Here is a 284,100-nt window from a genome sequence, read left to right as displayed (position 1 = left end):
GCAAATAAATCCCCAAACTGTCAAAACCACAAACTAATTTTTGAATGAATTCACTGTCTGATATTGAATCAGGTCCATCAGCTGCAACAAAGCATAGCTGTCTAAATGCTTTCCCTGCCCATGCCCCAGCTGCTCTCACAGTATTTATATTATGATTATGTATTTGTCTCTCATGCATTCTGATGGCCATGCATTAGCTGTTTTGCTGTTGCTTTGCACGCTATATGCTTCATGCCTCTTGCTGGACTCTCATCCCTTCCCTTTCAGATCGGCCGTCCTTATCTCCCACTTCAAACAAAAGTCACTCTCCGCCCAAAACATGGTCTAACAGCCGCTGAAGATGCTCCTGGTGCTATCTCCTCACTTCAATGCCCCCCTTAACTCCATCCACTGTCAATGCACGGCATGCAGATTATCAGCAGCGCAGTCCTTTGTTGTTGTATGAGGGGCATGGGGGTATTTGAGTTAGATCTCCTGGATAACATTCGGAGCACCCTGATTTGATTTCACACAAGGCTCTTGTCAGTGTCGCTCATACTGGTATGCTGATATGCTTATTATTATATTTGAGAAAGTTAGAGAGGGAAACCTCAAATTCACCCACCTCGCTGCTTTTGAGTAAGAGGACAGCTTGCAATATTATAACAAAAGGAATTCATGAATGCTCTTCATATTCTCTTTCCAAGCTGTCTGGCTCCCCATCTGTTCACTGAGTCTTCAAGTGGGGAAGAAGAAAGCAGACTCCTGCCGACAGACCGGCACAGTGATGTTGTTGCGTTTTATTGCATGATGGACCGGCCTTATCGGTGGCCATTCTGGTAAAGCTGACAGCAGGGGGGGGGGGGGGATCTGATATGGGTTTTTGTTTTGATTTCCTCTGTCTTCTTATCTGTGAGTGAGTTGGGTGGAATCCAGACTCAGACGTTACGTCCAGAGAAGAGACAACACGCTGTACGATTTCAGGTTATCAGCTCCGCTCAGTCACGCGTGACCCACCTTTGGCACCAGCGCTTGCATTTATGTAGTGTTGTCATGGAAACCCCCCCCCAAAAAAAAACTGTTAGCAGTATTTAGATATGTTTATACACGTTATGAGTGTCGTTTCATTTTCTCTTGACTCCTTAGCAATTTTAAGAAATTAAAAGAAAATTTAGGAAAATACACTTTTTTGTTGAGGCCTAGATGAGAATATACACACTTTTCTAATATTTGCTACATTGGGGTTTAACGAGGAAGCATCTATAGTCGCTGACTTTGGCAAATGCATTGCAATTGACCAAAACATTTCCATTCAGAAGAACTAATTTACCTCAGAGCAAAAAACATGAAAACACAAAACAACACCACGGAAACATAGTGCAAAATGAAGAACTTGATGCAGGAAGTAAAAACAAATAGATTTTAAGAATGGATAGTGCAAATAGAGAAAAACTATAGTGGCACAGAGTACAGTGCATATCTTCGCCAAGGCTCAAAAGTCCAATCCAATCAAGCTGTTCCGAATATCACACACTCATAGATATCAGTCACCTAAATGTGCCTGACTTTTTCCATAAAGATCCATAAGTTATTCCCTCTGAAAACAGTTGCAATGTTGGCGAATAAAAAAAAAAAATGATTTGAGCTGCCGACTGATCTTGAATCCTCCGAATTTAATAGGTTCTTTTACCAAGTTTCGTTGAAATCGGTCCTGTAGCTATTGTGTAATCCTGCTAACAAACAAACAAAAATACTGACCTATGTCCTATAATGAGGTAATCACAATCTCTTTATTGGTTTCCTAAGTCAGAGGGGTCGGAAACCTCTGGAAATTTTCAGACAGGTATTTGAACCATAACATCTCGAGTCGTTTGGGTCCCTCAGTTGTCACAGTCTAAAGTAAACAACATTAAGAAAGAGGAAAGAGGGAGAAACCAGTGTTTTGGTTGGTTGATACCTGCTGAGAGACTGTGAGGTTCTATCATCTGCTGTATTCAGAGCCCCACATCATGAGCCTCACGTTGCATAAACCAATAACTCTCACCTCTGTGTGTAAACCTCTTTAAAGCAATATTTACAACATCCGAACTGCGTCTCCAAAAGAGGATCATTTATTTGGGATGACTTTAAAGAGTGTTTACCGGCTTCCTGTCAGAGATGCTGCCACACATGAGAAGACTGTTTACCGGAGCCGAAAAGGCTCTTCAGCTCTATATACAGCCTCAGTGAATTCATTCATCATCAGATAAAACTATTAATAGTGCCTCATAATGAATCTCCCACGTCCTCGTGTCAGAAAAAGGATGTTTCTCTTCGGGTGCCTGGTATGACTGATAACATAATACACTCCAATAAAACTGGATGGAACTTTAAAAAAAACGTCTGACTTCACTACATCAAGTTGAGTTCAAGGAATACCCATACCCTGCATATTTCAGCTTTCCCTGAGGAGAGTAAGAGTCATTTCTCAAAGGGGAGAAGACTGATTCTCACACTTTAAACAGAGCACATCCATCTCCCGCTATCAGCACATGCCTCGCTTGTAGCAGCGAAAGCAAAACAGCTCCTAGCGATCCAGAATGACCTCATATGCTGTGAAACATTATGGGAATAACCGCATAACCTGGCTGGAAGAGCGTGGATCAGAGAGTGTCTGGTTTTATCCCTCTTTGGGTCACAGACCAGCCTCATGGAGAAATCCTTAGAATCAGATCACCGATATAACGGATTTATCCCGAACAAGGAGGATTCGCATGAATTGCTCTTCGAGATTTGCCTCAAGCCGTTTTGAGCCATGAACTCTCACATCTGGTCAGAATCATTCACAACAACATGGAGTTTTTTTGTTTACTGCCCAACCCCTCATCACTCAAAGCTCTCGGACCTCGTTGTCTTTGTAGGTTGTGATTTTCGCCTACGTCTTCCACATGAATGGCAGCTCTCTTTCTTCCTGATATATTTCTATTCCTCTTGTTTGGTTTCTTTCAGTTTTGCGTCTCTCCGGTGTAAGACATGTCATCAACGTGCCCACTCGCTCTCTGGGAATCCTACGGAGAATCTGGATTCACTCGAGGTCTCACTCAGTCATTGAGGAGCTTGCAGGAGAAACTCTGAAGAACGTCTGGAGCCTCTGATTCGACCGTTCTCGTTTTCATGTACATCCCCTGTGGAGAATGTCAGGAGACTTCAGTGTTGGTCTGAAAGCAGCTTTTAAATGACAGCTGGTGGTTCTGTTTGTTTATGGAGATGTGACACTTCAGTGGCGAGTATCATTCAGGGAAAAGATGAGTTACTGTCAATACGATCAAAAAGTCAACTGTTTTCTTTTATGTCGGCCTGGTATTTTCATCCAAGCACAAATGCAGATCTGTTCTATCGCAGTTGTTGATCGAGAGAGAGAGAAAGCAGGTCTGCTCTGACCCGAGACCAGACAAGATAGGAGGCCGTAAGATGTGTGTTGGAGGGAGGAGGTTCAACCCGAGCCGAGGAGCCTCCCACTCTGCCGTGAGTACAGGAGGACAGATTGTGTTACATGCACATACGAGGGGAGCGTCTGAAGTAGCGCTGTCCTCCTCTTAGAAGTTGTGATGTCCTCCTCGCTTTCCGCGGCGCATTCCACACACACCGGGTCCAGGGAGCGGCGCTAGTCAGACGATCCCCTTACTGCCTCACACGCCGCCGCCGGGGCTGTCGTCAGAGGGGTTTACCAGCGGTGTCTGTGAAACCTGAGAGCTGCTGGACAGGCGTTGCGCTGGGGGGGGCAGAGGTTAGGGAGGAAGGGCGGGCTAGGCCCTGTTGAGTAGGTAATGCACACCCTACGTAGTGGGCAAACTGTGGCTTGGTGGCTAGCCACAGGGCTGCCGGAGTGTGAGGGAAGCCAACCCTCTAGGAGGATCAGATTTCCTCACAACTTGTTGCCCGATGCTATATAAACTCTGGCATGCGGTGTGGACACCTGATCTGGACTAAAAGGGCCGCTGGAGAGATTCTCTGCACCCTCCGTGTCCCCTGCTCTTTCAAGTCCTCTGCCCCCGATACTCTCGCCCAGACCCACTCCCTGGCACGGTCGCCCTCCACGTGGGGCCCCCCCGGTGAACCTCCACCTCGCCACTCTCTTCAGTCTCAGTCATCGCTGCGCTGCTAATGAGGCTCTCACGGGACAGTGTGCCACAACAGTGGGACACTGTGGGCCCAGGGAGTTCCCTTTAGCTCCTGTCAACAGGAAACCTTTCTCATCGAGTTAACTTTAATGTGTTCCGATGTGTGACACCTGTCCATCAGCCCTGCCAAACCACTTCAGATCTAAACGGAGGGAGATTCGCTTTCACATTTGAAGTGGAGATTTAAAGGTCACTCCACCGATTTTACTCATTAGGGTCAGTTTATTTGCCAGGTGGAATACAACTGAAAAAACAGTTAGTCTTTTTTGGCTCTGAGGGGAAAAGGGGAGATAACCTTGATAATCATCATCAGGGGGATTAGATTACTTTATGGGAAGTGTAGGATTTGTCTATGGAGCTTGACCCATAGTCCCTTCTATTATCAGTATAGCTTCTTGACATCTGGTGCATCAGTCTCTCACATACACATCAGGATCTATAACATTAATATATATACATATTTAACGCATGTGCACAAGGACCTTCCAATAGACCCACAATTCCGCCCACTCTGCACTAGTCGCCGCTCTAATGCAGTCAGACGGCAGCGGCCATTCAAACAAACAACATGGATAATTCTGATGAACCTGAGAACCTTCTGGACGGGAAGATCGTGTTCCAAAAAACAAAGATCGAACATTCAATAAAACCAAGGTGATATGTACACTCTGTGGGAAGACGTTATCGTTTCACAGTAGTAATACTCGCCTAAAGTATTACCGCAAAGCATGCGTTGGTCGGCGAGGGGCGTTCAAGTGGAATGCGCCAAACCAGACTCACTTACAGGACACAATGGGCAGAAGAAGCGGTCAGCTTTACTGTCATAGAATGTGAACAAGTTAGTTTGCCTCACCAACTGGCTAAAGAACGACTAGCTAAGAGGACCTTGAGAGGCATTAGATTGTGTCATGGTATGGTTAATTGTTGTTTGACAAAAAATATAAAAAATGTCAACCATCTTATAAAAAGAATGGCTAAGAAGCTCAAATAATTTCTGTTTGATTTAAAAAGTTGTATTCAACCATACATACCCCGAATTCTGTTTAGGATGAAGATTATATTAATGTTCCATATGGAATAGCAAAGACAACTGCTAAAAGAACTGCTGAGTTGCAGCACCATCGTTTTGTTTATTTATGAATATAAAAAGAAAACCTGTTAAATGTATATATCCGTCTTTTGTCATAAAATTTGTTTTTACAAAAATATACCAAGAAAATCTGTAATGTGATTAATCATGATTAATCCATAGAAACCTGTGATTAATTTGATAAAACATTTTAATCATTTCAGAGCCCTAATTAAAAGCTAAATTATTGGAGTTAAAACTTAAATAAGATGGCGCCTAGTTTTATCTTTATGTGTTTCCTTTGGTTGCATTGCATCGAGGGGTTAAGACCACTACTGTCAAGTGGTCAGAGCACTTTGACATATTAGTGTAAATGTTCATTATAAATGTATTATCTTGATGTATTCATATCACATTATTTATTGATAGACTCAAACATTTTATGTAATTGAACAAAATCATAGTCCAGTACAACTGCAGATATATATTAATGTATTGATTTGATTAATATAATTTATGAATAAGGTGAAAGATAAACGTTTTCTTTATCACTCTGCAAATACACAGTAAATGTATCTCTAATGCAAACAAGCCGCTGAATTAACCAAAGCCATTAAAAAAGTCCTGGCTGTAGAACGAGGTCTACGAGCATCAATTATTCAACTTTATTGAGCAGGATGTGAGTTTTCTTCTCCTCTAACATCATAAACCTAATGATGTAGCAGCTTCCGACCATAGGTCCACAGCCAGCCATGGATTTATCATAACCAGGACAATTTACAGATCGATATCAAACACTTCTGCGCAGATCTAGCTAATGCACATGGCTGACTGAGCGTTGTGAGCCCTGAGAGAGGGACGGTGGATCAGGGATCAGAGGGCGAAGTGGAAGAAGAGGAGCAATAAATGGCTTCAGGCTGAATTAAGTCCAGATGTTTAATCTGATTGTCTTTACATACATAGAAGTTTGGAAATTTCAGACATGAACTTAGCGAAAATGTCCAGAAAATTGGCGGGAAAAGTTCTGGAAAATAGCATCTGACTCGAACATTTCCATTCTCACATACAACCCCTCTGGAAAATTCCAGGAAAAGGTCCAGAGTTCATTGCATGTCTGCAAGCAGCTCACCTAATAGACACATTGTGAAATCATAAGATGTTGAGAAACTCAGTCTATCAGGGTGAATGAAATTTGTTAACGACACAGGTCACAGGGGAAATGACCTCGCCTGATGTGACGTAACTTTCCGACTGGTTCAACTCCACTCGTGTGTGTGCAGCTTCAGATTTGAATCACACTGCAGTGCACTGCAGAGGCCCCTGGCTGCCGTGTCGGTGTCAACTCGCACAATCCTGCCTGTGACCCCCCGAGATGCCTGACGCTCAATGGAGAGTCACTTCAGATGAGGATTAGGACTGGGTGTAGACAGAGAATTCACAAACAGGGGAGAGCTCTTTATGTTTCAGCGAGCGGGGAAATGGACAACGACCAAATATTTCGGTGAAAGCTGCAAAGAAGCAGAACAAGAGGGGGGGAATAGAGAGTAAAAACAGCAGAGGGCCCCTTTTTTCTGCACTCAGGGTGTTGTTTGTGTTGTTGACAGGCCTTTTAACCTCCCCATTCTCATTGTGTGGGGTCTCTCTGGGAGCTCACTTTGGGTTTGTAGCCTGTGGAGTCTCCATTCAGGCCGTATCCAGTTGCATTATTTATGAGTGCTGCGGCTGTTGTTCTGACTCCATTATTGAGATTGTTGATACCTCATCATGGAACAAAAATAATGAGCGGACAATAAATATAAGTGCTGTCCGCAGCCACTTGAGTGAGCAACATGTCAGGTTTCTCTCCACCAGATTCAGATGACATCAGATCGTTCTCTGCGTGTGATAGGTTTTCCTTTTGGACAGGTCCAATGGATTGGCCTCGAGGCCCATTTCACAGCGGATTAGTTTCCATTTCAAGCCCTGAACCAACCCCCGCCTCCTATATTGAAGACATGAACTAAGGTTAAGTCCTCAGAAAGTCTTTTTCATCTTTTGTTATGGGTTTAGAAAGCAATGTGACAGACCTTTGCTTTTTGGGCATAAATTATGTTGGGTTAGACCAAAAACGGGGGCTCTAATCCAGATGCCTTAAAATGGATCACAGAGATGATTGTGGTTGAAATGTTGAATAAACTGGCACAAGACGGAACCTCATTGCATCCTAAACCTTCAGCACTGCAAGTGAACCGGTCACAATACTCATACGACTGCTCCCTCCTTGCTGTCATCAACACACCGTCTCTGTGTATACACAGGTTAACAAACACGTGCAAGTCTAAATACACATTAGAGAATATATACACACACGCATGCACATTCCTGCTTTACTGTGCAGAGAGAAGTCCAGAACACATCCCCTAATGGGAAGGTGCTTTTCAGTCGACAGCTGTACATGTATGAGCCGCAGTCAGCGATTGTACGTCCAGATGTGAACACAAATCAGTCAGCCAGGGCAGCTCCTCGCTTTCCATCTACACACACACACACGCACACGCGCCAGAACAAAATGGATGTTTGTATCACAGGATCTCATAACAGGAAAGGAAGAAGGGGTAACGCGTTATCGTGAAAGGGGAACGTTCCAGAGTATCTCAGACTGTGGACAGGCACCTCATTAACATCTGTCCACCGAGCATCTGTAAATGACAGAGAATCATTACGGTCACCCGGTCGTCTGACCGCAGCTCGGTGGTGATGACAAATCGGCGACGCCAAAGGAAAAGGGCAGAGAGAATTCAAAGCATTTTATCATTCTGAATTGAATGAGTGTATGTGTATGATCACGGTAACCTGATAGCATTGTTACAACGCTCACGTTCACTTCTCATAATCGCACTCTGTTATCAATTAGCTGTTTATCCCACCGCTGAATCAGTTTTAGCTCTTGTCCTGTAGCACCTCATCACTATAAACCTCCATTCACACTACATTAGCCAAAGCACAATGAGGCCTGTTAGGGGGTAAAACCACTCGGGCTCTGACCCCTCGACTTCACGCATCCCTCACAATGTGTCACTCTTTTTGCAGCGCATGCCAGAGTGCTACAAAACGGTCACCTCTGAGCTCGCACACATCAGCTGTGACCTTTTCCATCTTTTATAACACGTTTATGATGAAAATAAATTGTGTTGATTTATTCTTTTGTATAACTCACTTGAATAGTTCTGTTGAGTTTGGTTTTAGTTATTTGATGGTGTAAAAATGGGGTGAAATGTCCTGATTGACAGCTGAGGCTGACTGGTGATCGGTCGAGTGTTTTGACAGGACCTTGATGCAACAGATTCCCTGATACAATCACAACTGTAAGTTAAAGGGGTAGTTTTCCTAAAAATGAAAATTCAATCTATCTCCTCACCACTATGCTGTTGGAGGGGTGGGTGAAAGTGTTTGAGTCCACAAAAACATTTCTGGAGTCTCAGGGCGTAGATGGAATACCAGCCAAATCCAATACAATTTAAGTAAATTCTTTAAGTGTAAAAAATCTGAAAATACCTCCCCACTGCTCCTGTGTTGTCATCCAAGGGTTGTTAAGTTCTTTTGTTAGCTGCAGTTACAGCAGCAGTAACTAGGAGGAGGCTTCACACAAACCAAAGCAGTAGTATGGAGACGTGTTTTGTTTTCCTTTCTGTGTTTTTTTTTACATTTGAAAAGTGTATTGTTACTTCCATTGTATTGAATCTGGCTGAAACTCCAAAAGTGTTTTGTGGACTCCAACACTTCACCCACCCCTCCATCGTCATAGTGGAGATTAGATAATGAGTGAATTTTCAATTTTGGGTGAACTATCCCTTTAAGGTGTTGATCTGAATCCATGTGATATGTGTCTGAGCAGGAACTTTTTGGCAGTTTGTCACTTTGTATTCAAGTGTATCAGCAGACTCCAGGTCTGTATTCAGATCATCATCAGTCTCAGAAAAGAAGTAATTGAGGGGGCCCACTTCTCATTAACAGGGGTTTTGCTCTGGGGGCTGTCTGATGGTGCCAGCAGGGACGTCAGTAACAAGCGTGAGGACCCTCTCAGTCCAGCTCTCCTGCAGAGTGGCATGTGGACGACTGTGCCACAAAAGCCCAGGGGTTCCTGCCGGTCCAGCCTGGCTTCATTAGCGGAGTTAACCTTCAAAATGTGCCGCTGCCTCGCACTCTGCCCTCGGGTCTGTTATGGCTGAGGGGAAGCCGGAGCAGGACTTGTGTCAAATATACTGTCAACGAGCTAAACAGGAACAGCCTGGACACAGACAAGTGGCCGGGTCCCGCTGGGCAGAGAGAAGTTTGCTAAACATGACAGGAAGTTCAGACGCTTGGTCTTTCAAGTAAAGCTGTCTCCTGTCTGCAAGAAGACATCGTTTTAAAGTTACTTTAATTTGATAAATTGAAACTGAGCGTCTGTGTACGGTAATGTACCAGCAGGCTCTGATCACGGTTTCATGATGCAATTTTTGAGTTAGCCAACAAAGCCATTTGCAGTGTGGAATGGATGATATCATGACATGAAAGAAGAAAATAACTCTCATCTATGGATTAAATATATATTCAGCAAATCATGATTCCTCCTCTCCATCTTGTATTGGTTTACCTTTCCCTAAAGACCCCACTCTGACTCCGAAACAGGGGAAGTATTATATGACCTGTGACTAACTCAAAGAAGCTGTGGAATTTGTCAACATGGATCTGTATTGATCCCAAATGATAGCGGCTGGTCTGAAACCAGTCCTTTGGAGTCTCATTTCATTAAATACAATGAAGACCAGCACTGAATAAGAGCCAGTCCCACCTCACAGCAGATTATTGATTTGCACCACATTTCAGTTTGAAGACATCACATCTCTGCACCACTGAGATCAATGTGCGCTCATCTGGACAGACTTAAATGGAAAATGAAGTGAGACGTGAGGTGAGGCCGGCTCACCCAGGTGTCACACCTTTGTTTCCTTCATTTCCTCTGCAGTGCAGCCCTGTGTGCTCTGTGTGAGGCTGTTTCACGCCTCCCCCTCCCTCCACCGACCAGAGGCCTGATGAGGTCCAGATGAGAGCCACAACCAACGCAGGACCACGAGAGAAGATGGAGACTCCGATGGTTCCATTAAACTGCAAAGTTATGCCCAAATCAGATTTTTGAAATGGAAGTACATGTTTTACCATGGACTTACGGTACTGCAAAGAGGGTGAGTAGTTGAAATGTGTATTTACAGCAACAGGGACACTAATACCTAACTTTTTTTCTTATTTCATTCAGTTCATTCAACCATAAATGATAATTCCCTTTTTTTATAATCAAGAATGTGCCTTAGAGCCAATATAAACAAAGCCCACATATATACAACTGCAGATATTTATTTTTGAAAGGATATTTTCAAGTGTGTAGGCGGCTCAAAAGTCTAAATCAACGATATGTCAAATACCAGAGAAGAAAACTGTGTTCTGAATAATATCCGGTGAAGCAGACGCCCGTAAATGTTAGTAATGTGGAGCAGAGATGCTAAATTTGGCTGCAAACCTGTAATTAGACAGACAAATGTTAACCAAATGCACCGGTATATGGCATATATGGTATATTTGCAACCTGCTGTTGTTGGCGCATGCCCAGAAAGAGTTGCATGTGCTAAGTAAACTAACATTACGTGTACACATTAACAAAACTTCATCTGCATTTGGATTGAGGTTTGACCCACAAGAGGCCTAAACCCAAGAATAATGATATGCCATATAATCAAATTTATGCGATATAGTTAATAAAAATAATCGAAAATTATATAAATTTTCATGTCTGCTGACATTATGGGGAGAAAGAGCGCAGTGTGTGAGTGTGTGTGTGTGTGCGTCCATACAAACTGTTTACACATTGTCGGACCTGTGCTGGTGTTATCTTGTGCATGGCAGTAGTGCAGAGCTGGTTCCTGTGGCAGACTCCCCATGGCAACAGCTGCATGCTGTCGGATGCTGAGCAGAGACTGGACAGATGTGGTGATTTGAAGTATGAGGAGATACTTCAAAGCCTAGTCTAAAATGTTAAGCGAGCGTGCAGCGATTTGATTTACCATTTTATATCTTTACAGTTAGATTAAAGTTCTTTATATCACTCTGAAAAATGTAAATACATACAGTCACTGGCATGTTGGTAAAAGGTTTGATTTGCTCAGTAACACAATCTCCGACCTGTTCTGTTGTCTGCACAGGTCAGAGGGCTGGCGTGCTTAAAGTTCACTCGCAGGCCATGTGAATTCTTGCAGGCTCAGACCTCAGGATCCATGGGAGGCTCATATTGACAGTCTGTTGTACAGGATTAGAGATACACAGTTGTGGCTAATTGCTCTAAATGCCTGTGTGCTCATTATGAGTGTCTAAAGCTATTGCATCGGCAAAATGGATCCCATGACGAAAAGTAATATTACAGGCATGAGGATTATCCAATGCAGCAGGGAGAAATGCCCTCCTGATTTATCCAATTATCTTTTCTGTGTTGAGATATTTCTCCTAAACTTCGGGTTAAAGCTGTGACACAAGGAGAATGTGGAAGCCCCGGTCTTGTGCAAGGAAATGTTATGAAAAGGTCAAGTCATTCAAATCCCATAAATCCTCTGTTTTCGTTGTTTTATTAACTTAAATCTTACTTATCCAGGTTTAAGCGAATTTACATATACGATTTTAGCTGTAAGCCCTTTACAATGAATGGAATTTCATGTGGTTAAATAATTACAGTATTAAATAATTAAACGATAAAAACTAAACAGACAATGGCCCAGTTACTCAGAACAAACCACAGACTCATTTCATTACGGCAAAAGTACTAAGAGACAACAAGGGGAAAAAAAAACAACACTGGGAAGTGGGAGCAAGAAGACACTGGAAACATGACAGCTGAAGACGACAGGGAAAGTCGTCAACTCATAATCACTGGGGGCTAAATTTCAAAATAAAACAGGAACTGAGAACAAACAAACACAAACAAGCAGAAAGCAAAAAGTTTATCATCAAGTAGTCCAACCAAAATCCCCAAACTCTTTAGCTCAGAGCCACGACACATCTGGGATTTGTTTTCATAGTTTTATTACAATGTTTCAGCTAATTAATGCCAACTGCATTTTTACTTTAAAGCTCAATTTGATTCAATTAATTTTATAAGCCTGAGTTGATAGCAGTACTTTCAGAGTCCATTGATGATGATGCAGGATTGTGGCCCCTGAGGGATGGTGCTGTATTTATTTGTCACATACAGCTGAAGTTAGATCAATTAGCTTCAGCACTAATATAAATCAAAAACAACATAAATCCCCTTTTTATGCAGTGTTTTATAATTTTGTGGTTTCATAATTTATATTCCATCATTATTCTCTATCTTTTTTATCATGGATCACGTTGCCATTCATTGGTTTCTCGTTTTATTCATCCTATGTTTTGCAAATCACCTGTAAAGAACTTTGAATTTCATTGAGATTATTTTAAAAGTATTATATGAATGAGGTTTGATTGATTTATTGACTGATTGGGTTGTCATGTATTTTCTCTCTTGTGTAGAGCTCAGTTTCTAAAACGTTAGGTGAGTCGGCTCTTTCGGTTAATGCCCGGAGACAGAGCTTAGCCTGTGTCCTGCACATATAGTGTAATATAATGTCCTCATTGTAGTTCGATTCATGTTTTGTACACATTCTACAAAACAGAATGTTGTGACGCTTTTAATCCTCACACTGTTGAGTTTGGCACCTGATGCAGAGAGAAACTTAATCCTGTGTTGCTCTCTGAATTGATCTGGAAAAAGAAAATTTCCTGATTCCTTTAGGCCAAACATTTCTGAGCCATTGTTTCACTGCTTGCAGCAGCTCAGTGTGCAGGAAGAATTCATTTAGCTGTACAGCTACTGCCACATTATATGGAGCACATCAGCTTATTACCCAGCACCTGAAAACAGCTCAGGTAACTGCATTTGTCTCTTCTCTGAAAGCGTATCAGCACCTATGGTATTATGCCGTCCACCTTTACCACCACGGTCTCCAGTATCAAAGCTCGCGCTGTGATTGAGCACCCAGAGAATCCAGGTAGATCCCTACAGCAGACGAGGGGAGAGATAAAAAAGAGCTGATAATTAATGGCTGTCACGGGATACGGAGTGGATGCAGAGAGCGATTACAGATGACATATAAATTGCTGTGTAATTTCAGAAGCTCGGGGCGTTTTCTGTCGGAGCAGGTCTCCTCTTGTGCCGTCTGACAGATGATATTCAAATGGAAGTCGAGGCCAAAGGGATAGCATGCCATTGTTGAACCCCTTGATATGCCAAGGACATATAAATAATATGGCCCGGGCCACGTTGCAGAACAGCAGATCAAACACCTTCTAGGATTTCAGGAGAAGACCGTGTAACACAAAACAAACTCTTAGAAAAGACTCTTAGATAAGACTCCACCGTGTAGTATCAGGTCAGGTCTTCATTAATGGACCTGTTTAATATTGACGGAGGATTTTGTAGCAAAAAGAGAAGCAACCATAGTTGTTAAGTTATTCAAAGGAAACAACTCGTGTCTCTCCCGCTGGCTGCATTGTTAACAACGTTTGACACTGGTGGAAGCAACACAATCTTGTTAGAGGGCAGTCATGGTCACTGATTAGTCAAACAGGCCCACTAGGAGACCTCGTCAAGTTTCTGTGTTTGATTTACGCATGGACAGCTGCAGAGGTGACACACACACACACACACACACAAACACACACACACACACACACACACACACACACACACACAAACAAACACACACACACACACACACACAGCTAGGCCTAACACAAAGGTGGCTGCGTTTCCTGGCTCTGTGATCACTTCTCTGCAGCAGGGACCCTTGATGGCCTCTAAAGGTGATTAGGTTCATGTCAAACTAAATACATGTAAAGCACTAGGAGTCATAGCTTGTGGGAGATGACCCAGGGAAAACAACAAACATAGGATCTTGGAGTCTTGAGCCCCCTTACGTTAGATATGAATACGGAAAAGGACGTAGTACTCTATCTGTACTATGTTTGTATGTAAAGGGGAAATAAATGAGCCTTCCACTATCACGATGATCATACACTTTTGATAAAGGTTATAGAAACACAACTTACAACATGTAAACAGGTCATGAGTGGAAAGCATTGCCAACTGACTTTGGTTTACAGTGCACCCATCAGTCAAAGACTGTCTAAAGAGATTAATGAAGCATCTCCACTTCCTCCCACTTCCAGAAATAAAGCCAAAATATCCTGGATACAAACTGTGCCATCTTGCGCCAATGACATCATCTGGAGCCAGAGTCTGTCCAGTGGTGATTGGATGGAGCCGCTGTGTCGAGGTCCTGCTGATACATGCGCTTCATCAACATCACTTTAAGAACTACGGTAAAATGACCGAAATTATCTTCGAGAAAAATGTACAATACTGCAGTCAGACACCAGGGGGCAATCAAGATGTGTTGGCCTCTTCTATGGGATCAGTGCGTCACTTACTGTTGGTATCTAGTTTATTTTTGGTCAGCACCTTAGGTAATTTTTGGTGATTTATTAAACACTTATTCAGTTTTACTCTTTATCAGTGTCTCAATTCGCATCTTGGGATATGTTGGGCCACCAGGTGGATCCTTCGTGGCTCAGGGTTGGAAGGACACATTTGTCCGAGCCTTCGAATTGGGACAGTCTAGTTGCGGCGCTGTGAGTGATACGAATGCAGCCAATGAAGGAAGCAGCCCCTGAATTGGGACACAGCTTCTGTGCCTGCTCCAAATTTATCTCCAATGTACAGCCTCAACACATGGGACCACTGACACAAAAAGATATCAGAAAATACATCTCAGATGGTATCTTCAGCCATGAAAACCTCCGACCAACCCTTCAACGCCACCTATGGAACAACTGGCAAAATGCAAACGAAACCTCAATAAAAGGGTGAAGCCAGATGTGGGCTGCTGATGTCTTTATGTGACAGAGACATTCTGTTAAACAAACGCGAGCTCGTAAATCTTTCAATGTTCCAACATGTGCACGACTGAAGCGTAATCCTACATCTTAATCTAATCATACTGCAGGATCCAGGCAGCCCAGATTTAAAACTTTCAGAACGGATTCTCATGCACGGTATGATGGATGCAGCTTGACACTTTGCTGGGGATCGTATTTTCTGTGCGCATGAAATCGACATGGAGACATGTTACATGAGATCAGGTCGTGAAGCGTAATGCTCTGCACATCATCACAGTTTTACAACCGAAAATAACACAAAGTAAAGAACGCGGATTGCAAAAGGTCTGACATCACTGAAGCGTTTGCCTGGTCGATCAGTCCGAGGACACATTTTCACAACCAACACAACATTACCCGTTAAGATGGTTTTATTACCAACCTACATCTCGAGTTCTCTCTGCCCTCTGGTCGTGCTTTCCTGCAGAGACAAGAGCAGGAGAAACAGGGTCACTACTACCGCCCATGGGACCACTCCTGCAGGCATCGTTCAGGCCCGAGTAAATAACGTTAGTCCTTCAAGGTTCAGAGCTGCTCCCAGGACAGGTAGAGGCAGGACCCTGACAGGACCACCCATCCTGAAACGTGATGTAGGGTGAACTCTCTGTGTCGTGTGGCGACGCACACGCTCCCCGTCTTTCGTCTCCTCTTTATGACACTGCAGTGTGGAAGGATGCACCCGTCTGACAGACAGAAGACAGCCTCAAAGGAAATATGGAGGGGGGGGGGGAAAGAGGCCAGAGTGTTGACAAGTGAAAGAAGTTAGAGCTGCAGAAAGGCTTTGAAAAAGTCTGACATTTCGAAGATAAGAGTCTGAGATCAGATGCAGTGGAGCAGAAGGGAGTTGAAAGGAGATCTAAGTGAACTTACCAGTTCAGTTGAGAGCAGGAGAAGAGGAGCAAACAGGAACGACTCAGATGATGAAGACTTCTTCATCATGAACACATTGAATCCCTTGTTAACCTTTATTCATTTGTCAGACATTAACAGCCTCTGATTGGTCACTGGCTCAACAGCCCACACACACTAAACAAAAAGAACAGAGAAAGAGAAAGACACTACTGCTGGATTATTCCTCAATATCACAAACCAACATCACTAAATATCATTTAACTCTATATATAAGGTTATACTGCAGTTGTATTTTATCGAGTGAAACAAATAACTGTGCCTTTCACATATGTGCAGCAGAATGCAAACTGCACATGGAGCCGATTTCGATTTTGATGATTTCAAATGTCATCATTTTCATGACATTAGAGTAGCAGTTATGAGTTTAATTAAAGTTGTGCTCAGTCTTAATCCCACTTAATATCTCAAGTAAATTGTTGATTCATACCAACCTCACAATGGATAAATTATTAAAACATAAATTTAAAACTAAAAAGCCTTTGTGAGAATCATTTCTTTCAAGAACCCGGGAGATTCTCATGACACCACACCTCTGCTCTTGTGCAGATGCACTGCCACACTTGAGGTTTAACAGGCTCCCATTAAAAGACACTCACATTAAAGCACTTGTCTCTCGCGCTGCATTCAGGGACCGACTTCCCCAAATGGCCGTGTTGTTGTCAATGCTCTCTCCTGGGAGGTGTGGATCGCTCAGGCTGAGGCTTTGGCAGCGCTCGCTTAATGTGTGAGGCACGTACGCGAGGGGGAAAGAGAAATGAGAATATAAGGGATGCTTATAAGGGATCATTTTAAATGTAAAGCTCTTTAGATTCACTTTACTGCTTCTCATTACCCCCCTCATTACCCCCCTCCTGCTCTTGTCTCCTGCTCTTGTCTCTACCTACCTGTCCGTTTGTTTTTAAGCAGGATTACGCAAAGACTGCTGGACAGATTAGCGCGAAACTTGGAGGAAGGATGTGGTCTGGGTCAAAGAAAAAGTCATTACATTTTAGTGCAGATCCAGGAATTTTGTATGACTCTTTTTAACATTGCAAAATAGGACTTTTTAGGACACTTACACTGATTTCCAGGGAATAATTCATGGATCTTGGTGAAAAAATGGGACTAAATGGGATTCTATGAGTGTGTGCAATTTGGTGCGGCTTGATGTTTGGGGCCTTGGTGGAGGTACTCTACTGAGTGCCTGATATTTGCATTCATGCACATATATAAACATTATACCTGATTTCATTCCCTATCCTTTGCAGTAGATAAGCACACATGTGGACTTGCCTGTCACAGTGGAAATGAAGAAGAGTGAATAAACTGTCCGAGCTCACACTGCAGACATGGACATTTGCATGTTTCCCACCGGCTTCATCCATGTTTATCTATGTAACAGCACGGGCGATATTACCGACTGCAATAATCCCTCATCGCTGACAACTGGGATAGGGCTGGTAATGTTGTCCCTGTACTGGTTTGTGCCTGCAGGATAATTTGCACAGTCTTTTTTTGTCAAAGTGGGAATTGGCTCCAGTGCAGGTGATTGTGTTACAACAATGCTGTCATATAAAAAAAAAAAATGCACCCGAATGTTGCACGGCCAAGTGCTGTAATGAAAATATCCTGCAGCCAGCTCGGAGCGGGGATCGAGTTGTGATGTCGGGCGAATGAGGAAAGGCAGCAGCACCACGTCTCCGTCTGTTTCCCAACACAGTGCTGATAGGTTTATCAGCTGAAGAATACTAATGTAAACCCACTGCCCATGAAACTATCCATGTGTTCCCGGGCTCCCTCCACACAGAAGGAAGACGGAGCAGATTGGAGCTTTGGTAAAAAACCCTTGGTGTTGCAAGCACCTTTCAGCACCCCCCTGATTCGGTGCACATTTACAGGGCCCCACTGCTCAGGTATTGTTCTGCAAGAGGGGCTGAAAGTCATGGAGTCGTGTTCCTGTCGTCAGGGGTCTGTAACCGGGATCTGCACTCCAGCTGTTGCAATGCTCACACGTACATGTAAATCATTTATGATATCCTGAGAACCACAGGTAAGGCATCAGCTGCTGCAGCTGCACGTCGGGATGATGCAACTGTTGAGGAGTAGACCTGCAGAGAGAGGAAGCGGCGGCCTGAGGAGGAAACGACAGATAGGAAGCAGATGATACGGTATCAAAACGGACTTTTAGAGTTTACATGCACGATATACTGCGGCGGTAATGGCTGATTGCGAGGGTGTTTATTTCCACTTCATGTGACTTGCAATAATAAACTGAGGAAAAAGGAATTGACCCGACGTAATGCTTCATCCATATGGCCGCTATGTGAAAGCCATCACACATATTCCCGGGGGTTATCATCACCACTGCAAACTGTTAATAACGATACTGTCGGCTATGGTAATGTCTATTTCTGGGAAAAATCATTAAAATAAAAACCATTTCCTCCTGACCAGGATCACATGCTCCACGAGCGTGTTTCTGCAGCAGATTGTAGGTCCTACATTCCCTCCTGCTAATATTGACTCAGTGTTGGTGTTGTCCCCTCCCTCAACGTCATGGTCCCGCAGCCGTTTGCTCACTGACCCTCACATTACATTAAGAATTAAAGGGCCATTAATAATTCACCAGGATGAAAATCTTAATATCTGAGTGCTTGAACCCTGTGACCATGAGAAATCTAATTAACCTGACAGGGTAATACTTTTCATACGTTTTCTCCCCGTGTGTTTGTTGGTTGTTGGCAGGATTACACAGAAATCTGATGGACAGTATGGAAAATGTGGTGTATTAATGTGTTTAATGGACTTAGACAACACTCACAATAACCCACAATAGAGCAAAGGGCAAAGGAAAAGGATCAGGTGGGACTGATTGTATAAATGATTCAAATGTTTGCATGTTAATCATAAAAACATCTGTCTATTGGCTGAAAAGCAAATGGTGTTAGGTCCTTTTTTTTAAGATGAACGTGGATATTGCAAGTGACAAGTCTGTAACAGTTGAAAATGTTAACGGTTTACTTCAGTGACTTGGCGACTCGTATACCAACATTTCCGACTTGAGTTGGCGTTCACATGAAGTTTCCGAGTTTTTCCAAATATTTCTACAGCACATGAACCCACAATCTGTCAGAGGATCTTCCTTAGAAGGCCCAAATTAATCATTTTAAACAAAAAACAAGAACAGCTAGTTCTTATAATCCATATATAGGATTATTACACTTGGCTTCATGTGCAGCTTTTGCAGCGTGACTGTTTCCCCAGTAAATGTGGTGCTGTGTCTCCTGTCGTGTCTCCTTCAGTGCTGCAGTGCAAAGCCATGATATCATTCCCAAATGTTTGCAGTGTCTATAACGTTCTCAATGACAGGTCCGACCGTGGATCTGGTTCTGCCATGAGCAACGGTCCAAGTATTCCCAACATAAGCTGTGCTCTGAAGTCCGTCCTGCGCCTGACAATCACCAGGACGTTTTCAGGACTGTGTTATGGATTAGCAATCAATAACAGACATCATTTTTCAACGTGCACTTGAAAGAATAAGCCAGATGGTGAAAACTGTGCAGACAGCCAGGCTTCTCCTTTGAGCCCGCGATGGAGCAGTCTCTTTGTTTGCATGGGGGCGACCACGAGCACATGCTACTCCTTAACCGAGTCATTCTACATGGGATGTGTTTTTGATCATTTGTCACTGCGGGAAAAAAACGACGGGATTTGAAACAACCACACAATCATAAGCATAAAGTGGAATAATCCATTTCATCTTTAATGTTGTGTGGGTTTGATTCCACACAGAGATCAGCTTCTACAACAGGATGAAATGCACTGGAAAACGAGACGGTGTGTGGTGAGGTCCTTGTCACTTGGTATTGATATGGAGGGACATATTTTCATGTACACAGGCATGAAACGCTTTCAACGTGTAGAACTTCTTCTGTGTGCAGCAGCTGGGTGTGGAACCTCCAGTTAAAAGATATCAAACCGTGTTTCTTCCTGATCTGCCCGCCTGTGCAGACTGACAGCACATCTCAACATGTGAGCGTCCTGCTGACTGTCTTCTTCTTCTGTCTCGTCCCCAGACTGTTGCACCAGCGCCACTGGCCTGCTGCTAAAAGCCCTCATGCTGGGATAATTGCCCCCCCCCCCCCCCCAGTATGCTGCCAGAAAACTATCATTCACAGGGGAAGCTAACATGGCAGCTCTGTGTTTGACCCCTCATCCTTACAGACCAACAGCACATTCATTTTCATTCCAGGGACGTATACGATTGTAGGTGGACAATGACGACATCGGTCACAAGGAGATGGGGGTGTGGTCTATGGTCTAGGGTCGTCTTGTGACGGAATACAGAAAAGAGCAATAATAATAATAATAACTATATTAAAACAATTTAAAATAGTAAATGAATAGTAAATAATAAATATATCTTATTTCTGCTAAAAGTATAATTTTGCTTATCAGTGTCTATGTGCAGATTTCGTGTAGTTTTATCCATACAAAATATACTAATTGCATTATTCCATATGTTTGCCACATTTTGTTAAAATTACTTAGGTGTATTTCTATTAAATCTGTATATTCATATAATTTTATCATAATTCATAATGCATACATTTCTGGATTTTTACATATATTTATACGTACACAAACATACATATATATTCAGTATTTATATATGTATACATATATACACATATACATAAATATGTATATATATATATAGTGTACATTTACTTAAATATGTTTTACATAATGTATGTATAAACACATATACACATATACATATATATATGTATATATATAGTGTATGTTTACTTAAATATCTTTTACATAATGAACAAATACAGTAGGCTATGCATGCTCATTGACTCCTCTTGTGCCACTGCATTTTACTCAAGCCTGTTTCATTAATAGTCTGTACTAAAAAGTACATATTATATACACATTCTCTTTCTTTTCGTTTTCTTTATTTGGTCCTATTTTATACTTTCACATCTACCTCATTTAGACAACTGTAACAGGTGAATTTCCCCAACCTGCTTTCAATAAAGTTGATTTGATCTTAACTCTGCAGAGAACCCTCCTCTGAACTCCCCTGTCTGCCTGTCAAGGAAATACCAGCTAATCCCTCAGTGACTTAATTTTAGATGTCTGCATTGATCAAACAGCTCAGTCGCACTAATACTGTAAACTCAGTTACACATTAGGATCAGGATGGTACAGTAACCTTTGCATTGACAAAGACTCCTCATCCCATGTCGGTAAACCTAAGTCCATCTTTGGTAATAAATACTCTATTTATATGCAAATACACAGATCCTGGGCCTGACTGTGATGCTGTGAGAATGTATTCATTTATTTGATGTCCTAGGATTCACTGACCTACAGTGAAATGGAAATGTATGATCATGTCAAACCAGCGGGATACAGGGACGTGAACAAAATCAGTGCGGATGTGGAGGTAATTTAAAGGAGACTCCAACATCTAAAGGTGTGATTAGACCTTTGATTTTCTCATTCAGACAGTCCTTTTTTCCAAGGACACATGGGAATACAGTGACAAGTAAAACATTTAAATAGGTACAATGGTTGCTCATTTTCAGGGCAGTAAATCAGGTCTGTCTTTTCATTGTAATATTGTAAAATATGGTACATTTTGGGGTTATTGTGTAAACATAGAGAGCATAAAGATTTTATGCAATTTTAACCCTAACCCTTCCTTTGTTAATGTTTCACATAACTTGTGAAAATGTTGGAAAAGGTTGCAAGAGATTTTGATGAATAACATTAAAATATACAATAACAGAAACCACCAAACACAACAGAACAAGTTAAACATAACATAATTTGGTGTGAATCCATTTTTTTACTTTCTTGCATTGTGAGGGCGTATTTTTTACATATTCCTTGATTTCCCAGAGAATGATTAATCGATCTTAATGAAAAAAATCTGGCATATTTAGAGGACTGATTTATGAATGTGAACAGCATGGTGCAGATCTAAATACAGATCTGGATGGGGAATTTAAATGTGTCCTCTGCGGAGGTATGTACTCTACAGAGTGACATAGTGGAAAATGGTGGTGTTGTCACTGACCAGGCAGGAAAAAATGAATGTTTTTTAATTAAAATTGGTCTCATAAGAATAGTTTCTTAAGCACAGTCCCAAAACTCCAGCTACAGCTATGACAAACATGTGCATCAGGATTTACTGCAGAAACATCTGAACCGGAGAGAATCACTGTGGTTTTGTTTATTGTGCTTTCCTCTGTTTTTATAGCCAAACCACAAAACAAGGCTTCCACTGAACTGTGAGGCTTTGTTACCATGTTGCCCCATCCCTTCAGACAGAGAGACTCCACGTTCTGCACGTCACTCTCCAAAAATCATGTTCACCTTCAGCGTTTTTTACCCACTGCTGTCTGGAGCGGGGCCAGGCCGTGGGAGGCCCGGCGGCAGAGTCAGCTACCTGTTACAGGCCTCGGGTTGCTCATGGAGTCCAGGAGTAAACACAGCGTAAGAGGCACATACGTGTTGGCTGGGTTCCACACCATGTCTGCTGTTTGTCATTGACTGCAGCTCCTCGGGCTCCCCAGTGTTCTGGTTACTGCGCTCAGATGAGCTTGTATGTGAGTACACTAAACCCATGCAATCCTCTACATGGGCTGTGCCACAGCCAGAGGGGGGCTAGGGGGGATGACGGAAGGTTTCTTCATATCAGTAAAGGTCAGGGGAAGGTGGGGGGGGGGGGCTTCATGTTCTAAAATCTACAGTACACAAGAGGGGAACATTAAAGCTGTGTCTAATACAAACTGAAATCAGTCAAAGGCACACATTTCATAGAGCAGGTTGGGAATATCATTGTAGTGGAATCTGTGAGACTAAACTCTCATTTCAAGTATAAGCTTGAGATGTATTACATGTTGTTTCATTAAGTTGGTAAAAATTAAATTAGTCTTGGTGATTTAATTTCAGCAAACTGACTTGGATAGGTCACGTCAACTGAAGAGAAAAACTAAAAAGGCCTTTTTCTGCCATCTAGTGACGATGAAGGTACAACACAATTCAACTCACACCAAACAGTGGAAACATGTAGAAGAAAAAACACTGGAAACATATATGTTATTAATAACTTTTTATACTTAAAAATATGAACATGTAGGGGCAATTACAACCCATGATGACAATGTAAAAATCATTCAGATATAAAACAAAAAGTGACTGTGGCCAGTGTGAGAGCCTAATTTAAAAAAAAAAATACACGTTTCACATTCAGGCCACATACGTGAATAATACTCAAATTAACAGGAATAAATTTCTGTACAACATCCATCGATGATAATGTCAATTAATTCTTATTTTTTACTTTTCCCTAACCACATCATTAGTCACTTAATCTCAGTGCAGAAATCTGTGGCTCTGCGGGCGGGGAACAGCAAAGTCAAATGGATTTCTCATGCTGAGGTGGACGAGCGTGTCTTTAATATTTCACATATCAAAGCAGGGAGGTGCTCAGATGAGATCAGTCGAGTTCCTTGAACCGGGCGAACATGGCTTTCCGTACTGCTTGTTTGTAGGTGGCGTGGTCCCAAGCAGCAGTCTCCTTCTTTTTCCTCGGCTGGAAAAAAAGAAGTGCAAGGATGAGTTGAATAAAAAGGAGACTTGACGTGATGTCCATTTACATAAAAGAAAAAGGCTCTACACCCACCGGGACGGGTTCAGATCCTAAACCAGGCCTCTCGCTGACTTTATTCATCTCCCTAAAACAAAAGAAAATTATTAATTAGTATCCGGAGTGCCATTTAGTTTCCAATCTTTCTTATGTCAGCAACACCGAGTGAAGAACCCCTACCTCGAGCTTCCAGCCCAGTTACCGTGGTGCTGCTGCTGCTGGTGGTGTTTCTTTCTTTTCGGTACTGGTGCTCTGACGGTTTCTTTGACACTCAACTGTGGAAGACACATTCTACATTCAGTAGCCAAACACATGGAAGTCCTCAGCATTTCTATAACAGGCTATTCTTGTTTGCTTACTTGTTTGCTTACTTGTTGGCTTACTTGTTGGCTTACTTGTTGGCTTACTTGCTTTTCCTGGTGTTCTAGTGCCTCTAACTCCTTCTTTGACCTCTTGATCTTAAGATGGATCTCCATATTTTGCTGTCGAGACAACACATCAAGTATTAAAGGGCTATTTGTACATGAGTATAAACTAGTGTTCACACAGAGGAAGAGAGGAATTACTTTGTGCAGGTCAGAAAGCTGCTGGTGGCGGAGCAGAGCGTCCTTGTTGGGGAACTGTCTCCTACAGAGCAGGCAGGCCATCTTCTTCCAGTCAGTCAGTTTGTCCTCCTTGTCGTCAGACTGGCCGCGGCCGCCTTGACTCCCTTTAGCTGCCTCCTCCTTGTCCTCTTCCACTTCTTCATCGCTTCCAGCTGCATAGTCCGACGCCAGCAGACCCAGGGAACCCATTGGACGCTAAGAAAGACATGTGTAGATGTCATTACTTCTTCGTTTTTTTTAATGGCCCACACAGGAGTGCATAAAAATTGAGTGATGTGTGGTCAAAGTCTCAGGGACATCCAGACGGCCTATGAAGTGTGTAAAATGGCCTCCACTGGTGGATTCATACCTTTGACTTTTCATCTTTCTTAAGGGGAGCGAGGGGCTTTTTAAATAGATCATCTCCACCGGATATCTGAGGGGTAGACAAATGTATATTTCTCATATCTACTCTCATTGTAAAACTATAACACACACATAAATGTTCAGAGTGGGTCACTCACCTTTCTTTCAAAGATAGCAAAACCGCAATCAGCTGTCTTTGACTGCCTCCTATCATCGTCCAGTCCAGTCCTCAGCAGCGGTGATGGGGAACGGACACAGTCTTTTTGCCGATTTTGGATCTTTGCCCATCTCTCCATATCTTTCATGATCTGCAAACAGCAACAAACCACTTTACAACCTGCCCATTAACGTGCGCATGTCCCATTTAGAACACAGTTATAACGGAAGTGCTACCTTGACAGCAGCGAGACTTCTTGGCTTGTCCTCTTTGTCCTTTTTAGCAGCGTCCTCTTCATCTTTCTTCTCAGGAGTTGATACAGAAGTGGGGACAGAATCTGATTCAGACATCTCAACTCCTTCTGTATCTGACAACTCTGATGGTTTCTTCATTTCCAGAGGAGCATCAGCTGCTGGGTTTGCAAGAATGGCCTGGTCTTCAGCAGTCATGGCCGCAGGCTGGGTCTCAGCTGGGGTCTCCCCCGGAACTGGGATGTACGCTTTTGTCACCATATCCCAGTACATGTACTCCTGGGTTTGAGCATTGTAGAAATACTATACAAAAAGAGATTGGAGAAATGACAAAAACAATGATTCACTTATGGTTGTTATAGGTTGATTATGAATGCATATTTAAGCTTAACCTGGACAGGAAATCCTTCAAACACTAATTTTCTATCATTATCATATAGTGATAAAACATTTTTTTGTTATCTGCTACTAAGAGACAACAGACGCAGCTGGAAGAAGTATTTTAGTACTTTTGTCACTCCAGCATTGTGTGGTGCTCTTGGTTTTTATCTTGATGTGCGATGACACCACAACTGTTTTTAACATCTTTATATCAACTAATGCAAGACAATATGATTTTCATACATCTTCAAACATCCAACAAACACGCAGGAAAACTTCTAATAAGAGGAAATCTCACCCTAGAGTTGGGATCATAGTACAACGTTGTCTCAGGATCGTAGTAGAAGCCTGATGTAGCATCATACAAGTAGTTGGCCGTGTCTGGAACCTCAGAGCCTGGACAGATTAGGACCGGTACAACAGGTATAAACAAAAAAGCACTGGTCTTTAAAAGTGGATAATGAAACGGGGTAAACAGGTATTTTTATGATAGTTGACTTAACATAGTCAATTGAGAGTGTAGTCACTTGAGTTAAACCACTTTTAAACCTGTGTTGCCCTCTCTCTCAAAGTCCTACTAACTAAGAGCATGTGTCACCTTTAATCTTTGGTAAAAAAAAATCATGCTACATGGCTAAAGTAGATCAAATCAACCACAATGTTATAATGAAATTGATAAAAGTTGATCGGACAATGTGTATTTAAATTCTGTTTGTTTCTTACCAGAGGGCTGAGATCCGTCTGCAGCAGCCCTCATCACACCAGCAGCTTCTGTGGGCACGTGAGCTCCACCAGTAAGAAATGAAGGATCCACAGTTTGGGGCTCACAGTAGCCAACTCCCTAAGAGGAGAGGAAAATATATATATTCAGATAAATGCCTCGTTTTCAGACAAAATATGACATCTTTGCTTTTTGATTCACAATTTACCTGACTTATGCTGGGAGCTGAAGGCAGATTAGTGCCGATTAACATATCACCTGGTGACAAAATGTGAGAGACAGCTTGAGATGATTCCATGATGTATACTGATACAAGTTTGTTAATAATAAATAAAGCCTGGTTACAAAGTCAGTATACAAGAGTGTGTTTGATGAAGTCTCACCGTGGATTCCAACTGGGGGAGCAGTAGGAGGCGGCTGTTGAGGATGCAAGTACTGTGGAGGTGGCGGGAATGGCAGCTGCTGGAATGCCACATATAAAAATAAAACATTTGGTCAAGCTGAGAGTTCTGACCAGTCTCTGCTTTTCAGTAATATTGACTATTAAGACCACAACTTACCCCCATCATGCCGGGCTCAGGTGCAAAGCCAAGGATGGAACTGTTTGGTTTATCAAAATCTTTTCTAAAACTGAAACAGACAGAAAATAATCAGGACGAATTGAGACTGGATTTCTTGATTAGACATGGTGGGAGGACACTTCATGCCATGTTGGTGACTTACTTTTGGTTCTTCAGTGGTTTTGCCACCTCAGCATAAACTCGGACTCCATCAACGTAAAGGGGTCTGGGTTTAGTGAGGAGCTCAACCAGACGTGTCACTTGCTACAAAAGAAAACACTTCATCAGAAAATCATCGTGCAGCGCTGCAGAAAGAGGGTGCTCATATACTTTTAGAATATGAAGTTATTAACAACAGCAAACTGGGTTAAGAGTTCTTGTTATATACCTCATGGGAGTCCATGTCAACAAAGCAGAAGCACTTGGCTCCAGGTGGCTTGGCCTTCACTAGTCTGACATTTCTCTCATCCAGATAAGCAAAGGGATCCAAGGCTTTCAGGATAGTCTCTACTGTCGTGTTGGGCTTCACATTCTTTATAATCATAGCTGTAGAGTGAAGGGAAAAAACTGTTAAGTCAACCCAGTTATGAATTACAATGAAGAATAACCGTCCACTGAGTGTTACAAAAAGCAAAAGCTTTCGTAAACGTACTTTTACTGTCTTTAAATACTGACTCAGGTCGAGAGCCGTTATGAGGAGGGCCGCGGTTGCCCAAGGACTCTGCCTGCAGCTCCATCTCTTGCTGTCGGAGTTGCTGGTCAACCTGCTGCTGCCAGGCCTCAGGGGTCAGGTCAGAGTTGCGCTGCCACAGGCTGTGGGACATTGGATCCATAGGACCTTTGAGTTTGGTCCCATTTAGGTTAGTGTCCAAATCTTCTGAAGGTTCATCTGGTCTGGGTAACTGGGGCTCCTGGTGTTGGGTTAGTTTTTGGTCTGATTCCTAATTCGTGAAGACAGGAAGGAGGGAACATTCAATAACTTTAAGAACTATGGTGATGTAAACAATAATGTCAGAGTGACATGTTTTTGCTATGTTATACCAAAAGAATGCTCTTGAAATAATGCTACTTTAACTATGAGAGCTGTTATAATATAGGAAATCTTGTTTTCATAGCGCCCCAACAATTATTTAAATAGTGGCTTTTATTTGAGAATTTCTGGTAAACTACCAAAAAAAAACATGTTTACTATTGCTCTCCCTTTACTCACATGGACACCTCTTTCACGCTCGTCTGGCTGAATGAATTTCATGGCAGCCGTTCTAGTGCCAACCTTTAGGGACCCCTGAAAGAAGAACAGACAATATTAATTAGTATAAAATGACACTGGTGACTCATACCTAAAATTCTATCAATGACATGCACTGTGGCAGGTTTAGTCCTCCTCCTCACTGCTGAGGATTAAATGGACCAACACTTATGATGATGTGCAAAGCCTAGCTCCCGGACCATGCTTCACACAGCACAATCGTCCCTTTACTACATTCGATTGTTTTGTGGGCTGCAGCTAAGGATAATTTTCTGTTGACTATTCTGTCGATAAATCAAGTAATCCTTTAATCCATACAATTTCAGAAATAACTTAATAAACAGTCACTTTTTTCTATAACCCACAGCTGTCCTCAAATTGCTTGTGTTGTCCAACCCAAAAAAAAACAGATCTGCAGTTCACTGCCACACAAGACAAAGAAAATCCACAAACCCCCCACAACTGAAAACAATGAGCTACAGAATATTTGCCATTGATTTGTTAATTTAAGGAAACAACTGATCATTCATTAAAATAATGGCTGATTAATTTATTCTCGGTTACAAATACTCCTGACTCTTATCAAAGAAATACTCATAACCACAGAAAGTATTCAAAGGCAACAGAACTTCAAAGTGAAAATGAGATCCACACCTTCAGCAGGTAAGGTGGACAACAAAACACAATTGCAACACTAGATTCCATTTGTAAAAGAAGCTGTTTCAAAAGGAAGCTCACAGCACAAAGATGTACTGTTCAGATTGTTACAGAGTGTTTATCAGCCATACTTACTGGTCATTTCGAAAGACCATCTCATTTGTACAAACAAAAATTAGCCATCAAAACCATACAATATCCTATCTTAGTAACCACGAATTTGAATAAAACTAAACAAAATCTAAAGCCATCTCCTACATCTCATGATAGGGTAAGTGCAGCGATCTGGTCAGTGCTGAAGACTTTGTTCATTGTCACAAGATGAGAACTTTGGTCATAAATTTCTTAGAGAAATCCGAAGGAAGTTGAAATCCCAGTGGGGAGTGTTCACTGACAATTTCAAGAGAACACCATCAAGAGGAGGGGCATTCTGGGAGAAGTCACAGATGACTGAAAACAACTTGAACAAGCTAAATGATTGTCACAGACAAGCTGCCGCGGAAACTTCAAGACAACAAGACTGAACGTCTGAATCCATACTGGACATTTTATGAAGCTGTAATTGTCATTATAAAGAAAAGCAAACCAAGTTTTGGGAAATCGACCTCATAATCGCACTAGATGGAAAGTTGTGAACCACATTTTAAAAACCCCAGATGTCTGTATCGCAGAGTATCCATCATCTGTAGAGAAATCTTTCGGAACCACCAAAGTCAGCCGTATGGTGGAGTGAGAAGAAAAGTCCGGGGTAAATATCAATCCATCAAGTCGATGAAGTAATAATTTACAGATTTAATCCAGCTGGTGCGTCTTTAAGAAAAGAAAAATCTAAATCTGTGGGCACAATAAGATTCCTGTGCAATGTGTTTGACAATGGAATAGTTCAGCCTTGAAACCAACTTGACAGACCTACTGCCATTGGCATCCAATAAGTCAAACTGGCAACATACCTAACAGCCGCCCTCAGAAGCAATAATAAAAAAGTCTTGAGGTAAATAATGGAAAGATCTTACTTTTCAAAGAAACTGCTTTAACCTAAAATAATCCTACCTTTCTTCTGAAAAGTAAGCAAACAAACTACTGACTGTATATTAACCATTAAATCCTAATAGGAAAAAACACAGTCCCCTCTGTCATTTGAATGAGGTCAGTCCAGCAACACAGTGGGGATGCCACTGTAGAGATTCAGCAACAAAAACAAGTTTTCCTACAAAAAGGTTCCACCTGGCTCATCTTTTGTCAGAAAGCATTGAGCCATTCTCTGGCAAGGCACTGCAGTAGCAAAACGAAACCTCCCTGGTACATAGCTGTGGAAGACAATCACCTATTTACATAATGGACGTTGTGACATATGACAAACTAACTTCCACTTTGATAAAATTCCAGGGATGTTAAGTCAGTGACCCTTGCTTAAGGATTCAATATCTGACACACCTCTTTACTCAAACTACAATCCTGGAACAATACCATTCCTCACCAACCAGCCCTTTGCATTTTAACTGCGTTCTGTTCTGGTTCTGAAGGCATGCCAAGGAATTGGTAAGAAAAGTGCTCATGTCTGGAGCTTCTTCAACAACAGACACGTAACAGATGGGAGCACAAAGCAATGACAAAATAAAACTTGACACAAAAGTTAATAAGTCGGAACCATTTCTGCGATCGTCTTTGTTACAAAGAGGAAATTACCACAGGAAATGTTGGCTGAGTACAGTATCTTCATTATCATAATCATCATTAAATATTCCTTAAATGTTAAAACCTCATTAGTTTTAGTCTTCCTCAACTTTTTCTGTTTTACCTTATTCCAGGCAGTTTGTGGCTAATTTTGGGGTTAGAACAAATAGTAAACAACAGGAGGGAAACTTGCCATGGAAATTGTGATATAAATATAATATGTAACTTGCTTAACCAGTAACCTAGAGTACTATCATAGCTTTGTAAGTAATTTTTAATAATACTTAAAATTCTAAGACTTACTGTTGAGGTTTAAGACATTAGTACCTAAAAATGTCAAAAGGTGACACCTTTATATCCTAAAGTTAGTGAACCACAAATAATAGCAACCCGAGTTCCCAGGTTCTCCCCCTCCCCCGTCTACAAAATGCCCTCTCAACCCCTCGATATCCTGATGGGAGAGACGGCCTTCGTAGAGTGACGAGGATGGGCCACCTTGTTGGACTCCATGAAGTGGACTGCATCCTCGAGGTTTAAAAACTCCACATAGGCCGTATCGTAGCTGTAACCTGGGGACAGCATTTGAAATACAGATGGGTTTTTGTTAGTCAATGCCAGTAATGACAGCCACCCACTAAAACATTCAAGCCACCAGTTCGTGAATACATCGAGGACAGTGTGAGCGATTTTTATCCCTCAAGTGATACACGTACCTTTTCAGGGAAAACACATTTTGTTTAGGCCTTTTCTCTAACCAGGCTTCAGATGACTGAAGTCATATCAGACCGTGCCATGAAAGGTGCTGAGGCAAGCCTTAACATACAGATATTCCAGACCAGTGAACGACTGCTTGGTAAGCCCCAAGGAGACCATTCAGTAATTACATTTTTTATTTTATGTTTTTTAATTTGTGAAGGTGTTTTGATTATGAAAAAATTAAAAAGCCTTTAAGACATAATCTTGACAAAAAGGCTTGGCATCTTATAAAACCACATTTACAGCCATACATTGAGGAAAACATTCACTCATCCAGATGTTTGGATCAGCAGGATGAACAAAGCACTAACAAGTTCTCATTTCAGGTTTGTTGACTTGATCTTTTTTCAAATTAAGAAATAAGATAAACTGTCCTGAAGGACCCATTCAATGAGTCACTTGTCCCAGACCCTTTGGGACTGCCACTATCCGGCGCTGTTAATGTTGGATCCTTGGCAACTCCTTTACTTACAACTGACAATGACCCAACACCTTCCGACTTGAAAAAGGAGGCTATAACAGAGATCCCCCCCCCCCACCTTCTTAATGAGCGAGTTCACACAAACCAGCAACAACAGCAAACATGATCGTAAAAAAGAAAGAATGCGGAGGTTCAAATGTCGTTAAGAGCGAAATGTCGAGGAACACGTTAGCGATCGAAGGACACAAACAGTTCCAAAAAGAAACTTCATTCTTACCCGGCACCACATTTTTGATTTTCATCCCCTGCATTGGAACACCATCACGGATCGCGAAAGCCCCAAGAATCTGCAAAAACACAAAAACACAAAATATTGAACTGAGTCCAATACAGTCCAATTGAGTCCAATACAATCTGGTAAATTAACACAAAGCGTTTTTTCTCTTTGATAATTACCTGCTCCATTGTGGCAGTCTTTGGAATACCAATTACAGATATTGTATTGGAAACTTTGTCCTTCACGGATGCACTCCTGTAATCCTGATCCTTAACAGACATTTAGATTGAAATGATGGTTACAAAACATAAAAATTATAAGAAAGAGCAAATATGACTTTAAACAAGGGAGAATGTGTACTAACCTGAGAGACAGATTCACTAAACTTTGAAGGTACAATTGGTTTAGACTCGATGATGAGTTTCTCTGGCGGTGGAAGCTCCTCACATTTGAAATCAAAAGGTCTCCCGGACCCTGTTCTGTAATCGATGTCCCTGTAGTCTTGATCCTTGGTTTGTACAGTGCTGCTGCTTTGGAAATCATGGGCCAGTCCAATCGCACCCCTGACGGGACCTTGACTTTCCTTCAACCCTTTAAAAGAATCATTTGGCTGCTGGCTCTCATGTGTTGGCAGAGTCTTGTCTTGATGGTAAGGGGGTCTTTCATCACGATGCGATTTATCTTGACTGCGATTAGCCTCCCTTTCTCCATGCCAATGCTTACTTTCCTTTTCTCTTCCAAGAGGGCCAGTAAACAGGCTTATTACTGGAGGTTGAATGTCTTGTGGACCTTTCCTGCCAATTGGTGGTAGGTCAACTGCAGGAAAGTGGTCACCACGAGGAAAGCCAAGATCTTTCCTCTGGAATTCAGTAGATGGTCGTTCCCTCTCCTGAAAATGTTGTGAATCCCTAACAGCAGCATCTCTGTCAAACCCTACAGGGAAGCTGGGTTCAGGTAAAGCTCCCCTACCTTTGACCGGGGCAACGAATGGTTTTTTGTCACACTGGCGACTCTTCCATTCTTCCGCAAGAGTCATCTCTTCACCACTCCGATAATCCATTAGGGGACTGCTACTAGACTCTTGATAGACTCTCTGTCTTAGTGATTCTGGCCCACCCATAAACTGTGCTCTTTGAGGGCCAGACATGTCTGCAGGCATATCTGACCTTGCCCTCTCCACTGGGGGGACATCATTGTTTCCAAATCTTATGGGTGACCGATCTCTACCCCTAAATTCAGATGACTGTTCAGGACGATTTCTGAAATCCATATCAGAATTAAATCCGCCTCTTGAATTTAAAGCTGTCCCTCCTCTTCTGTCAGAGTCCATAACTCTCCTTTCACGTGGAGTTAAGTCCATATCAAAACGATCTCTGTCACCAGGGCCTATCGGGGGCCGGTCACGCATGTCCCTTAATCCATCATTTCGCTCTGATCGATCCATAGGAAACCCTCTTCTTCCATCAACATTGGGATTATTGAAATGTGGCATGTTGTATTGAAATGGCTCTCTGTCTCTCATGTCCATAAATTTACTGTTAGGATCCCGTGGTGGCATACCCCTTGCTGTCATGTCTGCTGAGTTCCTGCCTGGTCCTGGTGACCCTGAGGAGTGTATCAGTTTTTCTCTGATAGAACCTTCAAAATGCCTTCTGAGGTTGAAATCTGGTTCATCTTCAGGTCTGAAGAAATCCCTGTTAGGTTCTCTACCTAGCATATCACGTGGATCCACATCACGGCCCCTCATAGGTGGTGCATCCATCCTCCTCATGTCCATAGATGGTAGGTCAAGAGGTCTTTGGCCCATATGACCCATATGACCCATGGGACCCATATTCATCCCATCTCTACCTCTATAATCAGGCATGGGACGATCTCTGCCCCCAAACGCTTCTCCACGATGATCTCCACTGGAACACATATTAATATGTTAGCCTGATTACTTTGGCATGCACGTAACAGAAAATCATTCTTAAAAGAAAATAATACAGGCATTTAAACTGTTGTAATACAGAATTCCTCAACCAATCACCATATAGAGTGGTATACACATACATACAAAAAAGCAGACTCTAAATGCAGAAACGTGAGAAAATGTGTGAGCTTCAAAGGGTATAGTTAAAGAAAGACAGTTTTAGTCAATGTTTCCTCTAGATTAATGAGCCAAAGTGTGCACTCACCAGCTCACAAAGCCAATTAACATTAATATAACACTGTCACATTGTGGTAGTTAGTTTGGAGCTAGCTGAGTAAACATTAAATGAATCAGTCAACCAATGAGCAAGTCTTCCAAGAGACTAGAGCACTAATGTGTTACAACAGGGCTGGATGACAAGGCCAAAAACCAAATCAGGATAAAATATTTCATGTCTGTTGATATCATTGAGTTAAGGGAATGATTTCTGTGTGAAGGTTGGTGGTTTCAAACTGTTCTTTATGAGCAGAGAATGACACACTTGATGTATATCATGTTAATTCCACTATGCGCTACATACCTCTTCAATTTGCTTGTACAATGAATAAGCTTTATATTGCTACTAACTCGATTTTTTATATTTTGCTATTAATGAATAACATTAAACATAAACAAAAATATTCCACAGAATGCTGACCTGGCTATAGCAATAATATACAGATCAACAGGTGAGAGGACAGCACATTTGAACAATGTTCTTCGCCCCTAGCGAACTGCACAGGCACAAACAACATCCTCTCCTTACTGAGGAGATCATATTTCATTCTTACTCAATTAGAGTGTGTAATAATAATAATAACAATCTACTGCCAGTGACTAAATGATGGTTGTTTACCGAAAGGGTGGTCCTCCCCGTGGTCCCTGCCTGGGCCCTGGTCCATCCCACATGGCTGCAGTCTCAATCCTATCTGGAAACAACAACAACAAATAAAGATAAAAGATCATTTTATTAAGGTTAATAAAATCACCATTATGTCCATATTCAATACATGACCGCCGCTGGGAGAAGGGCGATGAAAGAACGACCCTAAAAACAAGCGTTAGAAGATGTCCTTGTGTGCATTGCCCCCTAAAACTGATTTCAATACTTTAAATACTAGTTTTCGAGACGTGGAGTGAGTGACGCTGGTCAAGGGGATGATAAGCTGTATAAATCGTTGATTGACCATCACTAGGCCTGAAGAACCTACGCCACAACAAAAATAAATAACTGTGCTATTTAGAACCAGGGCATAAACACAAGCAAACCACTTCAAATAAACAGAGGTACTACAGCAGTGATTCTGTCCTGGTGAAAGTACCGACCTGAATCAGATCATTGTAACAAACGACACCGTTCAGAGGATGACCGTGTCGGGGGCTAGCGCCTCTTAGCTAACAACGTTAAAAGCCGGTGGATGTACGCAGTCTCTAAACTGAGCCTGTAGAATACAACGTTATAATGAGTATATTTCACCGTATGTTGTATTTTGTGAGACGTGCCTTACTTGTTTATCCAGCTCAGTATCAATATTCTGGTGTTTTTCACGAGTAGGTCGTCGATAGATGCAACAAACCGACGAAAAATGGAGACGATCTTCTTCTTCTTCTCGTGCTGCTGCAGTGGAGACGAACCTTCTTCTTCTTCTTCCGCATCGCGCGGAGCTGTGGAGCCGACTGCTGCCTCCAAGCGGCCATAAAACAACAGTCATAGCCAGGTTTAAAGGGATAGTTCACCCCAACAAATTTAAATTCACTCATTATCCACTCACCACTGTGCGGGGTGGCTGAAGTGACACTTTCAGAGTTTCAGGGATACAAGGTGTTCCAGACAAATTCAATGTAATGGCTGTTAATGGTGACCACCTATTAAAATGTATAAATACAACTTTAAGAAAAAAAGTATCCATACCGCTCCTGTGGTGTCATCCAAGTTTCCAGAAGCCCCGATATTCATATTCAACTTGAAACCGTGTCATTTACACCAAGTTTTTTGCCTAAATGTTATCCTCCTCCAGTCTTTTTGGAATTTGGCTGCAACGCCTTTTACCCCTGAAACCCCAAAAGTGTTTTGTGGACTCAAACACTTCCCCCAGCCTTCCAAAACAAAAACATCCATCGGACCTCACCCATCCACTCTCACCATTTTACCCCATTTAAGATTCATATAGTAATTATAATAACAATACGATGATACTTTGACTTTCATCAAACCCTGTCAATTTGATACTTTAATGCTTATTGTTAATAGGCAGATGCATCACCATTTTCACACAATGACGGACTTCTGAATTTAATCATTTGTTTGACTTACCTAAAAAATGTCACATTGAAGTGCTGTGACCAATATAAACACTATAACTGTAAAAATATGAAAACCCTCATTAAGGGACAACTTGAGTTTCAGCAACATTAGTATTACTCATTTTATTCATTCACAAGCGTTGCAGCAACCTGTTAGCTCAGCTAAATGTTGTTGTATGTAAATAAAAAAATACACATGTATACATTGCAAATATACATAGCGGTATATGGACTCAGCTATAAACTCTGAACTTACTAATTACAAAGGACAACACAATAACAGCTAAAACGCCACTACACATAGGAGGCTCTAAACCTAGTTTTCTGTGTTTTAAATGAAGTGGACAGAACACAAGTATCAGTACAACAGCGTAAGACTAAACAGAGGAGCAAAGTAAAACGGCTAAAACATTTCAAAGAAGTCGGTAAGCATTTCTAAACAAGTTGTTTCTTTTGAAACATTTCAGCAACATTACTGCAACAAATATTAAGGCACTTTAACTTAAAAATATACTTTCTTGCTGCCTTAAAATTCTAAGTTGTATAGTTAAAGATTTCTAGTTAGGATGTTGAGCAGAAGCCACAAATTGTTTCATAGTATTTAACCATAAAAACATTTCAGGGATCGTCCTCATACAAGTATCATACAAGCATCATACAATTTTGAAGTATAACTAAAATCCCTTTATTTCTACTTTTAAATCAACACAACAATTGTTCTATAGTTCATTCAACTAATATATAACAAATTACCTATTATATTTTTGAGGCATGATTCCTAAAGAGTCGACTCAAATATATAAGCATGAACATTTCTTGTAAATTCATTCTATTTCTTGAAATAAACCTTGATTTGATCAATTCACTAAATCTTTCAACTAAAAACTTGAAGTCACAAGACTTGAACTCAGGATTGTAAGTTCTGCGGCTGAAAACTAGCAGTTTGTTTGAACAGACACGTTACATCTATATACAATGAGCTGATGACTAGAGATGAAGGTTTTCACTACATAACACGGAGATTCTACAGTTCTTAAGGAGAAAGGAAACAACAGAAGAGCTACTTTGCAACTAGATTTAAAGGGACTTGTACATAAAATAATAAGGGAGCATGTGGAGAACACTATTCAATAGATCAGTACAGAAGGCAAAGAAGATGGGATGCGTGGCTTTGTGAAATAATTCAGCAAACTGGGGATAGTCAAACATCATAGACAGGGTATCATCACAGGCCAAACCGATTGGCTGAACCGCACATGTGCTTGTTGTTTTGCAAGGGTCCTCTTCATTTATTGAACTAATCTGCCTTCCTCTGTGGCAACATTTGAGGGACGTCGCCGTTGCACCGCGTCTGCTCGTCCTGTCTGGCCGCACTGGGCTGGGTGACGGTGGCAGTCTGTGTGTCGGGAGCCTTTTCGCTAAGAGCGGCCTTTAAGCTGTTGCCCACCGGAAGAGCCAGAGCAGCGCCGCTGGGAGCGTTGGGATCAGCTGCAGCCCCCTCGGCGAGACCAGAGGCCCCAGATTCCCCCTGCTCGGAAGCTCGGAGCCTTTTCATGAGGGTGGTCACTCTGACAGCCTTCTGTGAATATTAATATAATAAAAACAAGGTTAGTTCAAATTAAATTACAACATACATCAAACTTTACTTATCTATTCTTACAATGAAATGTGAGCAATACAGAAACAAAACATGTGAATGTTCCAAGGAAAACAACTGGCATCAAGGCGTTTGACATTTTAGTAAACTACAAAACTGTACGGACGTTGATTGCTTTGATAACTGGTTTTATTCTTGAGGTTGAGTACCCAGTTTGTCTTTCAGGAGCGTACCATTTTTCGGGAAGTTTTGGGAAAATTAAACAAGGGAGAAGTACCATCATAGAACACAAACAATACTAATTAAATGTTGTCAATTATTTTAAACAGTAATTACCTCGGATCAGAGTGATTGCAGAGACATATGAATATGTTTTTGACAATTTGTGTGAAGATGATTGTGTCAGAGGGAAGAGAAAATTGCTAGTGTGTATATTAATATTCATTCAGTCAAAAATGTGGTTATCTTGTATCATCAGAGTATAGACTTTTTCAAAGAGACAATGCAGTCCAGTCCGGACCATGTAGAGAACATCATCATTTAGTTTTATACGCCTCTCAAATAATGAGCAAACATTGTATTTCTATGGAAGCTATATGAGGAGTTATACCTTCCACTTGGCTTTAGCAAAGTTCTTTTCTATTTGTGCACAAACACCGTCCTTAATGTTCTTATCAGAGGCAGCGTTTCCAGAAATCCTAAGAGAAGGATCAAGAGAACAGTATCACCAACAGTAATTTAGATTAGCATCATAACTCTAGCTGTGTAACTCGGACCATTTATATTTCAGCAATTTAATTATTATTATCATTTTACCATTCATGGGCAATAGCTTCCTGTGCAGTCAATCGCTGATCTTGGTCCACTTCCATCAAGGACGCAACTAAGGTTTTGGCTGTTAAACAAGGCAAGATCATTATAACATTATCTGTGACGTATGTGATATCGTTACGTCCATACACGGCACATTATATATAAAATTGATTTATTTTCTTCACCAGAATCTGAGATGTCATCCCAGTAAGGGGAATCAAATTCATAGTCTCCGGACAAAATCTTTATGAACAGGTTCTTATCGCGGTTGTCAGAGTCGTCTTCTTCAGCGTCGTCATAGAAAGGAGGGTTTCCAGACAAACTATGGAGTCAGCAAAATAAAAACAGAATAACACACAGCCTGTTTTGTTAATAACACATGAATAAACATCAGATAATAATATTTGTGTGATCAAATGAATGGGCCCTTACAGTATGTACATGATGACACCGATGGCCCAACAGTCCACAGGTCTCCCGTACCTCTGCCTCCCAACCACCTCAGGAGCTGAGAGCAGGAACAAGCTTAATGTTTCCTGATCATAAGCTGAAGATCTTGACAATCACATATTTGAAATCACAGTGCATTCAGGTGTTATGCTCCTTACCAAGATATTCCGGAGTCCCACACGGGTCCTTGATGAGTCCATTTTCAAGTTTTGCCAGCTGAAAGTCACTGATCACGATTTTGGAGTGCTTCAAACGATTAAAGTACACCAGGTTCTCCAACTGCACGAGCAAACAAATAAAGGTGCGGTCTATACAATTGAAAGGCATGTGACCCACATGATTTTGTCTTTGCACAGGGCAGTTTTTGGTGAAATGCTGCTGGTCTGCACTAGGTGTCAGCGTTGTAACATACCTTCAGATTTCTGTGGACAATTTTCTGAGAGTGCAGGTAAGCTACAGCCTCCAACACCTGCCTCATAACATTGCTGGTGTCCCTCTCCGAGTAGTAGCCTTGATCTAAGATCCAGTCAAAGACCTCTCTGCCCGTGGCGCTGAACAGACCGGACGACCGAATTCAAACACATGTATATTGTAGAGGATAGAAATGCATAACAACTGTACATGTCCAATAAAATGACCAGTTTGAGACACCAGTCTTCTCTCTTGTTGCTTGCATAATACTCACAGTTCCAGAAAAAGGAAGTACTCTTTCTTAGTTTCAAAGGTGTCAACCAGCTGGAGGATGTTGTGATGTTTTACCCTTTAAAAAGCAGATAAAGGAGAAATAGAAGAAAAGGAGGAACTAATGAATGGATGGAACGAGTTGTACAAAGTAGCCACACACCCTCCACACAAGACATTTGGGGACAGAGAAGTTAAACTTGTAATAAAAAACTAGTCTTTTCGTTGTTGATTGGGACTAATCACTTGTGTTAGTGCAAATCATCATAATGTGGATCTAAACAAATGTTCACAATTTTATGTAATTTCAAGTAAGTAGTCTAATAATCCTCACCGCCTCAAATAACTTTAAATGGCTGGTTATTATTATTGTTATCATCAACATAATGAAGGTGATATATTTACATTTGCTAGTGGTTCTACAAATTAAATTGAAAGTAATGAAGAATTTCCAACACATATTCGTTACTTTTTTTAATATTAAAAGAGAGAAAACAAAAAAAGTAATTTCATTCTTTCTAATTTCCTCAGCCCCAAACCATTTTGTTACACAGTTTGGATTTTCCAGCTGTATTTAAAATAAACTACAGCTCCTTTAATAAACTACAGTGTTGCCTAGTTTTACGACACAGGGGATCTCTGTAGCACAGAGGGGTAACTAGAACTGTACTGTGCCTACTGTGGTATAACTGTTGAAATCTCATGATGCTGGTTTTTGAGCTCAAGAAAGAATTTTGCTGATGAGTTGAGATTAAACCTTCAAGCTCCAGGAGTGTTCCTCCAACATGAAAGATCAATGATGAGGAGATTAACACTTCACTCACATCTTCAAGATCATTATCTCATTCTTGGCCGCCTTCCTGACTTTCCTTCCGTCCTTCTTGTTGAACTTTTTACAGGTGTACATCTTCAAGGTGTTCCTATCCTTGGACCGGAAAATCTCACAAAACTCCTCCCTGTGAAAGAGGCAGAGGATTTTAGCACGCATCACACTCTTCGACCAATTTTCTAACGAGCGTCTATGTGCTTATTATAAAAAAACAACAACATCACAACAAAAGATGTACTCACGATTTAACAATTTGTCCGAGGTCATATTTGTCGTTCACCTCTGAGGGATTGTTGTAATCCTTCTTCTCCCCAAGTGTCAGACAACCAAATGGCATGGCAGCTCCTGCCCTATAGGAATGTCCTGCCACAACACAACCTGTCAACAATACACAACATGTTACATTTGCCCAAAGGGATCATGTTGATTTGATTTGAGTAGATACATCTCTGCAAAAAAGGGTCTGAATACAAGGAGCATCTCGGTCTGTGTTCTCAATAATAAATAACAGCTATACATTTTTGTATGTGCACAGAAACACAATTAAGTTTCCCAGTGTGTTTCACAGATATGGCTGTAATGACATAATAATCTTGAAACATAAACATAATTACAAAAATAACACTTAAAACATAATAAATGCAGTTAATCAATGTAAATATTTAAAAGGGAGATTTTCATCGCACGATTATTTCTTGACCCAAATTTGTTTCGGTCAAACGTCTGAAAACATGCAAGCATAACTGAGCAATTTCATTTAAATTAGCACGAGGGCAACATAATGTAAGATTGAGATTTTTAAATTAACATAATTTTGTTCAGTGAGCTCAGTCAGGGTGTCAGGCTTGTTTCTCTCCACTCTGCAGTGAGTCAGCTCTGTGCTGCTGCTGCAGCAGGAGCAGCATTATTCATCATCCATCTGCATTTTACTGAAAGAATATTCAGATGGACTTGACCCTGTCACTGCAGCGGTAACGTTTTTTGTCTCTCTCTCTCTTTTTGTATGTTTTGAAAAACTCTTCAAAGTTGAAAAAAGCTATCGTCTCGCCTGGAGGAAAAGATGAAGAAGAGTTGGTAATTTAATGTCTGCAAGCAAATCGGAAAAAGATGAAGCTGGAACTTAAAGCTGTTATAATTCATACACATACAAAGAGCTGCCGGACTATAGATCACATTCAAATTATAGCAAGATGCTGATGATGTGGATATGGTAAGGTTTGATAACGTAATCAGCAACCATAGCAACAACTGTGACAACAAACTACTTTTCAATTATATGAATTACAGTTTACCAGATACACACACACACACACATATATATAGTACTTGCTATATCCAAATTAAACTTTATCATAAGATAAAGTATATATAACTATATCATAAGACATCATAAGAAGTATATAAGTATATTATAAGATAAAGTACAATTTAGAGATAGTAAAACTTTATTCACAAAATCATATAAAAATCAAAAATTGCTGAAGGAATAGTATCATTGCATTGCCAATAGTGGGCTGTACAGTCAGGAGATGTTAAAGGGACATTGTGCTGCAAAGAGTATACTGGAAAAAGTGTAAATAAAGTTTATTTAATAAGGCACCTTTCACAGAGCGAAGACACAAAGTGCTTCACAAAAGTATAGTAGTTGAAATTAAACAATCAAGGAACCACATCATGAAAACATAAACACACATTTGAAAAACTAGAGAGCAGAAAACTAGACAAAGGCCTGTTTGATGATTGAGTTTTTAGTTGTTTTTTAAAGGCGTCTTAAGAGACCACCGACCGATCAGTCACCCTGCTGCGCAATGCAACACATACACACAACAGACAACACATAACCTCAACTGCAAGATACCTCACTGCACGCACTTCTCACAGCTGACGACAAAAAGCTCAATAAAATAATTTCACCCACATGAAGTCCTTTAACACATTTCCACTCCATTTTCACAGCCTGGCTACAAAATCCTGCTGATTTTTGTCACCCTGCAAACCGGAGATAATGGACACAGGGGGATCTAACACTGGGTAATTTGTTATATCATGTTTGTCTGGGCAGCAAGCGCCTCAGTGTTGCTTTAAACTTACAAGTTTTAAGCCGCTACCTGCAACAGTGGAGCTTTTTGCAATCAGCTGCACTGAAATTTCATGACAACACAACTACATAGAACTTTAAATTGGGGTAACTTGAATCACTTCCGCTGTACTAAAGATTACTACACGTGTCCATCATAGCAGCTGATGTTTCTCTCTGATGACATGTGAAGCTTGTATGGAAAACAGACTCAGGTTTTTTTGGCAGGCCTCTAAGTAAAAATCGCAGCCAGCACAAAAGAGTGGGAGTAGAGAAATTCTGAGGGAGGTGATGTCTGGAGTCTTCAGTCAAGACCCTGTCAGAGGAAGAGATTTCTCCCAGATAAGAGCACTAAGTAAAATCTGTAAAGCAGCGAAGAATTCTATAAATATCAAACACTAAATATGAAGAGCGCGGTCGATGAATGTGCGTTCTTTCTGTTTATGATTTTGAAATAGCATGTGAATCAAAAGAGAGCCAAAGACAGCCAGCTGCGTACTACTGTCCACAAAGGGACTCATTACTCCGTGATCCAGTCTCCACAGATCTGTGTAGCTGATAGGAAGAAATATTACATTATGTAAATAATTTGGTTTATTCATTAATATAAAGAGTGTGATGTTCCCTCGTTTTTACCTTCTTTATTGATGCTGATTTCATGGATCATATCTGCACTTACTGCACTAAGAAAAAATATGAAGCTGAAAACATGGAAGCTTAAATCTATTTGGATGCCTGTGCTCTGTGGTTCACGTCTTCTTTAACTCAAACTCTCCTATAGACAGACACTGGTTACGTGACCTTTTATCTACATGTGATAGGTCAACATGTCAGTGTAAAAGGGTCTGTTGGCCTAGCAGCAAATATATATACACATTTTAATAAATGTTATCTTTTTTTTTTTTGACTTGTATTTTTATTCCTTGTTGTATCGTTTATTGTTTGTGAAGTCGGCCTGACACAAACATATCATCACTAAAGGTGACCTTGTTTTTGATACGGCAAAATTAAGTCAAATGTTTTGCCGTATGGAAAGTTCCTCTTTACAAACAATGATAGGTCCGCTGGCCTGTCAATATCAAACAGATGATGGACAACAAAATATCGTTTTACACCAAAAAATATCTTCAGAAATGTTTGAATGAAAATATAAATGTGCTGCATTCCCCTTATTATAATTATGCAATTTATATAAGAAAAGTTTAGATAACAGTAGTGGTCCAGATGTATAGTTTTCCAAGCCTTTGCATCTAAGACAAGTTGCAGGAAATGTAGTCACATTGATCCCTACTGTCCCAGGTTATGGTCATCATATGGCCACATAATAATCTGATTAGTAATTTCTCTCATAAAACAAAGGTATTCCAGTGCGGATTAAGCTGAGCAATGATATGTTAATAACAACTACTACATTGTAAAGTGACAGTGTTTCTAACCCACTGTTACTTTATGTAGTAGAGCACCGGCTACTCTCACTGTTAACCTGACCTGCTGTATTAGTTTTCTTGTGAAAGTGCATCTTGAAGCCAACTTAATTTGACCAAAGGGATCAAGCCTCTTCTATTCAAACAGTACTTTAATGTTTGAGTCCATCCTCGATGAGGACGGTTCTACTCAGGGCTGTGTTTTATTCCAGAAGAATGCACAAGTAAAATGCTTCCTCCGGGCTTGTGAGTCGAGACGGAGAATGTTGTAAAGTAAACAACAGCAGATCCCGTCTCTCACGGCAGCTCTCCAGTCTGAACATTTATATATGGAACTTCACTGTTTTCCTGATCAGAAACATATACACTAGCATGAACTTTCTTTGTCTTAAAGGGGAGGACTGTGACTTAACAAATAGTCTGGAGACAATTCTGATGAGCTAATTCACATCCCCTGCATGAATCCTGCGGGGAAAAAAAACACTGGGAGTCACCATTCCTGCTTTTTGGCTCTGACCTGGATTCATGCAACGGCACACATCCCTCAATCCATCATTCAGAACACGCACAGACAGGATGGACTCAAGGGAACTAACAGGGTTTTCTTTACTTGCTTTTGGGCTTATCTAAATATTTTCAGGGTGTATTCAAACAGCTTCATCATCAGATTAATGGAATTCTGGAATTGACCAAATGGGGCCGAGCACTAAAGCACTTACCTTATCTACCTTCGATTAGTAAAAATGTTTTGCTGTTTATCAAGTGTTTAGAAATCTCTGCTGATAAAGATGATTTAAAATCCCAAACCTTCACTCAGGAGCAAAAATCAGTTTTCAATTAAAAAAGCAATGACAATGTGAAATTTATCTTGATAATTATTGATATCAACTGACATTAACGTTTTTATTCTGATATAATTTTGCCCCAGAAAAATAATATTATGTCTCATAGAAATCGGTTGGACGCTTAGAGAGACTGTTTACTGTGATTTTGTAACCTCCTAATGAACCAAAGATCCCTGAACCTCACAGTGCGCCGACCACTAAACAGTTAGCCTGACAAGTGAGACAGAATTTTTCAGTGCACTTGTTTTTCCCCTTTTCAAGGTAGTCTCAGAGATAACAGGCTGATTCCCTTCACCACAAGAAGAAAAAGATAGAAGCCTCTTGACTATTGCTGAATCAGACTTCTTTTATCTCCATCTTTTGAATTACCTGAATGAAGTGTTCATCTTTGATGGGAATGTAAATGCGGTTTCAAAATCCGACAGTCGCAGCTGCCGAGAAAACTTACCTGTGGACAGAGGCAGTGGTGTTGCATTTGACCAACAGATTTCAAATTTGGGTCCATTTAATTTTCTAGCAGCACAAAGTAGGAAAAGATAAAAGCTTTTGATTTATATAAGAGACATACTGTAGCCTATAATGACTTCTCGAGTCATAATGGAAATATCAGCGACCGCATGATTTCTTCAAATGAAATGAAAAAAGGAAAAACTAAAGAAGGAAAAAAGGTTTCTGTGTTTCTGAGAGCAAGAAAAGATCTGCACTCTGGACACGACCACAGGGACCAGGGTTCAAACCAGTACCTGACGGTTTGTTTATGGTAGTTACTTAATACAGATCTAAACAGGGCCAATGTTACCCCTTTGGAAATATCAGCAACTTCCGTAAATAAGGGAAACAATGATTTCCTGATATTAATTAATTGATGGAAAATGTGTTTGCAGGACATCATGATGTAACAGTGAACTCATCACCCGAGCGTGCAAATTCTCGAGCTACGACCGTAGATGTGTTTTGTGAGGTCAAGGACCCAGATTCAATGTTTGTACCAAACAATAATACAACTAAATATTCCTCGGATGCACAGATGTGTATACATATGATGGGACAGATAGAGATAAAAAATGTTTATATAACATCAATATTTATCCAGTATTTGCTGAGAAATTTAAGTAAAGTAAATGTCTTGTTGTTTTTAAATGCTCATAATCTCACCATGTTAAGGAAAGTGATGAAAATAAACGCTGGTCCTTCCCCTTTACAAGATCAACATCATATTTACTGGGTTCTATATGTGTTACCCTGCCGACAAACAGCAAAGTTAGTTTTCTTTCTTAATTATTTTACTACTAAGGTTTGTGTACTGTCATTTGTATGCACTGCTTAATGGGGGCTCGTGTCTGATCATTTCTAAAAAAAAAAAAAATGATGTTGCTATTTGGGAGCTCAGCTGAGTTGGTCGGAGCCCTGTCAGACGGTGGCAGCAGGCCAGCGAGCCGTGGATCCGGCCACAGTGGAGTCTCTTCAAAGGAGAAGGCTTGGAGAGGGCAGATGGTGCTCACGACGTTTGAGCCAAATGTTGAATCCTGTAATGCCTCATTTAACATCCTAATGTCGCTGCTGTTATAGTTGTGAACAGAACGACCACTTCTTACACTCGGTTCACTCAGAATTTAACGGAGCTAAGGAAACGTGTCTGTTTTCCCCACTCATCCGAAGAGGTGGAGACAATTCTGATGAGAATGAACCGCTCGGCGTGTTTTTTGTCCTTGGCTCTGTTGTGCACCGAGTCGACCATTCATCTCTTCTCCAGGCGTCACCGGCTCCTCTGACCACTTTCTTCTGATGTTGTTTTGTTGCCATGGTTACCAAGTTCTACAGCATGCACCACGGTACTGTCTGTACAGAACAGCTCTCTGCACACGCACCGACACCGCTCCGTGTGACCTGAGCCCCATTTGCTGGTCTCGAATTTTTAAACAGTTTGCAAGACAGAAGCCGTGCACCAGAGAATGAATCAAACTAATGATGACAAATAAACAATGTGTCCCTGAAAAGAGAAAACAAGGGGTGAGTCGTGTTAAAGCACAGCAGGGACACTTAAAAACACGTCCTGCCTTTCGCCCTTATTTTATTCATGTTCACTGCATTTAAAGATTTGCAATTACTATTATTATTTATATTACAGGATGCTACTGTATGATCTATACAGTTACTATAAAGAGTTAAACAATGAGATTTGTTTGTTACTTTCAATGTGTCTCAATAATCAGTGACAACAGCGAGAGCAGGCGCTGAAATACATCCTTTTAGGGCCGGGGTCCTAATGTCCTCTCATCCAAAACAGCTAGACAGACGACACTGCACTTTCTGGAGACCTCACACCCACCGAGTCTGACGTCAATGAGCGGTTGTTGAGAAAACTGAAGGACATACAGAGGGACAGCGATTTTTTTCTGTGCCTAACATCATCACCGGTCATGTACAGCTGTAGGTTTTGATAAATAGGGTGTTTACCCCCCCGTTTGATGTTCATCGAATGACGAGAACGTCGAGGAAATTGAAAAAAAATGGATAAGTAGTGTTTTACCATCTTATAACAACTGACTTAAATACCACACTTGAATGTCCCATCAAACACTTCACGCCACAGGTAACACATTTAATTCAGTGTTAAGCCTGTGTAGTTGGTTTAGTTTTTTTAGGTTTTAAGGGGAAAAAACCCTCTAGGTATAGAGCTGAGAAACTGAAATATACAGCTGCTAAAGAATTAAATAAATAAAGGATGGTGTGAGGCAGTATTTTTGAAAAGCACTGATTCATGCAGCAGTGTACTGCATACCAGGGTTTCATTGATTTTTCATTCTAAAGTTTAGGATTAGTTCATTTCTAAATATCAGCCATTCGTAAATAAACCATAATTCTATCTGATCATATAAAGGCTTCTTTAAGCTTGCACCAGCACATACGTCTATTGTTTTCTGGGTCAAATTAATCAGTTGTGCAGCAGTGGTTCCCCAACTTTTTGTGCACAGTTGTCATGCGTGATATGGGGCTGCTCATGCAATGCAAGGGATTTGATCCAAATCAATTTGTAGCCCAGCTGAACTCAAATCGACACTGCTGTTTCTCACGAGGAGGACCACGCACCTGGAGGGTCTGGCGGATAGGCACCCTGCCTGGGCACCCTAACATCACGATGGGGTGTGCGAAGTGCAGGTTGGAGCGTCAGTGATTAAGTGGGTATTGCGATCACAAGCTCGTTGGGTGTGAAAGGATGACGGAGGAGGACAGGGAGGGAGGCAGGGACACCGCAAGACTGTGGGACTGTGGACTCGAGAAGTGCTGCAGTCTGAGTGCAACAAGCTGAGCTTATGTAAACAGTGTTAACGAGTCTTTATGAAGGATAAGTATGAAAGCTTGACTGAGCTCCTCACAATGAGCTGACGGGGTAAAACAGAGACACCTGGCAGCTCCACAGCAGTTTGACAGTTTAAATGGGCGGCACAGTGTATGCGCATCACTGCTGCTTGGTCTGATGTTGCAGCTGAACGCATGGAACTATCCTGAAGGTTTTCTTACATCAGCATATCAGGAAAATCACAACTGATTGACGCCAAAAAGAAAAAGAAAAGTTGAAACAGCAAACTCGGTGTCCACGGTACGACAGGTGGTCAGAGGGGACAGCCAGTGAAGGATAGATCTCGGCAAACACTCCTCAACATGCATCACCTCTCGCGTTTTCAACGGTCGGTGCCAAAGATTACGCAAACTGCGCTCACCTACCTTGAATGAAGTAGAGGGGGGAATGACCAATAATCCGAATCCTCCTGGTCCGATTCTCTGGGTGAATTCTCCTGGTGCCTGTGGGTTCACTTTTCTTCTCTTTGGAGAGTTCCACAGATTCTGCAGCCAGTGCGCAATCAGAGAGCTTCCAGATCCTCGAGCATTTCCAACAAGTCAGCTTGTTCACGGGAGTATTACGTGAACGTGTGATGGTAACAGCGGGCTATGATACGGGGAGGAGGGGAGGTGTGCGCGCGTGTGTACCACTATGATCTGTGTGTGCGTGAGTGAGTGAGTGAGTGTGCGTGTGTGCGTGCGCCCATCAGTGCAGCAAATGTTTTACTAAGACTATTTTCATTTCCGGGACTCTTTTTTAACAGTGATGATCACGCGGTTCAGCTGGAGGCTGCACGTCAGCTCTCCTGCAATAGAAGAAAACCTCAGGGTCAAAAGATTCAAAATGTTCTTTTTCATAAAGTCCCCTCCGGAAGCTGGTGCCAGTCATTCAACAAGACCCAGGGGCGGAGCTAGGCTCTCAGCATGGAGGGGGCCCTTCTGATAAAGACATTTAAAAAGTCACAACTACAAAATATCTAATATCTTATCCCATTCTAGCCCATGCTAACCTATTCATTGTCACTTATTGAGTCGATGAATGGTTTAACCCACCACGCCGGCCAACCCTATGCCGCAACAGTCAAGTGAACTGTCTCAGGCTATTTCAAACCTCATTTCTATTAAAACCTTAGTATAGTTTTAAAACTAAAATGTAAAGAAAAATCTTAGTTTCAAGTAGCAACTTCTATCCATAACATGTGAAAATGCACATCAAGTGAAAATTAGAATAAACTGGGCCTGTTCATGCCAGTGTTAATGGGAAGCAGATTTTGACTTTGAGTTTACCGACAGTCTGCCTATCACACAGCACAGCACAGCCGGAGGTTCACTGAACAGACGTGTTCAAAACAGCATAGAATACTTCACATTATTCTGGCATTAGGTGGCCGGGTGCAGCTGGAAGAGGCAGGAAGTGACGTATTTACTCCACTGCTTAGATCACATGATTTTCTTAGGAACAAACTTGTATCCCTACAAACTCTGAGATCTTTGTGCATAGATCCTCTGCTGTGTTCTTTCACACATAGATATCTCCCGAATTTCTAAACATTTTATACCAGGAGGCCAGGCAGAGATAATGTGTGATCTTCTTGCTTGGACATTTGCTTTCACACATGCACCTCTTCCGGAGATAATATGGAGCATCTGAGGAGTTCAGTGCATGTCTGAAAGCAGCTTTAGTCCGAGTGAGGCAGGATGCTACACGCTTGGTTTTTAATGAATTTACAATGAAGCTTTGGCCTTTATGCAAGTCCCCAAACACCTTTTAAATTGATTCTCAAAAAATTAATAGTGTTATTAACTTGTGGCAGGACCCTACAGGGGGCAGAAAGGCAGAAAACACATAGCTCGATATCATTTATGCAATGCACAAAAGTAGGGAAGAACAGGTAGAGCCAAACACCTGCCAGCTCACCAATTACGTTAATAAGCAAGCAGGGCATGGGAGACCACGCCACTGAAACACCAAGCTGTGGAGAGGCAAAGCTGTTGGGAGGAAATTAAAATACATCCAGAAGCATAGAATATTATCGGCATTGATGTTTCCAATTGTTATTGGTGGGGGGCCCTCTCAGCTCGAGCCCCCAATTGCCTGCTTTTTGGAACACCCCTGCCTGGATGTGTAATGAGATACAGATGACATTTCTGTCAACACACTCTTAACAAAATTGTCCGACTTGTCCTGTTTTTGCCACATCTAAGCTATTCTAACTATTCTTTTTTTTCCGGAGGCAACTTGCAAAAACACTCTGGCATAAAAACTCTGAATTTCCCCGACGTATAATCATACACAGAACTCTCTGTGCAGTCAGCCGTTGAACACTTTCAAGAGAAAACTCATCTGACCAGTGGCCCTACTTCGCAATTATGTACAGGTGTAGAGAGGATCTGTACGGATTTTGGTGGGTAGGCAGTTTCTGTAGCACTGGCTTATGTAACAGGAGTGTCTCTTTCCCAATATGAGTAATGCCGCTAAAAGGCCATTGGGATAACAGGATAGAGAGCGTCGGAGCATCTTTAACCTCTCCCCCACCTACCCACAAAACCACCTACTCTCTCTCTCTCTCTCATTTATGACTCCAGGTATTGCAGGGCTCTCTATAGCTCTGGTTGTTGTTGCAGTACAACTTTGTGCTGAATCAGAATCCTGAGACCTGGAATCATTGTCATTATTTTAAGAGTGAGACATTAATAATCCTCCTCAAATCCACCTCTGCAGGAGGGAGCCAGTCACCTCATTGTGTTCCATAAGAAACCTTATGGGCAAAGACAAATTGTCAAAGCAAAAAGAGCACTTGGAAGTATCAATATAACCCCAGTGACACGGTAACAACAGAAGAACGAGAGCATTTATTCCCCAAATGTCATGAGGAGGTTTATTTAAAAAAAGGCAGAGATGAGGTGCGTCTTACATTTCTCTAGATGAAAGGTGACTGAGTATATGACGCACAAATATGTCAACAATGTGATGTCATACTTCATGTTCTAATATGTGCATGTGCCTGACAAATTGTCATTTGCCATCACCATAGTAACAGTCTCTTGAGGAAGATAGATATTGCAGCGTTTGACAGAAGAAACTAGACCTTGAGGATCATTTTCCAACCTGTGGCGCTTCGGGTCCGGATTATTGTTAAAGCTAAAATGAATAAGCTATGACATAGGTTTGGTGGCTGGAGAATCCACACAAGCATATTTAAGGAATCTTCCAAGTTTCATATAACTTAAAAAAAATATATATATCTATTCTCTAATCTTTTAATCAAAGGGGGGGTCTTCTGTTGCCATTCACATATTGTAATTAAGTAATCTTAATCTGTGCCATGAACTCACTTTAAATTGTCAAAAGTGTTTGCACAGCCAGTCATGGGATGTAATCCAACCTTCAACACTCATTGATGAATTAGAAACCGATCAGAGCCAATACACAGTAGCTGTTTAGACGATGCCATGTGCAGGATCCCTTGTCATCGTCAGTTATTAGCAATTGTACAAAGTGCCCAATGCAGTATATTCCTCTAATTTTATTTATATCAGTTCACAATAAGACATTATCTCTGTCATACAGTTGAAGCATACGCAGAACTAGAATCCGCGTCACAAAGCTCGCAGGCAGCATCTCCCTGTGCTTCTCTGAAACTACTCAATGCTCTGCTCAGCCTTATGTTACCATGGCTGCATCTAGTTAATCCAGCATTTGTAAGTCTATGAATGGACTCGAGTGACTCCCCTGCTTCAACATGTCTGTCTTCTCATCAGTGGCCTATTGAAATCCCTTACAGTTTCCTCACAGCGCTGGTTACGTTTACAATTTGTTTGCCTGTATATACTGTGAGTAAATAACAAACTAGGAAAAATATCAACGTTAAAACGATTGTAGATAAACCCTCTACTGGAGTTAGAAGTGTTTGTCAAAATAAAATGCTAAATCATCCTTTTTAACTCAGCCTCAGCCCCCCTTTCCCTTCATAAACTGCATTTCGTTGTATGAGTATGGTATAATGGTTGTATTTTGAAAAGAGACGGAATAGGTCCCATACCATCTCCAGACTTTTTTCACAGTTTTAAAAGAAAACTGGATTTATTTCGCTATTTTTCTGACATGACTTTCAGACCAAAGTTTTTTTTTCCCCCCAATCGTGTACTCATGTTTGTAAAAAAGATGAGTCAACTTATAGTTCATCTTAGTTGCCATAGAAACCAAAACCAATAGTCATGGGGTCTGTGATAGAAACTTTTGAAAGGCTGAAGGCATGCTTCTCACAAACGTCAGTGGAGACCTTGACAACTATACAGCAGAAGACATTCAAAAGATTTCTTTTAAAAATATCAAATTAAAAAGTCACAATCATACAATGAAACATGGAAATGTGACTAAAAAATAAAACCCCGGGGTGTAAGTGGATACATTAAGGCATGGAATTTCACATTATTAAGAGTCATAAGTATTTATATAGAAAATAGTGGTTTTTAGGAACAAATAAAAACGCCACTTTATGTGTTATGTGGAAATTAAATTATGACTAAATCGATATTATAATAAAAGATTTTTGTTTTTATTATATCAAACAAATTAATTAATGAGTTTAACTAGTTGTTAGAGAGAGTTAGGACAAATTCTTTAAACAAATTCAAAATTTCAAATGAACTTGCCATCTAAACCTATAATAATCCATTCCATTCCATTTTAGGGGACGGTCCACTCAAATTGCAAATATGATTTGGCTCGTAGTTGCATGCAGATCATTTGTGTTTCAGTCTTCTGTCTTTCCACAGCACAGGAGTTGAATGCTGCTCAAGTGTATTTCCAGAAACAAACTCCACAAAAGTCTATAAGAATGAAGACGAAACCAAAGCTACACGACTTGTTCTGAAGTAAGTGTGAACGAATCCGATAAAGACCAAATCATTTGGACAGTTGGGGAGTCATGTGGAGTTTGACTGTTTCTGCCTCCATGTTGGAGCGAGGCTTGGTGTCACAAACGTTACCCTCACACTTCAACGAGAACATTTGGTGCTCTTTGAGGTAACCATAGCTACCACAACGGAGTGAGACCGGATGTCCATAACGCTGATTCACACGTAGCCGGTGGTGCATCTATGATTCCTGTGTCAAAGCTAACATGTCCACATCAAGCCAATTCATAGTGAGCGTCTCCAGGAAAGTGATCAGCTCGAGTAGCCCAGTCCTCATGTCAACCCTGCAAAGGAAGCTTTGGTACATTTCATTATGAGGTCATTGTTTCAAGACAAAGAAACAACAATAAATAAATGTATGTTCATGAGAGGGATCATATCCTTGTAATTTGTGTAGTATCGCTGGTCACGGTGAAATATGTGAGTGAGTTCTTGTGGTAATTCAGAGTTTAAGACAGCTGCCTTTAGGTCCACATTCAACCAATTTCATAAAAAAGTCTTTCTAATTGCTGCATGTAGTTTATAAAACAAACAAAAATACATTTAAATAAAACTATTACACCGCATGTGTTATTTCCACAGATTAAGAAATTGTGATTTTTTTTGGAACATATTAAGACTGTGTTAATCTTTTTATTTCAAAATGCAGTAATGCAGGTATTCCTCATATTTAATTACCATTTATATTCATGACTAAGTTTAATATAAAGTAAAAGACGAATTATGCAATGTGATGGTTAACACACAATTCTGCTATTGAGCTCAGTAGTGATTATGCTAATATGGTGTAATGGCCACTATCCACCATTCTATGAAGGAATATAATTATACATATTCACATTTCTTGCAGGCTTTAGAGGGGACTGATTCTCATGAGAGATATGGGTCACTACCTGCGTACCCTCTAAGTCGTATGAACAAAAAAGATGCAGTTCAGTGAGTTAGTGAAAGTAAGGAAACTATGCATCCAGTGTTCTCCCAGTAAAGTATTCACTTTGAGGCATATACAGTATAATATTTCTTGAATTAATCATGGGAGGGAACATGACCCAGTGTTACCAGATGGTTGACACCCCCCGAGAGTGTGTATTGCTCTTCTTTCAATTGAATCCCCTGACACAAACACACATACGTGAAAATTATGAATAGATTATAAGACGTGCATAAAGCAGTTTGCTAATTTTCCACCATCTCTCTGCCTTCCTACACAACAGTGGTATCAAATGGTGGTTGCCATAGCAACAGGCTTGCAAGCTTCAACAGGGCTTTTGAAAGACAAACACAGATCAGCATAACAGAAAATCGCTCTGTCTACCAACCCATCTAAACCCGGCTAATGAAAGCTAACATTATTGACGTCACAGTAACATGGGTGACTGCTGACACCATCAACTCAATGAATTTGTCCGGATGACAGATTATACTTATTATTTAATGGAAGCAGGGAATAGAGTGGTTTGCAGTTCGGCAACATTCTGCAATGCTTGAATACAAGTTTAAAAACAGCTGATGCCTTTATGTCTGGAGTCTGCAGACTTCGTGCATATATATCTTTTCTTCAGGGTGCTGCAGTAACATCCTGTATGTCAGGGGAAGAAGTTTGAGGATCTATCAAAATGATTCATACTAGAACTTAAAGATGAATGCTATCAATGATTTTGAAGAAACATGATTAAATTTGGATAAAATCCAGGTGCAAATTTGGTTTGATGGTCTGACAATAATAAAGGTAAGAGTCAATGTCAAACACCTGCTCAATACTGAGACCAGTTACCATAAGACAAAATGGTGAAACAATTGTGTTTCAAATATGTTTATTGGGAAACCAATCACATAGCAGAGAAATTAACAGTCGACAGTTATGTTTCCTTTGTTTTTACAGAAGGTGAAAAAGTAGTCCCTGACAAAAAAAAAAGACTAATGACTAAAGAGAATAGCAAGTACACAAGCAATGCCCTGCATCAACAAAACAGATGGAACAAAAAGGACAAGACAAAAAAGAAAAGAACCCCCCCAAGGAGTGCATCCAACTAGGGACTCAATCAGATTCTCTTTCGAGATGAGAGACCAAAGGTTAAAATGGTGAAACAATTGGAGGGCAAAATTCCCATACTCGTATTGTCGTAGAAAGGACTGCCATCTTTTACATATAGTATATCACTTTTAGGAGGAATTTATCTAACAATTAAATTCTTATTAAAAAAAAAGGTTAATGTTCTAAGTAGCTCCTAAATGCTTCCTTGCCATCAGAATCAGAATCAGAATCAGTATCAGAATCAGAAAGTATTTATTGCCAAGTATGTTTACACCTACAAGGAATTTGCTCTGGTTATTGGTGCATACAATGAACATAGAAACATAAAAACACAATAAATGCAACACACATAAGAAAAGCAATAACAAGAAACAATATATATGTACTCACTATTTACTTCTTATTTACTCCCTGTTTCTAATATTTATAAAAAGTAACATTATTTAGACATAAACATATCTAAATAAAATATATGCGATAGATAAAAGATATAAAAAGTGAAGTAAAAAGTGAAATGCAATATGCAAGACAGTGAACAGTGTCAGATTGCAATATGCAATGGCCTTGCTATATCATGTGTATACATCTGGAGAATAAACATTAATGGTAAAAGAAAACGTAGAGAGGATCCAGACACGCACATACATACACACACACACACACACACACACACACACACATACACACACACACACACAAACGGGATGATGTAGTTAAGTTGCTCTAACTGGTGAAAAGAATTTACAGACGTGTCTTCCAGCAAGCAGGTTGGCCTTCATACGGAGAGTCAGATATGCTAAATGTTCCCTAACAAAGGTAGTTGACATATAAAAGAACACAAGGGAATCTAAACAGACCTGCTAGTGACAATAGGGATAAAATACTGACTGGGGTGAAGAGAAACGGGTTAGTGAGTGGGCAGTGAAAGGAGGGCGATCGGCAGGTGTGAAAAGATGATGGGATGAAAGTAAACCAGCGCCATAGACAGGGTGTAGAGAACCAATGAGCAAACTGTGACACATGGTACACGACCATTCATTTCTAAGCTGGTTGGAAATAAATATAAATGATTGAACTAGCTCCGTATTCAAGTAAACCCTATTATTGAAATATAACTCTTGATTTATATAACTCGTCTTATTGACCCTTTTGTATAGTGATCTAAGCTCTGCAAAACCGTTGATGTGTCACTGACAGGTATGAAAATGTTTGACCAAACCGTGAATGTACATTAAATGAGACTGACACACCAGGCACTGAAACCCATCACATACTGTTGAGCTGCATCCAAAAGCTGGGGCCTGGTGTGAAACTGAAAAAATTGACACAGTCTCAGCAGTTGCAGAAGTGTGACATTTTTACAAAGCCATTGTGAGAGCAAAAATGTTATGAGGACACATGGGAAAAGAGGGGCTACTTTTTACTACCACTAATTACTTGTCCACATCATTGCAGCCATGGATGTGTGAGCTGGTAGATGAGGAACACCCCTCATCCCCATTCCTTGAATAGCCTCTGAAATCCACTCCAGAATATTTCACGAAAATACCTAAGAGACGGCAGATTGTGGGATGAGGGCAATATGGCCAAGTATGCAAAATCTAATGATCTAACCTACCCCATACACAGGTGTTTGTAAATCATATCAAGGTAAACTAGGTGTTTTACCTTTTTACCATTTTCTCATCTTAAACCCAATGCCATTTTATCATCACCAATCAAAACACATTGGCATGCATGTGTCCATATAGGCAGATGACACACAACTGTTTCACTGAATGTCCGGCTTTATATTAGCATTCCTTGCACCATCTTTAATTTCCAATGCAGAAAGTAAGAGCAGAATTATATCAGCAAACTAAATTAGATATAGATTGAGAGGGGCTGTACATATACACTGTATATAAAGTACCTTCGGAAAGTCTGCTAGAAGATGTGAATGCGGCAATACGCACTATCCCTTCTGTGACCATCACTGAGACCAACAAGCTGACGAGCACTACAGCAGCAGTAATCCTATAGGTGCTTGGTTTCAAGAGGATCTATATGTGTATATACAGTATATATTGGCGGCTGCTGATGGTCAAATGGCCTTCAGGTTGTAACTCGGTGAGCAACAATATTTATTGAATGCATCAATGCTATTGTCGTCCTTCAGATGCATGTGCTTGTTTATGGGTGGTATGGTTTGCTCTCTTGCTGACACTGAATACCAAATATCGCATCACTTAACATAGCCAGCCGGATTTTGTGGGACTTGACAGCAAGGGCACGCTGTCAGTGTGCCATGAATATGACTCCTCTGGGTGTATTTGATCATCATCACCCAGAAATACCGGGGACAGGAGCAGTAGCTAAACAATCAAATTCCACTGATGGGAAGAAAGCATAACTAGCAGAGCAGTATGGCAACATGTGATGAGTTCTGTGAGCCAAATTATTCATCAGTGAAGAATAAGGATACCGGACTATTTACCTTCCTTAGCTGCTGCCACCAAAGCATGACATGAACCTTTCTTTGTGTGGTGAAATGTGACATAACAGGTGAGACATGCTGAGACAGACCTCACTACACTGGATGATGAGACCAGTTTAACATGAGGGAACATGGAAATGAATTACACTGTGGCAGAAACAGGAAAAAAAGTGTGATACAAGGGAAGCAAATAATACAATTTGTGTGTGTAGGAGAGGGCATTTTGTTCGTTGAATGTGTATGTGTGTATATGTGTGTGTGTGCGTGTGCGTGTGTGTGAGTGTGTGTGTGTGTGTGTGTGTGTGTGTGTGTGTGTTTCTAGAGCTAGATCAAAAGAAAGAACTAGAAAATCTGAAAACATCAGATAAAATAAAATAGATAATATTAAAATAAAGGAAAGAAAAAGGCATTTTAATCAATTTCTATCAATGTTGTTACATATTCATCATCATACATTAACATCATACATACTGTACATGTTTATAAAAACAAATAACACCGATAACATAGCAATCAAGCAACAATTGAAACATTTTTATGCATGACACATATGTTATGTAGGTTGCTGTGCATCATTCTAGATGGGTTTGCATAATTCTTGGGTACCAGCAACATGGCCGATTGCTTTGTCATTAACAATAACAATTTATGTAATTTATGGTAGTCAATTGTAAAATTTAAAACAGTAGTACAAGAATACTGTAGTGACAGAATATCTAAAAATATTTGATCCACAGAAAATATAGAGAACACACTGTTTCTACTACTATTCTATGCAACTATACATTTCTGTAATGCTGCTACACCACAGTATGAAAAATTGATAATATGAGTGTTGACAAAATCTGTTTCATTAATAATGCAGAAGTGTAAGTCAGTATATGAGAAACTGCACTAATGATACACAGTAAGAGAGGGTCAACGTATATGGTCTGAAGATATTTGCATTATGGCAATGCAAAATTACCATTTTGCATTGCATTTGTGTAGTTATAATAATAACATATTAAGCACAATTGGTTTATAACACAAATCTTTACAGAGTGTGAATTCTCAAGCCACATACAGTAACACCCATGGCACATTGACAACAATCTGGATGATAAAACACTCTTATCAAGTACAGTCAGCTATGGGCCTGGCCTGGCCTTGTACCTCGAGGGGCTTTAATTGCTCTGCAAATTTGTGTTTGCTTTTCAATGTATTCCCATCTGTGGAGACGCTCACTCACAGAGCAGAGATAGGAACAAACATAACACTTCTCTCCATCTGTGACCTCCCAGCTCTGAATGCGATGCAACAATGGAGAAGAGCAAGGGAGCGGGAGGAAGACTGCCTCGCTATTCAGGTACTTACTGATGGTACACAAGCTCAAGGGTAGCAGCGAACAAAAGTGTGAGCGAGGCTTCAAACTTACTTGCAAGATATTTGCACAGGGAGTTGGGTTTTTGAGGTGGGGAGGATTCAGGCCATTATTTTACAGAATGGGAATTGAACATGTTTAACTTAAGAGAAAAAAAAAAATCAAAAACCATGTGAAAGGTTTGAATATGTCTGAAACAAAAATAAAAATAAATATGATTAATAGAAGGATTTCAAGTCCTTTTGTCCATATATTATATTTATGGTCCTAATTCAAGAGAAAATGCCAAAAAGACATAAGAAGTTTAAACAAGATATAAGAGGAAAACCAGACTACGTGCATCACATATGCCATTTGTTTCATTGCGTTCTCATATTTCCTCTCCTCGTCTCCCTCTGCAGATTTTCTCTCACCAACATCTTGAAAACCTGAGACCTTGAGCACTGCTGAAAACCCTCGGACTGCAAACACAGCCCAGTTCAAAACACCTGCAAGGAAAGGTTTGACAACGGTGAATAAAGCAAGTGTGTGTTTTTTTTCTTACTCCTCAGGCCATTTTATACCGAGTGGTGGTGCACTGCAGAACATCTGATGGCATGAAATACAACACAGACCAACACTCACCAAGTGATAGCATAATTTCACGAAGTCACAGGTGAATGCCACACAAACAGCACCAATGGAATATTTAAAGAGAACCATGCAGAGAGGGTTCCTGGTTCGAATCCCAGTTTAGGAGTCTTTTTGTGTGGGTTTTCTCTATCTTTCTCCCACAGTCCAAAGACATGCATATTAGTTTAGACTCCAACTTGGCTGTAGGTGTGAATGTGAAGGTGAACAGTTGTTTGTCTCAATGTGCTGGTGACCAGTGTGGACCCTGCCTTTCATAAGCAGTCTAGATAATGGAAAGATGGATCTCTGTTGACTAGAGATCTCTGAACAACGAATATATAGATTGTATCAACAGCAAATGTTGGGTTTATTTGGTCTTATACCGTTTTAACTCACGTCAGTACGAACACGTGACTCACTCGGCTCAACATTAGGATAAGCCACATTGGCAGCGGTCACGTTTGGCACCTTAAAAGCAGCGACCCATCCATATTTTTCCTGGCTGTAAATAAAGACACGGGTTGTTTAGGTTGCTTTAGTTTTAAACGTTGGCAATGACAGTGATTTTTTGTGCTCTCCCATCTGTTGGGACCACATTTGTCTGAGTGTCTTAGCAGAGAACATTCACTGAAACTGGCTAGTTTCTTTTCCCCCCGTCCAGTTTGTCATGGATCACACAACAGCTGCTGTATTTGCAGTTTCGCAGATTCCAGCCAAGCCCTGCTTCAAAAGCAGGGCAGTGTGAAATGATAGTGTAAAATATTTATAAATATATACACTGGAAGACAACAAAAGGAATTTTAGACCAGAAACTTTAGGGGTCTGCAGCTCAGTGCAGCTATTTCCCCTCACTGCGCTACTGGGTCGGGATGGGGCTCTCGCTCCCCACATCTTTCTCTCTCTGTGCCTAGGATTGTTATGGAGAACCAGGAGTTTCATTGATTGATTGAAAGTTATCAAATATGAATTTGTCCCCATGGAAAAAAACTTTTTTTAAAGGAAATTTTACTGATGAAAGTCCATATGTTTTTTGTGGGAAGTACTACCGAACCAGCAATTGCATAATGTGTCCTTTGGCTCTGGAGGCTTAATCTTAAATCTGAGAAAATAACGCTGAGGTCATCCAGGGTTATCTCAACTTGCATTTTTCACTTGAGTTTCTAGTTTCTACCTTTGCATGTGCCCCTTCTAAGTCCCCTCGCTTGTTGAAATCACAACCAGGAAGGAAAAAATTAACAATAACTCTGGAAAATGTTATAAATGAAAACAAGAGTAAACCTTCATAGTCAAAACAGAACAAAAAAAAAAGTCACAAAGCCGAATCTTTCTTTGTGCAATTCAAATTCTGATTTCAGTCCCCCTGTCTTTGTGTTACGCCAAGTTTTATTTCAAATTAATTAATTTAATCCCAGAAGATGCACTTTCTCACAACAACTGCCTTGTATCTCTTCCTGGATGAGCAGGGAAATCTGTAGAACACTAAACGTTGTATGAATTAAGCTATTCTTTTAATTTTTTTATTTATTAGTTTCCGAGCTTAATGGATAACTTATTTATTTATTCATTTCATTTATTTTGTTTGGGAATAACAATTTGTTTATCCATTCACCGACTTTATAATTCAATTATCAAATGTCTGTTTTCATTTAGGTGCTTTAGTTTAACACCTTATTTGGATGTAGATTGTACCAGAGGCTGCGATAGCAAATACACAGCAAAAGCATTTTCCAAGGTGACACCGGGCAGAAACATAGACTGACTTGTTTTTAACACTTTTGTCATTGTATCTGGGAGCAGTTAGAGGACTTGTCGATTTAAGGCTGATGGGAACATGTCGTGTATTTTTCCCATTGTGAGTTCATGTAAACCTCATTATGCGCATTCATCGTCTAACCCTTCCTCCTCTTCATCATGTCGATAAATATTAATGAATCAGTTGAAACCAGATCTTCAACTAACCAGTAAACATTTACCTGTGTTTGCCTTAAATAAATCCCTTATGGGAATTTTGTGCAAAGCAAAGCATAAGCATCACTTTCTGTTGCACCTTCATCTCCTCTTGCATATTCAAATCCCCAACCTCCATCTGAACACAGCCAGGACTTGTCATCATCACCTTTTTAAAGCCTGAATGCAAGGATTGATTTTTTTTAGATCCATAAAACATTTAAAGACTATAAAAAAATGTTAGATACACAGATTAAGTAGAAACATTCAGTTTTTAGTGCGTGCTGACATATTCAGACCCCTTACTGTGGGTTTCTCCTATCATCCAGCAGGCAGAGAACTGGAGCTGTGCTGCTTCAGACCTGTATCATTGCACTCAGCATCATTTTTCCAGCAGCTTTTATGTGCTGCTTTCATGAAGAACTCCTGTGCCCTCTCTTCCTCCTGTTAACTGCAGTTTTTATAACATGAACACCAACTTAAAAAAAATAAAGTTTAGGAACACAATTTTATGTAGGTGGAACTTTGCTCATCTGCAGCACCTGCATATTTTTTTTCTAGTTATTCAGGATGATGTAAGAAAAAACAAGTCCAGGTAGACATCTCTGCTGTGCTGTGAGCATTAAACCATATTTATGTAGTAAAAAGACAGAATCTCGAACAGACGGAGCGGGGGGGGGGGGGGGGGGGATTGCATGAACCGGTCAACGCAAAAACAAATCTTTTGCTGAATCAAATTGCATAGTCAGTCTGAGAGTAAAAAATAAATCAGTGCATACATCCTAAAATGCTTTGGATCGTCTGAAATCCTGTGGAGATCATTTTGATTAAATGCAGACGAATGTATTGATTGAAGGACTGGATTTGTCCCATTTGCTCAGCAGATGCCTGTAGTTGTGTTGTTGGTGCAACACCTTTGTGTTGAGCTGTGTGCCTTAGCGCAGAGCGTCACTGCTGCACCAACATAAAATGATCTTCAGAAGGAGGAGTTGGTTGCCCTCTAGTGATAATGACAGGTACAGTTGATATCCCTGTATAATTCAATAGGTGCAGAGCAATGGTGTTGCTCTTCATCGAATATGACAATTTCACAGGTGCTCGTACCATTGTAGTTTACATTCTATAGTCTATATCAAGGGATATTATCCATCTTATATCCCTTCATATAGCAGGACAAATATTGAACCCTGAGCACAAGTCAGCATTCATAGACATTTATAAAATATCCTCAAGTAAGCCGACCTGAATCTATTCTATAAATCTGAGAACTAAGGCACGTTACATTCACTTTGTGTCATTCACACTTGTGCTTGCGATTTTCACTACAGAGTAAAAACACTTTCTTCCTCCTGCACAATGTCTTTGCTTTGTGACAAATAAAATGGAACAAAGATGGAGGACTTCCAGTGCTAGCTCATCACGGCTCAAATCCCACTTTGTCGTACCTCGTACCATTGTCTTAAATCAGTAGCCATACCCTCCGCAAGCTCAGGTTGCACATGTTCAACAACCTACGGGACGAAGAAGAATGTCCCTCCTCTTGAATGCTTTCCAACTTTGATTCCAGATCATGTTGAGTCTAATGAGCTCCTGGGACACTTAGCTGGTGGCATGACAGTCTGTGTCAGAGTCTGAGGCCTCGGCCTCGTCTGCAGATTCAGTCATAGAGGGGTAAGGCCTCGGCTGGTTCAAGTTTACATAGTTGACCTTCAGACTTATATAGTGCTCTCCTTCCAGACAGGACAGGATGTGTTGTACTTCTGAAACCAGGCAGCTTGGTCTGCACTCAGGCTCCGGGTCCCAACATGCCAGCATGATTGAATACCTGTGGAATGATAAATGAGAGAATGAGTCAGTGCATGACTATTTAAGCAGGTGTGTAAACTACTGAATGATGGCTGCTTATTACAACAAAGAACTTAAAGGGACAGTTCACCCAGAAAGGAAAATGCACTCATTATCCACTCACACTCAGTGGTCTCAGGGGTAAACAGTGTTGAAGCAGAATGCAAAACAAATGAAGAAATTAGTGGTCAAAGCTTCAGATGCTCATGTGGTGCCACCACAGTGTCCACAAGCCCCAATATCAAATTTGACATGAAACGAGGTCATTTCGGCCTGAAAGTCCACCAGAAGTGGCTAAGCTAGCGGACGATAGCATTTCCGACGGTCCCTGAATGCAGCCACATTTAAGCCAAAACACAATGTTAATGAAGCCGTTTCAAGTCGAATTTGAATTTCAGGGCTTGCAGACACTTGGATGACACCACACAAGCAGTATGGAGGGTTGTTGTGCTTTTTTCTGTTGTTTTAAGTCTAAAGCTTTGGTCACAGATTTCTTCAATTGTATTGGATTCTGCAGCAACACTGTTTACCCCCTAAACTCCTGAAGGGTGGGTCAAGTGTTTTGTGAACTCAACACTTGACCAACCCCTCCATCGGCAGAATATTGAGTAGAATATTCATTTTTATTTCTGGCGGAACTATCCCTTTGAGCGCCAAGAAATATTTATTTTTAGAAGATGTTTTGTGATGATTCTAGTGTGCGGTTGAGATTCTCACAGACTGTCGGGGCAAAACTGGGGCTGTGGAAGCCGTCGTCCCTTCAACAAGTAGTTTGTGATGTCATAGGGGTCCACCTCTGGATACGGGCTGGCCCCTCTGGTCAGCAGCTCCCACAGTAAGACGCCATACGACCACTGGGAAAAAGATAAGCGGTGTCATATACATATGCAAAATATAAAACTTATTCCTGTGGGCATGCATAGGTACACTCACCACATCTGACTTGATCGTGAACTTCTGCGTTTGCAGGCTTTCGATTGCCATCCACTTCACCGGCAGCTTGGCCCGTTTCTGGTCTTGAATGCTGTAGTATTCCTTGTCGTAGATGTCCCTGGCCATGCCGAAATCTGCCACCTTCACTGTGAAGGTCTCATCCAGCCTGAGGGGAGGACACGTCGTGATAAAGGATCTTCAGGTCCACACATACATTAACATTGATTTAGAGAATCAGTGGTGATGAACCATTAGAGATTTGTCATACACTGGTGAGATGCACAGTTCTCAAATTATTTTAAAGAAAGCAAAGAGACATATATTCCCAAAATATCAAACTAAAGCATCATTTGTTTATTCAAATCAAACTAAAATGGCACTGAGTAGAGCTTGTGCCTCTGCCAAGGCCCAACATTCCAATTATAGATAACAGTTCTCTAAATTTGCCAGGTTTTTAAATCAAGATCCTTAAATTATTCTCTGAAAACACTGCAATATCGCAGAAATTGGAATCCGTCCATTTATGGGTGTTTCCCTCACCTATACAGGCTCCTTCCACCAAGTTTTGTGTTAATCTATTTAGTTGTTTTTGTGTAATCTTGCTTACCAACCAACCAACCAACAACTGCTTATCCATATGGGTCCTGGATTGGCTGTTAACCAATCTCAGCCAAACACTGGGCACACCCTGGACAGGTCACCAGGTTATCACAGGGCTGACGTATTGAGCCATTCACCACTCACGCTCACAGTTGCACATAAAGTAAATTTAGAGTGTCCAAGTAACCTAACCCTAATCTGTATTTCCTTGGACTGTGGGAGGAAGCCAGAGTTCACACAAATCCCCCCCACCTCCACACACACACACAAACTTCACACAGAAAGTCTGAACAAGGATTAAAATCAAGAACCTACTTGCTATGAGGTGACAGTGCTCATCCCTGGACCAACATACCGCCCGGCAAAAACTATATCCTGAATGTCGCTATTAAACCAACTATACCAACTTTAGCAAACCAGCCCAAGAGCAAACAGCATGGTTGCTAACATTTCCAAATTGTTCTACTTCTGTAAATCAAGCACTGTACTAGATCAGTGGTGCGATTCACTAACCCACACCTTTAATAGTACAGCTCAGGTGACACATAGACTTAGCTACGTCCGGTAAAAATTGCCTCTTCCAGTCATGACAAAGCCTTTTTTTCATTGGCACGCCGTTAGCCAGTAAATCCATGTGTGATTCACACTCACATGCAGTTACGTGCAGCCAGGTCTCTGTGGACAAACTTCTTCTGAGCTAAATATTCCATCCCCTTGGCAACCTGGAGCCCGAATCCAATCAGGTCTTTCACTGTCGGGTTCTAGTGGAGAGCAGAGAAACAGTCAGAAGAGCTGATTGAGCCAGAGCTCATAGTGTGCAGTTGTAAAAAAAAGAGCCAGATTGACAGAGTTAAAATTCCAAGTCACGATCCCCCTGTTCCAGAAAGCTTCATTGCGTAATTTACCCTTTTCTCAGAACGGATGAAATGACGCACATCCCCATGTTTCATGTACGGGAGCACCACCAGGGGGAGTCCTTCTTTAGGCAGCATGATGCCCATCAGAGACAGTATGTTCGGGTGGTGGAAACCTTTCATGATGATGCCTTCTCTGAGGAACTGATGCACCTCGCCCAAGTCTGTGATCCCTGTTTTTAAAAGAGGCGCCGTTATACAGACAAGTCCACCAGCCCAGAGCTTGTGTATTGATGAATCTCTTTAAGAAATACATATTCACATACTGTTTAATGATTTTACTGCACAGTGGGTCTCCTGCTTTTTGCTGTCTATCAGGTATCCGTGATAAACTGTGCCAAAGTGGCCTGCAGGGAAGGAAAAAGAGGCTGTTATGAAAAGTGCTCTGTGAAAATTTGCGAGAGCGAAAGAAGCCACGAGACGAACCTTTGCCAATGATCTGGCTGTCCTCGATTCTGAGCATGTCAGCGGGGATCAGCACATCTTTGACCTCCTCCAGGAGATCAGCGGCCAGGCTGACCATTGAGATGCTGTCCCGCGGCACCAAAGGGACAGACAGATGATCGTGGCTGGCAGTGTATAATAAACCGTCGAAGGCCCTTCCTCCTGAACCTGTTGTTTGGGAGAGATTGACTGAAAAGAGAAAAAACACCAAAAGTGACGTTATAAAACTGTGAAAATGGAATTTTTGAGTTGATTGATGAATTCTTCCCCTCAAAGACCAATCACTGCTTTTAGGGATTCAAAGAAAGCATGCGACTGAAAGGGACAATTACGATCTGCAAATATTTTACCCTATTTCACCTCCGACAAGGTGGTAATATTTTTGTCAACATTTGTTTTTTTGTCTGTTAGTCTGCAGGATTATGCAAAAGCTGATAGATGGATTTCTATGAAACTTGGCGGAAGGATGCAGTATGGATCAAGGAAGGGGCCCATTTGATTTGAGTGCGGAATCTTGAAATTTCTTTTCACTTTCTTTAACATTGCGAGAATCAAATTTATTTAAGAGAGAATAATTCATGGTTCTTGGGAGTGATATTTATGAGGGAGTGAAATTTGATGAATTAAAATTCAGGATAAAGGGAATTCCAATGTGGTTTAATAAGGGCACTGCTGAGCCTTAGTGGAGATTTGCACTCTACTAAGTAATATTTTAGTTTACTCTTCATTTGTCAGGTCAATTTGTTCCCTGATATAAAAAAAAAGGGATTTTTGGTAAATATATGTGTGGATTCCAATGTCACACCTCGTCTGTAGTCTCCTGTTGGTGAGACATCAGAGTTGCTGCCCACGCGACCTCGTGAAAGCATTGTCGATAAGCGATTCTCAATTTCGGCTGGAAGGACAGATTGTATAGATGAAAATCACTGAACAACAAATGATGAAAAAATATATTTAAAGTCACTGGCATGAGTCACAGTTGGACATGTGAATAAAAAAACAGAGGATAGTACAGAATAGGCATACAGGACATTATGAACTCCTGTTCAAGTCACAATTACAGTGTCTCACCCCTCTTTTTATTCTTCAGATGGATCATCACAATTAATGCAAGGCAAGCACCTACTACCAGCGCACCAATGATGCCCAGCACGATGCCTGCGATCACTGTGTTATTGTCGTCGTACACCACTGTGCCAACATCGTATTCTTCCCCATTTACAAACACCTGCAGTAACAAATTAGTACATTGTTCAATACATAGATTATAATTTTCTTTAATAGTTGATATGGATTAAAGTTTGTTAGTCTCTTACCTTGACGGGTGACCCCTCACTGGGAATAACCAGGCCTTTAGGAATCCGGCACGTCAGCTCATTTAACAGAACCTGAGCGTTGCAGTCCACACCACCTATGGTCATTGAGATCTTCATGCATGCTCCCACCATGTTTAGTTTACTGTGCTGTTAGATTTGTGGAAAAAACAGTTTGAATGTTATAAGATAAGTGGCAAATGGAACTTGATAAGTACAAAGGGAATAAAAGAGAGCGGATGTGTGAACATACATGCAGCGAAACTTCTGTCTCTCCCGGTTTCAGAAGTAATTTCCTGTCATCGTTCTCAAAGGGAATGACTTTGGCATCCGGGTAGTAGTCGAAACGTTTCTTCCAGAGGTTGTTTTTTCCATCCATGTTAATAATAATCACTCCTATGTCAGACTTCTCCTCTGGCATTTCCTCTTCAAGAGCAGGGGCCCAGCACTCCATGTGCGTGGCATCTGCCGTGCCCTTGCAGACCTTGAGTAAATTAAATCATTATTTGATAACATTGTTTGAAATCACAACTAGAGTAACAATTTTGAATCACAGGAAAGCGATACTGAGAAGGAATATGAGAGCATGAATGCTAATTCGTTCTGCAGCTCATGTTGATGATCTTAAGTCTTCCACAAAGATAAAAAAAAAGTTAATGTAAAAAATCTGATCAAAGAGTCAACCTACTTGCTGAAGAGGTTGTATGTTGGGATCTTTTGGAATGAACTGAACCACGGTTGTCTGAGCAGAGTCAAGATTTTGACCTTCTATCACCAGCTTGGAGCCTCTGCAGGTTAATAAATAAACATGACTGACTTCTTCATGTAAAAACACAGTTTGTGTTATCAGGATAATTTGGACACTGAATCTTTTCATAAGAGCCGAGAGCAAAGCATGGTCAGTGTCCTACCTTCTGAAACTGCAGTTAGGATGTGCAGAGGTTATAACCGGGTTTTTCTTGTAGGAGAACCTCTTTGTCGTGGCCACTTGAGACTTGTCGATAACAACTTTGACGGGTACATCCCCGACACCTGCTGCTGCTGCTGCTGTTCGGCAGACGATTGAACACAACGGCCCGTCTCCTTCAAGGGTGCTGCAAGACAAAACACAACACAGGAAATCAAAGGTTCAGTGTTTAGAATTCAGTGACACCTACTGGTGAGGTTGCATGCTGCAGCTGAATACCCCTCACCTCACCCTCCCCTTTCAAACAAGAAAGAGAACCTGTGGAAGCCTTCACTTGTCATAAAAACTCAAAAGGTATTAAGTTTGGCCAGTCTGGGCCACTGTAAAAACATGGCGGCCTCCATACAGAGGACCCGCTCCAGATGTTAATATAAAGTGTTACATATATATAAATGGCCAATTCTAGGGTGAAGAAAACAACAATTTGTACATTTTAGATGAAAATAACACTTGGATTATTTTCTACATTCAATTTCTGCCAATAGATTCCTTCACCTAAATCTTACACACTGAACCTTTAAAGCCTCAAATTAAAGCGCACATCTGAAAACACTGAAGTCAGTCTGTTTTGTGTCAGTTTTCCCCTGTGTGTCTTTGTGAATGAGTGCTGTGGAGAGTGTCTGTGTGAGTGTGTATGTTTTTGTAGGAGTGGTGGTGTTTCCCGCGTCGGGATCTCCAGTCCATTCAGCTCTCTGTGATCTGCTGGGCAGCTCCTCCCGGCCCACGCACGGCCAGTCATCATTCACCAGCTCGCCGCTCACACATCGCCATGTTTTTGTCATCAGCTACCGGTACAGATACTCGGCCGTAGCGTCTGTGCATGCAGTGACTTTTCTGATCCTCGTATTTTCTCCTTTCCTATTATTTCCTACCTGCAAGCACACCACCTGCTATAGTAGCTCTGGATTCGATCACTACTAGTCACCCTTACTCCTGTGCTCTCCAGTCAGCTTGCATCCCTCCTGTCATCTCATTTATTAGATCTATAGATAAACTTTTTTAACTTTCCTCCATGTCTCCTGGGTTCGTGCCTTAGTCACTGGTCCACTCTAAAGTCTGTCACTAACCGAACTTCAGCTTCGAGTTAAAAACCATCGGCGTTGCTCACCTCTGAATGTGACACTTGTTGTTATCCAAGAAGACTTCTCTCTGCGTCCCTGAGTTAAGATATCGGCCCGTCAGTGTCACCTCTGTTCCTCCAAACACTGGCCCATAGTCAGGTCGGATTTCTGTTATGCTTGGTTCCTTAAGAGACAGACGTGAAATACACTCCTATTACAATCTAACGTTGCAATCAATTCCAAAAGGTAGTTTGACAAGATGATGTGATACACTGTCTCATAAAAAAATAAAACTCTCACCACAAAAGAGAAACCAGGCATCTGAGCTGTGCCTTCGATTGAGTATCGGCCCTTCACTTCCCCCTCGTGCACTTCCAGAGTGATGTTTAGGTTCTGGTTTGGTGTATTTTCCTGAATCTTGCATACAAGCCTGTGTTCAGGACAGGAGGAAGGAAAATGGTGTTGAGGAAAGGAGCTTGTCAGTCAGAAATGAAAAGCAGCAAATGAACACAAGTTACCACACAACCATCAAAATTTGGAACTGCAAAAAATCTTTAGTGCACGTAATTGATTCTCCTCTGAGACCTGGAACAATTATGTTTTTGAATTCTTTTAGAGAAAAGTCAGAACTTTACGCTGCTGTACTTTGATTTTAAAGCCACTTTTTAAACACGTATGCTCTTTTTCCTCCTCTCCTAAATCTATATATAAAGCCAAATTATCTGATTGCATCCAGCATGTAACTTCAACGATTTAACGCTCCTGATGAAATGGTTTTAGAAAGTTCTCTATCTCAAGTGACATCAAACATAATTTATTTAAAATGCATCATCACCAAAAAGTGTATATAAATATTGTCAAATATATTACTTAAGTTATCGTGTTTTTGAAACGGATGATGCTCTAATTTCAGGACGATACAAAGTGCCTTGTGTGTGATTGTTTTGCCCAGAGGTCGACTAAATGGCAGCAGTTGTTATTTATACCAGAAAAAACGTGACGGCTTAGTGCTCAGTGCTTGAATGAAGGGAAAACTGATGAATAGTCAAGACCACTTAGTGCAGGTTAACTTGTTTCCCTGTATCAAATCTTCCCCAGAACCTCTATTGTAATACTGAGAAGATAAACTGTGTGGCATCGAGTGATATCTGTATTACTCACACTTCACGGCTGCTCCTTAATGGCAGGATAGTACACGTGTTTCCAGAGCCCACTGTGATGATGTGGGTTTTGTTGCTGACGTGGGCCGGTTTCTGAGAGGACTGAAACTCCCAACCACACAAGGTCACTTCTGTCTCGCCACCAACAGGTGCCATTTTAGGGAAAAACTGGACGAAGGGTTAACATCCAGATTAGAACAGTGTCACACTATGAACCATCGTGTCTAAAGTTCATGCGTTAGCTTTGACCAGTTACAGTTACCTCTGTTATGATGGGCACACAAGTGTTCCACTGCGATTCACACTCCTGCTGCCTCGAGCATGTTCCTGAACACCAGCCACAGTTCATGAAGTGCGGAGCCGTCAGGCACTCGGAGCAGGTCATAAAGTGAGCGCACCCGGGTCCTGCAGAGGGCACCCGGAACATCTTGATGAAGGAGAGAGGAAGACGAGGGTGAGGTGAGGCAGAGTTACCAGAGTAAAAAACATTCATATGACTAAAAAATCACAAGTAGAGCGCACACCTCCGACAAGGTCCAAAAGTGCCCATAGAAAACCAATGTTTAAAACTGCTAGATTAAGTTTTTTATTGAAACCTCACCAATCTGCACATATTTATAATTATAAGTCCCCTAAACATGCCTGATTTGTTTATATCAATATCACAGACAGTACAGTATATAAAGACGTGAGTCAGGGACCTTGATTACGCGGCTCTACACCACCATCACTCAAACAAATCATACAAATTAAATATAAAAATCAAGTTCGGACAGTGAACCATGTTTTCATTTCCTATTTTCGACCTGAGCAAAAAATCTAAACTACGAATAACAACCCGTTATTCACAGTCCAACTGACAATAAAACTAGCAAAACAACATCAAACGCACAGGGGGAAAACATGGCATACTTGTCAGGGGTAGAGGGCAGCACCTGCAATTCATAAAACTTACCTTATTTCCAACGAGAAAAAGCAGCGAATCGTTTTGGTACAAAGATGCTGCCCTGGATACTGCAGTCTCTCCCAGAGAAAAGTTGGCATAAACAATAGGCCTGTACGTGTTGAGAATCACCTGGGGAGTATAAATTATGAAAATATTCTATTGTAACTTTGGATTTCAAAAGGTTCACTTAAAGGAGAAATGATATGAAATAATGACAGCACTGTTTTATTGTGAGACTTCTAGTCACCTGCAGGATCCGGCCGTCTGAGGTACCCAAATGGCCCAGCGTGTGATTTCCAATCGTGGTGACAAGGACGGCGGTGAACAGGACCTCCTTCATCTGACCGTTGAAGAGGTCTACTCGGTAGTGCGGACTGGACACCAGCGTGGGCATGGCGGTGCATGTGTGATTTCCTTGGGAGCTCTGGACAAGTGGATAAAACGTGTTAGCACTCAGTCAGCAACAGGAATCCAAGTAATTTGGATTCCAATGTCAACATTCTCCTGCCTATATCTGCCTCCATCAGCTCTGGACTCCTTCCTAGCAGATGAAGCATATTTAAATGCATAGCCCGGGGAGTGACTGGAAGCGCCGGGGGGGGGGGGGGGGGGGGGGGGCAGAGAGGAAGTGCTCCCGCCTCACCTCCTCTCATTAGAACGAGCTGTGAGAGACACAAGGTCATAAAACAGCAGTGACTCCAGTTCCGTCTGTTCCACATGGTGCCGGTTTCTCAATGCAGATTTTCCACTACAGACACATTAAACAGTACATGACGGAAGTGTGTGGACAATTGATAGAGCAGGTGTCACACCGGTTCATACAAAATAAATTGTTTAAAAAAGAAACAAGAATGTCACTCAGTAGAGCACAAACCTCCACCAAGGCCAAAGAGTCCTCTTAAATGAAAACAGCCACATTACGTTTCTCAGCTACACGCTGGTGGTCGTTACAGGATTCTAGAACTTATTGATACCGTGCAGCAGCTGGAGAGAAAACCACACCCCACATGAAACCTCATTTAAATCCACAAGACCCACTTTTTCATTTGGATACGCACAGAGCTGCAGACACTCATCAACCCTCTGAGATTCTGTGAGCAATCGGAGAAAATGTTGAAAACACCCTATCTTCCAATATTAAAGACAGACAAAAAGTAATTTGGGATCCGCCCAATGATCCGCATCTGCACCGAAATGTAATAGATCCTTCTCTGACAGAAACCCAGTCCTATCACGAAGATTTACGTTTTTGCATAATGGTGCTAACTATCACAGAAGGATTGCCCTTAGTAGTGTGCAAACTAACACCACGGCCCAACAGTCCCCTTTGGGTGTCACATCCCAATTCACTAGATCCAGATTTTTATTTGAATTTGCACCAAATGGCACAAACTCATAAATATCAGTCCCCTGTACATGCCTGATTCTCTACATCAATATTACAGACTGTACATAAAGATGACATGACATCTCCCCCAAAAGTGAAGCCAAATCCCATTAAAGTCTAAATTCAATGGTGTCCCTCCAGTAATTATTGTGTAATTGTGCTTAATAACAGAAATAACACAAACTAAGAATAAAACATAAGTAAAAGTAGAGATGGGATAAACCAGCCGTACATACTTCCATTCTAAAGCAATTTAGATGACTTGCCCATGTTTGCTTCACACTATTTTAAATTTCCATCCAGTGTTCTACTCTTGAATATATGTGGAATCCAAGTTTTTTTTTATCCCGCACATCCAGTTATAGAAAAATGACTGTTTCGAGATTGTTACCTCAGTGACGTCTTCCATGTTTTTTCCTATTTGCTCATCAAGTTACAATGCGTAAAAGCCAGGCACAGTATAACCCATGTTCCTCCCTGTGAAATTCCTTTTCTTTTTATCAGTTGGATTTATAACTTGTGTTTGTTGGCCCACATTCCTGTAGGTGCACACATGGCTGTCAAAGCTCAAAGGACACCGTCTGAACTCCTAGACGGAAACATCTTACCACATCTTTGGTTACGAGCCAGAGAAGGTTTGAGGACCTAATCTTTTGTGGTTCCTTTACTTTCCTTTAATCTTTCTTCACTGGTAGTATATTAGCTACAACCTGTGACCGGGATCAAGTAATACAAAATTAAAAAAAACAGCAAGTGCAAGATTTAATCTTCACTGAGTCTTTTATCTTGAAATGCAAATCTCAAAAAGCTAACTCTTATCAAATCTAAGGTTAGGGTAATGATAATAGTGAGTGGGAAGCAGTTACCACCCATTTCATTGTGAAACTTAACAGAGCTGAGAAATGGCGTGGCAATGTGTAGGTCACACATCTGACTCATCCACCTCTCCCAGTTTTCTGAATTGGCCGTCTTTCTCTCTCTGTCTCTCTCATTCAGACACACACACACACACACACACACACACACACACCGACACAGCGACACAAAGCTGTGACTCGATGACTTCAGATGACCATAACCCTAACATAAACCCAAATCTAATCTACTGCTGGTAGACATTAATAAGTGCGGCGGAACATACAAGGGATATTCTCCATCTTGTCCTATGTTCTAAAATTGGACAGGGATCAGTTTAAAAAGGCATAGAGGTAATGATGTCCGGTAGCAGGTAACTTAAATTGTGCAGAAGACCTTCAAATGTACCAAAGCATATTCACCATCTTATGATATTTTCTAAAAGCAATTAACCTAACCTGACCTTAAAACTTATCTTCACCTTAACCTTTAATGATTTATATATGGGAACTAGATTTTTGTCCCCCTAAGGAAGACAAGTCCTCCTTAAATTACTGCGTGAACAGTTTTCGGTCTTAGTAATACCTGGTCACACATACACAAACACACTGCCATTCATCAGAGCTGCACACAATGTTCCAGCAGGAGTCAGGATTTATGCACCGACTTCACTGTCATGTATTACGTACAATCTCTTATTTCCCAAGACAATATTAAACCTTGAGCTTAATCATAAACTATAGTTACAATCCCAGGTGACTGTATTTACACAGTGTGTGTCTGTCACTTCCTGTCTGGACGCAGTTGGACCTTTGCACTGTGTCTCTACTCTGGTGACAGCACAAACACACAAACACACACACCCACAGAAAAAAGAGACACTCACCTCATGTGGGCAGCTCTCGCACGGCTGGAAGTGGCAGAGGCCTCTGGACAGCTGCTCTGAGCCTGACTTGCAGCAGGCCTCCACGCCCAGCTCAATCGCCTGGTTCACTTGGGCAATAGGAAAAGCACACAGGGCTGAGTTTTTTTGTGGCTCGCCATGCTCATTGACCTCTGAGAACACCCCGTACAGAATATCCTCTTTAATGCCCACGTTCATCTCCCCGGCCAAGTCCTTTCCCACTCGCCCAAAGTGGGCCGCCTGAAGCCCGTTGTACAATATGTCCTTCAAAGCCCCTCTCCGCCTCCTCCTGCGCTTGGGGAAGTAGCGACACTCCAGGACCACCTCTCTGTACATCCACACCTCCGGGATTAATATTGGGATTCGTCCCAGTCGAGTCTGAAACCGTGAATCGCTCTTAAAAGGATTTTCTCTCTGCACGGACAGGAAGTAGACGAAGTCCTTGGTAGAAAAGCTGTAGATGTTATTAATCCTGTAAGAGTCCTGTAGACTGGGGAGCACTGTCAGACCTTTCATGACCATATGAAAGCCATCCTCAGTCGAGAGTGGCCTCACCACTGATATCGACCTCCTGGGATACCGCTGGGCCACTTTGCTGTCCACGGAAGCTGCGACGAAGAAAAGACACGTGGAAGACTCTGACACGATGCTGACTCTGGTGCCAATTGGACTTGCCAGACAGTCAGGACAGTAAGCTGGAGAGTTTTCCTCTTTTTTGAATAAACACTTAGGCTCCGGCTTTGAGGCAACAATGTTATCAATGTCAATGAAGTGACAGATGCCATGCTGAGTGCTCCCACAGATGTACAAGTATGGCAACAAATATTCAGCAGGATCCAGAAGCAGCACCTCATTGTCTGTATCCACTGGATCCCCGGGGTCTGTTTCGATGTCACACCCATGACAGGTGTCACACTCTGGGCTACCAACGGGTCCAGTTCTCACCTCCCATAGTTTCTCCATAGAATAGTTCACTGCCTCGATGACATTCCGGGATCCAACGTACACATCCGGCTGATGTCCTTCCCAGTGCACCACTATGTTCTGTATGGGTTCGGCGGTTTGGAAGTGGGGGAGGGAGTACTTTACAGTGAAATCAACCAGCCTGCGTGGGGTCGTAGGGCATGTGTGCTGTCCCGAGGCGATCTGTGTTTGTATGATCCATGTGCATACTGTCAGCAAGGCGGCCCAAGTGACCATCTCCACGTCCCAGTCCACTGTGATCGACCGCTACCTGCGAGACACTTTAATCCGCGAGAACATTCTGGGTCAGGAGCTCTGTGAGGGGAGACAAGACCAGGAATGTTGAGATTTCTCAGGCGGAGCAGCAACATTTGATTCTCGCATTGGTCAGAGTCTGTGGACGTGAACACTGTAAATATTTTTGCTTGTTTAAACAAGAATACGGCGTAAGGAAGTGGGGGGAAAGAGGAAGAGAATGCTGTTTTATTGGCACCAGGGTGGATTTTTTTGGGGTTAAGCATCTACAATCTTTAGATATATGAGACTTGATCCGCAGACATGGGGCATAGCTGTGAAACTATAAAAGCAGTAGAGACAGTGGAAACATAAGTTGGTGCAGTGTCAGTCAGAGAAATCTACTGTGGGCAAGACATGACATGCTGCAACTTGTGAGGCAATTATGGAACTGTTCAGGACCCTAGAGCCATGCAACAGATAAACACAGAAAAATACAACTAAGCCTAGCAATGGAAATAATAATAAATAATAATAACAAAGATATCAAAATCAATGGGTAGCACTATTGCAAAGACTTCAGTATGTAACTATGTATCTGGCATATGTAGCAGCTCTATGAAGGGAAGACATTAAACTTAAGGGTTTAGTTAAAAAAATCAAATCTCATGCTAACTAAAGTAAAAGTGTGCTGATGATTTCTGAAGTTTGAGTCATTCGTTAACGTGGACCGAACCACACACCCCACACCCCACCCACTCCAAGACATGGAAATAAATAAACCTTACCACTTTGTGATGGTGTCAGAGTGTTGTTTAAAATGGCTCCAACTGTCCCACAGTGAGAATTCTTATCCAGACCAAACCTCCTGCTGTTCTGAGACCTCTCTCTCTCTCTCTCTCTCTCTCTCTCTCTCTCTCTCTCTGGCCCACCTCTGTGTACTCACCTGACAGAGCTGGAGAGTCACTGGTCCAGAGTTTACACTGGCCCTGAACCACAAGTCAGCACCGACAATTCTGACGCGTGAATGGAGACCGGATGTTACAAGCTGCTTCAAAATTAAAGCACATCAGGGCACGTGGTGGGAACGCAGAGAAGACAATCGGCGCTCTCAGCGAAAAGTAGGATCGATTTAAATTAGAGTGGAACATGAAAGACTCTAAAGAGAACACGAGAGAAAATAGGGCAAATTTGAAACAATGAATACAGCGAAAGAGCAATGAAATGAAAGCAAGCAAAAGCTTTAGAAAGTACATGCGTGTAGAGATTTATTTTGAAAGGTAAAAACCGGACGCTCTGGGGTCCTTCCCACTGACTTGATTGTGATTTTTGGGGGCAGACGAACCCAAACCGCGCCCGCAACTAGGAAGTGGGAGAGAGTTGCGAAACCTGACAAGCTCATATGTATTCGGATGGTTTCCTCCCCAGGAGTCGGATCGTGTTGTATCTTCCACATCCGACATCACAGATTCAGATTCTGTGGAAAAAACCTTAAAAAAAAACAGTATCTGTTCCTTCCTTCTTCCTGCGCCTGTGGGATTTCTGCCAGGGCTGCATTGCATTCACATGAGAACTGACGTTAGTCTTCAAATAAAGCCAACTTCAACAAGGACGCTATGAGAGGAATGTGTTCACTCTGCCAGCAGAACAACCTCTGCTATGTGTCCTTTAAATATAATAAAGACAACAACTAATGACATTCTTCAGTCGAACCCTGCTGCATACTGACAAACTGAACCTTACAATAAATTTGCCTTTTTATCCCCACACAATCATCACTGGCAGAGAGAGAGAGAGTGTGTGAGTGTGTTGGACAAGTTCTGCAGAAGACCTGAAACTGCAGGAGAAACTTGTTTTGATTGGAGCTGGATAAGGACAGGATGGATAGAGGCCGAATGACTGAACAAACAAAGTGTGTGAAGGACATGACATCCCGTGTTTCTGTGTGTCCCTGTGTAAATCACATACCTGACTCATGTGGTAGAGAACAAATAACACGCATCACTTCCCTGCAGCTGGTTTGGTCAATGACACTCTGAGACTCTCCCGAGAAATGACTGAGATTTAATTCCCACGGCAGGTTTTGAAACACACTGCCATACATTGGGTTGTTACAGGTTTGCATAGAGACTGCTTCAATTATGATTAGTTCTCAATTTTTGCCGTAATGATTATACCCACAGTATGACTAATTCTTCATATGGGTAAATGATTGTCCACTATTTTTAAGTCACTCGATCTAAATCAATGATTGGCTAGAAAATTGTTTGTTATTATTGAAAACGTTGTGTAACTGTATTGCATGACGGAGTTCCAGTAACAAGTTTTGAAGTGTGTATATACAGGGAGTTCAAAATATTTCTGTTTCATTTTGAGTTGTACAGTATTCAGCATGATGCCGTGCAAGGGATTTTTACTAGAGCAACATCATTCAGGCCCAAATACACCTTATTTTGTGCATGCAGAGGTTGAGAGTGGCTGACAGGATACCAGATCAGAACAGATAGGGAGATTACAACCATAACATGATAGTGAGCGCGGGTTCCTGTTTAGCCCCTGAATTAGTCTCTTCCACATCCGCGCAGCACAGATCTCACTGCCTCCACTTGATGTCTAATGATGAATCACTTCTGGTCACTAAAAAGCAGCAGGAACGCGGCGGTCTGAATGGGGGCGGGACTTCACTCTGCACCAGACTGAAATCTAACAATGACTTACACATGAAGCAATAACAAGGTGTATCTTTGTTATTGTCACCATGGAAATGGTAAGGGATACCTTCCAGGCATGCTTTGTGAGATATTCAAATAATCATACCTCCACCTTGGAGGTTATGTCTTCATCCCTGTTTGTATGTTTGTTAGTAAGATAACAAAAAACCCACTGGACAGATTACCATGAAACCTGGTGGAGGGATGTGGTATGGGTCAGGAGAGAACCAATAAGATTTTTTTTATAAATTGCATAATGGACTTTGATTGGCTCCCAAAGGGGCGTCGATATGTGATACTTGATCAAAGCTTTGTCTGAAACTCAGATTTAAAGTAAGTACTGAGAAACTAAAGCCTTCCAGCAGATTAATGCGAGAAAAATCTTCTTCTGTCAAACTGCGCAGAGGAATTTCACACTGCAACATCCAATTAAAGGAACAATAAGCTTTTTCCTATTGAGCTAATCAATACTTCCAAGATAAAAAATCTTCCAGTTCAAATTTCTAACTGGCACCTTTTAAAAACAGGGCTGAGGTCACAACTTGGTGCCTGCACAATCCCGAGTCTCCCTCTGGTGGCCGATCCAGAAACTGCATTTTGACGCAGAGGCAAACCTTTTCAAAGATTCGAGAGAAACGAAAGTGAAATCCTCTTTCATTGAAAACGGTCAGTGTATGTCTGTTCCTGTTGTGTTCGGTTTCACTTGGTCAGTACTGTCGGTAGCCTTCAGCTTGCCTCTCACTTCAGACTGCACAGGTCATATTGGAGCCTCGCGACTTCCAGTACAGCAACATGTCAGGAGTCGGGGAAATCGATGAGGGATTCTACTCCAGGCAGCTGTAAGTACCACAGACTAATACTTGTGTTGAACTGCGTGGCCCACCGACATGCACTGTCTCTGTCACCTGCACAGGTATGTTCTGGGTCATGACGCCATGCAGCGGATGGCCACAACCAACGTCCTCATAGCAGGCATGAGGGGACTGGGAGTGGAAGTGGCCAAGAACGTGATTCTGTCCGGAGTGAAGTCTGTCACTGTCCAGGACGAGGGAGACACCGAGTGGACAGACCTGTCCTCCCAGGTACTGACCCTGGGATCTGTTAAATCATAACATATATGAACGCAAGACACTTAACATAGACCAGTGATGTCCACACCGTATTATACTAGAGGAAGCCATCAGTTTATTCAACAATCTGCCTCGACCGGTTGGGGTGAGAGGAGAGAAATGGGGGGGAGGGGGGTGGAATGGTGGGGGGAAAGAGAGGAGAGAGAGAGAGATAGATAGAGAGAGAGAGGGGGGGGGGGGGGGGAGGGAGGGAAAGAGAGAGACCAGTACAGTCATATCATTTGGAAGCTGTCAGACTGGTTGTTGTAATGAAAAAAATTGTAGTGTCATATCCTGATGATGTCATCAATTTATTTTTCCAAATGTTTTATATTATTTGCTTGTCTTTTTAAAATGCTGTCGGATTCAGGATGACTTTATGACAACAATAATATAACTTTATTGCTTAATAATACTACCTCAATGTTTCAGTTTTACTTCAGATGCTACATAAGTAATGAAACAGTTGTTTACATGTACCATATTGCCCATCATGAATGCTTATAACCTAGTTTTACATGTGAGACAGATATGCATGGAGTATAGTGGTAATTGTGAATAATTTCTTATAAGGAAATTAAGTAAATTTTGTAAAAATGTACCTATCACTCAACTTGTAATTGGGAGTTTGATGCTTCATTCTGGGAAACAGTTGTTGACTAGATTAAAGGTGGGAGATTCACACCGTGTCAATGATTTATTTTCCCACCAGTTCTTCCTGAAGGAGTCCAACATTGGTCAGAACCGAGCCAAGTGTTCCCTAAAACAGCTTTCAGCCCTAAACCCCCACGTGCACGTGTCAGCCCACACTGCACCACTGGATGAGGAGCTGCTTCTACAGTTTCAGGTACTTGACGAAATAGTGCATCATGTTGGAACCCTAAATATGAGCCTTTGTTTGTGTTATCAATTTCTGATATGATTTTTCACCCCCCCCAAAAACGCTCTGTAAACTAGTTTCAAAGTCCATCTGCTCCTGCTGCTAGTGATAATCTCCCACTCAGGGTGAGCACAGAGAAATATCCCCCCCTCAGCCAATGAATGTGAAAACAGCCTTCCAGGGTCAAACTGTGCACGTCCACCAATTTGCACATCGGAGGCCAAACATTCAGGTAACATACAACCACCACAACACACTGAGTGGAGACAGCCTGTTGTGTTTCAGGTGGTGGTCCTCACTGACTCCTCACTGGATGCTCAGAAACGCTTTGGCGAGCTCTGCCATTCACGTGGAGTAAAGTTCATCGTGGCAGACACCAAAGGACTGTGTGGGTAAGTGTTCAGGACAAACTGTCAAACGTGGATTGGATGCACGGGGGAAATGAAAGTGAAAACCTTGTGGTTTAAAATGCAGGCAGCTATTCTGTGACTTCGGGGAGGAGTTTGAGGTCTTGGACCAGAATGGAGCGATGCCTGAATCCGCAATGATACAGAGCGTCTCCAAGGTAAAGTCTTTCATCTGGATAATTAAGGTATATTTCAAGGCCCTGTTCAGACCTGGTGTTTACATCCGTCCTGAGAGATCCAATCACAAGTGGACCGTGTTACGTACGTCTGTTCACACAGCCTGAACGTGTCTTCTGTGACCTCTCGTGATTGGATCTCACTTCTCCACTCTATATGCAAATAAACATGCATGTACTTTCTGTTTAGGAAGAACAAATCATTTTGTTTTCAATCCAGTCTGAGTTTACACATGTGTCCGTTATCACTGTGTGTTTGTGTGTGTGTGTTGGGGTCGGCATGAGTGAGGGAGCAAGAGAGATGGAGAGGTAGAGAGAGAAAGGTGTCAGAGGGGGCTGAATGAACGAGGATGGAAGAAAAGTATAATTCATTAAGTGGTGATCTGTGTTGATTTGGATACAAATAAGTTAATTTACGGGAAAAACAGAGAGTACATGTTCAAACCTGTACTTAGTACTGGCCACGTCACTGAAGACGGATGTTAACACCAGGTCTGAACACCTGTCTCTGACCTGAAAGTTAAATGAGGCCTAACTTTTAACTAAGGTGATGTAAATTAGTATATTTGTAAATTTAAATGTATGGTTATAAATGCTGTTTTTATCTTAGAGTAATCCTGGAGTGGTCTGCACAGACGAAAAACACATGTTTGCTGCTGGCACTAAAGTTTATTTCTCAGACGTCCAAGGCATGACGGAGCTCCACAGCATCGGCCCAGTGGAGATCACAGTCCAAGGTTAGTCATTTCATCGGCAGTTTCTTTCCTCTGCTTGCAACACACAGGCTGGTCACGAGCCACGCCCAAGTCTCACACATGACATTTGACATTTTAAACCTCTCCTGTGACCATCCAAGGAGAATTTAAATGATTTATCGCACTGTTGGCTGAAAACGGTTTACGTTGCCTTCATCAACAGGCCCTTACTCCTTCAGCATTGGTGACACTTCAGCCTTTTCTGAATATGAACGGGGTGGAGTAGTGACTGAGATTAAACAGCCCTGCATATTACATTTTGTAAGTATCAACATTTAGTCTGAACCTTCTTGAGTCCTCTTTTGGAAAGACAGTGATGACACTCAGTAAAATCTCTCCAAAATGAATTTCAGAAACCACTGAGTGAGGCTCTCTTTGATTTTGAACTCCTGAACATGAATGACTACGGAAAAGAAGCCAGGCATAAGACGCTGCACTTGGCTTTCCAAGCTCTCCACAGCTTTGTGAAGAAAGAACAACGTCTGCCTCATACTCGGTGTCAGGTCAGTGAAGGATCGACGACGTTCGACTAAGTTTACAAAAAAAGTTTTATTATTAGTTAAAATCATTGTTCCCCAAAATCAATCAAATTTCACACACCCATAGATATCAAGGTCCTAAACATGCCTGATTTTCTTTCATCAAGACCCATGACTTTTCTTTTCCTATTAGAAATCAGTGAAGATGTTGAAAAAGGCCATAGCTTACACTGTTAAAGGACATAAATCCTGGACCCCTCCCCCCCCTGAGAACTGCACCAACATTTAATGGGTTGTTCCCTGACCCATAAAATATCCTTCCACCAAGTTTTATGGTAATCCAATAAGTATTTCTTGTGTAATCTAATCTACAAACCAACCAAGAAACTAACAAACATGAACTCCTGGGCCGATGTAACAAGTTGTATGTTGAGTTGAAATAAAATCTGTAAAATGGACAGACTCTTTACCGTATTATTTTTACTCGGTTGTTGTGGCTCAACCCTGTATAGTCAGATGCAGATGTCCTGGTTGCCACGGTGAGAGAGCTGAACGCAGTGGCACAGCTGGAACAGCTGGATGAGGCTGCCGTGCGAAACCTGTCCTACACAGCCCGGGGTGACCTGGCCCCTCTCAGCGCTTTCATTGGAGGCCTCGCTGCACAGGAAGTCATTAAGGTGAGGTCACAGGTCAATGCACGTAACATAGTTTCCTCTTTTGGGTTCTGATGAAGCCTGTTCACACTGCGTCTCTTAACACGTTAAATAAATATATGAGATACTGTGTGTTGGAGGTGTGTATAAAGTGGCTGATTGTACTTTGCTCTGTGCACTCGCTGTAATGTACCTGCAGGCATGTAGCGGGAAATTTACGCCTCTTCAGCAGTGGCTATATTTTGATGCACTGGAGTGCCTCCCTCAAGAGGAGAGTCAACCGGCAGAGAGCTTCTTTTCCGCAGTACGTAAAGAGAGTCCTCCATTTCAACGTTTCACATGTGGGAAGCAGGAGCAGTCAGTCAGATCGACCTGAGGCCTATCTGCCTCTAATCCAACTGCTCTTGTGTTTGTCTCTGACAGAGAGGCACACGGTACGATGGGCAGATTGCCGTGTTTGGATCGGTGTACCAGGAGAAGCTTGAGAGGCAGAAGTATTTCCTGGTGAGGCCCGGTGGTCAGAGTCGTCCATCAGGGGGCGCTGTCTCTCTGTGCTGTAAATCAGGGGCCTCCGGCTGTGTATGCTTTTGATCTTGTCTGGTGTTAATGCTGGCAGATGCAGGAAACGGGGCTGTGATTCAGGTGGCATTTCCTGCCAGCGTTGACCTCTGGGTGTGCAGGGGCCGAGCAACAGTGCAGAGTCCTTTCCCTGTTTCCTCCCACACTGTTATTTTTAGTGTTGTTTACTGCCTGTGTGTATGTGTGTGTGTGAGTGTGTGTGTGTGTGTGTTTACCACTGTAAAAACGGCACACTAAGCATCAGGCAGTGTCATTAACAGGACTAAATTAATTTACAGTATTCTAAGTATTCAGTATTCAACATTTTGACAAGTGGTAACATTGGCTGACATTTATTTGCACCATCCAATTCATTTTAAATTTTATTTAGTATGGCACCAACTCACAATACACATAATCTCCTACATTTTCAAAATAAGATGAGGACATTACATTATTATGAAGAAACCCAACAGTAAACACTTATTGACTGTAGAGAGAAGAGACTCAAAACTGTTATTATCTGACCAGTTAAACCTTTATTTTGATCCTCCCTCTATCTTGTCTCATTCCAAGGTCGGAGCTGGTGCTATTGGCTGTGAGCTTCTCAAAAACTTTGCCCTCATGGGGCTCGGCGCAGGAGAAAAAGGCCAAATCACCGTAACGGACATGGACTTCATAGAAAGATCAAACTTGAATCGCCAGTTCCTGTTCAGGTCCGAGGATATTGGGGTGAGAAAACTCACAGTATCAGTGTGTCACAGTCTCCTCCATGTTCCTGAGGAATCCATCAAAGCTCACTGGCTCTTGTTGGATCTGGTTGAGGGGAAAAGTCGGAGTTTCTACTGGTGGGACAGACTTGGGGTGCCGCTATTCAAATAACATGTGTCCAACAACATAAGAAAGATACTATATGAGTTATTAACGTCCATTTTGGCTGATTTTGCCGATTCCTTGGAAACGTTTCACAGAAATATAGATAGAACAACATTTTGCTCTGATATCACCTGCGTTGCTCACATACATTATCTCCCACACAGAAACCAAAATCGGATGTTGCAGCCAAAGCAGTGCGAGAGATAAACCCACGGATGAGAATCACAGCTCACCAGAATCGCCTGGACACTGACAGTGAAGAGGTGTATGGGTACGACTTCTTCATGGGTCTCGACGGAGTGGCGGCAGCCCTCGATAACTGGGAAGCCAGTGAGGAACTCTTACCCTGTCTCCAGTATTCACTATTCATTTTAGAAATACATGTCGGACTGCAAGCACTGATGTCCCTCTGCTCCACAGGGGTCTATCTCGACGGACGCTGCGTTCAACATCAGAAGCCGTTACTGGAGGGAGGAACTCAGGGAAGCGCCGGTAATACTCAGGTGGTGTTGCCTCACCTGACAAAGTCTTATGGACCTGCCCAGTCCAGTTCCAATGGTGCCATCCCACTCTGCACGCTCAAGAACTTCCCTCACCGCATCGAGCACACTCTTCAGGTGGGATGTTCACAAATATCCATTAAGTAGTTTTGAAGATACTAAACTTTAAACAAATGTCAGAGGTGGCACTGGAGTAAATACCATGAATCAGTGGCAGATCTAGGATTTTAACAAATCGGGGGAGGGTGGGCTTTAAAGGGCCACAATTTACACAGAGGGGTAAATTATATGTCCACCACTCATGCACAGTTCTCAATAGGGTGCACATTTAAGTCCTTCCACTATTCAGGTGTACATATGTGTTCACACATGCACGTCCTCCGGAGAAGGACGAAGGGAGTTCAGTGCATGTGTGAATGCAGCTTAAGTGACGACCTGGAGCCAGTGCCCCCTGGACCAGGTCCTGGATCCGCCCCTGCCATGAATGTTTAATGGAAGGAGATCAGAGAGTTAAGTGATGGCCCAGCTGACCAACTTAACAACGTTGGCATGTATACAGTCAGGTAGTGTAGCTAAAGAATGATCAGAATTGAATTGAGACCTGTAAGAGAATCACAAACTATCCAAGTTTTATCACAGGTTTTCTTGTGACACAGTGTGTTGTTATTATTATCATTATAAAGTGTGATGTGTATCCATCTGACCGATCGTAATTACAATAGTTCCATGCATTTTTTCACAATTTCTTTACACTAACTTTGCTGTGTAATTCCTTCAGTGGGCCAGAGACCAGTTTGAAGGATTGTTCAAACAAACACCTGAAAATGTGAATCTCTTCCTGAGGTAAGACCTGACCTCATGGGATTTAACGTTTTCCACAACAAACCTTGCCTCCAGCAGCATTTGGGAAAAACTGCACACCCCAAGCTGCTGTCTCATAACGACCACTGGTTGCTGATTTTACAAGGCTTTTCCGCTCTCTTACAAAGCATTCCAGGGCTAATGAAGTTCTTGGAGCTCATTATTTTTGTTTTATAAACAGGAAAACGTGCGGTCGGCTTTCACCAGTAAACCTCCCGTGAAAAATGACATAAACAGTCTGAACTGCCAGGGCTCGACTCTGTAAAGTATCTTCCACAGCAGCTCTGACACCATTTTCTCCAAATAGGGGATCGAGCCTTTCAGCTAAGCAAAAGCCTTCCTGATGTAGAAACCTCTGCTGAATGGAAAACTGATAAATGGATTTTTATCATAAAGAATTGACCTAATTATAGTGTAACAGCTCGTCAGTGACAGATCTGAGCTTCCAGTCTCACACTGGGTCTGAGCTGCGAGTCTCGGAGCCGTCCCTAATCCAGCCATGTTTCTGTTTGTTTTGGGGAGCTCTGTTATAATCGCCCCTCATTGTGAAGTACTTACACTTTCTTGTGTTTCTGTAGAGGAGCCAAAAAAGAAAAAACGTGACTGGAGCAGATTGCTCGACAGTTTCACAAAGCCAATGAAGTTTCTTACATTACTCTAATGTTGGGAAATTTAAATGTCTGTTTAGGAATTCTCAAAAAAGAAAAAAACTTCCTCAGAGGCCTCATTATTGCAGTGTTCTGTAGCAGAGTCATGGAAAAACATGTATTTGGACGTTTTCATGGGGCAGGTCAGCTACCTGTTGCAGTCCAGTACATTTTAAGTCAAAGTTAATGAGGTTGTGGAAAGGAACAGTCGTGTTTTGTGTTTCCCTTCCACTCGTGCATCTCTTTGCAGAACTGTGACTCTTAATGTTCCTGTTTAGACCTGTCTGGGTGTAACTATGTGCAGAGGAGGCAGATCCCCATTCTTAATTTATTTTTTTAACACTGTATGGTGAGCTGTCCCGGCTTGTGGGTATACACTGACCAGCACACTGCAAATTCAACACACCTCATTTTCTCTATGAGTCCAAAGCCGAACACTAGAGGTATTCTGTCTGAGTCACGAACAAGACTACGCCCTAATTTACAAAAACCTGTTTAGTCATTGTGCTATGGTGCTTTTTGACTGAACACTCTGACTTTCCCAATTTTCACTTCTCCAGGTCAAAAATATTCCTCCCCCCTCGGTTCAACTAGTGAGACATCAACAACGAGACAGTGGAATAAACTTGTCCTGTCTTCTTTTGCTTCACAGTGATTATTACTGTCTTGATACTCTGTTAATAATCCATAAGGAACTGCTGCACTGTTTCTTGCAGTGATTCAGGCTTTGTAGAGCGGACACTTGGCCATGGAGACGCTGAAGCCTTGGAGGTTCTTGGGGGTGTGTGGTGCAGCCTGGAGGACATGGGAACTGGAGGAAAGCGTCCAACAAACTGGGAGGACTGTGTGAGCTGGGCACGTTGCAGATGGGAGACTCTGTATAACAACGACATCAAACAGCTCCTACACTGCTTTCCTCCAAAACAGGTAAAAAAAGTCACACAAGAGGAAAATGTCACTGACTAATGGTGTCAATTCTGTTTATGGACACAAGAGGGCACTGTTGTGAGTAGTAGTAGTTCAAGTTAAATACTGCAGTGCAGCTCAAAAGTGCAAAGAGATCCTGAGTGGTCGCAATATTGTTTGAAATATTGCCACAACTTTAATCTTTTAATATTGTGACTTATTTCTCTTTAATTACAACTATACTCCTGCTATATTAAAAAGTGACAACTTCTTCTATTTTTTTGAAATTATGACCTTTATTATTAGATTATGACTTTCTCTCGTAATATTACAACCTATTTTCTGATTAAATTACAGCTTTCGTCTCTTTATATGATAACCTTTCTCTTGGAAATTATAACTTTATTCTTGTTATGTTAAAACTTTATTCTGGTAATCTCAATATCAATTTAAAGGGCCCTAATACTCTGTACTATCTACTGTCGTACACAGTTAGTTCCCTGCCATTTGCTGATGAAGTAATGCATCATTTTTCTCCAGGCTCAGTCGGGCTGACATTTTATCGTTTTGCTTGAAATCTGAACTACTGAAAGGCCATTGCTGATAAATATCTCTGCAGCCGCTCTGAGGGATTGGGATCTGGTGAAGCATGCAGACAGAGTGATGTCACACGTTGCTGTCACATCTGGGGGTTGGGGGGGGCGGCTCAGTAACAACCTAAACAGACCCTCACTAACCCCCAGCCTCAGTCCAGAAACAGGACCCTACCCTCACTATACATGTTTGTCCCGACAGGGTTTAACAGATCTCTCTGAACAAAAGAACAACCAGCAGGAAACTAACTTCCCTGTAAAACTGTTGAGAAGAACTCACCTATGACATATGACTTTCGACAATAAAAGGATATTATCTCAAAACCCCATCGAATAACTCCCAGAAATGTTACTGTTCCAACTTGTAGTTTCTCTTTTTTCATGGTTTTCTTTGACCTGGTTACCTATCAGACAATTGTGATTGCATTGTGCTCCTGGAAAGTCAGTTTTGACCACAGACTCTCTGAGGAACTAAGATAAGGCCGTTAATGTCAGTTAACGGTTACACACCAACCTGACAGATACTGGCACACAGGCGTGACACACGGCCGCGCGCTAAAGTCGCCGTTATGTCAAGTGACCATGGTTCTGCATTTGTGTTTACACTTTGACACATGGCTGAGTTTGGAAAAAAGACATTTGGATCAATATTGAATTATGCATCTCAGGGTTTTCAGTTATTGGTGTACAGGCCTCATATTGTCAATTGAGACAAGCTGTATTTATTTTCCAGCTGATTAATTACAGTCGTTTAATTATCAAGCAATAGACGTTTAAGATATTAGGAGAAATTAAAATAAATGGATTACAACTTATGAATCAGTGAATTGATTTTTTTTGTATTTTTGTACTGTTTGATGATTCATAAACTTACTTAGAGATAGTACAAGATACAATACAGTATAATCATTAGTGGTGATTGTACTGTTTTGTCATAACCCTAACCCTAACCATCTTATCGACTATTAGATATTCTTGCATCAAACAAATCTCAAATCATAGAGTTACCTCAAAGGTCCTTATAATACGTACAGCATATGATACCCTCTATCCACAGACTTGTGATTTAGATAGGAAGAAACTCCCAATCAGCCTTTTGAAGGACAAAGCATTGTTGGCCCCTGTTTTTGCCTGTAGGCCATCTCAGGCAATTAAAAGGAGAATGTTGTTGCCTTTTGGCTGCAATAGAAAACACCCCTACAGTGAAAAGTGCCACCAGCAGCACCACCAGGAGACTCTCTCTTTCCCAGCTTTTGGGCCATTTGGCAACATCAAAGCTCTCAGGCCCTTTGTTGTTATCGGACTCACAAATTGTGTAGTCACCACACGAGTGATAACAATATCAGTCTGGCTGTTCTCTGGGAAGATTTACTGACCTCCTGCTCTGCCAGAAAACTAAAGACAGGGAGGATGCTTTGTCAGGAAATGAATTGACATACTGTGCTCGCCATGCATTATGTGAGATGACTGTGTCACTCCTGTCATGAGCCCGACCTCTAAAGACAAAAAAATAAAACTCTTTCCCAGACATATACTTATCTGTCTGAATAAAAATGAAATGAAGGTTGTGCATTCATGTTTATATAAAATATATATATTTGGTCGTTTTTGTGTTTAATCTTACTTATAGTTATTTATAATAAAGTTAATTATAATAAAGTCTCGATTTCTTTCACATAAGGCTTTTGGGAATTTATCGGTGGGTAAGTCATTATCAGAAAACTATTCACTCCCTTGTATCGTTATCTGTATTTATGTTTAAAGCCTTTTTCCGCTACTGATCATTGGGATAAAGGTGTTTTCTCCTGCTTCTCTTTAGATGACCAGTACTGGACTCCCCTTTTGGTCTGGTTCGAAGAGACAACCTCATCCGCTGACCTTTGACCCGAGCAACGTGAGTAGTTTCCTGTCCAGTTCCTCAACACCAAACAGGAGGGACTGAAAAAAGCCACAGTTTTCAGTGATGATCACTCACATTCCTTCTTTATCTGCTCTGATAGAGGCTCTTCCTCACTCCGACCATAAACTGGATTCTTATCTGAGCTGTGAACGCAACACAACCTGTGTATGGACAATAAAAGGCAGATAGTAAACAATTCTAACTACCTAAACTAACAAAGGGGGTGATTGTCTTATATCAAACTGTTCATCCTGTAATTCAGAGGCCTATGTTGCTCTAATAGTAGGGAGAAAGAAAATCTCTTCACACTGAATTATATTTCACCTCCTGGCGTCCCTGTTTTATCTCCATCACAACTTCCTGTTGCTTTTCCATCTGTGGGAAATGTTGCCAACTTATCTTTTTTGAACGATCTCACTTTTGACAGGGCTATGTTTTCATTTATTTAGAAAAGTCTACTGAAGAGTAAAATACTCAATGATTTACATACTGCACCAAGTCGGATATTGGTCATATTAATTGCTAAATATGTATTAAAACATTTCTTGGGAAAGAAAAAATTGTTGGACATAAATCCACAACTTAAACTAAATTGTCATTATCATATTGTCTTGTATCTGTAATTTCTGTTTAATGCAGCATATTCGTTTTTAGGCGTATCTAATTTTAAATTGTTAGCGTGTGTGTGTGTGTATAAGTTAGCTTTGGTTACAGCTTGTATACTGGAAGTTAATTGGCCTTAATGCACTACCTTAATATCATATTCTAAGGACTCATTGCTCTTGTCAATTTCAATCCATAATTATTTTTATCATAGTTTTTTCCAGTGCATCTATTGTTTTGTCTTCCTTATGAATGTAAATTAAATTCCCTTTGGTGGCATGATATATTTAAAATTATTATTTTTTTAAACCTTTATTTAAACAGGTAAGTCCCATAGAGATCTCTTTTTCCATGGAGACCTGGGTACATAAGTACATCAATAACACAAGTTTACAAACTATTTGAATGTGCATATACATCCTTACAAAACAATAAGAAATTGTTTTGAAAAGTTTAGTCTCTGTTAGCTGCTAGCCGTGCCGATAACTGGTGTGCGGATTATTAATATATTTGGATCTTGTGTTTCAGAAGACACATATGGAGTATGTGGTGGCAGCAGCAAATCTCTACGGACACATCTATGGGATCCCAGGGAAAAGAGATGAAGCCTCTATCAGAACAATCTTAGAAGCTGTCCAGGTCCCATCTTTCACTCCCAGCTCCTCCGTAAAGATTCATCTCACTGACACTGAGATGCAGGAGAGCAAGGAAAATGAAAGTGATGACGCAGGTGAGCTATTACCCCTTGCTTTTATTTCCTGTTATTACCTCACCTACTCCCAGGACATCTTTTATTTTCTATCTCTGCCTCTTTGCACCAGAAAAAGCTCGACTTGACGAGTTGAAAGGAAAGTTGGCCTCACCATCTCTGAAAGGCTCTGCCACGCGGATGAACCCCATCGACTTTGAGAAGGTAGGACCAGAGTGTAGTGACAGCTCGGCTGCACACGCCACAGATGCCGTAGACAGAGTGGCAGCTGAGCCTTTTCCAGGGAGCGACTCTCAAGTCTATGGGCGCTTTCAGAGTATGTCTTTTTGGTGGGGGGGGGTCCTCAGTGACCTGAATCGGAGCTGTGCCCCAACACAGAGCTTCTGTGTTCACTGTGTTAACACCCTGGAGCTAAGATGTATATTTTGGAACTGTACATCCTGTTTGCAAAAGTAGTAATAAGAACAGTTCGGTCAGCCAACACACATGGAACCGATTTATTTCTGAATGGGCCAATGTGAGAGCTGTGATAACACTGGTTTATGAGAGATGCAGTGGAAAGAGAATTTTCTCCCCTCAACTGTGTCGAGCCTCATCTTTGAAGTGACACACTCGGACCCTTCAGGGCAGATTTCTCTCTATGACAGGTCCTTTGTGCTTTCGTCTACCAACTCGTCACCATTTTTCTTTTTTACACATCACTCAACAGCTCATCCGTCTCTGAATGGACTTCATTAGGTTTTATAAACGTGTAGACCTGTGCATGCATTTACAGATTCGTCTAAACATGTAAAACTCTCAATACACTTGAAAATGTCGTGTTCACATGTTTACAGATTAATGTACACATTTGCAAATCCCAGCACACATTTACAGATTAATATTTATTAACAAATGTGATTATGTACACACGGACTGAGATAAAGTTATACAACCCTCCACTCATATGCAAATAATAATGCTACAATATTGGCCCAATGGAAAACTCTTTACTTTAGGGTGTGGGGAGGTCCATGTTCAACAAAGAGCAAGCGCCACAGGAAAGATGTAGTTACTGTAGCTGCAAAGGTGAGTGAGCGCTGCTTTCAGGCTGCTTGATTAAGGCTCTGGTGAAGCATTCAGTGACTCAGGTTCAAGCAGTAATGAAGGCTTATGAGGTAAGTCAGGTACATATCGGATGTCTTGAATAAAAAAATGAGATCCCCTCGCCCTCTTCTTCATTTTTATCCCCACATGCCCAGGTCAGGCTGTGGATAGATGGAATGTGTGTAGGAGGGATTCAGAGGCATCGGGTTGCCAGCTCGGAGCGTCCTCACAATCCCCAAAGCCATCCCTGAGTGACAGTCCCCTTCCTTGCCTTTGTACAGCCGCAGCAGAAGAGGCATGACCTCACTGGCCAAGACCATCACAACAGAAATCTGATTTCCACTGCATTCTAATGGGGTGACCGAGTCACGTATTAGAGTGATTGAACGGATGAAACGACAAAGCCTTCAAAGCTCAAAGCGGGCAAACATCACAGGAGATGTCAGGCCTCCGAGCACTAATGTAGCCAATACCGAATGTGGAGTTTCAAACCTGGAATTAAAGAAAATAATATCAGAGCTGTGTGTACGTTTTGTTGCTGTGTTTCAATCCTTGTTAATACGGATGACTGATATGTGTTTAACATCTGATCTGGCACAGGATGACGACAGTAACTTCCACATGGACTACATCGTCGCAGCTTCTAATCTAAGGGCCGAGAACTACGACATCCCGCCAGCAGATCGCCTCCAGGTCAACATTTTCACTACATCATCTAATAACCTTGCGCTGAAGGATAGAAAACATAAGAGGAAAGAAAGATGAAGGTGGTACGGATTTGAAAAAAAAAATGTCACAGACCCCCCCCCCCCCCCGTCTCCCTCAGGGTCATGTATTGAGTCAGTGCTGCACACACCTGCCCCAAAGCCACAGAAACGGCCTGCTCGCCCATTGTTCCGGGAAGAGAACTAATCACAGCACTTTACCTGTCGCCTGGGAGGTGACACCTGAGCCAGGCCTTGTACCAGCCGCTGCTGCAGACGCAGAGAGCGGGGGGGGATGGGTGCTGCTGAGTGAGGGGAGACAAAAGAGGGTTACCTTTTGTAATCGTGCAGAGACCACATGCTGCATCTTGTTCGGGAATAACTTTACCCTGACTCACCCTTTAGTCCTGTTGACATAAATGGGTTCATACATTATACTGTACCTACACACTCATCCCAATATCAGTTACTGTAAATACTGTAAATGTAATTATTAGGATATATTTCCAAAACTGAATTTATGTTTAATAACTGGCCACCCCCTCTTCGGAGGCCAAATTTATTCATGTGCTTTTCACATTTCAAATGCAAGTTCAAAACATAAGGTTGCTACTTGATGGCGTAGGATCCTGTATAACAATGCAATATATCTTATGACCTGACCTTGTGTTTTCTATTTAAAATCATTGCTGTAAAATAAAAGCAGTGGAGCACAATGGGAGTTGTTTGATTCTATAAAACAAGAATGCCACTCAGTAGAGCCCAGAGAAAAGTTCCCTCAAATCCAATCAAGTTGCACCAAATTGAACACACACATCGACATTAGTTCAGCCACAAATCTTAGATACTCTTACTCTACTGAAAAACAAAAGAATATGCTCGTATCATCCCAGTGGAATTTGATTACAATGATGATCTTGAATTCTTGTTAAAAGTGAACTCCTCTCTGTCTCCTTCACAGAGTAAGCGCATCGCTGGACGGATCATCCCGGCCATAGCCACCACGACAGCGGCAGTGGCAGGCCTGATGTGCCTGGAGCTGTACAAAGTGGTGCTGGGTCACCAGGACACCAAGTTTTACCGATCAGCTTTCATCAACCTGGCTATCCAGAGGATTGTTATGTGCCAGCCGAACCAGCCCCGGAAATTCAAGGTGAGTAACGGCTCTGTACACCCACGGGCCATTTTGAGTCACACTTGTTGTCGCAGGCAGTCACCTCCAGGACCTGACTGAGGCATTTTATACGGCCTGACAGACTCCTACTGTATCTGCATTTACATTTTTAAGCCTGTCTGCTTAGTGGATAAATCTGTTGAGTCCTTTGTAGATTTACTTATTTCCTCTCTGGCTGGAGAGCATTAGGGCATGAATCAGTGCTCTCAGAGAAACAGACCACTGCTGACTCTCAATCACTTGCATATAAGCCAGGTCTTTAGCCGGCTCCATATAATCCTCTTGGTTTTTAAGTGCAGGTAAGTAACAAATGTCTGCTTCTGTGTTTATACAAATTAAGTGAATTCAAGGCAACTTATATTCAAACCTAAAAGAAAGAGGGTTGTTCTCGTAAGTCAAGAGTCTTTTAGGGTCAAATTGTTGTATGAGGTCAGACGAGGTTCAATATTGTCTATCGCTCTTCATTAAAATGTCTAGAGATCTCTAGTCTCACTATTACTACTATTCAAATCCAAATCGTTCACTGATTTGTTTAGTAGAATGTTTGCCCTGTAATTGAATTCCCTCACTAGTAAGGGGTCCTGCAGCCCCCTCAGCCCCCCTACTTCCAGCTTCCTAACTACACCTATATAACTTTTTTTTTGTTGACTTGTGTACTTACATGATCTAAAATGTCTCCTATAATGTTTAAATGAAGACAAGTGTAATTTTTGTCTCAATTTAAATCTGTCATATTTTGTACTTCCAGGGTTAACGATGTCTGAACAAGAGAAAAAAAAAACACTGTTAGTTAGTTAGCAAGTTAGCTGTTTTAGCCTTCCACTGTTTGTATTGGTCGCTCGTCGCTTTATTGTCGTTTGTTTGCGTAATACGAATACCACTTTAATTCTCCTCATCTGTGAACACGATTGGAACTTCCATGATCCTATGCTGCTATACGACATCATCCCTCCCTCACAATTTCCTACTTCACTATAGTGACTTCTATATAGAGGACCATACAGTATAGTGAGCTCATTGGGAAAAATAACAAAAATCTTTGCTTTTTTTCCACACCGGTCATGACATCATTGTCAGGATTATGACGTACAACAATAACACTACCGGACGATAGAAAATCCTAGAGTAAATTTTAGAAGTTTATTTAACACTTAGTATGAGGACTCTAATGTAACACAGCATGTTGAATGTTCTTCTTCAAATTAAGAAATAAACTTCTATTACATTATAAGACAGGTCGGGTTGTTCCTGCTGCCCTCGCTCCTTTCGTCTCTCCGCCGCAAGTGCAATGCATGATGGTCGATATTGCTCCGTTAGTGACCATCGGTTGAACAACCATTTGTTCACGATGCATTGAGAAACAACTATTGGGTCTAAAATCTTTACTAAACATTCAGACACAACTATAAATTATAAACTATCTATATGGCACTATATATTGATAAGTGAGTGGTTTCAGACACAGTCTAGGTATTTTGTAGGAGTTTTGAGAGAACCATAATGGCAGAATCTTCATATTACATTTAAAACAAAGACACAAAATGGCTTCCAACCAAGCAAATCCATGGGTTATTATTTTGGGTCAATCCTGAAAGTATACGTGGTCCAATCTTCCTGCTGCCCTCGCCCAGGCCTCAGTATGTTACCTCTCAGCTCAGACACTGGAGCTGCCCTCCCCAGCTCTCTCACTCAGGGCTCTGCACCTCTGACAGACAGGGGTCAATGGGGGTCAGCGTGTGAGGGTAACTCCGTCCCGCGGGACGTGAGGGTGCAGGGACAGGGGGCTCTGAGACAGTGTAGGTCTGGTTTCAGCTTTGGTTACGGGGCAAAAATGCTGCAGCTGCATAAAAGGCTGCCGTGGTGACAGAGGCAGCTGTGCAGTCCTGAAGTTCCACACATGCCCTCTTACTTTTCTACAAAGACCCTGGTGTTCTCACAGTTGTCAAGTGTCAAATCGGTCAAAGTGTTTCTCACACATTTTTGCCATGTCTTCTAATATTTTCTCGACGAAGCACAACATTGTCCGAGCAGCGTGCAGCATTGGATCCACTCAGTGATTGATTGCGTTCACACAGACAGAGTACCTGACATCATCACCAGCCAGAGGGTTTAGACTCCAGTGTGGAATCATGTAGTCAGAGGGATGGGAAGACGTTCAATTTTCCAGTCTCAGGCTCTACCAGGCTTATTTCAGTGTTGCAGCATCAGCGTTCAGGCTTTGTGCCGCTCAGCAGAGGACAAAGAGCAGAGGCAGGACACCACCGGAGGAAAACAAGGCATCTCTGAGGCTCTGGGCCGGTGTTTAGGGAGTTAGGGACATATCTTAGACAATTGGACATTGGAAGTTAGTCAGAAGCATCGAATGGCATCAGTTGTTGCAGTGAGATAAATTATTCCAATTTGTCCATCCTTAAAAGTATCTGGTTGATATGATCTTATCACAAACGTATGTAAGCTGCACTGTGCCAACAAAAAAGTGTCCGCCATTACATAAGCTGCTTTCAGAGTCCATGCATTTCCCAAAGTTTTACAGATGTGAGAATATGAATGTCTGAGCCATATGCTCTGGACATTTTCTAAAAATGTTCCGAGCCAGTTGGCGTGTTGATGACATTTCAAACACATAGTGGCTGCAATACTGGAAGAATACAACTATCTCAGGATGAAAAATAAGGTGCCGCACATGTAGAAGATGCAGACTAAGATGTCAACCTGGAAAGACAACAAGGTGAAAGCTTGTGGCGATGTCGGCTGAAGCTGGTTTTAAGAAAAACATGTTCTGCCTCCTGCTTGTTTTACCCAGGCTCCATCCTTCACCTGGACATGGTACTGTTCATGTGAACACGTCTTACTCGGACCATCTCCTGCCACTTTCATCATATGTGTCTGAAACAGCTTTAGTTTGTTATTTCTTCAGTACGTCACAGATTAAACTTTGAGAACACGATTCATAGGATAAAATTATGAATAGTTATTTGTTCAAAGTAAAGACAATTGAACCAATTTTGAACTATTGAATATCAATACTTTCTTCTTTTTTCCATGATATTCAATATGCATTCATGTTCCCGTCTAGAGTCAAGGGCTCATATTCTCTGCAGCTTCCTGGGTGATGTTTATTGATGTTTTAAGCATGCTTGTCTTTTCCAGTGATCTCCCGTGTCTCACTAATGGTCTAGACATGACCTCACCGAGAAAAGCGAGAGCATAATGTTTAAGGACTGTATGGAGGCTCGGTTTTCATAACTCTTTGCACGTTTTGAGCCCTGCAATAGGGTAACCACTTTTCAGTCCTATGCACAGAAATATGTAAATGGTAAAAGGGATGTAAATATGAATTATTTAAAATGGCTGAAGTCCGTCCACAGCTGTAAAAGCAGAAACAAAAGCAACAAGCCGGTTAACAGTCTCTTGTATCTCTAATCTTTCCAAGATCTGAGGTTTTATTAGACAGACTTTAAAGCTGCTGCAGACGTGCAGCTGTTGAATATCACGGATCAGACATGCACTATCAAGAGCTCGGCTTACTTTTGCAATGACTCGGACCTCACCCTTACCGAGATCAGCCTCAGTTCATTAATATCAAGTAACAGCACTCACATCTCACTGGTAGTGGCCCACCCAGTGTCCGTCCAGCGTTTACCACATCACAGCGTTGCGTTTTTTGCAGTAACGGGACCTTCACTGTTCCAACTCTGGCAAAGAAAAGTGAGCGAGTGAGATGATTGCTTTGATTCAAGGCTTTTGAATCAGATGTTTTAGACGTGGCCTCTCTGTCTCCTCACACCTGCTTTACTCACACTATAAAACTCAAATAAGCGACTCCCTGTTCTCCCACCACACCAAATATTTTCCAGAAATTGTTGCTTTAAAGCAGCTGTTTCCCAAAATAGGAAGTTCCCCTGGCTCCCCCCCCCGCTGCCGCTGTTCTCCATATGGAGGCAGAAATATGTAAACAAATGAGGGCTGGTCGGCTCAATGCTGCAGCTCTTTAGTATCACTTCTCTCCCAGTGTTTGTTTTTCCGTTGGGGGAGCAAGGCACATGGCATTAAAGAGGGAACAAGTTTGTCAAACACCCTGAGATGAACTTTTTATAAAATGGCCAGAAAAACTTGCAATAAAATCTGTATAGACAATGTTATATAGTCTTATTATATAGTCTAAGTAGCTGGAGTATTATTTTACTTTGCCATAGACTGTATATAACGATGGACAACATGGCTTCTCCCAAAATGTGAACCCACAGTATCTTCATAGCCATTTGGTGGCAGGTCATAAACCTCCTACATGTTGACGATTGGACATGGATACATTTTTTCAGTAACTCAATCTCCAGATCATATATGGTTCCAGACTTTGGCTCCAAATGTGCAAGATGGCAGCATTTGGATCTAGTATATTTTGGCTGTATTTCTGGATAGTGGGAGGAAGTGGAAACCCGTCATCCATCTTTAAAAACTGTATGCACCTTACTTGTAATTGTTGTCATCTCAAGGAAGAATTATTTTTTTGTTGTGACTCACTTAACTTTTCAGCTCATTTGATATAATAACAACAGTGGCATATGGCGATGCCACCGGGTCCTCCCCACAACAGCCAGAGACAAACCATTCGGGCTTTAACATTTTATTTCAGAATGTCAAACATAATGTCTCCAAAATCTAAACATAAACTTGCCAGCAGTTTCTGCTGGCGTTCCATCTTTTCAGCTGGCACCTTAGCAGTCTCTCCGTGTGTGTGTCCCCTCTATGAGCTTAGCTCATGTGCGTATCAGTCCTTGTGTCCCTGTGTCTCTCTCTGTGTCCCTCTGCTGCCGCCTTTTGAATCCATGGAGAGTTGATTGGCCAGCTAGTCTCCGCTGTGCCGATCCTCTCTCCCTGGTTCACGTGGAGGTGCTCACAGAGACTCCTCAACCCCCCCACAGCGATATACATACATTCAAAGGCCATGACTTCTCACTTGGCCCTTGATTGAGGTGTATGGCCTGCTCTAGTTTAAAACATTGATAATCAGTGGTTCAACTGACTCAGCTTCCCAAGCTCTATAAAGCATTTCCCGTCTTTTATCTCATTACCTCAGTTTTATAACTTAACAACTTGTTTCAGTTCACTCCAACTGTTCTCATCAGTGTTGCTTCCAATAGCTGCCCAGCACCAAACAGAAGTTAGTGACTGTGCGGAAAGGAAGTCTTTGGAAGAGGCTGTACAGTTAGTAGCCTCAGTTCACCTCAGCAGACCGGTCGTGTTATTGCAGGAAACAAAAACCTCAGAAAACATAAAAGGGTATTTCAAGAGCAGCAAAGATTAATGAGTTCTGCTGCAGCTATAACTGAGCTGCAGCCTCGGTAAAACTCCACCTGAGGGTCAGGACAGAGGAGGACATGTTCAGCTGGGTATTAAATAGCTCCATCCTCAACCCCTGCAGGAGCTTGCCCAATACATACCAGCCCATGCTGTCTTTGTCTCCTGGGCTGCCTGCTTGTATGGAAATACTCCCTGTTCCGTGTCTGTGCACACATCCACCACACACTGGTCTTAACTTCGTGCCCTTTCACGCTCCCCCTGTGCCCCGGTTCTCCAACTTGCCCTTTCAGCAACTAATTGAATTAGCAGCGTCGGAGGCAAGGCTCCTGATCTCAAGGAAGCCACTCCAAGGTCAACGCTCACACTGGTTCTTTGTTAATTGCCTGCAGAAATGACGTCTATTTCCTGCCTTCACAGGAAGCAATGTATTGAAACCAGATTTCCCAGAGAGCGCTTAACGTGATGCGGTCGTATGGTCTGTGGAGCACCAGGAGGAGGCAGGGACTTTGGTTTGTGTGTTCACCTTCTCTAATCTCTGTTTCTAAAAACATTTCATTCACAACTTGGAAAAATATGTTTGTTCGCATGTGGACAGCCAGACCTGCAGCTCCTTGAGCGTGATTTGAGTGCACTTTTATAATTGGGGGTCACACATCTGTCACACAAATAACAAGGGCTGGCTTACGTGGGGGGGGGGACAGGGAACAACAAAGGGGGAGATTTCCCTCGCATGTGGTTAAATCTGTTGGTTTCCTGGGACTGTGCCGGTAAAGGAACAGGGTGAACACGATCCACGGCTCCTCAGTACTCCTCCGGGAGCTGCGGCATGGAGCTGCATTGTGCAGTTTGTAACTCAAGACCCCAGACATGAATAGTGCTCACGGGATAATGAGTAATCTGTGATCAACACAGGCGGCTTGTGCCTTCTGTTATTTTTTTTCTGTTGTTGTTGTCTGTATTGTGCGTTTGGCCTTATGTTGTTAAGTCATCTGTTGGTTTATATTGCACTGTTCCACAAGTGCTGCTCTAAAGTTCCCCTTTATTCAGTTTGTTCCCATTTGTGTCGTCAACAGGGGAATCTGCATTTAGTGCATTAGATCAGAGGGTTCAAACTCACGCACAGACAACAGTAGATCATTTAAATAAAAGCCCTCTGAATAATGTCCATCCAGATCTTTTAAACAGTTACATTCATGCAGTGTTGCTCAGAGTTTCAACACACATGTTCCCCATTTAGCCAAATAAAAAGTCACTTGGTCATTAGCAGCTCAGTTTAAAATCCTAACCCTCATATTCGACATATTTAAGACAGAGGCCAGAGTCTTTCATGAGAAACAATATAACAGGACTGCATTTAAATAAGTGAGCTCAGGGTTCAGACCTGAAGCTGGAATCACTTTTCTGAAGAGTCCTTGAGCAAGGCAATGAATCCCTACCTGTCAGAGGCACTGCTCCATATAACTGACCCTGACCTGTGCCCATAGTTTAAAAGAAAGCATTCACAATATTAAAAAAGGGCATTTCTAATTGACCATTCACAAAACCTTCACCCCGGCACAGCTGCCTGTCCAACTTTGGACTTCACACGGAGCTCTAAGTGATACATCAATTAAATAGAGGCCTGTCTTTTTTTTAGTGGGTTAACTTTACAAAAAAATTAAAACTAAAAGAGCAAATGCATAAATGTATGTATTTACATACTCTGTTCTAATGTCAGCAGATTTTAGCATGTCCTGCTAACTGGCTCAATTGGCCTATGTTAGCTTGCTGTTCACTATCATTGCAGCTTAAGCCTCAGTTGTTAAGCATTATGTAGCCACTGATTCAATATTTTAGGCCCTTTAATATAATTCCCTTTATAATATTTGTCTGAAATGTTACAACTAAGACGGAGGCCGCAGTTTTTAAATGAGCAGTTTATAAAATTCAGGGCAGCTCAAGTTCATGCATCGTCTTTGGCATCTTCTACGGGGCTCCTCTTTTTCTTATCCGTAGATATTTACCAATCCCCAGTTTTTGATCCCTGCTGTCCGAAACGTCATCAACTCACTCGCTGTATATTTTCCTGACATTTGTATCCTATTTTTTTCAAATCGTCAAAGTAAATATTTGACTTGGGGGCCAACAGGAAAAATTCTGGAAAATGTGCAGAGCAACATTTGCCAGAACTTGGTTTATTACATCTATAGATCTTTTCCATACTGCTATGTGCACATATCTGTGTTCTCTAATGGAAAAGAAAGAGGAATTAGAACAGTTATTCTGCGCTAACAGGTTGTGGCTGCAGGGTTATTTACCCATTTACTAATGGGTGTTAGTTATTGATCTTATGCTAAGTGTTTGCTTTACCTCCAGATTATTTCCCCTTAATTCCCTTTAAACATATGGCAAAAGTCAGAGTGGTTCGAGGGCTGAAGGCTCAATCATCTCTGGAAAATAATATATAATTAAAAATAATTATATATGTTTAGTTGTAGTACCTTTCCATACTGTTTATGCACTATTGTCGAAATAAAAAATAATTGAGAATTTCCTCTGCTTGTAACTGAGTGGATGCAGCATCACTGTGCCCCATTTAGTGTTTGATGCCCGGTGACCCGTATGAAAGTCTTGTGTCTGTTTCACCTGCTTGTGTCTGACGTCAGATAAAGTAACAGCTTTTTAACTTCTGACAAGGAATGGACATCGTATTGACTCACACATATCAATAACAAGCTACTGTGACCAATACATTACATCTCTCCACACTGCATTACAGCACACAGCCAATGAGAGTGACCTTTGATTACTAAAGCAGCTGATCGATTGCTACAAATTGGGACGTAACACCAAAGGGCACATTGATCCCAGTTTACATCCAGAGCCATAAGCTCATGTTGAATTGAAACTTGTCAGTGACATATTCGTAGATGTTACAGCTGTGTCCCAGTTCCACTCTACACACCAGTATGGACTTACAGTAGGATCCATTTAATGTACGTGGTTTTTACTTTTTTGTACAGGAAATAAAGCAATACATACAGTAGTGTAGGAGATCATAAATAATATTCATATATCGACAAAACCACTGTCAAAGAAACATGGACTAATAGACTTTTAAAGCATTTATTAGAAATGACGCACTTGTGTTTGGACCATCTGATAAATCACTATGCAACATTTCAATTAGAATGAATGGCTTTTTAAGTGCGGAGAAATACTGTGTGAGTGTCTCTGCAGGCTCCAACGTGTCCGTGGCCCATTTGTAAGAGGAGGTTTTATTGACTCAGACCTTCTGCCCCAGGTCATCTTCAGTCAGGTGGAGCGCCATTATCTTCTCATTTGAAAGACAATCACATTGAGATTCTGTTTGCTGTTTTACACGTCAATGGAAGCCTTTCAGCGGCCACGGGCTGAAATGAGTCTGTGTGTCACTGTCCTGAGGAGTGTCTGCATACTGCTGAGCTGGCTGCTCCTCCTCTTCTTCCTCCACCCAGCACCACCGGCTTATATCACAAGTCATTCTTCAAAGCATATGGTTAAGAGTCTTGTGCATTGCCTTTGATACAGATTGTTGAATTTATAGTGTATTAAATAGACAGTGTGTAAAGCTATTCAATCAATCAAATTTTATTTGTATAGCCCATATTCACAAATTACAATTCATCTCAAAGGGCTATTGTCTGACATGAATTCTATTTATGAATACAACTGGGAAATGTCAGGAACATTCAGGCCAGGGGGGGGTGCCTGGGTGGAGCATGGCTGGAGCACGCAAGAGGCAGGACATAATCCATAAATCATGCTGTGGAAATCACACGTTTTTGCATGACACCAGCATCTGCGCTCATCACCAAAAAAGCTTGAATCTCGTCTTTCCAAGTCGACTTCTATGTCTTTATCTTCTACGTGTCTGACACCTCTTTTTAATAAAAAGATGTTGTTCTTTTTGTGGATTTTGGCTCAGACATTTACGTTCTGATACAGAGCTCCTCCCGAAACTTGCAGGAAAAGGTCTGACAGCAGCTCACAACTGCTGTTCCATCAATTCTCTGGGGTGTTGGCAGATAATCGCAGAGGGCTGCAGTGAGCAGTTGGAGGTCCCAGCCATCTGTTTCTCTGCTGCACTCCAAAGAGAGAGTGGATCAATAGTGATCAGGTAGCAGAGGACACGGACAAAGGGCCCTTTTTACATGACAGTGGTTTAGTCCCTTTGTAAGAAAGAACAGGAAAACACAAACCAACAGGGTCCTGATGATGTACAGTGGGACCCGACCCTCTGAAACCACTTTTACCAGCATCACGTCTGAGTATTCTGCCTCAAAACAGGATGCACATGTGTTATTACTCTGATTCATGTGATTCTAAGAGGTCAGAGGTCAGGTCAGATAAAGCCTGTTTAGGTTTTTCTGGATGGAAAACACTGAGTGAGACTCTGTTGGCACAAGCGTTTGTGCTGAATTGAAAAGGATGTTGGACTCAGTTTATAGACAGAAAGACTGTAGCCTTTCAAAGTAATTACATTTGGACATTATACATTTTCATACTCTTCAAGGCAGCTGACCAAACTCTATTAAATAAAGCATAGGCATCCAGTTATTGATCACACAGGAAGCTCCGGCCAGACTCTCTTGTTTCATACGTGCACATAACAGGGTTTAATAGGAGGAATTTGCTATTTCCCCACAACTGAACTAACTGAATTAAATTTCTAAGCATTTGTATTCGCAAGGATTAAACATGAATGCAACACACAGAGTCACATCAGACACTGGTGACCTTTGCAGAACCTTTCCATCTGTGAGCTTCCATCCATTGATGCCGTGACGTGATTGGCAGTGTCTGTGTGCATCAGTGCTGGCTGTGTGCTGTAGGTGTGACGTAGAGGAAGGTGCATTAATCCCGCATCGGTGAAGTCAACTCGAAAAAGAGGAAATCAGTAAAAGCAGTAGTTGTTTGAAATGTTTCCTTCCCTTGTTTGACCCGTTTACTTCATTTAGTTTGACTCTGTTGGTTTCACATGATAAAAAAAGGACAATATGCAAGCTCATCTTTAAGTGAACAATTGAGATATTACATAAGTGAACCTTTGATGACATTCAATCCAGCAAAAAAAAAGGCTTGAACAGAGCGTTCACTATCTAATTTTTTTCCGGACATGACTTTGCTCTTTATCTTGACGGACTGTTGGGATCTCCAGCATGTATGAGCTACTGCTTAACTTCCTGGCTCAGTTGAGGCCTTTTCAGAAGAGAACCTGATTGTCCAGAAAAGGAAATCAAGCAGGAGCTGAAGGAGATTAAATTGAGCCTATGATCCAGAAAGACCACACAGCCCCTGCGCCTGCCTCCCCTGAAGCTCACTTTGAAGCCCTGCAAAGCAAAACAGTGGCCTTTGAAGAAACAGGCCTGTAGCCACAGCCGCTTGTAAAAACGTTACCACTGTTGGGATTATGGCCAGACGCTGGAGCTGGAGCTGGAGCGTGCCTCGGCAGCGCTGTTTCTTGTGGCAGACTGCAGGGAGGAGAACTTATCGAGGTTTGCCTCCACTGATCCCAGCTTCCCGTCTCTGAAAAGCGCTCCATTGTCTTTACAGGGCAAAAATTGAAAACACATATTATGATTTCACTCCAAATGCAGTGACCTCTGTGAAATGACCAGCTCCCTGGAGGGGACCACAATCACCCTGGGATTCATTCTGCCTCCTTATCAGGTCAGACTAGGCTGAACTTCCTCTGGCTGCTCTACATTCCCACACGCTCACGTATATCTGCGGACAGAGGCGTCTATTTTTGGATTCCATCAATCAGGAGTTATCAAACCGGACTTAATTGTTCTATCAGATCCTGTGTTGTTATCTGTCCTTGTGAGGTCTCTTCATTGAAAAATCATTATAATTGGAAAAAATACATAGAGCTTGGCCTCCATCAGTTTGCATGAGCTTTCTACTTGATCTTTAACACTGCATATGTCTATAATGGGGGGGGGGGGGGGTGCTTGGGTTGGGTGTGGACATAAAATACACAACACCTGTTGGGTTCTGGTCGGGCTTGGGTAGTTTTCTCTCGGACTCTGTCAGTTTTGGACAGAAAATCGAAGCCACTGACAGTGAGGCTTTGTCAGCTTTAGTTTCACTGGGCCGTTGCTCATTGGAAATAAAGCACCTTGTGGAAAACTAAAACTATTTTTTATGGATTCTGTAAAGGTTGAACTGTGAGCACAGGAAAATGGCTCATATGTTCTGTCTGTATTCAGTTGGAGATGACGTTCCATGGAACATTGCTTAAAGGTCATTTTTGACTTTAGGTGCTCTAAGCTACGTAGAATGTGTTGGTATAAAAGATGTGGTTGTATACTCTTGTATGGGTTGTATGCAGTCTATTGTTTTCATTCAGTTTCCATATAGTTGTTATAGTTCACTTTCACGTCTCATGTTCTAGGGAGCAGTAAGCTTGTGTAGCAGACATGTTCACTTTGTGATGAAGTGGAAAACAATCACATATATTTTGTTCATTTGTATTTTTTTTTATATATATATTTTTACCACTAGAACTAGATTGCGAGGGTGAATTTCCCGCTGCATGTGGTTATTTAAAGATTTGATTGATTTTGTTTTATTTCTTTTCCCTGGAAGTGGTGACTGTTTACATTTAGATTTTTCAGGAAGAGCAGGGGAGCTGGCCAAGCGTCCTGTCAACAAGAGGAAGCTGCCTGGAGAGTCGGTGTTTTGTGTAAAATTATAATGTCACATCCGAACGGGGAAAGAGCAAAGAGGCTGATTGGTGCAATTCAATGAAACAGAACAGAGAATGATACTGACAGAAACAGTTCAGGAATTTTGTAAGATTTTCTTTATTAGAGAATTATATGGATTTGGCCTTAAATTGGGTGTTTCCAGATTGTGATCGTAATGATGAAGTACCAAGAACAGTTTCCATAGCGACGATACAGTCTGTGATCAACAGCAGAGAAAATCTCGAAACGTTATTGTGTTACTTTATTGTTTTGGGAAACGAGCAGCTGTGTCATGTTTTAGGAGGAAGTTTAGAGCTCGGTTTGTAATCAAGGCCACAGCATGTGGAGCAGATGAGACATGTGGCTTCTCTCCAACAACACAGAACACACAGTACCAACACTCACGTCAGCCACTGTGGCTTTATACCACTCAGGCCCATGAAGTGTCCGTTTGTCTCGTCCCTGTCCTCTGAAGTGAAACTCAGTTCCCCCTCCCAGAGTCCCCCGACCGCCGGCTCTGCTTTACATCCAAACAGACCCTTGGATGCGCAGACATCCAGTGAGATATGTTTCATCGCCAGACGCACTCCAAATCTATTTTGAATGCATTCAACACGAGCCAACTGGAGTTCAAGCTGGTTTTGTGAAGCTTAGCCACCAAGTGACACCGGGCACAGATTTGTCATGTTGCTAACATAACAGGGGACCTCTCAGACTGTAATTCTAAACTCCCACATTAAGTCAACCCTGGCCAATAATAATAGATTGGACTTATGTGTTGTTTTATGCAATATACGGTCTTCATGTGGATTTGGATTTGTATGCCTTCGTCCACCTTCAAAACAGTTTACTACCCTTGTTTTGTTTGTTTGTCTATTAGTTAGCAGGATCACAAAGAACTGCTGGACAGATTTCCATGAAAATTGGTGCGGATCCGGATCAGGGGACGGATCCAGGATCTTTTTTTCAAGTTGCAAGACATTTCTAAGAGATAAATTCATGGATCATGATTAAGAAGATCAGATTTCCAATATTTTTCCAAAACAAAGAAAATGTCTTCATATGTTTATATTGTGCAGAAAAACTATGACCCTCAGCGTCACATTTCTTCTCTTTCCACAGAGATTACTGCTTCGTTGGGGCATTTCTGTTCTTTATTCTGGAAGTTCCGTGACAAAGAGATATTGTCGTGGTTGCAGGTTGGGAAACTATTTAATTGTTTCCAGCTGCCAGTTTGGCATCCCCATGCTTATGTTTTCTCTCCCCCGCAGACGTGCTGGAGAGTTCATGTCATTCTACATGTGTCCTGGCGCTGGCGTTGACTTACTTCAGGTTCCCATCAGAGCTGTGTGACAGATATGAGAGCGAGCGGAAGGGAGGTGACGGAGTAAAAATAACCTGCGTGCTCGCTTTGCATTGTGTGGAATCAGCAACTATACACACAAGGCACTCGTAAAAAATCTCTGGCGTAAGACCACTTAAAACAAGGGCCATTCTACAGTGCAACAAAGGGTTTGCATTCGCACAATCAATAAGAATAAGAAAGTATTTTGTGCACTGTACATTTCAGACCCTGGCTGTGCTCTGCCTGTTGAAAGTTTGAGGCTTTACTGCTAAATCAGTCCAAAGACACTAAAGAAGCTAACGTGACCAGCATGTCACAAACAAAACGGGCTTTGTCTGGAAACTGGGACAAAGGAGCGAGACACCCAGTGAGACTTTAGGGAGAAGTATGCCTCAAGTGTGTCTCCATACCCCCACATCCCTGTGTGTGGTGGGAGCTGCGAGGGCCAGTCAGAAAGTTCCCCTTGGCCGCTGGAGCAGAGATAATTGGACCCAGGTTTAGCTGGAGTTTTGGTATTTGCATCTCGAGCCAATTTTTGATCGTCACAACTTCTCTCGCCAGAAAGCGCTTGTGCGAGCAGGTTCGGCCTTGGACATTGGACGGTGACATATTTTGAAGTATTTTCTGCATGTGCGGAATCCGGACCATTTACATGTGTTTTGTACCCATGTGTGGAATATGGGGTTTACGGTAAACAAGTGGCCTCATGTACCGATATCTATATAGATGTACAAACAGCAGTGTCTGTTGCAGGGGTTGAATGGATGTGTCCGGGTGTCAGGACTTTGTTTTCTGTTTCAGGGGTCAAAGGTTGATCCTGAGTTGCTGTCGGGTCATCCATCCTAATCTCTGATCTCATGAGGGCTATGGGGAGACAGTGGAGCCAGAGGCAGGAGAAAGAAACACGCTATAAGTGTGTATATGTGTAATTATCTCCATAAATGACTTTCTTTATTCAGACTCACAAGACTCAGATCACATTTCTCTTGTCATAAGGTCTGGACGTGTCAAATGCATTCCAGCTACATCCTTTTGAATTTGACGATCTTCGACTTCTTCCCCAAGCACCATTGGGTCGAGATATTCTAGCTTATATTGAAATATCTTAAGATGACTTTAGTAACTTTGGTGACGTCTTTTAATCACGAGGGCCGATTTTCTGTTTGATCAGTGCTTTTATTCAAGCCCAAATAACTGCACATTTTATTTAATCTCATCTATTTCATTAAGTCCATGCATGTATCAAGGCGGTTGGGCTGCTATTATAATAAGAGAAGCCATATGTCAATAAGAGGTTCTTTTGGCCAGTAGTTATCCGTGTTTCAAAAATAAGTAAGTAAGAGAACTGTTACAGTCTCACCTCTAAGTGAAAAAAGAGGGCAATACAAGACACATGGTGCAATCAGGGGACTCTCTAACAAAGACGACTCAAAGTTCTCAATGAGAGGAAATGCTCCCACGAAGCTTCACCACTTGAAATAGACTCTGGCAAGGTGTTTGGAAATACTCCTACATAGTTATTTCACTGCCTGGAGATACAACTACCTCAGTTAGATGCAGGTTTTATAAGATACGTACTTGAGCTTTTTCTCAAGTCGCACTATTATCGTCGAACCTGGAATACACAAGTACTGACGTAGATTTTTTCTCTTGTATAGAACTGAGTAGGTCTCATAGATAAAAAACATATATGAGGAAGCCCCCTCTTGACCTCGTGGCAGCTTGTTGGGATCTCTGCTCCAGTGATGAAAAGTGCAGTCGCTCTGTCCGTGAGTGTCCTGCGCTCTTGTTGTGGACCCAAACATTCACTTCCCTTCACAGCAAGTCATAATTCATCTGTCAACCTTGTCGTGATAATGTGTGTGTTTGCTGGTGGATGTGTCGTGTCTATCGGCAGGTCGCAGGAGAGCCGTACACCCTGTGGGATGGCTTCCTGGTTGAGGGCAGAGGCGGCGATCAGCCGGAAATGACCTTGGGTGATCTGCTGGAGTATATCAAGGTACGACCTCCTCATTCCTCTCACACAGGAAACACACACTTTCTTCACACCCTGTGTTACTGAGTGCAGATTTGATTCTTTTCTTAAATGTGTTCACCTTCTTCCAGTGCACACAGTGCCCATTGTTTGAGTTGGCTGACCACTTCACACCTATCACACCTACTATTTACATCTGAAGGACTGTTTTCTACCAACAATTAAGTGGAATTTCCTAAATGTCCAACTTTTCCTTTAAGGCTCTTACTTCTTACTTATTGTATACCCCTAACCCTAAGACTGCATCCATACCACTACGTTTTCGTCTCAAAATAAATTGACCCCTGACCAGACAAACGTTTTGGCTCCATATCAGTTTTTCCTCCTTCTACTAACATTCCTTGAAATGCATATCAAGTGGGCACTCATGAAAACTAAGCATGAGCATGTGTGTAAACAGGAAAAAAAGAGTTGCAGAAAGAGCAATGCTACAAACGAGAACCAGCTCTGGTGAAAAGTAAAATACAGAGTTTTTTCCTGCACAGCAGCTAGGAGCAGAGACAACAGGGTCAGAAACAATTTGATAATCCTTGTTGTGTTCGGCACACTTCACAGCGTTTCCAAACTACGTTTTGTGACTCTAAAACCCTGGAGTAGTGTGGTGGCCAGAAGCAGAGTTGATCGGGTTTCCAACGAAATTAGAGTAGTATGGATGTAGCCAAAAAAAACTTATATCTGCAGCAGAAATGTCTGAGAACATGACTCCGGGTCTTCTTCTTTATGCACACGCCTTCTTGCTGTAAAAAAAAAATAATTGGTCTATTGATTCTTCGTAGGAGGCAAAGGAAAAATAAATTGGCAAGTGTTCTTATTTGCTCTGGGTTTCGTTTAACCTTCGACTGTCCGGCTTCCCCGTGGTTTGTTTGCAGAGAAACAGCAGAGCTTCCTGAACTCCTGAAGTTGTTCTAGGCCACAGGTCATAAGCAGAGCTTAGCTATCATTGTAGAAATCTCTTCAGCATAACGCGTGCATGCAATACTTGTAAAGCCTTGCTATGTTTATCTTTCACTGCAAACTTATGGAATAATTTGCCTTTGTACAGGTCAAATACAGCTTGATCATCTGCGGCCTCTTCTACGGAAAAGCTCTCTTATACAGTGGGCAAGAGGAGAGGCTTCAGCTGAGGTATGTCCACTCAAGATAAAGATACAGAAACAATGTTGCATGTACAGTCGACGGCTATACATGGCCACACAACCACATACACACAAACAACAACAGTTAGCAGCGTCCCACTGTTTGTATAGAGGCTAATGGCAGGATGAGGTGTTTCCTGAGAGCCGGTGAGGAGAGAGCCTGTTGACACACTCACGCGCTTCACCCAACACTGATGATTGAGTCTGCTTCCTCCTCAGGTTTCCCTCTGTTTGTTGAGGAAAAGAGCTAAAGAGTTAAATTAGGTGTCGAGCATTTTTTGGCTCCTGCAATCGGAGAGGCCACGCTGTTCAGGCCTGTTCGATGCTGCAGCACATTCAAGGCTTGTTTCATAAGCTCTGCAGTGTTTGAAGTGAGTGTTGATTTGTGAGCGTGGAACGTGCGCCCTCGGGGAAGTTTCGATTCCAGGAGTGAAAAAAATCTAATTAAAAGTTTAGAGTTCAGAGTTAATACATTACTGGGTAATTTGAAATGTTCGATTTTATTTGAGTTAAACCTTGCTGTGAGGTCTTCCTGTCGGTCTTGAAACAGACTGTGCATGTCCTGTCCTCTCCCTGACGGTGGGGTCCCTGGGGAGCTGGAGCTGCAGTCAGATGGGGCAGAGGGGGGGGGGGGGGGGGGGGGCAGCTTGTACATGACAAATGCCCTCTCTCTCCAGTACACATTTCCTGTGCAGTCGCCCGGCCCTGTGTTTCCTTTGTTTGAACACTGTAGGGTGAATGTAGAACTAAAACACTGAGATCACATGGGACCAAATCATTGCAGAGTTAGAACACTATTATTCTCTGCTCTTACTATTGTTAGCAATTCTGATGATGAAGAAAAAGTCAATGTTGCTTTGGTCTCTAATGATTTGTAAAAAAAAAAGCACTTACTGCTCGGATGGTTTGTGTTGAACAGACCCCCAAAAAACTAGTGTTCATATTCATCATAATAAAGAACTGTGTCATCTGTGGTGTGGCTCATTAATGTGATTTCATGAGTTTCACTTGTTTGGTTGTAGAGTGTCTGACCTGGTGAGAATGGTGACTAAAGAAGACGTCCCCCCGCACGTGAAGATGCTGGAGCTGGTCCCCTCGTTTGCTGAGGACGAGGACTGTGAGGAAGTCCCTCCCATCAGGTACCTGCTCCTGTGACGCCGTCCACCACGAGGATCCAGTGGAAAGCAGACTTAACACTCCTGTGACGCCATATCACTTAAAAAGCGTTTTTTTGTTGCCATAGCTGTCTTCCTATTCATTTTACGCAAAACTCCTCAAACAAGCTTTGAATAATTGCACTGTGATCACTTTTACGAAACTTTGATTATGGGATGTGAATAATTCCACACTCCAATCAGTTGTTGTCTTTTTGATGAAATTCCCAATACACTGTCAAATCTATAGAGGTTAATGCCCAGTTCCTCATTTAAGGCTTTTCTGTCTCGTTACTATTTGCTAAAAGAGGAACAAACAGCCATCTCTGAGGTCCTTAGCGATATTAACAGAAATTCTTGTTTACAAAGGTTTGGTTTTCATTTACATGTGTCTTTGGAGAAGTCACGCTAAGAGCTTGTGGAGATGCCAAGGCATATGGATTAGATGATCAGATGATCTGGCACTGGTGGAGCAGTGCTGGACCCCTTCTGAGGTCTAATTCAGGTCAGGCGGAGCTTGACGTTAGAGGGCTGCGGGTTGGACCGGGCAGCTGGCACAGTAGGTTCAGTGCTTCGACGGTTCACCAGGCTTTTGCCATCTGGACACAGCTGCCTTGTGTAAATCCTCCTGCAAACAACACGTGTACACATCCCCTGCCTCACTCCCTCCCTCCATTCAGAAACCCTGACCTGCTCAGATACTGTGCTCATCTTCAAGGATCATTGTCCATCCTCACATGTTTTTGTTTTCATGTCCCATAACACAGTTTGTTTCACTTTACGCCCCTCACAACATTGTGTTGTTGTGTTTAATTTCCTCTGCTATCTCAGTTTGCTGTTTTGAAATCATGTCATTAAGAACCGTCACTGTGATCATCACTGCTGACATCTGCTTGGATGGTTTCTGGATGCTGTTTGTGATTAAATTATTTTAGAACCACTAAGCAAAACATGTGGAACCGTGTGTCACCATGCGTCATTAATACACCTCGTTACCTCATCATGGTTTTAATTGTTCAGTTCACCAGTTACGTTTTCAGCCATCTACCTATTTTTATTCTCAGTTTTTAATGTTTTTTAAAACTATTAAAGTAATTATACGATTATTTTATTCCTAATTACTTATTAGGCTCAAGACATAAGACAAAAGGGTCAATGGCAGGAAGGTGCAGTTATTAACCTAGCATTTAAGGTCTAAAAATGATCTTTTATTAACGTTATCAACATGAACGAAAGTGTCAGATGTTTGATAATTACATAAGATAATTAGATCTTAACAGCATCAAGTAGGAACAGAACTCGTTTTCATTAAATTCACACAGAAACCTTTTATTCCACATGTATCAACATTATGGACAAATACAAGTTAAGAAAATAGAACCATCTTATTTAAACTTCTGTGTAAGTAATAGTCCGTAGGCACAGTCTCGCTCAAATGTATCCAATGATGTCATTGCATATGATGGGTTGTCGGCTGCCCGTCTTCATGAGAGCGGTGAACTTATAGAAGTCAGAGTCCAGTTGGTGCAGTCCAGTGTGGGACTGGTGAAAGAAAGGTTTGAGAGCCTGGACCCCCACAGGGCAGGACATCCTCTTGGGATTCTCTGCTGCTCGGCTCATCCTGGAAGAGTCCGCAGGCCGTGGCTTCACCTCCACGCCTTTAGACATCCCTGATAGTCTCTTTCGCATGTTTTCTAAGATGTCTTTAGCGTGGCGCCTGGGTTTCATTTGCGTTGGCTCGGGACACTCTGGAAGGTCCATCCAGTTCTTTATGAGGTCCGCAAAGCTGTTGTCTCCCAGAACGAGGGGCTGCCTGTTTCTGCTTCGGCTCAGCAGCGACGTCGTCCAGTCCTCCTGGTCACTGGCCTCAAACGAGGTCCAGCGCTCCAGGCAAGCGTCCGAGGTGGATTTAGGACGGATGCGGCAAGAGGGTCCTCTGTTTGTGCGGAGGCAGGCCGAGGAGGAGACTCGCACGTTCCTGGTCCTCCTCAACACCACTCCTTCATCATACCAAGACGCCTCAGAGTAACCAGAGTCAAAGTCCACACTCTTCTCACTGCTGGGAGAGCCTTGTGCCAGTCGTTCATGCTCCTGCTGCTCATCCTCCTCTTCCAGTGGGCTGGCCAGGCAGCAGGCAGAGTCATACGTGCTGGCGTCGCTGGCATCAGAGATGCGTAGTTTTGAAAGTCGCTCCTGCCGGGCCCTCTGCTTGCAGAGGCGCATTGCAGCGAGTGACCGGACACACGGTTCACTCAGGGGCCTTGGCCTGCTCATCTGCTTCAGGTCCTGCAAGGATCTCATCATGTACTGCACCTGGTCCCGGAGGCAGTCAGTGGAATCTCCTAAACACAGCTTCACAACGACACAGACACAAAGACTTAGTGGTGCAGACAGAGCTTCAATAAAGTCTGTATTTAAAAGAACATATCTGTGCGGTAAGAGACATTTTACAGCAGAGAACAGAGCAGTTAGTCTGTCGAGTCAAGGCCTGAGCAGTTCCTTGTTCTATTTCCAGACCTGGGCCAAGAAGATTTTTACCAGCTGAGATCACTGCTCTATGACCATATAACAAGTGAGGCATTCCATGCAAACCTCAGAGCAGCTTTATGGAGACCATCCCATGCAAGTATGATCCCGGAGAATGAAACAAGCCTTTGCTCCGAGAACAGGATGCACATTTCATTCTGGGGAAAACGTTGCCTGCCTCCTTAAGCTTGAGGGGAAGTTTGAACAAAGTGAGAGCTGAATCATGGAGGAGTGCAGAGGCTCGCTGATCCTCTCCACACTCCCCTAACTCACAGGATGTTGCCTGGTCTGTATTATAGAGCAGGAAATGACAGCAACATTGTGGAATTACACAGCGGCCGTGTCCTATTTATGAATCATATCACTTGCCGATTAGCAGAAATCAGGGCACGTACCTTGAGTTTGTATTTTACGAGTTACTACAGTAAATGTAAAGTTTGTTGAGCCTCCTCGCCTGGCCACAGTTTAGGGCTCGGAGCGGTAATGGGCACCACAATGCCATGATGTTATCACAGCTGTGGGTGCTGGACCATTTGGCCCCTGAGGGAGACTTATTTGACACACAGAGACATCCACAGTGGGACGCTGCTTCTTTTAAAATGTGCTGTTCTCCTCGGCTGCTTCACACAGTGGGGAGCAGTGAATCACTCAGATGTACACAGTTTGGAGCACATTAACTGTGACATGGGGGGGGGGGGTACTATCACAATATTATTACAATTGCCTTCCGTGGACAATTAACGTTGTTTTGAATTTGAATTCCAGTTAAATAAAAAAATGTTTAACACTGACTAAAGAAAATGCATTAAGAAGAAATATTGTTTGGAAAAATCCAACTAGTGCAAAAAAGATAGATACATATACAAAACACAGAATACTGTGCCATGATCTTTGTATTTACATTAAATACTACTGCAGTGCATCTACGAAACTGTTCAAATATATAAATACATACCATTTCCTTTGAGGTAATAACTGCAGTGAAGTTCAGGATCCTGTCAGTTTGACGGTTGCTTCTCCTCCTGAGTGTAAAAGTACTTCTGAATTTGTTTCAAAATGAAATCCCATCAATTTGAGCAGCTCCACAAGTTTCCAGATGTTCAGAGGAGAAGTTTCTCTCCTCGAGTATTTTTTCCACTGAACCACATGAGGGTCTGTCAGCGGACCTTGGCGATGATGAGCTTTTCTCTGCAGCGAATCAGCGCAGCGCGTCACTGGATCAGCCAATGACAAAGCGCCTGGAACAAGTTGCCGCCCCCACATGTAATTACAGCGGTTATCACTTTGTGGTTTCCTTTGAGACTCCACATCTGGAGCTGGATCATTCTTTACCTTCTTATTCTAACAGTACATAAACGAAGAAAGCACATTTTTAACAGTGCTACCTTCCATATCCAGTGTTCAAATGAATTACGAGTAAATCAGCATGATACTTTATTCAATAGGGTCAATTATAACACTTTATTTAGCAACTCTCGATATAAATTCCTATGGGCTGTGCAAGTTCAGTCTAAACTGCCACTTCAATAAAAAACGGTCCTAAACAAACGCTGTGATTGTGCAGCTCTGCAGACATGGATATCCACGGAAATCTACATATCGCCACCTTGTGGATGTTTGCAAACAGGACGCCCCTTATTACCATTCTCCACTGAATACAAACCTCTTCACACCTCTGACTTCAGTCTTGGAGATGCATACGGTTCATTCACTGCTGTTTTAGTGGCCACTTTGAGATGCAAACCAGCTGCTGGGGGCTGGAGGCAAGAGCTCATTTCATTTGGAGATGAGCGGAACATTCAGCTCCTCACCTCACCCTCTTTTTGATGTGGATAACACTTTGTATTGTAATTCAGCTGAGGACAGTGGTCAAAGAAAAGCACAGGGGTTTAAGTCAAAGTACCAAAACAAGTAGAGAACAAAACACTCCATTAAGAGATACATAGATATAGACCTCAGAATGCAGCCTGGAATGTTCAGGAATCAAACCTTCAGGTAAGTGAACAACACTCTCCACCTCCTGAACAAAAGTAGATAGATAGACAGATAGACAGGAATATTCAGGAATCAAACCACCGACCTTCTGGTAAGTGAACAACAACAACCAGCCTCTTGATGATGGATGATTTGAATATGCAGTGATAAACTCAGCTGTACATATTTGGAAAGAACAGTTGGGTTTGAATAAGATTTGACTTGGGGGATTACAACACAACACTTTTATTAAAAAGACACACATTAAAGAAAAGTTTAAGTAAAATAGGTTGTGCAGAACACAACAACAAACAGAAGGACAAACAAACAAGCAGACACAGATGAAAACATGTGACTTTTTGCTTCTCTGGACTTGGAACAGCTCTTAACGAAACGAGAGAAATGTTGTGTCATCACTTTTGTTGGAGCTGCTGACATCAGAGACTTCCACTGATTGTATAGAGCCCTGTGCTTTTCTATCAGAGCTGTGGTCCACACTCATTCACTGATTCAGTACCAACACATTGCTATTTTATAGCATCGAGGAAGAGAAATGATATGTTGTTAAGGTTTGTTCTTTTGACACAACACACTGCAGAATACAACATCATGTGACCAAACTTTATTTACATTTAACAATATTAATGAAAAGCTTTCCTCTGTTTTTCTGAGTGTTGTGGTGCGTTGTTTTTTTTAAAGAATGGCTCGTGTGAATCAAAGTGGAGTAGAAATAGCCCTAATTGTCACTATGAAGATAGCATGTCTCTAAAGAACAAGTGTAAACAGATGTGAAGGCACAGACATATGGAGACAGACTTGGAATGAAACAAAGATTACAGAACAATTCAATATTAGGAACAGACAGAAGCATTTAAAAATCTTGCACATATCTTAAGCATGACACTTAACCTTTTCTGTTTTTGTTTCTTATAAGAAGTTACTCAGGAATGTTATTCAGTTTGTGGGGGGGTACAGACTAATCTATGGACAGTCATGCAGAATAATGAACTAGAGTATATGTGAGAACATTGATTCTGTGTAAACATCGTACAAAAAGAAGATTTTCCCTTTGTCTATTTTTCATTCTCCATGCGTGTTAGTTTTCTTCTAAAAATAAGCTCTGTGCAGTCAAAAGGTTCATAAAATGCCAACGTTAGTTAACATAAGTTAATGTGATTTATATATAAAAGTTTAATTTGTACTTTATCCTATTACTGAACTTCTAAAGCAAAAGGTTAAATAAAATGAAACTTAAATCTTTCAACTATAATATAAATCTGAATACAAAAAAATGAGACTAGTGGCTTTCAAACTGCTCCTTAAAGGCTCAGGAAGAAAAATACATACATTTGGCTGTATTTGCCTAAATTAAATAATGTTACTGCTATTATTATACATTTTACTTCCAAAAGTAATTTTCCACTTAAACCAGTCAGCTCATATAATTAAATATAAATCAAATATTCGGGCTGAGTGCCTGGACTGTTGCAATTAGGGGATTCTTGGGCAAAGGTACTCAGTGTGTTTATATATATAAAATTTGTTATAAGCCATAAATAATATCAATACAATACACAATGTGATGGTAGCAGGTCAGTGATTGTTGAAGTTCTTTCACGTGTCCCCTTTAGGAATCAAGTCTGTTCGGGTTTTCATTATGAAAAGCGGTAATTATCTCATGGCTGTTGCAGTCTCATGCAGTCAGGCATCGTCCTGCATAAACAGAAAGAAGAAAACGCAACAGATTTATAGAAAAACAATATAATACAGAAAAAAGTGCTGTGGTTTCATTCTTTTAATGTATAAGAACTTCAATTTGTGTTTGTTCTGCTCGATCTGGTCCCGAAGCAGCAATCACAGCAAATCGCCCCGACCAGAATGAGTTTACCTTTTACTTGCCAAACACAAACTAATGTAATCAGCTGTTTAGAATGTGAGACAAGCTTTATTAGAACGTGCATTTCAGAGACTGAATCTGGCCTGGAGATCTCATTTGAGTTGAAAGTTTAATTTCAGCTCAGACCAAAAAGATCAGTGTCACCATCACCACAGTCCGTTCACAGCTCATCCCATAGAGTGCGTTATTTTTACCCATTTACCGATGAACAAAGCTATGAGATTTGGATGCATAAAGAACAAAGTTGAACAAATCATCCAGCAGCATCCCCACCCTCCCTCTCATCCCTCTATCATACCTTTAGAAAAGACCACAGTCTTTCAGGTTGTTCTTAATAATGACGTCAGTGACGGCGTCGAAGACAAACTGCACGTTCTTGGTGTCAGTGGCACAGGTGAAGTGGGTGTAGATCTCCTTGGTGTCTTTCTTCTTGTTCAGGTCCTCGAACCTGGTCTGAATGTAGCTGGCTGCTTCGTCAAACTTGTTGGCTCCTGGATGAAACAGTTTGGAGAGACGAGGAGGTGAGGTCACATTGTGTTCAGTTGTGATTTATTTTGTGAGCCGATACAAAGCAGACTGTCTGTAGTTTTACTTCAGGTGTTAAACTATCACAGCGTTTCTCTCGGGGTACTAGTCTCTCCGTACCTGTGTACTCGGGGAAGCAGATGGCGAGAGGGCTGCTAGTGATCTTCTCCTCGAAGAGATCCTTCTTGTTGAGGAAGAGGATGATGGAGGTCTCGGTGAACCACTTGTTGTTGCAGATGGAGTCAAACAGCTTCATGCTCTCGTGCATTCGATTCTAAAGAGAAGAAACATTAGTCGTGGCTCATGACCATGCATCCGAGCTGCCACCAGGGGACAACGTTGTTCATGTTTTAAATGTGAGGAATAACCAGCAGGGCGAGTTCCCTCAGGGCTTTGTTAGGCTGTGTCTCTCCTGAGCACTTGTGTAAAAATCATAAACTCATTGAAAAATTGGGGTCAAATGCTTCAAGTCACTTGAAAAATGATCCATTAGCACTTTTATTACATAATTGCACTCAACTGTAAATTTACAGTTAAGCTCAGATGAGCCAATTTCACAACCTGGAGCTCCCTATTATAGAGCCATAACAAGGAGTCATAATGCTGTACAACCTAAGCTACCTCATACTGACAATGAGCCAGATTATACAGCTTGTAAAATTCACTGAAGCATATGAGATGACAGCTTTTTTTTACCATCTCCTCATCCTCAGCCAGCACCAGGTCATAAGCACTCAGTGCAACGCAAAAGATGATGGCTGTGACTCCTTCAAAACAGTGGATCCACTTCTTTCTCTCTGAGCGCTGGCCCCCCACATCAAACATCCTGCAAGGGGGACGAAGCACAGGAGACGTGATGTAGGTGTGTGGGTGTGTGTGTGTGTACGGAGGGCGACAATGAGAGACAGTAAGGTGAAGCTGATGGAGAGCAGGGCACTGAAGGGGGACTTCTAAGGAAATGACAGTTGAAGAGAAGAGGAAGGAAAAGAAAGTCAGTCTGACATTCTATCGCTGGGCGAACATTAAGTTTTCATGAGGCAGCTTTCAGAATAAAAGGGCTGGAGAAGTTTCTGAATTTCCCTCGGGATTTATAAAGTATCCATCTATCTATCGAGAAGTGTCCATCAGATATTGGATAAAGATTCCAGGGTCAGCGCTGACTTTAAGAGGCAGGCCTCTGTAATCAGAGCAAAGCACTGTCTAATGATGAAGCAGAGAGCTGAGATCGAAGCTGTTAGATGTGCGAGCAGAAACCAACACGGCTGAAGTGATAATATAGTCAAACACATCCAGAACAGATGCCGTTCTTTGACGCTATAGCAACAAATAGGAGGTGTCAGTGAAGTCACAATCTGTTCAGGTTAGCGGGTGCCAGTGACGCACCGTCCTGATGAATGAAATGACGCCACTGGCAGAAGATGGCATTTCTCTGTATCTGTTACCGTTTCCTGTCCTTACTTATTATGAGAAACAGGGACCGAGTTATAAAAATGTGACTTTCTACTTATTGATTTCCTCCATGAATTATTCAGGCCAAATACTGAGGCTGTGACAGAGGGTAAATATCAGAGAGTTTATCAGGAAACAGGTCACACCAGAGCCATGTGGCTCTAGGTGCTTTTATTTCCTTGCATGTTTCTTTCCTTTCAGAAAAGATTGAAATACAATAAAACAGAGCATGATTTACTGAGGGAAAATATTGTGCACAAAACTGTTTCATTCAGAAGAAAGAAGAAACCACTCAGAAGAGGAGGGGGGGGAGTGATCTTCCCTGCATGAGTCTACCTCAGTCTGCCCTCCCCTTCTCTACTCTTCTCTACTTTTCTCATCTCATCTCATTATTATATACCAACCCACTGTCCATCCCTTTACTGGCTATACTATCCCCATGCACAGACTTTACCACTACATATACTTATATATTTATATATATATATATATATATATATTTTTTTTTTCTGTTGCTTTTATATAGATATATTTTATTGTACTATCCACTCCAGAAGCACAATAACACGTTCCTACTGGACACTGACACAATCACATCATTGCATTCCATTCCTGTATCTGTAAATATGTTCTCCGTATGTGATTTTTGTATGTATGTCAGTGATGTGTTTAAGTGTATAAGCTACTGGATGATCTAAATTTCCCACGGGATTAATAAAGTATCCATCTATTTATCTCTCTGTCTAAATGTAGTTGGAGGAAGTTGCCTATTTTGTGTAGTGGTTAATTGCTGTAAGTTTATGACTTTATTCTTGTAATATTATGACTAGATTCTTATTATATTATGACTTTATTCTTGTAGTATTTCTGAGTTTATTTTAGTGACATTATGACTTTACTCTGGTAATATGATGTTCAGCTATACTCTGTACTCTCTACTTGTGGGTCCTTAAATAAATCACTTACTTCTATTAATAGATACATGTATACATCTGTGACTATCCCATACATGAGTGCTCAGGCTGGGTCCCGGCATGTTTTATGTAAGATCCACAGAGCTGTGCGATGGAGGACACACTCGGATGTTAGCAGCAAAATAAAGATCTTCCACTTCTTGAGTGAGGGCTCGATGGCCACGTCTGATTTGTTTATACAGCTTTCGGCGCAATCATGGTAATTAGCCTTTTGTTAGCTGGGGTAAATTGGCTTCTGAGTTGCTGAGTTGCACATTTCATGGCAGGAGGGTCAGTCGCTGCTTGATTTATTCCTCAAAATGAAGCTGTTAAGCAATTACTGGGTAATGATGTAACTTGGTATATCGCCAGCATTCACTTTGCTTTTGTTTTAGTGTTCAGAGCAGTTGCAGAGGAGTCTGGTACTGGAATGACACTGTTTTCACCTAGAGGACCTAATTCAATGAAAACTCATGTGTTGACATAGTCACTCTGCTACGCTAATGTAGACTATTGCTCTTCCACTTTCTTTTTGTATCGGTTTTAACACTGAAAACAACGATCGGTGGTGAGTGAGCCCTCGGGAGACATGTTACCATGTTCATTCATTTGTTTGCTTCAAAAAGACCTGAAGTCCATTGACAATGATGTGAGTGCCCTTTGACCTTACTTGAAGTGCAGTTCCTTGAAAGTGAAGTGAGTCTCCACAATGCCAGTGGTCTTGACCCGAGTTCGCAGCACATCCTGCTGGCTGGGGATATAATCTGATTTAGCTATCCTCTCCAGGTCGTTCAGGTAACTGAGAGCAGAGAGAGAGAGAGAGAGAGAGAGAGAGAGAGAGAGAGAGAGAGAGAGAGAGAGAGAGAGAGAGAGCAAGCATAAACACGCAGGTCACTAATGCACTTGTGGTTCATGAACATTAAAATCCACCCGCATTTTACTGAACTGCATTGAACCGTAGTAAGCTCGTTTGTGACACATTCGGCGGAGTGAGTCATATCGTGCTGTATTAAACGAGTCCGCTTGCAGGATTTCATTAGACTGTTTAAGTGCCTTTTAAAGAACTGCACGTTGGTTGTCAGATGGATATGGGTGATAATTGTCTGTATAGTTCATTACTACAGGAGACCACTCGCACATTCTTACATTGTTCTTACAATATCATGGATAAATCATTATTAGATGACAGTGCAATAGAGAGTAGTAGACAGACGCTGTGGCATAGCAAGCTAACACGGGAACTGAGAGGTGCTGCTGGCTGAATTCTCAATGAAGCTAGTATGGCAGCAAATATTTATTTTATTTTTGGTGACAACAAAAATCATATATTCCTTAAATACCATGGTGGTGAAATACTCGTCTTTGAGTTTCATAAGTAGATGCACTGAATTGAGAAAATATAAAGAAATCGAATTACAGACTCATGACTTTAGTAGTCAGTGTGACCATTGGTTTGGGCTTATGCACATTATTATATGCCTGTATAGCCTCCTAACACATGCAAGATATTGCAGGTAGTCATCCCCACTCATAGCTAATATTTAGTTTATATATACATGCATTCTTTGCTGCTTATTTACTGGCTCTAAAAGCAACATAATATTTAATCTCAATCGATCAATCTCTTAATCAATAAAAATTATTGATTATTAAGTATTATTTGTGTCCCAGGGCTTAACAAGGTGCGACATCCTCTGACCTTATCTGCTGTATTTAGGCCATGCATGGTTACGTGTTTGATATGCTGGAGTTAATTATTACCAGATGAAATAGGCTGCTGCTATCAAGGGATTGTGCTGAGTTTCAATATGTCTTTTTCATTTCACTACATATTAGATCTCCAGCTTCAGAAATAACCGTAAGGCTCAGAATACAAGCAATGTTTTCATGCATATTTCATCGTCATTTTTGTCTCTGCTGTGTTTGGTGCACTGTGTCTGTCGGGGGGGGGGGGGGGGGGGTTGACATGATGTCAGAGCGTGGATTCCAAGTATCAGTATTGCATTTACTCATCACCCCATGAACCTATGTACTATGTTCTGTCCTTAGTGGGTGGATTTGTATGGCAACATTGTCAACACTCTTGTCTTTTTTCCGTTTGCACTGACAGACTGTTGGTCAGTAAGGGAGAGTGGAAGCAGTTTTCCCATGCCTGACACAGCTTGCCCCACTTGCACAACATTGCATCATCAACAAAGGCCAGCTGGGAGCTTTAATGGTCCAGCCAACCTACGCCTCATAGAGAGACATATATCCAGCATCTCAGTGGCATTATGTGGACGTGAGTGAGTCACGTCCACATATTAAAAATAAATAGTTGGCTGGAGAAACTGGAAGACATGATGTGAAGAGATAGAATTATTTAATTATTGAGTCCAAGTGAATGTTGGGGCCAGATGAAATAACATTCTCTAAAAGCGATCTTGAGAGAGAAGGTCCAAAAACGGTATTTTGTGAAATCCCAGCTGCCTTGACCTTTGAACAACATAATTTAATCAGTTTTTCCTTTACTCGAACTGAAGCTTTACACCAAATTTGGAAAAAATTTCTTCAGATGTGTTGTGCGCGAGGAAGGTGGATTGACGGATGGACTTTTCTGTCTCACAGTGAGCCAATCACACAAAGCAAACATTTCAGACTGCAAATCAGTGACATAAAAACAATTAGTCTATTCCAAAAAAGGCTTATCTCTTGTGGCTTTTGCTAAATCACATAGTTAGGTTTACTCGGGGTAAAGTTGACTAGAGTCTAATTTCGTCATCTTCTGTTCCCTGCTTATCAGCTTAAATTAATCAAACCCAGAAAGGGAGAAGTAATCGTTAAAGGAAAGTTATTGGACACTCCAGACTCCATAGCCCCCTGGAGAAGACGGGATTTTTCGCTGTAGCTCGTATAAGAGAAGCTGACGGGGCTCCACCACTAAATCCATCAAAACACCCCTAATGGCACTATTATCCATCCATATGTGTGTGGGTGAGCTAGGGATGTGCAGACTGTACACGCAGAACGTCCCCATCCAAAACCATCCGCTTCACTTGATTAAATGTGAGTTACAAGCAGGACTGAAGGATGAGATGGATGCACATGCATATTGTGGATTTGTGGTTTCCCCACATTTACATTTACAGTGGGTAAACACAGAGTGGCAGCCTAAATATTACACAAGTGAGGCAGACATTGAAAATCATACATTTCGCCAGGCTTGAATATGAATAGAATAGATTAGAATAAAATAGAACCCTTTTATTCTTATTGTACAAGAGAAGGTAGTACAACAGAAGACTGCTACATCCATACCAATATGTTTTTCTTTTGAAAACGACCGTTTCAAACTAAAACAATCTCTGTCCACACAAGTGTTCTGGCTTTTAAACCCCATAGATACTGACAGGCCTGAAAATGTATATGCAAGCTGTGTCTTCTAAATATAAAAAAAACAACTTTAAAATCAGACTTATACACAACCAATGAAAACAAGACTAATAATTACTTAAAAAAAAGGTTACATTTAAGAATGAATATTGCACTTGAAAATAATGTAACTACATATATCAGTATAAGATAGTTGTGAATTGGTAGAACGGCCCAGAGAAAGAACAAACGCACAAAGTCACACTCACTATGCTGCCGAGTCATTGAGCTGGTATTCTCGCGACCTTGCAAAGCAGCTCTGGATACCGTTGTCTCCCCACAGTCGCCTCATCACACTGGCCAGGTCGCTGGGAAGAAGGCCCTGCTCCTCAGCTGCTGCAGACAGGGCAAAGAGCTGCTGGGCATCGTCCTGCAGGGGGCGATAAGGACACAGGACTGGGTTGTTGCAAGAACAGAATCACTGCCGAACATACATGTTAACTGTGAAAAAACTCAAATGATAAAACAGAATACGTAGATTAAGTGAATAATATTTGTCATTAGAAAACTGTATTAAAATTTACACAGATAATACAGTTTTCCTAATGAAATCCAACGACATTTAAAGAATTTTCTCGGCTTTTAGTAAAAACCCATTTAGACATGTTCACTGTGTCTCTGAACTTCTGCCGAGAAAGCAGCTTGTGAAAGCAGCAATAGAATGTGACGATTGCGATGATGATATCACATAAACCTACGATACACGGAGCCGCTTCGAGCGCATACGAGATAGGTGAGATACGTTGGTGTGACTCGAGGTAACAGCCGACTTGTGATAACAGACTGTGGTTGGATTTCGTGATGTTTGTCAACCTGCTTGCTTCTCTCTATTTTCCATTTTCCTGTTTGCATGAAGTCAATCCTCTTCTCTGAGTTAATGCAATGACTGATGTACAAAGATGTAGTAATAATTACTCCCTGCATTTCTCAGCGCTTCACATCTTTTCATTTCGGAAACACAATCTTTCTGTCTGTTTATCATATTTGAGGAGAAATGCATTTTTGCAGTTCTGCATTGCTGTTGTATTTATTGTGTTTTAAAAATGTGTTTTATTTTAGCAGGATTTGCTTGGTTGTTTTATGACTAGTGAGCTTAGACAACACAAATGAAACAGTTTTTTTTTTTTTTTTTTTTCAGTTTAACTGTTGGATTATACAACAATGAATCTCTGCATGGGAATGTGACGTATTTGCTGGAACCCATGTTGCCCCATTTACCATAGTAAACAGAAAATAGCCTGTATAATGTGTGAATGTGCATGTGTTGATGTGAGGTACATTTTCGTGTTTGTGCGTGTGCACGTGTGTGTGTGTGTGTGTGTGTGTGTGTGTGTGTGTGTGTGTGAATTTCTGAAGGGCTGCTGTGTGCAAGTACGGGCAGACTAACACACTAATTGCCATGTGTGGGAGTCAGTGAGAGTATCGTCACGTACACGCGGCCATTTGACAGATCTGTCAGTGAGAGAAATAAAAAAAACTATCCATCCCGCTCTAATGACCACAACAGAGTCCTCAATCCCACTGCAGATACAGAAGAAGACAGGGACGGGATTCACTGTTAAATCACGGTGACACACACTCCTCCACAGGAGCGGGTTCAAGCGCTGTTAGACCTCGGTGGCAGCTTGTTCATTGGCTGATAAGTGTTCACAGGGAGGAGAGGGATGGTGGAGCTCTGCCTGAAGCTGTGACTTGTTGTTGTTGATGGTGGTGCTTATCTTGATGCATGTGTGTGTGAGTGTATGTGTGTGTGTGTGTGTGTGTCCCTTTCTTAATGAATACTCTGATGCCCCTGGTGAGTGTGTTTTAATTAGATCATTTTTTTTATAATTGATTAACTGTTTCGATTAACTGACAAAACGATTCATCAATAAAACAACCTCAAAAGCTAATTTAAGCTCTCACTGCATTTAAAGCTAATAAAGTTAGGTAAAATGGCTAAACCACAATGTCGACAGTGGTGTTTTCCAAATCAAGTCAAAACTTGCCAATGGGAGACTACTGTTTACATGCTATATCCAGTGAGAAAGACCCCAACTTTAAAACAAGAAATTAATTTGTCCTTGCTGATGCTGCAGAAGGCAACTGGCAAAGGAAATGTGCTGCTTAAATGTGCTTATGTGAATGAATCTATCCCAAACAGCGATCCCTGGCCCATCTGCTGATGCTGCTATTGTTATATGCACACATTCATCCTCTTTCACAACTTTTTAGAAAAGAGCAGAGCAAAGATGGGACCAGGACAGTTTCCCTGCAGGTTACAAGGACGTGGAGAGAGAACCATTACACCGTGTTCCTGTTTGTTCTAACAACCACATCTCCAGCAGCGGTGAAAAAAGGCTCCTGTGAACAGGTGAATGCCGAAATCACATGATGCTGCCTTTGCCAGCTCGCCAGAGTTATTGACTGAACATGAACTGCCGAGAGGCGGCAAGGCAGGAGACACAGAATTGGTTTCCTAGAGGCGTCGCGGCTTTGACACTGTCTTCATTCACTGGGTTATGCTCGAACGTGGAGGTGAGGGAATAACATTTTTGTAGTAAGAGATCGAGACAGAAGCACAAGTGAAATGGACGGTGCGGCTTCACAGAAACAAAAGGTAAACTGTTGCGATCCCAATTCTGTACGAGCATAAATCTTGGTAAGTACACTAGATACACAACAGAAAGGAGCAGTAAAAAACACAGGCTTCATTTTATTGTGGCCTGATCTGCTGCTCCCAGTTATTCTGCTTTCTCACACAATGATGATGGTTTTGATGGTTTTAGCTTTTTGAAATATATCTACATTATTGCAATAGTATGACATTTGCAAGTCTGTATGCCATCATGCATGTTGAGAGTTTGTTTCTTGTACATAAACTGAAGCCCTGATCAGAGGATGGTAATACCACATAGCACACACCAAATAGATGTAGTAATATACAGAAATGTACTTATAACAGAAACGTTGTTTTCTCTTCTGTTTGTGTGTGCATCTTACCGCTCTGGACGGGTTGATGTAGTCTATCTTGAGACTGGCCATTGCTTTAACAATGGCCATAATGGATTGGATGGTGTTACTGTAAACCACCGCCCGGTACTGCTTACACTCGTCTTCTGAGTAGCCATCTTCATGGATGATCCTGAGAATAGCAAACATCATGCAACATTTAATAAAGTCTACACATTAACCATTCATTCACAAATATTTTGGAGCCCTTCAATTACCATATGAAAATGAATTTGTATCTGTGGGACCATATTTTGGTGCTTCAGGTGCAGACAACAGATATTTAGGCCTTTTAGGCTTACAACCATCAAATCTTGTCCATTGTCCACACATTCTCTTTATTCACATGCAAAATATGTTTATACTCCACTAAGTGCCCCAGTCGACGACATTCCTCAACACATCAATCATTAAGATTAACATAAAAATCTACACTGTTATAAACTAAGAGATAAACAAAGAGTAATAACTTAACTGATATAATTATCGGTAACACATTTTAGTAAGGAAGCTTTTATGAACAATCGTTAACGTGTCTTACCAAGAAACATGCACCTGTGAGACGGCTGTGTAGGATGGTGCAGTGGGGTTAACACACATTCAAACTGCCTCAAGTCTGCAGCAGCCGTTTGATGCAGTATCCTCAGTTTACCTCTTGCAATATTATTATAGCTCTGGACCTGAGCGGGGAGGGAGCTCAGCGTCTGTGCATGTACCAGTGTGCATCCTACCATGAGATTGTAAATCATCCAGGCTGTAGAGGGAAGTGAGACCACCCCCCGTGAAAAGTTAAGTGAACAGCCTGCCACCTTTAACAGTGTGTTGATGTAACTGATAATGAAGTAATTTAGCAAATACATAATTTCCTAAATTGGAAAGTTTTACTGCTGTGATACTTTGATGTGTGGTGTTACATAAGGCTGTTACATGTGAGTGTTTGGGCTGATTTATTTGCACATGTTAATAACCTGGCTTCAGGAGCGACAGACTGTTCCTTCTCCAAACTCATAAAAAATAGATTCAATGCCTGGCTAGCCCAGAGGAATGTGAATAATTAAGCCATTTGGGGTTCAGTGTGTGTGTGTGTGTGTGTGTGTGTTTGTGTGTGTGTGTGTGTGTGTTTGAGAACAGGGATGACAACATTTTCTGTAATCACACTCTATTATTGTATTAGGAGCAGTAAATGGCAATACCAAACCGCAAAGGCCATGCAGTGCCCTATAAATCACAAAGAATCATATTTATCTTATCTTATAATCACATGGTTACTGTTGTAAACTACTGAGCCAAACCCTCTGATTGAACCCGCCTGATGGTCAGTGCCAAAGCTCTTGGTTTCACCTCCACTGATTTTCTGGCTCTTTAATTACTATTGTAATTAAAAAAATAGCACATTATTTTCAGTTATAAATAAAAGAAACAGAACATTTGAAACACAACTTGACAGGGGTGTTATTCGTTTGGTTATCCTACCAATTTATCAAAACCAGAATGGCCACAATGTGGCCAGTGCAGTATCAGTCTACATACATTTGTCTTTCCAGGTCACTTTATATGACCTACTTAACTTATGACCTGAGACCACTAAAATTAAATGATAAATGTGTTTAACATGCCTTTACTGTTGACCTTTGACCACCAAAACGTGATCAGCTAATCAGTGGGTCTAAGAGAAAATTTGCCCCAAATTTGAAAAGGACTATCTCGAGGTGATCTTAAGCTAACGCGTTCACAAGGCAAAGAAGGCAAGCTCATCGTGACTCTGACCTTTGAGAAATTCTTTTCTGTCTATAAGATGTTGCATTCACAAGACCAAAAATAGTTTTGTATGATCTAATTCATCTTTGAGAATCATATCAAGTCAGATTTGAGTCCAAGTGAAAAGTAGTTCCTGAGATTTTGCGTACATAAGTCAAAACTTGTCGGAGGTCAAAGTGTTCACACGAAAACATTGCAAATGGCCATTGGATTTCACTGGCGCAGAGGCATAAAAAACATGTATTTCTCACTATGTGTTTGCCTGTCTTCAGATTTGGTCATGTTGGGCTATTACCATAAGTTGTCTCACCCAACAAAAGTTACTGTGAGGGGGAGGAATTGATTCTTTAAAATAATAATAAAAGTATTTTTAAAAGTAGGTTTTTGTAACTTACTTCATCTGCTTTACTATGGTGCTCTTCCCAGACTCGCCTGCACCTGTTGGAACATTAGAAAATTGACACGTTACGGAGGAAACTGCTGAACTGCATGTTGCTGTTGCTTTGTGTCGGCCTATGTGAGCGGAATACTGGCGAACAAGCAGGGACTCTTCCTGCTGTGAAAACATGAGTGACCCAGGGATGACCTGGCACGAACATCACATTCTGTCCTCTGGGTCGTCTGGTTTATTTATGTCTCCATTTTGAGGACAATATGTACAGATATGCATGAAGAACTCCCCCAATTAATTTCAATGTTTTTCTGGCAGAGGAAGGGTGCAGGGAAAACCGGTTATTTCAGGGCTCGTGATTATTTCATGCTACAATGATGCCAATTGTTCTTGACTCATGGTACATATTTGGACAAATGATGATTTATATTTAGCTTTAATGGTTCAATCTAATCAATATAAATTGTAAGATTCCTCACTATAAAGATAGCCACTGGTTGCCATTCACTTCACTCCCCTCTGAAAAATCACCTTGCAGACACTTCAGGTATAAATAAATTATTTTAGAAATGATCTGTAAACTTGTGGCAAATAGAAAAAAATATTTGCAGTCAGAAAGCAGAATGTGGTTTATTAACTGTAAACTCAAGACACATGTAAGACCAAGACCAGCCCAGGATATGTAGATTCAAAATAAATAATTAAAGATCCATTAAGGATTAAAAATTAAGAGCATTAGTTCTGAGACAGCCAAGCTTTATTTTTTTAATAAAGTACCATACAGCAAAGATGACATTCCCACAATGCAGAAAACAGCTTTCTGGTTTTTAGGGAATAAACCTGACAATAATAAATACGGCGAGCTGTGCTCTGACACCTTTGTCCTCTTGTTGCAGTGAATAAGTTTGAGTGTTCGACATGTCTGTATGCACCAGCTGCTTGGACCCTGCCACCATGCACTGTCCCATCATGCCACCTGACCCAGCCTTGCCAAAAAACATTAGCCATGCCTGGAGCCAACAGAGCGAGTGAGACTGTCACCCCCCCCATCCCACGCTGTCTACATTCATCATGTTCAAACACGTCCAGTACTTTCTGAGAGAGAGGACCCCACAGCACAGGGAGGTGTGTAAAAGTAACGTCTGAGGCTATGTTCGCCATCATAAGAGCCGTCATGTTTTCCTGCTGGATTTCTGTGTTGTTTTTTTTATCTTCCCCAAAAACTTCTGGGTGGATGACCCCCAAACTTGGAGGAGGAATGTCTTATGAGTCAGGAGAGACATTTTGGTGCTGATCCGGGAGGCAGACCCCTTTTCTTCCACTTTCTTTAACATTACGAGATATGGTGTTTCAATGTTTTCACCGCTTTCCCAGTAAGTAGTTGAAAAAATTTGCCCTATTTAGGGGATCGACAGCTATGAGTGTGAGCAATTTGATGTAGATTGATTTAATTTGATGGAACTGTTGGAGGTATGCATAATATCCTATGAACAACAATGTTCTAGTATAATGTGAACAGTTGATATGAATACAACAATAGATTTATAGCTGCTTAGTTCGAATGTAAAATGTTCGGTTTTAGACAAAAAGGTACTGTAGGTGGTGGAAAGTGGAATATGTGTCTCTCTGTGGACTCACACAGGCCCGAAGGTCACCTTCCTGACTCCAGAATAACACTCATCCATTAATATTTCAAGCCCAAAGGGAGGTGAACACGTGTGGACAGCAGCGAAAAAAGAGCCTCCTCATCCTTCACGCTTAAGGTATTTGTAGGAGAAGTGGCCAGTGCTGGTGTTGGACCACTTTAGAGTTGCCTTTGGATTTGACAGTAACAGACAATCCAATCTCTTAGTCTGTATTCATATTGAGCTGTTCTGTCTTGATGAGCACTTGAGCACTTTACAATAACCATTCACCAGTTTAAACAGTGCATGTATGGGCAGCACTTTTTCCTCTATAAGGGGCCTTTGGGGGTTTAGATACTTCAGCATGCGGATAGGGAAGACTAGGATCGCACTGCCGACCTTCTGGTTAGAGGACGACCGCTCTACCTCCTCAGCCACAGCCGCCCACAGCAGACAAAACAGTGCTATGTAAAACATATTGTTTTTTATTTATCTTGTGGGTGCAAGTGAGCATTTAAGATTTCAGGTGAAAATACACAGAGATTCTACACACTGCACTCTACTGTAAATAACTAGCTTGGTGATACTATGAAAATGATGCACGTATTTGGAATCCATTATGAGAAATGTGATTCAAGTCTTAAAGATGGTAAACAGTGTTACAAATCAAATTATTCACAAACAGAGAGAACGTTAATTTATCCCAGTCAGACACCACCAAACAACTGTCTCATCATTAATTCAGGTACACACATCTCTGACAGTAAAAACCCTGCTTAATCATCAGGGGACAAAGTGCTTCTGCACAGGATTAATCAATCTGCAGAGAGCTGGATATCTACCCAGTGTTTATTTGCCAATAAAATGACTGGATGCATAATGGATTTTAACAACTGTCTCTTGTGGAGCTCAGGTATCTACAGTTTGTTTAACTGTGAACTCAGCAGGTAGGAACTAGTTCTGCTATTACAGATTAATGCGCAGTATATTCTAGATGAGCAGATGTATCCATCGTACATGAGGCGCTGTGAGTTGAAGCAGTAATAAAGGACTGATCAGAATCACAAAGACCCCTCTGTGTGCTGCGCTGGCAGACCAGACAGGCTCTTTCTTTTTACCGCAGAGAACCAGAATCATTTTCTGGCAACGAGGAGACGGGGCCACCTCCTCTTTCTGTTTCTTCAACCACAACTATTCATAGCTGCTCCCCAGTTGGTTTTCAGAGAGCGCCAGTACACACAGCAAAGATAAAAACATGATTTGTAACATGAGCATCAAAACTGGCCAGGTTGCAGGAAAAATAACCATTTCTCTCAAAACAGCCCATACTCTCACAGGCCCCCTCAGAGTGATGACAACTTGGCTGCGGTCTCACTGCTGATGACACAAAGTCCATTCATGGTCCGGTGAGACATCCTGATCTCAGCAAACACACAAGCAAGGAGTTCATCCACCACGCCACCCTCATCTATACTCCAAATTTGCAGATACTGGAATGCTTCTGGTACTGACATCGGGCAGCGGCGATTAAGCAAATCTATTCATCAATCTGATTCCACGTCTTTTAAGTCGATTAGCAGCACCCAGATAAAACTGCCTCTCTACCAATGAGCTGTTGTGAGATCCCGTCACTAGAGCGCGGACGAGATTTCCGGTAGTCTAGCGTTAACCAGAGCTTGCTGACATTTCAGCAATTTGGCAATATTTCTTACTGGAATGTCCACAGGTAAAACATGCGACATGTATTGTGTGCAGATGGGTGCTTCTACTCAAAAGGTTTTATCTTTATAAACTGTGGCTGCACTTTAACAGCCTTTTAAAGGAAGTAATTCTTATGTGTTCTTATCTGTGTTCTTTTTTAGTTATGACTGTCAAGATAATAAAATATGGCATTGATTCTCTGTGTGTATTTGTTTTTCAAAGAGTTAAACCTCAGCCAAGCCATAAAACAGTGATACCAATCATCACTTCCATGCAGGGTTGGTATACAGCAATTAAAATACGTTATATCCACTGATCATTTATTTTGTCGGCTTCCTTATTATGAATATTTGTTGCATTTAACTTCATAGATAATACCTGGCTTGAAGAGTTGGTCGACCAAAACAAATAATTTGAAGATCTATTCTTCGGGCCATTACATTTTGGGTTTTTGTAACTTTCAAATACAAATTCTAAAAAAAGTTAGGTTAGACATAAAAATATGAAATGTTTCAACCTGCAGCAACAATACAAACCACCTCTAGGCCTCTTTTATCACCCTGTGCCATTTATTGTCTTTGGGTAAGTTCAGGAATGTGACAGGGTAGTCGTCTACATCCTCCCCAGTCCAGCCATTGGACAAAAACTGAGACTTGTTCCTCTGTTGGGTTCTGAACTGAAAAAAATACTATATCAGCGACACTTGCCTTCATACTGGATTTGATTTATTTGCTTTAATTATGAGCTTGAGGCCAAGATTAGTCACATCCTGAACTTCCTGAGAAGAGACGGTTTAGCTCATCTGGCACAGATTCCCTTTGGAAAAGCTGTCACAGAACCACTTAACCCCAGTGACACTGAGGAGAGACAGACCAACATTTATTCAAATCAACCCCCCAAAAATGTGTCAGTGATGTGGGTACTGGTGAGCAGAAAATAGTGGGAGGAAGATGTACGCGATCACGAATTTTAATATCAGTTTGCAGATAAATACACAGTTTGAAATGGAATCTGTGATGGAGGCTTAATATTCAGTGTGTAGAATATGTGTAGGAGTGAGCAGAATTCAAGTGCTGCAGTGCAGAGGGAACATCGGCAGGCAAGCATTCAATTTGTTCTTGCTTTCTGCATCAATTCACTGTCAGCCCATCAGCAATTAGTTAAAACACGAGTTAACTTCATGCAACAGCAGATCTGAGTAACAGGACGGCAGAGAGTAGGACTCTTAAACTCTCCCTTCAGTGAAGACCTCCCCACCATGACCCAATTACTTACCTATAATGACTTCCCCGGAACCTTCTGTTATCATTGCTCTTCAAACAAACTAAGTGTAGCCATTTAAGCTTTACACTTTTGATCCTGAGATGTGTCTAAGAAGAGGGAGTAAAGATTCTGCAGATCCATGGTTTGAGAATCACATTCTAGGGTCAACATTTGCTTCTTAGAACTGAACTTATAAATTCAAGCTGATGGGGTTACGCTTTACAGGTGTCTAGTTATAAGCCTGCATCAAATTATAAAACTTTGGCCTGATTAAAGAAGACAAATAACGGAAAGAAGTCTAGTCTGGTATGATTCTGCACATATTTACTGCTAAAGAGGAGAAAAGACATAAAAATGAATTTTCCTAAAAAAAGCGTCATCAAGAATACCCTCTGCTATTTCAGCACGACACAAAAGCATCCTCGGGAGGCACACAATCCCTAACACAGTGTTTCGCATCTCTGTGTCACACAACCCACTGCCATGGCATTTCTCCTGTAGAAACATATAACACATCCCAGCATATGCCGGCGTCATAGGCCATCTATTGTCTTAGCGGCTGCATAGGGAGAATGATTCACTGGCCTGGCTGGGTGACGATTCCGCCTTCGCTCTCATCCTGGCTCGCCGTCCCCACCCGTCGGTGTCACGACTGCTCACATCCAACAAGCTTTTACAGCCATTTAAAGGTTAATCTGCTCTGGGAGTTGATGACACTGAGCAGAATACACAACAATGATGCTGATGCTATTTCAAGCCATGTCGCAATGCACTGAGGGGGCCGACAGACGCCAGCAGACGTGATGTTGTTCTATGAGTAAATATATTTGTAACTGTTTTTTCTTCCTGACCCACGATGAATATAGACTTAAAGCATCTGATCAATGTAGATCTGTTCGAGCAACATTTGTTTATAAAAGGTTCAGGGTTCTGCGTTCTGGGTCTAGCTTCACTCAACTTTGCAGAATCAGGTGAACAGCTCTTTGTGCAGCAGTGATACAGCAGCTGCAGGGTTCTGTGGACTGAGTGCGGCAGTCGGTCTGGACTTGCAGCAGCTGAGGTCACTTTTAAAGAAAGAAAGCTGCGACCACATCACCAAGCAAACAGCCCGTTCCGCACAGGCAGGTCTAGAGCGGCTATTGAACATTAACGCAATTACACGACTTCCAAAATGGAACAGACCAATGAAACTGGACCTCTCTCTCTCTGTGTGTGCGTATGTGTGTGTGTGTGTGTGTGTGTTGCTCTTCCAATCGACTTTATCTCAGTTTACTCTGCTCCCAAAATATACCATGTCCACATTTTACAGAGTCCTTTGTCCGGTATCTGCTGCTCCTTCCTGCCTAATCAATATTTTTTTACATGGACAACAAATCAAATGGCAATGATTAATTTGTTTGGTGCTGATGGTAGTGATGAACCCACAGAGAACAACTCTTAAGGTTCATTCTCATCATTGTTATTGGTGAAAAAGATGAAAAACACCAATATGGCAGGCAGGCAAAGTCAGAGAATGACTGGTTAACAGACCAGAGCACTATACAGCTAAAGAGACTAATAGTTCCTTCTGTAGTTGGTGGAGACCAAAAACAGAGCTCAAATATAAAAGTACATATTGAAAACATTGATCAGGTGAACAGAAATACGACTCCAAATGAAACAGGCAGATATATAAGGTGTATATATCAATGTTGTTTTTACAGCTTGTTGCAATGCAACCCAAATGGCCCAGAAATTATGAGGTTTAATTGAATGTTTTAAGGTGGCGTGAGTAATGCCAAAGTACATGCAGTTGTTCAGACTGTGCTGTGCACGTCTGAACAACCTCATTCTCCTGAAGTGGATAAAGGTTATGAGTGTCTAAGTGTGTGCACTGAGCAAGACACTCGTCTACAAGTGGAGCTGTTTCTTAACCACACACTTGGTTCTAGTACATTTCCCTCCGTCAGCCGGCTTTTACAACCTCCTCTTTATTTACCAGGTCTGAAATCAGGCACTTCTCCATCTTCCTTTTATTGACCTGCACACAGCAGCCGTCTTTGAGTTATTTCACAAAGCCTCTCCACCACTTTTCCGAGGGAACGCAGAACAAGGAGCTCCACTAGTACAGCTAACTGTACATACAGATTCTAGTGGGTGCTGGTGTACAAACCAGCATCAGCAGCACAGGTGTTTCAGCCAGTGAGGCATCCTGCCGCCCACCTCAGCCTCTTTCACAACGAGAGTGAGGAATTTTACATGACTGGATACAGTAGGTGTTGTCGCCTGGAGTGGAAAAGTAGGTCATCAGCCTTGCAGGGCGCAGTGGAGCTTCACGGTGCTTACTGCACTCTGACTTAACAGACCATAATGACTGTGTTTTAATGCTTTAATGTGTTAAATGTTTGATATGTTCATAAGAAACACATTTATGAGACCAGGATGTTCGACATACAAAACATTGTATTCCACAAGTCTGTATTTGAAAAGAGCTGTTGAACAATAAAAAAATCAATGAATCACATCAAGCAGAACATTTTGTGTCATACACAAAGAAAGAGACAGCTTATCTGATGCCTGCATCTTAAGATTCACATCTGTAGCTGCAGCTCATACCAAGAAGAGCAAAGCAGAGGGACAGTGTCGAGAAAAAAGGATCAGGTAGAAGAGAAGAGGAAGCAACTTCTGGTACAGTCAAAAAAGATCGAGACCTCCAGATAAACAGAAGGGCAGTGATACGACATGCACCCACTGTACGTATGCAACAGAATGAACCACTGCTGCCTGAGGAGCACTGAACTCAGGAGGAGACACACTTTGTTTCAAAACAGAGGGAAGCACTTCTTTACTGTTAATACTTTTAGTCCTCAGTGCAGCCCTCAGCACCATCCATCATCCTGTTTTAAGTTAATGCCTCTGGGGGTATTTGTCACCACCACTGCCCTCAACCTGGGTTCATATCCCTTTCCAGCTCCATTGGCAACTTCTCCTCCTCCTCTTCTTCACCAGACATGGCACATGATGTGCCATTTTTGGTCTAATCCATTTCTTTCAAAATGCATTATTTCATAGCCGTGCCATGCAGTGATGAGAGACTGTCTCTGTGTCTGGAATCTAACGACCCATCCACCCGTGACATTTTAAGAAAGTGACTTCATGATGTCAAGAGCTCGTACAATGTAAGACATCCCAGGGATATGAGGTCTGAAGTACACTGTCATTTCCAGTAAAGCTGTCTCTCGGCCAACAGTAGATCTTTGTGGAAGGTTTTTCACACTGAATTAACATTATGAGGTTATAAATGTAATAGTGCCCTGGTTCTTATATATGGTAATATATTAAAAACTATCATTGCGCAATTCTTCTTCTAAATTTCTGTGATATTAGAGCTGTAGGGAAAAAATGGACTTGCTAATTTTTTTAAATCTCTGCTGCACTGATTACTAAGAGTTCGTAAGATATTATTATATTTTAAGCTAGAGAATGTGAGACCTGGTTAGAAAAGATAAAATTCTATAGCACGTGTGGCAGTTCCAGAGTCACATGGAAAGAAGGAGATATACATTAAGAGAAAGTTAATCAACTTATTGACCTCCCACAATGCATCATAGATGAACCTTAAATCACTTTTCATGTGAATGATGTTTTTTATTATATATATTTTATCATTATCATTGTTAGGTGTTTCCTTCATACTTATTTACGTTTGTTCCACTCGTAAAGATAGAGACTTTTACAACCATGGGAGGATACAGTGCTGAAAGTATGGTTATAATTCAGGGTTCCTCCTTATAAGACCTCTATGAAGAGCTTATAAGAAGAATGTTGTAGAGCCACAGTTGGTCTTTATCCAGTGTGTTTCATTTATTCACTGAGCGGATCGTTTAACCTCGCTGTACAGTATCATTTTCATATCGTTCTCACACTGTGAAAATAAAGAGACACATGACGTGTTAAGGCCATCAGCATGTTATTAAGCCTGATTCACTTAGAGAAGCAACAGTGCACTCAGCATGTGTGCTGCACTAGTGCTGCACTACTCTGACATGTCCACAGAATGTATTCATGTTCACTATTCAATAGGATTAAGGTTCTGAAAAAAAGATTTTCCCCAAACTTGATGCCAGAAAGTTACTAAAAACCGGAAAAGTGTCAGAGGAGCTGATTGCCCTGTCTGCAGCGTATGGTTGATTTCAAGCAGAGCACACACCAATCATCTGGCTCATCTAGAACACAATCAATACGCCCCTTAACCTCGCAAGAGTCCATATTAATTACACCAATTAAGTGAATGCGTATCGATCACCAATAACAACGCTTGACATGGGGAAGCTCCTTAGAGAAGATGAAAAACTGATGTGCAGCTTGTTCAACATTTTGGAGGAAACAGGGAATCGATAATGCTGTCGGGATTTAAGCAAGAAGATGAGCTGAGCTACTGTCCAGTGGTTTAATAATAAGATATTGAATAATAAAAGCATCTGCTGAGGAGGTTATGTTTTCATGTTTTAGTGTGTTAGCAGGATTACACAAAAACTTCTGGATGGATTACCAAGAAATTTGGTGGAAGGACCTGTCCTTATGATTGAATATCAATTCAGATTTTCAGTTAATTATTTTAAAACAATTACAGTTCCCAAATGTTGCCAGAGCCAATACTTTTTCTTAAAACTATCCGGTCCATCCTTTTGTTTTCAAACACATTTCAGACCAGATCGTCTCTGTGATGTAATCATGTGATGATGCGTCCTTACACACTGTGACATGTAGCCTCATCTGACTAATAGAATGTCTTCGCTGATCAAATTTGTCCTAATAAGAGTTAATTCATCTCTTAATGAAATCTGGCAGCTCCACGTGGTGAAAACTGGAACTGGTTATTTGCTATGTGGAAACAGAAGCTGCAAACATGCTGGTCCCATGTGAGCACCCCTGTGTGTGTTTGTGTGTGTGTGTGTGGGGGGGGGGCAAACACACGTCGTAAATTAAGGACGGCATGAAACACAGCAATGAAGAGATTGAGACATGACACCTCCCCCGCTCGTGTGATCTCCTCTAATAAATCCAGGGTGCCGGGAAAATGATTTCTCACATATCAGAACATCTCAGCTGGTATTTGCCTGGCAGTGACTCTTCTCACTCTCCCACCTCCCTGTGTTTCTGCGTGTCATCTTATACTCTGTGCACTAACACACACTCATACACCAGAAATCTGATGAGGCATCAGGAGAGCTGTGCAGTTGCTGCAGTGTTTTAGCCCTCCCCATAAAACCATCAGCATTCTGCAGACGCACCAGATTGTCAGGTTGAGGGAGGAGGGATTACTCAATTTAGCAGCACATAGAATCAGAATCAGCTTAATCGGCCATGTATGCGTATATACAACAAGGAATTTGACTCAGAGATATACAAATAAACTAAAAAACATGGACAACAAAGCAGAACAAGGTTAAGCATAAATGTTTAACTACTATGTACAAGTATGAGATCTGTGTAACTGGTTGTGTTCAGATTGTCTCATATTTGCAATTTGGTTAGTCAGATAAATTTTCTTTTAAAGAACATGTTAAAAACAAGGAGGCAAATTAGATTTGAAATGTATACTGTCTGCACCAAGATTCATAATATTCTCTTCAATTGTCAAGATACGTAAAAAACGGAGGAACCTTTCTGAATCATCATTATCTCAAATACACATTTTTAGTAGTTCTAGTCCTATTTTGTTGTGTACAGTGGCTGATAATAGATGACCCCCCAATGAAACCATATTTAAATCAGTTTAATCTGGTCCTTTATTCAAAACACCAATTTGTACAGTCATAAACTGTGCAGATCATATCTCCTTGTTGGGTTTTGTCAGTTTTATTGGAAATATAGTGGGAATTTTCTTCTTAATTTATTGCACGTGTCACATTCACAAACACTGTTCTACTAATGATCTATTTACTATGTGATTTATTTTTCCACTTTCGAAGTCGACAGGCATGATTCATTACATGAATGTGTCCAATGAAAACAAGGAATAATGGAGTATACCAAACACTGCAAGTCATAGGCTGCACAAGATAATGTCACTAACACAATGAATAACTCCATTCCAATTCCTTGTAGCTTATACACATTTTTATCCTATTCAAATAATCCTGTAGCTCCTATTTCATGGTTTATCCTTATTAGCCGGAAAGGCTTGTTGCCCACACAAAATTCCATTGTACCTAGAGAGTGACAAAAAGATGCCTTAAATAATATAGGATTCAATGATCTTTTTTGAGATTACCACGTGGCATTTGCCAGATGTATTAGCAGAGCGTAAAAGCAGAGGGAAAGAGAATCTCTATTCCAGTTACTGTGCTAAACTAAGCTGCTGCTGACGGTAGCGTCTTGTTTATCTTACACAGGGGATATAAAAAGAAACCTGACACCAATAAGCTGATTGATATTCTTCTATTCAAATCTACTGTATAAGTTTTAAAGGCATCAAGTGTGTTTAATTTATTCACTCAGCACATCTTGTCACCACTTAATTTTCACATCTCTCTCATGCTGTGAAAAATGATGAGACACATTCCATACAGTGAGATATTGAGGCCATCAGTATGCTAATATTAACTTGATTTATGCAGGCAGCATGGGGGCTGTACTGGTGCTGTATTACTTTGACTCTATCACCTATAACTTGTCCCTGATGCAGTGTGTATTAAATCTCACTAAACAACAATAGTCAAAGACAATAAGAAAATAAATAACAGAGGAAATGAATAACATATTTTTTGATACTAACACGTCCCTCTCGGGTTGAGTAACACTCGCATGTTTTGCAGTGGGCAGTTTTGAGTAAGAGCCAAATTAATTTATCCATACCGAGTCCAACCACATCAGGTCCCACGTGAACTATTCAATAATTAGAGAAACGGAGTGCAATGGCGGTATTCATTTTATATCTATCATGAGAGAGAGAGAGAGAGAGAGAGAGAGAGCGAGAGAGAGAGAGAGAGAGAGAGAGAGAGAGAGAGAGCGAGAAGTAAGGACGTTCCACTATAGTTATATTTGACATTTGCAAATCACACAGGCCTGGTCATCTCTTTCACTCCTCATTTTTATCTTTATAATCTTCAAAGGAAGGGAAACACATTCAGAGGCAGGAGATGTGGGATTAACCATTTTCTTCTTGGTAAAATGTCATTTTAAATCACTACCATGATGTCATTAAAGTTAATCGAAGGGGAATTTTACATTTAAAAGTATCTTAACAAACAGGAAGGATACTGGCCATTCTCTTCAGGTCATAAGTAATTTTGTAGATTGGTCTTTTCATTTCTCTCAACTCCAGCTACAAAAACCTTTATTTTAATTTACTTTGACAAAAGCCAAGACATTTCTATGTGTTTCCTACTAACATTTTTTTTAGATTTTCAGCCGTAAGTATCATATTCTTTTACATTTATATGTGATGTAAATCACATAAGATGAAGTATTTTGGATCCTGCAGATTGAAAAAGGGATTTAAAAATGTATTAAGTACATCTCGTATCCATGGCAACCAGGCAGAGTGGACTAGAATGGTTCATCTTTGCTAAGCCAAACTATTTCAACTTCAATCACCAAAGACTCAGTGTCCTAAATATACCCATAATGACACTTTCCCTGTCTGGGTTCTCTCTAAAGCAAATGCAAAAATGTATAATTCTTAAGACAAGACATAAGAGAGAAAGCAAGTTTATCCACTGGTTCAGAATATATTTAGTCAAGTTAACAGGTTGTGTCTTAAATCAGAAATATCACCAGCACAGTGGCTCCCAGTGCTACCAGTGTTTCTGCTGATGACACCAACTCACAAATACAGTGCTGCTACTACAGCACATGTCACATCCTCAACTGTCTCATTATTGTGTTGCCATCCTGGAAACTAATGTAGAAGCTATACCACTGACTCTTAAAGACGTCAGCTGTTCCTGACATTCTACAGAGTTTTTCCTGCAAGCTTCAAAATAAAAGTACGTCAAAGTGAGTCCATTCCTGCATCTCAATTCAGGGGCTGCATCCTTGGGAGGGTCTTAGCAGCTGATGTTTGTGAAGGTATGGATGTATGTGGAGGGGTTGACAGCTATGGCAGTAATCAACTAGGACCCTTATCAATGAGTGACCGTTCATACTGAAGCGATGCAAGGATTTTTTTCACCATGAGTTAATCTTTGATTTGGGCTGCCTCTGTGCAAAGACCCAGACAATGTGATTGTATTTTTTCATTTTATAGTATTATATTTCATCTAGTTTTGAGGATTTAACTTCATTTTAATCCGTTCAGCATTCAACATTTGATTTATTTAGATTCTATCATCGCACTTGTTGTGCTTTTGACCTATGATCGTATATTTCTCCTTCATTTGCTGGGATCGTAAAGCACTTCAGGCCAAATTCTGTTATAATGTATAAATAAATGTGACTTGACTAAGATCCACCACTTTTCATTTGAGTCTGCTGCTGCAGAAAATCGGAATAGGACATATTAGGTTTCTACCTTAATGATATCATGGAGCATAATAGGAGCGTGTGCCTGATCGATGATAGTAATATATTAGCCCAGTCACTCGTCTTACTCTAGACCAACATAGCTGGTATAGGGAAGTGTGTGCAGATTTACATGTCTTTGTGAAAACAGCCTGGATCAGCAGTGCTGTCAAAATATCTTTAATGAGTCTAAATTATTAAAGAGAATCTTAAATAATTCAATTTGATTCGGCCTTGTTAATTTTTCGCTTTTATTCTCTCAATAAACTATTTTTCTCATCCTTTGCCTCACTGTCACTCTCAGCCTTTCATCAGATTAAGTGTGACTAATGTGAATGGATTGATGATGACACAGGTAACAGGGTGATGAGTGTGAGACTTGCTCGCGGAGGGCATTTTGCTCTCTTCACCTACTGTGTGAGAGGTTGAGATGTGAAAAGAAAGGAGGAGGAAGAGAAAAAAAAGAGGCCTAAATAATGAATGGGGCTAATATTGGAAATATGATAGGAAAATGAAAGAAAGGGAAGGATCTGTTTATCATCTGCACCAAACATGTACAAGGTCTGAGACTTGTCTTTGTAGCCAAATGGTGTTTTTCTATATGCTTTTGTTATGCCTGATAAACCAATACTTTAATTAAACTAAAACTAAAAAACATCTGCTTAATGTCCAGGAATGCAGCTATCACAAAGTCAGCAAATACATTCCCTCTCACTGCAGCAACCAAAAACGTGGAACATTTTGTAAATGACTTCAAAGTCACGTTAAAAGACCCGAGGGCGAGATCCAGATTCTGGCTCTTTTATAAACACAATCCAGCGCTGTGCAATTAATAGGTAGACAGCAAACCTCTGAAGAAAGTGCACCGGGGGCAACGTTTCAAAGTGTGTCCCAGTAAAAAGAGATTTTCATTATCAACATCTTTCTTAACACATTTGAGGATAACAAGGTGAAACGCTACAGAATGATTATAAACAAATATTCTACGCCATGAATTACATAGCATTTTTTTTTTTTACTAAGATACGAAGTTACACAATCATTTTTCATTATTGGACAATAACAAATTGAAGTATACATATTGCTTGAGACCAGTGCACATAACTTACAGAAAGCCTGCTTAGGTTTGGTGCATGGTGTGGACTTGAACCATAGCCATTTATCTGTAGACTACCCAGGGATATTTCCTGGCTTTTACCTAAAGCATGCTGGGAGTTAAGGCTCCAAAGACCTTAGGTTAGCAGGGACAAACAAATGTAATATCTAGGGATGGGCATAATTAATTAATTAATTGTTCATTGAGAATTTCCTCGATGAACTTATTTTTTCATCGAGAAATTCGCTAAATACACATTTGACCACGGGGGCAGCGTTTGAAAAAAAAACGACACAGCCCTACTCAGTTACCTGCGACTGGCTGCAAGTTACCATGTATTTCCATTTCCAAAGTTTACATGAAGAGGTCATGGCGAAGTGTAGAGTGGGACCATTTTGAGTTAAAAATGACTTGGTTCACTGCCAATACTGCGAAGCTATCCCAGAGACTGGGGAGACGAGGAGCCTGCGTTGTCTGTAAACGGACGAGGGGAGCGCAAACACTGGAGTCGCGGCCAGGCTAGCGAAGTTAGCACGGAGCTACCTTTGTATCACAGGAACAATGAAACAAAGGAAAAATGTTCTTTTCATTATCCTCCCAAAGGAGGCTGATGTCCTGTAAACACATGAGCAAGAATAAGAGCCGCACTCTCACTTCCACAAATACCAAAGTTTACACTCTTACAGGATCTCATCAACCACCAGCATGCCTCAGGAAATATTCAGAACCCACTTCCCTCTATAGGCCTGTGACAACCAAAACAGACAAATGTACACACATCTTTCATAGACACTTGTTAGGTCACTCACATATCAAAAAACAGACACACACACAGACACACACACAAGACCAGGAATATGGATCCTACCCCATGCTCATTATTCTACTGACACCCTGAGCCAAAGGTGTTGAGCCAAACAGCCTCAATAAGTAAAAACCATAAATCACCTCTGATATTCACTTCTCTATGCTGCTACCCAAAAAACTGAATGTTCAATAATTTATTAAATTTATACAAGGAAAAACTCTTTGCTATCACTGTGTGTAAAGCTACAAAATGTAGATCTGGCACCTTAGCTGTGGCTGCAGCGAGGATCTATTTCATGCTAGTTCAGCAAATAAGTGCAAATGCATCTTAGTGGTATTCACCAGAGACGTGACTCACAGTAAATAAGTGGATTCTCTCACACTGTGGCTAGCTGTGAGGTTGTCGTCTCTTTTTGGATGGTCTCACCCTCAGTCCTCCTCCCTGTCACAAGAAGGGAGTCATGTCTGTGAAGCACTATTATTATCATCTGCTCGGGGTGGGAAATTAGAGATGAGCTGCAGTTCAGGCTGATTTTACGAGGCTTTAGGGAGGGGGGGAAGTATATTCTCTGTGAAACTGGTTTCAAGATAGGCCAGTATCCTTCCTGTTTGTTAAGATACTTTTAAATGTAAAATTCCCCTTCGATTAACTTTAATGACATCATGGTAACTGGACGTCAGTCAAGATAATGACTACAGTAGCTAAATACAACCACAGTTTGGCTCTGCACCTGCTCAAATTACATTATTGTAACATTTAAAGTGAACTTGGATATATTTTACACCTTCATTTGAGAAACACATTTGTATGAAGTTATATTTATGACCACATGTTGCTTCTGTACAGTGACTGATAATTATCCAGGACTCAACTGCAACATCTCCACATTCACTACTCAGGGGGCATAAAGATAATTGTGCAGTTTTGTGAGGGATGAAATTTCTTTCTACACTTAACTCAGTGATTGTTTTGCAGAATATTGTTTCCACTGCTATACACTCAATAATATGAACATGCACAAGCTAGACTATCCTCCCAAATGCATGAAGGTCAGCATAGATTTATTTTGTTTAGGGATGGATGCACCTACAGTTACTGATCCCAGCCTCTTTTAACAATCCAATACTTTAAGTCTTTTCTACTTCTACTATGTCAGCTTGATTTATGCAATAAAATCTCTGTCAACAGTTTCTAATGAGAAAAGCTTTACCAGCAGCAGTCAGGCCTTCTTGGGCTCCACCACTGCAGATACTCGTGCCCGGATCCATGAGTTGGCAGTTTACAACTTCAAATAATCAATATTAAACATAAACATCTGGGGGAAACTGATATTCCAAAAGACTAATCAATAGGTAAATATGTCGAGCACTGATGATAATCACTTTCTGTGATGTTACATCAGAGACCTATGCAACATGGGTTGTTGTTCCCGGTTCTGACACAGATGAGGACCAGCTATCTGGCGGATCGGTAACACAGAGGGCTCTGGAGTATGGTGCAACGTAGTGAAATCAGTGTTTTCTCACAACCGTGAGAGCAGTCGTGGGGTTTTACAGACCTGTCAAGTTTTATTTTCTCATGCTCAAATATGGTTTCATGTGTGTAACTTGTTTATGACACAACTCAACAAAATGTTCATCAAATCTGACTGTTTGTCCCCAGTCCTCACTTAGACTAACAAGAGCAGTTTTTCGTGATTCACCTGTGGATAACATTGAACACATAAGTCCAATTAGTTCCCCTGAGAACTCGGACATTGGCCGAATGCTGCAAAGCCATTAAAAAATTGTGATGCACCCTCTAATGCTTCAATAGTGACATCAACAAGTTGGTATCTTCTCATACACAGACAAAACAAACGAGACCATAATGTCCTCGGCTCAACATTTAAGACAAATATCAACAAGCAACTATGTTGGCGCGCGGCCCCTCAGATCCAGCCGGAGTTTGTTGTCATCTTAAGATCATTTACTGATTGTGTTTGTTATTCTCTGTCCCTGAGGACGGATACGGTATCATGATGAAGGGTAAACACCAGAGTGATTATGTGATGTTAGTAAACTGTGAGTTTATCAGATAATCTTAAGAAAAGACGAAGTGAAACTCAATATACTGGAGTCCAAAACCGCTGTAGTCGAGAGGCTTGATAGCAGCTCGGTGTGGTTGGAGTCACCACAACCTTACAAGAGGTAAAGGCATCCGACCAAGAGAGACTCCATAGGCACACATGCTTTGTCAAATTCTGTGTCGTATAATTCCTCTGCACACCGCGTCAAATATTTATGTTTCCTAGAGAGGGATGAGACCGTTTGTGTTGTAAGCACTCGGAAACAAATCAGACTGATTCTTGTATCATTATTGATTTTTTGTTGTTGTTTTTTTGGAATTGACAGTCGACTTTCAGCTATAAGGGGATTTGGTTCTGGTCATCAACCTGGCCAGATTTAATCATATCAAAGAACTCATTCAAGATGTCAGATCACTTTAATAATTAATAGCTGTTGGATTTGGGAGTGAAGTCGATACATGAAAACAAGACCGAGGAGAAACAGTGTGCATTGTGATGAGATGAGTGGATTTACATATCTTTATTGTAATTTCCTTGATTTACAGTAAAAATACTGGATGAGACCCAACAGAAATATATCTTAAAAAAATATGAGTCCTTAACACGTGTTCTCCTCATCTTTAGTTTTCTTGTTGCACGTGATATAATATACTGAGCAGCATCATAGGAAATGGTTGAAATATAATAAGGATATTACTAGAAAATGTATTTAATTTAATAACCTATAAGATTTACTAATCTGTATTATAAGATGCCAACGTATGAATATTACTATTACTAAAACTCAAAGAAGTATTTTAATTACTGCTTCTTCACTCAGAATCATTGATCTGTACAACAGGAATTTATAACATGAATCCATATTAGACTTACACATTTTTTTTCAATGGAATTAAAAATAATCTGCAACTATTTTGATAGTAGTAATCATATTTTTATTTATCATATAATATTCTTTCTGATTCCCTTAGTTGTCTATAGTAAAAATAATTTGTGTGGATTCATTCTGATAATAAAAATGGTCATTTCAATAATCCACAGTCTTGTTAATAATAACAACGATGGTCTGTATTTATGTAGCCACTTTTCACACACACATTAACACACACATTCACACAGCACTTTCTCTATCACACATCAACCACAGGGGCAATTTGGGGCTGTGATCAAACTGCCGACCATCTGGTTTGTGAGCCACAGGCGCCCAACGTTAGTTAGTTATTTAACACGGTTGTTGCATCTTTTTCTGTTAAGAAGAAGTCCAATTCATTCTGCTGGATAACAAACAATGTCATACAAGGAGACATTTTTGGGTTTGACATATAGTGGGAAAAGCATGGGTGCACAAAGTAGCTTCAACAGAAATACGAGTAACTTCACTTCCACTTTTTCCTATATTCTATAAATGATGTATTGCTTTTTCTCTCAGCGGCAACAGCTCCACTGTGTTGACATCACACACAAAGACACACAGTTCATGTAAAGGTGTGTGAGGTCAGATCAGTCATTAAGGTGTTACAGGGTTTGACCAAAGCATAATTGTTGCTGCTGTGTAAATAAAGACATGTCTGTATTTAATTAGATGCAACAGTGACACCAGGAGATTTTTATCACTGCTCGATTTCCCCATCAGCTGTTCTGAATCATTTCTTTTTAAAGCACTGTTTGATTGAAGGTACATTTTAGGACATGACACTGTGAGATTAACCAGATTCCGTCCAAGGTTGATAATTAACGAGTGAATCTTTCTGACTCCATGTTGCCAAAACTCAACTATGCCAACCTGCAGCTCTCCGACACTTAGCCGATTGTGTCCTCTGTTAACAGCTTGTCACAGCAAGATGACACAGATCCAACCACAGACACACACACAAACGCACGCACACACACACATTTGTACAGCTATCTTAGTGAGGACACTCATTGGCATAATGCATTCCCTAGCCCCTTACCCTAACCCCCAACTAAATGGCTAACCCAAACCCTTAACCTAACCTAAGCATGATTCTAACCCTAAGGCTAAATCAAAGTCTTAACCCCCAAATAATCCGTTAAAGGGGGTCCCAAAGTGAGGAACGTCCAAAAGGTCCTCACTTTGCCAAAATGTCCTCACACCGTAGGTTGTGGTCCTCACAAAGAAGCTGTACGAGAGTACACACACACACCTTGGTTTCATATTGTAGTTCCAGTCAGTCAAGCATGTAACAAAGACAAATCAAGAACATGATGATGGCCAACACAGCCAGCAGAATTGGATGAGGAGGGAAGTGTGAAATTGGTTCTGAGTGGGAAGTTGTGTGTTTGCGTGTCAAAGATTAAAAGACAAAATTTTGCTCAATTTCATGAAAAAAAAAGTTTAACAACGATGTCAAACATGGCTTGTTGCTGCAGTGAGATGAGAGTCTGTGTGTTTAACTGTGAGCCTGTTAATAGTGGATCCGTCTCCACAGGTTTGATGCAGTGAATTTGAGTTTCCTGGGCAGGAGGCCAGCACGCCGAGCTTGGAGAAGCTGAGGCAACATGTTGACATGATGGTATCTGACTTATCTCCAAGTTTATAGACCCTGTGTGTTGGTTAATTAATGACATGGTTACAGGCTGATACTCTGGGAAACATGAGGTTGTAATGCCTTCACAGAAAGTGTCTGTCCACCACAGCTAATGCGAATCCTTTCTGTGTTTAATATCTTTTGAATGCAATTTTAATGGCTTCTTAATAACCTTGATGCTTTTCTAAGAACTTTGAATTTCCTTGTGTCTGCATGGTGCTATAGATCAACTTGTCTTGGCTATTGAGGATTAATGATTTGGTTTGATTACCCTGATTCGGATGCTTAGTTTATTCCTTATATTATTTTCAAGCTCCACAGAAAATGTTATATTATTGAGTTTTTTCATACCACGACCTATGACCTCATCACATTGAGCTGCTTGGTCCCCAATCAGATCAAGTGACATGTAGAATCAGGTGCATGGTTGTATACGTGAATGGATGTGTTTGCAGTGTCCAGCTGTGACCTACCTAACAAAAGCAGTTTCACTTCTCTGGATGCCTTCTCTCCGTCTTCTCGCAGGTTTTTGTCGATCATCTTTGACCTCTCCGCGGCTGCCTTGTCCTCGGCGCTCACCGTGCAGCCCATGGCTCCAGACGCAGGGGCGCAGCGACCACTCGTGCAGACAAAACGAGACAGAACGAGGCTTCAGTGCAAACGGTCTCAGCTGTGCCGGGCGGTGCCAAGAATACCAATGAAGCAGCTTCAGCCTCCAGCAGGAAAACAGCCGATTCCAGAGTTTGTGCCCGCGCGTCAAAAGTCAATGTCCCCGCTACTCTCCCTTTTCCAAGCAGAGGCTCACAGACGCATCCCAATCGTGTTGTTTTACACAACACCGAGTCAGGCTGTTAGAGCTGATCCATGGCTGTCCTGCATACACACACACACACTCACACTCACGCACACACGCACCAGTGACTGCAGCAGCTCCCGTGTCGCTGGTTACTCCGAGCTGATCATCAGATGAATCCCCGGGACGAACTGCGAGCAGCAGCCGAGTCTCGTCCACGTCACTCAGACGCCTCGCCACGGTCCAATTAAAGCAGGTGAGCGTCCGTGGCACCAATTAGAGGGCGGGAGCCAGTGATGCGTGAGTGGAGGCGAGGAGCGCGGTGCGCAGCAGACTGCAGTGGCCGCGGTGCCGGCACCGTTCCCCCGCATGTGTCAGGAGTCAGGACCGTGATCCACAGGGTTGGGCGGACGGAGTGAGGAGCTGGAGGAGCTGAGTAGGAGCACCTCTGTGTTTGTAAAGATGAGGGACGAGCTGTTCATTATGATGAAGATCTTTATGAAACATCTTGGCACATAAATACTTCCGACTGAAGAGTTGGTGGACAGCGCCTCCCAATGGAATCGTCTTTCCTCTGTTCCCAGTTACTGGAGCATCATAATGATAATAACTGTACAATTTATTTATAAAGCAGCTTTAATTAGAAATGGAGCACAAAATATAGTAGCAGGCAATGAAAACAATGATTCAAATGTGAAAATGGCATAGGGTGAAAATAATTGGTGGAAGCAAAATTAAACTTATTTAAAACATATAAAAAAAGAACAGTAAAATCAACAGTGATAGTAATTGTCATTGCCACCTGCAAATACATAGAGAAGAAAATTATTGTGATCTATTCCTATTGTTTTAGTCAAGTTTTACAATTGCCCCAAGCAAATAAAAGTTTGTCACCCTCATCAAGCCAAAAGAAATGAAAAAAAAGGGCCTCGTCCAATACACTCAATACAAGCGTATTTTCTTTATCTAATCCAGCTCTCACGTACCATTTAACTGTTGCTCACTCATCTCTGCAGCAAGTTTCTTTCTGCTTCTACAGTCTGGTACATTCTGTTCATTTTTTTCTTGTTTGCATTAAGTTTGCGATTCGATTCCCTGGGCTGTTGGAAATTTAACATGTCTAATCCCTAATGTTTTGTCTATAAACAAATCTGAATGAGATATTTCCTCTTTGTTACAGTGAAAACCAGCCGTGTGTTGATACAACAATGTCAGAGCCAGGGATCACGATGACCTACAATTCAGGCTCAGTGTTATTTTATAAACACAGTTTAGCATGACAGATAAAAACATTGATCAGATAGAGACCAACTCTTATTTTCAACTATGCATCTACTAAAGTAAATGTCTCTGTGTGTGTTTTGGGGTGAAACTAGTATATTTACAACAATGATCAAATATAAATTATTCAAAGTTATAAAATAAATTTATTAACATCAACACAGATAACAAATCCAGTTAATTAAACTAACATGAAGACACTTTTAATGCATTGGTCACTGGTGAATTTTTACATTTTGGTTTTGTAAATTTCAATTATGAAAGGCCGTTTTCTCAAAAATATATTTTTCTCTCTCAATCTGAGACAAAAATGATACCTTCAGTCGCCCTTATCAGACTTACCACTTTAATTGCTTTCAATATCCTGAGTGCTTTTATAGAGGTTTATATTCATGTATAATTAACAGCCTGATAAACATTTATTTATAAAAACTAATCAAATGTGTTTTTTCACACACTGTTGAGAGTATTTTCCAATTTGTAATGTGTCAAAATTATAAACAGAAAATGTTTTTTGCTTTTATGTCAACAAGATGAAACAAGAATTGGATATCTTTTTTCCAATGTTCATATTTTTAGAAATTATATAAATAAGCACATATTTACTGTGAAGTGACATACTTTGCATATTTAGAAGTACAATTTCAGAAAAGTTTAAACACAAAAAGTGTCAATGCCAGTCATAAACTGAGGACATTTAATTGTGATATCTGGTATCATAACACTAACCTAAGATGGAGGTTTCTTTAAAAAAAATTCTTTCAGTAAAGGGTAAATGAAGAGACCATGTTAAAACATCTACAATTATTTTATTGCCAAACTAAAACTGTCCCTTCTATTTACACTTTACAAGCTACTGTAAATATGCATCACAAATATAAAAGGTTTAGATGTATGTACATCATTCATATCAAGCCACATCTTATTCACCAGAATTCCATATATTTTAGTATTTACTTATAGTTTTGTCATTTCATGAATTTACATCTCAAATAACAGTTAGACTATAATAAAATAGCACAGAGATTTTATTACAGGAAAAATGCATATTTGATATAGTGTCTGTTATTTAAACTGTGGGACCTGTTCCAAAGTTAAAGGCATTTCAAAGCAGTAGGTAGTCAGTTGTTATTTTGGCATGATCACCTACAGTGAAGAAATCACTTAACATGACAAAAGTAACCCTTCATGTAGCTTACACCACAGCAGCCACGGAAAATACACATGGAAAAGCGGGGACCGAGGTTGATACGTTCACTAAATATTTCTCCTGCTGTTGATCAAAACTTGTCCGTTAAAAAATACCTCGATCGGGAATCAGAAATCCTTAAACAAACACAACAAAAATCATAGAAGGATACATAAATAAAACGAGAGAAGCGATGATTTACACTGGACTTTTCTGAAGCTTGAGAGCCGCGTGTTACAATATAAAACCATCTTTGGCTACAAGCACCAAGTATTTGTCATTTCTCGGTGTTCAAAAGCTCAAAATGTTGCATTGTTTTGTTAACATATTCATTTGTGTATATAAATATTTCCATTCTATAATAGGTATTCTGTAAAAAGTGAACCCCCAATTTGTCCGTCTGGAAGTGATCTTCCACATCCCTAAATCCACCTTGAATTGAAAGTGTCATCGCTGACTGAACATCACAACAGTAATGTTTAAACATTACATTTAAGAAGGGCTTCAAAAGACTAATATAACACTATGGTAACTCTAGCACAGATTGGGACTCCAATCCACTTCACTTTAAGATGCCAATTGTACAGTATTAAAATAACAACTATAACAACATGGGACGGAAAATCTCTCACTGTGTAGCTCACTGTATCAACTAGAGGACGGACTGGACATTACAACATGCAAAACTTTAACTTCAAGTCTAAGTGTGAAAACAAAACAAAATAGTTAATTAAAAAAAGAAATTAGCTTGATGAACTCTACTAGACCCACCAGTGGGTTTATTTTGATAAATTCATGTTGCTTGGCCAGGCATGGTACAAACCCACAGAGTTTGATTTAAGGTGGGGTCAAAGATTTAAAAACAACCATATTTTATATCATAAACTTTTCACAATGTATTGGAACGAGTAGATACACAATATGAAGCACTTATCAGGATATCATATTCTGAATGTAGGGCTAAGGACTTAATGGGAAATATAAAGGTGAATATAATCAAAAAATAAAATAGGCTCATGAGCTAGAATGAAAAGTGAACTGTCGGGGTAAACTTGAACTGTACTTGGTTCATATTTAATGTCACAGTTTGGCATATGTGCTAAAAAAATCTATAAAGGATTCTCAAATCAATCTATTCATATTGTAACAAGTATCGTCAGCCTGTAACACCCTACCATTAACTATATACTGTATTGTTAGCTAAAACAAAATTAACTTCATCATATACAGTAGTTAAATATCTGAAATTAAAAACACTGACGGAAGCTAAATAAATATACATTTCTGTTTTTACTGTGTTGTCCCAAAGATTGAAAGTCATCTGTGTTGGTTAAAAATACTGCTGATTTATTAATTAGAAATAAAAGTTTAAACTGTATAATTATAATGATAAGAAGAAGAAATCTGGGATTTGACAGATCATGAAAATAAAATGTCGCCCCCACTTTAAGGCTTTAAAGCACTTGTTGTGTTACATTAAAGTTCAGAGTGCTAATGGTTCAGGGAGAGTCCTGTTTTGTGCATCTTGTAAAAAATACTTTTCTGAAAAAATAACTTGCAAGTTATTTAATCATCTGTTGTGTGCATCTCAACACCTTCCTGTCTCCAGCCCCAAACACAATCATAGCAACTTTCTTCTAGACAGTACCCGCTGCGGCCGTTTGTGTGTAAATAAAGAGGAAGCAACAGGAAAGGACCATTTCTCCATCGAGGGCGAGGACTTTGTCATGCAAACAGATGATGGTTAAAAAAAACTGATAGACCCTGTTTGTTCCTGATTATTCATATAAATTACATTATCACCATTGCACTGCGTTAAATTGAATTACTGAACAATGTTGTGAGAGGATTTTGTTCGGATAAGTGTCAAAGGGTTAATTCAACTTGGTCAATCCAATGTGATTCCAACCCACATTCGATACTGTACGTTTGTCTACTGTTACAAGCCCCCGGCTGTGTGCTGCCCAGCACTTTAGTGTGTCCGCACTGAGGTGATAGTGCTTCGTTTTTACATTGACCAGTTCTTTTATCCCCGTTTGCTGAGCCCACACACACACTGTAGCAGCCCCTAGTGGCCTCCTGCGGCATGGCTGCTCCCCATCGTCCAGTCGGTGATTATAAAGCTCAGACTCATCACCATGAAGAGGACACCCAGAGCAGCAAAGCAGGAAGCCTGAGAACGAGGGAAGAGCACAGTGGAGGTGGAGAAGATTCATTATCAAGGAAACATAAGGTCTTCATCACCAAGTTAAATGAATTGTTCAAAACAAAACGACGGAGCGTTCAATGCCTCACCATTATCTTGGGAGCGGAGTTCATGGGTTCGTCTTCTTTGGGGACGATACGGATGTAGAAAACGGCGGGGAAGATGAAAATGAGGCATGGAGCCGACGTGGCACCTGGAAACACGACGAGGGAGGAGAGGTCAAAGATCATACATTATAACTTTATACACAGATTTATTGAATGCAGTGACAGATCTGAGGATCCATTTGAACAGCTTTACTTAAATAGGCTAAATTCTCAAGCATCATCTACAATGATTAACTGAAACTGTATGATCATGGGAAATGTCATAAATGGAGTTTTAAGTATTAAAATGTTCTTAGTAAATGTTATCAGTATTATGGCTCAGTCATGAATATATATCTCCGATACAGATGGTACTAAATAAACACTGTAAAATTTAAAAATGATTCTTCAACAGAGGACAAGATGAAGATTTTTAGTGTTGCCAAGTTTTTCAAAAATAATAATGGCTGCTTTTAAGTAGCTATTGATTTATCATTTTTTGAATTTTTTCAGGAATATTCCTTTTTCATTGCTTGCATTCATTTTCATTCAGATTTTAGTATTATAGCCTTTAAATACAGAACAAAGGTTGCTGCAATCAGCTCCGTATAGTTCATCACCTGACTGTGTGAGCTGTATTTGTTTGCTCCCATCATGTGTACTTAAAGTACGCTCTGTACGTACTCTCACGTGCGTACTTAAAATGCCTCGGCGTGTTTGTCAGGGCAGAAACCGTTTCTTTGAAGGTGTCCTTGGCGAAGCTTTTACTTAAATGTTTTTAACTTCCACCTCTGACCTGTGAAACATGGCCTCCGATCTGAGGGCCGAGAACGAGAATAATATTGACTCAGGCCGCCAATTTGTCAGTGAGCAAACATGCACAAGTCACGTTTTTTAGTTTTGCTAATAATGGGTGTGTTTTTGTTTTTTGCGCCAGCAACTAGAAAGGCTGAACGAACCATCATGTCAAACAGGAGACTTCAGTCTGTAAACAGAGACCAAGTAAGTTACCAATAAGCACGCGTGTGTAGAATGGAACCTATTGTCCAATAAGTGGTTGAGTTGTGATTTTTAGACATGAAATGCAATTTTGTTATTTAAGTTTTTCCAAAGTAAAATATTAGTCCAGACGTTAACTGTAGGAGCTTATGATAATGGCCCGGGCTGCAGGAGTAGGTCATCACTTATTTTCAATATAATTTTTTGGCTCTGTAAAAGTCCAGTTTTATACTAACCAATGAAGCCGAAGATGCCCAGAATGTTTGGGGCAAATATCACCAGCATGTTGATCAAGGTGAGCAGAACGACAGCGATGGCAGTGTGACGCAGCCAGTTGAAAGCCTTGGTGGGGAACATCATATGCTGGATGGCTCTACGCACCTGAGGACAGAGCAAACGTATAAATGATCACAGGATGCAACAGTTAAATGTCCACCGAGCACTGCAGGGAACAAACTCAACAATCCACTTACAGGGAACAAGACAATGGGGACAGTGAGGGTGACGGCAGTGAGGACGGCCACGCGCACACACAGGATCAAAGTGTCGTAAGGATCGATGCGGCTGTAGGTGTGCAGCAGTTCTGGCTCCACTTTGTCTGCAGGAATACAAGGAGAAGAAACGTTTATTACATATCATTGAAAAGTCAAACAGTGATACCTTCAGGAGCATATTGTTATGACAAAGAGTCACCACAAGAGGGAGCTTTGGATCTGTGTGAAGTGAAGGAAAAATTTGATAAGTAAATTCTCTGCAAAGCTCAGTCAATTAATTTTTGTTAAAACTGAGAAATTCTAACATAAATAATTAAAAAGGTATCAAAATACTTATACTTCTAAAATAGGGAATTTTATTCAAGAGAAAACTAATGTAAAGATCATCTTCTCTCGGGAAAATATTGATAAAATATTTGATCTTTCTGCTGCTTTTGTACTCACTGCAAAATGTTGCAGTACAATTTAAGACGTATTTTTGAAACTGTGTCTTATCAGTTAAAATCACAAATTAGGGACAAATCAGACAACAGCGCCCCCTCCTGACACAATCAAAGCCATGTTTTCTTACGGGCCGTATTTTAGATTTTCTAACATGGTTTCGAGTGTGAAACATGTCACCGTATACAGAAATTTTATAAACTTTTTTTGGAGTGAAATAGAAATATTTGCTACAAAATTTAAACATTGCAAGATGAGTTAATGTTTTATCTTTTCCAAAAAGCATCTCTTTTGTATCATTTGACTATAAGGAAAACTGTTCAAACAAGTGATTTGAGAAACACAAGGTCCTAAAGAGGTGCTGAGGACAGCTGATCTCACCATAAAAGGTCAGGTAGCCAAAGAGAGCTGCTAGAAAGTACATGGTGTACATGACTAAGATGGAGATGTTGGACACCTTCTGCATCCTCTTCTTTGTTGGACTGAAATCAGAGGAGGTGAAAATCACAAATTCACAAAGGTCACATTCTGCACTGACACGTTATCAAATATTGCAGGTTACAGAGGGATGAACTCACTTTTGCAGCTCGGTGTAAATGGGCAGGACCTCAGGGTGGCAAACAAAGGCGAAAGCCAGGATGGGAATGGTGTATGCCGTCTGTGAAGAGACACGTAAACAGATGACAGCTTAGGAGCCTCCCAAAATAAGTGTGCAACCTCAGACTGAGGACACCCGCAGAACTCGATGTACAAAAAAGGTTCATATTATGCAAAGTGCATCTGCAGACCTCAGCCGCCTACCTGTGAGTTCATGGTGAACATGCGTGGGGAGCAGTGGGCGTCGTCATCGTCTGCGTGAACAACACCATTGGTGTACTCGTGGCCGTGGCTAGAGACGTTCATGGTGAGGTGGGCAGCAGTGCTGTTGGCTGAGTACTCCTCGAACGGGCAGGGAATCTGAAACTTCTTATAGATAACCTGCAGAGAGAAGGAGAATAATGGAAGAGGAAAGCGGAGAAAAGATGCGTGGATGAGGGGGAGTGTCAGAGTCAGTAAACAAGACCTCTCAACCATTGGCGACAAGCTCGAAGGGGGAAAAAGGCCATTTCACATCAGATTAGCGAGTCCCAGCCTCCGAGATTTTACACCCGATCTTTGATGTCTGTAAGCAGCTCTTATATTCGCCTTATCAAACAGGACCACATGCCACTGGAAATAGAGACGAGTGTGGGAAAGAGGCAAGAGTGGGAAAAGCGAGAAGCGTATGTGCCAAGGTTGACGTGCCAGAGCCTACGAGGCTTCTTGTGAGGAGTCACTGTGATGATTCTCCAGTGTGTGAGCGGCACCGACTTACCGCAGTGAGAAAGAACACCATACAGCTGAGAGAAAATCCACTGGTGTAGCCAAGGTAACCTGAAAATACAGACGACAAGGCCGTCACTGACACATCTCCATAAAAACATACTGGTCCTTTTTGATCGCGCGTACTGTTCGGAGCTGTGGAAGCTTTGTTCGTTACACAAGAGGCTCAACAAAGTTTACGGTAAGCGGGTTGCCTACTGTTCTATAAACACGGCTTCTGCGATAACACCCACAAAATTGGCCCTGTGGACGACCTCACAGCACAATGAGAGCAGAGAGGGACTGTTTATTTGACTTTGAAGCGAGCAGCTCAGACCGGGATACAGGGCGTGATCATCTCAGGACAGAAGATGTGTAATTGGGCCCCTGCTGGTTCGTGCCGCCTGTGGTGGGATAAAAACACACAAATTGCCTGACTTCCAGGCACCTGCTCCATCAAAATGTCCCTATGTACTGTAGGGTGGCTCAAGGTCAACAGAAAGCATCGTCTTAATAAGGAAATCCTCAAGATAGAAACACTGTCTTGAAAAGAAACATGCCTGGGTAAGATAGGAGTACCGCAGAGGAAATATAGCACAATTTAATTATGGTTTTAAAAGTTGGTCAGAGCTACACAATAAAACTAATAAAGACAAACAAATAAAGACAAACAAATATCCTGAGGGACTGTGAAGTGAAACGACGGCACTGACTAGTAGTCTCTTAATGTTTTAGAGACAGGAAGTGTGTCCCTGAAGCAAAAATTAGAGCGTTTACAAAGATAAGCAGTTTCTTGGTAGAGATGTGTTGCTTCGGTCGGGCTATTGTCCAATAAAAGGGCCTAAAATCTCTTAATTCTGTTTAATTAAGTCATAACTTCACTTGTAAACTATTAACCGCAAGTGTTTTTGATATTTTTCATTGTTAACTTTTCATTTTTTACTTTTCTTGGCAGAAATGGGTTTCCGTAGCTCTCTGGGCCTGGATTGCAGTTTGAGAAGATGAAATAAGTTTAAAATACAAATGTTTAATCCCTCATTGACATCAGTTCCAACAGATTAATAGTCCTTTGGGTTGGATGGAGACGTCTCAATAAACAAATACTGAGGCAGATGGTAAGGGACAGATGTTGTGTTACTCACCGAGTTGCTTCATTAAAGCCAGGGGTAGGATGATACTGGCAGAGACCATGATCACCAGGTAGTTTCCATTCATGTACCACAAACTGTTAGGAGAAAGGTTTAATATCATGAGCTCAGTATTTCAAACACCGACACAGAGACACAACACACACAGAGAGGAGAGGCACCGACTGGAAAGATGGCGAGAAATTGGTTCACAAGTTCCGTTTTGCAAAGTTTTAGTTTGTAAAAGAAGAAACTATAAAACCACAGAATGTCACCAGGTTATTAAAACATGTGGTTGATGTTGTGTATTTTTGAACAGCAACAGCAACCTGCTGGAAGCGTGCTCGGCCTGAAGACTGTGGAGGAACGTGTCTGTTTGTGCTGCTCTCCACAGCAGTTTACTGGAATAGGCCGATACATAAGTCAACAGGAGGATTTGTGTGGAAGTTTGCAGCTCAGAAGAGGAAGACACGGAGGAGCCGACGCATCTCAAAGCACCGGACGAGTCTGCAAATATATCCAGAGTCAACTTCGCTCTCGGTCCCGAGCTTCCTGTTTCTCCTGTATTTAAAACACCTGAAAATAGATTCCCTCTATTGAATCAAGGCCAAAAACGTCGGGGGATGGTATGACCTGCACAATTTTTAGATTCCCATTTAAATCCAATGAGTGACCTTGCTGCTGTATGACCACCTGTGGATGCCCCATTAAACAAAATGTGACAGCAACTTATAAAATATAAGTCCCTGAGTCCTTGACACGTGTTGGAATAGAAGCTTAATGTCACTGTGTTCTGTGTTGCTCTGACATCGTGACCCCCAGCTCCTGATATCACAGGAAGAAGATGAGAAACGTCAGTAGTTTCCTACGCAGTTATAACTGAACAGTTTGTTTATTGTCATGTAATTTGTTTTGTCCTTTAAATGGACAATCGCAAATTTACTTACTGGACAAATTGTCTCTTGTATGTCTCCCTTAACTTTATGACGCTTGTGTCGCTCCCATGTTTAATTATGCTTCAGGGATGTGGGAGATTTAAATAATGTAAAATAGGAGTGTAGAGCTGCACACTGTTTTGGGCCTTGACACGTTTGCTCCCGGCAATTCGGGGTTGAGCTGGATTCATGGATCACTATGAAGGAAATGTGAGATGATGATGAGACTGTGGAGTCGTGTGCTTCATACGTCTGAAAACAGCCTCAGTAAGAAGGTTTTTATTTGGAGTAAATCCCTCAAGTCTGCCCGAGCTACAGAAATTCAAGCTGTTTTTGAAGAAGCTGAATAACAATATAAGTGCGGAAATAATTGATCATGCAGCTTGAACACAATTGGAGGAAAGTTATGGACTACATTTTAAGAAAAGTGGTTAAATATGACATGTGACAATGATTCATCTTTATTAAAAGAAATTTCTGGTTGAAATACAGAAATGTCCCGCTGCACTGATGATGACAGAAGGGAAAGGTCGTTTTTTAATTCTTATAATTCAAATGCTAATAAATTGGCTTGTTTTAAGTTGTCTCTAAATCTCTTTTGTTACTGATGCTCCCACTCTATTTTTGTCATTCTTTTTCTAAATAATGGTGATTTAGACTGGGACATGCACTGACATGCATGACACAACAATAAAAAAGAAAATCTACCTATTCAGGAGCAAAGAATATAAATCTTTAACATAACAAGAAATGATTGTAAAGACATCAAGCTAAAAACAACTGTTCCCTAAATCCTGTCCTTTGAGCCCCACTGCCCCTTTGTCAAGCCGCTCAGCCGGTGAGTCATTGACCTCTGATCGAGGCACCACTGGTGGGATCAGCCACATGCCTGACATACAGGGATCTATGAGATCAGTCCGCCTATCTGTTTCTTTGTGTGTGTGTGTGTGTGTGTGTGTGTGTGTGTGTGCCTGTGTGTGCCTGTGGGTGTGTGGAGGAGTCCCTTGAAAGCATGGGGACGTCACGTAGGTATTTGGACCCCTCGTCAGTAGGTCATTTCTGATGATCGGCTTTCAGATGTGGTTACTAAGAATCCAGAGCTGTATAGGGACTGTCATATCACGAACCGAGTCAAGCTTCACTTTACAGAGGACAAGCCAAGGGCGCACTACAAGCCTTCATAAGTATCACATATAAAGGATGAGTTAATATATTGCTGAGTGTTTGTAATGCATAGGCCTCATAAGTAGATACATGGAGCAAACTGCACGACGACAGGAACTGGCGACAAGTGTATTTTTTGACTTTACTTTCCTTACTTAGAACTTGTTTTAATTATACTTTAAACTGTAAAATCCCTATCAGCACAGTTCTTATGAACACTTCTTTAACTAGCAAGGAGCTTGGACCACCTACATACAAATTTAATTGACTACATATGGATTTAAAGTTGGATCCCTTTTATCTCCCCTCTAAACAGGCCTGATTTGATACATCAAGATCCACAAATTATTCTCTTAAAGAAAGTGAATCCGCCCCCTGGACCAGATCCGACCATTTAATGGGTTCTTTACAAAATCCTCCACCAAATGTCATGAAATCGGTTGTTGAGTTTTTGTGTAATCCTGCTAACTAATAAATACACAAACAAACGCAGAATACAACATATATTTATGGAACTTGATGTGGTTGGTTTTTACTGTAAAATAACGATCAGCTGTTATAGTGATGTCAGTTTTTCCCCCCTTTCTCAAATATCTGTATTTGTGTTTTGGAATCGGCATCAAATATCATTTCTATTTTTGTGACTTCCACCTGACTCAAGTCCAAGTCTGAAGTTCAACTGCGAGTGAATCCCTGCCACTGAACGTCTCCCAATGCGACCACTGCAAACGACAACTATCGTCTTACCGGCTCCACTGGAAACCAACGTGTCCTTACAATGCACACGTGCGTCTTCCTGTGTTGCTGTAAACAATTTGTGTCTCCCCTCGGAGAATTTGAAGTGAAAGGTGCTTGTCGATCCATCTACCACACATCACTGCTGACTATTTAAGGAGCCACAGGTCATAAATAAAGCCCTGCCACCCGCCACCCGCCCGTCATTCCACCGTGTTCTCCTGACGCCACACATCTGAGCAGCAAGAGGTGCGTCAAGTGGAAATGAACAGCCTGTCTCAGTCGTTGGCCCTGAGCTGACCCGTCCTTATGCTCGGAATTTGGCATCGATGTTACAACACCTGCTGCTGTCATTAGAGTGTGTGTGTGTGTGTGTGTGTGTGTGTGTGTGTGTGTGTGTGTGTGTGTGTGTGTGTGTGTGTGTGTGTGTGTGTGTGTGTGTGTGTGCACTTTTGATAGACATAGAGAGAGAGAGAGAGAGAGAGTGACAGTACTTCATACGTCAATTGCGATTGTAGCTTGTCTTCTGACCCTGACATGAATACACACAAACACAGCTCTAAGAATGAGTTTGTGCCACTCTATAACTGATCAGGGATAGAGGGTAAGGACATGACCTTCAGAGGCAGGTCGGTCTATAACCTTGATTTAATTCATTTGTAGAGGTTGTTTATACGAGTATCAAAGACTCTTACAAAGGAGAAGTAAGTCATAATCTTAAACTACACGTCATTTTACTGCAACCTTTGCACTTCTTACACTCTGGGTTAATGGCAATTTTTTATATAAAATGTATATAGCATATTTGATTTGATATTTGATTTGATTTGATGAATACCAGAAGATCATTAAAATGAGGATTGTGCAGCATTTTGTGAAGTTAAACTCTAGTATAAGTTTCACAATTCACAAAACCTCTTCATCTTTTGGATCATCAGCACCACATTATCACTGTGTCAGGACTTTGAATAGATTGTGCAAGAAACTGAGTTAAACCTGAAGAAAGAACCAAACGGACTGGGAGGAAGTGGACTCTCATGCAGAGAGGAAACGTCTGGTTGTTGTCGCCTACAAGGTTATTGTTGGTTACATCTGCGTGTGATTCAAAGAGGCTCCTTAGTTCCTAAAGAATCAATAAGATTGCAGGTCAAGATTGTGGATCCAGACGGATTCTGGTGAGCACAGGATCTTTTGCTTGTCTTTATTAGATGAGAAAGATCTGGCATGTATAGGATTCTGATGTAATTTGATGCAGATCCTAATGCAATGCAAAGGTCATTTCATAGGGGCCTGTTGGTGGTGTTAGGAGATATGTGCTTTTCTGAGCATCAGTTTAGTTCTTAGAATATTAAATGTCAACTTTATGGAAACTACTAGAGTCCTCCATGGCTCAATGCAGATTGTCTGTCGCAAGACTGATGTGAACAGAGCTCGACTACCCAAGGATTATGTTGAGTGTATACACAACTGTCTGATATCCAACTTGCACCCCCCCCCTGCTGTTACTCAGCCAATTACAAGCCGCCGTTCTCATTACACCCCCAACCTGACCGAATCAATGAATGGTGCAAACTGACATACTCCCTGCCCACATACTCTGCCAGGCCCCTTGACCCTGCACACAGAGTCTGAGCTATTGGGCAACAGCAGGCAGGAGTCATGTGCCCTGTCACAAGCAGCGCAGGGGTGTTGATGCTGAAAAGCTCGTAGAAGATAACACTCACTCAGAGCTGGGGTCGGCCTTCAGGAACGTTTGGATGACCAGCGGTAGCTCCGATTTGACGATGTACAGGTAGCTGGACATGGCTGTAACGGGACAGGACAGAGGAAACGTGAACATGTGTGGCCCAGCGTGGCCGAGTGCGAGTGCACTGTCAGACATGAGCAAACAGACATCAGCAAAGCCAATGACACAGAAACAGTTATCACGCTGTGTTTGTGTAAGTGACAGAGCAGCAGCCTGGTGCGGTGCGACTGCAGACATCGAGGTCATGTCCCCTGCAAAAAAATGTTTTCTGGGAATTTCAGGACCCTGCAGAGGTTAGGTTATGTTGAGTGGAAATAAAACCGAAAGTTAACTGTTAATTGCAACTACTTTGACAATAAATTGTATTGTTTTTTAAAAAGAAGAATACAAATCATTTTCTAGATCTAGCTCCACAAACATAAGGATCTGCTGCTTTTAGACGATTGAAACTTCTTTGAGATTTGGACGGTTGGTTTGACAAAACCAGCAATTGAATGAAATCTCTGGCTTTAGGGAAATGTGATATTAAATATGATCTTAAATAGTATCATCTTTGTTGGTTTGTCAGTAAGATTACACATTACTGAACCTAGACGGATGGAACATGGGCCAAGAAAGAACCCATTCACCTACAATATACAATATTTGGCTTTTTTGATGGAACTTGATGAAATTAATCAGGGTAAACGTAGGGAACTGTTATGTGTGAACTTTGGTGCAGCTTCATAGAATTGGAGGGGACTACCGGGCCTTGGCGGAGGTATCAGGTCTGGCTAGTCCTGCTTACGGGCTGAGCTAAATGAAGAAATGTTGACTGAGCGCTACAGATGTAACGCACAATCCTGCTGAAATAAAGTAATCACAGTCCAATGTGTCTCAACAGAGATTTGGTCAGACACATCCAAAAAAGGTTGGATGATCATGGGAACACAGCAGTTTAGGCAGTTTAACAACAACAGGTCTCTTTGGCTCTGCTCTTAAAACCTATTCCTCACAATCGAAGAGATGTACCGCCTGAACAAAGCCCCAGTAATACTGGTGGTTTAAGGACATAAGGATGTGTGATGGTTGGGTCAGTGGGGTATAAACCCTGATCCATTTAATGATGTGTAATTAATGTTTTCTGCAGCAGGGTTTTCAGCGAACAAGTGACAAGGTGTGTTGTGAACACATTAAACTCCATACCTCCAATATTCTGCAGGGTAATTGCAATACCAGCGGCCATTTTTCCAGGAGTGCCGAAGGCTCTGTAGCCCAGCTCTTCATAAGCTCGAATCCCTGTAAACACATTACAAACAATACTTATTGCTTAGTTATGTTGAGATGTCTCTTCGGGCAACGCAATAAAGAAATATTGGAGGTTTAAATTGATTGTCTTTTCACTAATATAATCGTGCAACATGTAGTTGCACTATTTCCCTACAGAGGACTTAGACTTTATGGCTTACCCACAATGCCCGAGGCTTTGAGCATCAGATGAATGGAGTAAGATGACAACCCTGCTACTGCAGTCAGAAGAAACCTGAGAAACGACACAACAAGGAAAGTCAAACACTGTTTTGCTGCTGTTTTCATGTCAACTTTTCTATTTCTCCAAAATCTGCATAGTTTGGAGAACAGCCCCTGGAGCTGATGCTTCAAATGCTAATTGTATTATTGTAACACAATAGCAAGAGTTGAAACGAATAATACACATGAAATACAAGGAAGCATTCTCGAAATGCTAAGCCTTTGTCATTAAAATGAATATAACTGTACTCCATTGATAAGAGCCAATAGTCCTACGGATGATGAAAATGCTATTTCCCATAACCCCTTGCATCTAACGAGACGCAGCGTCCCTCCTACAGAGGCAAAGGGACTTTCACATGAGCATTCCTGCCGAGTCCCAGGGGGAGCCCAAATCAATCACCTTTCTCAGCCCTTTTCCCAGCATTCCTCATGTGTTCCTTGTAAAGACACAACTGGAGTCTTTTCCTCTGGCCCATCTCTGTAAGCCCTGAGATGTCACTGAAAAGCTGTCAGAAAACAACCTGAGCTACCTCAACTCACAAACAAAAGTTTATTTTTGCCCGTGAGAAAAAAAATCCCTTGGAGTTTGATGCCATGTCTAAAAGAAGAGGATCTCCTTCTCTGGATCCTGACCCCCTGGTGCAATATTCAGCATGTGGCCTGGCCTTTCATGGCGGCTCTATTTCTGCACTGGAAATATCCAGACGAGCGCTGAGATCGTCTGTTTGTTTTGTGGCTGGTGGATCAAGAAACAAACATGTCGTAATAAAACACACAGAGGTGACTATGTGCCCTTAAGAATGTGCCAGAGTTCCTATGCAGTGAACTTTCTCACTTAATTACAGAGCTTATAGAGATATACAAGAAACTGATTTTTGTTTGTTTCATTTCCGTTTAATTAAATGTACAATTTAGGGAATAAACATGTTCTAGGGATTTAGCCTTTGTAGGAATTAACGTGTTCTCTGTTCAATAGAAATTAGACTAAATTCGAATCTTTTTTAAGTGATAATACTCAAATCAAATATGACATTTCTTGGGAGAACACAAAATGCTTAAATGAGAAACAGTTTTCAAAACATATTCAATGATAGGTGGCTTTTCATTTAAATGTCATGTTATTCTTATGGGGGATTATATGTTTTTTAACGCACAGCCTGATCATAAGTCTTGTGCTTGTTATCAAAAGAGGCATGGACCTCCTGTGGTTTGCATATTATCTCTGTGGTCCACTTTGATTTGCAATTAGTTGTGTGTAATGTTGGACACGCTGTCATAATGGTGTTGATGATCTTTAACCCACAGCTTCAGCAAAATTCGCTAAGATGAGGCAGAAAAGTCTCTCGCTCCTTCTGCCACAATGATTCTGTAACTCCAAATCAAAAGTCACCAGCTCTAGTTTGAACATCGCTGACCTTACTCCCAACAGAAAGAGACGGCTCCTCTTCATCAGAGGAGCTACTCTTCATCAGAGGAGCTACTCTTCCAGTTCAGGGAAACACTGAGGCCCGTCTCTATTCCTGTCCCGCCACTCGCTTTGCAGCTAAACAAACACAGACTATAAGAGCGAGACCAGCAGGGTGGTGTCCTGACGGCAGCAGTCTGCATGGAGCAGAAGGAAGTTAAATGAGCCAACCAGATGCCTCACACAGGGTCTGGAGGTTTGATTATTTTGAGCTGTGGCCTTTCTGGTGTCTCTATGTGGCAACGAGGGCGGGGGGGGGGGGGGGGGGGGGTGCTTTAGATAAAGGCCACTAGGGGAGACGACCATATCATGGGACAGAACATGTTAGCAGATGTCATGACAGACAATATATCACTTCTATATGTAACTTCCACCACCATCACACAACCAGTACAGCTCACGGCTACTGGAACGTTCCCATTATGTACATTAGAAATACTCATGACTTCATACTGCTTAGGGCATGTGCTTCTTTTTGTTTGGCCTGTGGTGATTCCCGGTAGCAGCTTTTCTCTCTGAAACTAGAGAAGCGACCTGCAGTAAACACGTCGCGACCAGTTGAGGCCGGATGCAGGATTCAGTCCACAGAAAAACGAACCTGCGTCACCGCTGCTGCACAAAGGGGCAGTTCACCCGATTGTTCAAAGTTCAGTGAAGCTCGCCTCAGTAGGAAGAACCCCCGAGGTGGAGAATCGGTTGTCATTGCAGTTTTTGAGAACACACACTTCGACCACATCACTTGCATAGTGGGGTCCCAGCCGCTGTGTGGTACAGAGCACTGGTCCCCTGTTTATTGAACGTATGGCATGTCTAAATCGACCCTGCACTTCCTTGGGCCTTTAACAAAACACATGCCAAGGGTGAAGCTGATAAGATGAATGGTTCTCGAGATAGACAGAGATTTCTGATATCATCAGATAAGTTGACCGCAACGATCTATACCCGTTTTTTAACATGGGGTAGATTCAAGCTTAGGTTTGGCAAATGGCCTCTGTTTTTCTTTCTTTCTTATTTACTCACAAGAAGAGGAGTATGCCAGTGTTGGCCATGGCGTAGGCCAATCCCAGGATTCCACTGCCCATGATCGCATTGCCCAGGTTGAAGACGGACATGCCAAAGGAGGTCTTTCCTTCAAACTGACGGAAAAAAACAAAAACATACAATAATTATATGACATATGAAAAACCTAATGTTCTTTCTGTTGTTTTAAATCAGCAAAGTCTGGCAACACTTACGTCTGTGAAGCGCTGGGGTTTCTTTCCATCAGCACTGGGCAGAAACTCTTCATTTTCCAGTCCTACGTCAGGGTCATCAAATCTACGGTGGGAAAATGTTGGCCTGTTAAGTGAGGGTCTTTTTTTCTACTGCCAGAAAACGCACATGCATCTGCTTCAGACTGGGGTTAAAGTGACAAGCTTATTTGTGTGCATTATGAAACCAAATGCAGTGGGAGCAAACATACCTGACTGTTTGAGTGCCATTTCTGTATAGGGGTCCACCCATTGAAGTGAGCACATGCATTTAGAAAAGAGTGAAGGTTGTGCAGGAGGTGAGTCACACTTCATTATCCAATTCATATTAATGACAAACAGGTACAAAAGCATTTTGTGGCTTTAGCTTAGTGGGGTTTTCAAGTGTAACTTATACAGGCAGACAGTATAAAAAGTGTTGGACACATGCTGTGCTTAATGCGATTACCGGTATAGAAGCAATACAGAGCAGCCATTCATGTGTGTGTGTGTGTGTGTGTGTGTGTGTGTCCGTGTGGAGCAACCGAAGTACACTCACTGATCCTCCTCGAGAAATGACTTCATTGGCACACTCGCGTCGTCCCCGGGGTCGTGGCTTTTCCCGTTGGCTATGATGTTCGCCTCTGAATGAGCAGGCTCCATGATTCAAGTCGTTTCTTTTGGGCTCGTTTGTGTCCGACCAAGCTCTGAATATCTAGGGTGAGAGCAGAAAAGACTGTTATCACACACAGATAACAGATCTGCAGGCTTGTTTGTTTAGGGAAGATAGTTTTCAGTTAAAATACAAAGCAAGGCTCTAGAATTATATCAAGTCAATTTCCTATGATGGGAGATGAGAAAAAAAATAATATATATATATATATATTCACTTTAAATACTTTGTTGATTCTTCAGCATTGTCAATCATATCTGATTATTGAGTTCTGAATATTTCATGTTTTAGACGATTGCGTTTCCTATTCAATGAGCAACATTATGATCTTAGACAGCCGTTTTATATTAGTGTGGAAAATACATCATAATTCTTGTTCACTGTGGCCATTTAATTCCGTTTAATTCCACAGACTTACAGTGTCATAGAGTGAACAGAAGGTTTATGTTTGGTCGAGCAGGAATAGTTCTGGAGTTACTATCCAGGCATGTCAGGTTTCTGAAACCCTGCCCTCAGTCTCAGGCGTCATGAATCCTTATATCTAACATTTATCTGCTAGAGTGACCAACTCGTGCTGTTGACGCTGTGTGTTCCGACACCCGGGGCCTGGCCCCGCTCACACTCTCATCAATCCACTCTCTGAAACCTCTGCCGACAGACAGCAGCTGTAAATGATCACACGTTGCGATAAAATGCTGGAAAATATGACAAAACTTCTTTGTGTTTTCCAGAACTTTGTTACTGAGCAAGGCAAACACGTCCAGTCCACACGATCAAAGGCCAAGGTCTATTTGATTTTTGTTTGCTCTAGTCTTTTGTGTAAAGTCATAAGCCTGCAGATTCTCAGTGTTACTGCCCTGTTTTTATGACGGATTTAAGCGAAAAATGTGATCCAACAAAAACAAATCCCTCACAACAATAAGCTCTGTGAAATTACAGACAAGGCAGGTTGCAAAACAGTCTTTAATGTTATACTTTAATTACTCATTTTCCCTTTATTTGTACTTGCTGTTGCTACGATATTAAGACATATATTTGTCAATCAGGAAACTATTATCCCACATCTACATCCACAACCCCAGTGAATCCTCTTTACCATATCACTCAAAGACAATAGCGTGTTGTTTGCTGCTTCTGCTGTGTCCAGTGCACAGCACCTCCGTTTGTTCACATTGTCCTCTCTGCCAGAAGATCACTGTTACTGTCATTCACACTGTGCTCATGAGTGGCCATTGATACGGAACCACTGCAGCTAAAGAGCAAACTTGAGAGGCATAAAACAAAGTGACAGTGGATGCAATATACCACACAATAATGAGGTAGTGTAAAGAAATTTAAGATTAATCCAAGCCCAAATTATCCTATTTAAACCTATTGAACATAATATGGAATAAAAGGTAACTTCAAATGTAAAAAGCCCCCGACGTCAGTTCTTCTTGTTGTATTACAACACACATGCAATGGTAGATTTGCATAGAGGTGACTGAAACTTTCCCTTAAAACCACAGGAAGGTAGAATAACACAACTGAAGAACCAGGAAACAGTGGAAGGAGACGTATCCCAGCCGACAGGAACAACACGAGGACAGTGTATTTACAGTGGATAGAGCATCAAGCTCATTACGGCCTTTTTCCACCCATAGGATCCCTTGTTTGTTGCCATACCAAACTGTAGCTATGCGTCATTTATCAGACCTCATTTATAGCACATGGGGTGTATCTTTGCAAACGGATGTTAAACTGTTTCTTTGGTGACTTGTTTTATCTGTGACCTTTGTGAAGGAAAGTATGTGAAATTCAATTTGTTTCCATGCATTGTTTAAATAAAATTTGTGTTATCTGCAACTATCTATTACTAAGGTTCATCTAAGACAAAAGAAGAACCAACTAACCTGACAGGCAAAACCTTCTTCTCTTATAAATCTACATCTCTTATTCATGTAGGCTCTATATTGTTTTTTACAAATACAGGTTTATATTGTATTCATTTTTCCATTCAGAAACTTATATTTGAAATAAAACTATTGCTTCTAAAGCTCTAATGGCCATCTCTGTTCATTCTATGAATCTGAATATGGATAAATGCAACTACTGAAAAGGTCTAAGGGGCTGTAAAGAAAAACTGTCACTTGCTTCTCCGTGTCAGCAATCAAAGCGAGACAACTCAACAAAAAGCCAACAAGCAGAGGAAGCCCCATATAATGAATTTACTTATTCTGCCATTTTTTTATAACTACAAAAAACTCTATTGAATGGAATGATTAGAGAAATAACATGAAATATTTCCAGAAGTTCACTGGGCCTTTCAGAAATCCAAAATACCTGTATGGCCACATCGATCCCTTGCAGTTCTCTGTTAAAGGTATTGAACTTTAAAACATTCAAATTACTGTTACATTACTGTTGATGGACCAAGCACAGCTTTGCAGTTGTGCCTGGTCCATCAATAGTGTAAATCCATGTGACAGATCTGAAACATCTGACATGGACAGACTAGAACATGTTCAGATCAGGGAGCTAAACAGACTCAGCGGTGGGGTTATTCCTGCAGCGTAATGGAATCTGATGACGAGTGAAGGGGAGGCACAAAACAGTTCAACTAAATGTGACTCCATAAACATGTCTGTCAAGATGATCCCAGACAGCTTGTTAAAGACTTGACAGAACTGGTACTTGAAAGGGACGGATTGCTGTGAATTGAAAACACATATTTCAAATTAAATCGGTTTATAGTTTATAAGTCAACCAAACCCCACAAAAGATTAAATTTATATTTTCCGATATAGTCATAACAGTTTGTATGCATGCAGCTTGATGTGTATTAGTACCAGGTAAGAATGAGCAGTACAAATGGATTACTGTAAAAAACCATGTATGCAAAAGTTTTTGGTTCAAAGTAAGGGACATTTACTCATTGTTTTTTGGGGGTGGAAGGAGATGCAAAAGTTAGAGATAAAGTTAACACTTGACATTGCTGACTGTCATCTTCCTCTTTGCTCACCTCTCTGTATCCTGGGGAGTTCCCTGCGGTTTTCAACGGATCAAGATCAGAATATAAAATTTAAAAAAAACTCGGTATCTTGACGGTAAAAGCTGCCAAGTTGTGAAAATGTTCTTTTCCAGAACATCTGCAATTTTACCCAACAGATGGGAGTATAGCTCATCCACTGGTGATAAGGAACACACGGTTTCTACATCATGAGATGAAATGTTCTCAGAAAACTGTTGGAACTATATTTACTGTTACAGAATACTGCTTCCTGTGAATCTGGCAAAATGCCCTATGAGCATATCCTCGTCTCCCATTGGGGGGGGAGGGTCACCTTACACCTGTGCACTCTCCTGCAGCCCACAGCGAGTTCTGTTACGCAACCAATCGGCCATGAAGGGGCACAAGAGTGAAAAGTGCAATTCTAAGTTACTGGACTTGACATGACATTTGAAATGTTTGAACAGGTGGGCGAGGGGACGATGATAAGCTGTTCGTTCTTTTTTTCCATTTCTGCGAGGGAAGGGAACAGCTGTAAAAGGATTTTATCCTGAGGAGAACTGTAGCTGCACTCTCAACGATTACTTCCCATCTCTTGCTGTGAGAGTTGGATATAAAACAGGAGAGGCACAGGACGAGTGTGGGGCAGTGGGCGAGCACATGCACACGAGGAGATGCCCATGTGGTGGTGTATGAGGCACAAGGTTCAGCCAAGAGCGCCTGGCAGCACCAGCTCATCCTCAGCCACGTGCCTGCTGGGGACAGTGGAACACTATGGTGGTGAAACACAAAACTACTCCACAGAAAAAATGTTGTGTTGCATAACTTGTACAAAAACGAAACCCACGTATAAATTCTGAGTCATATTGAATCTGTTAATATTTATCTGTGCCTGTGATTTACAACATGTAGATCATTTGTAAGTCAATTTGTTCGTGTGAAGCAACATTTATCGAGTGCAGGAACACCAAGCACTCACCAGTAGATGGCAGTATGCAACATTTATGGATCGCAACCCACCGCTAACTAGCTAGATTTGTTTTATGACCCATTTTATTATGATGAAAATGTTTTTTCATTTACTGTAAAAAGTCACTGAGTGCTAACTTAATGAACGTGACAGTAAACAGCTACACGAGGGTTTACGAGTATTGACATATTTAACTATTTACATGCTAGCTAAATTTGTGGATGTCGTGTGATGCATAACAACAAACACACACAGAGAACTTTGTGTAGATCCAAAAAACGAATTGTATAAAAATGCTTTGATAGACAACTCAACTCTCAAGACTGTGTGGCAGCTCCATACAATATGAATGCAAAATCTGCCAATTCAAGGTGTGCTAGGATATGATATCCAATATAAAAGGAAGTCAAAACAATGTTTATTAAAGCATAATTGCAGAATGAATGTGGATGTATATGCAGGTTGTCTCCGCACATAGACTGACTGAATAGTTTAAGAGGTCATAAAAGGAAGCAGCGGTTTCACAGGGAGATATTGAGCCAAGATACAGTTTAATAGGCTGTTTAACAAGCGGCCACAACTATCTGTGTTCACACAAGGTGGGAATATTGAGCTGAGCTGCTGTAAAAGTGATGATTTGTGAGGCAACATCAAACTAGCGAATAAGCCTGTTCTGATATCTTAATCCAGTTCATTTGCAACATGAAGGCAGGAGTGAAATTTGCCTTGACAGATGCATATCAGAAATGTCAAATGTTTCAATCATATTGTAGAAAGTTATGGATATGACTGCAACCCAGTTTTTGTTTACAGCATCATGCTGGTACAGATCCGTTGGCCCTTGAATTCAGGCAACCATAAACACAACAGCTCTATGTCCAACTCACAAGTACCGAATCACTGAAGACAGTGTGAGGACACCAAATAAGGAAAACCTGTGCAATGCTGAGCAAAAACCCTGCAATAAATTCTGTCTCTTGCGAACCCAGTAATCATAAAATGAAAGAACGTAATTTATCAATATCAATGAGCCTCTTCCAGCACAACCAAGCCGTTAATAAATCTGATCAGATACTAATATCAGCAGCAGAATATTAACTAAAATCGTAAAGATAATAATTCATGATGAAATGTTTGTAGGCTGTAGCATCTGCTTTACATTCTAAAACATTAATATTCACACCAGTAGGCTACATTAAAGTAGCCGTCACCAATATGTCTGACCTACTGAAAGTGACTCATTATAACAACCCCACAGAGAAGTTTTCACATGGATCTGTGTTGATAATCAGCTGCATGGAACCTTGCAACACATTTTGGCTAATTGTTTTGGTTCTCTCTCATCGACCTCATTTCATCGATTGGCCAGAGCAGCTGTTAAAAGGCTATAATAAACAACGTGTGCCTCCTGTGCAGCAGCAAAACACCGGAGAGACACAGTCAGCAGCTTGGTGAGGATGACAGTGGAAAATTAAGGCGCTGAAAAACCCAGATAGAAACCACAGGAGTTGGTGGAGACCAAAAATTTAGCTAAAAGAGTGTGGAAAACAGACTAAAATTTGACAGGACACAAAGATTTCTCTAAATTAATGGTTATACTGCTCTGGGTCTACCAGATATGTGAATAAGCAGCTGCCACCCAACAAGCTGTAGTTTGCTGTATCAACTCAAAAAGGTCACGTTATATTGTGATAACAAATCGTTTCTTAAGTGGTCAAAGATCATCGCGGAAATGATGGAGAAGAAAATCCCTATAAAGCTTTGAGTAGCTGAAGGCAGTCAGCGATTCAGGTGACTACACCAATCACACCATACGTCATACGGTTTTCACATCATTTCATATTGTGGAAATACAAATGTAGATTGTAGCTGCTTTAACTATCTATAAGTAACTATCTGCCTGTTGCTGCCATGTACATGTTCCAGGATTTTTTCGGGTCAAAACTTAAGATTTGAATGTTCGAAACTAAAGTGTAAGTCTAAGTCTAAGAGAGAGATCATTACATCAGATTATATAACAGTTAATAGCTGAAATTCAATATACACTGGAGTTTGGAGCCTGTCAGGTTTACAGGAATTTATTTCTTGTTCACATAAAGTTACACATAGATCTCTGTAGATTTTTAAGAGAACATATTTGGGACTAATTTCTCCAGGAGGAAAAAAAGATATAGGAAGAGATGAACAAAGCATAACTTGTTCAAGCAAATCACTGGAAAAGAAAATGTTTAAGATCAGAAGAGCCTGGAGGGAGAACATTTAAATTTTGAAATGGTGGATTACATCAGTTCACTCATATCTACAACGAGTACATTCTGTACTTAAATGAATCGCTCCACTTGAATACCCAATGTCAACAAAGGACAATGACTTTCGAGTGATATCAATATAAACAGACAACAGCACATGACAAGGATTAACATCCTCTTGACACAGTTAATAAAACCACACACACACCCCCACTCCCACACACAGGGTCCAATTCTTTCTGATGAAGAGCAGTGGTGGTGCTCAAAATGTCAACAGGCTTTAGGTGACGCAAATTGGCAAAGATAATAATAACCTCTGGAGGGCGTGATACTTGATATTTGAAACTTGGGCCAAAATGAGCACCGATATTCACGGGTCTGCCCGAAGTGACTGAGGAGCACAGCTGGCTGTCTCCCACATTGATAACACTGGCCTTCCACACAACGCGCACCTGTCCAGCTCCTGCTCACACTCACGGCCACTCCGATCGCCACACATGCTCACCGAGGTCACTGACCGCGGTCGGGCTTATCTGCTCACTCTCCACTGCGATGAACCCAGCATGAAAACCCATGTAGGGTGTTTGTGTTTAGATAGGGGGCAAAGTCAGAAACAAACCTCCCCTCCCTGGCCCACATCGCCTTGAATACACACAAAGGTTCTCTACACAGGCTATTTGTCCCCCCCCCCCCCCCCCCCCTCCTCGTGTTAGTTACAAGTTTCCAACCCTTTCTATGTTTGATACTTTAATACGATATTTCAGGTCAGGTAGTTCCATGCTTTCAACAGTGCAGCCACAGTTGATGACGAGGGATCACTTTGACTCGGACTGTGGCTAAAGTGCCTTGTTTAACTTTACCTGACCAGTCGAGGCCAGAAATGGCAAAATCACCATTTTCAAAATATAAGCTCAACCTTCTTGGAAATGATTCCAATCTTTCACATTCACAAGACACATGAAGCTGGTTCCGAAAAACTTGAGAATGTTTGAAAAGTCCCAACAGACAACTAATAAATGTGCAAAAAACATTGTTAGAATTATCATTGAGAATGTTGACCACCTGCTATGAGGCAGCCTCTAAGGGGCTAGTTACCTGTAAACTCCGTAACCTGTAAAAACTGATTTAGCCTTCACCTAGTTGACACATTAATAATATCAGGACTTCAAATAGTGATTACTTTTTATAATCTGACAATTATCTTCTTTTCCTTTTTATCTAGAAATGAACACCATCATTATCAATGTTCCAGCCAATAAACCGGCGATTTCAGTTTAATGGCAGATAACAAAGAGGAAGCAGCAAACCCTCATAATCAAGAGGCTGGAATCAACCAATCAGGACATCTTTGTATGAAAAGCCGGAATAATGACTAGTCTGCTAAGTCAAAGGAAGACATTTGATTTGATGCATTGGAGCATTAAACTAATCACCTAAACATTCACTGCTCAAAGAAAAATACAAAAGCACAAAACCGTTAGGGTACAAAAGAAATCTACTCATTCAGTAACAAAAAAAAGTGATTTTAAAATACATATTTGTTGGGCCCATACTAATTACAGAATGAAACACGCTCAGTTCGCACAGATCATGTTCAGCAGAAACCTCCCACACTTCCTCCACATGGGAGGCCTATTTGTAGCCTGCAATTACACCAGCAAAGCGCTTTAAAAGGCTGCTACTGGTTGTTATAGCTACTGCTGTTGAACTGGTGTCAGCGCAGAACATTCAGACGTGTTACCAGTGCGGCTGAACATTGTTCAGAGGAGAAAACGATAATTTGTGATCGGGCACGTTTTCTGGTGGCCAGAGGTAGAAAAGGAAACTGGCTCTTCGTTAACCCGGTGTCATGTGGCTGCACGGCACCGTCACTTGGAGGTGGAGACTGAGAAAAGTACAGAAAGGTCCCACGATTCAGGGGCTTTTTAAAAAACGCACATGCTTCAGAGAAACGTGTACGAATATCGATTTGTTCATCGATAAACAGCATGGAACTGCCGGTAAAAAAAAACCTCGCATAAGGACTGAATCTTGGGCACATTTACGCACAAACTTTCGTCAAACCCAAATAAAATATAAAGCTGGAAACATCTGGCTGGACGGCACTACGTTATTAATCCAGATGTTCAGTTCATCGGTGGCGTCTGTCTTTTAACTTCCAGGCTCATCCTCCCAACGAGAGAAAGGACTCGACCTGTAGCGGGGTTCAGGACAATGGATGAGCGACTATCTGTCACTAACTCCCTGAAGCACATGGTCGTGACATCTGGACTTGGCGCTCACTCGCCAATGAACAAACATGCGATTTTTTGCCTTTAATGATCGAAGCCCAATGTCCAACTATACACCACCATGTGATCATATAGGCCATACATGCATAAGGGGCTGTATGTTTACAGCATTTCCCTCTGGGCTACTATATACATACGAGGTGGGGAAAAGGCGTAATTTCTCCAGGTTTTAAAATATCACTTCACAAGCATCCACCTTTCAAAACTTCTAAAAGCAAAGACCACGTCAAGTACAACCGGATCATATCAGTAAACAAAGCGTAGTGGTCTTTCTTCTAGTAGGAAACAAGCCCCATAGGTTTCTTCGGTCTTACCAAATGCTCTCTCTCCTCTCGAAGCTTTCAGGTTAAGTCCTCCGGTGAGTGTTGGAACAATGTGATGAAAGGTGACTCTCTTCTTCCTTCTTGTATCTTCTGTCTCTCTTCTCTTCTCGGCCCGGTGGCTGGATCTACATTTACGGGTGTTTTACGCACGTCGGCTCCGTCGCTCTCCAAGTCAGCAGCTGCAAAATGCGCTCTGAGAAACGCTGGGCATTGTAAAACCTTCTGGAGCTCATCTGTGGGGGTCGCACGATTGGTCCGCCTCCTCCTCCTCTGCACCCACCCCCAAACCTCGCTGTAGGTCTGCTCCTGCAGGAGTTGAGAAGGGAAGCAGAGACAGTGGAGGTCTCAGTTCAGGCTGTGGGATGAATGCATTAGGCCATTTATGACAGAAGTTCCAGAATATAGTCCACTACTCAGAGACTCATCATTGTTGAGTGGATCACACTTAAGTCTCCTGAGCAGGCACGTGCACAGATAGACCCCTAGTGGTGCTCAAGCACTGGCCCTTTTGCCCTAGATAAGAAAAGTGACCTTCTGCTGGAGCCCAATTTTTTCTTCATTCATCAATAATATTTAAGAATACAAATTACTCTCTCTGTCATTAATTGATGATTGCTGGTTGTACATCAAATTGTCCTTGAAGGATATTAAAGATTTTCTTTTATGGACATCTTTGGTTAATCACAAGCTGCACAAACCAAGCTAGAGCAGCAGAGGAACCCGGCAGCCAGCAGGGGGCAGCCTCAGGACATCACAGCAGACTGTGATTCTTGTAAGGCGTAAAGACAAGGTTGGAAAAGTACTGGGTTATTCTCTAATTTCCTAATTTAAAGGCAGTTTTACTGTTCTACAAATAAGACAAGTTCACTAGTTTTGTTAAATTTAAAATCATAATTATTGAAAAGAAAGGTAGGTCTTAAGTTGAGCTACATGACAGTCTGGTGAGGTATATTGTGGTATACTACCAGTGTAATGCTGCTTATGATTCAACTCTGTCAGAAAACAGTAAAAAAAAAATTGCGTGTACTGTGTTGTCAGCTTTATAGAGATTATTTAAGTCACTCTTGATAATTATGCACAATATTGATTTATCTCATTTACAAAATTTGCAGCATAATGCCAAGAAAAGAGAGACTCCAAAAGCAGAAGGACAGGGAACTGCAGCAAGCAGCTCAGGGTAGCAGCTCTCTTTTATCTTGGATCAGGCCATCAACTTGTAAAACAGATGAGGGAGAATCAGTAACCCTACCTGGTCCAGAAGAGCCCATCACATCACTAACCCTAACATCAACATATTATTTGGTTATTCAATATGGCCTTGTTTTGTCTGTTTTTGTCTGTAATTCATTTATTTATTCAAATTGATAATTCGAGTTAGTTTGTTAACAAAATAAATATATAAGTTGAAAATATCCTACTGTTTTTTATTTATGTATTATCATTATTTTTAATTTCATAAACAATTTTGGCGATGGGTGCCCTTATTTTTGGTTTGAGAACTACCCCACAAAATGACTGTGCACGTGCCTGTTCCTGAGGGGTTGTGGGCATTTAAGTAGACATTAGTAAACATTAACTCAGGGGTGAGGAGGTCATGTGGCCTAACCATGCAATGAATTAAAGTCACTAATTGCTTTTAAATGTGAAGTTGAACTTTCAGATGTGACAAATTTCTCTCTTTTCTTTTCTTTATAGGAAATGTGTAGCAATAAATCTATATTGGTTCAAATTTTTTTTTATGGCATTGTGTAAATTTGAGTTTAGGATGAAAAGCTGAAATATCACAAACAAATAATTGTTATGTTGACAAAAGTGTAATAATTTTTTTCACAGGCAAATACCATGCAATAAATGAAACTACTGATTGATTTTAATTGTAGAGTTCCAAAGCAAGCTTAAACTTATTTCACTTGATCTTCTTTTCTGTTTCTTGTCTTTTCCTCTTTGAGGACTTATTTTCTATAACTTTTTGGCTACTTTTCCCACATTTATTATAACGTTAGTTGTAACATTGTAGAGGTTTAAGTTTAGGATATTTGCAACTGAAATATCACTAATAAATAACTGTGCTGTGAATTAGGATAAAATATAGAAATACTTAACTGCCATTGTAGCAATATGGAAAGTTGCCTTCGGGTCATCAAATCTTATACACAAAACACAGAGGCATGAAACACAAAATACATCAGTAAAAATTTGATTATGAACTAAAGTATTGAAACAATAAAACACTGTGGAGCAATAAGATTAGCAGCTTAGACTGGATCTTGCTATGATGATGAAACTTATAATGTCACAGTGAACGTGCTGGGTTCAATATAAAGTAATATTACACTAAAAAAAAGCCATTATGTAGAATTGGATCCAAAGTAATTATGCAGCCCTTCTAGCGGCCTCTAGAGGCCATGTTGCATTAATGAAGTTTTAGGATATGGGTTCAACAAGTTAAATAGTTAAATTGTTCACATGGTGCTCGTCTCTTGCACAAAACAGAGCACTCTTTCTGTGACCTTGATGCTCTTTGAGTCTGCAGGACGGACTGAGACAAAATTAAAGATCTGACGCTGAAGGTAAAATCATTTGAACAGTAATATAAAATAAACTAAATTGTTATGTTTGTAAGACTAGTATAGGCTACTAATACAAATTGGGTGTAAAGACTGGTTAACTGAACAGGCCATGGTACACAGATAAAAATGCATGTTAGACCATCAGGGCCGTTGACACACAGCAACATTTGGAGCTGTGTTTGTGCCCCCCCCCCCCCCCCAAGATGGTTCTTTGCTGTTTGGATTTTTACATATATCAATAAAAACCAACATATCTGGGATTTCTGTTGAACAGTGTGTCACCTCCATGTGATTCTCTTTCTCTTCCTCTGCTTTCATAGAAACGTGGTGGGTCAAGGTTTCGTCCAGACTTTACCTGCTGTGTTACAAAAACAGTAGGCTGAAGATATGAATCATACATTGCACACACCCACGTTCAAGCTTGACAATGAACTCAGTGTGTATTCTGGGCCAGTACACCATGTTATCATTACATTGCATGCAACATGTACAATACCCTTGACATGAAATATACCCAGCTAAAGGAACGAAAAGTCATTTTAGGAATTTCAAGTCAATATCATCAATATGGCTGATTGTGCTTTCTATGCATGTTAGATCCATGCATAGATCATCCACCACTGTATTCTTCACTCCCCTTCCTCATTCACCCTTGATACGCCAACTCATCAGCCAATGAGAGCCTGGCATCCCACAAAACCCTACAGCTATTGGCCTAGAACTGTCAAGTGCCACACCCCTACCTGTTCACTGACCCTCAGGACATTTCAATACTTTCTCCTCAGAAAAGACGCTGTCTAAATCGAATGCTTTCACCATATCGATGCTCTGTTGAGCTGTATAGTGAATGAATCTGGAATCTTCTCTGAAAAAACGCATTGCGCAGAATGTGCGCAGTATTTTTTTTTTCCCCATTTCATATAATTTAAAAAAATGTATATTTCATTTGATTACATTTTTTATATTTAATTTTATATTTTAATTTATATTACATTTCATCATCATTATTTCTCTGCGCTGGTTCAGGGGTAAATGATGCTGGTCTTCAAAGGTGACTGACCTACGCAAGCCTGCAGCCGCCACCCAACCCCCCACAGGAGATAATGTGCCTGTGTGTGTGGTCGCGGTGCTTCCTGGTTCTTCCCGGCACTACGCTGCCGGGAAGAACAGCCCAAGTATTTAACATGGCCTAGGAAAGGAGGCGGACCACTTTTCGCAGCGCTTCTACCTCCGGTGCGTCCCGGGGTTAGAGGATGATGGTGTGACGTTAATGTCTTGTTTTACATTGCATGTGTCACGTCTCCTATGTCGCCTGTACCAGGAGCCGCCCCTGTCACTGGTTATCTTGGCTCGCTGTCTAGCCGTAACCAGCCGGCTGGACCGCTACGTGAAGAAGGAGGAGGAGATGTTTGTTTACTTGGAATGAGGCCACTTCATTTCTCGGATATACAGCAGGTACAACACTCGCATCCCTTCTAGGTGGTCGGTCACTTCTCCTTATAAACATGCTTTTAGCGTATTTTCCCACAATACCCAGGTGCACTACGTCACACACTACAAACTTTCCTTAAAGGGGCAGGCCACACCTGCGACACAACAGCTCTCGGGCTCATATACAGATGGCAAGAGAAAGTAGAGACGCAGACTCAGCAACTACATCCGAGATCCGGTGCACCTTATTATTATCTGAGGGATTTTTACACACTGTGATAAATATTCCAACAGTAAAGGCAAGGGGTAGTGATGGATAAGGTTTTCTTTAACAAGTCTTTCATTCTCAGTTTCCACCTTAAAACTATGAAAAGAACTGAACTATTAACTTGTTCAGAATTTAAATGGTGAACTATGAACGTTAACTATTCATGTCTACTTGTATGAACTGAATTTTGAACTAGTTCATGAGAGGTGTGAACTTGCACAACACTGGTGTCAATAATTTAATATAATGAGTTGAGTAAACTCCAGGCAATTCATTCACTCAACTCTTCATTCAAAGTTTAAACAGTTCCTTTTTAACAGCTCTTAAGTCTGAAATTTCAAACGAATTAACTTCAAATCATTGTAAGTACAGCCCCTGCTACAAATGAACAAAATCTAAATATTATATTAACTTAACAAAATGTGTGATACAGTTAGTGGACACAAAGTTTAAAAAGTTTAAAATAGTGATTATCCTGACGACTGCAAGCTGGATACTGATCCTATGCACACATTGGTCCAAATCCGCTGAACAGAACATTGTCAAGTTAATGATCACTTTCATAATTTTATTATGAAGAGTTATGTAAGCCCATTCATAAAGAGTGGGATCCAGCTCATCTTACTCAAGCTGCAGATGGATGTGATATTTTTTGATATTTCAGAGAAAGCATGGGGTTATAAAACAGCGGATATCCAATCTATGACCACAGGAATCAAGGTGTATTGCTGCACTATATCAATGTAACAAGAGGTGGACGTGCAGTTCAGAACATTCCTCCCTGAGAAGTGGAAACATCAGACGACCTTCAAGTCCATGAACTGAACCCATGGGACTGTATTATGTTTCATTGTGTTTATATAAGGACTTCCAGCACAGAGACATGCAAACTAACCACCTCTTTGAATCAAGAAACAATATTATTTATCATTTATTACATAACTCACAGGCCAAGACTTCAAGACAAGTGTTGACTTCATAGTCTGACAATGGAAACAGAGTATCTCATAAATAACAGCCTTCGTTCTCCATTTACAGGATGCTTCAAATCCTCTTCTTCCTCTTCATGAACAAAGAGATAAAGGTCCTTGAACCCAGGGGGCAATGATCTCTTCAAAACAACAGATACACTAGAGAAGCATGTGTGTTTAAACATGGACTCTGAATATAGTTTAAGGTTGCAGTTTCAATCTGAAATAACAGTGATCTTTTACTAACTAAGACTCCGTATTTAAACAGTCCTGAGGCCAAAGAGCCTTTTACATATACCCCCCCTCCCTCTTGAGTCTTTTCTCCCAAAAAATGTGACAACTAAACTATCATACCTTTCAAAACCCACCTTTGCAGAGCTGCTGTCAGTTTTATTTCAATGTGCGGTAATGATATGTATCTTATTCACCATCATCTGTTCTCTTTTTTTTAATCTTATGTACTTTAGTAGTGTTACAAGTGATAGAAAAACCGATGGTGTTATTATAGCACACTAATTTTCAACAGGTGGTTTGTGTTGCTCTTCTGTATCTTTTGTTTGAGGAGATCGTTACCTTTCGAAGTCTTTTGCTCAATCTTTTTCCACTTAGAAACACAGGTTTTAACCTTCAGGGTATTTAATTAATACAAATCCCTCACAGAGTGAAAGTACCTATAATATCCCCTTTGCATTTTCAAAATGAGCATTTTATCAACTGAGGGTCCACATTTTCTGGCGCATCTATAAAGTAACATATGCAATCATTGAGAACAGCTTTTTTATAATTCATATAGTGTATGATATAAATATAATCCACACCAGAAGGTAATCTCTTATGGAATTTATTTTATTTACAAACAGAAGATTTTGTATAAACTGTACAATTTCTTTAACATGCTGAGAGAAAAAAGGCCTTAACAGAGGAAATGCAAAAAAAACTCTAATCTAGGGATGTGAACTTACTGTGCATATATACAACTTATAAATTATGTGATTCACTTTCTCGATATGTCTAAATTAGAGAGTTTCTATTGCTTGGATCTTGACATTAAGAGGCATGATCATATAAGGAGTTAAATCATTCAAGGAGATCATCTCTTCAGCTTCTGTGCCATTTGTGTTGTCCTTGTTAATGCAGAAATGGTGGAGCTCAAGTTCAGGAATAGGCAAATCATCTGCAGGCCATGGCGATATGAAAAGTTTGGGAAAAACAACTCATTCCAACTCAGTGAAACGAGCAAACATGGCTTTGCGGACTGCGTCTTTATAAGTGTCAGAAGCAGAGAGGGTGTAGTTGGTGCCTTTGGTGCCGAGCCCGGCTCCTTTCGTTCTCAACTGTGCCTGAGAAGGGAAACAAAAAACTTCAGTACTTGGGGATGATGGGTACTGGGTACACTACAGGCACAACCAGGTCATTGTTGTGAATACCTCAATTGGCGCAGTGATGCCCTGTTGGTTGCGACCAAGTCCCCTTCCCTCCTGCCAGCCCATGGCCTGCAGCATTTTGTTCCCAATGTTGTCACTGTTGAGACCGTCCTTCGTGGGCTGCTCATAGTTACTGCACAGGAGAAAGGGAGTTTAGTTTATTTCAATATAAACATAAAAAGGATTACAACTTGAGCCCTCCAAGGACTGAAAACTTTAAAATAAGTATTAGTACTTAAAACAATTATAAAGTTGCTTACATGACTGGTGCCGGCTGGCTAAATTTCTTCTTTTTGGGTGCCGGTGGTTCTGGAATGCCATATTTTTCTCTCCTCTCAGCTGCTCGGTCTCTGTACTTCAGCTATTCACAAAAATAATAAGAACATTGTGAATCACGGATTGTTTTCACTTGGAAAGAAGAACAAAGTTGCTCTCTAAAAGCTGGATGAATCCATATGGAGACAAACCTCAGACTCTTTCCTCTCCAGCTCTTCCAGCTCCGCTTCCGTCATTTTAGATCTGTGGTGAACCTCCAAGTTTTTCTAGAAAGAACAAGTTAAAAAAAGATGAGTATCTCGTGGTTTTCCTGACTTGACACTTGTTTCTCCCATTTCAGGTCTGACGAGGAAATGCATGGTGTTACCTTGTGGAGGTCAGAGAGTTGCTGATGACGAGTTAGACTCTCTTTATTAGGAAACTGTCTCCTACAGAGCAGGCAGGCTAACTTGGACCAATCTGTCAGCTTGTCATTGACTCCGTCACTATCAGCCTCTGCTCCGCCCTCCTCTGGATCGCTGTCTCCACTGTAGGCTGCCACAAGGCCACACTGACCATATCATAGATTAACAAAGGTAAGTATAAATATCGTTAACAGATATAACATGGAATTAACAGAAGGTTTCCAATGAAACTAGAACTAGAGGCTTTGGAATGACTAAGAGTCTCACCTTGGAAGAGTGGGCAGATTGGGCAGACTGGGCAGATTGGGCTGAGCTGGTTGGTGACTCTTCCTCAGCGCCCCGTAGCACTTCTGGCATGAGCCTTTCTAGACCTCCCGCCTGCTAAAAAAAATACATACAATCAATACATTTGCATTGGGCCTGAGGCATACATTTGCACTCTGACCGTCTTCATACATAACAATCTAGTGGATTACCTTCTTTTCAAACAGTGTGAAGCCAGCATCAGCAGCTGCGGCTTCCTTCCTCTCTTCTTGACTAGTGGGATTATAGCTGCCCCTGAAGTTGTCTTTCTGCTTGTTGAGACTTTTAGCCCACCGCTCCATGTCTTTAGCAATCTGAAATAATTAGGCAGATTAAGAACAGGAATTTATACCCTAAAGAAATTAAAATACGCTACTCAACTACTCAGGAAATGCTACAGAGCAGAAGCAGTAGAAGGAACAATGTCCTGAGGTGGGTTTATGATAATACCTGCTGAGCAGTCTTGCTTTTGGGCTTTTCCTTTTTGTCTTTGCCTTCTTTGCCTCCTGCTGCATTGTCATTTGGTCCAGCATTTGTGTCAGTAGGGGCAGGTAAGTACGTCTGCTTCTCACTGTCCCAGTACAGATACTGCTGGGTCTGAGAGTTGTAGTAATACTGGAAGGATGCAAACAAATACGTAAATAATCAAGATGAATTCCTGACAAACTGTCACCATTATGACAGTAAACAAAGTCCCACAGTCCCACATAGCGGTTAATCACTACTTACATGTGTGTTTGGGTCATAGTAGAGGCCAGTCTGAGGATCATAATAGTAGCCAGAGGACTCGTCATACTGATAGGTGGATGTATCAGGGGCAGCTGTGAATTATACAACATAATATCATTAGCAAGACAGAAAACTTCTTCTGAGTTACACCACAAGTTAAGTAGAGTCTTCCCCATTTATCAGTTGGCAAATTAAAAAATATAATATATATATATATATATATATATACACACACACACACACACACACTGGCCAATCGGTTTTGTCAATTTCTTAGTCCCAAATATCGGCCCCTAAAACTCCATATAGGTCAGGTTATAGTTTTAAGTAATAAGCGTGTTTTATATATATATATATATATATATATATATGACCTTGGAATGATTGAGCACATCAATTATCATCATGACACTGATCCCAGTGAAACCGCACAGGTTTTAAGTGTTCCTCATACCAGTGCTGCCTTCAGCTGTCTGTCTAGTTATTGTACTGGCTCCAGGCGCTGCAGCTTCAAAGCCTGAGAAATGTCCTGTATGGTGTTTGCCCTCTAGTTGCTGAGCAAGTGTCAATCCCTGCAATGAAGCATTTTGTTATTTTAAGACTGTTACACTATGCATTTTAAAAACTGTACTATAGTGTAAATACACAATTCACAAACATGTGGACGTTACCTGAACAGCAGGGTGTGGGATCATGTGTTGTTGGTAGACTTGTGCACCCTGTGAGATCACTACTCCAGCTGCATTCGGAAGCATCTTCACACTTGGCGCAGCTAAATGAGAAATGCAAAGCTCGTGTGAATCATTTTTCAAATGCCTAAAATCAGTGTCCAGAGAAAAAAAACAATCATATCATATAAATTCCAGCAGACAGGATTCGGTGCTTGAGATTTATCTACTTTACTATAACAGAGTTAGAAGTTCAAACACTGGTAATCTGAGTTATGTGTCCCCAATAAAAGCACAAGAGGACTATACCCTACTATATACTAACTGTGCATTTCATACCTCCTAGAATTCCATTTCCCTGTGAGGTGCTGGCTCCTGCTGCTTGCTGGTAATACGTCTGGTACTCCTATTACAAAAAGATATTTGAAATACAATTATTCGTTTTCAAGCAATAGAGGTGTCTATTTAATTAGTACAGGTACAACCTTGTGTCTCATTACTTATCAGTGCTATAATGTTCATTTTAATATATGCACCAATAAAGAACAAATTATCTACTCAAACAAGTTCAATCTTTTTTCTTCTACTAACCTGTGACATTGGAGTGTAGCCTTCTTGCAAGTAGCTGTACTCAGACATCCCCTCTTGGCTCTGCTGTGGCAGAAAATAAATTGAGCATTATGATTCTATGACATTAACACTAGGAGATGACTGTACCAGACCCGAGGCTGAAAACTCAGGTCTACCTGGCTTGAGGACCACTGGGCTGCAGCGATGGCGGTGCTGGCCACAGAAAAGGCACTGACACGATTCCCATCAGGTAGTAAAAGATCCCTAAGACAGAAATTAAAAATAGTGTCAGAAAACTAAAAACAAATGTTTTGTGTGAATTAATCTCTCCCTTTATTCTAATATAAAACAAGCTATTTCAATAACAGATGAAAGATCTTTTTACATAAAACTATTGGTATACTCACTTTCTAGCACTCTTGGCATAATCAACCCCAATTGTTTTTCCATCCAGTTTTAAAGTAGGCTGCAGTCCCTGTAAGATGGTTAGCAGTTGAGAAGCCTCCTGCGAAAAGACGTGATAGCAAATTGTAAGTTACATGGAGATTAATGTGGTGGTAAGTTTGGAAACCACTGCAAATTGGTCAGTTGTTACAGAAGAAAATTGAAAATGTAAGAGTACATTGTGACAATGGTCACTTATAAAGAACACTTTACCAGTGGAGAGGAAAGTTGTACAAAGGCAAAGCCTCTGTTCTGGCCCGTCTGCTTGTCCTTGATGAGGCGAATATTGTTCGATGAAAGATTAGCATATGGTGCAATGGCCGTCATGATGGCTTCCACAGTTGTGATGGCAGAAATATTTCTCAGGATGATAGCTGTACAGAACAAAAGTGTATATTTAACAACAATTTACTTCTAACAGAAAGTGCAACATAACATATGTTAAATAGCTATCTCTTACTGTCGCCATAGAAATCGCCACTGGATTGAGTTTCAGAGACTCCGGTATTACCGCTGTTTTCACTTTCTGTTGAGAGAACGACAGAAATAAGAGGTGCATTAACATCAACTTCAGAGCAGTGGAATTAAAGAATTGGATATGAGATATAAAGTGATAAGTGAAAACTAAAATGTTTACAGTAACTCATCAATTCCATATTATGAGTTTTTCCCCCCATTTTGTGTTACTGTCATGTAGAAAGGAAAAATGCATGCTTCTTTCCCAATCTATGCACTTTGCCTACATCTGACAATTTCAACACTAAACAATCCCTTGGTTTGCTAGGCCTTTGCAACTCCAAGAACACAAGCTTTGCGTTGCATCCCGGCACTGCGGCCTCAGCCCGTCAGTGGCCTCTTTATGATTAACTACTTACCAGCTTTGGCTGCTCCACACCTGAAGCACTTCAGCCTCCTCCGGAAATTGTACAGGCCACACTGCAAGTAACCGTTCACATCATTTTTATTATACACCTACTAAAGCCCTTCACAGTGCTGCCTCAGAGAGCAGCCAGTCTATATTGGTGCAGCATACCATACTTACCGCTCATCCAAATGTAAGTGTAACCAAAAAAGTAAGCTGACACAACTAACAATTGTAATTTAAAGACCTAATAGTGTTTGTGTAGTGGTTTGTAGCAATGTTGTTAGGAGGATGTGACCGTGAAACTAAAGACTTACAGTGTTGCAGAGCCAGTCTTCATACTTGTTCCTGGGATGACTGTAGTGCATGTCCACACTTTTGCCTTGGATGGTCAGACGTTTCTGAAAGAGGAGGACAAATATCAACCAAGTGCTCGTGGTGAGAATTCATCTCATCAAAAGAGCAAAAAGTGTCGGAAGGGAGAGAAGGGGAAGAGGGACCCCATCAGATAGGCTTGTGTTAAAGACAGCCACATGATGTATATGTGAGCATGGTGTATAGAGGGTTCTTTAGGTGTTTGGGACCCGTGTGCCCAGACTAAGCTGGAGCAGAGTGTACAATGTGACCCTAACAGACGTGTATGGCATGTATAGGCTTCCCACAGAAATGTAAAGGAAGAGAGTGACTTTGCTAAAAAAAAAAAAAAAAAATCAAAAACATCTACTGAGAGGGCTCTATCAGCAAGGAAATGGTGCTCTTTATCTTAAATGCAAATTCCTTAAGGAGATGACCTCAATCTGAGTAAAATCTGCAACTCTGATGCTACTGAAATTATATTAACTAGTCAATATTCTTAAAAAAATGTATTTTGTTTAACCTTCTATATTAGTATACACATTTTTTTTCTCTGTATCAAACAATCCATTTTTTCTCAAAAAGATCAATAGTTTCCACACTACTTATTTTATACACTTTGGTTGCTTTTTGGGTTATTTTTCAAGATCCCCAAGATTAAAACTAGACTTGGCGATTGGGAAGCAACCTGATTGGTCTCCATCCATCGGGTAGCATCTTGCAAGTGATAAAAGTCCACGAAGGCGAAACCACGGCTTATACCTAGAGACAGCATTCAAATATAGACGGGAGGCGTGTTAGTTAAGAGTCCATGGGAATATTATTCAAAGTCTTCCACAAACTGCTTCAGAACCCAGGGCCCTTTTTGTACACAAAGGGCCACTCCTTAGGAGTTTTACCATAGCAAGAAATCCTGTTGAATATCACTATTTGAAAGACACTCATCAAAGTGTGTGTCTACCAACTGACTTTTTCACAACTATCATTGCTTCTGTTACTTACCTGGGAAAAGATCCGCAATTAACTGAAATGAAAAGTCTGTTACGTAATTTGATCAAATTCTCTTAGTTGCTATAGGAAAATGGGTCTGAATAGAAGCAGCTTGGCCCTATGGTCAAAGACTGGGGGAGGGAGGTTGGGGTCCGTCTTCTACATCTGGTTCTCACCTGTTTTTTTCTTCATCAGCCTGACATCCACTGGCTGGGGTCCCTCCAGCTGGTCAATGGCAAAACGAATCTAAATAACACAAAGATTGGACTTTCACGTTTTTATACTGATCCTGTCCCATTTACAATGTCATCTGGCAGCTAACAGAGTGAATTGTTTGCACACATACAACAAAATTAGGCACAAAACGAGTTAACACTTACATCATCCTCAGTGACATGAGGAGACAGACCCCAGAGCATGATTGTCTTGCTCTTCCTCTCATCCCCAGGCTCCCTTCTGTAATCCTGCTCTGGGTAGTCCCCATCTGAGTGATAACCATCTTCTGATCTATCACTGTTGCGTCGTTTACGGTCTCTTTGCTTTAAAACAAATCAAATCAATGCATCAGTTACATAATAATGTCCTCAAAGAACAAAACATCATTGGTAGATTTTATAGTCAGGACATATTAAAATAACTACCTCTGGACTGTCTCTCGATGGTCGACGGTCTGCACCCTCATAACGATCATTCCGTCTCTCTTCCCCCCAGCGGCGCATGTTGTGATCACGCTCGGGATCCCTCTCTCTTCTATCGCGCCATTCGGATTCATCGCGGGGCGGGTCATTGCCATATCTACCGCTACGTTCTGTCCGACCAATCCTATTAGGGACAGCATAAAATGGAAAAGTAAAACATCAGCCCAACATTGTATTTTTTTTTAAGTGATCAAAGAAAATACTACTACGTCGTCAAGCTCAACTGCACCAAACTTGATTAACATTGCACATAAATAAACCTGTCTCAAATATTTGTATTAACTGGTTTTTGTAATGCATAAGGGGATAAAAGGCATCTTAGACATTTTTACTGCTTGTTAACTGTCACCAAAATATTTCCAGAATTCATACAAGATGGCAAAGTCAGACGATATTGATTCTTCTGACTGAGCTCCAAAGAAGTCACTGATTTACAGTTTTATTGTAACTTTTAGTATTTCAACTTTTCAAATATGATACTAATGTCTGGAAATGTGCTTCCAAGATAGAGGTGGCCACTATCATAAGAAATGTCCCATCAGGCGTCAGCACTTCTTTGAATGTGATGGATTCAATTTACTTTATCAGAAAACGTAAAATCATCGACAAGAAGGATAACTGCAATCATTAGTAACAGGTTGGAAATTAAATTATATTTTCTGTAGGATCCTACATGATTAGCATATTCGCCGTTTAACCATTCCTGTAATACAAAATTTAACTGGACCTTAATTGGTTTCCGATTATTAAGAATACAGACATTTTGTATCAATCGCAAGACGGGTAGTGGAGCTGTTATTGTGGCTAACCACACCTAGCATGGCGACAGGCGCTGGAGCAGCTACTCACCTTTTATCGGCTCCCATTTTCCACTCAGCTTCAGCTATCACACGACCTTTGGAAATAAATAGTGCCGTTTACAATCATACAAATATCATGTTTTAACAGTTACAACCTCAAACACACAATACAAACCCCTGAAAGTCGAACCATCTAGTTATAATGCGCACGACGGGCCAGTTGTACAAACATGGACACGGTCTAACCTCGGCAAAAAGACGCCAAAACCATGGCGCAAACGATAAGCGGCAAAATGTGTCTGTTTCTGAAGTGAACGCGCAGTCACTCACCGGTGTCGGTTGTTCACAGTGTTGTTGTTCAATTTGAATGTTTCAAAACGATACTGGAAGATTTAGGGATAGTGGAATTCATCTCACGCTCAAGGACTTTCGACAACACTAAAACAGACCCTTCTTCGTCCCAACATGCATTGCTGCATAACCCGGTGCATCGTGGGAAATTTTCTATCCCGAGTTTGTCTCGCGGGCAGGAAGTGAAATTTTGCATTTAATGTAGACATTACCAGTAATATTAGGATACATTATACAAAGATGGCTTTTTTGGTTCACATATTATTACTGCTGTCTGCCACCGTTACAGAACGACATCATGTTACTCGATTACTAGATGGTCCTGACATTCCAAACTGAGGGCAAATAAATCCACAATCCGCCATTTTACTGTGCACATCGTCATGTATCTTGCCATGGTTGTACTGGGATTCGTGTAATTCAGTACATTACATGTCATTTTTTGTTTTAACTATGGGGTTTAACTTATTCATGTGCTACCTTTAAATGGTTGCCTGAATTTCATTCGACAAATACAGATGTTTAATCAACAAAATGATAAAATTGCCAATGGGTATATTAATGTAACCTGCTTATACTATACACTTACATCTATTTCAAATGATGTGAAAACTGGAATTCTACCTTTTCAATAATTTGCAGAGCTACAAAATGGAATTATCTGCCACGCCTCTACAAACTAATGTGTAAATATGACATCCTCTCCTCCTTTTTGTTAGATATGGAGCATATTAAAGTGGTATTGTGGTGGCCAAAATTGTACAAAAGATGTTTCAGTCAAAAATAAACTGAACAAAAAAACCACTGAGGCACCAGACTAGTTGGGTGGTACTCAGACAATTAAAGAAGTCCATTGTCCACGCTGAATGATCTAGCTGCAGGGGAGGGCGAACATGGACGGGAATTTTTTTTCTGGCTAGCTAAGCTAACCATAGCTAGATCAACATATACTAAATAGACTGACTGATGCATTTGAAAATACGCTTTTTATTTTCTTTATCCAGAGTGTTAGTATGGCTGGTTGCAATCATTTCAGACTTACGATTGACATGTTCAGAAAGATGCTGTTTGAAAAACATGATGAGGAAAATGAGTAGGTAATTCTTGGTCTTGATTCTGAGTCTGAAATATCCGATGCTGAGGACTTAGAACTATGTTCTTCACAGGATCAAGCGTAGTGGATGTATCTTTGAATCCAGCTCTTCTAAATTAAGACGGCCACTTTGATGACATAGACGACTCATCAAAAGCTCCTTAATAAAGCAGGAACAATAAGCTATCAAAGAATATAAGAAGGAAACACCCAGCCATGCATGAAATAACATGGGTTTGCATAGCTTGTGTATCAAATGGTTTACGTATTCAGTGTAATCACCTGAACAACTAAACTCAACAGTGCAGTAAAACGAGGAAAAGGCCATAATGGCACACGAGATGAATAACCAGCAGCTGACACATTTTCTGTTGCACCTTGCAGGACTGAGGCCAAAGGAGAATGTAGAGAAGAGCAGACTAGAACCGCAGAAGATGAACGAAATGTTTGTCATGTACCAAATTAACGTTTTCTGGAGTAATTGGAAATAGTTGTGGCTAAATTGTTCAACAGCGCAGCCTAAAACGCAGCAATTCTGTCTGGTTTAACCGATCTTCACGAAATTCGGTACACATGTGTATTATGACCGGACGGGAAAAAAATCCTGCCACCAATTTGATAAACTCAACAGCCAGTAGGCCATTTCTGATTTAGTGGCCATTTTGGCCCTTTTACACTAGGTTTGTGTGTGTCTGTGTGTTAGTCTCTTTTACTCTACACATTAACTGATAATCACATATATTTTGTTATTAAACGATGATGCCGGATCATGACTCCAGATACTTCCGCTCACTTTAACCCTGAAGTCCTGGCAAAAGGACACTGAGGCACCAGTCTAGTTGGGTTGTACTCAGGCAATTAAAGAAGTCAATTGTCCACGCTGAATTCACAGTTGGGTAGATTTATTTTGGCAGTTCAAACACAAAGATGAACATGTGCTTCTCCTCATTTTCTGGTTAAAAAATAAAAACATCTCCCTACCTGGTGCTCCCCCTCATTAACACACCTGCTACCTTTAATGTGAGTCCTACCTGGTCTAGCGTGTAGTGCCCCCTAGTGTCTAAAAATAAAGCTTCCAAAAATAGTAAATAATATTAATCACAATATATTAAAACTAATGTAATAGCTCCTACAGGTATGAAAGGCTGTGATGATTCCACAGTAAATTAATCCTCCATTAAGTCTTGCAAATTAATGCATTACTTACAATATTACATGGTTAGATAAATATTGTGCAATGTTTAAAAAAATAGTTGAAGTCTGTGCACAATGTATAACCCTGTGTAAAATAGAGCATGTTTGATAACCAGCTCTTGCTTGTTTTTAAGATATTGCACCTGTTTATCTTTCCTTATTATTTAGCTGTATGTCTGTTCTCCTTTAACTTTGTTTTGTTGAGTGTACTGAGCACGACTGATAACTAGAGTCAACAAACATATTTCATAGTATGTATCACCACTTACGTAGAATATAATAAAGATTTGTTGCATTGGGGAGAACAGTTTTTGTTTAGCATTTATTACAGTATTTAAATCCCAAAACATCACCAAACATTTTACTGTACAAGCATGGTTCCTTAATAAAGACGACGCCACAGTAACTTGTTTAACATGGCACACAAGAATGTTCTTCTTACATAAATCTCTAATGTGTTAATGGGGACAGTGTTTACAACACAGAAGGTCAACAAATTGTGCTGATACCAGATCCATAACGGAGCTCCATGATGTTTTTAAAACCAATTCTAATGCGAGTTATTTTTCACTTTGTAACACAGATCAATGTTTGAATTGCTGACGCCAAAGACTGACACATATCTTCTATACAAATGCCTCATGAGATCAAAACAACACAAAATTCAAGCCATTTAATATAAAAAATGGTCCACGTGGCCCAAGAAAAGGAGGTGGAATCCATGTCACTTAATCCAAAGACTCAGGGTGAAGGTGTAGGGTGACATGGGATGGGGGGGCAGGTAGCTCCAGGATGTTATGGGTTTCCATGATGAGGTCTAGGTCAAAGTCTCTCCTTTTGTCACCTGGAATGGAGACACACATTTAAATGGGGTTAAATCAATTTGATATCAATCAAGTTCAAATCAAAACAAGCCATAAGATTGTTCAAATTCCAATGCAGGACACTTACTCTCGCCTCAATGTATTCAATCCGCCGCTCGAGCGCTGTGAGCTTCTCATTGAGAGTGGCCAGACGGGATCGACACGACATATCTGATGGAACCAAAGTTGCATTTATTATCAGTTATGACATATTCGTGGAGCAGCATGTCTGCACTGTCAGTAACCAGAAACAAAATCACGGCTGGTTACTGGCATGAGTGACTCTCCAGCTGCTGGTATAAACACATTTGACAGCAGAGGCTAGCGTTAGCAGTGGCTAAGACTGGCGTTAGCTTTCACATCACTCGACCGTAGAAGCCGTTTGACTCGACTTTGCCGTCTGGTAGGCAGCTTATATAACTTCAATCAAAGTATAATGCACCTCAACACCAAACGGTCGGAGTATATGTACGATAAAAACCACAACAAGCCCGCAGATAGCGATAGAGCTAACTGCTAGCTGGGAGTGGCCATTTAAAAACATCAACACCAGTGCTAGCCACAGCAGGACGGCTAGCTCCGGCAGCTAGCCTGCTACACAAATTCACACACGGAACTATGCGTGTATTCAGCGGAGCCGGTCACCGGGAGCTCACCGAAGGAATTCAGAAAGTCGGCGATTTTTTTGATACTGCTCGTGATCACTTCTATGTACTCTCGGTTGGCCCAGTCCTGGTGAATCTCTCTCTGCACTGGATCCTCCTGGCCGGCCATGTTGGACGAGTCGCGATACGGCGTAGCGTTCATTCCGGGCTAGATGGCTGCGCACGTCCAGGCAGGAAGGCGCAGACCAGACGAGTGTGTGTGTCTCAAGAGCAGAAAGCGAGAATATAGAAAAAATAAGATATGTATTCATTTCGTCACACGTTTAATATTGTTTTTGGGAAAGAAAATATCATGTATAAATGCAAATATACCAATAAAGGACACTGTTTTTGTTTTTCCTGAAAGACGTTTTACAATATGTGAATCTTATTTCCAAATCATCAAACAAAAAAGCTGTTAAAACTCCTGTTCCTCTTTTAAAATGGAAAGTTAAAATTCAAAATATTGTATGGTACAGGCAAGACAACCGTACATGTTTAAATAGATAGCCTCATGTAGTGTTAGAATAAAGCACAAGCTAATTTTCAATTATATAGATTGCGTATTGCCCTAATAACAGTAGAAGTCACGCAACACCTAAGCATTAATTTACGTTAAATAATCTATGCTCGTAACCCAAGCCAGCAGAAGGCATTATTGGCAGCATCCCGTAGTTTATCTTTTTAGGATAGAAAGACCTCATAGTTGCAAAGTTAAGTCACTTGTTATACTTATGTACATATAAATACATCTTCCGGAGGTGGAAATTCATGTTTAACACTCACCAGGTCTGTTCTAAATGTCAAAGTTACCCTGGTTGACTTCTCTGAAATGACGGTTGCCAATTCAGTTGTTTGTATTCAGTGAACAGACATGACGACAGCAGCTTCTATTACAGGAAATGTTTATTTTGTCAAGCAATACGGAAAATGATGATATGAGTTATACACACTGGGTGAGTCAGGCTTTTACATCTGCATCAGAAACTCCCCTCACAAAAAGGCTTAAAGGAGTTTCTTCATTAAGTAAACAGGCTTAACAACCACAGTGTACTGCACTGGAAATACTCATATCACATTTTGAATAGAGGGTTTATCTACTTGACCCTCCGGAGCAGCTCTTTAATATCTGCCTCGATATCGATGGTGAGGAAGTTTCTGCTGTAGCGCTTGTAGGGCTCTCCATCTGGGCCGACCAGGAACTTCTCAAAGTTCCAGGAAACATCGTTTCTACACACCGGACTCCAGATGATGAACTTTGGATCACTCATGAGAGCCATTGTATCATCACTGGGAAATGGCAGGCTGCTCTTCAGGTAGTCAAACAAGGGGTGCGCATCCTTTCCATTCACATCCACCTTCTCGAGGAGCTGGAACTTTGGTTCAAAGCCATTTCCAGGACGGATATACTTTAGACAGTTTAGGATTTCTTCATTCTTGCAGTTCTCCTGTTGTAAAAACAATAAAAATCAATGAAGAGACGATGGACATTTTGACGATGAGCTTCTAGATGATTTTATTCAAATGAAAAAAATGAAGCCAGTGTCGTACTCAACTTTGAATAACTTTTGCTTTCCTTAGAGTATAGTTTATTTTTATGTACTTCACATCAGACAATAACTGTATTTTACACAATTAGACTTCTGAGTGCAATAACTATTACAAAATTATAACATACAAAGGCGCAAGAATATAATACTATACTAGAATATATTGAGTTTTTATCATTAGCTCCACGTCTACCAAATACAACAGTAAAGTGCTACTTTACCCATAACACATTTGCCACAACAACACTGATATGAGCCACTCTAATGCATATCAATCCTTAACACATAATGCTCTTAAGTAGCCAACATTGTGTGGATGATAATAACACTACAATAATAAAAAAGAATACATGTAGTGACAAATCAGACATTTCATTGCAATGGTGTATTTTGTGATATTTTTTCTTTTTACTTGAGGATGGATGTAAATACTTCTTTCAAAACCAAGCTTGTACTTCAACATTCATGAACAGTATTAGCTTTCGCTCGATAGTCTGATGCTGAGAAGCACAAAGGCCTTGGAGTCATAAACATTGTAAGTAAATAGGATTATATACATCTGAATAATACCCTCACAAGGGGCCACATGACTTGCCTGATGTCCAAACTGATTGCAGGGAACACCCAGAACAACGAGTCCCTCGGAGGAGTACCGAGAGTGCAGCTCGTTCATCTGAGTGAAGTCCCTGGCTGTTGTTCCTCAGAGAGACGCCACATTTTCAACGAGAACAACTTTCCCCTTCAGGGCCGCGAAACTGAAGGCTTCTCCAGACAGCAGCTTGGCGGTCAGCTCATAAAACCTCCTCACATTTCCAGCCATTCTTCTGAGACTTTCTTCTGGTTTCCGGGTGAATTAAACGGAGGAGACTTCAGTTAATCCACCTTTTTTTAAGCAGGCGGTCCAAAGTCGACTAGTCCAGCCTTCAGCTTCTTCAGAGGGCGGTGCATCACGTTTTTGTTTTTTTCAATTCAAAACATTTACAATTACAAATGTATAACAATGTAAGACTGCGTCAATTTAATGAAAAATAACCTAAAAATGCAAAACCACAAAAATTTAAAGAGTCGAATTCATAAAAAAAGTAAGTAAATACAATTAAAATGTGAATTAAATCTAATGTATCTTCCGTCTGGAAACTAAGTGATGATGCTGAAGTATAACAGTAGGAATTTCACGGTGTTATCAGTTTCAAAAGCTCTACATAAAATGACAATTCTTTAAAAAATTCATAAGTGAGACAACTTAAAGGGATTTGTCACTTACATTTTTTTTAAATGAATGACACTCATGCTCTCCATTTGAAACCAAATGTAATGTTACTAAAGGTTAAAGCTGGCCAAACCAGTTATTATTTAATATCAAATTGTAAATATCCTTCCAAAACAAAGTAGAGAGATTATAACAGAGCATTAAATGTTCTAATGTTTGTATTTTTTATTTATTTTGTACTTTTTACAGAATACAAATTTAGTCTAAAAAATTCGATACAGGGAAAAACTCATTCATTGTTTCATGAAAGCTGGGATATCAGTGTGATGTGCATTGAATGAATGAAAAGCTGTTTCATGTTTGATAATATATATTGGGAAAAAAATGGTAATTGATGTAGAAGATGTTCAAAAAGAGCAATAGCCCTAAAAAGTGTCCACCTATTGCCATCAAAATGAAACATGTGAGGCCACATAAAGATTAGACTTAAATTGAGGTATTAGATTTATCAGACAGATCAGTGCATTCAATACCAACAGATAGAAGAGGACTGCACTGCTCAGTGTTACACCAGGACTGTGTTTTTGCTTTGGGTCACCAGGGGTCAGCATTGCACGCTGGGCAGACTGTTGCTGTCGAAGGTGGGGGGAGATCCAGCTCCTTCGGTGGCGTTCAAACTAGAGAATATAGGGTCACGATCGGTTTTGTTTGGTCACGGTCACACATGCATCGCTCATTTTGAAGGATGATGACTTCCCCTCGGCTTTACGGAGCGGTTTTGTGAGAGGAGCCGCTGCGCTGCGCTCGCGGATGCGCAGTGCGCTTTGCTGCTGGCTGCTGGTGCTGCAGTGTAAACAACACTGACACCGGCCAGTGTCTGCCGCGCCGATGCGAGAAGAGATTCATCCCATCCAGACGAGTCCGGGTCAGGGACGACTTCTTAGTTTCAACGAGCAGATTTTTTGAATTATGAGCAACCTGCGCTCTTTTTCTCTGTGCGTAACGACGTCTCAAAGACTGGCACTGGCCTGAGCGCTCCTCGAGGATTATCTTTTTGTTTTTAAATCAAACTTGATCTGTCGCTTTGGAGCATCCAGCGTTTCATTCAGTCGTTTTGGGATTGATTACATGGACTTTGAGGAAGCACCGACTCCTTTCTTCCAATGACCGACGACCAGGAAACCTCAGACTCGGAGGACACCACTGCGTCCGGGAGCGCGACCTTGCCGCCGCATCTCCGGCCGCCGAGCGAGCGCCTCCAATGCAGCAAGAGCAGCGTGTGCTCCCGCTCCTACTTCGTGGTGGTGATGGTGTTTTTCCACGTTTACATCATTAACGTCATCGCACTGCTGTTTTACGTGCACTACATCAGCGGGCAGGACGACGCGAGCCCGAGTCGCGACGCCCCCAGCAGCGACCATCGCCACCAGCAGCAGCAGCAGCCGCACCAGCAGCAGCCGCAGGAGCAGCCACGCACCGAGTCCCAACGTCCGCCATCAAAATCTGAGTTCCTGCGTGATGTGTCCCTCACTAGGATCGAGGGGATTAGGGTGAGTGATGGGAGGATGCATCATTACCAAAATTTCATCTGACACCCCCACACACACAAAGTCACTTTTGTGGTTTCTCTCTCAGGTGGGACATGTCCAGCCTGTGTCACTGGTGCCAGGCAAAGTGCACGAAATGCGGACCCTGAGTTTGAAACCTCTGCTGTTTGGTAAGGGCCATGATACCCATGTGTCAATAACAAATGTGCTGCTCAACCACGTCAGCCTCTAGTGGCCAAACAAGTCCCTTCATCTGGTGAGAGCAGACCCATCACTCAATTTACCTCTTCGTTATTTTCATCTTCATCACTACCTATCTATAACCCCAGACACAAAGCCTATAGACACGTGTGTGTTGGTTAAAATCAATTAAAGCTATAGGAAACAGACCCGTAAGTCCCGAGGCATCTCCTGCCTCTGCTCAGCACATGTGACCCAGTTACGTGCTTATGGCTGAGAGAGCAGAGATACATCTATGCCTGAAAAACACACTTAGCCATGTATCATCCTCCTGCATGCAGTCCTTATGTGCACAAGAGTAATGATCATGTGCAAAAATGAAGCGGACACTTTATAATGTATAAGGTTTCTGCAAGAGCCGTGACTGACTATCCTCCTTAGGGCAGCAGCTCGTTGCTTGTATTGGTTAGTGATTAATCTGGTGATGATATTATCTACAAAACATCAGGAACAATGGAAAGTGTTCATCACAATCTCTCACATGCAGCAATTGTAAAATGTAAATAAAGATGGGCGCAACGTCCCCACTCACTCCCACTATCCAAAAATGAAGCCAAAATATCCCAGATACGAACGCTGCCATCTTGCATTATTTGATTCTTTAAAAATCAGGGAGGAACTTCAGGATAGACAGCTGAGACTGACTTGCTATTCGTCCAGCACATGTATCGGCACCCCCTTGTCCATCCCATTGCTATTTCCCAGGCTCCGAATGATGTCATCAGTACAATGTAGCAACATTCATATCGTGGATATTTTGGTTTAACTTCTGGATAGTGGGAGGAGGTGAAGACGTGTCAACCATCTTGATATAACCCATGTATGACCTCTATTGACAAGAGCTTCACTATGCTATCATGTTAGACAAAGTGAAGCAGCATGTTCCCAGGTGGAAAAGTTTAAATCAGGAAAATATATTTCTGCCTTAAATATGATAAGATGAGTAATTTGATCTGAAATTGGTTCTTATTAGTTTGCTCTTATCAGTTTAAGGCTGCACAAAACTAGACTAATTTAACTAACAAAATATAACATTGGTCCAATACAAAATAGCAGGTTCGCAAAAGAGTAAACAGGTGGGATAAAAATGTTGGAATCAAACAATCCTGTTGCCCCATGAGCGTTTCCTCTGTGGCTTTATCTCAGCTTGTCTGTATATTTCTCCAGAGATCCCTGGGTTCCTGTCAGACGATGAGTGCCGTGTCGTGATGCAGCTGGCTCAGCTGAAGGGTCTGATGGAAAGTCAGCTGATGGTGCAGGATGGTCAGGAGGACCTGGCCAAGGAGCTCAACCTCAGCCCAGAAGAGATCTTCAACCTTCTTGATATCAACCAGGATGGACAGTTGCAGCTGCGTGAGGTGTATGTCAGTTAATGGCTCGTTGAGGACAAAACTGAAGTGTGTGATGTGCAGAAGTTTCTCAGCTCAGAGTTGGTTAACTCATCCTGTCCTCTCTGTCATGTGCCTCCAACAGATACTCACTCATTCTCGAGTGAGAGACGGGATTTGGCTCACGCCGGAGAACCTGCGGGAAATCTATGCCGGGCTCAAAGCTGACAAGGACGGTAACGGTGAGAAATCAATGTTAATCCTCCATTTAGATTGCATTTTCATCAATAAGTGATGCTCAATATATAGATGCAGTATATTATCAGAGTTCATTGATAAAAAACTTGGCCCAATAAACGTGGCATCTATTAATTAAAACCTTTTTATTCCTGCCATTAATGTAGATTTTTTTCATCATCCAAAGCTTTAGCGAGGCATCAGATTTCCTTACATTCTCATATTTGGGGCAGGATTGCTTAGTCTGGAAGAGTTCAGGCTTCTGAGCAACGATGCCTTCCAGCGCTTCCTGCTGCAGCGAGGCGTGAAGCGGAGTCAGCTGGTGAGAAACAGCAGACACACGTGGCTGTACCAGGGCAAAGGAGCACACCAGGTCCTCCAAGACATCAAGACGAGGTTGGGAGGACACATCATTTCTTTCTGTGGCTCTGCATGTTCTTGACTTGGTATGACCCTTAAAGGGATAGTTCACCCAACAATGAAAATGCACTCATTGCCTTCTCCCGACTATGCCGATGGAGGGGTGGGTGAAGTTTTTGAGTCCACAAAGCACTATGGGAGTTTCATTTTTGGCCTAAATGTCCGCTGTGATCCAGCTCCAGAGGAGGACATCAGAGGACCTTTGTGCTAAAAACCTGGTTATTTATTATATGTTTTTTAAGAAACTGTCACTTACTTGTAACATTAAATTGCATTGCATTTGGCTGCAATGCTGTTTATCCCTTAAGCTCCAAAAGTGTTTTGTGGACTCAAACTCTTCCCCCACCCCTCTATCTACAGTATTGTGAGTAGATAATGAGTTAATTTTTGTTTTTGGGTGAACTATGAACTATTTTTGGGTGTATTATATCTTTTCCTTCACCTTTCCCTCACACAGGGTGACCCGCCTCACCCGGCTCCCATCCACATTAGTGGACCTCAGCGAGCCGCTCCAGGTGGTTCGCTATGAAGAGGGCGGGCACTACCACGCCCACCATGACAGCGGTCCCGTCTATCCCGAAACCGCGTGCACGCACACACGACTTGCGGCCAACACCTCCACCCCTTTTGAGACGTCTTGCAGGTGAGGTCACTGAGCTGCACTGCGTTTTTAAATCAAAAACAAATCATTGAATGTTCAGATATGAATTCATCTGTCCACTGTGATTACTGAGCTGCGTAGCGACACTCCCTTGTTACAGCTGGCATGTTAGTTTGTGTTACACTACATTGTCAGTTCGGAGAAATGTGTGTGCTCGTCACTTGTTTGCAATGTGTTGGTGTGTGTGTGTGTTTGTTTTGCACCGTACATGTTTGTGTCAATTTAAATCTGTGTTGCACACTTAGGTACATCACAGTTCTCTTCTACCTGAACTCTGTTGAGGGGGGCGGGGAGACCGCATTCCCTGTGGCAGACAACAGGACCTATGATGAAGTGGTGCGTAACTGTGTGTGTTCAGAGAGCCTTGCAAAAGTATTGTGTACAAACTGTGCATGCCTTTCATGTCTGTGTTAGCTCCCTTTAGTTTGTCAGTGCGTGCATGGGCCCCTATGTTACACACACACCGTGTCGCTGAGTCTGACCATGTCTTTTAGTCTCTCATACAGAACGACGTGGATCTTTTGGACACCAGGAGGAATTGTGACAAGAGTAACCTGAGGGTGAAGCCCACCAAAGGGACGGCTGTGTTCTGGTACAACTACCTTTCCGATGGCAAAGGTAGGATTCCCATGAGAACTTTACAGATCAATCACAACTCCAACAACACTGCATTTCAACAACTTCCCATTCCAATTTCACTCAGTGTCCCAGCCTATGGATGAGACACCATGGATCCACTTGCTTCTTGTTACTACCTCTGTTGGATCTAGTCTTCACATTGTAGCTTTATTAAGTCATGCTTCTGGTTGTGGGTGTAGAGGCGGCTTTCAATGGGCCTTGCAGCACCCAAAGACTGTGCAGGCAGCACTCTGCTGAGAACACACAGGGAGCAGGACGTTGTGGCCTGAGTGTCGATGGTTAAGAATTAATTAATTTAGTCCAAGATGCTGAGATAGTGTGACATCTAGTGCCATTGAACATCATTTATATAACCTTTAACATGGCATTTATAGGTCGTGCTGACACGAGATCAGAAGCCAACATATGAAATTATGTCAAGAACTTATGGTTCAAGCCCATATTGTTTTTGTTAAGGATGATCAAATATATAGTATAATCAATAAAATAGCATAAAGGGGACATATTATGCTCATTTTTCCACGAGTTGATATGGTTCCTTGGGGTCTTAATGAAATGTCTGTAACATATTAAGGTCAAAATACCACAAGGATCATTTTAAACATCACCCTTTTCACCCTGTCTAAAACAGCCCTCCTCAGAGTGACCTGTTTTTAGGGTCTGTTCTTTTAAAAGCTAATGAGACAGCTCGGGGCCTACCAGGGCGCACCAACAGACTTTTGCCAATTCTTTCCGGGACATTGCCTTCAAATATGAATTAATTCCATTTCGCTCTTGTGTCTTGGAGGCTAGGACGGTATGTGCAGATCTGTGCAGCCGACCACAGCGCATCTTGAGTGCTGCATTCGCTTCATGCTGCTAGCTAGCTATTCCAGGTGTATCCGAGGTTTGCAAAAACGAAGTGAAGTGCTTTGGCAAATATCGTATCTATAATGAGTGTAGGAGTAAGAGAGATGTAAAAGAGAGATATGATATGGAACCGCATTCTCAGTCACTCAAGCATGACATTTCTGACCTGGAGGACCCATAACAAATCGCGGGAGTTGTTTTTTCCAGAGTTCTTGGGTCGGTAGACATGCCAGATACACAAATTAACGTGTAGAAGCACTACAAAAGTGGAATTTTCCTAATACGTCCCCATTAAACTAACAGCAGTCCAAATACATTCTGTCGTAAACAGAACATCAAAAACAAGACATCTGTGTCAGCCATTTTAATAAACAGAAATTGTACAATGGATGTTGCTAACCAGAGTGTTTTTTTCATCGATAGGTTGGGTGGGCGAGCAGGATGAATACGCCCTGCATGGCGGCTGTGTGGTCACCCATGGCACCAAGTGGGTCGCCAACAAATGGATCAACATTGACCCGGATTACCAGCGGCAGGCTCGCTTTCAGCATCTGGTATCACGGCAGCCAGAGGAAGAGGAGGATGATGAAGGTCTGACTCTGAAGTCGGACATACAGAGCGCCAACATCCATCAAGACTTATAATTAGCTCATAGACCAAATTTATATATATATATATTTAAAAAAATCTACTTAGCCTTCCTGAGTCCTGTGCACAATGTTTTTGGTAACATCCTCTGTGGCCAGTATGTAGGGACAAGATTTATTCAGGGAACGAAGTCACAGCTGGTTTATGCAACTGTAAAGAGATGCTTTTGCTAAAATGTTGGTCCCATATTGTTAATCGTGTTATTTTTTAATCAACTGATATTTCCCAGTGTAGGAATGTTGCACTAGAAACTCATAAAAGGTGTTGAGACGGAAAAAAGCCCCATTATTTTGCATGTGTTAGTTTATTGAGGTTTTGCTGTTGCTCTGAGCAAAAATTGCACTTGAAAATTGAAATGGCTTCTGTTAACATTTCAATGTCCTACCTTGTTATGCTGTCATTACCAAAAAAGGCTCCAACACTCTCAGAGAGATGCATGTTGCCTTGTCTCTGTTCCTTGGATTTCAAATGTTATTTTCTGTCAGATTCCTCAAAATTAAACTAGACACTTGTTTGGATGTTTCACCCTGTTCATTTATTATTTTTTTATTTGCTGATGCACTGTAACACTCTCTCACACTGAATAAAAGAAAAGTAAGAAAATGTGTGACAACTCTGTCTACTCTTTTACATACCTTAAAAACAAAAAGTATAAATATCAATACGATTGGCTAATTTAATTTAATTCAATTTAAAAGTACAGCTTTTGATATTTCCTCTTGGATGTTTTCCATCCTCCTGGCTGGATATCCATTTGAAATTGAGTCCTTAGAGTTTTGTGCTGCTGTGCATGTCCTGAAATCAGAAATCAAGTAATTTAGTTAAAATGAACATGATCATATTGATCAGGTTCTTCAATATGGGCGTAAGTGACATTTTGTTTGGATTGGTCAATGCTGATGAGCAGATTTTACTAACTAATATGTTACAACCTGTACTAAAAGGGCAATTTACACCTTTATCTGCCTTTAGTTAGTATTTTACAGTTGAAAATCAACACTGTCCAAATACAGTGTGACCTGATCGTACTCACCATTGACGACTCGTGTTTGGGAAACGATGATGTCCCACGCTGCTCCAGGCAGAAGAGCACAGCATCATGAACCGAGGTGAAAAGATGTCTCTTTGTTATCGTGTCGGAGAAGAAGTCACCGAGCTCTAACTGCTCCACCACACAGGCTGAGGAATAAAGGTTTTACACTTAGCAACCTACAAAGATGATAAATCCTCATAAAGTGCAGCCTGAAAGAAGTGAGGAGGTGTTCAGTTACCCTGACAACCAGCCACGTAGATATCCACATCAATCTCACTGAAGTCCTGGAAAATCTGTTAATATAATACAATAATTAGATGTTAGTTTTGTATTATCAATAATTTAATTGTATGTCAAAAGCTGGTGCCTGCAGGCATTGTCCATCCCTCCAACCTGCCATCCATTATCTATACCATTTATCCTTTGAGGGTCAATCACAAGGTGGGGGGGCTGCAGCCAATCCTAGCTGACACTGGGTGAGAGGTGGGATCCACCCTGGACAGGTCGCCAGCGTAATGCAGAGCCAAGATACAGACACAACTAACCATTCACTCTCACATTCAGACCTACAGTCAATTTAGAGTCTCCAGTTACCCTGACCCCAATCTGCATGTCTTTGGACTGTGGGAGGAAGCACGTGTAACTGGAGAAAACCCACACAGACACAGGGAGAACATGCAAAGTGCACACAGAAAGACCTCAGCCTGCAGACTTTGTGTTAAAGGTCTGTAGAGAGGACCCGCCCCCGATGTAAATATAAAGTATTTATATATGGAGGGCCCATTATAGGTTAAAGAATTTAGATGAAACACACCCGTGAGAACATTACTTCCTGAGGCCTCTCCCCTTAAAACTCCAAAGACAACCTGTGTATGTTGTCCATGAGTCTCAAATCAAACTCACACTATTTATTAATGGGGTTTGACACCTGAATCAAATGAAAGTACGAGGGCTTTCATTTAATATCTCAAACAAGTTGTAATATGGGGACATTTTGGTCAAAGGATATTTTTTCATGTTCACACTCACATTTGTGATAGCCTTGATAGCCACCGTGTCAATGAAGTTGGCTGTGGAGAGGTCGAGAATGATGGAGTGAATGTCCCAGGTCCACTTGCCCAGAGAACCGAGAGAGACCCGCTCCAGGTCCCGGCTCAGTGTGTCCTCGCTGCTGGAGCCCAGAGTGGTGGTGTCGCCGTCCTGCAGCTCAGACATCCAACTCAGACTTGTGCTGTCGGGAACTCCTCCCTTCAGGTACTCCCATCTATTGGGGCTGTCTGGCAACCGGGGAGAGGCTGGGACGACAAACACGGTCCCGTTCTCTTTCTTCGTCCAGGTATCGTCTTTGTCTCCTGTTTCCAACCACTCGTCCTCCACAGAGAACACCTCAATAGCAGGCACCTGTTTATCTTCCTTCTGTGCTCGTCTCTGAGGGGAAAATAGCAAAAGAAGTGATCTTTAAACACTTTGTAGACTTTTTGTGATTTTGGCCATTGATTACCAATATTTTGTTGTACTGAATATAACAAGATTTCTGAAGTAATTTTCTCATAACAACTGGGTTAAGTGACCCATGGGCCCAAACAAGTTATAAAAGGCCTTTGAATTTCTCAGTAATTCCAGTAATCCATGTTCCTGTAGTGACGTTATACACTTCCTGTACATCACCTCTCTCTCGGCCTGCCTCTTGGCCCGTCTCTCAGCTCTTCTTTCTCTACGTCTCTGTTTGGCCTCCTGCCTCTTCTTATAGATAAGCATGTCGCTAATGTTGATTCCACTCTGAATACGTATAAGAAAGAAAAGCAAAACATCACCATCGTATATAAATATATTGCAAAAAAGAGAAGAACTTGTATAAAGAATAATTTTTTGAATTTAAAATGAGAAGAGATAAATTCAAACAACACATTTTAACACAAAATGTATAAAAATAAACCAAGACACTCTTACTGTGGGAACATTTAATATCCGTTATTAGTGAGGCTAAAATATAGTAAAGAGTAAAAGAAACTAAAACAAAAATGTAATAATTCAAAATACAAAACATTTTATTTTGGTTTCAGCCTCTAATAATAATTCACTGAAAATCTTTGGGGTTTGAATTGTCGCATAGATGAAACAAGAAAAATCAAATTCACCACTTTGTAATATTTCGTTTTATGATAGATAATAAAAAGATAATTCTCAGATTACTCAACAAAGAAAATAATGAAGTCCCCCCCCCACCCTATCGTTCCAGATCTGAGCATTTAAGAGAAGTCAGGAGAACAAACCTTTTCTTTCAGAGCCTCGAGGTAGAGCGCAGCATTCGCAAAATATACTGTGGCAGAGGAGCGGAATATAGTGACACCTGGAATCTCTCTCGCCTGTCAAATAGACAAACATCTTTAGCCTTTGTTGCAGTCAGTGTGTACAAAAAAAGTTTCATTGTTTGACTTTTCCATCTTTGTGTTGTACCTCTCCGTGCGTCTCTATATCCAAGTACAGTTCTGTGCCGGCAACATTTCCCAGAACAGAGTATGTTGGCCTGAGAATTGAAGAGAAAAAGAAAATAGTCATAATCTCTGGATGTCTGTACAGCATATAGTTTAATCTGGTTATCACAATATGACCCAGATACTGCAGAGAGAAGTATACAGATGAGTCTTACAACTGCGTCCTGAAGATGACCGTCAGCATGGTAAAGATGAGGGACACTGCCAGACCCACGTCCATGTTGAGGAGCAGTGTTGCCACCCAAGTGACCAACCACACCATCTGAGTGAAGCAGCAACACGACACGTCTCATTTAACACAACAATGAAAAGTAGACAAGAGTAGTTACACTTCTGCAGACACAACAGCAGAGTCTGTCACATTTTTTACTTCATTAAACTACGTAATATATAATTTCTCCTCTCACCAGATCAATCTTGCTGCGCCTCCACAGTGTGACGATGTCAGAGTGCTGCTTGAACATGCCCTTCAGATTAACAAAGACAATCACAGCGAGGACAGCCTGAAACGAGCACAGCCAATCAAAATCAAGTAAGTCAATCAAACATATGTTCAAATTTGAACAGTAATGACATGCAGTACTGCAGTCGAACCTTTGGCAGCTCCTGGAACAGCGATCCAAGTTTCAGTATGGTCACCAACACAATCAGAGATGAGGCTATGCCAGCCATCTGCGAGAACACACAGGGTTGTTTGTGAGTTTATTTATTTGTGTTCAACAGGCAGGTTCACATACTATTATTGTTGAGCAGAGATGGATTCCACACATTGTTTGGGAACAACTTGACTATGTATACATTTCCATCCTTTTGTGTATCTGATTGACTGAAATTGATTTGGTGTATTGTTTAGATAATAAATAGATTTGGTGAATTGCTGCCTAATCGATTATTGAAGCTAAACATTTTAGTATATATTCTCTCTGTATAATGACAATTATAATATATAGAAGGAGAATCCATATTATTAATAGAGCATTTTAAACAATGCTAAAAGAAATTGTACATAGGTTCAAAAAACAAAAAGCAAATAAAAGCAAATAATTTATATTATAAAATTGTAAAATCACACATTCAATAAGCCATTGTTATATTATTCATGCGTAATAATTTCCTCTTTACACCACCTCAGTTGACCTTTACTGATGCTCCCTCACCTGTGTTTTTCCTCCTGTGGTCTCTTGGATGAGACTACGAGACATAGAGGCGCAGACTGAGTAGCACTGAAAGAAGCCTCCCACTGTGTTACTGAGGCCCAGCGCCACCAGCTCCTGAGGCAGAGCGGGGGACAGGGAAATGAACAGGGAAATACAAAATATTAAAATGATAGCACGTTCATGGTATGAGTATAATTCCTGAGATAAAAGGTCTGAATTCTGACTCACCTGGTTACTATCCACCTTGTATCCGTGTTTCAGTGCAAATGTTTTTCCAAGTGAAATAGATATGGCATACCCAACAATGGCCAGTGCTAAAGCATCACCCATGACGTCACGGAAGATACTGAAATCTGGAACACTGGGGGGACTTAAACTGCCAAACAAGAAGAGGACCAGTAAATCAGATCAGATAGTACCAACCAAGATGAGAATATGAGCACAAATATGATCATAATTAATGAACAGTGTAAAAAATATAAATAATAGATCAATATGAAGCTATAAAAAGCCAAATGCTTGCTCTGGTAAACAAGGGAGAGTTGATTGGCACAGTTGAAGTTAGTTGGGCCAATTAGCTCTCCCTGGACAGAAAAGGCAGCAGGAGAGCCGCCACAAAGAGACACATGAGGAAGAAGAAACAAGAGAGACACATGTACAGAACAGATCTGAGCTGCTGGCCAATTTATATTTAGCTTAATTTATATTTTCTCATTTGTTAAAGAACAAAATCATGTTGAAAAGTGAGACCCTGGTGTTATCGTCCTTCGCTACACTTACCCACTAGGAATTTCTCCAACAACTGAAACTGTGTAGTTCATTCTCAAGTGGGAATAGTGTGATATCAGTGTTGCTGCTGCAATCTAAAGCAAACACAGAAAACACAGAGAACACAAACATACATAAAAAGCCATATGCTCCATTTCAAATCTGCAATCATTAAGAAACTGGTCAATCATACTAGAGATCTGGACCTAATAATTAGCCATTTTTGCTGTGAAGTGCACAAATGCAGAGGCCCCGTTGCTACCGCTGATTCAGCTGCTTTTCAGCACTGCAGCATCAGCATCGGCACTGAGGTGAAAACATAACGTGAAGCCAGAAAAGAGTGTCCGCGTGTTGACTCACTGTTATAAGCTCCATTGGGACAGGCACTGGCAGTTTTCCGCTGAGGAAGGAGTTGAGTTCCTTGGCTGCGATTAGACACACCATGGACACGACACTGACCACCAGGGTGGGAAGATGACTCTTCGGCAGCAAGCTGCAAACATCTTTCAGAGTCTGAAAATAGAGAAAGATGAAGGAGCAAGCGAGTTAAGACTTGCCGATGCACTCATAAAAACACACAGGCTAAGCTGCACACAGCTTTGTAATCGTTTGTCTACAATACCAAAACTTGACCCATTGTTCCTCACCTTGTTCAATGCTGGTTAGTATTGCATATGTGGATCTTATTTTGCACTACCACAATAAAAGGCTACTGTAGCAGATAACATAGAAGCTCTTACTCCTAGATGGATACTGGGTTTAAACAAAACATTATTTAGGTATAGGCTTTGAAATAAACTGGGTTTTCTGCCTCATCCTGCCCTGAATGTTATTTGTCTGGTCATTTTCTGTGTATTTTTGAATCAGTGCAAATAATTAAATTCCAAAAATAAACAGTTTCTCACACAATAAATAGTTCTCCACAGATCCCTGAAGTATTCTGATCACAACCAGCCAAACTCTTTGAACAGACAATGCAATGGGATCAGTATACTCACATACACCAGTGACAGCGGACCATGAAACCGTTTCGGTGAAACGCCAAAGACGTACTTCAGTTGTGCCACCACGGCATGGCCTGCAGCTGCTGTTGTGTACGCTCGCACCAGAGGCTCCGACAAGTATGTCGCCACAAATCCAAACTTTACCAAACCCAGTAACACCTAAACACACACAGCCATTAATGCACATGTGAGTTTGGATGTACCAACAAAGCAGAACATTGTTACTTCTGTAGGATGCTGTGTTAATACCTGAATCAGTCCTGCTATGACAGTGGTGGCAGCCGCCACCTGCACCCTGTATGAGTCCCGGGCAGTGATGTCCACGTCTGCAGTGGAGTTTGTTCCATTCTTCATGAAGAAATTCTCATCTGGAGCAAGTCTTTCTGTCACGCTACCCACCATGATGCTGATCATGGTGAATGTACCTTGTCACAACAGCAACACATGTTATAACAGATGTTGTAATCGCCATTGCATATTAGTCTCATTCTCTACTTACCAATGGAAATATGACGTGATGTTCCAAAGAAGAAGTAGATTAATGTTGGATAGAGGGACGAGTAGAGGCCAAATACAGGAGGTAAGGAAGCCAACAACGAATATGCCATACCTGTGGAAAACAAGTCTTTCTCAGTAAACAGTTATTTTTCAAGATATACAGTACTAGTTTTACTGGAAAATTCAGACTTTGACTCTCTCCACACAGATTGTGAATGCTTGTACAAAGAGGCATTGGAATAAAGTCCAAATTACACATTAGGTTCTTGTTATATATGAGACAGAACTGAAGTTTTCCAGTAATTTTGTTGATATCTTCTAAAACGTGATGTCATACCTTGAGGCAGGTGCATTATGCCCACACTGATGCCAGAGATGAGGTCTGGCATGCCGGAGTCCCAGACTGAGTATTTGGGCAGCCAGGACAACACAGGCAAGATGCTCAGCACGCTTCTTTTCAGTTTGGGTACTGAACATCTGGAAAGGATTTGAAAACACTTACTGAGGTGATCAAGTAGCTCCGAGCAGACAAAGCCAAGAGGTGTTCTTTACCTTAAGGAGTCTTTAAGTCGTTCGGTTAGAGGAGGGCGTGTTTCAGAGAGAGTTTTTCTTTGTGTTATCTCCTCCAGTCTCTGCTGGTCCAACACTTCCCTCTCCACTCTGTATTTCCCATACCTACGTTCAGAATCCATTGAGCTGTCTCTGTCTAACTCTGGGCTAAATTTACTGCAAATGGCTCATCAACCTGTCCACCACATGCATATGCTTCAGCTCAACTCAGGGCCAGCAGCAGCAGAACAATGTCAGCGGGGCCTGAGAATCTTGTCTGGCCACAAGACAGCTGACTCCAGGTCTGCAGGGGTCCAGAGGTGAGCAAATTACTTAAACCGTAATTTCACCTGACCCTCCCTCCCACCAACCCTGTCTTCGGACCCTGGATACTGCCCCACCCCTTTTTCCAACCCCCTTACTTTAAAAATGTTGGAACAGAGATATGACAAACAAAACATTGACGAATACATTTTGTAAAATTGTCCACATTATTACAATTTATAAACTGATCAAACCCTGTAGGGCTTAAGATCTTCTGTTGTATATCACATTATCTTGTTTATTATTTGTTTATAGACTATGTCAATGACGGTGGTTTGGTGCAGATTAACTTGACTTTACTGTGTCGCCGGAACATCCTGCTATGAACTGGGCAGTTTTTCTTTGTAAAGCAAGTGTTCCATTGTTTCAGCTTCAGGGCAGATGGGACAGTTTTGGTGGGGACAAAGCAGCTCCATTCGACAACTGCCCGCACTGCAAGTCCACCAACAGAAACTAGCCACATTGTGTCTCTTTTATTTTCTGATATGCTTAACTACTTACATATTTTATTCATTTGAGGGTCACTGGAGTTGGGGTGTGGTTGGGTGTTAAGCTGTGTGGCTGAAAGTTTGTTTCTTAAACCACCTCCTCTGTTAAGTGATGCTTTTACCAGGTTGCCAAGACGGCTTTTTCACTCTTATTGCAAACCAACTATCTTCTCTGGCTTCAAGTACCATTCTCAAAAGTGAACGAGTCCTAGCTCTCCTGGGCTGTGCTTGTTTCCCCGATGTATAGGTCTGGAGTAATCTTGTTGCATTACCCTGCATAAACCAAATTGTTCAGTTTGGGTATGGGACTTATTATGAGACTTATTAAGAGACTCCCGTAACCAGAGATGTTTTTGTCTGTCACATGGGCAATATTAATTTCTGCCTGTGTAATTCATGGCTAATGTGCAATCCATTTCACTGTGCATATTCTCACACTGTGTGTTATTTCTATGCCATTTGTATTTTTATATGTTTTTATATTTCCTTTAAGTTTTGCAACTTTAATTACTATTATTCTACTGACACCTTTTTTTTGGACTCTGCTCTTTGCTGCTGTAACATTGCCAATTCCCCCGTGTCAGGACTAACAGAGAATAATATTTTCTTATCTCTTGTCACAAGAACAACCGTACATCATGTGGCCTAATGGTTAACTATGCGGTCAGGATGTCGTGGACAGTGGCACGACAACGACCGGAGGAAGCACAGGAGGCAATTATCATCTTAAAGAGGAGAAAGATTAACTGTGCTGAATGTCAGTTGTATGTTTGACATCAGAGTTTCCATCCTCTCTGCTTTTTCCATTTACTGGCAGAACTAAAGTTAACGAACCATGATATTTCACCTCAAGATCAAATTACACCGGTCAACTGAGTCAGAAGTTTTTCTTTCTCAAGGTTTCGCCGCATACAAGAGTACAGTTCAGAAAGTTGAATATAAACATTTGCAAACTTTATTGCTTTGGATTCAGCAGTCTCAGGAACAGGTATGTTAAAGATTAAACATTAGAAAAGTGATGTCCTTTAGACCATGTGCGCTCGCAGTGTACACTGGGCCTTTAACGGGGTGAAATATGAATCCCAGCTGGTTGCTTCATTCCAGGGCTGCAAACCAGGAGTGACGCAAACAAACTATGGTGGAAAATTATCCAAAACTAAGTACACAATTAACCCATAGGACTGAAATTATAAAAAGTCATAGTAATTCACAGTATTACAACATCACTGCAGAAAAACCTACTCAATCCAGATCACTCAAACCCTGCTGACCCACTTACTCCACGACACTGCCTATTTTGGGGTTAGCGGCTCAGAGGGCTGCAGCGGTGGAGGGGCTACCTATCTTTGTCTCAGCCACTCACTGACCCCTCGACAAACAAATTCGGCAACAACACCGACACACGTTGCACGATGAAAAACATGGATCTCTACTGGTGTTTTTAGACTAAAGATAACAGGAGATAAGAGGCGCTGGCAACTTTGGTAAGAGGAGCAACAAGGAGCCGCTGTACTGCATGATCACTAACTTGTTCATAGACGATTGTGTCATCTTGCTTTATATAGTACTAACCAGGAATGTTCATCAGAATGCCAGCTGTTACATATGCTCATGAAAATGACAAAATGTTTGTTGTTGCTGCAGGCATCAACAAGATTCTTTATTTATTTACTCTTGATGGTCAGAATATTTGAAGTTGGATGAACTGCTAATAGATCTCAAATAGTTATTGCTTATCTTCTACATATGTTTTGTTTTCAATTATCATAAGATTAGGAGGCTAATTGAAAGCCAACCGTAAATATTTCTCAACAGTTTTGGTATCGCAAACCAATTTCGCATTACTTAACAATTATTGACATATGGCTCAATATAAGAGCCCGAACAATATGGATTTTTTGGGGGCCGATGCTGATTTTACAAACCAAAAAATGTAAGATAGCAATATATATATATATAAATATATTTAAACAATAATTGACACAGATTCCCATGATGACATAATCGAAAACCCTTATCATGGTTTAACCGTAAACTTAATTATTACTATAAAAAAGAAAACACAAATACAACCATATAGAGCTCGGATTAGGAAAATAGACATGCTTTACATAAATGCCCATCCTTTCTGCATAGTTTATTCTGTAAAATATATTCTGTCGATATATCACTCAGGCTCTACTTGATTTTGTTTGCTTTGTTTTTCAGACACAAACTCTTGACTACTTGTCAATTAGTGCATAACTTTTAAATATTATTATTATTGCAAGAAAGTTGGAGCAAAATGGATCTTACAACCAAACATGGAGTGGTCCTGCTGGAGCAGTTGAGGAGGATGAGGGAGTCTGAGCATCTGACGGATGTGGTGCTGGTCGCTGAGGGCATCAGCTTCCCCTGTCACAGAGTGGTGCTGTCCGCCTTCAGCCCTTACTTCCGTGTTATGTTCACGTGCGGCCTTCGTGAGTGCAACAACAGAGAAATATTCCTTCGTGACACCCCCGCAGACAGCCTGGCTCTTCTCTTGAACTACATGTACTGCTCCGACCTTCCTCTTACTAACTCCAATGTTCAAGGCATCTCCATTGCAGCTTTTCTCCTGCAGATGGACGACGTCTTCACACGCTGCCAGCAGCACATGACCGAGAACATGGATGCCTCCAACTGCCTTGGTGTCTTTTATTTTGCCCGGGACCTCGGTGCAGAGGAACTGGCCGACCAGGCTCAGCGCTTCCTGAGGCAGAACTTTGTCCAAGTCTGCCAGAATGAGGAGGTCCTGGAGCTGGAGGCTCATCAGCTGGGGAAGCTCCTGAGTTCTGATGACCTCAACGTTTCTGGAGAAGAGACCATCCTGGACGTGGTCCTTCACTGGGTCAAACACAGCACACTGACAGATAGAGAGGTTCGTAGTTGGCACCTTCCAGAGCTTCTGAGGAAGGTTCGCTTACCCCTGATAAGCCCCGACTATCTAAGGGAGGCGTTGAAGAGAAACACAGCCCTGCTGGCTGATGCTGAATGTCTACAGATTGTGAACGAGGCCTTAGAGGCCACGGCGATGCATCCCTCAGCTGCACCGCGTAAACTGAAGCTGCGGTACGGCATGGAGACTACAGACCTGCTGCTCTGTGTCGGTAATGACGGTGGTGGGATTCGGTCAAGATATGGCAACTATGCCGAGCGCAGCTTTTGCTATGCCCCATCCACGGGCCGAACCTATTACATCACCTCACCTCGCTATGGAGAGGCTCTGGGGTACGTGTGCGCTGGGGTTGTAACTAAAGGAAATGACATTATCGTGGCGGGGGAGGTAGGTGTTCGCAGGATGGCCCGGCAGAAGGTCATGAATGTTGAAATCTACAGGTAAGATGAATATGAATTAATCAATATGACAGTTCTGCGTTTGCTGGCCTCACACAGACGTTACTATCCGTTGTGTTGGGTTGAAGGTACAAAGTCGAAGCCCAAGGAAGCTGGGAGCGCCTGACATCTGCAGAGTACCGGGATTCTTATGCCCTGGGGTCACTGGATGACACGCTGTACCTGGTGGGTGGGCAGATGAGGCTGAAGAACCAGTTCCTCATCACCAACTGTGTGGAGCGATGGTCTCTGCAGGGCGGACCCTGGCGGAGCGCAGCGCCACTGCCTCTACCTCTGGCCTTTCACAGCCTGGTCAGGATGAAAGATCGCCTCTACGTGATCGGTGGTCGGAGCCCACAGGTGACGTGATGTAAAAACACCTTTACATATGTGTGAATTATTCAAAAACCTGCATTCAGCTGTGTGTAACAATATACAGAGTTAGTACACTGTTAGCAAGTGACTCTTCTCTGACTGCAGCTGCTCTTCTTTGTCGTCCCCTCCCTCCCCTTCAACCATCCAGTCATACCGGACGGATGATGAGCCGGACCGTCTTAGTAACTGCCTTCTGGAGTATGACCCAAACACAAACAAGTGGACAGAACTGGCTCCCATGAGATACTCTAAGTACCGCTGCAGTGCTGTGGAACTCAATGGTGACATTTTTGTGATGGGTAAGATTCTTCTTTGTAGTAACTCACATTTATTAGTTCAGACATATTCAATTTTTTTCATTTAATCATGTTGTAGTACATGCACAAACATGGTATGACCATGCACCTGTATAGGAGGCATTGGCTGCGAAGGTGTGGACCGTGGCCAATCACGCCACTGCCTTGATGCTGTGGAGATCTACAACGCAGATGGAGATTATTGGAGAGATGGACCCCCTCTCCCATGTGCACAACTCGCCCTGCGCACCAATGCCTGTAATGCTGGAGTGGTGGGAGGCAAGATTTATGTGTGTGGCTATTACAAAGGAGCAGGTGAATGAAATGAAAAAAAATCAATATCTATTGACATTTTTTAAACTGATTTTTGAAGTCAGTGTAATTCTCCAACTGTGTCTTCACCACCCTCAGATCGTCATGATGATATAACAAAGGAAATTTTGGAGCTGGACCCATGTGAAAAACGGTGGAGTGTGGTGGCTCGGCAAGTGCTGATGCACGACAACTATGACGTCTGCCTTGTGGCAAATCTCAACCCAAGGGGACTCATGGCCCCTTCTGCAGACTTGGTGAAACTGTGACATCCCTGTCACATCCGATCAAAGTCTGTTTGTTAGAATTAGTGAAGGATATTAATTATTAATCATTAATGCACTTATCGCTGGGCCAAAGGCAGAGAAGTAGAAAAAGTCTGCATGAAAGAGGAAGTTGATGATTTGCACGTTTGCTGAATGAGAATAGCAATTTAGTTTTATAAATACTGTTTTCATTGTTTTTTATATTGAGGCCCTTTTCCCAGTAGATGTTTAGTCACAGGAGTAAATGTTTACCTGGGACATATAAACTGAGCAGAGCCATTTTTAATGCTATCAGACACGTCTGTTGTGAAAAAGGTCTGTTGTGTTGGGTCTGTAGAGAAGATTGAAAACCTATAACCTGCAGCCTCGTATTTCATAGCTGAAACATTATTAGCAACACCAGTAGGTGGTTTCCTTCACTATTAAACAGGCTCGCATTATGATTAGACTTATGAACTTGTTTCCAACAAATTAAACCAAAACACTGTCAACAGTTTTAAAGAGTGAATAGAAGAGCTTTAATAACTTAATTGATTTTGACAGACTAAGTACGTGTATACAAATATATTTTATATAGTTTTCCCCGATATATATATATACTGTTTAACAATTTCTTCCGTTTTTTTTGTGTTTTAGGTAAGCTTGCCATGGCAAAAAAACTGTTAAAAACTGCGAATAAATGAAGCATTGTTGTTGAGGTATGAACAGACTATTCTGTACACTTTTTATTTGTTATAAAAGTTTTGAACTTATGCAATCTTTTACACAACAAAGTGAAATAACTAGATGTTAGAAGAACAGCCGAACATGAAGCAAGTTATTGTACTTCCACTTCTACAACACACCGTATCTTTACCTGTGCCAAGTTCAAACATCAGTTACATTGTAGATGAAATTCCAAAAGAATAAGTATTTCTTTGCCAAACGTTTCAGGTCCTTTATATTTTAAAGTCAACAGTATGAGTAATGCATAAGTTATATATGTTTTTTAAGTAGGCAAAGAAACTTAACTGTTACCTGCAACATTTGTGTTTGTAAGTAGACAAATTTATGTATCACTGAATTCATTCTTCAAACTCAGAATCCATAAATAACTGAACACAGCCACAATAATAATAAATATAATAGTATACAAATAAATCACTTTTTTGTCTCCAGAAATGGGAACACAAACGCTACAATGCCATGAATCTTTAACTCATCCTCTAAAAGCCAAAATCAGAACTACAGTCTATGTCAAACAACTGCCAGAAGCCTTTCCCTGGGATCGCTGTCTTGGTCTCATCTGACTTCTCTAAGATGGGTTTGATTCCTGCCAGGCACGCAGAGCTGTTGCTGTCCTGAGACCAGCAGCTGAGGGGGGTGAGGAGACACCCTGCAGCTTTACTGGACCTTGTCTCCCGGCAGAGCACTGATAGACATTCTGTGTTGTCCTGGCTGGTTTTCCTCTTCAGATCACAGCGCTTACTGCGGGGGGCTAAAAGATTCTGCACTTTCTTGCAGTTTATCAAAGATGGACTGTTTTCCTCAGAGACTTTGCGTTTACTCCTCTGTGAGAGTGTCTGTGCTTTCTTTGTGCGCTTCCTTTGGCTTCTGGATTTCCTCTTTCCAATGCTGCAGCTGCGATCCTGAGGGGGAGCTTCAGCCTGTTTGTGTTCCAGGTTGTTTTCCGGTGTGCACGTGAGTGCTGTGCCTTCGAGCTCTTTGTTCTGAAGGATGCTGGAGGCCGACTGTTCCAGTTCCGGTAAGGTCTGGATGCTCCTGTCCATCACTCTCTGAGGGCCGGGTTTGGCTGAATGCTCAGAGGCAAGGGTGCTGAGCAGCTTCAGGGCCTCTGCAAGCAAGTTCTGCTCTCTCTCCTGCTCCTCTCTCAAACTCTCAAGACTACTCTTCAAGATTTGCAGATTTGAACCAAGTTCTGCTGTGGTGTCTGCACTCTAAAGGAAAAAATAAACAGGTGTCATGATCACTGATCAGAAACATTCATCAACAACCACATTTTATTTGAAATTGTAAGTCTCCTAACACCAAAACATGCTATTCACCTCTTTCACACTTTCCTCCAACTTTGTCATCACCTCGTTGTGAGAGTTCAATTTAGTTACCAGAATCTCAGAATACTGGGAAATGTCGTTCTGAAGAACAATCATATTATTGTGCACTGGGATGAAATGATAAAAACAAGAAAAATGAGACAATAAATTAAAACATTTATGGAACCAGATAGTATAAAAAAAAGATTTTTGGGCAAAGGCCACCACCTACTGGTGGAAAGCTTATTGCCTTGCTTACAGACTTTTTACTAAATTACTTGGAGATGCACCAATGCAGAGTGTAACTTTATATTAATACATATCAGTTCTTTGTGAAACTTACAAATTGATGCAAAGTTGTCAAAATTTTCAAGAACTGTTTGGACCACAGCCATATTTCTCTCTGTGCCAGCGACTAGTTGTTGGATCTGAAAAAATATCGCAGCTTTATTTTATCATATACCATCACAGAGGAGAAAATCAGATTACTATCATCACTTACATTGTTGTGAGTTTCTCTTGTAAGTTGACTTTCTTTGACTAAAAGTTCGCTGTTGAAAAGATTAACAGGTGATTAGGGCCATTGTGTCTGTCAACTCTTACCTGCTTTTATATAATTTCATCCAAATGAACTGAATTTGAACACTACAACTTATTACAACTTAATGAATCCCAAAAGTACCTGACATTATTTTCTTTGGCCTTTTTTCTTTCTTCTTCAAATTTATCCAGTATTCCTAAAGCTCTGGTTTTACCCTTCGCATCTCCAAACAGAAGAGGTTTTGTGTGATAAGTGCTCGCAAACTTTGGGTCACTCGCCTATACAGATAAAAAAAAAAGATGTAACAAGGCATTAAACAGACGGAACAAATTTGTTGTTATCTGAGAGATTATTAACAAAACTGTAACACTAGCGGTCTCATAATTAGATTTACATTTTCTTCATATAAAAAGACCTATTAGATTCACACTGACAAACAAGCTTTACAAGGATTGTAAAGTGGAATTATCAATACTACATGGCAACAATAATCAAGTTCTGCCATTACGTGGCTCTTCGATCTGCACAATTACGCACAAAGGCCTGATACAACCAGGGATAATGACAGTGAAAGATACCTCAGTATAATAAACAGAAAAATCTCTCATTAGATGCACTGTTGTTGCCTAGCTAACAGCATGTTTTGTGTTGCTGTTGAAATGCTGGTCGCAGTTTTTACTCTTTAGGGATTTACAAAATATGGTCTTTCAACAAATATACAAGTGATTACAGTATTTCACCAGTGGGTCTGTGTTCCTCATGCTTCACCTTGAAAAACCTACAAGATGAAGCCGATAAATCTCACCTCTTGTGAACTGGACGACAAATTTATTTCCTGAGACATGCTCTGAGAATTGTCGGGCCACAGTTGAGACCCGAAGAACAGCTGCGATTCTGTAAAGCTGGAGTAGCCACTGGTCGACACGTTCCTGTTCATCGTTTTCTCCCCGCAAGGTTTGACACGTGAAGAAAACACAAAGACATCAATGATTTGTGCAGCAAAACAAAATCACATGTAGAAATATGGTCAGTGAGGAAAACATTGTTGTTTTATTCTTATCTATTAATGTGCCAGTTATTTTCTTGGTCATCAGTTCACTATTTCGCCTGTCAATAGTTTTTTAAACATGAAAAAAGCCTGGTTTAACGAATGACAGCTATTTAAACAACTAGTTCAGTTTTGATTATGTCCAAAACTCAAATATAACTCAAATATAACCCCAATATTGTCACATCTGAGAAAACGAAGATTTAAATTACATTTGAGAAGCAAGAACCAGGTTATATTTGCAAGGAAAAATTACTGAAACAATAAATCAATTATCAAAATAGCTGCAGATAAATTAACTTTTGATCAGCTTATCTACTAAAGGAGTCTTTATGTATAACATGACACTTTGATCCGATTTTAGTCCAGGTAAAAAATCCTCATCCAGTGTTTATCCACAATAGATGATTGTTAACAGGTTAAAGTTTTTAAGTGAGCTAACCACCTGGTTCCAGCAGGAATACTCAGCATTTCTTTTATGTTCATGATATGATTCATAAATGTCGGTCACCTGTTTGTAAAGAGAACATGTTAGCAGCAGTTTTTAAAAAGGTGTGTCTTTAACAAAGCAGCTGTCAAGTGGGCTAGCTTAGTTAGCATTAGCCTAGTGTAGAAACAGCGTTTTTGGCTAGCTGAGGCTGATTAGCATTTATTATCAATTTTAAAGTTAGGTTAGAGTTAACAATATTTTCACAGCTTTACCAACATCTTGTCATAATAACTTTAGTGATATAAAGTGGTTATCTTGGGTGAAATCAGGTATAAATGTGACTCACAGCAGGAAAGACGCAGCGAGAGTTCAAATCTCCCGCCATTCATCCGTCCAGGCTGCGTTCAAGTACCGTAGGAAGAGTCCAAACTGCGATTTCTTAGAACTACATTAAAAGACGAACAAACACTGCCTTCGGTTTTTGTTCTCGAGTGTTATGTTTATATCTGTCACGTGCTCCATGCCCATATCAACATGTATTAATTTAGACTCAATTTATGAGCTTTATTACTATATTTCTACCCAGGTAGGAATAGTTCGGTTTATCATTGTGCTCTTGAACGCATGACACACCTGTGAAGTAGCTCTGTGTTGAAGAGAAAAAGGGAAATTGAATTTCATCACTTTATTGGAACGATGATAAAGTTGTATTTGATCATTAGAGATTAAATGCCAGGATTATTCCAGTGTGAGACAACAGAGAAGTAATGAACACAGGTGAGTGGTGCGTCAGTATGGCCACAGACACTGTAAATACTATAGTGTAAAAGTATAAAAGTATTTAATGTATTGAGTCACATTTCTACTGGGTGGACTACATTGACCGAGTGGGCCCAAGTGAACGGTGGTCGAAGAGATCAATGCACTGTAAATAAAAAAAATCATGCACATAGGACAAACATGTTGCAAAGCAAGAAAATATCTTTATCAATTTGACAACATGTGCGCTGCATAAATGCTTTTATTTACAAAATGAACTTTTTTAATAATCAATGCTGCATTTTTATCATGTATGTCAGTGTTTCCCAGTGTGCGTCGGTCATGGAGGTTGTATAAATGGTTTCTTTTAGCAAATTATCAAAAATAAAATGAAGAGATATTCAAATCTGTCTAATAGGTTATGCTTTGGATATGATATATGTGTGAATAGAAGATAGGGCTGCACGATTATGGTCACGCAAAAGAACGCGTTCATTGAACACATTCACTTTTATGAGAACGATGAACTGAACACAACTCAATGACAAATACTGAATTTGAACAGTGAACACGTTCATATTGTAGCGTCCTCGCGTATAGACAACAGGAAACCTCTCTTTATGTGTAACTTTGTTAAAGTCCAGCGAACACGACACACTTCTTGTTCGTAACTCCAACACTCCTATCATCCACCACTGTATTCTTCACTCCCCTTCCTCATTCACCCTTGATACGCCAACTCATCAGCAAATGAGAGCCTGCCATCCCACAAAACCCTACAGCCATTGGCCTAGAATTGTCACGTGCCCCGCCCCTACCTGTTCACTAAGGGTTAGGGTTTGGACATTTCAAAACTTTCTCATCAGGAGAGACGCTGTCTAAATCAAATGCTTTCACCATGTCGTTGCTCAGTGCCCGTAAAATGTCCTCGATGTAGCCTAACTGAAACCAACTAACTCGACTTCGCACTACGTTACCCATCACTCATGGCACACATGTGCAGACCAATCAAGAAAACACTTGGAAAACACTTTTCCAAGTGTTTTCTTCTCTGGCCAGTGTATCGGCTCCGAAGCGTAGTTGGGAGCTCAGCTCACTGCAATGTTGGCAAGATTTAAAATTAATCTAAGATTCCAGATTCATTCACTAGACTGGCACTCAGTAGAGCTCAACAGAGCCGTATAGGTTCATCTCTGATCCATGCAGCAACAAGTTGTGTGGTTATTGGTCCAGCAGTTTATTACATAAACCTGTTGACTGACAAATCAGAGATGAAAACATAACCACCTTAGCAGAGGTAATAAAACCGGTCGCTGGTTATCTTGGCTCGCTGTCTTGCCGGTAACCAGCCGTCCGGACTGCTCCGTAAATAAGGAGGAAGAGATGTTTCTTTACTTGGAATGAGGCCACTTTTTTTCTCGGATATACAGCAGGAGCAACACTCGCATCACCTCCAGTTGGTCCGTCACTTCTCGTTATACACACATAAACACACTGTTAGCGTCTTTTCCCACAATACCCTGGTGCACTACGTCACACAGTACAAACTTTCCTTAAAGGGGCAGGCCATACCTGCGACACAACCGCTCTCGGTCTCATACACAGATGCTAAGAGAAAGCAGAGAGGGATTTTTACACACTGTCTGATACAGATTCCGACAGTAAAGGCAAGGGTTAGTGATGGATAAGGTTTTCTTTAACAAGTTAAGACTTTCATTCTCACTTTCCACCTTAAAACTATGACATGAACTGAACTATGAAACAGTTCAGAATTTAAATGGTGAACTATGAACGTGAACTATTCATGTTTACTTGTGTGAACTGAACTTTGAACTAGTTCATGAGAGGTGTGGACTTGCACAACACTGCACAGTGGTCATCATGGTTATTTTCATCAATATGGATACCCCCCCTCATACATCCGCCCCTGTCAATGACGCATGACAACAGCAGTTGGGGTTTTATTTTGAAAACCGTACCCGGAAGTTTACGGGCTAAATGCGAGTGGCAGCGAGCTGCAGGATTTTCTGTGCGCGTCCTGCACCGAAGTGTTCATGAGCAACCTGCCAATCAACACCAGTGACTGTCCGTCCACACAACCGCGACGGAGCAGAGCTGACGGAGAAGAACCCCGGAGCCAGGAGCACTTCGCTCGGGCCACAGTCTGGTGTTTTGTGCGGTGAGTTAACTTTTTGTGTGTGTCTACATCCACCACGACGTGCAGGTGCTCTGTGTATGTCTGTGCACACGGTCGATCGTGTGTAGAGAGGGAGACACAGATTTGCCCACTTGTCTTTGGAACGCTGACATGGTCACGCTGTAACTTCCTGGTGACAGGTGCTAGCTAGCTAACTGTGTGGGGGTGCTATCACCTGGCTGACGTTAGCACAACTCGAAGCTTTCCCTGACACATTAGCTGTGCTGCTGCCTGACGCATTCAAATAAGGATGGAGCCTTAAAGGACGAATGTCTGAAAGTTAGTTCACTGACCAGTGCTTGTAAAACCACTTTAGTTGAAGACTGTCACCTCCAGCTGCTGATGTTTGTGATGAGAAAGAAACTAGTGAATCCACATTCAAGTAGATTTATTATACATACAAATAAATAGTTCTGTTTACTAATATCGTTTTTGAATTCCTCGCTTTGAAAAATGTAAACACGTTTTCCACTCTTTGTATTTATAATTGGAGATGTCTCAAATGTCTTAAAGATGTCTGAACTATAGACTGTATATTAAGATGGAGGAAATGACAACTCCCCAAAAGTGATCACCTGCTGGCTACCTGCGATAAACGTCATAAACCCCAGCCTCTCCCATATTAGTGGATGGGAGATGGACCAAACTGAAAAGTACATGTTTTAATGTTATCCTACTGATTTATGTTCAAGTTTGTTTGTTTTTTTAAGTAATTTAGGTTTTGATTTATTATTTTACGCAATTAAAAACAGGGTGAAACACCATGATTGACAGCTGAGACTAACTCGCCATTGGTTGAGCCAAAGTCTTGACTGGAAATCGATAGCGTGGCTACATCCCATGATAGTTACTGTGCAGATATCGGCTCCAAATGCTAAAATGGCGGTTCATGTTGGATTAATGAGATATAATATCTGTTCTATTATGTGACTAATCAAAGTGATTTATTTATTTCTTCTAGTCTGTTCGGTCCCCAAGGCTTCAAAAATGGCTCTGTCATTTCTTTTGGTCTTGGCTGCGACTGTGATCCTTATCAGACCTGAGACGCCTTTAACTAAGGTAAGAAGATTGATGTTACTCAGCCAAAAGGTCGGTGTGTGTTCCTATTCAAGTTGCACTCATTTGATAATGTGTGAGTGCTGCTGTGTTTACAGGCCTTACATCAGAACTCACTTGAGTGCTGCAATGAGAAACTGAGAGGGAACAACTCGTGTTCGAACGACACTCATTGTGAACCCGGTAATGTGGACGTTTTATACCACTATCAAACAGCTCTGAGGGAGGTTGTCAGCTCTATGCAGAAGAGCCTGGACCTTTAACCATCAATTATATTAACAATTTGAGATTAGTGGGTAAACAAAGGTCCCCCTAGTCATTTTAGAGTCTATAATATATTAATACACTGGTCATTGAAAAACCTCTGATCATAGAGGAGCACATTCCCTTATTTGTTGTTTTGATGATGATGAAGAGCACAGTCTAACACATTGGTTCTCCATGTGTTCAATTGGGTTTAGATCTTGTGATTTTAAAGACCATGATTCAAGGTACATAATTCATGTCATCATCATACTCATCAGACTATTCAGTGATGGGAGGGATTGTAATCCATAACCATTATTAGCAATGACATGTTTTTTCATTTAACACCAGTAAATAATGAATATTTTCTTCTTTTGAATTCTTCAGGCTGCTTCCTGCGTGTCCTTGAGAACAGCAACACTGTTTGTATCATATGTGACTCCACATCCGTGGACCTTGAAAACATAACAGTGTGCAGCTACAGTAAGGACGGCAGACTATCCACTCACCGAATAGAAAATCGTACTGTTTTTAATTTACACCTTTCCTTTCCACTCTAGACTACACAATGGAGCGGAAGAATCACACAACTGTAACCACTGTCATTCCTAAAATTGGTAAGATATCACGTCCACAGTCATTGCAGACTGATTTAAAATTGTTCATTATATTAATAATATTACTTAACTGGTACTGTGTCTTTTATTCGAAAAAAACCTGTGGATTTAGGTTAACGGATCAGTGTATTTTAGAAGCTAATATAAAGCTCAAAAAACAAAATGTTTATGATGATATAATAATGTCTTCAGGAGCTAATAACTAATCATCTTCTGTTTCCTGTTTTCTTTTGTGTCTTTGAGCAGGAGGGCCAGGCGTGGCAGCGTCTCTTCTCCTGGGAACACTGTTGATCAGCCTGTTCCTTATCTTGTCCGTTGCCTCCTTCTTCTACCTCAAACGCTCCAACCGACTTCCAGGCATCTTTTACCGTCGCAACAAAGGTAAGTGCACAAACCTGAAGTACACGCTCCACAGATACTGCTGAGCAAGCATGCGCATTACGTAGTGGGCTATGTTATACTATACAATACAGCATGGATGTGCCTGTAAACATGGAAACAATGTTATTGCTTTGCCTCAGTCATGCGTAACATTATTTTGTCACGTTTACAGCCTTCATTTTCCAACCAAGTGAGACAGTAAGTCAATTTTACTGTTTGTGCATAGCTAATGACACAAGATTACAATCAGAGATTTGTGTAGAGAATTGTCATTAGTAATACAAAGAAATCAATTGCCACAAGGTAATCGGTATTTTTGTCTTTCTTCCAGGCTGTCATGATTCCGTCCTCTTCAGGTGAGATAAGTAGTCTTACTTTTTAAACTACCTCTTTGATCCTGCTAAACAGGTTATAGTAATGTTTCAGGTTAGTGAGTAATGCATACAAGTCTAAAGTCTAAACCAAGGACTATTTGGCAGTGTTGGTAAGAAGTGTTGCATTTTTGAGGATTGTATTAACAGGATTATAATTAGAGACTTGATTTTGGGTATAAAAGTTGTTCTCAAAGCAGCACTATCTAACTTTTACTGAGCAACGGCGCCCCCCTGCAGCTACATGTGGAGAAGACTATCTCTGCCTGTGTAATTCCACTCACTAAACTGAAACTGTGGATAATCCTCATGATCCCCAGCTTTCTGAACCAGAAGAGATACCAAACAAAACACCAAACTCTGTTCAGAATTCTTCATATTTAAAAGTTTCCTCACTGAATATTAGATACAAACTCTGGTTTTTATTGACTTCTAAGTGTTTTTAATGGACTCACAGTTCAGCATTATTCTTGAACTGGCTGGGGCTGATTCAGGTAATTTAGGCTGCGACCTTCAGTCAGTCACACACCTCTCACAAGAGATCGTGGCCAACTCACCAAAGTTACATAGAGCAAGAACAGGGCCTCAGGATAAGGATTGTTTTTATTGTAAAAGCACAAAGTATAATGGAGTTAACTCAAATGTTGCCTCTTCTCATTTTCTCACACTTTATATGTTTTTGTTTCTTTTCTTTTGAAGTGAGAAAACCAAGATACGTCAGAAGGGAGCGTCCCTCTGGGACATCAACATTGAAAAGTACCACCATACCCACCACGTCCACAACTCAAGTCTATAATGTGTAGGAGGGGGGTGGCAGTGTTGGTTCAGGTAGGAGAGAAACCTCAGGAAAGATTTTCTTCTCAAGGGTGTAGAAATACAAGGTGGCCAAATTTAACTGTAACTGCAGGCGGTGCGTCTTGCTGACACAGCATCTCGTTGACTGGATCATATTATATTGATATTAACTAAAACATCCCAGTATAAATAATTTCTGTATTTCTCCGTTAATGTGAAGCATCGCAGTTCAGTTTGTATTTTCCCCCTCATGCAGCCCTGTTGTGATGAACAGACTCATCATCACTCAGGATCACTCCCTGGTTTTTCAGTCTAAACACTTAGATGAAGCAGTATCTGTGGACCCGTCTGTTAAAGCATTGATGCGACATTAAGGGGAGCATGTGTTCCCTAGTCACGCTTTAGATAATAGGATTGATACCAGTCTGAGACCTGTATGGGTAAATATGAGGGTAAAGTTTGTAGCTATTGGGCTCAGCATAAAGACTGGAAACAGCTTGCCAGGATCTGTCCATCCCTGATGACCAGCACCTCCAAAGCTCACTAAGAAACACGATTAAAACTGCAGAAGTGGAAAAACAACACTTAGGGGGAGTCATGCTCCAGACTATTTCTTCTCTGTGATTGGTTTCCAAGGGCACTTTCTGTTGTGTGTGGATCAAACAAAGAAGATTGACTGTGCTTAATAAGTGAACTTTAAAGGTGATGAAGATGGATTGTGTTTTCTTTGGACAGAGCCACACTCTCTGCTTCCAGTCTTTGTCTGAATCTAAGCTACATCTCCTGGCTGCAGCCTGACTTTGCACTGACAGACTTGAGACTGGTATCGTGCTGGTCACCTTGGTTATTGTTTTAAGTGACAGGGTTCATAAATACACTGATCAGTTTGCTTTAGAGGAATCAAACAAGCAACCAAGTTAAGTAACAGTAACGCTAATCTTTTAGAGAAACTAACAGCCCAGTGACATTTATTGGAAGCTTGTTATTTCTTAGTTTTTTGTGTCATATTTATTTGCATTTTGTAACAGTGCACTGAATTTTACTGATTAGACCAAGATAATGAATTGTGTCTGATGTAAGAATACTTCTGGTGGACCGGGACATTGTAGGGAGAGTTACTGTGGCCGCTGTTTTGATAATTGCTCAATTGACTTTGTATTATTATTGTGGTTTATGAATTTGCTATTTCTGTGATCTCAAGCAAGTTGAATGTATTTTACACGGATAACAAATCCTGCATCACAATTACATGGATTATTTCCTACGTTCCATTTACTACACACACCATAGGAAGTTCTAGCATCCTGCAAAAAACCTTTTAAATATAAATTATTATTCCATAAAGTAAAGTCTCTCATAACTTAAATTTTTAAATCAATCTGCACTTTATTCGCCTGAGGTCATCAGCTAAAGTAAGACCTTGTGTTTTAATGGAGACACATTATGTTTTGTTAATATCCACTGGTTGGTTTATTATATATATATTTTTTGTGTATGAAAAGGTTCTGCAAAGGTAAAGGGAGCTCCCCCCTACTCCTGAAGCTCCTGAAACAGTTTGTCAGTCTGGCCGATACTTTCAGGGAGTCGTGATTTCAGGTCATGTGACATTGTGATGCCATGTAGCATCATGATGCCCCACATTTGCGTAATGCCATTGGTTAGTCTGGCACGCCCCTTAACAAATCCAACATTGTGCTGGAGGCGGTTAACCAATCACTACAGAGTGTGCCAGCTGGCCAATCAGAGCAGACTGGGCTTTATCGACACCCCCTTAAAGAGACAGGAGCTCAAACCAAGTGTTTCAGACAGAGGCTGAAAAGAGGAACTGTGGATCTGAGCACGTAAACCTTTTCAGGTAATAAATCAAATTAAAATGATGAACCTGAATATGAGCATAATATGTCTCCTTTAAAATAATAAAATCTAAAATAATTTGTCACCGGGTGTGATGAGATTGTATTGTTGTGTGACTGGCAGCATTCCTGTTGCATTGTGAAATCTACTTGACTACTATTACCTTTGCCAAACATTCTCTGAAGAAGCTGGCTTGTACTGTGTGCCATTACTGTGATACTGTGCCATTCTAAGCTTTATACGCAGCCGGGAAACATTCAGTCACGACGTGTTGAACAAATGGTTATTTGAATAATATCCAGTGGCCTTTACTGTGCACAATTCAGAAACCAATGCTAGTTATCCAAGTTTTATTTGCTACGTGGTATTTTATTTAATATATTTTTATATATTGCCAACACTGAGGCCATAAAAAATTAATTTCCATTTTCAGTACATTCTTGAGCAATCTGAAGTATGCCAGTGAAAAGGCATTTCCTGATTATTCCCCTTTTTGCTTCGCATTTTGTGTTGTTTGATGTTGTACAGGCAACCATAAGCTGAAGACATGTATATATTGTTTCATACAAATGATGCATTGTTTTTGTAATAATGTATATATTCTTGTTTCAATGCCATAAAGAATGTTCTGCAGAAATAAAGCACTTTTAACTGTTTGCCTCAGTTCAGGTTTATAAACTGACAGAGTCCTATTTATTTTAAGCGGAACTAATTATAACAAAATATTGTTCAAAGACAAGTTTGATAAATTATTTTTCAGGTTCCTGAGTTATAGTGTTGATTCTTTTTTAAATCTCTCCATCGATTACTGAGTAGATTGATTACTACAAGATTGGCAAATAAACTAATCAGGAAGGAAAACACTTCATTTATCTTGATTATTAAGTTATTACGTGTAAAGGTAATAGATGTCTTTATTTTAACTTCAGTTCCCTTCATCCAAACAAAAGAAAACATTAAAATATAAGTCTAAATGGTCAAATTTTCAATGCAGGCAGACGTTTGTGCAGAAACTGATTCCAAAATAATTGAGAATGTTTGTTCTTCACAGTGGATTTTCAGGCTTATTTCTATTTAAACCAAATCCAAATCCAAATATCGTAATTCTATTCTATCTAGACTGGCACAGTTTGAGTAGTCAAAGCGATGTCGACAGAGCTCAAACTTACAATATTTTAGTAAGACATGTACATTTTGAATAAATTGTTTTGTTTCAAAGTTTGACTAGGGTATTGTGTTTATTTTTATTCAAGGCTAAAAATAATCCAATTTAAAATTTGAGCTTGAATATTTTGAATTCCATTTGACTTATGACATATATTTAAAATAACGTCCCTCATGATTGCTAATTAAGTCAATGCCCTTGTACGTCCTTCACATTCCAGCCTCATTAGGGGATCAATACTTGATCTCTGAACCTCTGATAAAAGAAAGAGGGCTTGTATTTTTGGTCGGTGAAATGTCACACCTCTGGCAATGCAGGGGAGGACGTCTGCACCGGCAGCTACATGTGACTGGACATACTCCTCTATTTATAACAGCTGAGTGCAAGGCCCCAGTCCGACATACACAAGGACAGATGCACATGAGAGCTGAAATGTTCCTGCAAGGAGAAAGTACTGCCTCCTCCAAAAAATATGTCTCGACCCTGTTCAACAGGTAGGTGCCTATTTACTACAGAAACACATTAACAGTGAGTAACTGAATATGCTACATGTTGGTTGTTGTGACAAAGTAGAAACACAAGACCTTTGATGACATTGGTAGAAAGCGGCTGAACTGATTTGATAACAGCACCTTCGTCCTAAAAAAGAAAGAGATACATTATTAAGTGAACAACTTAAAAACACCCGAAAACCTAAAAAGTAACTTCATAAATTGTATGTTCTAAATACAAAATATAATATATACTTTAAGAAATAATGTGAGTGTTCATTCTTTTCAATATGATATTTTAATGTTTGTGTAGTTTTTATTTTGAATGACATTTTTAATTCCACTGTTTACCAAGTGTGTTTGTGGAAATGATACAGTCAGTGGAACGCATTGGCCGAATCTTTCATATCAGGTCGTATGACATGTTTTTGAAGAGCAGGCCCCTGGAGTATTTTGGTATCTGTTGTGGAACTTGTGACCAAGGTGCTCTTGCTCTGCCGCTCTCTGAGGTCGTCACTTCCTAAGCTTTCAACCGACTCCTGGCGGCTGATCACAGCGACGTTAAGCTGCAGACAGACGCCTGAGCCCTTAATGTGACTCCAATGTGTTTACGTAACTCTGATGTGCTCAGCAGCTCTTTTCTGTTACACTCCCACTTATCATTTTCAAACATCTACGTCTGTAATCAATTATCTTCTTCCTATTTTCTCCCCAGACTGAAGAGCACGTGAGGGATCACGATGGATGATTTGGACCACAGCATGCACATTGCCCAGTTCGACTGGACCAGCTTCTACGACGAGAGTGAAGAGTGCGGCCTGCTGCAGCCCTCGCTCGCCTGCCTCGACAACTCCAGCCTCAGTGATGAAGAGGATTCGGAAAACTCTGGTTCAGTCCTCAGGGCAGTTCAGCAGGAGACACAGCAGAGCCCTGATGTGACCAGAGCCGAGGGGGAGGCTGCAGGAGGGGAGGCACTGAATGAGAGTGAAGAAGTGGCGAGTGGGACACGGGTGGACTCTGAGAGATGCCTGGAAGTCCTCAGCACAAAGGAGGTGAATGCAAAGACTGCAGGGGACAACACAGAGGAGACAAATGACAGCATTACTCTGCACACTGAAACTTCATATTTCCAGGGTTCAGGAGATTGCAATGAGCTGAAAAAAGAGGACGGGGATCTTCAAACAGATTTAAAGAATTCCAGACATGAACCTGATCCACAGTTTCTCAAGCAAGTGGATTTAAACGGGAATGATCCACAAAGTACAGCTGTGAGTGACATGAGCAGTGTCGCCTCCAGAGCAGAGAAGGAGCGCTGGTTTGTGACCATGAATTACAGTCCTGAAAGACGACTGGGGCGTGTCACCTCTGTGAAAAAAAAACGACGACAAAGAAAAGCTTGTAGAAATAATCGCCCGGGCAGCAACACGCAGGAGAAAACTCTTGAAAATGGACCAGAGTTTGACTCAAACCAGGATAAAAATGATTCTGCAGGAGGCACCGACATGGAGGGCTTTACTAAATCTGACCAAACCTGGCATCAGAGCGATGATACAAATGCGAACAGCCTTTCAGATGTGTTGCAAATGACTTATACAGAAAAGAATGTGTCCGAAAAACTAGTTATCTCTCATTCCACCGAAGAATCTGACAAAAACAACGAGGAAGAAGGCACCTCAGCATCCACGTCACATGACACATTCACACCCAGATACCCATACCCAGTGGAGAGTGAAGAATCAGACGAGTTCGAAGATGGTGTTGAGTCCTTCTCCATCCACAGTTATGACTCTGAAAGCTATTTATCTGCTGCTGAATCACTGGAGGAATCTCAGCAGCTTCAACCTGTGGCGTTAATGCGGCTGCAGAGCTCGGTGTCCCTGACGCTGCAGACTGACAGAGCAAATGATGACAGTGCACAGGAGGGACAGATGCAGGCAACTCTCTCCTGCAAGGTAGCAGCCGCTAACTGTGACAATTATGAGTGCAATGATGAGGCTGCACTGACTTTTCCATCTGCCGGCCAGAGAGCAGACAAAATGCCAGATGACGACTCCACATGCGATGTTAGTACACACAGCACGCCGCTCCACACGCTCTCGGACACAACAGGAGTCTTCGATGACACAATTAATCTTTCAGCATCTGGTGGCTCTTTAGGAGATCAGCTTGGTCCCCTCCCTATCCCTGATCTGACTGTAACACCGTGCCCTGTGGCCGACAGCCCTGAATCCTACGCTGTGGCTGCAGGCCACACCAAGCCCGTGTACGCCATGTGTGCCTTCTGGGACGAAATGGAGAAACTGACGATAAATGACATTTTGCAGCTCAGGATGGGCAGAAGCTCGCCTCCCACTGACACACGGGAAACACTGACAGCAAATGCTGACGAGTCTCTGACAAGTCACAGCTCTCTGGGTGACTGTGGTCTCATGGAGCTGTCGGACGCGGCTGATTCAGACTATTGCACACAGCCTGACGAGTCCAAGCCAGATCGCTCCAGCTGCGAGTTCTCCACCTCAGACTTTGAAGAGGAGTACTTGCAGTTTATTGGCGCCAGTAGGAACCCCAGTCCTGATCCTCAGAGCAAAACCCACGAGAGGACGAGTGACTCTCCTCTGTTATCACCTGAGGAGGAGGAGGAGTCCAGTTGCTCTGAGGGAAAGGAGACGCCCGTCCCTTTAGAGGACTTTGCAGGACAGTTCTCTGAGGATCAGGAGTCACGCACTTTGAGCAAACTGTTGTGGCCGAGACAAATGACAAAAAGTAAAAGCGTGCACAACGTACAAGCTCTCAACAGAGAGGATTTGACGGTTCCCTTTGGAGATGATGAGAGCAGTCTGTTTCTCAGCGGGTGTCAGTCTCTGGAGATCAGTGGTGACCTGGGAACACTGCTGCCGACCTCGTTTCCCGACACAGATCCTCAAATATCCTTCTCAGAAATGTTTGAATACCTTTTCACAGAGTATAAAGTAAAGAATGACTCCTGGTCCGTCACTGTCTACAATCGTGAGGGCATCTCAGTGTCTCCTCTGTTTGACTACAGACTTTGTTCATTGAGGGACGATGTGTCTCTCGCTTCCCTCCGGCGCAGCGAGGACAAACCCATCCCTATCTTCTCCTGTTGTTCTCCGACCGTCAGAGAACTCACATTCCCAAAATCGGACCATGTTTTCTTGAGTGCAGACAGCGAGGCAGAGGAGGAGGTGGGCAACTTCTCTCCAATCAGAGTCATGTCTCACTCTTACCTCCGGGCCAATCAGTGTGGGGCGTCTGCAGCGGCCGCAGCCCGGTCTCACAGCTGGAGGAGTTTGCTGTCCATGAGGAACATTCGCTTCCATGACAAAGGAAGCATGTGGTGCGGGGGTTCGGGCGCCTGGGTGTTTCCAGTGGAGGCTGAGAAGATGGAGGGCAACGATCCACCAGTCACTGTGTTGACTCAGGGGACAGTCTCCCTGACTCCATCTCAGCTGTTCAGAGAGCAAACAGAGCTGCAGAGCATTCTGGGAAGTCTGCAGACAACCAGTAAGCCAGAGCTGTTATACTCTGTCCTGCATGTAAAGAAAATAAGGAAAAAAGGAAACATACATTCACACCTAAACTAGCATTAAAGGAAATCTACTGTATTTCCTCTCTTACAGGACGAGAGGGCATCTTCTCCACACTGAAGCAGTCTGATATGTGTTTGGTCTGCATTGCCTTTGCCTCCTGGGTGCTGACATCTTCGGATCCAGAGGCTGCTGATGCCTGGAAAGCAGGTATGAAACCTCTTGCACTGATATTCTGCTGTGACAGTCATTATTCAGCAAATATGGCTGAAACTAGGATTACCACCCTGCGGTTGAATGCCTCAGTTTTCCCCCAGATTTATATGAAGTTTCTGTGACCTTTGATCTTGCAAGCTGTTTCAAATTGAATGAAGAACTTCCCTAAACGCAGATTTGAAATATGATGTTCAATAAGCCACAAACATGTTAAGTGAGGTCACAATGACCTTGACCTTTGTCTTCCTAAATCGAATCAGTAAATCCTTAAGTGTTAAGTTTTCGAAAGAATAGGGTTGATGGACAACCCGAAAACATAACGCCTCGGGTCACCGTCTATCATCCGGCAAGAGGCATAATTAAATAATAAAGGCCCTTGAAATATAAATGATCACAGTCCTGTATAACTTGATGATTGATACTCTGTCTTAAATCCTGTTCAGCTCTGCTGGCAAACGTGAGCGCGCTCTCAGCCATCCAGTATCTGCGGCACTATGTGAAGAAGAAGAGACCTCACTGAGACCGTCCCTGATACATAATATACACAACAAGTCGATAAGTCATTTCCAAGCACTTTTCACCTGGGTCCATCTATATAAACCTTACTGCACTGTATATCTACGTATCTGCTAAATATCTACTGTTATAGTGTATGCATTGGTTGCATTGGAGGACAAATACAGCATGTTCTTGTTAGTTAGCCGATTTTAAATGTTTCAGACTCAAACCAGTTGGACAGATGATACACTGATGTGCAATATTATTAAAATCAACATAACGATTAGAAACATGAAATATAAAGGTTAAAATATAAAAATAAGATATATGTAATTGAAGTATAAAAAGGTCAAATGTCAAATTTCATGGCAGACTGAAGATTTTTATTTTCAATTGGAAAGAATGAGTATGGGGATGAAGTGCCAAAGGCTGGGTTTAGGAGCACATAGTTGCTTCCTGTGTTTGTGTGGGATTTGTTATAAACTGTCCTTTAAGAGTTAAAAACACTTCAGCTGCATTTGGAACTAAAGTTTAACAGCTCTGGACAAACTGACGTCGATTTACGGACCATAATGTCAGCAAAGGAGCTCATTTGTTTTTAACATGTAACATTGTGCCTCAATCATGGATCTGTATGTTGAACAGCTGCCGTCAAGCTCAGATCTAACAGCAGCGAGTAGGTTTGTGATAAACTGCTGCCAGAGTGTGTATGTGCTGTCTTTGTAGAAAATGAAAATGGGGATAAAATCCTGAAGGAAAGTTCTGATGCAGATGTCGAACTGGTTGTAGGAAAAGATGAAGAATGTGACTATTGGAGCTGTGTAGGAATTGAAGGCTTTGTCTGAAAGTGGTTTAGATCCCCTTTAATTCAAACCCGTGTGTGTGAGATGTGAACAGTTCGAGGAGATTTATCATGTTTAGGACATTTGAATGATGGAAAGTAGCACTGTACTATATTAAGTAAATTAAAAGGTAATTCCCTGCAGATTATATTCTTTTGTTGCTTAGATTAATCTCAGGACTGATGTCGGAAACACATTTCAAGCTGAACTATTTTCTCAGTGGTAGCTTTGTCTAATTATCTCATTAACGGCCTGAAAATGGATTTTGTGTGAAGGATTACAAAGAAAACAGATCTTGTTTGAATAATGAATATCTTATCAAACACAGCTGGACAGGTTTTTGATGTAATACGATTTAATGCAATAAAACTATGAATATAAAACTCTCTTGTCCTCTCTGTCCAAGTTAAAGGCTGAAAGAAAAGCAGGAGAAAGAAAAGCAGGAGGTACAAAGCTTTTTTATCAGGCTGTTTGGTCACCAACACACAAGAACTCCACATACAAAAAGAATAAGGTGTCACTGCAGAAATATTTATTGAAATAAATATGCAATGGATACACTTTCATATTATATGACATAAATATTGGATTTGGAGGCAGTTCTTTTTAAAATATTATAATTTCAAAGATTGAGTTTCTACAATTTTGCTCAAGACGAAGTAAATACACTGTTCTAATAGAACGTTTGGTCTGTAGTGACAGATCATCCAATTAATAATTATCTCACCTTATAACACTATATACTGTTTTTAGCTTATAATTTACTGCTACCGTGCTGAATCAGGGGGTCGAGTGTTCGCGTCTACTGCTATATTAATAGTACTCGTTCATATAGAATATTGTGGACGTGTGATATTTACAATCTCAAAAATGAGCGGATAAAAGCTTCGGTTATACTGTGAAAAGATATCTCGATATATAAAACTTTAGGATTTAGACAAATATTTAGCAGATTTAAGAGTAAAACCAACCTCTACTATACTTTCAGAGTCTACACACCACAATGCAACTTGCTACTCTAGTTTGGTGAAAACTGAAGACTGAGTCATGCTAGGTCATTCAAACACGGATTTAAATGTCATTCTGTACAAGGAAATCACATAGAAATCATCGTCAAAGGTAGAGTATATTTAAACTTTAACACCAAAGTCAGCCTGTTTTCATAGCCTTTATAAGAGTTGTGTTTAGCAAATTCAAATAACTGCATATCAAACAGTTTTACAGTTTGTTAGAGAAAACCTGTGACTAAATCTCCCAGCACTGAGTGAGACTGTTCAGTAATAAAACTAGTATAAATTCTTAAGTGATATGAAAATCTCAGACGGACTTTGACAGTCCCATTAAGTGCTGAAGGAGGAATGCACAAAAAAGGTCCACAACGTATTTCTCTAAAATATATTAAAACAGAATAAATTGACACACAAATATTCTCTTACAGCCTCAAAGGTACACAGTATTCTACTGGGTTATACGTGTAGGGTTCAGGTCATGCACCACCTGACACTCACGATGGCTTGTCACCTTCTTTCTTCAGGCGGCTTCGGGTTAAAGAGAAATAAAATGGTGATTAGACGTGTTGTGTAGTTGGTTGTCGCATTGTTTACAAGAGTACAATCAAGTAATGTCAACGATAATGTCAGTTAACTTGACTCCGACCAAAGAATAACCAAACTACAATAACAATGTAAAACTTGTTATCTTTATACGTTTAAAGATGGTTACTATCAATAAGAAACTATAAGAAACTTTACTGATAAAGAAAGCCCAATACTCAAATACCTCACCTGTAGTAATCCTCCTGACTTGGTAGAGGGCCTCCATGTAGGTGATGCCCATGCAGCCACTGCTGCTCCATAGCCATCCGCTGCAGCTCTGCAGACTGAGCATGCATGGCTTGGAGCTGGTGAGCAGCAGACATCTGAGGAATCTGGCCCTGCAGCTCTCGAGGATATGCTGCTCCAGAGGAAGAAAATCCACAAATTAGAAAAAGCTGGACTCGGTTGAGCCTCAAACTGCCGGCTGTGAGTATGAGATTACGAACCAAACAACGGGTGGCGCAGCATCTCGTGATCATGAGGAAGGTCGCTGAGTAGAGGGTTGGGCATGTGGCCACCAGGGAAGGGGAATCGGGCAAAACGGGGTCCTGTTGCTATAGGGTCCAGAGGATGAGGACTTGAACCTGTGTGAAGAACGAAGACATATAGTAAGTACAGGTCAAATTCCCACCACCATATGAATTACTTCTTGTTAATTCATATCTGACGATCAATAAAATCTTTCATCCACCTTCACCTTGACCGAGAGGGTCCTGTTGGTGCAGGTGCAGGTGAGAGTGAATGTGAGAGTGCTGGTGATGATGCGGCGTCGCATTGAGCATCTGCAGCCTGGTAGCGGGGTCTTGTGCCACAGACGCCATCCTCTCCGCATGAAGCCGCTCTGCAGTGAGTCGCTCCGCGTAAGACAGCTCTTGGCGCAGCTGAGGTCCTACTAGTGCCATCCTCTCCCGCTCTAGATGGTTCATGCCGGGATGGAAGGCTGCAAAGTGGTGGGGAGGCCCGGGCATGTGGGGAAGACCCAGTGCTCCATGTCTGGCAAAATGCTCCATGGGGTTAGCAGAGGGATGCATGGTTTCCATGTCTTGGGGCTTGACCTCATAGCCGGGTTTCATCCTCTCGCGGAGCTCTCTCTCTCGGAGGTTCCTCAGCTCACGCTCTCTCATGCTGGGTTCAGCGCTGTACAGGCCGGGCATGTGGTAGGCCAGCATGGGGTCACCGGGGCTCAGTGACACATAGAATGGGTGGTTGCGGTTGGAGGGGGACATGACGTGTGGTCGGGCATATTCACTCAGGGTGCGCAGAGCAGGCGTGTCAGGGCCAATATATGGCGGCACAGCAGCGACGGAGGTGGGTGGCTGCTCATAGGAGGAGCGTCCGTGGCCCTGAACCGTCATCTGGGACTCACTCATGCGACTGTCATGGGAGGAGCTGCTGGCTCTCTGTAGACAGAAGACAGTGTGTGAGAGGACTCCGTGTGATTTGTATGACAAAGACGATACTTCAATAAAGTCAATAAAATGAATGTTGCACTCACAGCGTTTCGGTCGGCCTCTCGTTCTCTTTCTCGCTCTCGCTCCTTCTCTCTTTCACGCTCTTGCCGAGCACCGTGTTCCGCCTCTCTCCTCGACTTCTCCACGGCCTCCTCCCGTTTCTTGGCCAATTTGGAAGACGAAAGTGGGGTGAAGAACAAGTCGGTTCGAGAACAGGAGTTGTAACCACGGTCCAAGTGTTTGATGAACCTGCAAGAAATAAGTAGTTATGAGCATAACTCACAAACTTCAGACACAATAGTAACACGAAGGTGGAGGAGCCTTCACAATAAATGTGAAACATATGAAGCTGATGTTTGTTAGAAGATGTTATTCCATGTTTACTTTCCGTTACTTTACATTTTTAGAAATATGAAGCCACTTAAACCCTCAAATAATTTTCTCTGAGTTAAACAAAATCCATTTGGCAAGAGCAACCAATCAGGTTTTTAACAAGTCCACAGTTTGACAGAGTTGTCTTAAATGATAATTGGGCAATAAATAAAGGCAATGCTAAAATGATTTTCCCTTAGCTGCTGCTGAAAATAGTCACAGAGCATTTTGAGCTCAATTGACACCTCAGTCTTCATTCAGTTATTCAGCTGATTAGTTGTTAAGTTGTAGTCAATTTTTACTAATAAGTCAGGCCACTTGTGGTACTGTATCATGAATAAGATGTTTTCATAACTAATATGAGTGGTCTTATTTTCATTTAAGCTAAACAAATTTTAAGAATTTTTTTTTTTCAAATAAAAGGCAAACAATGCTATGAGGCATTGCATGTTTTCATTGCATACTTAATAATGTCAAGACCTATCGTTTTAAGGGCAGATCTGTGGTCAGTTGTACCGTGCAGACTGGCTGGCGTGGCTTGCCACGTTGGTGACGGTGGGCTCGGGCGAGGGGCTCCGAGGTGGAGACGGTGGACTCTCTGCCTCCTCAATCTCATCCAGTGGCTCTTCCTTAATGTGAACGATTGGCGCCACAGCTGTGCTGCTCGGCGAGGGTCTCTGAGGAAGAGGCATGAAGGATGGCTGGAGGCCTGGCACGGGCCCGATAGCTGAAGTTGTTACGGCGTTGAGAGGGTGCGAGGCCGCAGCAGGTGGGTGAGAGGGAGTCGTGCTTTTTCCAGGGTGGGTCGGCACCTGAGAGATTACTGGAAGATGGGCAGGAAGTGACTGTAAAAGCATAGGCTGCGGCATGAGCTGAAGAGGGGGAGGTGGAGCACCTGGAGGATGCTGGTTGGGTAGAGAATTGAGCGGTTTTAGAGCAGGCGGAGGGGGAAGATTAGAGGGCATCTGGTGGAAAGGTGTAGAAGACTGGTTTGGTTGCTGTTTGTGTGACGGTGGAATGGGGGTGGTGGGAGGAGGCTTGATCTGTGTCCCGGACAGAGGAGGCTGAGAGAGCTGCGACTCCCTAAAGAAGGGTGGGGGTCGCTGGGGGGGGTGAGGCGACAGGCCATGTGACTGCAGAGGCTGCACAGAGTTGAGAGCAGGTGGGACCTGAAATCCTGGATAAAGAGGAGAGTCCTGACCCAAAGCCAACGGGAGAGGAAGCGGACCAGGGAGAGGCTGAGGGACGGGGACTGGTCGGCTGTTTGGAGCCCCTGAGGCAGGTGACTGTCCTGCTGCTGGCTGAGGAGCATCTGGAGATGGAGGAGGGGGGCTCTGAGCGGGATCCGAAGAGGAGGTGCTTGGCGGCGGCTGAGCAGTGATGATGGGACCCTGAGAGGGGTGGGCCTGTGGGACTGGTGTGTCAGCTAACACAGCAGCAGTGGCGCCAGGCTCTGATGGGACACCGTTCGGCTGGGCAGACGAGTCCGAGTCGCTCTCGTTGCCCTGCTGAGGGCTGGGGATGCTTGGAGAGGAGCTGCGGTTATCCTGATCTATATCTTTGGTGTCACTACTGCCATCGTCCTGAGCGCTGCGGCTTTCTGACGAGCTCTCCTCCTCTACCTCGGCCTCTCCTTCTGACCGGGAGCCCTGTGGATCCTGGAGGAACCAACCGACAAATTAAGATCATGTCGCGCCTACTTCAGGCTTACAAACAGACATTTTTATTCAAACAATATTTGACACAATAAGTTTCTAAGAAGTTTTCCCTCCTCTCACCTGTGTCTTCTGCCTTTTAGGAGTCACTTTTTCAGGCTCCTGAGCAGTGGACTCTCGTACACGTTTTGTTGTCTTTGGTGACGTTACCTCCTCTTTTATTTTCTGGGGATACAGCATGATATTTATACAGCAGAATGAATTTAGTGACGGAATACCATGATGATGACTGACACAAAAATGTCAGCGAGTGATTGTAAAGGTGTATCTATGTCTGATAACCTATATAAACATGTGAAGACTGGGACAAAAAAATGTCATCAGCTACTAGGGAATTCATTAAGAATTCCTTTGCAGCCATTGCCCAATACACAATATATAAAAGGAAAATTTGTTCTTGATTCATATGAACACAACAACAAAAGATAATGAAACCCAGGTACATGTGTGTTAATGTGTAGGTCTGTTGTTTACCTTGTTTGTCCTCCTAGTGGATTCATTCTTATTGTCAGTGGAAGATGATCTCAGAGCGATGGAAGTCACTCCACTGGGGGACGGCTGGTTACTGGACTGCTGATCCTCACTGGTGGGGGAGCCTGTGAGCCTCCTGTGGCCACTTCTTAAAGACGACAGTTGCTATAAAAAAAAGAGAATTGATATTCTGAAATACTGTTGTCAAGAAAATATACCTCCCATAATTTACAACCTATATATAATGATGTGATGATAACCATTTGTCGAGTACAAAATGTACTTGTAAATCAATTACTAGCAATACAAATAATAGCATGACTGATCTGCCAGCCTCGGGCTTACAGGTGCTCTGCTCCGCCGAGTCCTCATGCCATGCTTGCTGTGCTCCTCTTCCTCCTTGACAGGTTTAAACATGAATGACTCGCTGGCAGATTTCGCTGCTGGCGGCAGACATCCGTGCTTGTTTTCATATGATCGACAGGTCGTGCACAGCAGAGGGTTATTATTATCTTTTCCCACTTGGTGCCAATCTTTAGAACCTGTTGGAGATAAGTGGATTTAGTTGCAAGTTTCACAAACTGTCGAAGGGAATTTCACTGTCAAACACTCGTATTACATCATATATATCGCACACACCACAATCTGGTGAATCACAAATACAGACTTGTACTCACTTGTTGCACCACAGTGGCTGCAGGTCTTAATGTCCTGTTCACTGTCTTCACTATCAAGATCGTCCTCGCTGGCGGAACTCACATCCACTGCAGAAGAAGAGATCAACTTGGTTTCCAATGCATCTCCTGATCACACAAATATGTCTTCAATAAGCAGCAACATAGTTCCTTCAAACTTTAAGAAGTGCTCACCTGAATAATTTCGAGGTTGGGTGTTGACCGAAGCTGCGGCAGAGCGAGTCTTTGCCTTGCGGGAGGACGGCTGCCGGCGTTGCTGTCGATAAGCTCTTGTTCCTGCAGCCTCAGGAGTTTTCTTCCAGTGGTAATAGAAAGTGATCAGCTCTCCCTGATGAATAACAACCACAGACATTTAGGAATAATAGGATTTATGCTTCTGACCAAGAGTAAGGTGACCGTGAATCCCCGCATGTATTGAAAACCGAACTGTTTGCACAAGCTAAGTGTTTTACTTACAGTCTTTTTGCTGGGTAGGTAGTCTTTCCTGATGCGGAAGAAATTCTTTCCATACTGTCTCAGGCCCTTAATGAAATGTTTCTGTAGAGAGTGACAGGAGGGAGAGGTGTGCGTATGAATAAATGATAGAACACTTCAAATCAAAAGAAAACCTCCGGTACAGATAACATCCAATAAAAGGTAGGTTTAAAATACACAGATTCCCACCTATTTGATCTTCCTGCACAAACTTTGTTTAGGACAAACAAACTATCAGCATTGACCTTCAGGGCTGTGTTACAAGCAAAAGGCGTCTCACCACATCTCCCTCCGACCAGCACTTCTCTATGAGCCTTGGCAGAGGCTTCTTCACCAGACGCTGGAGAGCCTTTGCAGCATCGTAGTGACTTGCATGGAGCTAGAATTGAGAGAAACAAATGTCGTTTTTTTAATTAATTTGCACCATCATATTGTTGTTGTAGAAACTGAAAGGAAAATTAGGAATATAATTCAACCCAATTCAATTCTCACCATGTTGAGAGCGTTGAGTGTGGTATCATCGCGGGAGGCTGCCAAACATCCGTCCTCTGTGGATCCACCATCACACATCCCTGCAAACGCTGCCATGCTCCTAGAGAAATAAACAAAAACACACTTCTGGATTTGACATTTTCCTGAGTGTACTACCAGGCAGAGATTGTGAAACGTCTTGGTTTCTCCTGCAGAGAACTACCTGTCAGAGCCATGTTTATATTAATGTCTTGACCCAGTTAGAAACAGGTTTGTCCCTAAAGTGGCGGTTACGAAATCAGGTCAACATAGAAACACATGTTATATGACATTGTGTCTATGTGACTTAAAAGTACTGTGGCTGAGACCGGAGCTGAACCACACAGACATTCACGTGGTCAGACCAAAGCTGGTAATGTTTTGCATGTACTTCCCCATTTGGAACATTGTTTCTGACAAGCGTGTCAAAAGGCGACTCTATAATCCTGTTTGTTGGGGCTGTTCAGTCTTGTCATAACAAAATTACTGGTGTAGCATGCAGTCTTTGTCAATAGCATCAAGATATGTCTTTACATTAGGAGCCGTGCAGTAAAAACAGCTGTTACATAACATCATAACAAGGGCAATAATTTAGTGCCAGTCACTTCAAAGCCTACACACTGACCTCGCCGCTCTGAGGTACATGAGGAGGTCACAGTCGTTGACCCCTGGCGTCCACATGAGCTCCTCGCCGTCAGTCGGCGTCGGCAGACCCGGAGCGGGCCGCGGCTGCAGCTCTGGAAGCTTGGCCTGAGAGGAGGAGGACACGGGAGCTCGTAAACATTTACACTCCCTCAGTGGAACGCAACTGTGCTCGCCGTTTACATTTACTGCGAGTTTAACAAGGTGCAATTACGCTGCAGAAGTCCCAGTGCTTATCTCACAAAACCCAGCTGCATCCACCTCAGAGTCTACGAAACCATAGTTAGCATTTTGCCACAATCTTCTCACATTTTGTGCACGAAACAAATAATTGTTTATTTTAGAAAATGATCTGCAGATGAACCGATAATGAAAATAACAGATATTTGCAGAACTACATTGAACAGACAGGTCAATAGTGGGTTAACATATCTCTTCATGGAATTTAACTTCAAGTTTAGAAGTATGAATAGGACTGAGCGATATGATCAAAGTTTTATCAAAATAGAAACTTTCATGTCATCCATGGTTGATAATTATCATGATAAATGTCCCAATTTTATTTAGTCTAGGTTTAAAGACTGATTTTCATTGTGATGGTTTGTTTTTCGACATATACAAGACTTCTGTGACATTGCTATAATAACAATGATAATGTTTTATTACCCGACACCTTTTCCATGAATCAATAATGAATCGGACTTGTGTAAAGTATTCCAAAGACATTCAAAATATCAGAGTATTGATCCCTGCTGGTTACTGAGTTTACCTGATGACTGGAACCCACTCTTATCTCGCCCTGTGTGCTGTTCAGGCTCCTGCAATACAAATAAATAGGAATCATTAAACGTCATGCATCTGCACGGTGTTCACAGTCCAGACAGAGTAGAGCCAGGGGTGTTCCCACTGCTCCGGTCTGTCTGCTGCACACTGCCTGTCAATAACAGGGTAATTATCGCTGTCCGGTCTGTGGATAATCGATACGTGTTGTGGGAGCAGCCACCGCACAACCACATCCCGCCCCCTGCACGCCCCTGGGCCAATCCCCGCTCGGACCCGCGACGTTTCCTTATATTACACGAAGGAAATCCGACGCTCGCACACCGTCAATCAATCATACATGATCTGCAAATGTTCATGGTCTCCATTACGCGAGCGGCGTGAGCTCCTCCGGGGACCTGGCATGTTGACAGCGGGTGTGTGACACAACCCGGAGCCAAAGACGTGCAATCAATAACACGCAACGATGCTAGCATGCACACAACATGTCGCTGACACACACACACACACACACTCGCACGAGAAACAATCACAGACGAGTACATGGTATTTCACGATGCGGGCGGACCATCTGCTGCACGGGCGCGGGTCAAAGCTGCAGTTTTACGCAGAAATGTGCGTTGGCTTCGTCAAATGCATCGTAAACCCGTGTTTCCGAGGGGAGCGGCTAGCTGCTCACCACACATTACGCCGTTATTTGGCTAGCTCGTTAGCCGGACTCGAACTTCGTGACCGCTGACACTCGGCTCCTCACGCACACATTCCTCAGAGTAACGCTGCGAAAACAGCAACACGCACATTTCACATTCGCAAGCAGCCGACGGGTGTGTGTAAAAGCAGGCGGCGAGTAGGCGACTTTACCTCCGCGGGCTGAACAGGTCGTCCATGTCGATGGCGGTCGGACTGTGGCTTGTTGACACTACGCGGCGCAGCGGGCGATACACACACAAACTGTGCGAATCCCCGATTACATGGCTATTCAAAATGGAGGCGGCGTAGTGGAGGGAGTCGGTGTAGTTTTTTTTTTTTTTTTTTTTCCTCCTCTTCCAGTGCGATGACCTCAGCAGCCACAGCTCGAGCCTTCAAAGTTGTCTGGGTGCCACTGAGCATGTGCCGCGGATCAGAGGCTCCGGGATCTGCCGCTGAGGCCGCCGCTGACTCCCCGCTGACGGGCCCCGGCTCCGGGCTCAGAGGTGGAGGAGGCTGCGCTCACCGCCGCTGCTGCTGGTGCTCAGCCTCCATGAAGCCGACATCACTGTTTGTGGGTCTGTGCTTCATCAACAGCGTCATTATGTAAGACATGACACCACCACCGACACCAACCCCACCCCCGTGTCTGTGGCCAGGGCGGTGCAGGAAATAACACATCCAGGGAAGAAACTACAAGATCACATTGGATTTGCAGCCAGATGCTGTGATTTATCAGAAACAACGAGGAGCTCAACGAGGCAATACTAATAATAATTCAGAATGAACAATACATGCAACTGAAGCCTTATTACAATACTAATATAATATTTGATGCTGTGATTTATCAGGCACAACAAGGAGCTTAACATAATAAGAACGATACAGAATTATGTTGACAATATCTCAAAGCAAAAAGTCTGAATTAACAGATCTCAAGTTAGATAAACATGGTGGTGCAACTAAATGCTTACATTATCACTTCTAATAATAATATTAATAATAATGTTTACGTTATATCAAAAGCAAAAAGTCTTTATTAACAGATCTTAAATAAAGGCGTATAACAATAATAGCTCAACATGATAAATTAAATGTTGACAATATCTCAAATAGGGGTGCAACTAAAAGCTTACATTAATAATTATGGTAGTAATTATGATAATACAGAATATCAGATGATAAAGCAGGAACAACAAGCTTAACCATAATATAATTAATTAGATTAAAAAAAAATCCGTATTATCATCTCCACATGAACAAAACATGTAAATTATCCTGGATAAAACATTTTCTGTATATTGTATATAATATATATTGATTAATTTACATTCTGCAAAGTTTATCTTGCAATTGCAGTCACAAAAAAAGACAAATAACAAATAAACAAGTATATGTCGTTAAACTCTAAGTTTGGTTTTAGAGTTAGAGTATTGCACCTAGACAAAAATGTTCTCAATCAATCTGCCTGATAATTAGGTTTAAATCACATCAATATAAAATGCATTTACTACCACTACAGCAAAACAACAAATATAAAAACATCACAACAGATTATTTCCGGAAGAAAACATTTTTATTAACCGTTTCTCCAAGTGCAGCTTTTGTCATCACAATAAGTACTGTAAGTGCTGTTATTTGATATTTATCAAGTTACAATCAGATAATTGTTTTTATTCCACTTTAAAAAAAGAAAAAAATACAGTGAAAGAATGTAAAGTGTCACAAGTTACTGAAGTTTGTTCTGTCTATAAACCAGTCAGCACCTGAATGGGTCTACATTAGTCAATATTTTACTATATTAATCAAGATTCAATGTGTTTTGTGTGTTTGTGTGTGAATCCATTTGTGTGTGAAATAAATGCTTCATCCATTTACAATGGGTTTCTGAAGTTTTTTCCAGCAAATTTAGCCTTGTCTCCCAACTCCTCTTCAATTCTAAAGAAAAGAAACAATCCAAAGTTAGTTTCCTCTCACATATTTACCCGATAAGTTTTTTTTCTTTTTAAAAAGAATGCATTTTCCTAGGGCAATTATTAATGTTGATTTAATAATCTTTTAAATAAACTTAAGTCGCAATTCTGTCTTTACTGAAGTTCACCAAAGCTGAGAGCTAAGTACATAAAATCACATGAAAATAATAAAGATTAATGCTCCAACTAAAACATAAGAAACAATAAATATGCTATATAATAGATATATTTGAATATTTAATCATACAGCACAAGTAGTTGCAATTTAGAAGAACTGAGATTTTTATTTCACACACACTACCCAATGCTAGAGGCAAGTTTAATTTTAATAAAAACAAATTAAACAATTGTAATAAAACTCCTCAGTTTGTGAAAGAATGACTTACCTAAGAATCTGGTTGTATTTGGCCAAACGCTCAGAGCGACAAGGTGCCCCAGTCTTGATCTGTGAAGATTATATCAAATTATTTAAAGTTATTCAATATGTCCATATTATTATGTCACAAATGTATGTTGCATTTAAGCCATTTCTTCTAGTGGTCTTTAATTTATGAAGATGTAAAAGTATTCTTGCTGTTTTATAAGATTCAAATTCAACTATTATCAATGAGGTACAGCCCCAAAAATGACCAGACAACCGACTCTACCGTTATCTACAATAATTTTAACAAAAAATGAACCTTCATGATGGCAGAATTAATTTCGATATGAGGCATAAAATCTGCAATGATCCTAAAAGATAAACTCTTACAACAAATATTAACACACCTGTCCAGTGCAAAGGCCGACCACCAAATCTGCAATGAAGGTGTCCTCAGTTTCGCCAGAGCGATGGCTGACCATCACACCCCAGCCGCTCTCCTGCGCCATCTTACAGCTGTGGGGACCAAAGAAATTACTGAGTCACTTCAATTTATAAATTATTTTATAATCCTAATAATCTGATTTAACAGCCACTTCGTCTCGTTTTCTTGTACTGCCTACTAAAGTCAAATTTTAGCTGATTTCTCAAACCTGGAAGAAACATCCAGAAACACCTGACTCAGATAGACCACTTAATGAATTGGTGAATTCAGGGGTCTGAAACACAAGGTAGGCCGATGCAGGGTGGCCTAGATCTTTGGATTCTTCTGGCATACATACAAGTACAACTTCTTGACTTACGCTTTCATTGACTCTGTGACTGTGCCGATCTGATTGACTTTCAGCAGCAGGCAGTTGCAGGATTTCTCCTCCACAGCCTTGCTGATGCGACTGGGGTTAGTAACAGTCAGATCGTCTCCAACGACCTGGATGTCTGTGCTCCCAGTGAAGTTGGACCAGGCAGCCCAGTCGTCCTGGTCAAAGGGATCCTCAATGGAAACCACTGTAAGGGAGGAAAATATGCAGACTTTCCTCATTTCATGGACAAGTGATGATCGGTAAAGCTTAAACTGAAACTCATCCCGCTGTTCGATTAAAAGGATCAGTCAAAACCCCAAAAGGACACTTCTTAATGAATATAAGGTTTTAATCAGAGAGTAAAAGAAAAAAGGGTTGTTTACCGCACCTTGACTTGTATTAAATTCATCATTTCAATCAGTTATGAAAACACTAGGGCCTCAGTGGCCTGATGTCTAGGGTGCAAACTAAATGCATTGTCCAAGACATGATGCCTGGCCATGGAGTTTGACTAACCTGACGTATAATCATAAGACTACATGTGTTACCTGTCTGTGTGACTGTCTGAAGTGAGAGCGTACATTATTATTAGTGATAGGAATGAGTGACAGAACATGAATAATAAATCAGTAATTCACTTAAATTCTAAGAGGGATCATGGACCTCACCATTTGTTCGTTGTTCAACATTGTTGACAACCAGGCAGAGCTACCTCTGTGTTTGTTGTTAAACACAGAGTATAAATGGAGAATAAACAGTCATTTGACTTTAAGATCCTGTTAAAATCCACAATAGTTTGTGATGGATCAATCATTGGGATTCAGTGAACAAATTTGTTAAAAGTGCTTTGTATTTTCCTTACTTCATAAATTAGACACCTAAGCGTTTTTTTCTCCTTCGAATATTTTTCCTTGATCTTTTTCTGTCCCATTCAAAACCTGCTCGACAGCTGAAGATGTGATTATTATTATTTGCTTGAAAGTCAAAATAGTATTAAAAAACAGAAAAGAAGGACTGTGATGTTCTTGACAGCTTTATAAGGATGAAACAGATATTTGTTGGTGCAAACAAGCATCGACAATATCACACAATCAACTGGCCCCTTAGGGAGTTAGCAGATGAGAGATGGCAAAGGTATCCCATATATTCACAGCACAGCCAGATCATCAACCTTCATGCGACAATGCTGGTGTGTACATTATTATTACTTTGTGTTTATGCTCTCCGGGTGTTGAATAATGTGTAAAAAAAGAAAGCGTCAGAAGGTTACCTGGATAATCCTTCACAAAGCTCTTGTAGAGATCAGCCAGCTCGTCAGGAGTGATGTAACGGCTTGGGTCATCGGGAGACTTGAAGTCCAGGTCGTATTTTCCATCCCGGTAGAATTCAGATGCTGCCACATCCATACCAATCACAACCTTATCTGTGTATCCTGCTTTGGCTATGGCCTCCTTCACCAACTCCAGTGCTACAGGTTTAAACAACAGATGAGTTGTAGAGTATTATTTATAGCCTCAAGATTTGCATGAAGCACCTCAGAATACAGTCCACTACAGATACACGGATAAGACTGTCTATACAATCTCTGGCTAGACCAGAAAAATAGCAACAACGGAAAAAACTGAAACGCAGTCAAATTTAACAATCGTTTTTAATGAATTACCATTAAACTGGGTGGCAGGATGTTGTATGGGTGAGGGAAGACGCCATTAAATTTTGTTGTCGATCCAGACTAAGGGCCAGATCCGGGAACTTTGTTGTGTTTTTCAACATTTATGTTATGATTATAACAAGGGAAATCCTAGAGTGTAATTAAATAGACAAGTAGCAACATTATTTACCTTCCTTGTTTTCCAAGATGTTTGGGGCAAAACCACCTTCATCGCCCACATTGGTGGCATCCTGTCCATATTTCTTCTTGATGACATTTTTGAGATTGTGGTAGACCTCGGCTCCAATGCGCATGGCTTCTTTGAAGGTGCTCGCGCCAACGGGCAGGATCATGAATTCCTGCATGGCCAGCTTGTTTCCTGCATGGGAGCCGCCGTTGATCACATTGAAGGCCTGGTGGAGGTGGAGAGGGGAAGATGAGATTCTTCACATTAAAATGGCAGGTTAATGACGAATAACAGAAAAGCAGCAATTTTGTGACGTTGCACAGATCCTCACCGGCACAGGCAGGATAACCTCAGGGTTTCCTGCGAGGTCAGCAATGTGACGATACAGGGGGACCCCTTTCTCTGCTGCACCAGCTTTGCAAACAGCCAGAGACACACCCAGGATCGCATTTGCTCCAAACTTGGCTGTAAAGAAAGAATATAATTTACTTTTAGCCCGTGCATAGTATTTAAATTGATTCAGACACTTCTTAGATCCCAGCACAGTACACCTCGTTGGGAAAAACAATCTCATAATGCAGCAAAATAGCCAAACCAATACTGCATATACTCCGTTTAACAAGAAAAACCTCCCGTTGTACTGACTTGAGCAACATTCAAACATGGTTACAACTAGGGACGGGAGTCGGCATGGACCTCCCGATACGATACTGCCACGATACTTAGGTGGCGATACGATATGTATTGTGATTCTGTGGGTATTTCGATACTGTAAGTATTGCGATTCGATATTATGATTTCTTTTGGTAATTTTTCTTGGACCATGGAAAACAATTCAAATACAACACAGTCAAATTCACTTAGACCTTTGCAAGTTTTATTTAAAATATTAATATTAACTTAATGACTGCTGGGCAGCCAAAAGAGAATATAAATAAAAAAATGTGCCCTATTATTGTATAGTCCCTGTCAACTGCACACAAACTGACAGATTAAGAAATGTATACCACTTAGGCTACTTTTAAACAATAAATAAAAAGTAAATTAAATAGAATGAATAAAAGTTTACTTAAAATATAGACTTTGAAATAAACAAAAAGTTGGCTATGCTTCACTGTTGTTTGCATGTAGGCTATCCAAAGCTATTGCTTGGGTATGTTTAGATTCTTGTGCAAAAACAAGAGCTGGTCAACATGCTCTGGGGTGAGGTAACTCCTCCCCCCCATATATTCCCCCCCTCGGGATTAATAAAGTATCCATCTATCTATCTATCTATATAAAACCAATAAATATATATAAAATCGCCATTCACAAGAATCGTGATTTGTAACTGAATATATTGTTCCCCCATCCCTAGTTACAACTGTTAGTCTTTTACTCACATCATTAAACAGCATGAATTAGCTAGTTTTTTGTAACATGCTGTATTTAGAGTTCATTAATTAATTACCTGAATCTGTTCTTTTAGTGTTAATGAGCTTTATCTTTGTGAAACTTCCAGTAATATTGGCTTTGCAGCCATTTTGCTACAGGATATTTGGTCCCTGCTGTTGTTCTTCTCAAGAAATGAAAAACAGTTGTTGAAACAGTTATAGAATAAAAGGACAAGGCTGTGTGATGATTGTCACTTACATTTGTTATCGGTTCCGTCCATGTCAATCATCATCTGGTCAATCTTCTCCTGCTCAACCACAGATACCTTCTGAGGAGAGGGGAGAGAACAAGTTAAGAAGTAGTTTTTAAAAAAATATATAAAACTACATTTATAAAGTAAAGAGAAGGAGAATTATTTTCTTACTTGACCGACAAGTGCAGGTGCAAGGGCTGAGTTTATGTTTTCTACAGCCTTTGAGACGCCTGTAACAGACAGAATATAATAATTCTTTCAGAACACGTGTAAATCATGACAGCCAATATGAAGCAATGTATTAAGCAACACATGCAGCTCTGTAATGCATTGGTTGGCACATTGTGAACCATGCAACACGATAGATGCTTTTTTGTAATTGCTTTTTCATGAATGTAATTCAACATGTTTTATTTAAAAGAAAATCAGCCACAGGCTTAACATACATACTGGGGGTGAGGGCATGCTTAAACAATCCAACATGCGTGTCATATCTGATCAATTCCCAAAAGCATTCAATAATCAGTTGTTTAATTAAATGACAGTAATTGATAATTTTCCTGTCAAATGCACAAATTTGAGTTTTTCTAAATAAAGATAGGCAACAGAAACTCACTAACCCCTTCATATCTGCCAAAGAGGGAAAGAGAGAAAGTAAAGATGACAGATATAGACGGAAAAAATGCAAAATATAATTTTTTTCCTATAAATTAAACTCTAGGTAGTAATTCAATCTATTGGTCAACTCAGTCAACATGAAAACCTATAGCTGACCTTCAAATAATTATTTCCTCTTAAGAAGATAGAAGAAAGATTATGTACAAACCTTTCCCAAGGTAGCGAGACTTGTCATTGTCCCGGAGCTCCAAGGCTTCGTAGATTCCAGTTGATGCTCCACTTGGTACAGCCGCCCTAAACAAGCCTGAGAGATGCACATTAGATATTAAAATCATCAAGGAAACGTTGTTAAAAAAGCAATCAAACGATATGAAACTGAAAGTAGAACTGCACTGTACATATGCCAGATTTTTTGCAGGAATATCTGAGAAACTTGATCAAAAAGACCCCCAAGCATCTCTCGATTTTAATCATACACACAATCTTCATAGCCACAATAATGTCTCAACATTACCAGCATTTCAGACAAAATCACAGCCTTAATTTGCCACAACTCCCCCTACCTTTGTGTCATAGTGAAAACACCACAAACACAACTGAATAAAGTTGCCCAGTGCACAGGAGAGCCAAAAAAACAAACCTAATCCAGCTAGCTGCCGTGCAGAATGGTTAAGTGGATCTATCCCATTTAATCTGTGGGTGGGTGCTCCTGTCAAGTTTTCGAGACTCTGTTCGTAAACTTTATTTTGGGTCAACTCTCATTCTCGCAGTCTCAAGCTCAGTAGACTCAGATGGGCTGTGTGGCTAGTATCATTAGTTTAGCAGTGAGTTGCCCATAGACACGTAGAAAGAATCAAATTTAAGTTCATTTCTAGTTCGACAGCATGATGGTGGGCAGGTAACCGGTGCTTTTTTCTGCTTTCAAACAAGTAGCAGCAAATGGATGAAAATGTAGGTGTCCACACGAGTTTCATTTTTATATCATCTTACGATCTCACATTTTTAAAGCTGGAGGGCCAACGATTAATAGGGAGGGACTCACATGCACTAACTTGCACACACTTATTTGAACAAAGAACATCAGATCACACCACACATAGAAGGTTTGACTTTTCTCTCTGTTTAAAAGCATTTCTCCACAAAAACCTGATCAACAAAAATATTAATTTCATTTAAAATATTTTAAATATCTTTAAGAAAAGAGAAAATTCCATGAAGCACAAAAACATTTAATATGTTCTTTCCTGGCCCACACCCAATCCCTTCACACGGTTTGGTACAAATCTGTTCAGCACTTGAGTTTAATCTCGAGACAAATAAACAAACACACAGACACAGCAGACTCCTCTGCAGAGATAATGACCTTTAGGAGAATAGCTGGTAATAAACTATCTATTATTCAAGTACATGGAAAATAAGTTCACATATTATCACAATGGCTTTTTGAAGTCCACTCCACCATTTTAACTGCCTTGATTCATCACAAATGTTTGAGTTGTATATAACATTTGGACCTACCTTTGTCAGTATAAAGGTCGACCTCCACAGTTGGGTTTCCACGAGAATCAAAGATCTCTCGAGCGTGGATCTTGACAATAGACATCTTGCAGGACCTTGAGATGAGACAGACAAGTTGAACTTATTCAGAGGCTCCCTGGTAAAACGTGCATGGTCATGAATGTCAACTCGGGTTTCAGATAAAAGAATAATGCAATCTTATATGTAAAAGAAAATGTTGCCATTACTGAAAAACGTCTGCTGTACCGATTCTCCGCTCTCTTGTCCTTGGAGCTTACTCACAAAGATATCCTGACCGAGCTGCGAGCTTAGAGTCCTACCAGGAATGCTACTGCCCTAATTGGATTAGACTCTTCATCTGATTAATCACATGACAGTGTAAGTGCAGAAATGGATTTGACAAAGGAAGGTTGAGATTACGGTTACTACAAGTTTCCGGTGCTACAGTACAATTTATCTATTAGCACGAAGTCACTACTGAATTTCTACCATGACAAAATCCCTGCTGTTAACCACAGGATATGTGACCTCCAAGAACTCCTTCCCTTTGTTTGTCAGATACACAACAACATGTATTAGCCTAAATATCTGAGATTTTATACTTTTGACCCAATATCCAAGAATCAAAAAACTAATAAATGCCTTCGGCCTTAATGAATTTGGAGAAGTATGAAGTCATATAAAACAGCTAAAGTTAGAGCCTTTTTTTAGCTCAATTGTTGAGTGTCTGTGGGATCACCATGACGCCTTAGGCATCCAGAGTAAACTAAGATGAGTGTTGCCTTCTTTCAGGTTGTGTGTGAGCGTAGGACCACAGACTCAGAGCTGTATAAAAATCCTGCTCTAAAACATGCCACATTGGGAATTTCAAATTCAATGTCCCAAATTCACTTCTGCTGACTTAAAGTATTAAAGGCACATATTTTAAGAGGCATACTAAACGAATCTAAGTGCCATCTCCGATTCCCTTTCAAAGCTGGGTGCTGATTTGTTACAGTATAAAGAATTTGGTGTAATAAAAGGACCCAATGACTCAACATTATTTCCTGTGCCAGCAGGATGCAGACAAATTCCAACATGCTCAAGCAAAACACACAACCACATTTTTTGTATTTAATCATTAGAAACCATGTGAGTCTCAATTGGAACAAATACAGGCTGTGTATAAACGTTGTTATCTTTTGATGAAAGCCAATCCAAAAGGAAATAGTTAAATATTGTTATAAAAAAATATATGTTTGCAAAGTTAACCTCGAACCAAATAATAAACACGTAATTTATAAAGGCGTAAAGCAGAGTTTGAACTTTCCCAGCTTTAATACAGACTCCAAACACATCGTGTTCAGCGTTAGCAGGAAGCGGGTCGTGGCTCAGCTAGCTACACGGAACCGAACTCACATGAACCCAACTTAAACTTGACTGAACCAGTACAAGAGCCTGTCGACTGAGTGGAAAACACGAGAAGAAGTCATCCTTCACGTGTTCTCATCAGAACAACCCTGGACAAAGAATGAAAAGAGAAACTCTACCTTGATGTTAACCGGAGACAAGTTGAAGGTTCAAATGTCAGTGGTTGACGGGCTGTTTCTTCTTCTGCTCACAGTTATCCGGCAGCTCGAAGCTTTGTTTCTGTCCTGCTGCCCTCTACAGATTTTAATGTGAACTACATCATATGAGCAAGACCACTGCACAGAGATGAAACCTGTGGTGGATGTAAAACGGTGCTTTCAACTGGTGTTTTTTTTTTTTATTATTTATTTTTTCAATTCTATTCAATTCAATTGTATTTGTATAGTGCCAAATCGCCAGAGGTGTTTTATTTATGCATTCATTATTGATTTTGGTTTGTATTGCATATATTTATTTGATCTTTTTCTGAAAAAGACACACTTTATATCTGTAGTTACAGAGAGAAAGAGTTTTGTGTAAGTGGTGATCATTGTAAAAGCTTGATTTGATGGCGTTGGAATGCAGGTGAAGTCCAGGCTCGCTCGTCTTCCGTGTGGAGCCCCAATGGATCCTCTGCTTAACGTCAACCTCCGCTCATAGCAGTGGGTACGTCTTCAGAGCTGTTCTCATATTCAATAATCACAGCCGCATCTCAACCTTATTTCTTATCTGTTTTAAGGTTCGAAGTTAAAAAGATCGGTCAAGTCCTGTCAAAGGATTATCAGTGTCGCTGGCAGATGATGACCAAATGCTTTCAGGTCACACTTGAGTCCTTTGGATGGGGAGACAACCAAAAGGTAGGAATGTTAAGTCCCTTCACCTGTTACACTTCCCTCTTGTCCCTTTTAGCCACAATGTCCATCCAAACTGAAATATTGATAAAATTATAACTTAATATATTTTTGCTAAAATTGTTTTTTTTATAGAATCTTATGGTCCTAGAGAATAAAGTGTGATTACTAATTGTATATAATAACCTCCACCAAGGAGGTGAGTTTTTCATCTGCATTTGTTTTTGATAGTTAGCAGGATTATCCTAAAACTACTTGGTAGAAGTTTGTGATATGGTTCAGGGAAGAACCCAAAGCGAATCCAGATTAAGGGCCAAATCCAAGAATAGATTTTCCCTTTCTTTAACAATGTGAGATATGGTGCTAGGCTCGGTGGAGGAATGCTTGTTGGAGTGACCTTCTAGTAAAGTTATTTTTGTCCCAGAATTTCACTCAGGAACAAAGTAGTGGTCCATTGTGATTTAACACTCACAAAAATGTCTGCTGCCTCAGATTCTTGCTTCAGCTCTGGTCAAAATCTGACGACACGATGCATCACTGTGTGTCATTATAAAATCACACAGCCCAGTTCAATCAGTTCTTTATTTACAGGAGCGCATAGACGCGCTTGCCTCTGTGCCTCCTCTTGAGTTCCTCGCCCACTCCTCCCGAGGGTCTCTGTCTCGTCTGCTTGCTGCCAGAGAGGATCAGTCCTTCATTGAGCCCATCAAGGCTGGAAAAAGCACTGCCTTGTACAAGTACAACTGTAAACACCTGACCACCAAGTCCGAGAGTATGATTGAAGGTGTGCTCGGCTCTGATTGCAGATGGTTTCTAATATTTTTTTGGTTTTACTAGATACGGATGGGCAGTGTACCCGAGAGAGGAGGACGACCGGGGGAAATTGATGTGCCTATGCCAGTGTGGGGAGAGCGAAGCGCGAAAGGGAACCGAGGGGGTCGAGGAGGTGGACACCATCATCGGCGTAAATTTCCAGATAAGAAAGGGAAAAACCTGTAACATGTCTTTCTCTTTAGTTCAAATTAAGGAATAAGTGATCATTTTACTTTATTTAAATACTTCAAACAAAATGTGGCCATGGATCGCCACATGGGATTTCATTTTATAGTTATAAATGTGTGTACACTTTTTTGTTATAACACATAAACACACCTGACATGTACATTTTTAAAACAGCTTGTCATTGCTCTAATGTACTGGTATGTAGAAATATATTTTTGCTCTGTTTATCAAAGAATAAAATAAAACTAACATGTTCTTCTTTTACACGTTGGCTTTGCACATTTGCAAAAGAAGCTCAAACCATTTCCATGAAATTTTGTGGTACCCATTCATTTTTTTGTGTGAATCCAGGATTTTTTTAACATTCTTAAAGATACAAACCCACTCACTGCATGAAATAAAGTACTTTTGTAGCTGTTTACGTTTTATGTTTAAAATATTATTTATTAGGGCCCGAGCAACGAACAGTAGGAGACAATGGGAGGCCCGTTTGAAATTGTAAGGATTATTAGGGCCCGAGCACCTCTGGTGGGAGGCCCTATTGTAAGTAGTAAAGTAGAAAATACAATTTCAATCATTTTTTTTATTAAATTGAAGAAAAAAAATGAAAAAAAGAGTTCAATTAAATGATCCTGCTCAGTCCACCTCTGCGCATGAAGTGCACAGCCCGCTTCTGCGCAGGAGGTGCAGGTGTTGAGTGATTTTCATGAACTAAACAGTATTGCACTTGAAGACACGGATCCATTGAGTGTTTCACATTGCACAATCAGCTTTTTTGCAGCTCATATAGATCCACTGTCACAGGATAAGAGAAGGCTTCCAACACCAAAGAGGACAAGATTTTAATAAGAAGAAAGTAGCACAAGTGATTTTCTATATTTGAGCTTTAGTTTTGCCTCAGAAGCTCAGCCCATCGCTTGGCAGAGAATTCTTTCATGGTCCGTCCTGCTCGGCCGATTGTTGAATCGTCCTCATTGTATTTCTCACAGTTGTCAAACACCAGGTTGACGTCCATGATGAATTCCTCGAAATTGAGGTACCTGCAAAGATTGGAAATGTTTTAATTGTAATTCAGAGGCAGCATTCAATTCAGAAAAGTAACTGAAATGGAGGATGAATGAATTTATGTCCGACACAAACGTACTGGTTGTTGGTGAGTCTTTTTCGGATCGTGGGGAAGTCCATGGGCTTCTTAATGATCCTCCTGTACGAGGGTGAGGCTTTGAGGTTGACTGGGGTGAGAAAGGGCAGCGCGTCCTGATGATCCTGAGCTTTTAATTTAGTTTCATATATTTGTGAAAAAGTTTGACAGAGATTTTCAAGAGAACAAGGATGTCATCATAGCTCAAAACCACAGTTTGATTCTTTACATCTAGATTTTTATTTGGATATGCACACGCACATAAATCCATGCAGTGAGAATGAGTTCATACCTACCGGCACATTTCCAGCCAATCTCTGTCGTATTTGGCCAGTTTGGCTTTCTTGGCACAGGACCCACTGCTGTCAGGCTGGGCTCTGCCTCGCTTCCCTCCCCCAGCTGCTCGGTTCTGTTCCTTCTTGCTGAGGAGTAACTGAGCGTTCTAGTGAAAGACGGGACATGACAACGACTGGTGAGGAGCCACGCGCAACATATATACCGTGCAGATTTATTAAATGGATGTGGATATGTGGAACAATGAAGATATCATTGGACAGTTGAACAGATTGAGGCTTGTTAATCTGCACTGCTTTCGGACTAGGAGATTATATTAAGTGAAAGACAAGAGAAAAGAGTCTCAGGTTTACCCTTGCAACACAAAAGCGACAGAACCATTTATCGTCATGAACTTTGGGGATCCTAGGCCGGTGGCAGTAGGTGTGGCAGCCTTTATCACAGCCGTGACAAAGTAAGAGCAGTTCTTCATTATCCCCCTTTTGACAAAGGTGGCAGTGCTGAAAACAAAAAGAAAACATCAGTGGCTACAAATTCAATCAGAGACCACGTGCAATGTTAAAGGAAGATGCAGATTGTGTTTTTATCTGATATTGTTGTTTCCAATGTTAACCAGTTAATTTAACTGAAATAAGCTCACAGCTTCAGCTTCTTTTCCTGAACTACGGTGCTGAATATGGCCAGAAGAACATTAGTTGCAGTGAAATTGACCTTTTTTACCCTTTGGATAAAACTTTCAAAATCGGTCACAAACAACACATAACTTCCTGATATATTGCAGAAGAGTATGGGACAGACTGTCGGACGGATAATGCGCAAGGATAACGCCTGCAGTTCTTGGCGGTTGCTGGCATGGACATAATAAAAACAACTATTTGCTAGTGAGAGAAAAGAGGCATCACTAACCACTTTCTGAACCGATTTCTGCAGCCGCTGAATAAAGAGCGACAGCTGATCCCAGCTGTGGATTTTTCCGAGGGCTTGGTGCCAAAAGGTCATCCCTGGAGTCACCTCCTCCTCCATGCTTTGAGGATACAGAGAGTGAGATGGCAGTGTTACTGGACAGCATTACATACACAAGCAGTGACTTCAGGGAAATCAGTGAGTAAAGATAAACTGTACATTGCACATTGAGGATGTCGGTACTTCTTCGACTGGGATGCATCATGCAGAGGTAAAAGCTACTTATCATACAGGCACAGTGGTGTTAATCTGTTTGATCTGAGGGTTCATTTCTCTGTAGGTACCTTCGATCAATGTTCCCCTCCAGCTCTGCTGGCCTCATGACAGCTGTATCTAGAGGATTGTTAGGCCGATTGGTTCCTGCTTGCCACTTGTTCTCGGTAGCTGGAGAAGAGAGGAGCTTGTCCTCTTGATAGACCAGATCCTCCCTCTCTGACTGGGGCTCAGGGTGCATCCGGCCCTGAGGGACACAAAGTTGAAATATGGTGTTTGTTGATAAAGTAAGGACTCCTATCTGAGCACATACTGGAGATAAGTCTTGAAATTAATCTGGGATATTTTATATTTGTATGAGCTGTAAGGAGACAAACACTCAGGATTCTTTTACCTTGATCTGCAGACCAGCAGGGTCGACTCTCATCTCCAGAGCCTCCACCTGCTGCAGTGGGCGGATGTCCACCTCCATCGCCTGCTCCTCCACACACCAACTCGCCACGGTTTTCTCCCTCACTTCCTGTTTCTCCGGCTTCGCCACATCCAACGCTGCCCCCATAGATACATACAAACAATACAGCAAATGACTGTCTATGAAAAGCAACATATTTATACATATTAATTTGGGAGCAGGTGACGTGAAAATATCAAATAACAGTATGTTTTGTATTAAAGATAATTTAAGTGAGCAGATGAGTTGTGGACACACCATCTTCGCAGTTGGTATAGAGCTGGGTCAAATACTCCATATGTTCTTGTTCTTCAACTTGATTTTGTGGTGCTGACACCAAAAAGTCCACCAGTGATATTGTTTGAAAAAATGTTTTTTGAAGTAAACTCTATCGTAGCTGAGCTGGGAACATTTTAAAGTGATCTCACATATATGTGCAGGTGGCCAGATAGTCCTCATGAAAAAAAGTAAACAAAACAACCGACAAATGTGAAAATGTCAGATTCAGCTGGTTTTACCTATTGTACAGGTGACAGTGAAACATTTCAAAGATGTACACTGACCTTGATCCTCAAGTTCGCCAGGCAGCTCGGCATTGGGTGAAAAGGATACGGGTTGAAGTCCTAACATTGCAAGAAATGAAAGTTTGGCTGGGGTATCCTCATCCATGCCATCAGCATCCCTGGAGCGATGTGCTGGGGCTCGAGACTGGCTGCTCATGATTGAGGTCAGAGTTTACTTTTGTTTTTAAATCCACCACGACTTCATCCACTGTTCAAGAGTATTTAATGAAACAGGTGCATTTAATCATTCCTTTAATGTCAGGAGATCACAAAGGAACAGCCTATTGTCTTTGAAGCCATCAAAGGCAAAGTATCCTAAGATCCTTTATAATTCTCCTGTTGTTCAATATTATTGTTTTTATATTGTTGTTTGTACAGTGCACCAACCACACCAAGGCAGTTTCCTGTATGTGCAAATATACATGGCAATAAAAATAATTCTGATTCCGATTCTGATTCTATATTTGTAAATTAATGCAGCAACCTACCTGTTTTTTGCAACAAATTGTAATTTGCGGCAGTTTCCTCATAGGCCTTGCAAAGTTTCAGCTTTGTGTTGTTTTAATGGTGCAGAACCAAGAATAATTGGCCAATAAACTAAAGACTGGTCACCTGACCTGTCTTAATAGCAGGCTGTGTATTTAAAGATCTTTCATGGCATAAAGCAGTATGATGTAGCCAGTGATTCTGAAATACCACACGAACGCATAATGCACCCGGCAGCTTTTTCCTTGATGCTAAATGGTTTTGTATTTATATAGCGCTTTGTAGTCTTGATGACCACTCAAAGCCATTTTCAGTACAGTTTTACATTCACCCATTCATACAGTGCATCTATTCACAGCACTTTGTTGTTCTATGGGGTGCCATTCAGGGTTCAACATCTTGCCCAAGGACACTTCGGCATGCAGATGGGTCAGACTGGGGTTTGAACTGCCAACCTTCAGGTTGGAGGACGACCACTCTACCCCTCAGCCACAGCCGCCCCATATATGTCCATATATTCATTAGACAGAACACTCAGTGTCAATCCGCCATCCATATAACTAATAAATGTCATAATTGCATCATTCAAACGAGACTTCGATTTACCATTGACAGAGTCCTTTCATCTCTTCACTTTTCTCTCCTGCTATGCTTCAACCTTAAGGCAGGAAAAAGAAGTGAAAAGAAGAGTGAGCTCTGCTTTTAACTACTACACCATATATCTATCTATCAGCTATCAGTTTGCTATTCTGGCAAAATCACAAAACATAGCCTGCTCTGTGAAGCAACACTATTAACTGAAGGTCATAAAAAGAAAAGGACAAAAATAATAATTTGCACACCTCAACCTCTCTTTTTTATACACACAAAGAAAATACAGGATAAAATAATGATCCATATTAAACATGTCAATCACCAGTCCATAAAGCTTTCCTCCCCCTCATTTAAGACCTAATTGACAATCACGTAACTGCAAATTATGAATAACACGCTAAATGCCAGCACAATCTAAAAAGGTATATATTCACATATACTGAAAATTACAAATCTGAAATTATTAAATTATTAACCCAATTAAATTAACTCAGATAATTGATTTGAAATATCTTAATACACTAATGTGTTTATTCGAATGGCATATGATGAACTTTCTCTTCCCTAACAAATCTTCAGAATTCTTCATTCGTGGTCTTTTTTTTTCTCCATTGCATTGAAGCGCTACAGAAATAACAATAATAATAAGTGTATATCACGTCCCAGCCTTGAATTAATGGTAACTGTTAGCATTGTGTCATGTTAACTTATTATAGGTATGTGTGTTTTGCAGCGGCTGAGGTATAATGAAAGATAGATAGATAATCTATCTATCTTTCTATCTATATATCCATCCATCCATCCATCCATCCATCCATCCATCCATCCATATCTCTCTCTCTCTCTCTCTCTCTCTCGATCCATCCATCTATCTATCACTTCCAAACACAAAGTGACGCTCACATGTGGTATTGTCCAGCAGGGGGCAGCCAGATATCCCTGACTTCCTACTATTTGCAAAGGAAATAAGCGGCAACTGCAGAAGAAGAAACTCCCTGGATCCTGCTTAATGAACGTGGGAGACCGACACGTCGTTTTTATCCCTTTTAAACAAAACTGGTTCGTTTAGAGACGAAGTGAAAGTCTCAGTTGGACGTGAACATGTCGGGGATACCTCCGGATTCATGGCAGCCGCCCACAGTGGCTTTTGAGACAACGTGAGTGTGAAATGAGAGGTTCTGAATGCTAACATTAGCTGGCTGGTGGTGTTAGCTTCACAGATTTGTTTACACCGGTATTTCTCTCAGGACTTTGAATCATTTGCAGCCAGTCAGAGAGTTCCTCAGTTCAGCTGTTACAGGAGACAAATGCCTCCGATCGCCTCGTCTGGAATGTGTGAAACAAAACAACTCGTAGATTATCACGCTGGCTGTGCGTTGCAGGATGGGGACCGTGGTGTTGGAGCTGTACTGGAAACATGCGCCAAAGACCTGCAAGAACTTCGCAGAGCTGGCCCGAAGAGGCTACTTCAACAACACCAAGTTCCACAGGATCATCAAAAACTTCATGGTGCAGGGGGGAGACCCCACAGGCACAGGTGGGTTCACATCACCGACACCGATGTATGGACTCACTATAGAGACACGCTGGGCTTTGAGTCTCGGCTTTTATTCCCCTATAATTCAGTAGTTATAATACAATTACTTGTAGTTGATCTCCAGTACAACGTGTCACATGTTAGAATGTGACATTTTTCCAGAGGTAGCATGCAAATCAACAATCTGGAGAATAAATTATTTTTCATGTAGACAATTATATGATGAATGGAATCTGCTTAAACCCATTTAACTGGAAGTTTGTCTATCATTCATGCTTTATATAAAATCATATACAATGGGTGGTGTGGTGGAGAAGCACTGTCGCATCTCATCTAGAAGGATCTTGTTTCAAGTCCTGATTCGGCCGGGTTCCTTCTGTGTGTGTTTTTACAGGACCTTTCTCCCACAGTGCAAACACATGTAGATTGGGGGCTAGGTTAATTTGAGACTCTAAAACTGGCCAAAGGTTTATACAGTACATAATAAAATTATATAAAATGCTTAATTGTTTTAAGAAATTTTTACAGATTTATAAATCAAGTTATTCACTGGGAAATATTCATGTTACAACCTACAGTGACATTTCAGGGACGGTGTGATTCCAATCTTGGGTTGATACTTTAGTGAAAGATGATAATAACCCAAAACACACAGCTTAGTCTGTAAATAAATGGTTTAAGTGTTTGTGGTGAAAATTCTCTTTGTTTACCGGTATTAATTAAATAAGGAGCCTTTGCAAATTGATCGACCCAGACCTCCGCATTATCTGATGTTAATGACTTATAATGACAGAAATAACAGTGGATGAAGCAGATGGTTTATCTACATGTGATCGGGAGGGAAGGGACACCAGCTGAGCTCAGATGCCGACGGCCAGACTCCATAATCATGTAAAAACCTCACCCTGGAGATTGGAGGCTGTTACAGCAGCAGATTCATGTCTGTGGTTTTGGGCCATGTTTTCTGTACTAACATTACTTTAAACAGACGTCAATGTGAACTTCCTGGTCTAACACATGCTGTACTTTTGCTGTAACAGGCATTGGCTGGCTCAAGCTCCTCAAATGTGTCGCATCTGGTTTTATACGGAACATTTTAGCGTTTGTTGATTGAATGAAACAAGAAATCTCATCTCTATGCATCATTCATTTTTCCATTCCATTTTATTGACAAATCAAAAAGTGGTTGAATGGAGTCAATAAATCCAAAGATTAATTGATAATGAAAATAATAGTCAGTAGCAGCCATAATGTCTCTTGCTCACTTTTCTTTTGTGATCTTTGTTTTCTTAACAGGTCGAGGTGGTGCCTCTATATATGGTAAACAGTTTGAAGATGAGCTGAACAGGGAACTGAAGTTCACAGGTGAGCACAGTTGTAAAATCGCAACTAAACAGAAGGTGGCAGATATGAAGAATTTGATGGGGTTTGTTGTTGTCTTGGCCCAAACTATGCTTGACACACATTGCTACTGTCTTACAATTTAACTGTATGTGATGCTTAATAGTGATAAAGAGTCAAAGAATGTCACGTGTCTCATTTCATTTATGTGTCTGTTTAGGTGCAGGGATTCTGGCGATGGCCAATGCCGGACCGGACACCAATGGAAGCCAGTTCTTCCTCACTCTGGGACCCACCCAGTGGTTGGATGGAAAGCACACTATATTTGGACGAGTATATCAGGGGATGGGGTTGCTGAACCGCATCGGCATGGTGGAGACAAACAGTCAAGATCGTCCAATGGAGGATATCAAAATACTTAGAACTAATTTGCCCAATTGAGAAAATGTTGATTTATTTTTTTTACTGCCTTGTTTGAATAAATAAATAAATACCTGTATAATAAGTCATGAAGAATCCAATTTGTTCAGAACAATGACTGGTTACTCACCGTATCAATCACATAAAAAAAGGAAGGATCTAGTATTTTTCTCAAAACCTTTAAAAAAAAAATCTGTCTGAAGTCTTGTAGGTGATCCGCCAGACCGGCTCTATGAGCTCAGCATCTCAGTATTGATGCTTGATTAGCATTTATTGTTCACTCCTTCACTAACATTCATACACATACAAATTGAAACACAAATTTTGCCCCAGAAAGTTTTATTTAACAAGTTTCAAGTCATAAATAACTATGTTTATGGCACAATAAGGTTTGTGACACGTTCTAGCAGCAAATGGCTTGATACTCATTTGAAGGCCCAAGGAGGTAAATGTATTTGGCTTAACTTGGTCCTTGCATATTTAGCTAAATATGTAAAATAGTAAGATTTCACAAAGGAAATATCTCTAATAAAATAGAGTTCTTTGAATACTAACAATATATTTTTAAAAGACTTCCGTGCTGTCAAGTTTGTTGTGGCTCATTTTACATTGAGCTCAAATCATTAAAATAAAAAAGTCGACTTCGAAAAACAATTAATGATTAATGACAATGTTGATGATGGGGTCGATAGTGTCAGGAGCCTTTCACAGTAACAATCACATTGCCTCTTAAAACATTTAATAACGCTCCACCCATTGGAAGCACTGGTATAAAAATGTCCTTGTTTGCAAGTGAACACTGAGGTACTTACGATTTGCGTTGCAGGAAAAAGTTTGCAACTAATATTTTGCATATTCTGTATCTGTCACAATGTCATCTAACAACATATTTATGTAAACATTTCATAAACTGTACTATATTCCAATATATCACTTCATCGTAAATCATGTATTAATACCGGTGTGGCGACAAACTTAATCCAACATAAAACCTAAAAGCCACTGAGGAGGATGTGGTTTACAGGCAAAGTAAGGCACCTTCCAAGTTTTCCTTTGATCAGTGTGTTGAAAACAAGCGAGCTTAGAGAAGAACAAAGATATGATGCGTCCTGCTTCCACAGGTCCAACCAGTGGCATGATAGTCCTATACATGACCTCAAGTTCCCGTTTTCCAATGTAAACCAAAAAGGAATAAATAAAATACCAGTTCACCACGTCCAACAACATGGTTGTAACAGAACAAAACAAAAGATTGAAGAAGGAATGTACCAACAAAACTAGTCTAAATAAGACAAATGATCCAAAAACCCCAAATCAGAAGAAGCCAAACATCTATATATAAAAAGCTCTAACAAATTCTAATCATTCTAATGTAGTAAACAATGTGCCGTACAAATTCCTCAAAAGAAAAAAAGTAAAGAAAGAGAAGAAGTTGCTGTCAAAGTGACATTCCACTATTTATCACTCTTTCTTCCACCATTGCAATCAAATAGCGTAGAAGTGATGTTTGTCATTTCCTTTGTCATCACTGGAAGGTCGTCTGCAGCCCGGCAGCTCGTCCTGATGCGCTGCAGAAATGTATTCATACTGTTAAAGAAGAGCAGAGGCAGCAGCACAGAAAGCACAGGAAACACAGGTTCCACTTAAGTTTATAGATTCAAATCCTTCAAAAAAAACCATTTCAACACCACTGACCTCCCACAGAGTCCCTTTTCCTCTGGCCAGTTTGCAGATCATGACGACTGGAATCATTACAAGAGACGATAAGGACAGGAACCAGCCGATCCAGTAAGCCCACCATGGATACACATACGAGTTGTTGAACCTCAGCGGGGTGTATCTCAGGACGAGAAATGCAAGTGTGCCCTGTGAAGTGTAAAAAATAATATTTTACATTGAGGGATGAAAATAGCAAACTACATGTAATGTACTCTGGACTGCTAATGACACTTACACTGCAAACGAGAGGGGTCACGTACATCCAGCTGAAGTTGAACAGGGACAGAGGTTTGTACCCGATCATGTCCTCAATGTTTTTACTGAAGCGTTCAGCACCTACGAGACAAGCACATCAAATTACTGTACATGGCTAACTATTTGTAATTCTTAAAGTATATTTTGAATCTCCTGCTTTTGTACTTTTACTTAAGTATTATTATAAATATGGTGTTTTTACCTCATACTTTGGTACTGGAAACAGTGCTTAGTTCTTCTACTGGTAATATTTTATTCTGCCGAAAATAAACTGGTGTTTCATGAACTGGTAAATTGGTTAACTTGAAAAGGCAATTAATGACCAGTTATAATCATGCATAAATGACTGTATAATGGATTTGTATTGTAAGACACATCATTCCATCAGCAAATGCTGCCTTCATTAAAAATGATATTACCACAGTGACCACTACTGGCCTAAACCAATAATAACAAGCGTCATGCTTGTACTGTCCAAATAAATTAAATATTTTCTCATAGAAATACAATGCAAATTATAGCTTGAAAATATTTTATCATGACAAAACAAAATATTTTTACAAAATATTCTTCTGTGATATTTGTTGTTGAGTGTGTGATCTTTATGAGCTTAGTGTTTATCACTAAACCAAAACCCATAGACTACTGCATGGTTGAAAGCTGTTTCTCACCATAAATCCACCCAATGATGACTGACTGGAATATTGCCATCAGCAGCAGAGTGGGACCACTACACACGTAGTGATCAAAGATCTGCAGGATGTACGTTCCAGCCTACAATTCAAACAGGCCAGGGATTGGTCAAAATAACAATGAACTTTTATTTTGTGATAAGTAAAAGAGCTTAAACAGAGGTTAGCACTCATTGACTTCACTTTGACTTTTACATGCTGTATATTTGGTATTGTCAGTGTTTTGTGGACTCAAACTCTTCACCCACACCCTCCACCGGCATAGTGGTGGGTAAATAATGAGTGAATTTTAATTTTTGGCTGAACTATCCCTTTCATTTATCAGACTGCACATAAAGAAGCACTCTCACACGATGAACTCAACCTGACCACTGATGAATGGACTCACCTCTGTTACCAATAAGAGACCTAACACATAACACACAACACTGATGAGCATCAGGAGAAGCTCTCTGCGGTATCCTCTCCGGATCTGGGAAGGGAAGATGTCTGCCAAAGAGGTCATGATGCTCTCGAGCCCAGCAAACTGGAAAGTGACAGAAAGTTAAGTGTAGAGACGTTTCCTCCACCCCACCCCCACCCACACACTTACATTTTATAAGTAAGATATAAGGAAGACTGCTGACCTGACCGTCTATTCCTAACAAGATGATCATGGTGAAGAAGCACACAGACCAGACCTGAGGCCACGGCAGGAGGGTCACAGCCTGTGGGTACACTATGAAGACAAGGCCGGGGCCTGTGGAGAGAAACCATTACTGAGAATATCAGTGTTGTCTGATCGAGTGTTGACTTGGTCCTTTAACCTAAGAAGGACAATGCCAGGAATGCTTTGATCCATAAAGAGTGTCAGAGCCAATATGTGACAGGATGTATAGATAAAACAAAACAATTAAATGTGTACTCCGGTAGAATCTTTTAATATTTACCAGTAATGAGAACAATCCAGTTGTCCTAAAATTTGTATTATTAAAATCGATAAGGAAATAGTGAGTCAAAATGTTGACACAACATCCTATTTTGTGAGATTTTAAACGCTTTCCTGTGGATTCACATTCGTACCTGACTCAGCAACTGTCGATATATCCATGCCCTGTTTTTGTGACATGTAGCCCAGAATTGAGAAGATGGCAAAGCCAGAAATAAAGCTGGTGCCACTGTTCAACAAGCACAGATAGAAGGAATCTCTGCAAATCACAAACACCGCAGCATCAGTTTCTCTGATGTCATTATCGTGCATATATGTAAAATAATCCAAAGCACACAAAAGGCAAGCTGACTTACACCTTTAAATCCAGACAAAATGAAAATGAATCAATGCCAATTTACAGATAAAACAGATTACTGAGGTTGACATTGAAATCAGAATTTGACATGAGCTGTCTTATGTAAAGAATCACATTACCTGTGTTTAGCAGTTTATAGTGAAGCCCTGTATTTGCAATATTGCAATATTTAGCTGCAAACCATTTGGATGCTAATGATCTTATGAAGTACTCACCTGTAGCAGTTGTTGTTGTACTTGTTGTAGCTCCCAAACGTAGTCAGACATCCCAAACATATAGCATAGGAATAAAATATTTGTGTTCCAGCATCCATCCAAACCTGCAGAACAAATGATCTTTTACTGTCACAATAACCCAGTGAAAGTTAGAGCGCAGTCGGTGACGATGAGGATACCTGAGGGTCGGTGAGCCGTGCGAGATTGGGGTACAGGTAGTACTTGATACCGTGGAGGGCTCCGGGAAGCGTAACTCCTCTGAGGAGCAGCAACACTAACATGACGAAGGGAAACGTGGCTGTGAAGTAGGTAGCCTGCATTTGAACAGAAAAAAACGTTGTTACGAATGAGTCCACCAAGATATTTCCCTAACCAATCATTTCTAGTCCTGTGGTGTTTTAAAAAAAATCTTTTGTTTATTTTTTTATGAATCCTGGTAAATATCTATCTGACCCAACATACATTTATAGTAGGTTACAGTTAAACTGTAATGGATTTTCTGAAAGTTACGAGGGACTTTTGGGGCCCCAGGCAAAATGGACCTGCCCTTGACATTCTTGTCTTCAAGCAAACAAAAATATCCCAAACTGTAAAAAAAAAATAAAAAAAAGCTCTTGGCAAAGTTGGCATATATTCCTCTACAATATATTAGATCTCACTTAAGTGTCATTCTTGTGGACCGACATACGCTTTTTTCTCAAATTGGGCTCCAGGCATTTGCCTGCTTTGCCCGTCCTGTTGAAACATGATGGTGGATTCCCTGGAGCCAAAGGAGTAGTAGTTTAGACTTGGACTCAAACCATATCTTGATTATTTTGACAGATATTGAGGTTGTCACCAATTGAAAGAAATTATATTTTACTAAAAATTACAAAAATCTTGATGTGATTTTTGCTGGGGTTTACTGGGATACCTTACAAGTCTGTTCCCTCATATATGAGGATTAGGATTTGTAGGCTGGAGGCTTCTCTGATGTGGCACAATGCTTCATTTATAATGGAATGTTGTACATTATCTCCTGAGCGACTGAAGCAGTGCAGATTTGACAATTGCATTCAGCCACATTGCGCCTTTGCTTGAACCTTAAGATGAAACTGTGAAACTCCATGAAAGTAAAGGGGGTTTGTGACTTCAGAAGGAATTTGAAGAATTTCACAAAATAATGTTTCAGCATTTGGGACAATTTATTTGTGGACACAGTCCGGACAAATGTCGGTCTGTAGCTGAGATTGTTCTGTGAATTACAGTGTCAGTGTTAGATACCTTCCATGTTGTTACATCTGCCCTATGGACTTATTCTACCACGCTTTTGTCCAAAGCGACTTACATTTTTAAAACACTCAACATTTTATGAGGGGCCATTTAGGGGTTCAGTATCTTGCCAAAGACACTTAGGCATGCAGATGGGAAAGAGTGGGATTCGAACCAGCAACCCTCTTGTTGCAGAAACTCCACTGTGAAACTCCATGAAAGTAAAGGGGGTTTGTTACTTCAGAAGGAATTTGAAGAATTTCACAAAATAATGTTTCAGCATTTGGGACAATTTATTTGTGGACACAGTCCGGACAAAAGTCGGTCTGTAGCTGAGATTGTTCTGTGAATTACAGTGTCAGTGTTAGATACCTTCCATGTTGTTACATCTGCCCCATGGACTTATTCTACCATGCCCTCTAGCTCTTGTTCTGGGTTCTGCTAACCGGCTACCACTCCCTAAGTTGTTCTCCCTGTGTGTGTGGATGTCCGCAGGTGCAGAGCAGAGCCTCACTCATATGTCATCAAGCCTCCATGCTGACAGATCCTAGCATCTGTTACCACTCGTCCTGTTCTGTCTCCGGTCCCTGCACTCTGGATAACCTTCTGAACCTGTTACCTTTACCCCATCACTCCTGCCTCAGCCTAGAGCTCCTGGCTCCCCACTCACAGCTCCATCTCTTCCTAGACAGCACCCTGGCAATAAATGCCTCCACGTCTGTGTTTACAGCTGGTTTCACCTGTCCAACAATTCCACTTGACACATGTTGTCTAACTTGGTGACATTAACGGGTTGCCCTGCAAATTGAAGACTTTGGTTGATTGCCCAAACATAATTGTAATACTACATAATTCAATGTGTAAAAATCTGCTACTGTAGAGACCAGAAGGGAAACAGATGTGACAGAACAAGTAATGGAGGGGACTGTTTCTTATTATCTACAAATGCCCTTTATGACCTTTACATACTCTATTTTCCAATTCAGCCTTCTGAGAATACTCCTCCATAACTCACCAAAGTAAATATAAGGAAAATGGAAGAGAACTATGAAGGTTATGAAGGTCTTTGACACAATAGGCCTCATTTCTGAGAGATGGATGTCGTTGTTGTTACCTTTCCTGTGGACCTCACTCCTTTCCAGACACAGAAGTAGCAGATGATCCAGGCCAGTAGAAGGCACAAAGCAAGGTCCCAGCGTATATTTCCCAGGGTCTCGATGCCGGTGGACATATTTAACACCCGTCGTCTGAAAGGATCAGTGCATTGTAAATAAACATGAACCAGTTACTGTGCATGTACATAACATACTCAACACGTCCTTCAGTCTCGTGTTTAGACAATAGAAAAACAGCATCAAATGTATAATATGAAGCGAAGTGGACAAAATGATGCAAACAAACCCGCCCACCTATAGATGTATTTTTAACTATACAAAACAATAATATGCTGATAATATACAGTATTGTATCAATGCAGCCAATAAAATATTTGTTTAATGACAAAGTGTGTGAAAGTGGCATTAAGGCAAGATTGAATGGATATGGGTTTAGACTTCCAATACACATTTTAATCACAACCAGATAACCAAAAAGTCATCTAGCTTACGTGAATGCTCGCAAGTCTTTAATGTAGGGACATTTTGAGGTGGTTGATGTAGTAGCTGAGATAAAAGAATGTGCTCAAAACACAATAAAAAAAATACAGAGAATAACGAAATTTAAAATGTATAACAAAAGACTTGAGTGACCCAAAGGTCTTCAGTTGTTTAAGCTTCGTCTTTTTTTTACTCGTAAATCCATTAACCTGGGGCCATGGCTCATTCGAGGATATGAAGCCTGAGAAATTAAAAAGGAATGAAAACTATTCCAGTCCTACACGTATTTGCTGAAGCAAATATACACAGTGGTACTTCCTTTGGTATAGGTTTAAAGTATATTTAATGATGTTGCACTCTCCATACACCAGCTAGCGAGCAAAACGATGGTGGTGCAGGCTATTTGGGTGAATATTAATAAGAATAATAATTAGCTGTCACCTTTGGAATGTTTTATCATGCTCACAAGCTGTATTTTTTAGATTTATCAGGACGCAAACGCAGACACAAGATAAAGGCATTCAGGTACAGGGTTAGGGTTAGTGAAGATAATTTATTGGGAAATAAAGAAGCTTAAAAGTTTACGGATGCTGGCGGACAGACAAACGCGAACAGAGAAGCCAAGTTCAAAAGGCACTGGGTGTGCATGTGAGGACAAAAACACATGGAACAGAACAGCAACGTGAGGTAACACTGGGAGCTGAGCATGCGAATTGACAAAGAGCCCTGGGAGCACAGAGGCTATAAATCCACGAGGGAGGAGGGATTATGGGACCACCGTTAAACACACCAGAGCGGGGGAGACAATCGCAGAGAAATCCAGCCTAAGACAAGTAGTTAAATGGTCCCCAGAGAAATAATGAAAATAGTTCAGAGGAATAAAATACACAGGCTGGATGTGGGAGAATGTACCCCCTCCTGTTTTCATGAATACAGTGCCCCTATTCTTCGCCCCTTCTTGCTAACGACCTCATCACAGTGGCCCTTATCCTGAAACCCCTTCCTGCCTTTTGGTTGTAAAGCTCCGTGAACATTAATCCCAATGTCTATACATTTTGATAAAGGGTACCATTTGCATAATCACCCTCTCTCCCCACTGTGTAAGTGTCCCACTGTCTTTCACTCTGGGCCAGTCTGTTGTCTCAGAGCCGCTCTGTGCAACAGGTTCACCGGATTCTGGATTACCAATACATCAAACTCTGAGACTGGACTCTGGATGTGTTTGAAAAACCGTCGGAGTCATTTCGAGAACAGATCGTTATTTGAAGTGAAAATTCTGTTCAATTAAATGTTTGTGGTGAATGTAGGAGAATCCCAGGAATGGGAATTTTTCAGTATTATTCATTGATGTCCATCCATCCATCAATAATCTATCTATCTTTTTAAGGGTGAGGGGATTGCACAATTCATATACTAAAATACAATGGTTGACACGTGAGGAGAGTCCAGTGAGTCACTACGAGGGCAGATCGTGACAAATCATAGCTTGAAACGCTCACAACTTGGCTGTCACAAACAAAATCAAGAAGGGATAAGGGGAATAAAGATTTGTGTATGTGATATTTATGATGTGTATTTGGAACATCATCCAGATTTGTTCTGTTCTGTTGACAGCCTCTGCACATGCATTGTTTAAGTTATCCAGTGCGTTGTTTACTTGACCTTTCATCTGACAGGGTGTGAGTCCATGTTTGTATCTCTGTGCAGACTGCAGGACGATTAGAAACCACTGTAGTGGAAGCTAATGAGGATCTGATCAAAGAAGATGGTGTCATATAATGTCTAAATGTGTCTGACCAAGTATGACGCATAATTACAGAGAAGCTGTGTTTCCCTTATAGTTCAAAGCTGCAGTTTTAAGATTCAGACTCTGTTAGGTCTTCATTATGCATTCGCAAACATCCATCCTTTCCAAAAGCACAGCTTTTGTTTTCCATATAATTTCATATAAATGATCACTTACTGCCAAAACTCTAGAACAGACGATGACATGTTCAGTGATGAGGTCCAGTTAGCAGTGGTGTTATAATCGTTTAATACCACACAAGCATCTGGAATATATAACATTTAAACACAGTTAAAACCAAAAACCAATGATCAAATGACAAATCAGTAGATTATACTACCGGATAAATCCATGTGTCAAGATTTAAGGCAGATATTATATAGTTTTTCTATAGCACTTAACTTTAACCAGTATGCAAAAAATAATAAATGGTTTATAACACACTGTATTGTAGCTGTAGGCAGATATAAGGATTATAAAGTGTTTATTAATTTGCATTATTTATAAGCATTACAACTTCTCCCATGAAAACATTTTATATTATTAGATCAATGTTTAAAAGAAATCTCTATATACTGCCTATGTTACAAATGCTAAATAGGAGGCTTGAAGTAGCACTTTTGATTATTAGTAAGACATTAAAGGGTTAACGTCAGGATAAATAATGACAGTAGTTTACCTGTGTTCCATGTGTTGTTACAAGTGGCCCAAGGCAACTCTCCAGAGAGTGAGGAGAAAAGGTAGAAGAAAGCCCAGGCCAAGATCACCATGTAGCTGATACACCCATAGAAAAGGATAATTTGGCTGGCATATCCAATGCCTGGAAGCAAAAATAAAACAAAAAAAAAGAACATCATGCTTCCTCATTTTTTCTACCTTGACTTGATAAGGTTAGTAGCTAGCAGTCCTGGCAGGTGTACAGCACCTTACCTTCAAACAAGGGGCAGAGCTTCCTCCAGCACATGATTCCCCCCTGACTGGTGTACTGACCCAGTGCTGTCTCCAGGACGAACAGCGGAATGCCACACGTCACAAGGAACAGGATGTAAGGAATAAAGAATGCACCTGCAAGTGTAAATAAAGCACATGTGTTTTATTATTATACAAACAAAATGGTTTGTGATCCTGATTTAAATGGATGGATTTTACTTTTATCATTTCATCACAGCCAAAATTAAGTGTGAACTTGCTGTATTGTGCAAAAGAGACGGTCAGTTTCACTTTCAGAACAAGTTAAAATTGGCTAAAAGGAGAGGGCCACATTTAATTTGTACAGGTTTGTTTGATTTAAAAAAAGAAAAGAAAAAAGTTTTATTCAACCATCCTTTATTTGCAAGAAAAAAGAGCAAAGGCTAAGAAGCACCAATTGTTCAGGATAAAGGTTTTCAGTTTGATTTAAGTAAAACAATTCTAAATAATAATAATAATAACTGAATTCAATATGAATTTAATTTCAATAATGGCAGAAACTTTTGTGGAGAGACTTCACTCGTCGGAAATTTGCACTACTGCCATTTCCAACGTGGCCTCTGAGGTTAATTTCGCCAACCTGCTTCATCATCCCCATGATGTCAGACACTCACAACCAGGTCATGACTTGCCAACATAACGGATGCATGGAAGTATGTGGGCAGTGACGTTACATAGTATGAAACCTTTTAGACATAAAGGCAGCATAAAATAAGAATAAATTAGCCTTTTAGCTTATGCTGCTCACATATTTACCTGAAACAATTTTATAAGTAAAGTCCCCTGTTCACAAATCACATTCTGTCTCATACACTCTAAAAAAAAATCACTGTTTAAACTAAAACAAATTGAGGTAAAAATTTGCATGGATCTTTTTAATTAGTTTCAACTCCTTCAATTATTGAGTTAATGTTGCGAGTCCTTTATAGTCATACTATCCCAATTACTTAAGTACATCCAACATGATTTACTTTGGGCTCTAAAAGCTTAATTAAGTTGAACCAACCTAATGTTTACTCAAAAGTTGTTTAAAGATATTAATCTGTCAAATTATTGCATTTAAGTTACTCTTACTTTATTATTTTATTTAAATCCTACATATTTGAGTATTATTTACTCACGTAGCTTAAGTTGAAACAACAAATAGCAATTCCAGTGTAATATGGTCAGACTCTTTATTGTAAACACTGTTCAAAAATGGTCATGCCAAGAAATGTCCTACAATACTTGAAACGTTTTTTAGGACAGTAGTTCATTTTTAGAGACATTTCCTTCGTGCTTGCATTCAGACCATCTAGTCCAAGGAATATCTTTTGAAATACTTCAAATGTTTTGATCAGTTATTTTGGATGGCTGAGGTGTATTGCGTATATCCAATCCCCATTAGCAAGGCACAGGCTCTTGGTACATTCAGGTCTTCCAGGACTTGTGTTCCCACGAAATCACTATCCTTGCACTGGCTGTGTCAGACATTAGGGCACCTCTTGTGACGACAATCTTCATCACCTCACCGGTAGTCTGCAGTTCACCATTCTGTCATGAATAGGACAGCAAATATATGGGGTATTAAGTCATCATATTCAAAAACAAGAGCAACACAAAGTACAGTGAACAGTTTGAACTTCAGTGTTTCTTACCAAGTGCTCTTTGAAGAGGTCCTCCTCCTTTTCTCTAAAATATACCACCAGACAACGGATAGTGACCTCTCTCCTTCCCTCCAGTGAATCGTCCAGTGAACAGTCAACTCTCCCTTACTGCCAACATTAGTGCAACAACATGTTCCTGTAGATTCATGCTGCACATCAGGAGAATACGCCCCCTTATCACTCACAAGGCAGCGCAAGTTCTGGTCCAGTCTCTGGTCATCTCACACCTAGACAATTGTAACTCCCTCCTGGCAGGTCAAACCTGCTAGTGCCATCCGACGACTGCAGCTCATCCAGAATGCAGCAGTTCTGGTTACCAGTGGCTGCCCGCATCCGTTTCAAAACATTTGTACTTGCGTACCGTGCTGTGAACGGATCAGGTCCAGTCTACATCAAGGACATGTTCAAACGTTACACCCCAGCCCGTTCAATCGGCTCTGCATCTGCCAATCGGCTCGTTGCTACCTCACTGCGAGCTGAACCCTCATCAAAATCACGACTGTTTGCTGTCCTGGCTCATAAATAGTGGAACAAGCTCCCCATCGACATCCAGACATTAGAAAGTTTAAACATCTTCCGCCGCAAACTAAAAACACACACCTCTTCCGAGTATACCTTGAAAACAAGTTTAAACTAATAATTTAGGAGCACTTAAATGGCACTTACGTCAACCTTGTAGTTTGGTGTTTTTTAAGAAATTGTACTTTCTAGATTCTTGTTGTTCTGTGTTTGTACCCTCATGGTTGATTGCATTCATTGTAAGTTGCTTTGGATAAAGCTTCACCTAAATGAAGAATGTAAATGTAAATGAACAAGAAAAAACATTTTGTAACTGCTCATCCAAAGAGTGGATAACAAATATTTTGTAAGCTTCGTGGATGTTAGCATCTTCCTGGTTCTACCTTTCAACCTAAAATGCAGTATATCACGTACTCTCTTACCTTTGCGGTGGCAAAACTAATGCTACACAAGTTCTTTGCCAATGTGGCCAGATGCGGGTGCCCTCCCTGCCACTGGGGGCGCTGTGCCTGCATGCGCCCTCCCCGTCAAGGGGGGCGCTGTCGTCCTCTATTTAAGGCAGCAGCCCACTCGTACTCGCGTCTCCCTGGCGCTGTTGTTTCGTTCCGGGACCTTGGTCGGCACACTTGACTTGTCACATTGCCGGACTGGCATTCAGCGTGGAGTCGCTCCACCAGGGAAGACGAGTGCGGTAGCGCGCGCCAGCGGGGTGAGTTACGTTGTCTGCAACCCTTACTTCTATCATGCCATAGCTGACACTGATTCCACCTTACAGCTAATGCTACAGGACTAAGCGGCGGCTAACAAATTTCCCTCCCTCCGGGTTACGGAGACACCGCCTTGGCCTGACACGGTGGTTGAGGTCCTGCCCCCTCATCGGCGCCCTGCAGCCCCGTGTACACAGAACTGGAACCTGCTGTTCTGGCACCCCTTGAATTTGGGGTTCATCTACTGAAACTCTGGTTTATTATTGTTGATTTTAATATCACAGAAACTATTTCATGAATTGACCAGCTCCGTCTCCTTGTGAACCAACACCTTTGATCTATACTCCACGCTACGCCTTCACGGCACGTGGAGGGAACACGTCCAGGGGGACTTCCATATTTTATAGTTGCATTTAACTTTGTTTTATTGTGTTTGTATGTGTTATTTTGTTGTTTGTTTGTTCAAAAGTGTTTTAACCCTTGACTTGTTTTAATAGTATTTTTGTTGTGGTCAGGTGCTGTGGCCCGGAGGCGGCGACCCACTTCCTGGTGGAGGGAGTTCTTCACAACCCGTTTTGTTTGGTGTGCTGTGTCACGGGTGGTTTGTTTTATTAGTCCCTTCCCCTTTTTGTTTGGTTCTCGTCGCCGTGGTAAGTCACAGCCCTGTCCAGTTAGTTACTTATTTTTAACTCAAGTGTGAGGTTTGTTTTGTGTTTTGACGATGTGAATTTGTGTTTATTAAAGTTGATTTATTATTGATTTAAACACGTCTCATGCCCCAAGTGATTCCAACGAACCTGTGCTGTTGCACATATTATCAATAGTTTATTCCTGAGGTGAAATTCCTCAGGTGGCGTTGTGGGCAACCTTTCATTTACCGCTTTGCTACACCACTAAAAGTAATTCGGCTGCTTCCATAAAACAAAGCGACAAAAAGAGACACCATTAATGTTAGCTAGCTGAGAAGGCCAATTTGTGATTAAGACAAGACAAAGATGGCTACTTACCCTAATGATATTCAAATTTCTTCCCCATGGCAGTGGGGCTCACAAACAAGGCCTCTGCATCACACTGACTCTGCTGCCCCCCCCCCCGCGCACATAATTTATAACTCTATATTATTGGCATTATCACCAATCTCTGCACCTTAGAACCGCACGTAACTCTACTTACTGTATATATTGTTGTTCGATACTGTTGTTGTTTTTTATATTGTTGTTTTATATTGTTGTTTGTAAAGTGCACCAACCAGACCAAGGCAATTTCCTGTATGTTCAAATATACATGGCAATAAAAAGAATTCTGATTCTGATTCTGATTCAGATTCTGATATTAGGACTCCCGTTTCTGTGACTCTTTCTCCTCTTGAGATAGAGGCAACTGCAGTGGAGCATGCCCGGGCAAATTTGGGGTTACTTGGGGTTACTTAACTTAATATTTCTCCCGGTTGAGTGAACACACAAATGTGTGACACGAAATGTTCATGTAACAAACGCAATTTTTTAAGCTGAAAAACGTTTTTATTTTAAGTGCGATTTACTAACCCCATTATGTTTTAGAGTGTAGGGATCAACAAGGTCCTTAACCCAAAGCCACAGTTAGGAAGAATTCCCCCCCAAAAACCAGGGAAAAACAGAAGAAAGCCACATGTGAAGGATCCCACTCTTAGGACGATCAGAAGTGCAATAGCTGCCACATGGAGCACTTCCACAAAAGAACAATATTTACAACATAGATGAGAAATGTGTCCAACATAAATGGAGAGGTGTAAAAATGTTGTGATTACACAAAAAAAAAGTCTGACAGAGATTAAAGGGTCAATATTGAGAATTGTTATAATAATGTGATCTGACATCAAGTAAAATAGAAAAAAAATAACATAGCTGGTATGCATCTAAAGATAAATTAAGGCATGGGCTATTATGTGATGGTCACCTCTTGACCTTCTTACTGTATGGTCTGTAGAGTTAACATGTAAGTGATGAACCAGAACCACAGTTTAATGAAAATCGATATAACACTGAAAAAGGTTTGTGTCTGCTTCAGTGTAATGCATTAAACGTCTTCACCCCCTTGGTTAAAAGTACATTAGTAAAGTGGAGTACTGCTCCTTTGATCGACTGACTCATCACAGGAGAGCCGTGTTTTATAATAAAATAAAATATGAAGGGATTCAGAGAAGAATGCGACTCAGCTTTTAAAGCAAACACACCCATACATTATTTTCATAGCCTTTCAAAACCTGTCACATTCTTAATCGTCAGATGTGAAGCAGAGGGAGACACAGACAGAAAGGAGGGGAGGGAGTTTGTGTCATAATACCGAGATTTTGAAAAGTGTCTATGGTTTTGCAATCAACAATGTCTGACATGTAAAATACTGTTTTCAAGTTAGTAGAGGAGTTTTCCTTAGTGCACAGTGATTTCATGTCTTTAAATTTAACTGTAGCAAAAATGTCAAGACCTAACAAATCAGATCAAATTTTCCTTGTCAGGGTATTTTTCTAATACCCTGACAAGTCCCCATACGTTTCTCTAGTTTACAAGGTCAATAATGAATGATTTGCAGTTTGCATAGCGGATCTGACACTTGGTGGGTAGTTAAAACTTGAGAGAATAACAAACAGAAGTACTCACCACCACCATTCTTGTAACACAAGTAAGGAAATCTCCACACATTTCCCAGTCCAATAATTGCACCGACCGTAGAGAGGATGAACTCTGTCTTGCTGGCCCACTTGCCACGCTCCTGTATTGTTTCCGAGGTCATCTCTGGAGAGGGAGAGAGCTCGGCCTGCACTCTGAGAGTCTGATACACAACTGAGGCACAAGTCGACTGATGGTGATTTCAACATAGAGCCTTGTTTGTGCACCGCTACAATTGACGGATGCTGACTTATTTGTACCACCAGGGGGACCTCTAAATGTATTTAGAAAACGTGGACGACAAGCAGGAAGTATGACTAATTTCTGTTTGGACATGGTATTGAGGAGTCTGAATGCACAGCTCTCTGCCTCAGCCAAGGAATGAATGATTGATAACTTTAAATATAAAGAACCATTCAGACCAGGGCATTCAAATGTGCTATACAATAAGGCTTTAAAGGGAAAGTTCTCAAAAAAATGATAATCCGCTCATTATGTACTCCCTTGTGGGTGGAGGGGTGGGTGAAGTGTTTGAGTCCACAAAACACTTCTGGAGTCTCAGGGGTAAAAAGTGTTTTGAATTCAATGCAATTGAAGTTAATGGTGACCTTGACTTCAGACGTAATAACAAAACAGAAAAAACACAACATGCCTCCATACTGCTCGTGTGGTGTCATACAAGTGTCAGCAAGCCCTGACTTTCATATTCGACTCGAAAAAAGATAATTTACACCGTGTTTTAAGTCTAAATTTGAGGCTGGGGTTTAAAAATGACCCGGCACCTATTCATTAAATGGAGGTATCGAACTTTTAACATAAGGCTCTTTTTCATAAGTCAGAGACCCTAGTGTTTACATAAAAATGACCCCAACATTTTAGTAGTATCACTTCTCTCATCTCCTGTTAACTGCAGTAAGGTTGGAGGGAAAATCACACCTTCAACATTTGGAGTTATTTAATTATTATTCATAATGAAAAATTTAAAAAAATTATGAAAACCACTATTATTCTATAGTGAGGATTGTAATCTGACCATGCGAAGACCATATATGTGTGAAGTGATTTTGTTGACCCTACACTGATGGAGTTGTTAATTATTGTAAATAATAGTAAGAAAATCAAGATTATGCTTCAATATATTTTTGCAAAGGGATGTTTGTAGTCTGACAAAGAGGAGACCATCTATGCGTGTGTTCACTTTGGTGACCCTACACTGGTCAGCACTGAAGCACTGGTATTGTACCTGAAATGTCCCTGACAGAATCAATATTGAATCAAATCAAATGGAAACGAATTGAGACCTCGGGAATCGGTATCGATTCGATGTCGGAATCAGTGGTGATGCCCAGCCCTATTAAGAAGAGATTAAAATTACAGTAAATTTACATCCATAAGACACTGAAAACAAAGGAATGCAAACTGCTTTACAGAGACATACTTATACATTAAGATTTAAAGACATATAAACAAGGCTATTGTAATGGGAATTTTGTCATTTCTGGATTTGATATTGCATGAGCAGACGTCTATGTGGAAGATTGACCGCATTTTTTCATCTATAAGGTCAACTTTAGGTTTAGGGTTATTGCTCAGAGACATATGACATCTCTTGGCAGATGGTTTTGATCTCACATCTGGAGTCTCGCTCTATAGGTGATCCAAGAAGACGTGACAGCAGGATGTCTCCTCCACTGATTAAGGAGGGTACTAAGCATGGAGAGAGTGAGATGATGGATGGGGATGTAACAGGTTACATATTTCTCTTTTCATGTAATATATGCGTGTGGCAGAGTAATGACAACTCAGAGTGAATGTTTTCACACTTCAGGGTGAATGACAGGCCAATATCCTGCTGTACCTGAGGGAACACTTATTTAAAACTGTGAAAATGTCAGCTTTAAAATCACGTGCTCTTGTCATAAAAAATAATTACAGAAAGGAACTTGTGACATAATTCATATGAGAAAACATTTAAAGATTATGAGTGTGCAGGTTTAAATATGCCCTGCGTAAAACCATGACAGTCTCGTTATTTATCGTTTTTAATTTTTAATTACTGATATTTTCTATATGGTATGCTCCATTATATTACATACTATATGTTTTCAAGTAATTATCCAGTCTTCAAATAGTAGGAGCTGATTAGTTTAAAAATCTATTTTTTTTATCTATTTGCCATCTAAGGCCTTGTACACAATAGACTAAGGGAGGCTGTGGCTCAGGGTTGTCCACCAAGGTTGGTAGCTCGATCGCCAGCTCTTTTCCAATCACCATTGCCGATCAGCGACATGGGATCGGGAGATGGAGGATTCCCAGACACAACACAAAAAAGAGACGTGAAAAAATCTATTTTATCTTTATTGTATAAACAAACTCTGACCGATACATTATCAAATTGGCAACAAAAAACCAACAGTACAAATCAGAGGCTGAACACAGATCAATTAAAATTAAGAGAACACAAGAAGAGTCAGAGTTCTA

The 284,100-nt window shown here is 41.2% G+C and overlaps 22 protein-coding genes across 37 annotated transcripts; 7 read left to right on the top strand and 15 right to left on the bottom strand.

Annotated features, from left to right (window-relative positions):
* Window positions 1-23,236: 23,236 nt before the first annotated feature.
* Window positions 23,237-35,425, bottom strand: rbm6 (RNA binding motif protein 6). Of its 6 annotated transcripts, none has more exons than XM_062403614.1 (23): window positions 35,305-35,425; window positions 34,653-34,725; window positions 32,207-33,752; window positions 32,022-32,111; window positions 31,843-31,912; window positions 30,884-30,957; window positions 28,019-28,093; window positions 27,461-27,749; window positions 27,197-27,354; window positions 26,972-27,072; window positions 26,809-26,878; window positions 26,632-26,710; window positions 26,457-26,506; window positions 26,251-26,368; window positions 25,826-25,923; window positions 25,132-25,449; window positions 24,897-25,046; window positions 24,743-24,808; window positions 24,355-24,588; window positions 24,148-24,270; window positions 23,969-24,063; window positions 23,825-23,876; window positions 23,237-23,734 (listed from the first exon to the last, which is right to left on the bottom strand). In XM_062403614.1, exons 2-23 carry the CDS (start codon window positions 34,703-34,705, stop codon window positions 23,639-23,641), a joined length of 4,005 nt encoding a protein of 1,334 aa, XP_062259598.1. In that variant the 5' UTR covers window positions 34,706-34,725; window positions 35,305-35,425; the 3' UTR covers window positions 23,237-23,638. The 6 variants fall into 6 exon arrangements, with proteins under 6 accessions (XP_062259598.1, XP_062259613.1, XP_062259619.1 ...); XM_062403629.1 differs by having other exon boundaries at window positions 24,160-24,270; XM_062403635.1 differs by having other exon boundaries at window positions 24,172-24,270.
* A 667-nt stretch (window positions 35,426-36,092) lies between these two features.
* Window positions 36,093-48,895, bottom strand: LOC133967902 (caM kinase-like vesicle-associated protein). The gene is made up of 11 exons (XM_062403603.1): window positions 48,543-48,895; window positions 40,713-40,848; window positions 40,466-40,597; window positions 39,646-39,720; window positions 39,373-39,511; window positions 39,119-39,239; window positions 38,943-39,018; window positions 38,696-38,832; window positions 38,514-38,592; window positions 38,308-38,395; window positions 36,093-37,679 (listed from the first exon to the last, which is right to left on the bottom strand). The coding sequence occupies exons 2-11, from the start codon at window positions 40,805-40,807 to the stop codon at window positions 37,398-37,400; spliced, it is 1,224 nt and encodes a 407-aa protein (XP_062259587.1). The 5' UTR covers window positions 40,808-40,848; window positions 48,543-48,895; the 3' UTR covers window positions 36,093-37,397.
* A 13,222-nt stretch (window positions 48,896-62,117) lies between these two features.
* Window positions 62,118-76,980, bottom strand: LOC133967886 (macrophage-stimulating protein receptor-like). Of its 2 annotated transcripts, XM_062403584.1 has the most exons (21): window positions 76,826-76,980; window positions 74,823-76,118; window positions 71,942-72,118; window positions 71,704-71,823; window positions 71,011-71,175; window positions 70,750-70,916; window positions 69,889-70,018; window positions 69,636-69,772; window positions 68,472-68,654; window positions 68,249-68,348; window positions 67,814-68,044; window positions 67,564-67,710; window positions 67,319-67,475; window positions 67,053-67,142; window positions 66,230-66,436; window positions 66,070-66,150; window positions 65,795-65,976; window positions 65,541-65,650; window positions 64,290-64,455; window positions 64,074-64,210; window positions 62,118-63,336 (listed from the first exon to the last, which is right to left on the bottom strand). In XM_062403584.1, exons 2-21 carry the CDS (start codon window positions 76,038-76,040, stop codon window positions 63,111-63,113), a joined length of 4,131 nt encoding a protein of 1,376 aa, XP_062259568.1. In that variant the 5' UTR covers window positions 76,041-76,118; window positions 76,826-76,980; the 3' UTR covers window positions 62,118-63,110. The 2 variants fall into 2 exon arrangements, with proteins under 2 accessions (XP_062259568.1, XP_062259576.1); XM_062403592.1 differs by lacking the exon at window positions 67,053-67,142.
* Window positions 76,981-79,395: 2,415 nt separating this feature from the next.
* On the top strand, window positions 79,396-112,970 carry uba7 (ubiquitin-like modifier activating enzyme 7). The gene is made up of 24 exons (XM_062403573.1): window positions 79,396-79,587; window positions 79,662-79,830; window positions 80,570-80,704; window positions 81,023-81,129; window positions 81,212-81,302; window positions 81,931-82,057; window positions 82,239-82,336; window positions 82,429-82,578; window positions 83,067-83,231; window positions 83,407-83,511; window positions 83,631-83,711; window positions 84,342-84,497; window positions 84,806-84,971; window positions 85,062-85,258; window positions 85,920-85,984; window positions 87,366-87,576; window positions 89,968-90,042; window positions 91,180-91,381; window positions 91,473-91,564; window positions 93,047-93,139; window positions 94,112-94,303; window positions 109,584-109,685; window positions 110,764-110,846; window positions 111,880-112,970. The coding sequence occupies exons 1-24, from the start codon at window positions 79,541-79,543 to the stop codon at window positions 112,010-112,012; spliced, it is 3,042 nt and encodes a 1,013-aa protein (XP_062259557.1). The 5' UTR covers window positions 79,396-79,540; the 3' UTR covers window positions 112,013-112,970.
* Window positions 112,971-113,303: 333 nt separating this feature from the next.
* inka1b (inka box actin regulator 1b) lies at window positions 113,304-115,694 on the bottom strand. The gene is made up of 2 exons (XM_062403561.1): window positions 115,493-115,694; window positions 113,304-114,363 (listed from the first exon to the last, which is right to left on the bottom strand). Exons 1-2 carry the CDS (start codon window positions 115,493-115,495, stop codon window positions 113,443-113,445), a joined length of 924 nt encoding a protein of 307 aa, XP_062259545.1. The 5' UTR covers window positions 115,496-115,694; the 3' UTR covers window positions 113,304-113,442.
* A 1,424-nt stretch (window positions 115,695-117,118) lies between these two features.
* On the bottom strand, window positions 117,119-150,696 carry LOC133967868 (guanine nucleotide-binding protein G(i) subunit alpha-2). The gene is made up of 9 exons (XM_062403552.1): window positions 149,957-150,696; window positions 129,891-129,933; window positions 127,729-127,870; window positions 124,956-125,116; window positions 122,006-122,134; window positions 119,630-119,759; window positions 119,054-119,207; window positions 118,707-118,899; window positions 117,119-118,224 (listed from the first exon to the last, which is right to left on the bottom strand). Exons 1-8 carry the CDS (start codon window positions 150,072-150,074, stop codon window positions 118,709-118,711), a joined length of 1,068 nt encoding a protein of 355 aa, XP_062259536.1. The 5' UTR covers window positions 150,075-150,696; the 3' UTR covers window positions 117,119-118,224; window positions 118,707-118,708.
* A 1,650-nt stretch (window positions 150,697-152,346) lies between these two features.
* On the bottom strand, window positions 152,347-177,975 carry slc38a3b (solute carrier family 38 member 3b). Of its 2 annotated transcripts, XM_062403534.1 has the most exons (17): window positions 177,714-177,974; window positions 168,787-168,942; window positions 168,461-168,481; window positions 168,234-168,315; window positions 168,019-168,134; window positions 165,470-165,543; window positions 165,207-165,299; window positions 163,999-164,080; window positions 159,456-159,538; window positions 158,327-158,385; window positions 157,774-157,950; window positions 157,551-157,630; window positions 157,354-157,454; window positions 156,511-156,635; window positions 156,274-156,418; window positions 155,042-155,145; window positions 152,347-154,919 (listed from the first exon to the last, which is right to left on the bottom strand). In XM_062403534.1, exons 2-17 carry the CDS (start codon window positions 168,888-168,890, stop codon window positions 154,815-154,817), a joined length of 1,551 nt encoding a protein of 516 aa, XP_062259518.1. In that variant the 5' UTR covers window positions 168,891-168,942; window positions 177,714-177,974; the 3' UTR covers window positions 152,347-154,814. The 2 variants fall into 2 exon arrangements, with proteins under 2 accessions (XP_062259518.1, XP_062259527.1); XM_062403543.1 differs by lacking the exon at window positions 168,461-168,481 and having other exon boundaries at window positions 177,714-177,975.
* A 5,812-nt stretch (window positions 177,976-183,787) lies between these two features.
* On the bottom strand, window positions 183,788-191,954 carry rbm5 (RNA binding motif protein 5). 3 transcript variants are annotated; one of them, XM_062403505.1, is made up of 25 exons: window positions 191,815-191,954; window positions 191,534-191,579; window positions 190,628-190,808; window positions 190,367-190,525; window positions 190,163-190,232; window positions 189,685-189,758; window positions 188,960-189,043; window positions 188,656-188,716; window positions 188,241-188,306; window positions 187,994-188,154; window positions 187,744-187,841; window positions 187,513-187,600; window positions 187,358-187,420; window positions 187,106-187,172; window positions 186,770-186,870; window positions 186,553-186,670; window positions 186,099-186,190; window positions 185,820-185,984; window positions 185,543-185,683; window positions 185,334-185,447; window positions 185,030-185,212; window positions 184,854-184,928; window positions 184,647-184,747; window positions 184,390-184,519; window positions 183,788-184,302 (listed from the first exon to the last, which is right to left on the bottom strand). In XM_062403505.1, the coding sequence occupies exons 2-25, from the start codon at window positions 191,548-191,550 to the stop codon at window positions 184,177-184,179; spliced, it is 2,535 nt and encodes an 844-aa protein (XP_062259489.1). In that variant the 5' UTR covers window positions 191,551-191,579; window positions 191,815-191,954; the 3' UTR covers window positions 183,788-184,176. The 3 variants fall into 3 exon arrangements, with proteins under 3 accessions (XP_062259489.1, XP_062259508.1, XP_062259499.1); XM_062403524.1 differs by having other exon boundaries at window positions 185,334-185,444; XM_062403515.1 differs by having other exon boundaries at window positions 187,358-187,417.
* Window positions 191,955-194,425: 2,471 nt separating this feature from the next.
* On the bottom strand, window positions 194,426-195,846 carry brk1 (BRICK1 subunit of SCAR/WAVE actin nucleating complex). The gene is made up of 3 exons (XM_062403496.1): window positions 195,642-195,846; window positions 195,074-195,156; window positions 194,426-194,966 (listed from the first exon to the last, which is right to left on the bottom strand). The coding sequence occupies exons 1-3, from the start codon at window positions 195,790-195,792 to the stop codon at window positions 194,940-194,942; spliced, it is 261 nt and encodes an 86-aa protein (XP_062259480.1). The 5' UTR covers window positions 195,793-195,846; the 3' UTR covers window positions 194,426-194,939.
* A 671-nt stretch (window positions 195,847-196,517) lies between these two features.
* On the bottom strand, window positions 196,518-198,109 carry LOC133967824 (glutathione peroxidase 1-like). The gene is made up of 2 exons (XM_062403484.1): window positions 197,775-198,109; window positions 196,518-197,077 (listed from the first exon to the last, which is right to left on the bottom strand). Exons 1-2 carry the CDS (start codon window positions 197,997-197,999, stop codon window positions 196,727-196,729), a joined length of 576 nt encoding a protein of 191 aa, XP_062259468.1. The 5' UTR covers window positions 198,000-198,109; the 3' UTR covers window positions 196,518-196,726.
* Window positions 198,110-199,043: 934 nt separating this feature from the next.
* p4htmb (prolyl 4-hydroxylase, transmembrane b) lies at window positions 199,044-205,377 on the top strand. The gene is made up of 9 exons (XM_062403474.1): window positions 199,044-199,939; window positions 200,025-200,106; window positions 201,344-201,534; window positions 201,650-201,746; window positions 201,975-202,137; window positions 202,619-202,804; window positions 203,068-203,158; window positions 203,317-203,440; window positions 204,734-205,377. Exons 1-9 carry the CDS (start codon window positions 199,553-199,555, stop codon window positions 204,952-204,954), a joined length of 1,542 nt encoding a protein of 513 aa, XP_062259458.1. The 5' UTR covers window positions 199,044-199,552; the 3' UTR covers window positions 204,955-205,377.
* Window positions 205,378-205,612: 235 nt separating this feature from the next.
* slc26a6l (solute carrier family 26 member 6, like) lies at window positions 205,613-212,735 on the bottom strand. Its single transcript, XM_062403466.1, has 19 exons — window positions 212,466-212,735; window positions 212,251-212,390; window positions 211,915-212,025; window positions 211,665-211,840; window positions 211,410-211,574; window positions 210,772-210,924; window positions 210,424-210,506; window positions 209,872-210,019; window positions 209,644-209,757; window positions 209,081-209,158; window positions 208,894-208,989; window positions 208,642-208,748; window positions 208,449-208,518; window positions 208,265-208,357; window positions 207,660-207,770; window positions 207,021-207,419; window positions 206,230-206,284; window positions 205,992-206,137; window positions 205,613-205,753 (listed from the first exon to the last, which is right to left on the bottom strand). The coding sequence occupies exons 1-19, from the start codon at window positions 212,603-212,605 to the stop codon at window positions 205,727-205,729; spliced, it is 2,412 nt and encodes an 803-aa protein (XP_062259450.1). The 5' UTR covers window positions 212,606-212,735; the 3' UTR covers window positions 205,613-205,726.
* Window positions 212,736-214,611: 1,876 nt separating this feature from the next.
* On the top strand, window positions 214,612-218,571 carry kbtbd12 (kelch repeat and BTB (POZ) domain containing 12). Its single transcript, XM_062403444.1, has 6 exons — window positions 214,612-214,758; window positions 215,483-216,631; window positions 216,718-216,988; window positions 217,152-217,302; window positions 217,417-217,614; window positions 217,711-218,571. The coding sequence occupies exons 2-6, from the start codon at window positions 215,559-215,561 to the stop codon at window positions 217,878-217,880; spliced, it is 1,863 nt and encodes a 620-aa protein (XP_062259428.1). The 5' UTR covers window positions 214,612-214,758; window positions 215,483-215,558; the 3' UTR covers window positions 217,881-218,571.
* A 324-nt stretch (window positions 218,572-218,895) lies between these two features.
* LOC133967793 (uncharacterized) lies at window positions 218,896-220,032 on the bottom strand. Its single transcript, XM_062403454.1, has 2 exons — window positions 219,923-220,032; window positions 218,896-219,814 (listed from the first exon to the last, which is right to left on the bottom strand). The coding sequence occupies exons 1-2, from the start codon at window positions 220,025-220,027 to the stop codon at window positions 219,083-219,085; spliced, it is 837 nt and encodes a 278-aa protein (XP_062259438.1). The 5' UTR covers window positions 220,028-220,032; the 3' UTR covers window positions 218,896-219,082.
* A 4,669-nt stretch (window positions 220,033-224,701) lies between these two features.
* Window positions 224,702-230,861, top strand: c2h1orf159 (chromosome 2 C1orf159 homolog). Of its 2 annotated transcripts, XM_062403425.1 has the most exons (9): window positions 224,702-224,867; window positions 225,847-225,944; window positions 226,040-226,124; window positions 226,575-226,670; window positions 226,748-226,804; window positions 227,051-227,185; window positions 227,358-227,383; window positions 227,517-227,541; window positions 228,256-230,861. In XM_062403425.1, exons 2-9 carry the CDS (start codon window positions 225,873-225,875, stop codon window positions 228,357-228,359), a joined length of 600 nt encoding a protein of 199 aa, XP_062259409.1. In that variant the 5' UTR covers window positions 224,702-224,867; window positions 225,847-225,872; the 3' UTR covers window positions 228,360-230,861. The 2 variants fall into 2 exon arrangements, with proteins under 2 accessions (XP_062259409.1, XP_062259417.1); XM_062403433.1 differs by lacking the exon at window positions 227,358-227,383.
* Window positions 230,862-231,758: 897 nt separating this feature from the next.
* Window positions 231,759-237,355, top strand: LOC133967729 (PPARGC1 and ESRR induced regulator, muscle 1). The gene is made up of 4 exons (XM_062403362.1): window positions 231,759-231,864; window positions 232,577-235,383; window positions 235,500-235,616; window positions 236,066-237,355. Exons 2-4 carry the CDS (start codon window positions 232,602-232,604, stop codon window positions 236,140-236,142), a joined length of 2,976 nt encoding a protein of 991 aa, XP_062259346.1. The 5' UTR covers window positions 231,759-231,864; window positions 232,577-232,601; the 3' UTR covers window positions 236,143-237,355.
* A 117-nt stretch (window positions 237,356-237,472) lies between these two features.
* Window positions 237,473-247,013, bottom strand: rereb (arginine-glutamic acid dipeptide (RE) repeats b). Of its 3 annotated transcripts, none has more exons than XM_062403349.1 (17): window positions 246,529-247,013; window positions 245,657-245,705; window positions 244,871-244,995; window positions 244,228-244,327; window positions 244,016-244,114; window positions 243,718-243,798; window positions 243,436-243,589; window positions 243,244-243,330; window positions 242,912-243,108; window positions 242,570-242,731; window positions 242,159-242,260; window positions 240,897-242,038; window positions 240,053-240,257; window positions 239,249-239,957; window positions 239,004-239,141; window positions 238,742-238,915; window positions 237,473-238,500 (listed from the first exon to the last, which is right to left on the bottom strand). In XM_062403349.1, exons 1-16 carry the CDS (start codon window positions 246,552-246,554, stop codon window positions 238,743-238,745), a joined length of 3,549 nt encoding a protein of 1,182 aa, XP_062259333.1. In that variant the 5' UTR covers window positions 246,555-247,013; the 3' UTR covers window positions 237,473-238,500; window position 238,742. The 3 variants fall into 3 exon arrangements, with proteins under 3 accessions (XP_062259333.1, XP_062259315.1, XP_062259325.1); XM_062403331.1 differs by having other exon boundaries at window positions 238,747-238,915; window positions 246,529-247,010; XM_062403341.1 differs by having other exon boundaries at window positions 238,747-238,915; window positions 239,255-239,957; window positions 246,529-247,008.
* Window positions 247,014-247,908: 895 nt separating this feature from the next.
* Window positions 247,909-256,735, bottom strand: eno1b (enolase 1b, (alpha)). Of its 4 annotated transcripts, none has more exons than XM_062403374.1 (12): window positions 256,619-256,735; window positions 255,090-255,184; window positions 253,780-253,875; window positions 253,125-253,183; window positions 252,959-253,028; window positions 251,658-251,791; window positions 251,330-251,552; window positions 250,759-250,956; window positions 249,492-249,693; window positions 249,096-249,204; window positions 248,714-248,772; window positions 247,909-248,292 (listed from the first exon to the last, which is right to left on the bottom strand). In XM_062403374.1, exons 2-12 carry the CDS (start codon window positions 255,172-255,174, stop codon window positions 248,229-248,231), a joined length of 1,299 nt encoding a protein of 432 aa, XP_062259358.1. In that variant the 5' UTR covers window positions 255,175-255,184; window positions 256,619-256,735; the 3' UTR covers window positions 247,909-248,228. The 4 variants fall into 4 exon arrangements, with proteins under 4 accessions (XP_062259358.1, XP_062259384.1, XP_062259367.1 ...); XM_062403400.1 differs by having other exon boundaries at window positions 252,959-253,025; XM_062403383.1 differs by lacking the exon at window positions 256,619-256,735 and adding an exon at window positions 255,317-255,423.
* A 401-nt stretch (window positions 256,736-257,136) lies between these two features.
* LOC133967760 (protein FAM98A-like) lies at window positions 257,137-258,644 on the top strand. The gene is made up of 3 exons (XM_062403413.1): window positions 257,137-257,144; window positions 257,218-257,335; window positions 257,921-258,644. Exons 2-3 carry the CDS (start codon window positions 257,276-257,278, stop codon window positions 258,164-258,166), a joined length of 306 nt encoding a protein of 101 aa, XP_062259397.1. The 5' UTR covers window positions 257,137-257,144; window positions 257,218-257,275; the 3' UTR covers window positions 258,167-258,644.
* A 538-nt stretch (window positions 258,645-259,182) lies between these two features.
* On the bottom strand, window positions 259,183-262,113 carry LOC133961632 (bromodomain adjacent to zinc finger domain protein 2B-like). The gene is made up of 7 exons (XM_062396878.1): window positions 261,957-262,113; window positions 261,337-261,491; window positions 261,014-261,189; window positions 260,120-260,266; window positions 259,769-259,914; window positions 259,476-259,602; window positions 259,183-259,371 (listed from the first exon to the last, which is right to left on the bottom strand). Exons 1-7 carry the CDS (start codon window positions 262,111-262,113, stop codon window positions 259,218-259,220), a joined length of 1,062 nt encoding a protein of 353 aa, XP_062252862.1. The 3' UTR covers window positions 259,183-259,217.
* Window positions 262,114-263,995: 1,882 nt separating this feature from the next.
* On the top strand, window positions 263,996-266,421 carry ppil1 (peptidylprolyl isomerase (cyclophilin)-like 1). Its single transcript, XM_062403319.1, has 4 exons — window positions 263,996-264,193; window positions 264,419-264,573; window positions 265,870-265,938; window positions 266,135-266,421. The coding sequence occupies exons 1-4, from the start codon at window positions 264,138-264,140 to the stop codon at window positions 266,353-266,355; spliced, it is 501 nt and encodes a 166-aa protein (XP_062259303.1). The 5' UTR covers window positions 263,996-264,137; the 3' UTR covers window positions 266,356-266,421.
* Window positions 266,422-267,593: 1,172 nt separating this feature from the next.
* Window positions 267,594-281,766, bottom strand: LOC133967693 (sodium- and chloride-dependent GABA transporter 2-like). Its single transcript, XM_062403307.1, has 14 exons — window positions 281,611-281,766; window positions 276,064-276,198; window positions 275,813-275,953; window positions 275,311-275,398; window positions 272,867-272,999; window positions 270,681-270,815; window positions 270,502-270,605; window positions 270,063-270,187; window positions 269,627-269,739; window positions 269,389-269,526; window positions 268,980-269,082; window positions 268,289-268,389; window positions 268,030-268,200; window positions 267,594-267,902 (listed from the first exon to the last, which is right to left on the bottom strand). Exons 1-14 carry the CDS (start codon window positions 281,741-281,743, stop codon window positions 267,789-267,791), a joined length of 1,734 nt encoding a protein of 577 aa, XP_062259291.1. The 5' UTR covers window positions 281,744-281,766; the 3' UTR covers window positions 267,594-267,788.
* Window positions 281,767-284,100: the final 2,334 nt, after the last annotated feature.

Source organism: Platichthys flesus, chromosome 2 (assembly GCF_949316205.1).
Source record: "Platichthys flesus chromosome 2, fPlaFle2.1, whole genome shotgun sequence".
Taxonomy (NCBI): Eukaryota; Metazoa; Chordata; class Actinopteri; order Pleuronectiformes; family Pleuronectidae; genus Platichthys; species Platichthys flesus.
The sequence above is the reverse complement of the archived record's forward strand: the minus strand, read 5'-3'. Positions and strand labels throughout refer to the sequence as shown.

Excerpts from the sequence above, each read along its gene's own strand:
- rbm6 (XM_062403614.1), bottom strand. The coding sequence starts at position 34,705 with ATGTGGGATGGACCAGGGCCCAGGCAGGGACCACGGGGAGGACCACCC. Across the intron at positions 28,094-30,883 it reads ACTTCATGGAGTCCAACAAG|GGGTCCCTAAAGGTTGGCAC; the intron begins GTGGCCCATCCT and ends TTCTTCTTTCAG. Across the intron at positions 24,589-24,742 it reads AGAAAGATGAAAAGTCAAAG|CGTCCAATGGGTTCCCTGGG; the intron begins GTATGAATCCAC and ends TGTCTTTCTTAG.
- LOC133967902 (XM_062403603.1), bottom strand. The coding sequence starts at position 40,807 with ATGCCATTTGGTTGTCTGACACTTGGGGAGAAGAAGGATTACAACAAT. Across the intron at positions 39,721-40,465 it reads GAGATAATGATCTTGAAGAT|GGTAAAACATCACAACATCC; the intron begins GTGAGTGAAGTG and ends TGCTTTTTAAAG. Across the intron at positions 39,240-39,372 it reads TTGTCCACAGAAATCTGAAG|TTGGAGAACCTGGTGTACTT; the intron begins GTATGTTACAAC and ends TTGCTCGTGCAG.
- LOC133967886 (XM_062403584.1), bottom strand. The coding sequence starts at position 76,040 with ATGGTCACTTGGGCCGCCTTGCTGACAGTATGCACATGGATCATACAA. Across the intron at positions 67,711-67,813 it reads AGACAGAAGTTTCGCTGCAT|CACAGTAAACTAAACATGGT; the intron begins GTATGTTCACAC and ends CAAATCTAACAG. Across the intron at positions 64,456-65,540 it reads CTGGCTGCACGTAACTGCAT|GCTGGATGAGACCTTCACAG; the intron begins GTGAGTGTGAAT and ends TCCTCCCCTCAG.
- uba7 (XM_062403573.1), top strand. The coding sequence starts at position 79,541 with ATGTCAGGAGTCGGGGAAATCGATGAGGGATTCTACTCCAGGCAGCT. Across the intron at positions 82,058-82,238 it reads AGTGGAGATCACAGTCCAAG|GCCCTTACTCCTTCAGCATT; the intron begins GTTAGTCATTTC and ends CTTCATCAACAG. Across the intron at positions 85,985-87,365 it reads AATGTGAATCTCTTCCTGAG|TGATTCAGGCTTTGTAGAGC; the intron begins GTAAGACCTGAC and ends TGTTTCTTGCAG.
- LOC133967868 (XM_062403552.1), bottom strand. The coding sequence starts at position 150,074 with ATGGGCTGCACGGTGAGCGCCGAGGACAAGGCAGCCGCGGAGAGGTCA. Across the intron at positions 129,934-149,956 it reads AGTGAAACTGCTTTTGTTAG|GTGCAGGCGAGTCTGGGAAG; the intron begins GTAGGTCACAGC and ends ATGTTCCAACAG. Across the intron at positions 118,900-119,053 it reads CTGCTTCCCCGAGTACACAG|GAGCCAACAAGTTTGACGAA; the intron begins GTACGGAGAGAC and ends TGTTTCATCCAG.
- slc38a3b (XM_062403534.1), bottom strand. The coding sequence starts at position 168,890 with ATGGAGCCTGCTCATTCAGAGGCGAACATCATAGCCAACGGGAAAAGC. Across the intron at positions 165,544-168,018 it reads ACTGGCATACTCCTCTTCTT|GTTTCTTCTGACTGCAGTAG; the intron begins GTGAGTAAATAA and ends GTCGTTTCTCAG. Across the intron at positions 158,386-159,455 it reads GGCTTTAATGAAGCAACTCG|GTTACCTTGGCTACACCAGT; the intron begins GTGAGTAACACA and ends CTGTATTTTCAG.
- rbm5 (XM_062403505.1), bottom strand. Across the intron at positions 187,421-187,512 it reads CCCAGTGGTCCTCAAGCCAG|CAGAGCCAAGAGGGGATGTC; the intron begins GTAGACCTGAGT and ends TTTCTGCCACAG. Across the intron at positions 185,985-186,098 it reads ACTATGACCCAAACACACAT|TATTACTACAACTCTCAGAC; the intron begins GTAAGTAGTGAT and ends GCATCCTTCCAG.
- brk1 (XM_062403496.1), bottom strand. The coding sequence starts at position 195,792 with ATGAACGCTACGCCGTATCGCGACTCGTCCAACATGGCCGGCCAGGAG. Across the intron at positions 195,157-195,641 it reads CGACTTTCTGAATTCCTTCG|ATATGTCGTGTCGATCCCGT; the intron begins GTGAGCTCCCGG and ends TGGTTCCATCAG. Across the intron at positions 194,967-195,073 it reads TTGAATACATTGAGGCGAGA|GTGACAAAAGGAGAGACTTT; the intron begins GTAAGTGTCCTG and ends TCTCCATTCCAG.
- p4htmb (XM_062403474.1), top strand. The coding sequence starts at position 199,553 with ATGACCGACGACCAGGAAACCTCAGACTCGGAGGACACCACTGCGTCC. Across the intron at positions 201,747-201,974 it reads AGCTGACAAGGACGGTAACG|GATTGCTTAGTCTGGAAGAG; the intron begins GTGAGAAATCAA and ends TATTTGGGGCAG. Across the intron at positions 203,441-204,733 it reads CTACCTTTCCGATGGCAAAG|GTTGGGTGGGCGAGCAGGAT; the intron begins GTAGGATTCCCA and ends TTTCATCGATAG.
- slc26a6l (XM_062403466.1), bottom strand. The coding sequence starts at position 212,605 with ATGGATTCTGAACGTAGGTATGGGAAATACAGAGTGGAGAGGGAAGTG. Across the intron at positions 209,159-209,643 it reads CCACAGGAGGAAAAACACAG|ATGGCTGGCATAGCCTCATC; the intron begins GTGAGGGAGCAT and ends GTGTTCTCGCAG. Across the intron at positions 207,420-207,659 it reads AGAGGCAGGCCGAGAGAGAG|AGACGAGCACAGAAGGAAGA; the intron begins GTGATGTACAGG and ends TTTTCCCCTCAG.
- kbtbd12 (XM_062403444.1), top strand. The coding sequence starts at position 215,559 with ATGGATCTTACAACCAAACATGGAGTGGTCCTGCTGGAGCAGTTGAGG. Across the intron at positions 216,632-216,717 it reads ATGAATGTTGAAATCTACAG|GTACAAAGTCGAAGCCCAAG; the intron begins GTAAGATGAATA and ends GTTGGGTTGAAG. Across the intron at positions 217,303-217,416 it reads TGGTGACATTTTTGTGATGG|GAGGCATTGGCTGCGAAGGT; the intron begins GTAAGATTCTTC and ends GCACCTGTATAG.
- LOC133967793 (XM_062403454.1), bottom strand. The coding sequence starts at position 220,027 with ATGATTGTTCTTCAGAACGACATTTCCCAGTATTCTGAGATTCTGGTA. Across the intron at positions 219,815-219,922 it reads TGGAGGAAAGTGTGAAAGAG|AGTGCAGACACCACAGCAGA; the intron begins GTGAATAGCATG and ends TTTTTCCTTTAG.
- c2h1orf159 (XM_062403425.1), top strand. The coding sequence starts at position 225,873 with ATGGCTCTGTCATTTCTTTTGGTCTTGGCTGCGACTGTGATCCTTATC. Across the intron at positions 226,805-227,050 it reads CACTGTCATTCCTAAAATTG|GAGGGCCAGGCGTGGCAGCG; the intron begins GTAAGATATCAC and ends GTCTTTGAGCAG. Across the intron at positions 227,384-227,516 it reads TTTTCCAACCAAGTGAGACA|GCTGTCATGATTCCGTCCTC; the intron begins GTAAGTCAATTT and ends TCTTTCTTCCAG.
- LOC133967729 (XM_062403362.1), top strand. The coding sequence starts at position 232,602 with ATGGATGATTTGGACCACAGCATGCACATTGCCCAGTTCGACTGGACC. Across the intron at positions 235,384-235,499 it reads GGGAAGTCTGCAGACAACCA|GACGAGAGGGCATCTTCTCC; the intron begins GTAAGCCAGAGC and ends CCTCTCTTACAG. Across the intron at positions 235,617-236,065 it reads TGCTGATGCCTGGAAAGCAG|CTCTGCTGGCAAACGTGAGC; the intron begins GTATGAAACCTC and ends AATCCTGTTCAG.
- rereb (XM_062403331.1), bottom strand. The coding sequence starts at position 246,554 with ATGGACGACCTGTTCAGCCCGCGGAG. Across the intron at positions 244,115-244,227 it reads CACTCAACGCTCTCAACATG|CTCCATGCAAGTCACTACGA; the intron begins GTGAGAATTGAA and ends TCTCAATTCTAG. Across the intron at positions 243,799-244,015 it reads GCTGGTCGGAGGGAGATGTG|AAACATTTCATTAAGGGCCT; the intron begins GTGAGACGCCTT and ends CACTCTCTACAG.
- eno1b (XM_062403374.1), bottom strand. The coding sequence starts at position 255,174 with ATGTCTATTGTCAAGATCCACGCTCGAGAGATCTTTGATTCTCGTGGA. Across the intron at positions 251,792-252,958 it reads GGACGGAACCGATAACAAAT|CCAAGTTTGGAGCAAATGCG; the intron begins GTAAGTGACAAT and ends CTTTCTTTACAG. Across the intron at positions 251,553-251,657 it reads AGGTTATCCTGCCTGTGCCG|GCCTTCAATGTGATCAACGG; the intron begins GTGAGGATCTGT and ends CACCTCCACCAG.
- LOC133967760 (XM_062403413.1), top strand. The coding sequence starts at position 257,276 with ATGATGACCAAATGCTTTCAGGTCACACTTGAGTCCTTTGGATGGGGA. Across the intron at positions 257,336-257,920 it reads GATGGGGAGACAACCAAAAG|GAGCGCATAGACGCGCTTGC; the intron begins GTAGGAATGTTA and ends CTTTATTTACAG.
- LOC133961632 (XM_062396878.1), bottom strand. The coding sequence starts at position 262,113 with ATGAGCAGCCAGTCTCGAGCCCCAGCACATCGCTCCAGGGATGCTGAT. Across the intron at positions 259,915-260,119 it reads GTCGCTTTTGTGTTGCAAGG|AACGCTCAGTTACTCCTCAG; the intron begins GTAAACCTGAGA and ends GTCTTTCACTAG. Across the intron at positions 259,372-259,475 it reads AAAAGACTCACCAACAACCA|GTACCTCAATTTCGAGGAAT; the intron begins GTACGTTTGTGT and ends CAATCTTTGCAG.
- ppil1 (XM_062403319.1), top strand. The coding sequence starts at position 264,138 with ATGTCGGGGATACCTCCGGATTCATGGCAGCCGCCCACAGTGGCTTTT. Across the intron at positions 264,194-264,418 it reads ACAGTGGCTTTTGAGACAAC|GATGGGGACCGTGGTGTTGG; the intron begins GTGAGTGTGAAA and ends TGTGCGTTGCAG. Across the intron at positions 264,574-265,869 it reads GGGAGACCCCACAGGCACAG|GTCGAGGTGGTGCCTCTATA; the intron begins GTGGGTTCACAT and ends TTTTCTTAACAG.
- LOC133967693 (XM_062403307.1), bottom strand. The coding sequence starts at position 281,743 with ATGACCTCGGAAACAATACAGGAGCGTGGCAAGTGGGCCAGCAAGACA. Across the intron at positions 275,954-276,063 it reads GCTCTGCCCCTTGTTTGAAG|GCATTGGATATGCCAGCCAA; the intron begins GTAAGGTGCTGT and ends TTTTGCTTCCAG. Across the intron at positions 270,816-272,866 it reads GAGTGAGGTCCACAGGAAAG|GCTACCTACTTCACAGCCAC; the intron begins GTAACAACAACG and ends GTTCAAATGCAG.